Below are 218,701 nucleotides of genomic sequence, written 5' to 3'. Positions count from 1 at the left end.
AAGATTACCGGCTAGGGATGGGACTCGCAGGTGACATTTGATATGATACAATACGTGATGAATTTCCCACAATGACGATAATTTCTCAAAAAAGCAATACTACATCACAATATCTGATAAACTAAAGAATACAATGTTTCCTTAAAAATTGAATAAGCAGGATGAATATATGTATTCACTGCACTTTGGTTTGATTTAACTGAATAAAACAATGCTCTTGGTCTGTAAATACAAATTTTAGAGAACTATTGAACAACCGTAAAATTAGCGTGAATAGTACACATACCCTTTAAAAGAAAGGCATATTTGTAGATAAAAACTAATTTAAGTGCTTGGTAAGAAATACCAGCTTGCTGCTCACATTTCATACTTACGCTTTGAAACCTATAACACATTTGTGTAACAGCTACAGTTGTGTTTGACACAATGTGACTCTTTTTTAGTCAGCTTTCATTCCTCCTCAAACTAGGACCATATAAGCACCAGTGAGAATCTTGTGCATCACACCAGTTTGTAGCACTTGTCGTCATTAGTGCCACTAAGAGCAGTCATGAAGTAGTGACATGATAAGTTAAACTGTCAGGAAAATCTATTCAGAGCACAGTATTTATTATTCATAATACGTACAATTTAGCACCAGCATAACGATAATTGTATCACAAAAGATAGAACGATTTTGTCCCAGCCCTATTATTATCGCTGGATTACCAGTGCACTTCATGAGGCAATGTACTTTGTCCACAGGGGGCACCAAATCATCACAAACTAAATGATTCTGACAAATGCCTTTAACACAAAAGTTAATTCATTATTAGTATTCTGTGATATAATAGTTTTATCAGATAATAATTTCCATCATAGTTGTGAGCCAACAACAAAATTTAGTTTATGCAATATATTTGTTGTAATTAGTACAGCCCATCAGAAATTTTGTGTTTTAGTTCATTTACTTTGCAAACAAATACTTGTTTGCCAAATCAAGATCTTCACCATACAAGGTCTACCACTTTAGTCCAAAAATATTCAACTCAAAAGAGAGAACTTCATGTTGAAGCATTGTTATCAGGTGCCAGACTGGCCACAGCATGAGAGACAGTCACATTTGTTCCTCAGTCATTCTTTTTGGATCCAGGCAGGTAAGGGAATATATCTATTAATTAATATTATGGAAAAACACCTTCTTCTTTTTACCTGTATTTTGTAGAAAGGATGAAGCATCAATATTGTTCTCAATTCTTCGCTCTCACACTGGATTTTCTGGATTGGGGTATTCTGGAATGACTTTGTATGAATTAAACATGCTATTGATCTGTGTGCCTGAAAGGGCTTTTGAGCTGAATAATTTGTCCTTTTTCAGTCTTTTTGAAAATATTTGTGCCAATATAACAATACCCTTTAAAACTTAGTCCTGGTTTGGCAGAAAGATAAAAAAAAAAAACAACACCTCTAGCAGCCAGAGAGGAAAAGGATAGCTGTTGGCCAGGAGACAAGCATTAGCTTTATAGAGCAGCAGGGGGTATTTTCCACACTTCAGAATTTTCACACAGAAGGCAAAGCCTATTGTGTAGGAAGGCTACAGCATGTGGATATTGAGCACTTTTTGGACCAGAATAAAGAGCAAAGTGGGAAACTCTCCGTGTGACGACAACCCCTCAAGGTGCAGACAGAGTGGGCTCTTCTCTCCCTAAGCGTGTGCAGCTTTGAATTTCGAATGAAAAGAGAGTTTTCTTTTCATCTCCTCAAACAACCCAGGGGCACTAAACATCTACCCACATGTGCTCAAGTACAATCTTTCTTTGCCAGGAGAGATATTTAGGCATTAAGCCGCCAGTTACGGTGTGCCATATCAACTCTTGGCATATCTGGGTTGTAGACACAGCAGGTGTTTGGAAATAGAATCAATTTCTTTCTTTCTCCCAGCTCCTCAAATGCCCCTGCTTTTAAAGCCAGTGATGACTGCATAAAAATACTGAATGACACTGAAACCCACAACAACGTAAACCACATACAACAACGTAAACCATATTAAACTGGAGGTTAGGTTTTTCTTGTAGAAGTTGTTTGCTCAACTATCCTGAAATTTTATTAAAAAAAACAGGTGGTTCAAACCATCTTATTGGAAAAAATCAATACATGTGATTGATATTCTATGTCAGCCATGTATACAACATATTTAAATGCAAATTTACGATTTTCTTTATTGTTTAAGGACACTGACTGCATAATAGTGAAATGTGGAGATCATGTTCCAGAGTCAATTAAGTCAAACCTCCATGTATCTCAACAAAAAGCTGTTTCAACTTGTCAATGTCACCCAGTGATGGGTGGCCCCTCTGTGATCAATCACTGCAGACAGGAGTCCTCCCACAGGAACAAGCTTTAGAGCTACTGTTTCAGCTGCAAACTACATTAAGATGCTGAATACTTTTATACCACACATAAGATGCAGTGTATTGATTACAATGCCTTGGACCTTCTTAATCAATGCAGCTGAAACTCAATGGTTTGAGCCATTGTAGTTGATCTTGTGTCAGCAGAGAATAATTCTGTCATTGGTATGTCATCTGAATGACAGAGGACTCATTGGTAAACTCATCCACCTAACATGGATTGCATAGTTATAACTTAGCAACCATGACTAAGCACAGGTTAGCTTCCACTACTTAGCATGATCAGGAAAATGGCAGCCATGGAAATATGTAGAATTCTACATGTGAGGATCTCAAGTCCAACCAGTGATACCTAAAAGCTAATTTTTTCCACATCAGACAATCATACAGATGCAGGGAGAGCTTTCTACCCATTCTCTGCATTAATTTCTTCCATATTTCTGCACATTTTAGAAGTTTACAATGGACCAAACCTGTACCACCAGAAATTGTTTGAGCAATGTCCAGTAGTTTTGAAGACCAGTTCAAGCAAGACCAACAAAACACAATGTAAAGGAATACTTTGGAAAAGAAAGATTGTGTGGGTTGGTTGGATACTATAAACACATACTGTATATAATGTTACTTTGCCAAGGCAAAGACCTCTGCCATCTACAATGCTGCCTCCAATTTGACCTCTCTACCTTCTCGACTGTTGCCATTTTTGTTGTCCGAAATGATTGACTCTTTCTGGTATAACTTTTTTACTTTAAATGGCGCCCTCTAGTGGACAACAAGTATGTGTTGGAGTGTGTGAGTTGTGATGGTTATATCGTTTCAAACACAAGTTTCTGGCACACATCGACATCACCCCTGTGTGATAGATAGACTTTTTTGTGAAATAAGACAGTTAGTGACAAGTAATTTAAATTCATTGTTAAATGTCATTACTGAAAATTCATAAAAAGGTAAAAATGTTAATAACTTATGATGTGATATGTGTCCTAAAAGAAGTTAAATACTTTAAAAACGTGTTAAAAACATTTAAATGTTATCAGTAATGTTATCTGTGCTCTACTTGTTCGGTCTTTGATGAATAGTGCTCATGATTGGTTGATCATGCCTGTCATGACCGGAAGTGAGAGCTTTTGACGTCGATGCTTCATTCCCGGTGAAGCTGCCAGAGAGGAAGCATCGTGTCTGTGTTTATTTACTTATTTACCCCTTAACAGGTAAAAAAATAAGTATTTAATGTTCTTTTACCGTGAGTTATCATTGCTTACCTGTTTTCTTGTGTTTTATTAATCTTATAACCGTTTTGAGGAGCTGATTAAAGTTAAAACTACTGAAAGAGTTTGATGCTAGTTAAGTTTTGTCTAACATGCCGCTGCTATGGCGCCACAAGGTGGCAGTGTTGGCGCATGTAAATGTGAATGTGATGAAAATGTGATTTTGACTTATTTTTGTTAAGATATTAAATTCCCGGTGAAGCTGCCAGAGAGGAAGCATCGTGTCTGTGTTTATTTACTTATTTACCCCTTAACAGGGCACAACACCTGCACCTTCACACACATACAAACACACTGAGAAACCCTGTCCAAGGTGAATCCATCCACTACTCTGTTTTATGAAAGGGAAATGAGGGCTGTGAATCTGTCACTTCAAGGTTTGACGTACCAACTTTGGTTTCCTTCCATCCATCAATTCTTCTTTTTAATCTTACCTATGACTCCTCTTTAAAAGACTTCAGAAGCACAGCTGGCCCCATTGGGAGAGAAACCCTAACAATATATTTTATAGTATTCTAGTTTGCAATGGTATTCTAAGTGTGACGCTATACACAAGAAACCGACCAGTTGTCTCACTTTTTTTTTTCACAGCCCCTCGTGTTTTTGAAAGCTGCTTCATAGCCTTTGACTTTGAGCATCATAAATAGAAAGATGTTCTCTTAAAAAGAAGCTTTGGCTTCACTTCACAGCTTTCCTACTTTCTGTTCTCCCCTCTCTCTCTGGGCTCATAATCAGAAACAAATCCAAATCCTGCTGACTGATGCCCACAGCCCCTCAAAGACAGAACGTGAAATTATTCTGACTGCCATGTTTCATCACAATGGATGCTTTAAGGTAATGATTTCATCCATTTCCCGCTGAGTTTGTTAAAGGTCAGAATCACTGGGACACCCTAATAAAAGCTTCAATAATACCGTGTCTTGGCTTTGGTATGATATGAGTCTGCCTATAGTTACAGACGAACAAGATTCAGCTGTTGATTGAGTTTGTTTCTCAGCTCCCCTGCTGTTCACAGGCCTGTGATCAGAAGTCTTGCAGCCAATTGTAGAAGGCCATATCCACGACCGACCACTGTGCCAGCTTGGCAGGGGTTAAGACATTATCTGCAGGTGGCCAGGAACACAATTTTCTATTAATTTTCCTTCCCTTTGATTTTATAACATGTATATCTGTATCTTCCCCCCACTCAAGAATCTGCTGTAGCGCAATTAATTTACTCTAACAACGCTTCTCACCCACACTTTCTAATGATCTTGACTTTGGTTGAAATCAAACTTCTTTAGCTTCACAGGACAAAACACACTTTAAACCGGTATGCATATGGCAAAGTTTACTGAAATCCAGGCTGAGGTTAACCTAAAGTAACATAATGTCACACAGTCATAAGAAAAATGCCAATAAATCTTTGCTTTATTTGACCTTTTACTTAAGCCTTTTCTTCAATTTGGCATATACATTTTTACCCCCTAGGAGTGTAGGCCAAGGAAAAATTCAACTGCTTCAAAGGAAAGTGATACATTTCTCTCCAAGAATAATTCAACCAGACTTTATTCCTGACTTACACTGGATGCAGACATCATACACATACATAAGTGTAAAAGTACTTCGATAAAACTGACTAAGTAAACGTCTTTGGTATCTGCTACCGATAGTGTTTGTTTCATATTCTGATGTGTTAACAAGAGTGGTGACCCCTGCTGGACCCTCACTTAGCCTTTTAGTTTGCCCTCTGTCAGGACTGGAGCTGGAGTCTTTTTTCTGCTCTGTCAATTAAAGCCGACATTAAGTCTTCTGTTGTTGTGGAGAGGAGAGTCTCTGTGGCAGACAGTGGGTGTCACCATCAATCACAGTCTATACTGATAAATATTGGCATTGATGCAGAGCTTCAATAGGATAAATGATGTCAGCAGAGGCATGAAATGAACTACAAGCATCGATTTGCTCTGTCTCTGTCAGTGTGGCCAGTAGGGTCATAGCTAGTTGTGTTACCCAACTACTTCTTATAATTTGTTTATAATAAACATTTACCAGCTTCTTTCTGGCAATTTTTTGTATGGCTTTGGTCGTTATACTCTGTTCAATTTTAGCCATGGAAGTAGTGTGGCTATAGGGATTGCACAAACGATCAGCATATTAACACTGTAAGCATGTAGGCTGATGCAAGCATTGTGCCAAACTGCTCTGCCAATAATTCAGAGTGAACAAGCTACAAATACAAATTTTAATACCTTAATGGAAGTCCTGATGTATATACAGTATGTGTAAGAACAAACTCAAAAGCAGACTTATGATAAATGAATACATTCAAAAGAAAAGAAAAAAAGATAACAAGTCCAGGGAGAAAAGAGAAATGACAGGTTCCAGCAAAACAGCTGAACACAGGTGAAAAAACTTCTACTGAGCCAAGGAGAACAAATTCTTACAGGAGCAAGGTCTGAAGAAACACAACGGCACTGAGCGCTTCTTATTCCTTGCAATTTTTTACAGTAGACAGCATTGATGGAGTTGCATTACTGCAGTTTAGGTTTCAGTTTTCTTTTATTCTCAAATTACACTTAGTCTTGTGTCCAGTCCAGTTGGCTTTAAGAATGCAACTATCCACTGTCTGTTACCTATTTGAAAAATAATTCTGGTATTGCTCTGTGCTTGTTCTCTTTACAATAATCTAATAATTTCTTCTCTTTAGCACTGAATATGGGGAAAGACAAAGACATTTGCCAAATCCAAAACTCTACACTCTACAGGGGTGGTAGAGGTAAAGTACCATCTCTATCTTAATATTTCATCAATCAGAAAGTTGAAGTTTAATCCAAGGTTCCGCTGTTCTAGTCAAGATACTTAACCCCAAAACTGACCCTAGTGGCTGTGCCAGTGGTATGAAAATGGGATTGGTTAATACTGGGAATCTCTGTGTCTTTAAGGGTGGCAGCAATCACTACGGGTTGTCAAGTTAGGTGGCGCTTTACATAGCAGTCTCTGCCATTATTGTATAAATGTGAAGCAAATGTGACACATAATGTAAAAGCACTTTGAGTGGTCAGAAGACTAGAGAGAGTGCTATATAAGTACAGTAAGTGTAAGTAAGTGAATGTGCTTGCTGAGCTCTCTGATGTGCACACTGCAGAAATATGCACTTTGGATGTAATTTCTTCTGGAACCCAGAAATATTAAAGTTTGAGAATTTCCAGTAATTTCAAGATATCTCAAGTCTACGGGATGAAAAGAATATGTCAGTTTGTTTTAATAGATTTTCAGTTAAATATTCACAAAGGATTGACACAATTGGCTTAAATATGTATATGAACACTACTGTTAGACACATAGATTCATATAAGGGATCTGTCATTTTAGTCACTGTTTAATGGCCCACTTTGTTCCTAGGCAATGTGTGGTGTCATGACTCTGAGTCCCATTCCTAATTTTTATACCATCTCAAGCACAGACTCATGCACTCACACACATAATGATGCCATTAAAGGGGTTAGGGGTCAGTTCCGAGGCCATAGGCTGAACATTGGGGTTGGGCAGACCGTATGTACACCAAGGGTCATCAGGGACCGAGACAATCAAGATTGGTGAAGTCGATAAGGGGGAAGTGTCAATTCACAAAGAAACAAAGACAGAAAGTAAAGTTATTGATGATGAAAATAAAGTTTATTCAACATTGTTTGTGATGTATCACACTATGTTTTAGGAGCTTGGACATTGCAGGTACCAAAGAATGGCCTTATTGTGTGCAGTAAAGCTAAGTTAGTAAAATGCATTCTCCTCTCTCTGTATTGAAGCTCATTTCATTCAGACTTGTATTCAATTTGTGTTTTACATGCACACATTCATTTGTATTTATTCCAAGTCTTGTTTTATTACTGTTGTGGTCTACTCTAATTTTTTCACATACCTACTATAAATGTAGCATAATCAGATCTTGAGACATCTGCCTTGCATCTCTCTAGTCCACTAAACACCCGAAAGTAACACCTGAACTCATTTTCTCCCAGCATTACAAAGAGATTTCAGCTCTACGTACACATCCATCTAGATTTATGAGTCTTGTCTCTGCTGGCAAAGAGTGAAATTGGACACATTTATACAGTGTTGTATAAACAACAGAGTGAAAAACAACGCCTCTATATTGAAACATCTCTCTCTTTCTCTCTCTCACACACACACCACCACACACTTTGTTTTTCTTGTTTTAGTGAAGAATTGCTGTTGCCGCTTATGGGCGCCCTGAATGGCCAACTTGCGTGTGTGATGACGCCACAGCTGAGACCTCCCCACCAGTGATTCATTGCTTTAATCACTCCAGCTTTCTAACCTTACCAACCATGGCAGGGTTTGACACATCACTGCCTTCTCAGACCACTCGCACCATTTGTCCTACTTAGGACACTGTCTCAACCCTTGTTGACAATTAGATATTGGAGTACAGTGTTGTTTGGGGCTTTCATAAAGCATGGGGTGGGATGAGTTGCTTTGAAAATTAGTGTTTGGTCTTTCTTGTGCATCTTTTATGTGACTGACCCTACCTGACCCCTCCACTGGAATATCACAAAAGCTGTTTAAAAGGGACTCATCCAGCATATTAGTGTCTTTTTTCCCTTTTATCTAAAACAAAATTGCTCGCCTTCTCATCTGGCTTTCAATTCCTCCCCTCTTGCTCTTCCTCCTCCTCACTCTGTTTAATCCAGAGTGTTCACAACATCAAATCCACAGCGCAACAGCAACCTTTATAAACCTCTATTGATTTTTGCCCTGGTCTGTCTTTTTATTGCCTCATAAAGTGGAAAGTGGATCAATCACTCCTCTTTTCTCCATTTGCCACCTAAAGGCAGAGACCTCAGTGGCTCTTTAGACACACCAGTGGATAAAGAAGTACAATCATTCATCAAATATGTTGCAGCGAAGTAAGTTTCCAAGCATGTCCAGACTTGTTTGACTGGGGTCAACCAACTGCAGTAGTGACTATTAGCAGGGTGGCCTTAAGTATGTGTGCAATGTACATAAACACATCTTCAAATACCCCAAATTTACCATTTCTTCACTTATGTGATATAATTTAACTACTAAAGCCTGATTTGTACTTCTGCCATAGGTCTGCGTAGCTGCTGCGTATAGCGGTGATGCAGAAGTATAAACCAGCCTTAACACTAAGGCATCATACAGATGTAACATTTTTCTGTATATCCATTTTCCTCTGCTTATTTGGGGCCTAGTTGCAGTGGCAGTAAACTAAGGTCAAACATCTTTCTCCCTTTCCAACTTCTCAAGAAGGATTCCAAGGCATTCGCAGGCCTGATGGGATGTACAACTTTCCAGAGAGCTCTTGGTTTACCTCAGGGTCTCCTGCCAGTTGGATGTGCCTGGAAAAGAACCAAGGAAAGTTGCAGTACTGCTGACACAGCACCAACCCTGCTGTCAACCCCCTGATCCTTCTAACCCTGACTCCTGAAAAAGACTCTGCGGATTCTTATACTACTTCACTAGTGGCAAAGACTCACCACCCAACCAAGGGGTGCGATTCACCGTTTCACAGCAGAGAACCATGGCCTCGGACTTACAGGTTCTGGCTCTCATTCCAGCCTCTACACCTTAAGCTGCAAGCTGCTCCAAAGCCTGCTGGAGGTCTCAGCCAACAGAACCACATCATCCACAAAAAGCAAATTGGAAATTCTCAGGACTAAATCCCCCTGGCTGAGCCTTGAAATCTTTACATTAAATCATAAACAATACTATGTGACAATGGATAATCCCAGTGGAGTTGAACATGTACCAGGAAAGTATTCAACTTTGAGATGACAGTGTGACACAGAAAGCACATGTTCTGTAATGTTTAGGGCCCTGTCAGTTATGGACACTTGTCATAGAATTATCCAAACTCTGGCATGTGGTGTAACGCCTCTGCTGACATGACAGGAAAGGTCTTATATCTTTCCTACAAATTACTTGGTGTTCTAAGCAAAAGCTAAATGAATAAAGACTTATTCAAACATGAGGACCTCATAGATGATACAGCCTTACATACAACGCGCGTTCAGGTAGTAGCAGCAGTAACCCACAGATTACTAGGTTGGATTCCTTTACGTTTGCATCTTTCATTGCCATACAAAGTGGCCTCTGCATTCTATGTGTATGAGGTAGGCCAAAATCATTTGAATTTGAATTTTACTTGGATTTCGTTTGTCATCTCATCTAATATTTAACACTAATCTAAACTAGTTTGTTGTCTTGCGATAACATTGAAATGGTAACCATTTTTTGGTTGATTAAATGGTCACGGAAAGACAGATCAAGTTGTTTATTTTTTTGATCTTGGTAATTTAAAAGTCCTTATTGGACCAGACTGAAAATGTTGTTTAGTCTGAAGCTAAACAAAGCTTCTGAAAAGAACAATTTTGATTACAACACTGCCTTTGATTAAAGTCTTCCACTAGTCCTGTACACTGTGTATATAGTGTAAAACAATTTGTGTAGGAGTACCAGAGCTACCTTGTTTCAGGGTTTCCATACATCTTCCCCCTGACTAATGGAAAGTTGGAATTGTAATGGTCCACAGAGAGCAGAAAAGAGGAAAAAGGAGAGAGTCTCCTGCCATGTGTGTGACAAGCTCTAACTCTATATCTAATTTCATCTTTTCATGTACTGCCAAGGCAGTGTGTGTCTGCGTTTGTGTGGTTGTGTGTCTGCTGTGGCTGTTGTTGTTTGGCTTCCCTCTGTGTTTTGTGGGCAAAAGAGAGCCACAGAGAGAGTTTCTGTTTGGATCCCAATGTGAGGATCTGCTGTCTTCTTTCTCTTGGAGAGGAGTGCGGAGGTTGTTGACTCTGTGTAGTGGTTGCCCAGCTGTCACAGAACGGGACAGAGGTTTGTCAGTCACAATGTCAGCATGAGGCCCCCCAGTGGCCCCTCAGGCCTTTTCCCTTAAGCGCTGTTTAGTGATGCCACTCTCAGATGACTGCTCTTTTCAAACTGAGGTCTGCTGGCTGTCAAAAACAACTGCTGGACAAAAGTGTGTGTCTAAAGAAACAAGCGTGTGTGTTGAGAGGGAGGTGGCGGCTGTTTGTGTGCGGCTTCATCTTTGCTTTTGCCAATAACAGAAGTGACAGTAAACTATTAGCATTGCTTTCTCACATTTCCAGATATGTATGTACGCATACACAAAGGAAGAATCCAAAATAGTGTAACACCCTCCAGTAGTGGCTTGTCCATTCACATTGGGGCAGGGCTACTTGCAGAATACAGAGTTTATTTCAGCTGCTCTTAATTTATATGAAATTTCTGGTCATCAAAGGTACAGTGTGTCGAAATGGGAAAATGTAGCAATATCTAGTGGTCAGACTGAAATGCTCCCTTGCTCACACCTCACCCAAGAAGCAACAGTGGCCTTTTAGGACTAGAAGCTCCTGTGATGAAAAATAAGTATGAGCTAAAAGTGTTCACTTAAGCTTCTGCTCACTGCTTTCTTTTGTTTTTTATTTTTTTCCCCACTCTCTGTGTTTTACCCAGAGTTGTGTGTATGTTCTCCCCCTGCTCTTGCATAAATAGGTATGCATCAGATCTTGGAGGTGATTGGCGGATTAACTTTAGCTCTGCAGGTGATAGGATGTAATTCAAAGAGAATCCCATCTTCCTCCTCTCTAAACTGACCATGTTAGCTGTCTTTTTATAAGAATGTTTTAAGAATCTTTTGTTATTTTTATTTACAAGTATAACACAAACTCTCTGTCAGTCACTCACTGCAGAGATACCGAGGGTCAGAGTCTGCACAGAGGAAGTACAGAGGTGTTTCCATGTTTGTATTACTATGTGTGTAGAGGTTTGTGAGTGTGTGCAAGTGTCAAGCCACACAGGAGAAGGAAGTCAATCTTCGATGTAATGAAAATGCAAATCCTCCCTCTCGTGTCAACTTGTGCTGTCAATCAACATCACAACCCTCCATCGCCTTTCAACCTCTCACAAAACAGCCCGCAATCAACCCGGCTGTGCCTGGGACAAATCACTCCACCGAGCCATTTCCCTCATTCATTACAGATAAATCAATCTCCCTTATTGTTATGTTCTCCATCTCATGTCTCCTCTCTATTCCTCCATCGATTTCTGTCATCTGTCAATTTGTCCTTATCCCTCCGACCCATCCACAGGGAGCTTTTGTAATTGGTATAAGGAAAGTTTGAGGGTTAAGAAACACTAAAGAAAACAGGTAGCTGGAGGAGAATGAGATGATTAATGATTAGTAATTAACTCCAGGCTTTGTTTTCAATTACAGTTCAGAGGTAATAGATCGCTTTTTGTTTGGTTTTTGTGACGAACTCCAGACTCCCAATTAGGCTGTCTATCTTTGGGGGAGTAGGAAGGGTTGAACTGAGTTTTAGACAAAAACTGAATGGGTCCAAATGAACAATGGGAACTTACCTCAATGCCTCAGTCTATTAATCCCTCTCTTTTTTTTTTCTTGTTCTTTTTTTTAAGGTTTTAATTTCTCTGCAGCAGACTTTAAATAATCTGCTTCCTGAAGCAGAAAAGAAACCTGTGTTGGCAGGAGCACTGTAGTCTGTCCCAATTGTTCTTGTAAATTTGTGCTGTAACAGTACACTGTAGCTCTTCCTGCAATAAAAGACAGCGGTTTGCCCAATTACAATACAGTTCTGTGTCTGCTGTGTGTATTCCAGAAACAGTGAGAACCCCAAAAGGAAACACGTTGAAAAAAAATAAAAATGTAGGTTTAGGGTCTTAAGATCTTCTTTGGCTGATTTAATTGGTCGCCTAAGGAGAGCAAAAACAAGCTGCAGATACATCACCAACGCAAGACCATTTCAAGCCCATTAGAGCCATTCCTTTGCAAAAGTTTTTTTGTAGTCATCCTGTAAAATTTCTGGAAATCTAATGAATGTAAATGCAATATTAACTCTTCTCTGGAGTCTGTTGTACTGTGGCAGACATGGTTCTCATTAAGGAAAATATGCTGCATGTCGGAAATGATGCAAAATAATTAACACATGCAAAACTACAAAACAAACACAATTACAGAAACATTCTGCAAATTGAAAAAAAACAGGATACAAAAAGACAAAACTGCTGCATTAACAACAAATGCACTGCAAGCACATAAACAATGTAACTCCAAAGACGCTCAAACCAGTGTTAATGAATATGCATCCATTTTGCATTTGTAGCACATTCCTCCTGATGAAGTTCATACAGGCCGTTACTGATTCTTTAGCCTAAGTGGACACTGTAGTTTGGGTCTTCCATCCTCCAAGGAAGATATCTGCGGTTTTAGCTGCTAAATGCTCCACAACAACAACAAGATGCTAATGGGTGTGTGTGCTAATTGGGAGTAGCTAGTTCTGTACAGTGTGGGTTTTGAAGCCTTCTCATACAAGAAATAGTACCTGCTGTAGTGAAATTTGGCTTAACTTATGATGTTTCAACATTTTGTTGACTTAAAGCTGCTGTTTGTAGTCACGAAGTAAACATCTGTTCAGAGAGAGGGACTTCGAATGTCAACAGTACCCCTCCCAACCAGATTTCCTCTTAGCCCCCACCCCCTCCCATCTCTGTATGCGCTCATGATAGTGCCGGAATCATAACCAATTGGAGTAACTAGTAGGGGCTGCCCCTCAACTAATCAGCACGGAGGATTGGAGATTAGCTGTGATTGGTCTGTCATAATGGGAACAATGGGAATAATAACATTGCATTATACATAGCCATTGGAAAACACAGAGATTTCGCAATAGTCTCAAATTACTTCACTTACCGATGAGTACCGTTGGGTATTATGACCTTTTTTCCAAACCCAGCAGAAAAAAAGTAACGTATTTTACAACATTCCTACCAACAGCAGCTTTAAAGGAACATTTTGTGCCTTTCATAACTGAATAAAGTGTGTGTGTATTTGTACTGATAGCTAGGTTTTGGTCAGTGTCCATGCAGCATACCGGTTTGAACAGTACATGTGCTGCTGTCCAGATAAATAGCTTCTCCACCTACTCAAAAAATAAGTCCATTAACTTCAACCTGACAAATTATATCTGAGAATGGTAAGGTACATAGACCATCACTTGTATCATGTTGTCCTTTTATTTGACTGGAATTGAACACATTGTTTGTTTCAATGACATATTACACCTCAATGCCATGGACAATCCTTCAAATCTAATGCTCAGAGTTAGTAGTTAATTAAAGGTCAAATAAACACCTTCTTTAACAAAGCTCTCTTAAACAATGAGAACATGTTTATTTTCACAAAGGCGATTATTTATCCTATTTTTTTTTCTTTACAAGCTAAGAGAATGTATTTGCAAATGAGGATAGTAGGTTAACAGAGTTTAATTGAGGGCAGCTCCAGCATACATAAGACTGTGCTGGGTTTTGATTACTTCTATCATCATTCATCAAACCATGATAATTTCTCTGCACATTATGATCTGTCATCATCCAATTCTCAGATTTGTGTTGCTTCATCCATCCAGATTTGTTTAGATAATTTAACATGTGACAATCAAACATGATGGAGATAATCCTACTGGCTGTGCACTGACATTTCCAAGCAAAAGAGATTCCTCAACCCTGACACAAAACAAGATTATCTCAACAAATCATCCAGCGTCTGGTCTTAAAAGCAGTCGAGAAGAATTAGGGTGCCTGCTGTGCAGTCAGTATGCAGTGTTGAAATTGTATGTATGACTGTATGTAAACAAACAAAAAAAGAAAAATTGTAAAAGAGAGTGGCTTTGGAAAACATGCAACCCAATCAGCTAAAAACAATGTCATAATCTTAAGAATAAGAATTACAGTGATACACGTATAGTCCATGCAATATAAAAGTGGCATAACATGCTCTCTGTCAGCCATAATATATTGTGACATCATGGGCTGCTCTTGTTTTTAAATATTTCAACAATCATCCATTTATGAATAGACTAAAACAAAGTAGCAACCACTAGTGTTTTGAAAAAAGCCAATGTAGAAGTGCAAACACTGCAGTTCCCCTAATGTCCGCTCACGGCTGGCTTCAAAAGCATAGTCCAATCAACAACCACGATAAATGGCCCATTTTTACTGCCTTTGATATGTTTTTTGGGGTATCTAGCTCATTTGTTTATTCATACAAACTGCACAGGGGTGGTTGTTGCTATTTTCCAGGAGGCTTCAGACCAGTTCAAACTTGGTTGAGTTTGCATTGTCATCATGGCACCCCCCATTGTTGAGCTTCAAAATTTCTTGTTACACAAACCAATGGGTGACGTAACTGAGACTTCCGCCATGTTTTTAATGAAACACTTACAAGCAGCACAGAATTCACAAACAACAACACAAATCATATCCAGTGACAGGCTGCGTTTAATTAACTTTTGGCAATGCCTGTCTTACACCTCTCAAATAACCACTTACATGTATGTGTACAGAGCTCTGGAATCACAAGCTCATTTATTTCTGTTGAAATATCTGAGGTAGCTCATGTGCCTGTAAAACTTGCCTGAAGTTAGTTGGTAGTTTCTGTCAGGTTTCTATCAGCCGTAAAGACACTTATGGTATCATCATATTTACAGAGCTACAAACACCAGTCACAAACATAAGGCGTTAGTTTCAGCAAGCCTAACGTTTCCTGCACCCATAACCAGTGGATAACTCAACTACTTACCTGTATTGTGATTTCAAGATTATTTTTCACACTTATTAAAAGGGTCTGTTGCTACAGGAATCAGATAGAAATGTGTGGGACACATATGAGAGGTACTGGTGAAATATGCTCTCTCCCTTCTGCCCCATCTGTTGATAAATGGATTTCTCTCCCACACTGTCATTGATCCTACAAGAAAATATATGAGGCATACCATAGGACAAAAAAGGTGATCTTTGTTGCTGTCACTCTATGTCATGTTGCACTTAGACAAATTATGAACTGCTTTCTCTGAGTTCTTCAATGTTGTTATAATTGCATTGTTTGTATGATGTGTGTAGCAGTGTAGTGTTTGAAATGTGGACTTCTTTTATTTTATTTTGAAAATATTCCTACAATTTTATGTGATCAAATTTAAAATTTTCAACCTTTCTTTTGCTGTGATATACATTTTGTACTTCTATAGAAAAGTCTAGCAACAGAGTTACAGTAGAGACATGGCCACATGTCATCTTGTTCAGTCTTGGAGCATTTGTGTACAATTTGTCCTGCAGAAGCATGTTTGAGTCTGTGGCTGCTAAAATGTTGTAACAGTGCCAGATTATTTCCATTAGCTGTGGAAACTAATGAGCTTGATGGGAAAATCTTCAACTTCACTCATGAAGTTTTATCACAACAACAAATTTGCTGCACTAAACATATGCAAACCATCTCTCTGAACACTACTAGGACTGCATTTGTTTTTCTTATTGGTCACCTGCCTCAAATGTGCCTCTAATGGTGGCTTTACAGATTCTAGTTAGCTCAGCCTTGGGCAAGATGCTGTTTCAAGGTAGACAGCTCATTCACAACAGTGACAAGTGCTGCAGAGGGGGACTTAACCAACTGAGGGGAAGGGCTGGACTAACAGAAGCATCAGAATCAGAATCAGAATCAGAATCAGAATCAGAATCAGAATCAGAATCAGAATCAGCTTTATTCGCCAAGTATGCTTGAACACACAAGGAATTTGACTTTAGTAAACTGTGCTCTCTTTTATCAAGGCATAAGAATAGGAATAAGAATAAGAACTACAATAAAAAATAAAATGAAAATATAATAACAATAACCTTAGCTATAAATACAAAGAAACAACAAATAGCTTGACTAATATGTACAGGCTAAAATAATATGATAAAGTGCAGTGGTGAGTTGCAGAGGTAGTTTTACATTATAAAAATAGAAGTTAAATAATACAAAAAATAGAAATATGGAATTCTGCTTGAGAATTGTTGCATTGTGTATCTACATGTATATTTACAGAGAGTATTTATCTGACAGGTATGACACAGTTATGGTTTAGTGTTCATCAGAGTGACAGCCTGGGGGAAGAAACTGTTCTTATGGCGGGTTGTTTTGGCGCACAGTGATCTGTAGCGCCTGCCGGAGGGGAGGAGTTTAAAGAATTTGTGTCCAGGGTGTGAGGGGTCAGCGGTAATGCTCCCTGCCCGTTTCCTGGCCCGGGACCGGTACAAGTCCTGGATGGGGGGCAGGTCGACACCGATGATTTTTTCTGCAGTCCTTATAGTCCGTTGCAGTCTGTGTTTGTCTAGTTTGGTTGCAGAGCCAAACCAGACAGTGATGGAGGTACACAGAACAGACTGGATGATGGAGGTGTAGAACATGATCAGCAGCTCCTGGGGCAGGTTGAACTTCCTGAGCTGACGCAGGAAGTACATCCTCTGCTGGGCCTTTTTTCTGATTGTGTCTATGTGGGAGGTCCACCTCAGGTCCCGGGAAATAGTGGATCCCAGGAACCTGAAAGAGTCCACAGTAGACACAGTGCTGTTCAGGATGGTGAGGGGGGGGAGTGGGGGGGGGCTTCTCCTGAAGTCCACTGTCATCTCTACCGTCTTGAGCAGGTTCAGCTCCAGATGGTTCTGACTACACCAGAGAGCCAGCTGTTCCACCTCCTGTCTGTAAGCAGACTCGTCTCCGTCCTGGATGAGACCGATGACGGTGGTGTCGTCTGCGAACTTCAGGAGTTTCACCGAGGGGTCTCCTGAGGTGCAGTCATTGGTGTAGAGGGAGAAGAGCAGTGGGGAGAGAACACATCCCTGTGGGGCGCCAGTGCTGATGGTCCGGGTGCTGGATTTGATGCTCCCCAGCCTCACCTGCTGTCTCCTGTCCGTCAGGAAGTTGGTGATCCACTGACAGATGGAGGCCGGCACTGTGAGCATAGGGTGCATATTACAGCTGTGACATGCCCTGGGACACTCTCTGTGACTCAAAATTCGACTTCATACCAAAATAAAACCATTCACCGATGCAGCAGGCTGCTCTTTCTGTTTTTAGAATGCATCTTTTTTTTGTTCCTACAGATAATGCAGCATTTGCGGAAATGTCATTAAAAGTGGGCCAGAGATAACGTGTATATTTTTCAAAGTAGGAAGGAAAAGGATTGCTTGTGCCTTTGGGTACTCTGTCTGATGGAATTCTTTCTAAACTTCAGTGATTTCTACTAGAGTGTGAATATGTGCATGAGTGTGTCTGCGTGCTTCAAAATGCACGTACACACACATACAAACAAAAGGTGTAAAAATCCCATGTTTGCCCAGAGGATTCCCGCTGATAGAGCAGAACTATTCCCACAACCCACAGAGAGGGACAGCCTGAGCTGGGGCAGGCTGTCAGTCAAATCCACATGTTCCAAAGCAAGTGATGCATGAAGGGAGTTTGAGATTTCACTGTCATCTTCGGTCTGGTCCCCCTGCAGATCTTCCCCCCTTCTGCATTCATTTCTGCTCTGACGCTCCACTGGCCAGAAAGACTGTGTAGTGTTTGCACCGAGTAACACTGACTGCAGACCATTTAACAGAACAAATAAGATTTGAAGTTGTAGCCGAGGTCCATACATATGTGTTTAAGATATACCTATGTAAAAAGATTATTTTTTTTATGTGGGTCTTTGTCTTAACAGAATGGCCTCTAAAAAATATATGTTCTTATATCACTTGTTACACTGCAAAGGATAGTTCTGCATCATCTCTTTAAAACTGTTAGTTTTATCCAACAAACAGGAAACTATACTCTGAACAGTTTTATGCTGCTGTATTACTGTGTGCCGCTGGGTGCCGCTATTGCTTCCTACTCTTGGTCGCTGTCCGTGGTCCTGAAATGATCAACTGGCATGCACAGAAACAGGCTTCCTTTTTCCCGTGTCCCCTCAGCCCCCATTTGCCTGTTCACCACAAAATACACACACCAAGGTCCATATTAGCCAAATCAAGTGACTATAGAAAAATGAATCTAGAGGATCACTCATACCAGTCAGAGAAACCTTCAACCTTCCGGAGTGAATTCAAAGCCCCCCGGTCATAAAAGCACCCTATGATCTAATCCAATTTGGTTACGGTCCAGAGCCTCAGAAAGAAACGAATCTTTGACAGACTGTAGTATAAGAAGTAGGCTAGTTTTTTCTTAACTGGTAAATCCCGAGCTAAAGCTGAGGAGCACGGGAAGTTTGCGATTAGTTGAGTGCCTTGTTACACCTTGTTGTGACATGGATTATTGACGTAGATGGAGCCTGCAGGGAGAAATGCGGCTGCAGAGATTTTAGACCCTCTGGAGCTGTCCATCACTGTACCGCTGGACCAACATCGAGTCATCTAAAATAACCCACAGCGATACAGGAAAGATAGGGCATTCCCCTCCAAAATAAGATAACAAATTGTGTTTGAACAAAGATGCTTTGGTTGATTGTGCCATAGAAGTCGATTACACGACACATATATTAAATCTATAGGCCACTTCGGACTTTGGAGTGTAATGGATTAGGATAGGCACAATAAGATCAACATATAGAGAAATTAGACCTGGCAACACGATCCTTCCTATATACCCAGGCTGCACAGAAAGCAATTCATTTTATTTCAATTTGTAGCTGATTTACACTCACAGAATATGATTTCATATTTGTCTTTCTTTTATTAAAACACTGACTTTCAGGTTTGTTTGAGTCGATCATAATTTAAGAGTTCAGAGGGATTTAAGTGTATAATGTCACATCCATTTTCAAATCAAAGAGCTCAAAACAAAAATTAGAAGAACGGTAAGACTAAGGAATGTGTGTTTCTATTTTGTGCTTTTTCTTTCTATTCCTATTTTTGATATTCTTATTATTATGATAATCCTAGTCCACCTAAGATGAGTATTAAAGTGACTCAGATGCAAATGTTCCAACAAGGTTGTCCTCATAGTGATAATGAAGTGACGCTCATCAACATTGCTTTTATTTTTAAAATACCAAGCGGATCTGTCTTACGTAACTCACGCACACTTGGCCGCCGCTGAGAAGTAAGTGGGTCTGAGGCAATACGGCTGACTTGCCACAGTCGCACGGGCTCCGGTGTGAAGTTAAAGCGTCCATGAAGCTAATGGTCTCCTTCGTGATGTAAACCACAAACAAACTCGGACTTCTGCACTTTTACCCTCATGTTTGACGACAACGCCATTTTTTTTTTAAAGCACTGACTCGGATATGACTTCAGCGGTCGACACAGCCTGCAGCGACTTCAATCCAGATTCAGAGTACTCGCCTCACGACGGAATAACGCTTTAAAACACAGTTTCACACACTGGAAAAGGAGACTTGCTGAATGAAACTTTCGCCCATATCTTCTGGAAGGGGAAAAGAAGCAAATGTGGGTCTCGTGCTTCTTTGCATTTACTGAGTTTACCTCTGCTGATGTGGACCGCTGGATGGGACGCAGCTAAAATGTTAGGTCACCTCAAGTTCCTGGTCTGGAGGTTAGCCATGATGTCAGGGGTCGCTCGTTTTGGAAAATGATTACTGGAAGCACAGACGGAAAAATTATGGTCAGAAGATGTCTAGTGACGTTCAAACCGTTCAGGTAAGAAACAAAGAACGGGCGACGTTATCTGTGCTGAATTTCTCCATATAGCCTCGAGCACTGCCGACTGCAAGCATCAAGTAGACTGTTTCTTTTACTGGTTTCATATTACACTTAATCATACATATGCCTCAATCTGCACATGATCAATTGTCTCAAACTAGTTTAAAATGCACCACATTACTACAACAAATACTACTACATACACTATGTGGTGTGGAGGTATGTGTATGTGTGGCACCAGTCACCTAAACACACACACATGCTCTCATACACCAGATGTTCTCCCCCTAGATGAATGGGATTTAGATCCATATGGTTAAGGGACAACAGCAGAGTTAATCATGAGAGCCACATGAAATAAGCTTTACCACAAGTCAGCTGAGCTTTAACTTTATTTTTGTCACATGGCTAGCTTTAGAGGGTAATACAATAACAGCTTACTTAACAGTGGATTAAGTCATCTGCTGATAAATAATGTCTCTCCTATTTATTCCACAAGTTCTGTCGTACTTAATGGTGATGCAAGGTGGTCACCTTTAACACACTTTCCAACCGCTATCAGTAATAGTATTTTCGTTTTGCAGCAGCTGTGCAGCCAATGCCTTGATAAAAAAAAAAGTGGGTGATTCATGCTGCACTGAATTACCTCACCTGCCTTCTATACAACAGGAGTAGATCAAGCCTCTATTCAAACACACCCAATCAAGCAGCTGTTTGACAGATCTACAACAGCCTTCACCAGACGGGCCTGTTACAGGAGATGTGTAAACTCACTTGCCTGATCTCTGTTTTTGTTTCGCCATGGACAATTTTAAAAATGACAGATTCTTGAAAATTTTTTGAATTGATTTTTCTTTATCCTTATGGGAAAAAAAAGACCAAAACATTCGGATCAATAAAGTTGCCTTACCAGATAGAGGTGGGTATTACTGATAAATTCTTAATGATGTGTAATTAGATCATGATGAACCTGATAAACTAGAAGTGAAGTTAACATCCATCACATCAGGGAGTTGTCTTTACATCTCATCAGAACTAAGGCATGAGGAAAAGTTTCTTGGAAAACAGCGTGACTAACATGTATACCACAGTTCCTCCACACTTGGCAGAACTCCCCTGGCTTCAAAGTGATCTACCAAGGGGCAAAATCTGATAAGTCTATATGTGTGAGGAAGCCAATTAGCTGATAGCAGATCTTTCCTTCTGATCCAATTACAGGGTGCAGAGCATTTACTTTAAGTCTGTTAATTAAAGACTCGTCAGGCAGGACCGGGGACCTAATCCTCTCATATCACCCACCTATCGCCACTTTGGAAAAACGGCTAAATGATAGCAGAAATGATCGCCCAAGGACTGCGTCAGGCCAGATACTGTACGCCCACATGAGCTCAGTGGTTTCCTCTCTTTTTTCCTCTCCTTTTTCCTCTCTTTTTTCCTCTCTTTTCTTCCATCAATCTCTGTGTTTCCTTAAAGCGTTTCTACTGTTTCTGCTGTCCTGCACACACAAAGAAACACATGATAAATGATGCTTAAAAGGGACAAGGAAAACTGTGATCACCTATCTGCTTAAACTGCTTCATGTCCTTTGTGTAACACTTCTATCTTTCATCACATTTCAGTTAGGGTTATCAAAATACCAGAATATTAGACCTCAATAAGACACTGGTAAAAATCAAAGGACATCGAAACCTATCTTGATACCATTTCTTGTTTCACTGCTTTGTTTTCATTAGCGGTGCTCGCTGACAAGCAAACATCATCAACCTCACTAGTCAGTAGCAGAATTACTAGTCACTTACACAGTTATTCATATTTTTTATTATTGTGACCCAAGTAATGGTCATATGTTGTGCCCAAAGACTGTATAAAATAGGGATGTAGTATCCGTGACGTCATCCATCTGTTTCTGAAGCGCTGTTTTGAGGCTAATCGTCGGCGTGAGCCATTTTGCTGTTTTCGAGAGATTGTGACGTAAAGAGGCGGGCTTTGAGTCTCCTAGCCAACAGCTACAGTGTTCCAGTTTGTCAATCAAGTAAGCTGTGCCTCTCATCGGAAAACTCGTAATCTCAATATCTTTGAAATTGCTGCGTTAGAAAAAAATCCACCCCCCCTACAGTGTGTGCCGATCGAGAAATGAGCTATCCAGACTACACTTGTCTTTTGTACCAGGCTGCAAACATGTTTATTTCTGCTGTAAAGATTGGCTGTTTTGAATTGGTGTGTATGTGGTTTCCAGTACTTCCAGAGCCAGCCTCAAGCGGATCCTCGATGAACTGCAGTTTTTAGCACTTCCGCATTGGACTCATATTTTTAGACCGGAGGTTGCCGCTTGATTGGAACATCCTGTCTCCTTATTTTATCGTTGCTGTCTCTCTTTTGCTTGCAGCGGCTTTGGGTTGAAAATCTGACTGTAGATCTGTCCTTTTCAGAAAAAAACAACAACCATAGATTGTAAAGTTTTAAAGCAGATAATATTGAAAACTCCAAGAGTTGAAAATTAACTACCCAATTCCAATCTGTTTTTAGTTTTACTTACAACATGGGGTTAAAGATCACAATCAGGGCTCAAAATTACCATCTTGAGGCACTGGTGCTCCCAACTTCAAATAGATAGGAGCACCAGCAAAACTTTAGGAGTACAACAACTGCAATATTCTGCAAACACCATGCTAACTGCAACCTCCATCCCAAAGGCTTTAGAGTTAACACATTGTGCCGTTTTCATAGCATAGCCATTCAAAGGTAGGGCCTTATGAAACCGTTTTATTTTTTTCCAAATTCCGTTTTTTTCCATTTAAACTTTTTAGAATTCTGTTCTTTACCCTTTACACTTATTTTACAACCATATCGTGTGTGCTTTTTGTGTCAGTGAATGAAATGTCCTTTAATGAAATGCAAAAATCCTTAAATTCATTGATGCAACACATCATTGCACAATTTTGCCCATGTCAAAACATAATGTTGTATTATAAGGCACAGTGTTTTTCTCTGTTTTTCACATGGCTTTTGGACAACAAGTGGTCATCACGTGTATTTTTACGTTTCCCAGTCAACAGTATGTTGGCAGAATTTGCAAAAAAGCATGTCACCTGACACATAGAAGTCATTTTGGAACTGTTCAGCTCTGTATTTTGGAGTAAGAGATGAGTTTGGTAGTTTGTTTGCAGACTTAGCCGGTGTTTCTGGCGGCTGCTTTGACATGTTGTTTCTTTCTAAAAGGGGACGGGTGAGTGTTTGTGCTTTTGAAACCATCTACTATACTAGTAGTACGTACTTATTTGTTCAGTATGCAGTCTATGTGAACAAGAGCAATATCTGCAGTATGCCAAAACAATCCTGATGTCGTACTGATTCAGGAAAATTCCTCAGTAAGCAGTGGACCAGTCTCCCTCACATACCGTTTCTCACCATGCACAGCTCTCTTTCCGCTTTTTCATTTTTCTTCTTTTTTATCCGGGGAACTCAGTTTTTGGGTGCTGTGAAAATTATTAAATTCCATATAAACCACTTTTTTTATCTTTTTAAATCATAAGTGATGTTAAAGAAGCAATTTCGCTATCAGTTTGGCCGTTGTTTACTTCTGCTTTCTGAAATCGGAAATCCAGCCACACCTGGCTCAGCATACTGCATAACAGATCCAACACAACAGTCTCACTAGTATGCTGTGCATGCTGAATACTACATTTCTAGGTAGTATGTAGCAGGCGGTTTTGAAAACCGCCTATATCTTTCAGCTTCCATCCCTGAAAACTGTGATTCTTCCTTGGCACTGTTGCATCCACATTAACCACATTACCACCGTGCCACCTTTAGCTGTTATGATCCCATGCTAGTTAGGCTAATATTAAAAAATATGAAATCAGCATTGAAAGTTAAGAATGTCAAGCTGCTGTTTGATTGGTTATGTAAGCTTTGGAATAAAGAGAATGGTGGTTGATTAGTAATGCCTGCTAAGTGGCACGTCACTCAGAACACTGCTCTTCTTAGCAGGCATTATTACTCAGCCACCAGTCACTGTATTAATTCAAGTTTTTAAGAGAAGTGGGGAAAAAAGAAGTTACACCACAACAGTTATTTGGACATGCACAAATGCTCCCGAATATATTAAGAGGTCACACAGATTACATTCCAGGAGCATATGCAACCAAAATGGTCACATTTCGAACCCTGAAAATGAAATACAACGTGTTTAATTAGCAGAGGTGTCAATAGTATTCACATTCATTACTCAAGTAGAAGTAAAGATACCAGGGTTTAAAGATACTTTTGTAGAAGTTGAAGTATCAACTCAAGCTATGTGACTATGACTATAATGTTATATTAATATGTTAATGTTGAAATATTTGGGTTGCACCTGTGTCAGCCACATTTATACCCATTGAAAATGATCGCATTTTCATACAATGCAAATAAGTCAAAGAACCATATATGTGTACTACTGAGCATTAACGTGTTTCATGGAGCAGAAGATATGATGACTAGTTGTCTGTAATTATTGTAATGGTGTAAAAAGTCAAACTTCACAGGCATGTTATCACTAGCCTTAATTGGAATGTCAATATACATCCAAGCATCAAGCACCCACACACATTCAAGACCCTGAACTAGGGCTGTCGCGGTTAAGGAATTCCCCCCCGCGGTGAGTCAGGGGGGCTCAATAGCGCGGTATGCGGTATTATTGCACCACCCCTTTCATTTTTTTAAATCTATCTAGTTAGCTAATTTGTTCGTTAATTACTAAATTACTGCATTTATTGTAATGTTTCCTCTGAAACCTGGCGTCTACACATTAAAAGTTATAAAAAAGACAACAATTTTATAACACTTTTTAGTTTATTGAATGTCGTTCAAAGGGCGGTAATGGTGGTAGTACAGATGCATTAGGGACAGGCTACACGTTGTTTCTCCTTCAACTGACTGAACTTTAAATAACTTAAATAGTAGTTGTCAAACAAAAATTAATTCAGCAGACATTTAGGGCAAAATCTTAAAGTGCAAATAACATCTTACTGAATCGAACAAGTGTCCGGTTTTTTAAAAGACACTACAAAGATTAGATGTACGAGGCACTAGAGAATGTAAAGAAAAACTACGAATATTCTCCTTGAATCTATAAAGAAAATAGCCTATTATACCTGGGTCATGTCCTTGTTGCGTGCGAGGAAAACCAGCATATTCACCTTATGTGGTTTTAGAGAGGATCGGAGAGGGGTAACAATATTTCCAGCTGCACTGAAAACTCTCTCAGATGGTGCGCTCGTTGCGCAAATGCACATGTACTTGCGGGCGACTTTAAAGAGGAGAGGAAATCTACCCTGGTTGTCGCGCCACCATGCGAGTGGGTCTGCATTTGAGTCTATGGGGTCCTCCTGGAGGTACCGTGTGAGCTCGGTGTCGGCTCGAACTCTCTTGGGTATAGTTGCAGAGGTGGTTGTCCGTGGCTTCAGCAGGTCTCCAAGGGTTTTCTTTTTAGCCGCTGGTGGCACCGCTGTTTGCGCCTCCTGTTGTGCAGCAGCCGACGCACTGGCACCGCTCCCTCCGTCCTCCATGTCTAATATTTCCTCAATCAGCTCGCACTTTGTCTCCTCCGTGTCATCATCAAAACTGTTGCCACGATATCTTGGGTCCAGCAAGCAGGCCTTTGCCAAAGTTTTTTGTAGGGCAGCTGGTCTGTACTTCTCCTCGAGAACACTGCACATCTTCCGCTTGATGTCCGAGGTGAGAGTGGTGTCCTCATCCGATGGTTTTAAAACATCTTCAGTGAGGAGTTTTAGGACGGGTTTGATGGATGAGACCGTGACATACGTGTCGCCAGACAGCAGATCCGTAAATTCAGCCGCTGGCTTCAATGCTGCGTTCACCGATTCCAAAACTGCAATGTCCTGCCAGCTAGGAATGAGATGCTGATGCCGCCGATCATCCAGAACTCTTTTTATAGCTGGGGTTTGCGCCAAGACTCGGTCCACCATTTTTTGTTTGGAGCCCCATCTTGTAGGACAGTCCTGCATGGACAGAGTAATAGCCGTTTAATTATTGAACTGAAATTAGGCTAGCTACACCTGCTTGGTATTTTTTTTGAATGAATAGGCTACATTTTAAAAAAATTTCGTTTCAGTGTATTTTTTTCTTAACGAAAAATATTTTTTAACCATCTCAGAAAGTCAGCAACTGGTCCTCTGTGCTATGAGCTTGTGAGCTTTAGAAATCTGGAGGCTCAATGATAATTGTGTTATTAAGTGGGCCTATTAATATAACTTCTGAAGGCTAGTTTACCATGATCAGCCCGTGCTGCGGGATTTGAAGCTCCGCTTGCGCTCTTGCCAGATCTCTCCTCTTCAGCCAGCTTTGGGAGAACGCACCCACCAAGGTATGGCACAGACCCATTGCTCGGGCTGTGCGATCTTTAACGCTTGCCATTGCGTTTGTAACTGCCAGATGTAAATTATGTCCGAAGCAGTTCAGCCATGTCCAGCTCAATTTTCTCACTGCTGCGATGATGTTTGCCCCGTTGTCAGTCGTTATGCATGCCAGCTTCTTCTCATCCAGGGACCACTCGACAAATGCGCTGCGGAGAGCTTCTGCGATGTTGTCGGATGTGTGATTCTGGGGCATAAACACTGTTTCGAGGCAGCGTGATTTTAGAATCCAGTCTGTGGTCAGGTAGTGAACAGTTAGACTCATGTAAGGAGTCATATTTACGCTTGACCACATGTCAGTGGTGGCAGAGAAATAGTCCACATTTTGTAGCTCACTCTGAATCGAGGCTCTGACTGTATTGTACATTTTCGGGACAGCAGTTTCTGAGAAGTATGTTTTCCCTGGCAACTCGTATTGCTTGTCAAATTTCAGAAGCAGCGACTTGAATGCCGGTTTCTCCACCGTGGTAAACGGCACCATCTCCTCGACCAAATACCGTGTAACAGCGTCTGTTAGGCGTTTATGTCTGTCACTTTCAATGCTGTACTTGGCAACTCGAGCAAAGGCTGCGGCCACTCCAAGCTGTCGGCTGGCACCGACATGAGCTGCTGCGCTACTCGGTGTGGTAGGAGGGAGTCTCGCTTCTATAGCTGGATGGTTGCTTGCTAGATGAGACCTTAAATTCGAAGTGTTTCCTCGTTTTACTTGGATCTTTTTGCCGCACATTTTACACACTGCCTCATCTAAATGAGCTGGTTCCCCCTTTTCATTTGGCTGAAAGCCGAAATGCTCCCAAAGGGGCGAAGTAACATTTCGTTTCGGTACAAGCGCGACTGCCATTGCCTCCCGCTTAACGTGATTTGCAATGAGTTCAGGTCGCTTGCGGTGATGACGGTGGCCCACCATGCACCGCGGCGGGCTTCTTAGTATCGCGGTTTTTCATTTTGGCGGTTACCGCGACAGCCCTACCCTGAACAGCTGGTGTTGACCAAAGGGACTTACTCATCACGGAGGCTAGATCGCTTCAAACAAATTTAGGTTAGCCAAAATGTTTCTTTAATTTATTAAGACACTATCACAACATGCATACATATAACGAGTAAGAAACTTGGCGGACCGCGACGCACCATAACAAATCCATAACAAATCACCAGTGCCCAGCTGACGGTGCCAACTAAACTTTTGTTAGTGATTCAACTTTTCCTGAAAAAACACACACATACTCACAATCCACATCAGGATCTACATCAGTTAAGCACAGAACATGTAACAAAGATGTTACCAAAAGGCTTTGTTCAGCCTCAAAAGCAGCTAGTTCTCAGACAGACACTTGTGCGCATACAGGTAAGCACACTCTCACCAGTGGAGGCCTGTTTGTCCTGTTGTGTCTGATGGACTCACACACAATAATAAAAAGTCCCTAAGAACTATCAGAAAATACAGTAGTCCACTTAGTTTGCTTCAGACTTGTCTGGGCATATCTCTCTCCCAGCCGTAACTCAGGGGATGTGCTGTTAGCATGCTGCATTCAGGGCTGCTCAGAAACAGGAGATGCAGGAACAAAAACTAAGCTGGACAGACCGTTACAGGTTCAAATAATTGCTCAAGCAGGAATGATCAAGCCGAAAACAAAAAAGAGTAAAGAGGCTATTTTTAAAATGTAAGGAGTACAAAGTACAGATAATTTGTGAAAATATAAGGAGTAGAAGTAAAAGGTTGTCTGAAAAATAATTACTCCAGTAAGTATAGATACCCAAAATTTCTACTTAAGTAATGTAAGTATTTGTACTATTTTATTATTTGACACCTCTGTTAATTAGTATTTTCACCTTCCACCTGCTTGGCTTCCTGACCCCTGTGTAAGTGCAATAAATACACAATCTAGGCTAAGTATCTCTGCATCATGGCGTCACCTTCCTGACAAATAATCCCTTGATCTTATCTGTATGGTATGGGAATCACATCAGTTAAAGCATCGCTGCGGTCCTCTGACAATGATTGAGCTATTCTAATTAATTCGGCAATATGCCTGGAACAGATGGGACTAATATTTTATTATTTCATGATATCACAGTATCCTGGGAGAGACACAGAGGTAAATGGAAAACCATAGTGAATAAGTATGTGCCAGCTGCTTAGATGTTTGGATCTTGATGTAAATACAGTGTCATTATAATTTCCTTATGTTATAAATCAATAAAAAGTGCCACACACTGGTAGGTTGCTGACAGGCTGACACGTTGCTTTGATTGGTCTTGTTCTAATCCTGCCGATCGCAGTGATCATCACATTAAAGCATCATCTAAAACTCCTCCACCAGGAAATGAAGTCAATAATCAGAATGGGGGAGGTTTCATTTCAACGTGCATTCATACACAAATTAGGGTTTGTCTTGTTTCAAGTGTAATTAGGATGTCAATTCATGAGATCCTACTCCAATTGAAATTTTAATCTGATGAATTTGCTCAGAAAATGTATGGAAGAGGATGATAAAGGACCACTTGGGTTGAAATTACTTTCTTGACTGATCAAGTAGCTGTTATCGTGGTTGATGCTACCCATTAGACAAGAGTCTTGATAATGATTGTTCACAGTCCTTATGTTCTCGTGTCATACATCCTCCTGTCTGTCCTTGAATTCCGTGTATTACCACTCAGAACAAGATGCATTGGCTCTGTCTTGGAATATAGTCACCCTGGGAGCTTGCCAAACCACCATGCTCTATACTTAACAGATTATTCAGCATCATCTGGATCCCTTTGGGTCAATCGGATCACTCCAGCAAATGCTCTTTTAAGTGGCCATACTTCCTAGCTGTTGATAGGAACTCATTTCTCACGGCCTCATCAATATTAACAGGTTCGGTTCAGAACTGTGCGTGACTGTAGGTACTTAGTGTGCCATGCCAGAAAGTGTTGTCAAATTCCTCACTGTGCCGTGCTTTCAAGCACAAAAAGCTCCTGCCTGGCGTTGAACAGAAAGCAATATATGTGAATTATTCATATGATTGTTATGTTAAGTTTGTTCAGGTTTTCAACCTCTGGTGTGGATGTTAAATGTTTTAAGTAACCTCTGCAAAGGAGGCCACGAATGAAGAAGTGATAATGGATAATTATATCAAGAAATCCATCATGAGTTAATTTGCTTGCTGCAGTTTAATGGCATTGACATTGCTTTCGATGTATATACTGGATAGGATTTTTAGATATATCTAGAGCTGGGTGATATCATTACGATAAAATATTTCATATCAGTCAGTATCAATAATTATCACAATAAATATCAAATCATTATGTCATTTCACTTTAGAGGCAGATTTTTGGTCCTGAGTGAAAGTTGAAGAAACCAGACGGTTTGTTAGTTTGTATCTGGATTTAGTTTTCTGATGAGCTTCTTGAATCCATAATTTCTGACAGTGCTAACAGGATGCAGGTCTTCAGTGTAAGATGAGATTTTTGTGAAGTTTTAGTTCATAGTCTTATTTTTCTCAGGTTGAGGTTATTTGCTTGATTTGATTTAAATTTACAACAAATATATATCTAATTGTATTCCGTGTATCAGTTTACTAGAGTATTGTTTTGAGTTGTTCACTCCCCTTTAAGATTACTAAGGGTTACGGGCAGACTGATGTTTTTTCCCCACAGTGCAGTGAATGCATCACACTTGTTCGGTTGCTCCGTTGTGTTACGGTCACGGTAGACATTAAACGTGTTAGAAATGCACAGCAGAAGTTGTCTCTGTGCTCTTCCTTTACCCACATCCTGAAAGTATATTTAATGAAGTGTATTAAGTTAAAAGTTAACGCTGAGTCAGCACAGTGTTAGACTATAGACTCTGCTTTGAGCTGGTAGGTTTATTGTTGTCTTCAGTATCATTGTCACTCGCTTCAGCTGTTTACATTCTGCTCCAAACATCGTTGAGCTTGCCTACCTCACACCCTGGTACATGATTGGCTGTTCAATTCCGTAATCTTCTTCTGTTTAATGTTGGGCAGCAACTAGGGTTTAAGGCTCATAAGTGCCCCCTCCCTTTTGTCACGGGGCGGATCAGAGACTCAGATATGGAACAACAGAGAGACACAGCAGACCAGTAGATCACAATAAAGATTTTAATAAACAATAAAAGATCACAGTAAGCACTGGCAGATGAAAACGGTAACTGAAGGGGCAGGCCAAAATAACTATAAACTCTAGGGAGAAAACGACCTATGGTAAGGATGGAAATCTACAAAAGACTAAATAACCCAACACGATAACTATACAACACTATAGTGTTGTATAGTTCAGCTTATAGTTGTATAGTTATAGTTATAGTTATAGTTATATTATAATTATATATTAATATAATTATATATTATACTATATAATTATATAATATACTATATATATATTATACTATATAATTATATATTATAATTATATAGTTATATTATAATATTATAGTTATAGTTATAGTTATAGTTGTATAGTTCAGCTAAGTTCAGCTTAGTTGTAGTGAGTATAGGTCTTTGTATACAAAGACCTATACTCACTACAACTAAGCTGACCCAGAGAGAGAACAGGACACCTGGGCTGACAGTCCGAAAACAGGGGAGAGTTTGAGGGAAGGCAGGCTGAGGAGGTGTGCAGTGTGGCTGGAGTAATTTCCAAGTGTTGCAGGATCAGGCGAAGTTGCATGCAGAGCAGGCAGAGTTGGTCAGGGATCTGCAGCACAGGAAACAAGAGGTTAGTGTCTAGAGTTGTAAACAAAGAAGACAAGGTAGAGCACAAGCGTAGTTTGACTAACTGTGTTATACAACGGTCCGACTCCGAGTTGTGGCTGAAGTCAGGATTTTATGGCAAAGGTAGCTGCGTTGCTGGTGATTACTAATCGCCTGCACCTTCCTGCTTTCCACACCTCACTCATGCTCACATGGGGAAAAAGGAAAAAGGAGGGGGAAGGGGGAGGCTGCCACTAAGCAGAGCTGGAGGGCATGACACCTTTTCAGTGGTTGGAGGGTGTAATTACGGGTTTGTTTATATCAAACATTTGTTCTATTTATATTGAGAAAAAATTATATCACGATAATTATCGTTATCGCTTTATCGCCCAGCCCTAGTTCCTTAAAAAACTACTACACAGGGGTGCTGGTGGCCTAGCGGTCTACGCCCCCCATGTATGGAGGCTGTCCTCATCGCAGAGGTCGTAGGTTCGATACCAGCCTTGGCCATGTGCTGCATGTCCTCCCCCTCTCTGTACTTCCCGCATTTCCTGTCTCTCTTTAGCTGTCCTATCCATATAGGCAAAAATGCCCCAAAAATATAACTTAAAAAAAGAAAAAAAAACTACTACCGATATACACAAATGCAGAACATAACAACAAATGGGAACACTGCTTTAGCTGCTACAATATGTGGTAAAAATACTCAAATATAGCCATTCTTTGTTGCATAAATCTGCCTTTGTACTGTGCCACTACTGTTACAACAAAATCTTCCAAGAAATGTTCCTCTTTTGGGGTTAGCAGCACAGCAGCAAGCATATTTAAACATGGACTTGTTAGTCATGGTGGCTGACTGGTATTTTGTCCAGCGGAGGAGAATCACAGACAACTTCTCCTCCCTGCTTCCCTGAAGAGACTCGGCATCATAAGATAACTTTTGATCCATACACACTGAAGAGAGTAGTTTAACTAGGGCAGGATTTACACAGATATGAAAGACCTGATATTCAATTCTTTTTAAGTCAAACATCAGATTCTGTGTTAACAAAAGGGAACCCACACAAAGTCCCATTATGCATTCCCTTTAGAGATATATGGTTGTGTTCAAATATCGGATCTGTGCCGCATAGTGGGGGGAAGCAGGAGTTTATTCTTGAAGCTCAGTTTTGCTCCTCTCCTGGTGGATTTTAGCACATCAGAGAGAAAATGTGACAAAGCCAAAAGTAAATAAGTGGTACTAGAAATCTGACCTCTGACTGGCAAACTCAGCTTGTACACAGTATGCAGTGAAGACCGTATCGCAATGCCTGTTGTTTTGAACCAATTCAGTGTGGTTCAGACAGAGGTGTGGGGAGTGCCAGGTTGTTTTTGGCTGTCTCTGTCTTCTTCCTTTACCCTCTCCGTGCCTCTGGTATTACTTGAATAATCACCATTTTCTGGCCGCACTTGGGGACAAACTGCTCACCCTTATGTTGGCAGTGTGTCCTACATGTATGCCAACTGATGACATCAAAAAACCAAAATGTTTTAAGTGCCCTTTGGCCTCAAGTCTCCTCTTTTCCATGTGTGATCATTGCTCTATTTTATTCCCTGCCCTCTGGAAGTGCTGCCTGTTGTTTCTTGACTCTTCTTTTCGCTTCTCCTCTTCTGTTCTCCTCCGTATTTCGCTTCATCTCTTCATCCTTGCATGTCTGTTATTTTCCCTCCCACTTTTTTTCTTCCCTGGCTGCCGATCATTCTGTCTCAGAAAACCTGTCCTCCATAATTGTCAGCCTGTTCATCTGCCTACATACTTATTTTCTTTTCCAAGCCTCTCTCCTGTTATCCACTCCATTTTCTGCCTCCAAATACCTCACTATCAACTCCTCTCTCTCTCTCTGCATCTCCTTACTCTCCCAAAATTTCTATTTACCTGCCCTCCCCTGTAAATATATCTATCTATCTCAACTCACTTTTCATCTATTCCCTCTCTCCTCCCTTTGTGTTGCAGGATATTCGTGGTGGGAATTGGCTTCTTCAGCCTCTGCTTTCTAATGACCTCTCTGGGGGGGCAGTTCTCAGCCAAGAGACTGGGGGACTCCCCCTTCACCATCCGCACAGAAGGTACTGACATGTGCTGTGTGTGTGTGCGTGCATGTGTGTGTTTGTGTTTGTGTGTAAACAGTCCCTTTACTGGGTTGAAATGCTGTAATGTCACTGCATATTGCCATGCTATAACTCTCCATGGTCCCTGCTGGCGCATGTGCCACTTTGTCAAAACTGCACCACCTGTCACTGGAAACATAAAATGGCCTGGAGTGTTAGGATGAGGCTCAGAAATCGTAAAGTTAATGTAAATTCCAGCAGATCCAGTATGACAGGTGAAATTTATTTGTATAACCTTCAGGAGAAAAGCTGCCTTTTCTACAGCTGTGGTCAAGTAGTGTGAGATAAATCAGCGTGCTTGTGAATGAAGATTGATATAGTAGGTGGGACATAAAGTAAAGACAGCCAGTAGCTTAGAAGTTATTGGTCTGATCTCCTGTGACAGCAAGGTGGTTGGCTGATTTCACATCTGTGGGTTTCACCCTCACCATTTCCATTAGGGGTGTAACATTCATCCACTACATGGATGTATCGATTTACATTCCTACGATCTGACTACATTGATCTGTGCTCTGCAAGTTGGCCTTCTGGACGACATATATCGATCTAAGATCGTTTTTAAAAGTAATAAATTGATTGTATCGATACTATAAGAAATGATGCATTGGATTTTTTTGCACTTTTAATGATAAAGACGGTAAAAGTAAACTCAATTCAGGCTGCCCGTCTGTGACGTCATCGCCATGCGCCAGCAGACAACAAAACATAGCATGGCGGATGGCAGAGGAGAAGACGACAAGCGAGAAATTATCTAGCCACACACACTGGACACACACTGGACCATAATGATTGCGGTCCAGTGTGTGGAAACACTTTTTGCAAAGACAGAGATGTTCTAAATAAGTCGCTCATTGTTTGTAGGATATTTAAAGACCAAGTAAAGTACCACGGCACCACGACAAATCTATCCAACCACCTACTAAGGTGCCATGAGATTTCACACAACGCCGACCATCCAGGCACCTCTTACAATCATGAATCGAATCGTATCGTGGTTAAAAAGAGTCGTTACACCCCTAATCTCCATGGTGACTGCACTGACGGTTGCCGCGTTTTCTGTTTTACGCTAAAGATGTATATAAAATAACAGTGTCTTGGTTGAAATAATAAAGGAAGACAAAACCCTCCAAAACAAGATTAGGCTCCCAGGCAAAGATCTCCCCCTTTTCTTTTATGATCTTTGACGACTACAGAGGAACGATGCGTTAAGTTAAGTGCGATAAGTAATCTAGCCTTTAAATGTATTTTACAGCTCCCCAGATCCCTTCAAGGGTGCTTCTGTAAGACTCCCCATCATAAAGAAGTCCATCAAAGCAAGCCTGCACGACTTTTGCTGTGACCACAAGTGGAAATTACAGGAAGATGATGCATGGAGTTTTCTTTCCATTTCCTGAGATTGTCATGAGTCAGTGGATGATAGCAGACGACTTGCATAAGCTACTAGCATGCACTAGAAATGTGTCGATCGCGAACGATCCGGCTCTAAGAGCCGGCTCTTTGAAGTGAACGACGGGAGCCGGCTCCTGACTGGGAGCCGTTTTTGTTTTTTTTCCTCGTCTTTTTCTGTGAAAGCCTCACGTGATTGGTCAAGACATGGTGGCGTCTTGACCAATCACGTGTCTACATTGAGCAGAACGGGGAGGGGAGGGGTCAGAGACACAGACAGCACAGTGAGCACACCAACAGGAGGGAGACGAGAGGGAGAACAGGGTTGACAGAGAGAACGCACTGGAAAGGTGAGAAAACGAGTGACTGCAGAAAACACAGAAAACTTTAGACACATTTAAAAGGCATAGACTGTTCAACGGCAGAGGGAAGACTGCAAGGTGAAAGTGTCATCAATCAGGCTCCACAAAAAACTTGCAAAGGCACATTAGATCTGTCTGTGAAGGTTCTCAGTCATCCAGGTCATGGACATTAGCAGTGTTTATCCATCAGTGCAAGAAGTGAAGAATAAAGACAGTCAAGGTAACCTGCTGTCAATGAAGGTGTTTAAAAGTTTATAAATAATATACAGACAATCAGAGATTGGACCTTTTTGTCTAATTATGATGAGTCTTGTTTTTTGTACTTTATGATTTAATTTCTGTAGAACTCTGCTCCATGTTGAGAATATAAATAAAGCCTTTTAAATGATGCACATTTCATATAATGTATGTTTTTTACATTAGTAATTCATTTTACATATAATTTAACATTATTTTAGGTAATACAGTCATTCAAACAAGAAAAAATCTGAGGAGCCACTTGGGAGCCGAAAGAGCCGGCTCTTTGTAGTGAGCCGAGCCAAAAGAACCGGCTCTCTAAAAAGAGCCGGAATTCCCATCACTAGCATGCACAAAAACACTGTTCACTACAGCAGTTGTGGGAATAATTAAAAGTTTAGCAAATGGATGTATTTGAACTGGGTACAGAGGGATGAAGACAGGTTGGGGGTTTGGTTAAATAGGTTGAATGGGAAGAAACAGAGCCTTGTGGGATCAGTACTGGGTCTAGAAGTGTCAAGGAAAACCAATGAGTGAGGCATATGGGGGAGAAATGTCTTGATGAGCTTTGGCTCCCCTTGGTATCTTCCTTCATGACCAAAAACAAACATGTTTCATGCATTTTTTCAGCTGGAGGGTTGAGAGCAAGCGGCAACATCCGGCCGCAAGAATTGAAGCCAATGCGGAAGTGTGAAAAACTGCAGTTTCTCGAGTGTCCACTTGAGGCTGGCTCCGGGAGTGCCGGAAACCACATTCACACTAATTAAAAAAAGCTGATCTTTAGAGCAGAAATAAACATGTTTACAACCTGGTACAAAAAGTGTAGTCTAGATAGCTCATTTCTCAATCGGCACACACTGTACGGGAGGTGAATTTTTTGATAATGCAGCAATTTCGATCATATTGTGATTACAAGTTTTCCATTATGAGAGGCACAGCTGACTTGATTGACAGGTGGGAACACTGTAACTGTTTGCTAGGAGGCGTCCATGATAACTTCAACCTCTTTACCTAACAATAGCTCAACAGAAGTTGCCGGCAATTAGCTTCAAAACAGCGCTTCAGAAACAGATGGGTGACGTCACGGATCCTATATCCATTATTTATTCAGTCCATGGTTGAGAGAAAGAAATTAAACATGTTTATGGGTAGACGCACAGCGTTGAATTATGACACAGTATTATGCAGAACCAAATACTGGTTACTGAACTTGTGTTACATGGATACTAAAATATGAATCCAGCTAAGCCATAGATGCCTGGAAAATAGCGTTAACACACTGCTCTGCTAGTGATGTCACATGACCTGGAGTTAAGGCTGACTCCCAGAGGCAAGGCAGGAGGAAAAGGAGCACCGTGGTAATCTCCTGCTGTATAGGGCTCAAAGATTGAAAGTCAGAGGTCATTTTGTGGAGGCCAGCTACTGTTGGTTACTGCTAGAGCTAAAATATGAGTTCCTGCGCTCTGAGGGTGCTTACACGTGTGTAGCATGTGTGTGGGCTCAACAGTAGCTGAGGCAAGCCGTGTGTCAGTTAACGTGGGTGTGAGAGCAACTGAAAGATGGAGCGAGTGCAACTTTAAGTGTGAATCAGTCAGGTTTTGTGTGTGTGTGTGTGTGTGTGTGTGTGGGGGGGGGGGGGGGGGGGGGGCGCTTATGGTTTAATCTGTAAGGGAGAAAAATGAACCAGGGTACAGGGAAACTCAACTGTGTGCAAAGATGTAAGATGACCATATTAAATACTAGGTAGTGTGTTTTAGAGATAAAGGGGCAGAGGGAGGTGTGTGTGTGTGTGTGTGTGTGGGGGGGTTTGAGATAAATTGTGATTATTGCATTTGTGTGATAAATTAGGATTGGTGTGTATGTGTCTGTGTTTCGCGGTAACTTGATAAATCAGCCACGCGTGTGCTGCAGCCTGAGAAGACATCTGGAGCAAGCTCATTAAAAACTATGTTGTCCAAGCATGCTTCCCCCTAAGGAATCTGTGTGTGTGTGTGTGTGTGTGTGTGTGTGTGTGCATGTGTGTGCATGTGTCTCTTAAAGTAGCTGTGTGAACCTCTTTATACGCCTAAACACTGTTCTGCTTGTCTATGCACAAAACATGCCCGTATCTCCATTATCTCTATTGAGCCTGGGTACACTTGTTTGTCTGTATGCCCCACTGTTTCACCCTCTTTTCTCCCTTTATGCTCGTCTCTGCGGTCTACAATCGCACACAGTTTTTGCTGCTCTCTCCCTCTGAGTGTGTATGTGTGTGTGTTTTTGTGTGTTTGTGATGATCTGGCAGGAAATTGGCTGTTAAATGGGCCGACAGCGGCAATGTGGGACAAGATTGAGACCAGAGAGACTAAGAGACCAATCCATCTGCTCTCTGCAAATCAGCCCCGCAAAAACAACTGGCCCTTTCATTAGCCCTCGACTCGCCACCTGCAGAGTGTTGCACACTAACACACAACACACGCACACAGTCATGGACTCAGACACAGTGCCACTCCCATGTTTTATTAAACACATGAGAATTTCTGGCAGAATTCTCTGATAAAAATATGCAAAATTGCCTAATTAAAACACTTCTCCAGCCTTTGGGTGCTTGTGTTCTCACTCAGCGTAGTACAGCAGAGCTTTAAAAACACTTTCACTTTTAAGGATTTTTGACAGTGTTTTTTTTAATCACAAAACAAACAGTTTAAATATGAATTTAGATAATTAAAAGTGCCTTTAAGGTCCTGCAGGCAGAAGTATAAGCTTGTGATCAATGATTGTATAAGCTATAATGACAGCTGCTTTTTCGTAAATTAATTTAGCTTTAAGAAAATCATGTTTGTTCTGTGAGTTGGAGGAAAACAAATTCTTGGTTGGTTGTGCACTCTCTCTCTCTTCCTCTCTGCATTTCTGTCTCTACAATTAACACAAGCCAAATATGTTATTATGCAAGCACAAACACCACTCTGAATTCTTCTTGTATATTAAGTTGGCCAAAAATAAAAGCATGTAGTTAGATTTGTGGGAAAATCATTGCAATTTAATTCAATCCACCCATTGGTTTCTGGAGAGACATTTGAAGCCCAACTATAGCAAGTGCAAGATTGGACAACTCAGCTTTGCCCTTAATTATGCCAACCTATAGCTAACTCTTAGCCCTAAAATAAATCCAACCCCTCTACAGAATATACGAACAAATAAACAAGCTACACACCAAAAAGTGTTTATTAAAAAGTATACAAACATGTTGAATTTTGCTTTTAAAATGCGCATGTTAACACGGGACCAAATGTGGACTCCTTGGCCTTTGCAGCCAGCTTCAAGTGGACAATGAAGGAACTTCAATTTTTTGCCCTTCCGGCCTCATTTTTAAACACCTGCGGTTGCTGCTTGCCTAAAACGCAATACCAGTAATCCAGTCAATGCACCAAGCTAAAATCATAATAACCAATCAGCTAAAAAACAATTCACTCAAATGAGTTGTTGCTTAACAATAAAGAACAACAAAAATGTGATGCTAACGGAGTGTCCTGTTTGACAAAACTGGAAAAATACCAGCAATATAAACACACTATAAGTGTAGCAGGCATACCTGTTGTTGCTAGCTGCTGATCCGAATGGTGTCTTATTGTGTGCAGACATAAGTTTGACATTTTTTGCAGTATCTTAAACCTATACTCCCATGTCTATGCTTTCAGTTGTTTTTTGGCTGCGGTGTACTTATTAAATTTGATTTGATATGTGCACTGCATCATGTGATTTGCCACCAACTGCCTTTATTTTGCACCACAGCATAGGCAACGTGTCTGTCCAATATGCCATCATAGTATTTGTTACCATATCGATTCTGTAGCATGAGTATTGTTGCATGTATTGGCAAAGGGTTGTTCCAACAGCTACCTTCTGAAGCTAATCGTTACTCATGCTGTGTTGGCAACAATACTATCCTGAGCACAAGCAGACAATCTGCTTTTCTGTGCGTAATTCAAATTCTCAGAACCTCATCTTCTATTGTGCCCCAGTCATTTTTACACACATATTAGCTTACTGTTTGCACACAATGGCAGCCATATTTGTGTAGGGCCTTGTCATCTCAGTGGGAGTAGCACTGATAGCAATTGTTTGGGGTGTTAGCTGAATTCCGTCGCCACCTCTCGCTTCTACGGATTATCTGCTTCCACTGGAGGTTTGGAATGGTGGGTTTTCTCTGAAAACCCTGTCTCTCCTCGGTGACTCACAAACTCATCAGAAGCTGTGAGGCGGAGATTGAGAGGTAGGGGCTCAGTAGTGAAAATGAGAAAGCAGAGGAGGACAGATGTGGAAGTGGAGTAAAGACAGTATGTTTATTTTTCTGTGATCAAAAAGACAAAGAGATTTCTGGTGGTTTCACTTCTACAAAAAGGAGACACATTTCCTTCTCTGTATTAAAATATGTTAGACATAAGGGATACAGTACCTTGTTCAAAGGCTCCTCCTATGGGGCTTGTTCATACTCTTGACCTTATTATATTAACAAGGACCAAGAACAAGGTCTGCTCTGCTGAAAGTCTCAGAGCGTTCTTACTCTAGAGGTGGGTTCCTGCAGGAAAAGAGAATAGAATTTAATATTTTCCCCCTCAGCTATTACTTCTGCTCTTCTCTCTCTTCTCTGCAGGTTTAATGCGTAACTGCATGAGAAAACTGTCAATCAAAGACTGTTATTTATAAGATGGAAGAAGTCTTATAATCGCCACGAGGAGAATATTCTGTTCAGAAATGCTGCTGTGCTTGGATCCAAGCAGGGGCCGAGACTAATGTTTGTTTGACTCGCATTAATCTCAGTTCTGTGATGTTCGTCTGAAAGTTTCCACGCCATCCGTCATGAAAAGACTCATGCCAATGTGTCATATTCCCAAAAGCCACTTTAACTTGTCCTAAGAGAACCTCGGCTTAGAGATTTCACTCATCAGCTTACGTGCTTATACATTTCTTCGATTATTATTAAATGCATGATTCAGCACGTGTGTATTCCAGGACATCGTTTTGCAGTAGCTGGTACCGGTTGAGCACATCAGACCCCCCCCCCTCGCTCCGTGGTCCCTTTTCATGTTTTTTTAGCTCGCTGGATGTTCATCTCTATCTCACATTCCCTGCAGTTATGTTTCCTTGCCATTGCTTCATGTCAAACAAATCTGGCATGACAATCTTCTGCATGTCGCTGGCGCTAGGTGCAGCAGGGGAGTCACTCAGGAGTACACTTTATCAGCGCACTCATAGCCAGGGGAGTTTGAATGGACTGTGAGTGTGTGTGTATGTGTATGGGTTTTTAAGGTTCATGATTCTCTCTGGAAAACACCATCAAATAGTGCCAAAAATATAAAACTGATCTAGGAGTGAAAGAGCAGGTGTGCGTGTCTGTCTGAGGAATTTTATTTTTGTGTTTCTGGTCAAGTATTCTTACAAGTCCTTAACAGAAGATAATTTACATCTTAATTATTCTTCATTTGGAAAATTAACTATAATTTCTTAGTACTAGAAAACTTATTAACAAGTGTAGGGGTATAGGGATGTCCTGATCCCGATTTCAACTATTGGATTGGAGCTGAGGACGTTTTTTAATAGATCTGTGATTGGTATTTGAACCGATCATCTCATCCAATCATTTCCGTTCTCTGTAACTGAACACAATTTACAGCTTTTAGTTTTATTGAGCGTTCAGAGTTCCCTTTCACTGTGTAAACATAATTTGAAAATGATAAATGGGACATTAATGTAGAACTCAAGCCATGATTTAAATTCTATTGTAGAACTCACATGTGCACTGCAAGACACGTTACAGAAAAAACATGCTCTACGCACCCTACGGTAACTATCCAGGGACATATGGTTCAAAAAGACTACGTTTAGGATAGCAAAACAATGTGGAGAAAACAATAGGATTTGTAAAAACTACTTTTAGAAATGTATGTATGTGGGTAAAGGAAGCTGGTAATTATTGTAAGGCTGCATTAGGTTGTCATGAGAAAATTGTTGGAAGCACTCTCATGGAAATGTAGCCACTTTCAATTGCACCTTTTGAAGTAAGAGAAATGTTCTTTTTCTCTACCCTAACAATTTTTCCCTTTCAAACTGAAATTGTTTAAAGCCGGACCCACATAATGTTAAATCACATTATCATACTTTCTGCTGCTTTGTTATTTCCACTTCTGTCCCCTACAAAGAGCTATTGCATATCAACCAGCAGGAGATACTGTTGTTCTGACATAATGATCCTTCAACAGCTTCCCACCTGTGACTCTGCAAATTGTGTTTAAAGGCCAGATAGTCCTCCGGTGGTGATGTTATAATCTAAATCCTTCATTTAAAAATCCCCTGACTGGTAAACAAACATATACAGGATAGAACAGTGAGACACTAGACTTTCATATTCCTCACCCTGTTCTGTGTGGCCTCCAGAAAGGGATAACCACCAACCATTGCTGATAGAGCTGTGCGCTTGGGAGAAATTGAAGATTGTGTTTTGCACAAAATAGTTTTGAGGTTTGAATGTGACAAATTACTATACTCACTGAGATGGAGGCAAGGTTGCAAAGTCAGTACATAATGACTGTGATGGAAGAGAGCATTTATTGGACTTCATAGCTTCACTGCAGGCTAATACAGCAAGGCGACTAAATGGCTTTCATTCTGTTTGTAAGTTAAAGCTAGGGCTGGTAGTCACAGAAGACTAGCAGGAATTTTAATGTAGCATTTCCTCAGGACTCCGTCTACACCCCCTGCACTTAGGGAGAGATGTCAGAGTGAGGATACTGCCATCAACCAGCGCACCATGAGCAGTTGGGTGTTCGGTGCCTTGCTCAAGGGCACCTTGTCAGTGCCCAGGCAAGTGAACCAGCACCTCTCCAGCCACCAGTCCACTTGCCAAACTTCGTCCATGCTGGGATTCGAACCGGCGACCCTCCAGTCGCCAAGCCAAGCCCCTATGGACTGCCGCCCCCAGAAACCGGGAGTAGAACCAGACTCATGTTAGACAGCCATCTGCCTCGACCTAATGAGGCTCTGGTCCTGGATATACTTTCAATTTGTCTCTCCACCAACAAATTCTCCAGTCAATGTTTTGGAAGCAGCTGCTTCAGAACCACAGTAAGATTTTATCTCTAACTTTTTGCATTTTTAAGGAAGTCTTTTTGGGCTTGCCATCTTTCTGACATTACGCTCTGTGACAACATTTTTCTTGGCTACTTGACTGTTGTTTATTGAATCTTATACAGTGATCACCACTATCCAGCTTCGTAACCCTACCTCAGTTGTTGAATAATTTGCCCTTCTTTTGAGTCACTTGGTTTGAGACGATCATTGTGTCTCTTCATCTTTCATCCCTTAAGTGCTGTGGCTGTGAGTGACAGCCTGCGTCGGTCTTGAGAGGTACACTCACTTTACACATAAGTGGCGACATCCACTGTTGTGAACTAATAATGGCGTTTGATAGATTCAACCCTGAGTATAAGACAATCCCGTTTTTTCTGATGTTTTGTTTCTGTTAACTTAAAATGAGCCTTTTATATTGACATAAGAAGTCGGTCCCCTCGTTGCAGAGGTTGCCATCTTGCACCACTGTGTTTCTACAATAACATTGAACAGACAAACTTGTAACAGCCATTTTAGTGAGTGACTGCCTGAAATTCACCAGCTGAAAGATAAAGAAGTAAAAGTGAGTGGTTTTTGTGTGAAGAAAAATGTGACGTTTTTGTAGACACTTGACAAATGGTGGACCATACTCATGTTGCATCACAGCAGCTTCTTGCCTCCGAAGGCCACATTACCTTGTGGAGCTTAACCAATGGGAGGGGTGAGCAGGACAATATTTTAAACCAGAATCTAACCTCTATATATCGCTTAATATTCCCATTTCTGCATCCTGTTGAAAAAGTCACTGTTAGTAAGGCACGAATGAAACAGCCCATGGAAGTGCATGCACCCAAAGCGGCAACCTCTGGCCATGATCATTGAAGCCCAGGCGGAAGAGTTAAAGGTGACATGTCATGCAAAATCGACTTTTTAATGGTTCTCTACCTGAAATATGTTTCCCTGGCATGTCTACAAACCCCCCGAAAATGAAAAAAATCCATTCTGCCCCTGTTCTGATTTCTCCACCTTTCTGTAAATGCTTGCTGAAACGAGCCGTTTCAGACTTCCGTGTTTTTGTTACGTCACAACAATATTTGGTCTGTAACGGAATCAGGGCTCGGAGCTTGTTCAGCTCATAGACTGTATAAAATACAACTCAACCACTCCTCCGTTTTTCTTTCCCTGCACATGTGTGCTAACAAGGAGCTTAGGAGGGAGGCATGCTAGTTGTAGGCTGTCTTAATCAAGGGAGAGGTTCCGGTGGCTGGGGGTGAGGCTTTCAGCAGTGTGTCTGCCCCCTGGTGGCTGGCTGCAGTATAGGTAAAAAAATCCGTCTCCCCCATTCATTTGAATGGGGGAGCAGTTAAACTTTAAAAAATAAATACACGTCGTACGAATGTTTCTCCCATCCGTATGCTGTGGTGATATGTAGTTAGTATCTGAGTGTTTTGTGTTCAAGGCCTCTTTTTTCTGAAAAGTTAGTTTCAGAAGTTCGTTAGTTATTAGAGTTTAAAAAACTGGGTTTTACTTCCGGGTTTCCTTTGATTCACAGCCCCCGTGGAGTGAAACTTCATAGGACACACAGCGTCTTGTGACGTCACGCTGTAGGGTGGAGCTTATTACAGTGGCTTCACAGGCTCTGGCTGCACAATGGCGGCGCCCAGGAGAGGGTTTTTTTGGCTACAGAACTGTACAACGGGAAGAGGCGGAGCAACGCTGTCCATTTTTATTTACAGTCTATGGTCTTAATAAACACAAAGGTCGGTTTTACTCCCTATGTCTGCAGATTTGAAGATCTAGTGGATGATTTTTATTTTTCATGGAAAAGTGCTAGCGCTAGTTAGCATAGCCACATAGCTACATGTGTGTAGCTGTGTACCAAGACACACGTCGACATACTGACAAATAAAACAACGAGAAACACAAAATCTGTGACCAATCCTTCAGAAAGGTCCTGCTGCCTTTCTGGCAGAGGTCGGATTTACTCCCCACGTCTGCAGATTTGAAGATCTAGTGGCTGATTTTTATTTTTCATGGAAAAGTGCTAGCGCTAGTTAGCATAGCCACATAGCTACGTGTTCGTAGCTGTGTACCAAGACACACGTCTACATACTGATAAATAAAACAACAAGAAACACTAAATCTGTGACCAATCGTTCAGAAAGGTCCTGCTGCAGGCACCTCTCTGTCAGGATCAGATTCTGGATCAGATTCAGAGGGTTGAAGTAACGCGGGTCTGTGAGCAGCCGTGTATATTTAGCCAATATGTAAACATTAGATCAACATGCTGGACAGCTGAGGGCACACCCACTTCCTGAGGGGGCATGGTCAGAGAGAAAACAGACCTTTCTGAGCAGGGCGGAAGAAGAGGGTTTTTCAGGCATGCCAAAATCTGATTTCAAAGTGTTTTTTTGAGCATAAACTTTAAAGACATGTTTTTGGGACCTCTTAGACCAATATATTTTGATGAAGGGAGCATAATATGTCACCTTTAAAAAATTCAGTTTCTCGAGTGTCTGCTTGAGACCGGCTCTGGAAGTACCGGAAACCTCATACACACTAATTCAAAAAAGCCGATCTTTACGGCAGAAATACACATGTTTACAGCCTGGTAAAAACAAGTGTAGTCTGGATGGCTAATTTCTTGATCTGCACACACTGTACAGGGGTGAACTTTTTCATAACGCAGCAATTTCGAAGATATTAAGATTACAAGTTTTCCATTATGAGAGGTGTAGCTGACTTGATTGACAGGTTGGAAAACTGTATCTGTTGGCAAGGAGGCTAAAGGCCTTCCTCTTTGCCTCACACCCGCTCGACAGCAGTTAGGTTGAGTTCAGCATTTCCAATATGGCTCCCGCCGACGATCGGCTTCAAAACAGCGCTTCAGAAACAGATGGGTGACGTCACAGATACTCCGTCCATTTATCATACAGTCTATGCTGCATCCACACTGCTGTCAGTATTGTTGTATTAAAACCATAGACTGTATAAATAATGGGAGTAGTATGCGTGTTGTCAACCATCTGTTCCTGAGCGCTGTTTTGAAGCCAATTGACGGCGGCAGCCATATTGGAAATGAGCAACTCAACCAGGCATAGTGTGGCGTAAAGAGGCGGCGTTTGAGCCTCCTACCCAACAGCTATGTGTTCCCATCCGGGAGTCAAGTCAGTCATGTCCTATTTTGGGCCAAAGCTCGTAATCTTAATATCTTCTGAACTGTCGCGTTAGAAAAAAATTCACCGCCCGTACAGTGTGTGCCGATAGAGAAACTAGCTACATAGAGCTAAGACATTTTATGAACTAGGCTGTAAACATGTTTATTAATGCTGCAAAGATCGTCTTTTTTGAATTGGTGTCTATGTGGTTTCCGGTGTTTCTGCAGCCAGCCTCAAGCGGATTCTCGATGAATTGCAGATTATAACACTTCCGCATGGACTTCATAGTTTGAGACCGGAGGTTGCCGCTTGATTAAAAAACATTCTACCCTTTAAACTGGTACTAAATTAAGGGGAGTAATGTGACCTTTTGCAAGAGACCATACTGTATGCATTGCAACAATAGCGTGTCCTTAAGAAGTAGCATACATTTGTCCTACTCCTACTCTATATCTTTACAATTGCATTATATATTTGTACCTGGGCTGCATCTATTCTAAACAACTGTGCTTTCCTCATTTATTACTCCTCTCCCTGACTATGTTCCCATGTGTGCACACTTCAATGTGTCATTCCAGCCTCAGCCCATCCCTAACACCAATACATATTAATGAGAAAGCCTATCCAATTTCCAAGTAGAGAGGGCCATTGTTCTGGCCTAAGTGCCATTACTCGGCCGTAAATGAGAAATTTCTCCACAGCACATTATATGATGGTTATGTCTCTGGGAAGGTTACTCTGCAGCAATATGCTGTCTCAATTACCCAGCCTGCATCAAGCTTTGTCTACAGGTCGCTAGCTCAACGTTTTCTCTGCCATAAGCTGGTTATTTGCTCGGGTGCTGATAGTGTCGTACTCAAGCGTGCTCATGCTTCCTCTCTGCAGATATACTAATGGCTAATGGTGTTTACCAAGCCTTGGCCTCAGTCGCCTGACGGTTTGGGAAGACTCAGGTTGTATTCTGTGTGTTGACAAAATTGCTGCCTGTATTTGTCTGCTCTCTTCGCTGGTGTGGGCTGATAAGGTCGTAAAAGAACACCAAGCATGACTTAAGATTATTCCTTTCCTCAAGCCACCTCTTCTCTCACCTCTCTCCTTTTCTCCTCCTTCTCCTCACTCTCTCATTTCTGTCCCTCAGAGATGAATATATTAAATGCCTGGTGTTAGACTGAATAATTGCAGGGTAGCTGTAGCTTTTTCTTTGTTTCTCCAGCTCATTTCTGCCTATTCTTCTGCCCCCTTTCTTTTCCTGCTCTCACATACATGCCTGTGTTGAACACAGTTGGACTGCTCTTTCACTGCCGTTAAAACACATCTGCCTTTGTCTGAATAGTGACAGAAATGATTGCTGCAATGAAGGGGAATTCATACAGTTTGACGTACATTGTGCATAGTGGCAGGTTGATGAGAAGGCATAGAAATAAAGGTTACTTAACGATTTTACAATCATCAAAATGCCAGATTTGAGTCTAAATACTGCAGCTTAGCTTCAGACAGTTTGCAAACAACCATCAGCAATATTAGAAAGCTAGTTTGGCTTTCTTTTTTCCCATTGCACAAGCTCTAAAAAAAAAAAAACTTATTTTAATGCAAGTTTGAGATGCACAAAGAAGGAAATACTCTGCCTACATAGCATTTGTCTTGTGATATTTAAATATTGTATACGTAATTAATAAGTACAGCCATTACTATGATGAGTGAACATGCAGTATCACTCTGAAAATGAGCAACAGAAAACATCCGTGTTTCAGAACGTGAGAATCAACAGCTGAAAAATACAAAAAGTGTTCAAATGCCACATTGTGTAATAAAAGAGGCAGTGGTGTACAATCCCCACAATTAGATAAAACATTACAAATTGACTTCTCTGCTGCCCTTTCATTGGAAAATGCATGAAAAAGTGCCTTCTGGATGCCCCTCAAATGTACTGTATAAGACATCTAAAATATCCCTCTGAATGCACTTCCAATTCTCCTGGATTCACACAGTCAATTCATTGTTGCAAAGAAGTGCACTTTGGATGCCCCTCCAGGGAATTCAATGTAAAAAAAAAAAAAAACTCTTGTTGCCCTTGTAGTTTAGTGTATGTTATGTTGATTATGTAATGTAATCAATAATATAAAAATATATCAATAGTTTTCCTTTTTCATAATTAACTTGCTAAATACTGTGAGGTGCAATGCTCATGGTGGATTAAGTTGGGGTAATACGGAGTTTTCCCCTTCGTTGGTGTTGTGTCTCAGTTCATAATTTGACATAGAGTGGTCTAGACCTCCTATTGCTTTCACCCCTGCCCTTCAAACAGCCTGAGTACGCCACTGAAAAGAGCAGTGCAAATCACCACATTCAGAGCACTTCTTTGAATAGAAATAGACAATATTATGGATAATATTCAACTAATTACAGACAGCAATGGGTTCATTGGGAATTTAAAATTTAATTTCACTTCAGCAGTACACACTGTTAATTTAAGTCTCTGTGGTTTACGTGTTTTTTAGCACGTTGTTTGAATAATTCAGGAATATCTGAATTCATACATGAAAACAGCAAAATGAAGCAAATACAATCTGTGACAGGAAAACTGAGATGACTCTTTATTAATGCAAACCATTGTCCTTGTCACAAAAGACAAACATGAAAAAAAAAAAGCCTTACGGGGGGTTTGAGACAGCCTGCTAGAAATGTGCTAGATGACATGACACTGTAATCGCACACAAATGAAACTGCCCCTGGTAGAAACATGTAGAGAGCAGAACAAAGCAGAGCAATGCATGCATGAGCTGACATAAATAAATAATGCTACCAACACAGATTTTAAATGAGTTGCACCGTAAATCCCATACTGTTTGTACTGTATCCAAAGGGCTTTGTCGAAGACAGTGCTTATGAGGCAGCGCTACGCCTGTGAGGGCACTGCTGCTATTTCAGGAATTGCTGCAAGGAGGAAGTGACACGTCTCTTAGGGCAACAGAGATGCAGTGTAGATAGACAGATGAGGAGAAAACAAAGGATGAGAGGGGTTTCTCTAATAAGACTTAACTCTGCTCTGCTCCGCTTGTTTGTTTGCAGAGCATTTCGCTACTGTTTGATTTGCATTATTTGCTGCCTTGACACTGCAGCCTTCCCATTTTTTCCTCTGCCCTGAAGATAAAGGGGTAGAACACGTATTTTTTTTTGTCAGCTTGCAATAAGCATCTTTATTGCTTTGGCACAAAATGTAGCTTGTGTTAAAATACTTGAAAATGAGCAACTTCCATATTTTGATAACCGCATTGCATGTTCATACACAAACCAAATACATAATGATTTAATATATGATATGTTTTGTATTTAGAAAAGTAGTCAATACACATTTATGGGAAACATATCAGTGTTTGACATGATATCTCTCCTGCATCGTATGTAATGAAATGCATTCAAGTCTACCAAGCAGTCTTTCCTAGATGTCTATTTGCAGACTTGTAATTGATCATAATAAACCATTCATCAATTGAGTTTTTCCCATAGCAGCATTAGTATTTGACCCTGATAATACCTAAAATGCAGTATCTTGTGTCAACAAGTGTTCCAGTCAAATAACTAATTTAAAAACATAACCAATCAGCTCCAAGAATTCAACTCACGTAATTAATTGTGTGACTATAAAAGACAAAATATCGTGGTGCTAACAGAGAGTGACATGTTTGACAAAGCCAGCAAAAATACCAATACACACCTTTTTTCCAACAATACTATTCATGTAAGGGACATTGTGTAGTGAGCTGGTTGTTATAGCAGATTGGAACCACAACAAGGGAAGCAAGACCCTTCCAGCTCACCATGAAGGAGTTCTTCTGATACATGATACATTATTCCACTTATTCATAGTAGAGCTGGGTGATATTGGAAATTATGTTATCACGATAAAATATTTCATTTCAGTCGATATCGATAATTATGATGATAAATATCAAATCATTATTTCATTTAAATTTAAATACAGATTTTTGCTCCTGAGTGAAAGTTGAACACAGTTTGTTAGTTTGTATCTGGATTTAGTTTTCTGATGAACTTCTTGAATCCATCATTTCTGATGCTGCTAAAAGAAAGCAGGTCTTTTGTGTAAAATTAGATTTTTGTGAAGTTTTAGTTTGTACATTCTTATTTTTCTCAGATTGAGGTTATTTCCATAGTTTGATTTACATTTACAACAAATATATGTCAAATTGTGTACTGTGTATCAGTTGAGTGTTGTTTTGAGTGTTTCACTCCCCTTTTAGATTACTAAGGGTTACAGGTAGAGTGATATTGTTTCCCACAGTGCAGTGAATGCATCAGGAAAGTTCTATTGATTTCATCTGTTCGATATAGTTTGTAACACTCACAGTTTGGGCTGTGTCCACAGTAACAATTAACTCTGCAGCCTTTTTTAAAAATGAGCCAACTTTACATTACGACCACCAACTTAATTGATTTTCTTTACAAAACCAACACTTTACAGTGCTCATTGTCCCAAGCCCCCAAAAACGCCCTCTTTCGTATTAGTTTGCTCCCACAGTCTCAGTTGAAAATTGTTAAACCTTTGGAAAGCTTCCATGCTCATCAATCTCACATCTCTTCCACCGACCAATCAAAATCAAGAGGGGGCAGGACTTCCTATACCATCTTTGTAAACCACAGTGGCTGAGGGGAAACTAATCAAACTCTTTTGAGAGTACAGTTTTCCATTGTCATTGCAAAATTCCCCTAAATAAAGCAAATACTTAAGCAGGCTGAGCCATTAAAAAAAAGACATAACCCTCAGCACTGTAGTAGAAACGCCATGAGATGACTGTAGCCTAGCAGCAGTAAGCACCAATAAGAAGCACTGAAATTGAGGATGACGGAAACACTCCTTTTTTTGCATGGACACAGGCCCTTAACCTGAACATTTCCACAACAACTGAATTAAAACAAGGTGAACAGGACTGCATGAATCAGTGGAGCACCTGAGGTCTGTTGACATATTTCTCTGTTTTCTAGTGTTTAAACACAGCTGTTTTAACTGTGATCTGTTTGATGTTCACTCTATCTTCCATCTTTAGTATTTTGTTATTGCTCTTAGTTTCCAGTTTTTGTGTCTTCAACTTTTCCTGCCTTTTCTTTAATGCTCTTGTCTTTTTGATTTTTCCACAGTAAGCAAACCTATGTTAATCTCCCGGTGGATAGATATCATTAAATACAGTGTGCTGGAATCTGTGATCAGCTACAGTGTTCATAGAAACACTTGCTTGCTATAGATAAATGATTGACTTTGCTTCAGACTTTTGACAAAAGGTATCAAGTATAAATGAAAGCTGTGCATTAAGTTGGATTAATCACATATGTCATCTAAGTAGGAAATCAGTTATGGGAAGAAACATGTGCTTTAAGAACACATAAACACTTACTCCTAGCACGTTTTTAAATTAGTAAAGAAAAAACAAAATCCAAAGTTGCTGCTCTGCTTTGAGAAAACTAGATGCTGCCTCTTCTTTCGAAAAGCTGGCCTCACGAACTCAAGACGGGTTTAAATCTACAGATTTCTAGCCTGCAGTTCCTTACCCTAACATTCCTGCAAGATAAAACAGAGAACAGCTCCTCCTGACAGGTAATGGCAGAGAATGAGAGAAGCGCCTCAACCACAGAAAATAACCCTGAAAGAGATAAATGAACAGGAGCTCTAAGCACTCGACAGGTGGACTTAACCTCATCTAGGTGTGTGTTCGTTTGTTTGTGTGTGTGTCAGAGAGGACCCTGTTCGCAGCGTCTGGTGAGATGAACTGCTCTGGGCTGGGCTGTAAAGCTGAGCTGAATGGAGGGGAGAGTGATTGCTGAGAGTTAAGGAGAGGAGAAGAAGGCTCAGCTGAAAGCGGCTGCGGTGGTATCGTTTTAAATCAGGAGGATACACACAAAGCAAGGCTAAATTAGGATGCATGTGGGCTGAGAAGACAAATGCATACAACAACACTTTCTTTGGAGCATTTGTCACACAGTCAGGTGAAATTACGGTCAGCCTCCCTGCATCTATTTTTTCTCTCCTTCACTTCCCTCTCTCAATCTGCCACACGCCTCACACACACACACAAATCTCTCACACTTCCCAACATGCGACAAGCTTTCCCCGTGCTTCCAATAATCATGTGGCAGCACTAATCACACCAGCAGCGTTGATATTGGCCGTTATGTTGCACATCTGTCAGCGGTGCGTGATAATGTCATGAAGCTGTGGATGTTTGCTGCAGGGCTTATCGCACACTGACACTCACAAAAGCTCTCCCTAATGGCTGACTTATCGGAGTGACTGTCCAATAACCAATTTCTGTTTTTTTTCTGTTTTTTTTCCACTCCTACTGGGTGTTTATGTTTTTGTTAGGTTTTATTTGTTGTAGAAGGGTTAGAGGCTTTGACTTGGAGTTAATTTATTCTCGGATTTTGGCCTTAAATGGCCAATCTTACCACTCACAAACAGAAGGATGGATTTGAATAACTTCTTGTTCCTAAAGTTGTTAGTCAGCCTTAAAATAAAGCAGTTATAATACTGTGAAATAGTAGCATGGACTGCAATAAAAGTTAATGAAAATCTATAGATAATAAGTAGGGATGTCCCGATGAGCTTTTTTTGTCCCCACTCCAATTTTTTAATACTGAATATTTGCCTATACCCAGTCCCGATCCGATACTTTAGTTTGCCTAGATAATAGTTGCACAAGAGGTAAAAGAGTTGAGCTGCATACTGTTTTTTTTTATTAAAAAAAATAACTAAAATATGTCTTGTGTTTATTCCATTCAACTTAATCCAGCTAGCATTGTTGTTAAACTCATAATCTGTTTTACAAGCTCTGCTCTGAGACCATCGACTGTATAAAATATGGACGTGGTATCCCTGACGTAACCCATCTGTTCCTGAAGCGCTATTTTGAGGCAAATAATCAGCGGGTTAGGGTTGGGATGTTCCTGCCTGTCAATCAAGTCAACTATGCCTCTCATTGGAAGACTCGTAATCTCAATATCTTCGAAATAATCGGGTTAGAAAAAAAAAATTCAACCCTCCTACAGTGTGTGCCGATCGAGAACCGGCGAGGTTGCCGCTTGTATGAGAGCCACGAAACTGGTGTGCATGCATTTCAGCACGTTTAAAGGTGACATATCATGCAAAATTGACTTTTTAATGGTTCTCTACCTGAAATATGTGTCCCTGGCATGTCTACGAACCCCCCGAGAATTAAAAAAATCAATTCTGCCCCTGTTCTGATTTCTACACCTTTCTATAAATGTGTGTGAAACGAGCCGTTTCAGACTTCGTGTTTTTGTTACGTAACAACAATATCCGGTCTGTCACGGAGTCAGAGCTCGGAGCTTGTTCAGCCCATAGACTGTATAAAATAATACTGAATCCCCCCTCCGTTTTTCATTACCTGCACACATGTGTGCTAACAAGGAGCTTAGGAGGGAGGCATGCTAGTTGTAGGCTGTCTTAATAAACACGCTTGGTTGCATGCTACTAGCTACGGAGTGGCATGCCGGTATAGAGAACGGCAGCTAACAACGAGGCTGCTTATACCCATGTAACAGACTGTCCTGTGTTTGGTTTATGTTTTCGCCTTTTTGAACCATATGTCCCTGAAGAGTTACCGTAGGGTGCGGAGAGCATTTCTTCTGCAATGTGTCTGGCAGTGCACATGTGAGTTCTACAGTAGAATTTAAATCATGGCTTGGTTTCTATATCCCATATACTATTTTTTTCTCATTGTTTACACACAGTTAAGCAAACTCAGAACGGATCGGATCGGTGATCAAAACATCCAGATCGGCTCCGATCTGATAGTTGAGATCAGGATCGGGACATCCCTAATAATAAGCATAAAGTAAAACAGACTTTCAAGCCATGTACGTATATTTGCTAAATGATGACTTCATCCTTGACCTTTTTATACATGCTGCTTTTCACAGCTCTGTTCCTCTTAAGCATCTGTTTAGCAGCTCACAGTGTATGTATGTGTTGCAGTGTAAGTGCTATGCTGCCAAGCCTTTGGCTCTTTCTCTCGCTGGAAAAGTTTAAATGGCATTACCTGTCAGCTCGTATGATGGGGCCCATCCGTTGCACAGTAAATAAAAGATGTGCTGAACCACAACAGAAGAAGCTATTTCTTCTGTAAGGTTTTCCCAAATCTCTCATTCTTTGTTTCTGTCACGTAACATTCAGTAGATTTGTCTGCTGAGAAATCCATCGCGTTTGAATGGGATCGGCTTTAATGAGCGCAACCAATGTTTTCTTGTCAGAATCCCTCACCTTACAATCACTGCAGTGGGTTACAGTCTCTTTCCTGGGATTTACAAATGATGGAGATATTTTTATTCCTGTTCCTACACTACACTGGTTGAATTTTAGTGGCAGAGAAAGAGCCAGAAATAATTAATGGTTTGTACTCTACTTATAATAACAGTCTCATAATGATCTACTCTGTACAACACTGTGCAACACTGTGGATGAATATGTCTGTTTGTAGGAATGTCAACATAAGGATTCATGAACACCAACATGCTGTGTTTGTCCCTGCAAACATGTGGCTGTGTTGGTCCAGATTTTCTTTATTTCTCTGCCTTTGTGATTTCAAGCTGGATTAATCCATTTTGATTGATCGCTCTAATTTCCGTAATGGATCCGCTTAAGGCGGCGTCAGTCTCTGTGGCTCCCAGAGGGCCATCAGTCCAAGACGATTGAAATGTTTCCTACTCAGCATCCTGTGGTTGAAGAATCTGGGAATACTTATAAACATGTAGATAATAATGTAAACCACCTCTTTGCACAAACCAGTAGTTGATCTTACCAAAGCATAAATAGAACATCTACTGAGTGCAGTCACCAACACCCTGCTTTTTTCAATTACAGGCACACAAAAACACAGCTAACTTTGCCCACCAGCTTTCCGAGCAGCTGAGCTCAGATGGTTCAGCAAGTCAATGACAAAAACAAGCCTCAAGCTCTTCATCTCAGCTGTGTAGAAAAAAACATTAACAGCAATTTATCGTATTTAAATCCCAGCTATGAAGCATTGCATCATTGATACTGTAATTTGATTTGACTGAGTAAATAATGAATATAAACCATCCCCTTTCCTGGGTTTCTTATTACTGTAAATATGGTGTCAGTTACTGAAACTTGTCTTTCGTACATAGTAAGTTCTTCTTGGTGATCCCACCTTTACTGTCACTACCATGTGACTTCCTTGTATTTAACATTGTTCCGGTGGTATAGATAGTTTGTTGCCGCCATGTTTTTGCTTGCTCTCTGCTCTCTGCACACTGCTGCGTCCAGTTACCATGGATGTCCCTACACCTGTATCTTAAATTATTTTAGGGGGCCATGTGTTTGACTTACTTCATATTTCTGTTGTCCCCATGAGGGCCGAAGATTGCTGGTAGAAATGGGACCACAGTCCTTGCCTTTAAAGCTTTATGTCTGCTGTCTGCATCTGAGCAAATCAATACCATACCATCATTACCAGAGCAATCAGTGTCACTGCTGTCAATGACCAGACAACATTTGTCGAGGTTAGGCCGTGTTACGCGTGTCAAAGTGACCACTTATCATCATTTGTTGGCCAAAGGTGGATGTGCAAAGAAAAAGTGGCCAATTCCATGCCAATCGACTGTCTGTGACACAACAGCCATTTCTGCAGTGCAGTGTTTATGTTATATCCTGCATCACAACTTTAGAAGCTAAGTCACTTTAATAAAAGAGACTTTCACAGTGTATTAACAATGTGTGCTATTCTCAAGTACAATCCACTGATAAATGACTTTTTTTAGATTGCGTAAATGTTGATTTCACTTATCTGCCTTAGGCTTGATACTTAAAGCTGGGGTTGGTTGTGAGATTTAGATACACCTTTTGTTATACTGGTTAAAATGATCTTTATGTCCAGATGGCAATCAATACATAATGTGTTCTTAAAAAATGTGAAAAAAGCAGCTATCTACAGCCGAAGTAACCTGGGAAAACACCAACCAATCCCTGCCTTTGGGAGCCAAATTATGAAACCAATCAAATCCCGTCCTGCCATTCTGCCCGCCTCCTTCGCGTACATTTCCTGTTTGTTTGTGTTTTTAACTTTCACTATGATAATGTTTTGGTGTTTTCTTACCGCTGAGTGAGACATGAGTTGACGTAATGCAAAACACAGACGATGTGCTGAGGACCGGTTTTGAATCGGTTTGAATCAACACGATCATATGGTCGCGAATCAGCGGCGCTTGTGCATGTGAGCGGGGGCGTCGTTTTGGAGGAGCTCCGAGGGGAGGGGGGGAGGGGTTAGACGGAGTCCTAAGGAAATGCTACATTCAAATTCATGCTATTTTTCCTTGACTACCAACCCTAGCTTTAAAATTACAGGAATAGTTCAATTTTTTGAAGTGGGATGCTTCAGGTACCCCAACAATATAAGTGTATCACCCACAGAGGATGCTGGTCAGCTTGATTGATTGAGAAATTATTTGAGAAACCACCCAGAGAACAAGGGACTAAGCTCTACACCACTGCAAACTATTTTACCACCAAACGTTTGTATTTTTTAAGAATGCCCAACCCAAACTCTCATGTCATTGGGTGCGGCTGTGGCTCAGTGGGTAGAGTCAGTCGTCTATCAATCGGAAGGTTGGCGGTTCGTTCCTAGCCCCTGCAGTCACATGCCCAAGTGTCCTTGAGCAAGACACTGAACCCAAAATTAGTCTTGCAGTTGTTCAGTGGAGTGTGAATGTGTGCGAATGAGATTAGCTAATACTGATGGTTCCTTACTATACAGCAGCCTCTATCATCAGTGAGTGAATGTGGTGTGAATGAGTGAATGTGATGAGTAGTATAAAAAATGCTTTGAGTGGTCAGAAAGATTAGAAAAGAGCTATATAAGTACAAGTCCATTTACCATTTATAATGTCAGTGTAAATGTATGCCATATTTAGAAAATGGTAACTTTACTTTGTGTTCAGAAAGTTTTGTCTTAGCACTAATCTAATATTTTCATGTTTCACTTCCTGCAGTGCACCGGTCTGCCGTTTAGGTCTAACATGGTTTGATGTCAGTGCATCTCAGTTTGAGATAATCTAAGTAACAAATGATGTGCACTGTCCGGCTAACGCAGTAATGGGTAAATAGAGTTAGTATTCAGCTCAGTCTGCTTCTTCAACATCTAACACAGTGTATTTTGATACGGTAAACATATAATGCAGACCTAAGGTTGTGTAGTTGTGCAATAAAAGCACACTTTGAGGACAATTTTCCATTTAGCTCTTCTGGTTTTCTGATTAAGATTCTAAAAATTGAAGAAAGTGGGTCTCATGGCAGTGTGTGTCAGTGTGGCAGGGAATTCTGGAGGTGAGTGATGCAGACTTCAGCTGCATGTGAGTCGCTACTTCTCAGGAAGGTCCGGAAGTGCTGTTCTTATCCCACTCATGACAGCAATGGCCATCTAGACTAGAGATAGACTGATATGTTTTTTTCTGGACCGATATCAATTATTGGTAGTCAAGAAAGCCGATAACCGATATTTGGAGCCGATATCCATTTGCAGCAAAAGGGAAAATATTGTTGTCAAAATTTTGAATAATACAAACTCCAACACTTAACTTTGTTTAAATGCCTTTAAGCATGTGTTTATTAAACAGCTTTTCAGATTTGTAACGTGTTAACGTTTTTTTTTTTATCTTAGACAATAGACATCTTTGTTTTAGAATTCTAACAAAAAGTGCAGGGAGCGCCCAGGCTCAGCAGCATGTCTTATAAAGTTAAATGAAAACTTAAACAAATAAATAGCTCCCTAAAGTTTTCTACAGTAAATAAAGTTTTCCAAAATTTCAATATAACTGAAATGTTAATCTTTCCCTTATCTTTGTTTTGAAGGGAGTAAGCTGATATAAAGACGTCACTGTGTCCGCCAGGTGATCTTAGGCATTTCCTGCTTCACATGATGCAAAACTGAGATGCAAAAATGTCAAAAATTGACACTATATCAATGAGGTACATTATAGACTGGATTAGCTGATAAATACGCTGCAGGCGGGAGAGCACATCTGTGTTGTGGCCAGCCCAGCTGATAATTTGTCTATCGCTAATCTAGACTTGCGGGGAATTAAGGTACCCAATACAACCCCTCTTTAAAAAAAACTAAACTATCCCTTTAAGATTAAGAAAAAAATGTAAGCTAATGCACCATTTCAAAGAGTTACTTGATGACTGCTAGCCTGTTAGCTCAGGATGGAAGCTAAAAGCCTGGGTTATACTTCTGCGTCGAATTGGCGGCATAGCCTACGTGCGTAGGTCTACGTAGCCCCAATATCTACGCAAAGGCCTATGCATGTAGCCGAGGTGCACCTCCTCCAAAATCTAACTACACGTCGAATCAACGCAGGCTGCAAGCCCTGTGATTGGTCCGCTTGGCAGCATTGTATTGCCTACATTTACAACACTTCCAGGATCGCCGCATATCGGCCGTGTTTTTCTTCTCCTCCGACATCTCCTCTCTATTCTTCCATGTAATCATTGCTGTATGATAAACAGCAACATGTATCAGCTCTAAATTAACTTAATATGTTTGGAATCGCTGTGAAAAAGTAAATAGTTTAGACCAGGCTTTAGTTTGTTACACTTGTTAACATGCCCACATCACCAACAGATATGTGAGATAGTGTTAAATACATGCTCTGTTATTCCTGTGACAACACCCAACAGGTGCATGTGCTATTTTTAAAGCCATTTAAAGCTGTAGGCATGAATCTAAATACAGAATGCCAAAGAATCTGTTCATCAATTCATTGAAAACATTTGAGTTGCTACAGTTGCTTGTTCTCAAACTGTTTTCAGCATTCTAATATTGAAGACCCCCACATATTTTGCGATGTATGGGTATTATCACACCATTCATTTAGTGATTCTCTGTTCTTTTGTCTGTAGTATTATAACATAACAGATTGATCTTCAAACCACTTAAGCATGGTAATAAACAACAATATGTAACAGATTTCATCTTTAAATGAAAAGACCTTCTCTGAAAAGCTGAGTGTACACATGCTAATCAAATATGCTACACACAAAGAACTGCTGATACAATCACATATTTATTAGTCTTCACATTCATACACATAGCAACAAACCAAACATAAGGTCTAGTCACCATCATCAATATTTCAAAAGAACAGCATCCTCAGCACAGGGGGATGAATAAATAATTGAAAAGGCTTCCTTTGGGACTTAATAAGTGTGGCCTGTGAGTGTCTACTAGTGTTATTTGTATGTTGTGTGTGAATGTGTGTGTGGTGTGTGCACGTGTCTCTGGCCAACCGTAGTGTAAACACTCTAGCACATTTAAGTGGCCAACGATGTTGGCAACACAGCAGCCACTTTGTTCTCAGTCTTTACATCAGCTTACATCTCATGTATGCGTCAGTGTCATCAGACTAAAACACAGCAGTGTTTCAGGTACCTGAGAGATAATGCAATTAGGCAGAGAGCTGAGAGCCTGAGCTGCAAACAGAGGTTTATTGAAGCTGACATGACAGATGTCAGATTAAGCTGGAGGAAGACAGATCAGAGTCTGAGCTTCAGTATATGTACGTATGTGTTGATTTGTGTGTTTGTGAGTATGAGTGAGTGGAGTGTGTGAGACAGAGGCTGAGCAGGCAGAGAAGCAGTCGGCTACTGATTACAAACTAGGGTGTCAGTTGGGTACAGAGGTCACTTGTCTTAGTTCACTGGAACACAAACCTATCTTCTGTCTTTTGGCCTACTTCTGCCTCACTATTTCCTCTGTCCCCTTGTGTCTTTTTGTTTTTCATACTTTCTTTGTTTATCTTTTTCTGATCCTCATCTGCAGTTGTCAAATCTCATGAAATACTTATATTTGAGAATGCGATTTTATGATTTCATTTTGTTTTAATGAGTATTTCCAATTAACTTTGCTTGATTAAGTTTCACGTTTTGCTGGCTGGAGGTTGTAACAAAATTCCTCAATATTTGTTTTATTTCTTTGCTGCTTTTATGTCAAGGTTGGCTGATTAATCGCTCATGCTGTTTAATCGAGCAGATTAATGGCATTTTGAAATAATCTGCATGGGCCAATATCTGTGCTCACGAGGCTGATTAAAAGAAAAAACACATATAATGTCTGCAGACACTGCAGGCGGCCTTGTATGTGTGACTGCCGTCGAGCAATGTCATCATTCCTCTAAATGACAATATGTATTCTTATCCTAAATGACAGCATATCAAACCTAAAACAGTTATTGTCTGTTATCCAATATAAAATCTGTTATGATGTACAGAATAATGTAGTTTAGTTTTTCTCCTGACATAAATATAAGAGATAAGAGAAGAGATAAGAGACTCCTTTACTCGTCCCACAACGGGGAAATTCAAGTGTCACAGTAACAGAGTAGACAGTCCAAAAGAAATATATAAAGCAAACAAGAGCCTATAAAGTAGCAATTGTTAAAAAGTTCTTAGCAATTAAAATTAAAGAGGTAAAAAACAAGCATATCTTACACACACATAAACTATATATATATTATTGGTTATAGAGTCTGACCACCGCAGGAAGAAAAGACCTATAGTATCTCTCTGTGAGACACCGCGGGTGAAGAAGTCTGTCACCGAACGAGCTACTTAGTGTTGTTAGGGTCTCCATCATGTTCTGAAATCTATAGTGTAACCCAATGTAATTTTCAATTTCATGAATTAGAATCATTAGGGATGCACCGAAATAAAAATTCTGGGCCGAAACCGAAAACCGAAAATGAGGAAACCAACCCCAAACCCGAAACACCAAAATAAATTATTGTGCCATTTATTAGTAGGGAGACCAGGGATAGTTGTAACATTTCACTCCTTGGATATGAGATTAAGCCATGCATTTTCTGTTTGTGTTGCACAGGCATTTTCTAGGTCATTTATTAGCAGACACTTGAAGCTAGTTTGTATAGCAGTTTGAACACACTGGGTTAAAAGAGCTCAAAGTTATAGACAGAAATGTCAAAAATGTTACAACTGTCCCCAGTCTCCCCTACCATTACATCTATGGCTATGACTGTGTACTAACCTCACTAAAATCAAGGATCTCATTGAACAGATCAGACAACGAAGGTGCATGCCCCTCATCTGGTTCAGAGAGACGAGTCCTTTTTTCTGCACTCTGTTCTCCTTCTCCTGCGCTGTGCGCTTCTCCGTCTTCAAGCGGGTTCTCCGCATCCATCGCGGCCTGGATCATTTCTGGTGCGCGCTGATTTATTCACACATCCAAGTAATGATCTTTATACCGCGGATCAAGTACAGTTGCAATGAAGTGCAGAGGATTCGCAGTGAAACGTGTGCTGACAGAGTCTAAGAGTGTACTTTCATTGTTTTCTCTCCGTGGTCTGTCTCAACCTCTTTGCTTAGAAGACGCTTTAGTGCTGCAATTAAAGGAATAACGGATACAGAAATGTTGGCCCTTTCCAGACAAGCACATTCTGGCCGCGTTTTTTGCTTGTGTCATCACAACATTCTGTTTCGTCCGCGTTGTTTCGGTGATAAAAGTCTTTCGGCTGAAAACCAAAGTGCACTTTTGAGCCATTTTTGGTGGCCAAATTTTCGATGCATCCCTAAAATTCATCCCAGACATTAGAAGTTGTAGGGCGCAATGGTGTTGCATTGGTGTCGTCATGTTGCTATGCTTTGTATACCTATAACTTCTTGGTCAATGTTTTGCATACCATTGGCCTCATAGCATAACTGCCTAAGTCATATTTTGGCCAAATTGTGATACCTGACTCTACTCTCCTAACGCTGCTGATTCACTGTGCTTTAGTGATTATATCCTCAGCCAGCCGTGGCTTGTGCTAATAGAGTTAGCACGATCATCCTCTGGTCCTCAGTGCTGGTTACACATGTGGTTTTATGCTAGTTAAACAAGACACAGCCATCATATAACTTTCTTTAATTTTTTTTAGATCAAAATACTGTCAAACCACGCTGCGTTACGATATCTCCTCTGTCATTTGTGCTTGTTTTGTAACAAGGAGCTACAGCAGGTGGTTGCCCTAAAGCTTGGACACAACATATGATTAGTGTTATTAACCCAACAGGAAGAGCGCCACCTTCAGTTGAAAGTTAAATACAACTCACAAATCCTCTAAAAGCCATTAAATCCTTTTGGACTCATAAAGTAAGGTACTATATCCAACTGGTTTGGGTGTTCTCAATAGTGTTTTGCACATTTAAACAAAATAAATGACACTGTTTACAATATTAATAACCAGTAAAACTGAACTCAGTAGAAAACACAGACTTTATAACCTCTATTTGATATCTACAGTTGTCTGATAAGGTGGAAAGAGCACAGAGATGAGGGTTCTCTCACTTATACATAAAATCATCTTCAAAGTGTTATATTATTCAGTACTTGGAGATTAACTAGATGCTGCTCACTGTATTTCCTGAATAATCAAACAATGCACTCTGTTTCCCATCTCCAGGAACAAAAAATCTGCTGCTTTAAAATTCCATCAGCGACTTAAAGTTCAAGAGCGTGCACTTGCAAAAAGCATGATGGCTGTTCCAACAAAAGCTGTTGTTTATCTCATTTTAGGAGCTGCATAGAAGCTGCTCACACTCCGAAAAATGTGTATTCATGCCAGACAACTTTTCAAGGCATTCCATGAAATCTAATTCTTCCAATCTGGATAATTTGTGGTCGTTTTGAACAATCAGAGAAAGGAAAAGAAAAAAGGTAAGTTGTTTTCCAAATGAACAGCAGCATCTGTGTTGTCTGTCTGAATCATGCTATTTATTTTTTTTTACTATTTTGGCTTAGTAAGACATATGGCCCTGTTATGCCACTGGCTACCAGCCGTCAGATAAGCACCTTTAGCACTGTACACCTAAACTGCCTGCAGCCCAGCTGTTCATTTCTGCTGTAAACATTTGTATATCCCTAGTTTGCGATTCATCCCCGCAGCATCACGAGGCCAGATGTCCACCCTGGCTCCAAAAGTGGTATGTCATTCCTCTCTCACACACGGTTTCACCAGTCCTCTGCTCCATTACCTGTGAGTCAGAGTAAATAACGGGATGAGTGAAGGTGCCAGGGTGCTAAAGTGTTCTACTGAGCAAAAAAAGCGTAGAGCGTAGATCCTGCCAAAGCTCTGCACAGAGCTGACAGATGCTAATTTATGTGCCAGGGGCTGAATTACAGAGACAAACCGTTAAAGGTCCAGTGAGAGGAAGATGGAGAGACTAATTGATAAGATTTAAAGGGGAAGAGTGGGGATGAAGAATCTCAGGACAAAAAAAAAGGAGACAAATGAGAGGAAGATTATTGAGAGGTCACAGAATGGATTGATAGCGGGACAGGGCATGTCCTCACTGTCCAATCGCTGTTAAAGTAGCTGTACTCTAACAGGATGAATGTGCAGTGAAGGAGTTGAAGGGGAGGAAAAAACTGATGAGGGATTCTTTTTTGTTTTTTATGTCACCAAAAAACCACCCTCCCAGCGTATTATGACTTTCATATAACTGCTACCAAAACATGCAGTCTGAAAGGTTTGCACACACGGTAGGTGGTCGGTTAAAGTTTAGGGTAAAGTTGAGATTGAATCGCTGTTAGTCATCACAAAGCCTGGAAACAGATATTAGTTTCCATCAAGTGTTTTGTATCAAATTAAATATATATGAAGTGCAATGGAGGACAAGAAGAAGAAGCATAGCGTAAGCTTCGCATTTTCTCTGTCTCTTTCACTTTTTTCCCAGGGTGATGGAAAATATGACAGCGGCCCCCGGCATTATCTTGTTATTCCTCAAAACCCGATGGATGACCACTGCAATCCACTTGTCTTAAACATGTTTTACAGCCGTCCTTCTCTTGCTCTCCCGTCCTCCCCTTATCCTTCCCTCAGGGCTGCAATGCAACCATGTTTCATTGTCATGTTGATTGATAGGAGGCCTTCAGGAGGTGCAGTGAAAGATAATGCAGTGGCAAAGAATATACAACCCATGCAATTGCTGCCCAAGGCTTGGCTATGCATGTCCAAAACATGAGCATCTTTCATTCTCTGAACCATTTGTTAAACTCGCTGAAGCATATGGTGCAACCAAGCGGCAACCTCCGGCAGCAAGAGTTGAAGCCAATGCGGAAGTGTTAAAAACTGCAGTTTCTCGAGTGTCCACTTGAGGCTGGCTCCGGAAGTACCGGTAACTACATACACACAAATTAAAAAAAAGACGGTTTTCACAGCAGAAATAAACACGTTTACAGCCTGGTACCAAAAAAGCGAGTGTAGTCTCGATAGCTCATTACTCGATGGGCACACACTGTACGGGGGGGGGGGGGGGGGGGGGGATTTTTTTCACAACGCAGCAATTTCGAAGATATAAAGATTATGAGTTTTCCATTATGAGAGGCACAGCTGACTTGTACACTGTAGCTGTTGGGGAGGAGGCTCAAAGTCCGCCTCTCTACCTCACACTAGCTCGACAGCAGTTAGGTTGACTTCAGCATTTCCAATATGGCTTCCGCCAACAATTGGCTTCAAAAGAGCCCTTCAGAAACAGATGGGTGACGTATACCGTCTATGGGTGCAACATGTTGTCCTTTTTAAAGATTTCACAGAGCATAGAACTGAACAGATGAAAAATATGTTAGTCCTGATATTAAACCCTCATTGACTTGAATGGAAGCAAAAACACAACAATCTAATCCGCCTAATGGAATTTTCATCTTGAAGTGGCATATATTACTTTTCTTGTGCACACTGAACAGTCTGATGTATAGCTTGAATTTTTTTAAATGCACTTATAAATCATCTGCAGAAAAAAAAATGGAATGACATAGTTTGGCCATGAAGATTATTTTAATTCATGTCATGATTTAAACTTTTGGTAAGGAAGAACTTGTTTCAAAAACTTGAGGTGGCTGTCCCTTTTCTAAAAAAAAGAGTCCAAGGATGAAATGGGATGTGGAAAGCCTCCCAAAAGACTTCTGATGTCACAAACATTAACTCAAATAACGGATCAGTTGTGTCTGCTGAGCTAATCTGACCCACACTGCTCTTCATAGTGGTAGTATTACACCTAGAAAAGGGTAAGTCTTTATCACTAATTAGCATTATCCACAGTCAATCGTAGCTGATATGGAGGAACTGCCAAAGCTTATCTAAAAGAATGAAAATACCAAAGATCACCCAGTTTACCCCAGTAGATGACATACTTTTGTTTCAAGCTTAGCCCTTACCCCCAACTGTTGACATGGCTATGTATGCAATAAGTCTTGTTTATTTGCGTCTAACCTATTGATTAAACCGCCACTAGTTTATCTCAAAGGTTGCTAAATTTGCTAGACAAGTAATACTAGTAGAAACAGGGATTTTATTATGAATGAGAACTGGTTAGCTAGTTATCTCTGCCTTGTTGTTAACACACTTGATCACACAGGTTAAAGCATACCGTTTTGGAAGCTAAGATTAGAGGTAGTGTTGAATTACAGACCACCTAAACAAGACAAAGCCATGACCAAGATTGAGTGGATACTGAAATGAAGAGAAGACAAAAAAGTTGAAGATATTTGGACCTTGTGCAGACCAAGACTGAGGCAGGGTGAGATTTGCAGCATCCCCTGCTGACTAGCTGCAGGTTAGGTCATAACCCCGCCTCCAAACATTGGTCAGTCTATAGAATTTAAATACACAACAAATAATTTTTCTCAAACATGGTAATGGTCATGATAGTTAGTTCTTATCATGTTGATTTATGTCCATATGCTCATTTTTCTTAGAAAGTTAGTTTTGAATAGGTTATTTAATATTAAAAAGAGCAGATATGATATCATGATTGGCAGCTCTGTTGACAAAGACAGACTCCTGCATTGTTCAGAACTGTATAAGCAGAGTAGAGGAGGAACAGAGAGAGAATATGCTGCAAACTGTACCACACGAGTTATTGAACTTTCCAAAGCCATGTGTCTGCTTCAAATCAACACATGAATCTGTTCTGCTGTGGACAGTACCCACCTGAGGGATCTTTGATGTTTATCGGTAAGTTTAATGTGTGTTTTGGTTGGCATTGTGGGCTTGACGTCCAGCCAGGTCGCTTGTGGGTATGCCTTGGCTCCAACAGTGCAAATGTCGATTTCCATGGAGGGAATGGGCAGAAATAAAGTGACACTGTCCACTCTATACAGAGTCAATGATGTTAACACAGTAAGCTGACCACACCCAGTTATTCATTTCTTTCCCCTAATATTTTCAAATCTCTGTAAAGAGAAAATACCATCAAAACTGAGCCTGCTTTTACTCTCTTTCTCGCACAGTACATTTGTTTACACACTGTACCCAAATATGCACATTCAGCAGCAGCAGCAAAAAACAGTGTAAAGGTCATGCCACACACATTTCCCATCTAAATCCAGTCCACCCCCATCTAACAAGCGCACATACACACTCACACACTCTTAACTCAACCTATCTATCTCTGCCAGTCTCAGGGCGGAAGCACATCGCTCTGTCAAGCTAACACACATTGACGTGGTCATGGCAAAAGCATCCCCTGCAGCTTTGTGTCTGTCTGCTGTGAACAGCAGAGCGGAGCTGAAGTAGTGAAAGTCATCAGAAAAATGCTTCCTGGTAGACAGAGACTTCAGTAGGTGGTGGAAATGCAAATGAGGGCCAAGGCCTGTCGCTGTCAAACTTGTCAGGATGGTGCGTTAGGATGGTGTGTGCATTAGACATCAAATGTGAGGTCACCGCTCGTAAATGTCACCATACAATTCAGCAGAAAAACACTGCTCTGTTGATGCGTAATGCCCAGAAGAATAATTCTATCTGATGAAGAAATCCATTGTTTTGTATTCTGTTTGAAACAGCCGTCGCTATCACCCCATTTCATCACAGTTTCATCAAGAACCAAACACACCCACACGCACAGACACAGACACACTGCACTTGTCAAAAGATTAGCCTTTCAAGCTGTATGTGTGGATGTACAATTTAGTCTCTACTCAAATATTGTTTTTTATTTGTCTGTCTCATGTGCTTTGTGTGGGTGTTTGTCTGCGAGCTCAGCAATGGCAGCTTTTCAACCTCTGTCATCATCGTGTGAAGAATCAAGGCGACATGGAGGGAAACGGAGAAAATTAGAGAGTGGTAGAGAATGGAAGATTAGAGGGACTGAAAGTGAGATAATGAAGATGGACAAAGGGTAGAGCATTTGTAAAAAGCGGGATATTGTGTCAACTTCGAGGCTGACATCTCTAAACAAAAAAGAAACACAGAACTAATGAAACAGCTGCTCACAAAGACTGTGGGCTGTATGCAAAATAGCAGAAAATTTGGAAATGAAGCTGAACTGAGAGGCCCAAAGAGTGACAGCCATTCTCCGACTTTTGTCCTTATCCCCCTCCTCGAAAGAGACGAGACAGAAAGTGTCAGCATTAATAGGCATTGTAGTCGTCTGTCTTTCTTTGTGTCTTTGAATATCCTCTCATCTGTCCCATCTGCTGTCTTGAAATCCAATTTGCCTTGACATTGTTGAATGAATGGCAGAGCAATGTCAGAACCAGATGAGCAATAAATATTTCAAAAGCTGAATCAAGAGCGGGGATTAAGATCAAGATTGAGCAATGTGCTTTATTTCCCAACATCCCCAACTGGTTAGATTCCCCTCTGCTCTCTCTTTATTGTATTCTTTAGGGTACAAAATAGTGTATTGATCATCCCACATCTTATTAAATTGTCTTTTAGTCTTCATTGGTATTCATTGTGTTTACTTTATTGCCAACATGATATTTCACTTCCTTCATGCTTAATTTGCTGCGTTTCTGTATTCCAAAGCTCTGCTCCCACTGAGTTCTTCCAGTCTCATTGTGCAGCTTTAGAAAAGAAAACCATCCCACTCTTTTCTGTCTGCGCTCAGTCCTGTTGTTTTTTAGCTAATGAAGAGTAGATTCCCTGCGCCATAATTATTAAACCGCATGTAATTTGTAGTAATTGAATGTGGGTGTGGAAACACAGAGAGTTCTGGAGATTTAAAGCGGTATGGCGCGCCAGCCAGTCTGACTGTCTGTGGGATTTGAGTTTTACTGAAGGGGTTGTTTCCTTTACTGCGAATAGGAATAAGGTTGAAAAAAGGAGGGTGATGAAGAATAAAATGAGGGAGTTAGAGTAGGCAAAAGGAGGATAGCAAAAACACAACATTTGAGAGAGAAGAAAGAAAGAAAGAGAGGTTTAAGAACAAGAAAATGATGAAAACAACATGTAAGCATCATGTGTGAATTAACATGTGTTGTTTTTTGAGGTTGTGATCTTGAACAAGTCTCTCCATAGCTATCCTGAGGTACCCACACAGACTGCAGTGATGATGTCATCTGGAGCTGACAGCAAATAATGGAAAATAACAGGCAGGACACCATGACAGCACCCATGGTGATTTCACGAGGATATGTCTGCTTATTCTTAGTCACAGCTGGAAGCCCTGCAGTCTTATTACTCCCTCAGATAGAATATCTCAAACCAAACATTTATGAGCTCCACATTATGAGTTATTAATCACTGAGGAAACATTTGCATAATGTGTCATGTGACATTATTGTAATTCTCTTGTTTGAAGAGACTTTCTTTTTTTTTTTTTATGTTTTTAATTTAATTGTTATGCAAAATGTGTGTGTGTTTTTGGGTGGATATCTGCTGCTTAAGTTACTTTCAGTCCTGTGTGTATGAGTGTGTCTGTGTGGTATGTGCCTCAAAATGACATTGGTCTCCAGTTAATTCAGCTGTGTCAACTCCTATCCAGCAGGCTCTTCTGTCAGCATTCATCAAACCACCAATGGTTTTCCTCTCATGAATATGTAACCCCCTCCCATCAGCCAATCAGAAACTCATCCTCTCCTGGCAAAATAAATACTTCATGCACCGATGCTGTATGTCTGTCAGTATGAGCATGTCTCTGTGCTCACTTGTTGTGTGTTGTGAACACTTCCAGGCATGCATACAGAAACAATCAGACGGACACACACGTAAGCCTTTTGCGTGCCACCAACACACACACATACGTGGGGGGATGATTGGCGGGCTCACCGTAGGAAGAATTGTAGTTCAGAGCTGTCTAACAAACCCGCTACAAATCAAATGATAGAGACTGCGCTTTGAGTCGTTTTCATTCTCAAAGACAGAGCTCGATAGTGCTTGATATGTGGAGACAGGCAAACGTTTTTAAAGTGCCATAACTCCGCAGAAGGTGAAAACCCGTTCCTACTTTCAGCTTGGTTTCTCCAGATATCATTTTGAAATCCTTTTTTCTACACGATCATGCTGTATATCATTTGTAGTTCTAGACCGTCATTATAAACCGGTCGGCATGCTTGGGCTTTGCTTGTCCAAATTTAAAGTAACACACTAAAATAGATCAACCTTAAGCAAAAATATCACAGTTTCATGGTATTGAGGTATTACAATTACAGCTCTAAAATGTGTTATTTTGAATTGTGATAATGACTATCAGCCATATTCCACCGAATCTGTGTCCAGTCCGTCTCCAATCCATCACGGCACCAGATCTGATAGGTTTCTATTCTAGTCAATGTGTTCACTTCCACTGGATCAGCTCCGTTGCGTTCATGCTGTGTCTCTGATCTGGCACGCTGGAGCCCTCCAGATCAGGTACGCAAGACTTGTATTTTTTTGCCGGATGCCGGAGCACGACGCATACATACTGGTTCTGTTCGCTTGAGTTGGTTCTGGTTCTGTTTGCCTGAGTTTGGTTCTGGTTTGGTTCTGGTTTGGTTCTGGTTTGGTTCTGGTTTGGTTCTGGTTCGGTTTAGTTCTGGTTTGGTTTAGTTCTGCTTCGGTTTGGTTCTGGTTTTGTTTGGTTCTGGTTCTGTTTGCTTGAGTTTGGTTCTGGTTCTGTTTGCTTGAGTTGGTTCTGGTTTTGTTTGCTTGAGTTTGGTTCTGGTTATGTTTGGTTCTGGTTCTGTTTACTTGAGTTGGTTCTGGTTCTGTTTGGTTCTGGTTCTGTTTACTTGAGTTGGTTCTGGTTCTGTTAGGTTCTGGTCCTGTTTGCTTGAGTTTGGTTCTGGTTCTGGTTTGGTTTAGTTCTGCTTCGGTTTGGTTCTGGTTTTGTTTGGTTCTGGTTCTGTTTGCTTGAGTTTGGTTCTGGTCCTGTTTGCTTGAGTTTGGTTCTGGTTCTGTTTGCTTGAGTTGGTTCTGGTTTTGTTTGCTTGAGTTTGGTTCTGGTTATGCTTGATTCTGGTTCTGTTTGCTTGAGTTTGGTTCTGGTTATGTTTGGTTCTGGTTCTGTTTACTTGAGTTGGTTCTGGTTCTGTTAGGTTCTGGTCCTGTTTGCTTGAGTTGGTTCTGGTTCTGTTTGCTTGAGTTTGGTTCTGGTTATGTTGGGTTCTGGTTCTGTTTGCTTGAGTTGGTTCTGGTTCTGTTAGGTTCTGGTACTGGTTGCTTGAGTTTGGTTCTGGTTCTGTTCTGGTTCTGTTCTGGTTCTGTTCTGGTTGGGTTCTGGTTGGGTTCTGGTTGGGTTCTGGTTGGGTTCTGGTTTGGATCTGGTTCGGTTTGGTTCTGGTTAGGTTCTATTTCTGTTTAGTTCTGGTTCGGTTTGGTTCTGGTTTTGTTTGGTTCTGGTTCTGTTTGCTTAAGTTTAGTTCTGGTTCTAACCCTAACCCTAATCCTAACCCTAAACCCTAACCCTAATCCTAACTCTAATCCTAACCCTATCCCTAAACCCTAATCCTAATCCTAACCCTTATCATATCCCTAATCATAACCCTAACCCAAACCCTAATCATAATCCTAACCCTACACTAATCATCACCCTAACGCTAACCCTAATCCTAACCCTAACCCTTATCATAACCCTAACCCAAACCCTAATTCTAACCCTAATCCTAAACCAAACCTTAACCCAACCTAATCATTACCCTAACCCTAATCCTAAACATAACCCTAATCATTACCCTAACCCCAATCCTAACCCTTACAAAGTCCTGACCCTAATCATAACCCAGTCCTAACCCAAACACTAATTCTAACCCTAATCCTAACCCAACCTAAACTCTAATCATTACCCCTACCCTAACCCTAACCCTAATCCTAAACCCTAAACCCTTATCCTAAACCCTAATCCTAACCCTAATCTTAACCCTAACTCTTAACATAACACTAATCATAACCCTAACCCTAACCCTAAACCTAATCCTAACCCTAAACCCTAACCCTAAACCTAATCCTAACCCTAAACCCTAACCCTAATGCTAATCCTAACCCTTATCATATCCCTTATCATAACCCTAACCCAAACCCTAATCATTACCCTAACCCAAACCCTTACCCTAAACCTCATCATTACCCTAACCCTAATCCTAACCCTAATCCTAAACCAAACCTTAACCCAACCCTAACCCTAATCATTATCCTAACCCTAACCCTAATCCTAATCATAACCCTAATCATTACCCTAATCCCAATCCTAACCCTAACCCAGTCCTAACCCAAACCCTAACCCTAACCCCAATCCTAACCCAAACCTAACTCTAATCATTACCCTAACCCCAATTCCAACCCTAACCCAGTCCTAACCCTAATCCTAACCCTAACCCTAACCCTAACCGTAATCATAAGTAAGAATGGTTTTGTAACAAAATAAATGCACAAAATTGGGCAATATAAGGCTTCTCATAAAAACACAGTACCTAAAATGGTTTCAACACAAATCATTATTTTTTGCAAAGTTAATGTAAAACATACGGCTACAAAAGATCCTAAATTAAAGCTGGGGTTGGTAATCAGATTTAGATACACTTTTTGTTATACTGGTTAAAATGATCTTTATGTCCAGATGGCAATCAATACATAATGTGTTCTTAAAAAAGAGCGAAGAAAAGCTGCTATCTACAGCCGGAGTAAACCTGGGAAAACACCAACCAATCACTGTTTTTTGGGTGCCAAAATTTTAAACCATTCAAATCCCGTTCTGCCGTTCTGCCCTTCTCCTGCGCGTACATTTCCCCGGCGTGTACTCCAAGTCTCCGTCCCCTGCCGCTGCTTCCCCTGACTCTACTGACTGCCCCTCTCGCTCGACCTCGGGCCTGTCCCCTCCGACCCGATGAGGTGCTTTGCTCAGGACTGTAGTCCGGATCAGAGTCTAAAAAGCTCTCACCACGGGGCTCTGACAAGCAGAAGAATAAATGCCATTTGCTAAATCCTACAGAAAATGTATATGTATTGTAGCGTCCGTCCGGACGCTGTAGGGATGACGAGCCGATTCATGAACACGTTGATCTTTACTAACCGGTCACTGTCGGCCGTGATCACGCCAACCAACAAAACAACAATCAAAGTTTGAATGAATGAAGAACTTCTCCTGCTTGTCTCTCCTCTCTCCCACTCACACACTCTACACCTCTCCTGATGCCTTCACTGACTGTCAACACTGTAGGAATTAAGAGCATCTACACTGAACACATTGAACAAACAGTAGATCTGTTACAGTATTATATGTGTTATAACTTTTCTCCTGCTCTCGTGTCACCAGTACAACTGGATAATGCTAGCATGACAGTTGTGAGTACTAACAGCAGCCTTGTTTGTTTGTGTTTTTAACTTTTACTATGATCATTTTTTGGTGAGGACCAGTTTTGAATCAGTCACCATCATATGGTCGCAAGTCAGCGGCGCTCGTGCATGTGAGCGGGGGGGCGTCGTTTTGGAGGAGCTCTGAGGGAGGAGGGGAGGGGTTAGACGGAGTCATGAGGACATGCTACATTCAAATTCATGCTAGTTTTCCGAGACTGCCAACCCCATCTTTAAGAGTTGTTCGGGAGTCGAAAGAGCTGACTCTTCTTTAGGAGCCAAGTAAAAAGAGCCGGCTCTCTGAAAAGAGCCGAACTTCCCATCACTACTAAACACACACGGGTGACAATGGATAACTAATATGGCTACAGAATGAACACGGGGAGGAATCAAGGCATGAAACACAAGGAAAAACAAAACTAAACATCAACTCATGACACGTATCACCTTATGGTTTCTCTAATACATGCAAATTCACTTACCTCATGTAAATTACTGATGGGGGCAGACATGGCATTTTAAGGTTGACCTGAAAGATGTAACTGTCATGTTAACTTGAGGTAGGTGGGGATCGTACCATAGGAACAATTTGAAGGAATTTACTAGTGGTTTTGAAACCGTCACTTTCAAATCCTGTCATACCTTGAAACCATAACTGGTCCATTCCAAGTGCTGATATGTTTGGCCTTAAATTTAGCTGTCATGATCGGATGGTTTAATTACATAAGACGTGAAAGAAAACAGAGTGAAAACATACCTTTTCACCATGCTGTAGAGTGCCCTCTCTGTGCCCTCTGTCCTTTTAACAAAGATAAACAAACACTCTCGCACAGGCTGCCAGAGCACCCGGGGGCACAATCATGCACTTTAGATGGAAGCAGGCCCTGCCGTTTTAACTCTGTTTCTGCTTAGCAGTCAACAACAGTGGAGGACCCCATTACATATATTCCAGATTTCACACAATACATGCCTCAGTCCTAGACATACTTAGACACACGCTGCCTGTGCTGTCTATTATACTGTGGTACCCTACTGTGCTGGAATAAGAAAGGTCTTATTTTGTGATACAGCTGACTCAGACAAATTCCTTTCTCCACTCAATGATATATGAATTTCTGAATTTAGTAACATAAAAAGGGTTTAATGCAAGAAGTCACAGCTGTTGTAGATTGTGTGATCCTTTGTGTCATGAACTCGACTAGAAAAGTCAAGCTGGCAGACATGCTGTGGCTATTTCATGGCCTGATTTTATACACAAAAACAGACAAAGCTGCTTTTCACGTAAGTTTCAGTATACTGTACGGGTTAAAAGTGAGGCAACACCATGCTAGAGATTCATTTTCTAGTCAGCAATGTTAATTCTTCCAAGTGTCAAAATTCCACAGCTCACATGCTGAAATTGGCTGAGGGAGAAGTGGCAACATTCTGGGGGCACAGCGCACACACCAACACACAGGCACACACTTCAGTCACACATAAAGCCTCCCTCTCAGCTTTCAGAAGTCCGTTTAGAGACACTAACAAGGATTCTGTTCACGCTTCACGCATTTCAGTCCTCAGGAGCAATATGATGTACCGTGACACTAAATATTCAGTCCAATATGGTGGCTAAAGCAGGGCGCTCTCTGTATGTGTGTGTTTGTGGGGGTGTGTTTTTTCGATTTATTCCACCCTATGCGAGAGGGGGAAGCCAAACACGGCATGAAATAGTACGCCAGGAGCTTGTGCCTGTTAGCTAACCTTTTTTACTCTCATTGAATCTTAAGTCTGCATTTATCCAAAGCTAACACAAACAGGTAGTTACTCAGACACTGCAGCAGCGTCTCTGTGCTGGATTCTTTTCTGAAGGCAAAAACACAACTTTTGTTTGATCTCTTGGGATAAGTTAGTCCTTTATGGGTCAATAACTTGCAGCATAAATCCTATTAAAGTAAACACTCTGAGCTGGTTTTGATGTCTCCACTTTTCTAACCATATTTTCATCTTTGGTTCTATAATTTTCCTGTGATAAAGGGTGCCGTAAACAGCATAATTGGCTGCCAGGGAGAGAAACATCAATCGACTTTTGCGTGCATTGATCACAATGAGCAATTTCAACATTACATGAAGCCTCTCATTGACTCACAAAAAGCGTTCTAGTGGAACAACTCACTTAAATGGTGACCACTACAGCACTTCAGTCACTCTGTTTTATTATGCCTTTGACTAAATGTTAAACTCAAAGTTGCCAAACTTTGCATGTTATAGTTCCTGAGGCAACACTTACTTTAATTCTAATCCAACTCAGCAAAAACCTTTAGCCTCAGCGTCAAACCGCAAGATCCACCTCACCCATGAGCAATGCCACACTTACTATCCATTTCCCAAATGTGCTTTAGGATATATATTCTCAGAGGCTGACTGTAATTTGAACAGAAGTTGAAAGCAGAGATAGCACCATCAGCTCATAATCAGTTAGGTTTCTCCATATGGGAAATGTATTGGTACCACGGTGTTAACAGTGACAAGAGGTGGGCTTTGAAGCTGGGTCCTCTTATCAATTTGGCTCTGACATCCCTCTAGAGTATAGTGGGTTTACTTCTTTTGTCTACTGCTGTGGTGTTGATTATTTTCTCTGCCTTTGTTGGATTTATGAATGTAAGACCTGCACTCCTGGACTTCCCTGCGTTGCAGCATTGGGTATCAATTACTGCTGGAGGTCAGAACCCTCTAAATGCACCTTGGCTCTTTTCATTTAAATCCTCTTTCATTCGTTTTTCATGTGTTCAGTTCATTGTGTTGCTCCAGGAACAATAAAAATCTCTTAAGCAGCTATTATCTTGAATGTATTATGATTAGAAATGAAATTACTTTTCCCTTCCCTTAAAGTCTGCTTTGTGATTCAAGGCTAGGGTGTAGCCATAGTTTTACCTTCCTTCTAAGGCAAGCATGGGGTGACAACTCTGGTTACTGAAAGAAGTCTGCTTCTCCAAGAGTCTCTTTGAAGACGATACAGCTACCTCTCACTGTAGAACCTTAGTCATTCTTTTTTAACAGTGGATTGTCATGATTTCCAGTTTAAATACTTCAGTAAAACAGCACCAAGTTCATTGTGTTAATGATAGTTCCATTCAGAGTAAAATAAACTTTAAATTAGCTATTAAGTTTTTGCTAGGAACACACTGAGAAAAGCCTTTCTTGGCCAGTCAAATGCACCTTTTAAATGGATGCACCCTCCCAACCTAGTCAGCGCTATCCTTAGCTAATGGCTTAGCTTTTGCGTGTACTTCATTTTCCTCTTTCCTCTCCAGCTCAACACTCTTTTATAAATGGTGGCAGCTAACTCCAAAAGGTGGTGATGGTCAAAATGTCAAACTCAAGCTTCAAAATGAAATTTAACAAACAAACTCAGAACCCATCAGCCACCATCTGACGAAGATTCATGCTTCTGGGAACTCTTCAGGCATTCCTATCTAGCCAGCACATAGCATTTAATTTTAGTCCAGCCAGCTAGCAACTACATGTTCAGATCAAAGGCTTAGTGAAATTGACCCCCTCCAGAGGTGTACACAAAATTAATGAACATAAAAAGCATGTTACACAAAGGCTTCATTCAGTCTTATTTCATTGGTAAGGACACAAAAAATGTTCTCTTTTGATTTAAAAAAAAAAAGGTCTTGAGCAGGTCTTGAGTTTGCCTCAATAACATCATGGTGCAGATTTGCAAAAAAAAAAATGCAAACTTTATTAGGTCTTTTCTCAAGAGGAGACAACAACATCAACATTAAAAAAAGGGCGTATGCAACATATCAGAGAGTCTCTGGCTGTTTTCGAAACCTACATACTACCGATGAATGTAGTATGCAGTATGTACTGCACACTGCGTTTGAAGGTAGTATATAGTACGACTGTTCTATTGGATCTGTTATGCAGTATGCTGGGCCAGGCTTTGCTGGATTTCCGGTTTCGGAAAGCGGAGGTAAACAACGGCCAAGCTGATAGCGAAACTGCTTCTACAGCATCCGCTTATAATTAAAAAAGTTAAGAAGTGCTTTATATGGATTTTAATAATTTTCACAGCGCCTAAAAACTGAATGCCCTGCGTCAAAAAACAAGAAAAAAGGAAATCGGACGGTTGCATTGTGGGAAACAGTAAGCAAGGGAGACAAGTCCGCTACTTAGAAATTTACCAGAATCAGTAAGAAATCCAGGGAGTTTTGGCATACTATAGATTTTGCTCTTGTTCACATACTGCATACTAAATAATGAATTTTGGCAAAATCTGTGCGCACTAGTAGTATAGTGAGCTGTTTCGCAAACAGCCCGTGATTTAACTTAGTATAGGAGCTGGGTTGCACCCTGCCTGCTTTTGCTCTCCATACAGACCACATTTTTCTGCAATTCCACTGATATTAGGTTGGTCAATGCTACTTGGATCAAAAACATTCCCAGAACATTTCCTTCACTATAATCCAGGTCCCACCTACACTTTTATGAAGAAGCTGTAAGATTATTGACCCACCAATGGGTGACATAACTGTGACAACCTACTGTTCTTACACACACTGAATGGCTTTATGTAAGGGCTATTATTGTACCAAGCAGTCAGAACTTGTCAGTATCACTGTTCATCAATCCATTGACTCTAATGCTAATTTCCATGTTAGCTGTAACAGCCCCAAAGGAGCTTGAAGACAATACTGAGAGGCTCAGTGATACTTAGAGAATGACACTGGCCACAATATGGAGTTTAATCTTGATACATTCTGTCCTTTTTCTTTGTTAATCCTTCCATTATTCTTTTCTTTCACATCATGTTTAACACTGCTGAGACCAGATTTCTAGGCCCCTGTTTTGTGAGAGTACCAGAGCCTCACACGCACATAAACTTACTGTTTTTGATTTTTTTGACTTGACTGTCCTTTGAGCTTGAGCGAGTCAAACCATTTCTGTCTCAGCTGTAATGTTGCTGCTGTTTATCTTCCATTTCTGTCCATTACAAACAGCATCTGTGATCACAGCGTCCTTCACTCCCCTCCCAGTTAGATCTGATGAGATTTCATCCAATGAGGGCAGACAAAGGCAGTCATTTCCTTCATGATGGCATCATTTAGGAACACTATTAGAAAATTGGCAATAACTCTTTTTTATTGGGTCATTTAAGTCAAATTCATTAAAAAAAAATCCACTATACGTTTTTTTTTATCAAAGTTCACTCTCAAATCACTGCTAGTAGCAGCTTTCAAAGGCAGATCTCATTTATCTCAGCTGGACGTATGCGATCCATGGGAGTGCAGCTTCTGTGACTAAATTCTGACACACCAATTTGTCAAGAAACAAAGACTCACAGAGAACAATTAGCCCCCTGACTGGAAATGACATTTGATGCATCAGACCAGTGGAACAAAAGAAAGATCTTCCCATGAACTTTTTGTATCACACCAACCTTCAGACTTCACATGAATAATTCCATTTTGTTTCTTTTGCTTCATTGCCAAACATTACAACTGTTTGTGTTCGTTATCTGTCAACAAGGCTATTTTAATAATACTTTTTTATGGTAATTTATAACTTTGAAGTAAATTAACCACACTGAAGAGTACTTCAAAGCACAAATTCATTTCCATTCTAGACAAAAATAAAGTCAAAATGTTTGATGACTGGCTCATCTAAATGCCTTTCATACTTTTTCTTAGCACTGAGCATTAAGAGTCCCCATATTTTTTCAATCATAACAATTCAAAATATTTCCTCTGCACCGATTTCTTCAATTTGTTTGACTATTAAAATGAATATTATCAATTGCCAGCCAATCACAAAGATGTCACCTGAGCACCTCTCATTTACTCTGACACAGCGATCTATCTCAAGCAGAGGACGTGACACTGTCAGTCTGAGATGAACACATCTCTGCCTGAGGAGATAACTCACTGAACGGAGGATTTCTCCAAATGTTGGCCGAGATCGAGGCAGACAATGACCTTGCACCGGAGCTGTTCGGCAGCAGAGCCCATTGGCTGTAATTGCCTGTCAGGCAGCAGACATGGGGTTTGACAGAGTGGTCGGACAGAGTAATCCAGGTGTTTGCAATGTCAATATGGGCCCTGCCAAGTCCTCTGATAGGAGGTGAGAAGAATACACTCTGACCTTTGGCTCCTTGTGTCCCCAAGCTGGATCCTGTTAGCCTGTTTACTGCATCATGTGTGGTTACTGCAGACTTAATTGTCAGACACAGGATAATTCCCTCCAGCCTGTTTTACTGCGTATTATACCGTGTAATCATATTTGGGTTCTGTCGTTTTATGTTGTACCTGATTTAGACTTTCAGCACACATTAAAATTCATCCATAATGTAAACGTTGAAAAAATAAATAAAAAAGGCCCAAAGAAATGTTTGAATTTAAAGTCTGTAACATTTTATAAGGTAGTGTGAATGACTTGACTATCTCAGCTGCCCATTAACTTGATGTACAACAAAACAGTTTACATCCATTGATGTGTAAGACAGACCTATCTGTGTTATTGGTCTTTCTGATCAGTTATTTTAATTGTTGTACTTGATCATCTAGTTCTTCTTCAATATTTATCTCTTAGAAAGTAAAAATCAAAGGTTAAATTGGAAGGCCAACCTTCCTTTGTCGCAGCCCATTCTCAATGCTCATGTGTACACAGGGAGTGCTGCGGCACGTATCAGCTTTGTCTCGGGAGATGTCGCCACTAAAGATATGCACTGAGTCTTTTTTCGACGGAGCCCGAACCCAGCATGCATCAAGCTGAACAGAGAAGATTGACCTGGACAGGAAGTCAAGCATGAGGATTGCATGCAACATCTTCTCAATTTCAAAATAAAACACCATCTACGCACTCCCGACCGTTTACAAGATTGAAAGATCGCGTAGATCAGAAATACTCATCAATCATGGATGCAATTTTTAACAGATACAAAAGAGCAACATATCCGTGATCCATGTCAACCACAGTAGGACTTTAAGATGATAACTGTGTCAGAAGGTAACAGGACAACAAAGTAGAGCAGAACTATTAATATTAAACTCATTTAAACCTTCAAAAACTAAACTTTATAGTTATGCTGCTTACTCAGTGTTGATAAAAGCACAAAAGTAATGGAATACTATCCAAATAAGTGGAAAATCAACCACTGAAAGACTGTAATCTGTTGTGTGTATATTGTTCTCTCTATATGGGACCCAGCTGATCCTGGCTGCTCTGAACTGGCGCTATGCTTCAAACATGCATCCTATGTAGCAAGGCACGCGCCGTCGGATGTAGCAAACCCATGGTGCTGACGGAGAGTGCCACACACGCTCCCTGTATAAATTGGTGGTTAGATTTTCTTTCAAATGTTCCAAACTAATATGGTAAACGTGCAAAACTGAGCACATCTCTTTTCAAAACAGAATGCATCCAGCACGCCCAAAGCAAAATTGAACATTGGAATATGGTTAAAAAAAGGGTGACATCAGGTGATCATCCAGGACCTCATTTTAACCATCTTTAAAATGTTTGGAAATGGTTAATGTGACAACACTCCTTCAAAGGAATTCTGTTGAAATTCCATCTGCACACAACATGAAAATTACGAATACGGCAATAAGGTCTATATGGGCCGTGTGATGTTGACAAGAAGACTCAGAGACATCATGAAGAAATCAGTTTCCCATTGAAGAAGAGAAAAAAGATTCAACTCTGACTATGACAGGTAGGATGACCCCTGGATGCCGATGTAGTTGATTGATGGCGGACGAATGGTCAATCATGCGAGGGGCTCAGAGTCCGACTGTGACCAGCGGTGGACTTGCAGTAATGAGATTATCGCTTATCTCCACTTTTTGACATCTTACTACTCTATTGATTTTTTTTTTGTGGTGACTGTGATGCACAGTAATCCAATGGAGCTGCAGTAAACAAGATGCGACTTGAAATTGCCGTCAACATATGAATTAATGTGTGAAGAATCTTGTGACAGACCAAATCTCCTGACAAAATCTGTTCCAAAGAAAGACATCTGAAAAACATCTTCATCAACTTTTACCTATCTTTTCAACGGGAGCCATAGTTGTAAACACACGTTTTTCCACCGAAAAACACACTGGATCTCTCTTTTTCCATATCATATCATTTAACATCTGCAGACGCACAACAATCTGTTTCCTTTCCACAGAGAGCTTGTCTGCTATGCAAGGTGAAATAATTAAATTGGCAGTCACAAAGACGCGGACAGAGAATACAGAGACCTGGTGTAATTAGTTTGTGGCCTTTTATAACTCACAGTCTTGGTGGATGTCTCATTCTCATATCAAAGGGTATCAAAGGATATAAAAGTAAGCCCGTAATCAGACATCAGACTCCAGAGTGTCTGGGTGTCTGGCCTGAACAAAAGCCAGTATATGACACCAGATCAGAAAACAGTGTTGGGTGGTGTGCACAGAGGAAATGAGAGATCAGGCTGTAGATATACAGGTTAAATACCGAGATGATCAAACTGTTGGCTTTGAGGCTTTAAGAAGAGAAATCCCACACAGGCTCAAGTGAAGGACAAGCTCTAATCAGGTTACAGTGGACTTGTAGTGGGTGTAATCTTACTCACAGAAAGGGGGATAAATGTCCGTCTGTGTGTGGCAGAGATTTCAAATAATTCACATAACAAGTAAAAAACTATGAAAACTAGAAATTCATTCATAATGCATATCAACCTGAAATGAAATGTCATGTTCCTATCTGCTTCAGCAAATGTTATTTTCTATAAAGCACTTGCTCTGTGTTCTCCTGTGAGAAGATATCATAAAAGAAAAGGGCACATTTATAATTAATACTTTTAGTTTCAAAGTGATACCCTCTAATTTTCATTCAATTGACAGTATTCTATATCTTATATCAGTCTTATTAGGTGTTATTCAATATGGTCAGTCGGATTTTTCATCAAGCAGCAATCTGACTGACCAGGTGTGAAGCCTGGTACATATCCAGAGCTAGTTCAACCTGGTAAACCTTGCAGTGTTATGGAAGGTATGTGCACAATTTTTCCATGCCATCTTTGATATAAATATAGATTTAAAATGTGAAAACAAATCTGTACATTTAGAATAAACTATAGTTGCCATCTAAAAAGTAATCATCCTTCAAAGCCAAGATCTATTTTGAATCAAATCAACTGTCTTTATCGTTCCATAAAAAAAAAGTAAGGTATAATGTATAGTTAGTTGGTGGTTATTTCGAATAGAATCCTGACAGGGTGAGTGCCCTGCATGCTAAGAACTGCTAATGAACGTTCCATTGCATTCCGGTTGTGTCTCTGATCCGACATGCCGAAGCCCTCCAGATCAGATATGCAAGACTTCTATTTTTAAACAGGGCAGATCAAGCAGGGCAGGAAGTCAGGCATCAAAACAAATAAAGACATCCAGTTAATTTTCAGAATAAAACCCTCTGTGTTATCACCAGATCGTATTTTACTTAACTACAACAACAAAGAGCCAGGCCTGGAGTCAAACAGGTCAGAGGCTTTCAGAGGCCGATAAAGACCGCATGGATGAGAAGAGGAGTCTGATATTTATTAATGCAGTAATTACCGCAGGAAACCTCAGTCACATGACTCCAGCTGTCCGGCGGTCCTGCTTCGTGCTCCGCTCTGAAAACGCACCAGGAGCACAGAGCTGGATTGGAGACAGACCAGACACGGATTTAGTGGAAGTCCATGTCTCTGTCTTTTCAGACTTATGAATATTCTTCTCTAACCAACAGAAAACAGATGGTGAGTTCAGATGCAGTACATTAAACCACCTATGAACGAAGCTGCAAGTGTGACCTTTGCTTGGTAAAACACCGCTGATGACCTCACTCTACAATTTCACTAACAACAGGCTATCTGCCTCGAACATTTAGCCCACATGGCAAGTTTCTTTTTCTCTATGGACTAACATCAAGAGAAGCATTTCTGATGATTTCCCAATACATTTTTCACTCCTTTTTTTAAATAATAATCCCCCCCAAAATATCTATGAATAAGCTTTACTTTTGACCACAAGAACAGATGCCAAACTGTGATATCAGTTGGACACTGAGAGCAAAGTTTTTTAAAATATTACATATTTGTCTGGCACACAGCAGAAGGGAATTAACTTTTTGTCTGCATGGCAGTGAAGTGCACAGAGACAGTTGTCCAAAACAGGAACTCAGCCAAAATCTGATACAGTGTGGTACGCCAGAAGAGCTGCAGGCTTTGTGATTAATATGGATGCTGTTGTACAAGTTCGTTATGTACTCCTCTATCCAGCTTTTCATTAATCTTTTTTCTCTCCTCTCCTCACAGTGCTGGGAGGCGTGGAGTCACGTGGCGTACTGAGGAAGATCAGTGACATGCTGGAGGTGATTCTGAAGAGGATGGACAGCCTGTCCAAACTGGACAACACGTCCGCCACCGACGCACGACGCCTGGACGAGCTCAGCTCTGCTATAAACAGGTTCACTGAGTTTTTCCTATTAGTCCTGACTTATCTATGTCAGTGCTAACTGGTGAATGTAATCACCACAAATTGTATTAAATTATCAATACTCATTAGATGTAAAACGTAACAGACAGATTTACAACAAAATTGAATAAGCATTTACATATTTTCAAAAAGGGATGTCAGTTTCTTTACCAAAACATTGCTTAATGGTAAGAAGCTGCTTTCACATCCCTACAATGTATTGATTTATGAGCTGAGGTCAGGTGGTATGACATTACTTGCAAGGCTTCAACTTCTTTTTGAAAGAATGTCATGAATGAAACTCTACAAGACAAAGCAAAAGTGTAAAAATGAACTCTTGCCAACTCTGCTATATTATCTGATGTTAGCTGGAATCACACACATGTAGCATGATGTATCCCTCCTCTTGGATGCTGTAATGGTGTAGCATTATTATTTACCTGAATTACTCGTACAATACAATACATATAACACATTTCTAACAGAGGTAATGCATGTTGCCTCTTTTCTCATAGAGTTTAAAGGGTTGGTCAGCTCTTGAGTGTATAAACAGACTGTCAGGGAGATCAATCTTTTATGTGAGAAATACATACAATACTATAATAACTCCATCATATTTAAGATTTATACCTCATTGTCATTCATACATTACATCTCCTCTCTATCTCGAGTGTAGTCATGAGTTCTCTCGTCTCTCCTTTTTACTCCATGCCTTATTGTATTTCCCTCTCATCTCTACTCTCATCTTTCTCCCTCGTACAGTCACTTGTGGAAATTGCTGCCTATTACCTCCGAACCGCCGCTGAAAACAGACAAGGCTGTATGACCTTGCTGCTACTGCTTTTATCAAACAGCTCCTCTCTCTTGCCCTGTTAGTACCAAAACATCCAATTTGTCTTTTCTATCTACCGTCCTCCTTATCCCAGCTTCTTTCATTTTCAAACAGGCTGACTAAACTCGGCGCTGCACGAGTGATGTGATACGCACTGACAGAAATCCCCTCACTTCCTCCAACCTTGTTAAATGATCCCGGATAAGCGCTCAGGTTTAGATCTGTGCAGAGGCACCAGAGCGGAAGGATGGAACGATTAATACGGTCTGGCGTTGGTGTTAACTGCAATCAATGTCTAGTAATGGGCTGTTTAATGTGGGGGAAGCTGTTTTACTCGTAGGCCATGACTGGGGAGAAGTGCCCTGCTGAAGGAGTGTTCAGAGGACAGTGCGTGCGTGTGTTACTGTAACAGAGATCAATTTCTGGTTATTGCTTTGAAGGGGGCAGTTTGGAGCGATGAAGGGTTATGGTCACGTTGTAATGAGAGTCAAACATAAGCTTGAATCGATACTGTGTAACTTTTGAATACAGACAATAAGTATTAATCAGTTTGCCTAAAGCCACAGGACTTGATGTGTCCTCAAGTGTGTATAAAAGTAAATAAACTGTCTGTGGTGTCTAATTAAATGTAAGTCAAGTATTCACACATTTAAAACAGTGACGATGCCAATCAACAGTGTTTGTATCAACATTAATTCCATCATTTTCACATTTACATGTTTAATGAAGAGCCCTGTTTGTTTCATTAGCAGAGTTGGTGTTTAGGGCTTAAAATAAATTGTGCATGATTAAAATAGTCTGGTACTTGGGTGTAGTCGTGGAGCCTGGCACACGGAGGAAAAGCACCCAACCAACATGAGATCTAGGCTTAATAATCCCCAGCAGCAGTGCTTTCAGCTTGGCTTTGTGCCCCATTACACACAACTGGCATTCAACCTCTTACCCACATTTGTAGCAGAGAATGCCATGCAGATTTGGTTACTGCAAAGTTAAAGCTTCTATAAGGGTTTTTTGACTGGTTATGAAAAAGACTGAAAATTGTACTGGTGCCTCTAAATGTAAACCGACTTAGACAGCATTAGGAAGTATGTAGTAGGTAAACAGTAGGGATGATTCGAAGATAAATAAAATGGCTCATTATTAAATTATTTATTACTTTAAGGGAAAATAGAAATCATGCAACTCTTTTCAAACCCCGTGCTCATTAATGATCAGCCTTAAATGAAACTGTGGAAGTGTGAAAAGTGTTTTTACTTTACAGACTTTAATTCTCTTCATAATGAAAACAAGAACAAATGGGAAAACTAACAGGAGAAACAACTGATAATGAATATATATTATATCCATGATATAAGACTCTATTACTCTATTTCATTAGACAGTGAATCTGACAAAAACAATCAGATATAACATAATCCACCCTCTGTTGTATTGAATTTATGATTTTGCGTTCAGTATTTTGTATAAAAATCTCACATCAAACACTTTTCAATCTCAGCTCATCACATACCGACTGTTTAGAAACCAACATATGTTTATGATCTGTTTCAGGGCACCCTTAGTGACTGTTTTAAGGTCCGTCTGTATTTCTATTATTAAACTGAGCTGATGTTAAGTTTCAGAGAAGTCCAAGCTGCTGCAGCATCCTATCAGTGAGTGGTATTCGATAAGGGGGCGTATCTGTCAGAGAAAAGACTTCCGCAAAGTCTGCTATCGTGTTTCCTCGATTATCCCTCCCCCGATCAATATTCTCTTTCCTCCAGCAGAGTTAAGAGCTTTGGGACACAACTTAAAATGGCGGGTCAGTAACTACTTCGGAGCCGAGGAGTGAGGAGAGAGGAGAGAGGAGAGAGAAGAGGGGAGACTGGAGTTAAGAGCTTGTGAGATCTACCCCATATATTTAACATGGCAAAATGAGGAACCTGTGGCTAACATTAGCAGAGCTTGCACCACCAAGTCAAAATTAAGCACCATACATTTAACATGGCTACATGCGGAACCTGTGGCTAACATTAGCAGAGCTAGCACCACCTGCCTTCAGTCCTCCTTACAGGTTGACATCAACATGCCTGTGATAGATACACGTTGCTCCAATTGGGTGGTTATATTCTAGTTCAACCACACAAAGCCTGCATACAATTTTCTCCATTTTCTAGATCAAAATCTGCCAAATTGTGCCACACTACAAGCTGCCATATTTGCTTGTTTACATCTGAGTAGTAGAGCATAAAAGCATTATGGCGGAAGCCAGTAACAAGAGCTACAGCTGCTAATTACAAGTAGCTGTGCTACACCTTACACTCAAAATATAACCTGCATTTCATTCAGATTTACTGGCCAATTTAAAAAAAATAAAAATAAAAAAATGTGCAGAGGAGAGCTGAGGAAAACATGTAGCAAACAAACACATGCTAATTTTTGACAATTATAAAAATAATCTTAATCTGATAAACAAACAAGAAAAACACTTTATTTTCTTATTACATTGTTATTCTGTTGGAAAATGATCCTTGCTGCAAACAGCTGTATTTATGAAAGTCAATGTGTCATTCAGAAATTCAGGTAACAGAATAGAAAAAAGAAATGAAGTAAGCAAACTGCAGGCATAATAACACACACATACACACACGCAAAACTTATCTTGATTATGTTAATTTGATGGCCCCCTGTTGAAGAGGGAAAATAATGTGTTTAATGAGTGCGTATGAGTATGAGTCTGTAATTACATTTGAGTGTGTCATGCATGTGTGTGTCTGTGTAATAGTTCACTTGAGGTTACACTTCCTAAAATCAGCCTGGGCGTGAGACCAGGGCTCAGACCCCTGGCTGAGGACATGGCCTGCAGGATTAATGGCCACATAAACACGCGCACATACACGCACATACACGCACATGCACGCACATGCACGCACATGCACGCACATGCACGCACATGCGTAAGCACATACCCCCTGACTGTCACAAAAGGCATGACCTTAGTTTTCAGTCCAATAATTTTGATTCCATCACTTGTTCCCATCACCCTGGCCCTGCCTCTATCACCATCTTACTCATCCAATTTTCTATCTCTACCTCCCTTTTCTTGGCCCCTTTTCACTATTTTCTTGCTTCTCTTTCCCATCCTCTTGCCCTCACATGTAAACAGAGACTGATAGACTATGTGAGAACAGTAGTTTGGTATGAGTGACATGGGGGAGTGTGATTTTTGCCAGTGGGGGAGAGAGAAAATGGGAAGAGAGAGCTTTATAAAAACATTCCCCAAATCCAGTCCAGTCAGGCACGCATTCAGAGAAAGACCTACAGACACACACAGACACACACAGACACACACGCAGGGCGGTAGTCCCATCTTTGTGTGAGCTTCATTGCTGCTGACACACTCCCGTGTTTCGGCGAATGGAACTTGATGTCTGAAGCCCCAGCTTGCGTTTCGCCCATGGGGCAGCCACTCGTTAGAGCAGAAAACGGAGGAAAAATAACAAGGGAGGGAGGGAAGGAAAGGGGGTTAGGGACGGGCTTAGAAAATGAGAGAGGGAGATGAAGGAAGTGGAAAAGGATGCAGAGTTGATTCACTCTACAGCGGATAAGAGGGGAGATTTGTAAATCTCCCCTTAGGCGTACGCTCTCTGAAGATCACTGCTCTGGCTTGGCTTTACCTTTTTCTCCTCTCTTAAGCACCCATCTTAGCTCTGTCAGATACAACCTCTATCCCAGGAGGCTATCTTTTCCTCTGCACTTAGTATATCAATGTGATACTGCAGTTTTTCTGCAAAAAAACCCTCCATTTTCCTTTTACTTCTTGTTCTCTGATTTTAGCCACTCTTTGTATTGGAAATAAACAATAACAATAAATAGATATTGTCTTATAAATTCCAATACCCAGATTGGTTATTGTCTGGTACCAACTACCTCTCTGATAGTAGTGTGATTAAAGGATATACATAATATTGGTTAATTCTAATCTGAGATTGCAGACATCTTGCTAGCTATTACTAACATTACATTTCTTGCTAGCACCACAGTGTTATTTATACTTCCTGGATGTGTTAAACACTTGGCTCTGATTGGTGAAAATCCCATAACAACTGTTATTAATTCCTAACAGCAAAGCAAGGCCAGGGACAACCTGATCACAGGTAACATTAAATCAATCCACTGAAAGGAATCCAGCACATTACACCTCTGCCTGTAGTCAGCGGGAGAGTGGAGTTGTGGTATTGCAATATCGGCACATTCTGGCATTACTCGTTGTAGTTGCATACACATTCATATGCTGACATTGTTTATAATGCACAGACCCAGCACTCTGGTGCAGGTTGGCTAATCAAACAGGGAGTTTGCAACAGCGGGTGAATTCGCTGCATTATCAAGCTGTACATAATGGCTATGAAAACACATGGCTTACCTGTGAGTTCTCATTGTTTTGTGATATCCGATCATCAGTTGAGCAGCAGACTCTGTCTCTTGATATAAGATTACTAACATCCAGTGAACTGCAAAGGTGGTAAATGCAAAGACAGTGAAATGCTAAATAACTCTTATTTGGTTTGTTTCCCAGTTTCCCAGAAGGTCATGTCAGAAATAGGTGATCAAACTAGCACAGCTGATTAAGCCTGATTATGTTGAAGTTTGAGCTCAGGTTTGATAACTAGATTGTTCTTCATCTCTTTTCCATTAGAGTTACAGTACTTTCTAACTTTTTTTATAACATTTCTTTAAATATTTCTAGAAATTTAAATTCATACAGGTAATTCCGGACATTCATTATTAAACTGAACAGATACATACTGAGTGTTGCGTCAGAAACAATGTGACGTAAATAGACTTAAATGTTTGCTTGTTAAGCTAACTGTTCTTTAGCTGGAGTGCACTTTACCTGAGTGTGGTTGTTGTTTGCCTTTTCAAACCAATGTCAATTTTTTTTTAATTAACCAAAAATGTCTTAGACCAAGTATACCTGAAATTTTAGCAATGTCAACCTTCTTGTTTAATGTCAGTTGCATTTGCCATGAGTTGGCCACATTGCTCACAGATTACGCCTATCCAAAATGGTACTTGCTTAAATTGTCTATTTTTCTTTTTTATTTGAGGACTTAATTTTTTATATTGGAAAATTAGTTTGGCTGTACCGGTCATTAACTTGCAAAATAGTCTTTAAGAAAATAAAATTGTAATTAAATATTTTGACCATATCTCCCACCCCTAATGTTAAACATTGTCTTAGACAGATACAGATACTGGTGTCATTTTTGACCAATACTGATACTGATAGTATTTCTGGCATATATCAATACTGACACTTGTATCAGTTTGCCAATATCAGTCCTGGTACCATTATAAGCTTATACCAATAGCGATCCTGGTATAAGTATTGTCTGATATCAATTACCATAGTGCTATTGGTAACAAATACAGACTGTATAAGACATGGATGTAGTTTATGTGACGTCACCCATTGGTTTGTGGAGAGATTTTCAAGCCCAAAGATGAAGGGCGCCAAGATGGAAATGCTGACCCCACCTAACTTCCCATCATCCAAAACCCAGACAAAGAGGTGAAGCTGTGGTTTGCATTTATCCTCCAAGAAAACAGCTACAACACACCCACCTGCATGTCAACTCAGAGTTAAACTGAATAAATTGTGCTTAGTTTTCACTATTTTCTGTTTGTTTCCTTACCCTTGGACTAGTCTGAAAGTCAGAAATAACATTTCCGTTTAAATGACTTGGAAATAATTTGGTTAGGAACATCCTCAGTTTAGGAATGAACGAATGAGATTTTTTTTTTTTTAACCAGGCTGTAAACATTCATTTTGCTGTAAAAGTTGGCATGGTTTTTGATGGGCTGGAACTGCATTATTATTATTATTGTTATTTTTTTTCCACATTGGCTTCAACTTTCAACAACAAAGGTTGCCGCTTGGTAGCTACACACAATAGTTTGAATGCTGCTAAACCCTTTTTTTCTTCTCTACATAATATAATGGAAACTGTGTGTGTCTGTGTTTGGCTTTGAGCATGTCTGTTAAATGTGTGACTGTTTATGTTTGTGTTGGAATAAGCTGATGAATATGCACTGTAAAGTGTGATGTAATAACACAGGAACATGGCTGGAATAACTCAGAACTCACCCAAACAAATGGAACTCAGCCAAACTCAAAATCCTATCCTGACATCTTGTCACATGCATCTCTTATCCCGGACAGCTCTGGCCCATGCCATGCTGCCAGATCTGTCCTCTTCCTTTAAGAGGATGAGCTCATTACATAGAGAGGGAAGGAAGTAGGGAGGGAGGGGAAGAGGGGGAGAGAAATAAGGCAAACGTGAGAACACACTGTATCCTCAGAAACTCTCATTGATTTTTTCTTACCACTTCTCAATTTCTTCTTTCAGAGCGTTCTACTTCTGCTCAGTAGATTTTCCTCTCATCGTTTCTTCTCCCCCTACAGTCTCCTCCCGTTTTGTCATCTCTTTGCTCTTCCTCATTACTGTTTTGTTTCACTCATTTGTAAAAGAGCCAACTGTCTACATTCATCAAACAGGCAAGAAGTTTCCCTGCAAGTAGAGCGTAACAGTGGGCCATCAAATATGCATATCCTTGTATTCTTTGATCATAATCATCGTTTAATGTTTCACTCAAGCTGCTTCTTTGGCTTCGACATGAAGACGCAGAGGTTCTCTTTTTTTATCTCAGTTTCTTTACTCAAAGGTCCCCCCTGGTACTCTGTTTGCTTTGGATGGTTGATATACTTCCCTTTATTTTCTGTCTGCTTTTATTCCAGTTTTTCCTCTACTCGCCCACTATGTGTTTTTTTTTCTTTTTCTTGCCCTTCTTCGATCTCATTATGAAATCCTCTCCTCTTCTTTTCTGCCTTTTATCCTTTTTTCACTACTCTTCATATGACGTTCTCCTATTCTCCATCTCTGTGGGCTCATCCCTAGGGACACATACCAGACATTGGAGGTGAGATTAGAAGGTCAAGTCTTGACGAAAGCCAACTTGCTCGGTTACAGTGAAGCCCCCACAGAGGGAGCTTTACAGTATCGAGGGTTACCCAGCTCACAAGGCCGTGGTTCTGTTCCTCACACTAAATGCATTGCAGCCTTAAAGTTTATGTACCCTGGCAACTATAATCCTCTACAGTTGGGAACTTTGCTGGAGTGCTACGTGCAAAAATGTTAATCTTCTCATATACTTTTATAGCTTTATGCAATGCAGGCTCTCATTATAAGACAATATAAGACAATCACTTTCTCTAATGCATACATTTTATGTGCCTCAACTGCACCTGATGGGGAATGTAAAATAATAATTAGTTCTGTCGATATGCTTTTATTGAAATAACAGTGTTGAGATTGTTTTCATGCTGAGTGTGTTTAGAAAGGTTGCTCTACCCTGTGGAGATTTAATTTTATAGGGGAAATAATTGTTGGCTATAGCTCTAAATAACCATAATGAAAACAAATTAAAGTCTTATTGTTTGAAATTATCTCATATGGAGCCAGTCTTAAACTTATTCTCAAGTATTCCCCCCTGGAAGTTGATCAGGGTCATGTTAGTGTGATCAGTCTCACCTGGGACTTCCACCAGATCCCTTTCTGGTCTGTCTCCGATCTGCTGCGGTCCTGCTCCGTGCTCTCTCATCTGTCAACGCCCACTGGTTGCATTTTCAGAACGCAGCACGGAGCAAGAACACCGGAAGGCTGGAGCCATGTGCCTGAGGTTTCCCTTCGGAAATTACAGCATTAATGCATATCTCCCCTCATCCTTGTTGTCTTTATCATCCTCTGAAAGCCTCTGACATGATGACTCCAAGCCTGGCTTCACTCATCATGACGGTTAGTTGTCGTAGTTCAGTGAAATACGACCTGGCAATGACACAGAGGGGCCTGATCTACTAAAGGTTTGCATGTCTAAAAACCTGTGCAAACATATCAGCGCGCAAAGCTAATGTACTAACCGGATGCACCAAGGACTGCTTCTGACAAATGTGTAAAATAGCACACGCAACACATTTAACGTGTTTGCTGTCATGAATATGCAGAAAACATGGAGATTATCAGAACATGCAAAATACTGGGAGGAGGAATTGCAAATGTAATCATTTAGCAAACGCAATGTGATTTATCAAACCTGAAACCCATTGCGGCCTGTGTTCTTGCCAAGGCCATTGTCAGCCCAGACCTAGCACTGACCAGGGGTCTCATTTATAAATGAGTGCATAGAATCCCTACTAAAAGAGTACGTACTCGAATGGCGTTCGGCAAAAATAATTCTGATTTATAAAACCGTTCGCACGCAAACTTTAGGCAATGTTCCATTTATAAATCACAAACCACCTGGAGATATGCGCATGTAGTTCAGCCTCGTATTCCGCCCTTTTCACGACCACATTCAACCATATACGGTCAATGCAAAGAGCTTTATGAATGAAAATGCATACAAATGAGCCGGAAGATCAAAGGTTCTCATTGTGAATCACGACAACAACAGAGAGGAGGATGGAAAAAATAAAGTTTATGACACAAACCATGGTCCTCGTGAATGAAGCGATGGTAAGAGAGCACTTATTGTTTGTTTCTTACAGCAGGAGTGCCACAAAAGAATTGCAAATAAAAATATAAATATCAGGTGACTGCACGTCGCTGCAGCATTCATGTATCCGTCACCAGTGCCAGAGCATCCATCATTCATCATTACACTGCAGTGTTACACTGCAGTGTTTCATGTTTACAGGACACACACTTTTATTTCACATTACAGAGAGCTCACGGCCTTCAGAGATTTCCTCTCTGATATTATCTGACAGAAGTTTGATCCGTGCATATAAGTTTTAATGTGCTGGTTTCATTACGGGCAGCTTGGCCTGCACTTTGACTGATTATGATGATATGTAAGATAATAACTGTGAGAACCGGGCATGGCTTTACTCACACTTTTCTCATTAACACAGTAAACACATGCAGGTGAGGAAGATGTGATCAGTGTGTGGGGCAGCTGGGGCCGTGTCTCTGCGCTCCCCGTGCGTTGTACAGCAGTCTTTATTAAAAGTATAACTACACTCAGTGACTCTGCACAGCGTTAGAAACATTGAAAACATGACTTGAAAACATGATCACTTTGCTCCAACGGTGCTGTGACGGTGAGACAAAGCTGATGAAATATTTGATGAACTTTAAGACAAGCTTTTATCTTGTAATGACAGCTTATTGGAAACAACTCACCACAGACACACATTCAAATAGAATATGTAGACTTTAGTGATGATGGTGCCGCGGGTCTGTTAATGTTGTTATTCAATGAATGAAATGTGTAAAAGGCATCAAATTTTAATCGGATTTCAGTTCTCCCTCTCACCAACTGCGTCGCCAGTTTTCCCCTGCCTCTAAAATGTGCGTACGCCTGGGTCAGAGTTTGCTTATCTGTAGTCACATTTTCACGTCAAGTTTGTTTTTATAAATCACAAACTTGGCGTGATATCTGGCGTACGCCAATTTCAGGCCCCGTTTTGCGTGTAAGCAACGTTTATAAATAAGACCCCAGCTGCCTTGTGTGCGCATCGATGGTCCGAGTGTTACGGTGGAGGGTGTGCGCCACATTGGACACAGCTCTCATCTCCTGTGAAATGGCCTGTAACACATCCGTTTGATTTCTTTGTTGCTGCAGCAACTCCCGATCAATGTCATCATAACAATCTGGATGCCTGCAGGGCTCTGCTGAGGTGTTTTCTGGTCTGAGCTGATTTGAGGAGTGCGGCGGGGATTGTCAGACATCTGATGAAGATTCTTCATTTAAGAAAAAAAATATTTATTTTTTTAAGGTCATGACAAACAACTTCCAAAAACACTTTTCAAATAATGAAATCACTTTTTTTCCATCCCCCAAATCCCGTTTCTTCTGGCAACGCTTTTCCAACTCCATGGCTTCAAACTTCATTTTTTGTTTACAGCCACTCTGCTCTCCCAAACACGCAAAATCCTCATTTCAGTGCGGTCCGCACCACTTTTGCACCTGTTATCAATTGTGCACAAAATCATAGTAGATCACCCGCAACACGCCCAGAAATAGCACGTGCAATTGTTTTGTTGCAATTTAGCACTCGTTATTTGGGATCTTAGTAGATCTGGTGTCAGAGTGTTTTATTCTGAAAATGAACAGGATGATTTCATTTGTTTTGGTGCCTGACTTCCTGTCCCACTCAATCTTCTCTGTTGAGATTCATGCCTCGTGCTCCAGCATCAGGCAAAAATAGAAGTCTTGCGTTTCTGAACTGGAGAGTTCTGGTGTGCCGGATCAGAGACGCAGCTGGAACACAATGGAGCGGATCCAGTGGGAGTTAACACATTTACTAGAATAGAAACATATCAACTCCTGTGCAGTGACGGATCGGAGATGGACTGGACACAGATCCAGTAGAATTTGGCCATCATGCTTTGTTCATAGGTTGTGCTTTTGGATAATTTCATTGCTATCTGATTTCACTAATGGAGATTTACTCTGGTTTAGACTGTTGTGGTGAAGTGGCAACTACTTAAGTCAAAACTCTGGATTCATTGCTATATCTACTTTCGAATCTTTATCCACTGTCACAGGCTTGCACTGATGAGCACAAGCCATCAAAATGAATATCCCTCACAGATCAGCTCCTCATTAGATACCCGATGGGAAGCTTACAAATCTAGAAGGTGTAACTGCTGGTCCATTTGAAATGGGTCAGTCGTAGAAATTTTGGCAGTTGTGCTTCGTGAACGATTCTCTGCAGAATTCTTCCAGGAAAGTCCATCATGGGAGCAGGCGGTAAAGCAAAACATGCTGGAGGGATTAAGAATCTCATTTGGTGAAAGGACCCCTTGGGATATCCCAAGACGAGCTAGGACATCTGGGCTACCCAGCTTAGCTTAATAGGCAGCCCAGACCTGAATAAGAAGTGATTGATGGAGATTAAGGATGTTCCTGGCAACCAATTTCTCTATACCCATAATTAGACTGTTTGACTAGTCTTAAAGTAAGAACACATTCCAAATCAATCACAGTTTGTGTAAGAATGCTGAACATTGTCCAAAACCCCATTGTGCATAGCCTACGTAATGGCTGTTTGAAACCATTATCTCATTATTTTCACTGAAATGGAAAGCACTTGGCTCCGCTGCTGTTGCTAACATTGCTGGACAGGATCCCATACGAAAATGTCCGCCTGCCGCTATAGCATGCAAACTGAAATTATTATTTAGCCACATTGTTTTGATGCAAACGGAAACTACTGGTTTTAACTCAACTTACAGTCCATTGTGTCAACTAGTAGAAACAAAATGTGTCTGAACTATTTTCTGCGGATTGATTTGACATGACGGGTGATCAGTTTGCTTCTGGCATTGCTCATGTTAGTGAAAGTTAACAACCATCATCAAAAGGATTTAGACCAATCAGAATCAAGCAGCTTACACAACTGGTAGATCATAGATAAAGCTGGGTAGTTATGGTGCCGACTTTGTGATGTTTACTTGCTCAGCCACATTGCACATATCCCCAGTAGAGTAATGACAACGGAACTGAGAGGTTTATCTTACTTAAGTTTTGTGAAGTTACTCATGATATACATATTTATATTCTTAAAAGACAAAGCTAGTTACACAATTGAAAATAAAGTAACATTTTACAACAAAAACACTAGAAAAAGCTTAGACCAATAGCATAGGATTACTACATTTTTATTATACATTATTCCATTGGCAGCCCTTAGATAACTGAGTCAAATCATGTGCACTTTCTAGAAAATGTAATAAAAAGGAAATATATTTACCTTAATGTAAGGTACAACAGCTAGGCACACATCACAATAAATGTGTGTCGATGTCAAATGTTTTATTTAATGTTTCTTTTTTATCTCGAGAAAGCTGTTTCCCTGATATACTGTATACCATATATACATACCAGAGAATAATGGCGTCTTGGTTGTAGTAACATATAAACCAAGATGCTGACACGTCTGCGATTCTTAGAGGGTGACACTTACAAAACTGTTAATGGTACATTGGGAATTCCTATGACTTTTATGGCTGCCGCCTTTTATTTTTAGTTCACGTTTATGCAGCTGTCAGCGTTTTGTTAGCTTGGCAGCCTTTATACCTAGACATGCATTCACACACACGCATTCACACACACACACACACACACACACACACACACACACACACACACACACACACACACACACACCACACACACACACACACACACTCAATAACTCTGATATCATCTCTCATGATGTGTTATTATGCTAAATTTAAGCCCCTGGTTTTAATGAGGGTTAATACCATCTGCTGATTAGACAATACAGGAAGACAGGAAGGTACAAACACACATACACACACACACACACACACACACACACACACACACACACACACACACACAAGGAAATTGAGTCATTTTAATGGACATAATGGGCACAGCAGTTTGAGCATGTGTGGTTATGCAGCCTTGGCTGTGCCTGATGTCAAATCATGCAGTCAGATGCTTTGAAAATATGCAAAAATACAATGGGCACATGGAAGCAAACTCAAAATCACACACATTTTTCCCCACACTTCTTATTATGAGAATGGGAAGTCTTCTCACCCTGTAGAGGAAGTAGTATTAACAGCACTGGTCTTTTTCTATTTCACGCTCCAACCAAGTGTCTAACAATTTGCATCTCCCAGCAACACTTCTACATCTGTTGAGATGTAAATAGGGAGGGAGAGGAAGCAGAGAACGACAGGCGAGGGAGAGGAGTTGGAGAAAATGTTGAGGCAGAAAAAAAAAAAAGAATAACAATGAGATACACCAAAAAGACAGAAATAACTGAGGAGGAGAAGGACTAGCCCATTGGGGGAGTGCAGTAGATAAGGACTGAGGAGTTGGTGATAAGATATTTGATAATCTTATCGTCAATCCTTTTGTTCTTTATTTCTTTATTTAATATGCAGAAGTTTCTTGTGCATTGTCTGGATTAGTGTGTGATAAAATGTTCTTTTAAAAAGAGTGGTTACCACTGTCTTTCTGAGTCCCTTTTATGTTTGCAACAAACATTGATTTATCTCATGCATTAACCTGCTAATAATGAGTCCAAAAGGAATCTTTTGAATAACCTCTTTTAACAAACCAGCTGTTCTTTTTTTTTTTTTATAGATATGTTTATTGATTTTTCTTTTCCTTTCAAAAACAAACAACAAACATCACAGGGACAACTCCCTTAAAACAAACAAACATGACAAACAAAATATAAAACAAAACAAAACAAAACACTTGGTCCACAAATCCAGCACACAATTGACATTTGAGAGGAGACCCGGGTAAGACATCATCCTACAAACATATACATATATAGTCCTACACAAACCTCCTTGCAAGAACAGAAGAAACGTTCACTCCGATATAAGACATAAAGGGCTCCCAAGTATTATGAAATACATCGTCTTTAGAATGCAACACACACACGTTAGGTAGTCAAGAGAGACATATTCAAGGATTAACATATGCCACTGTGTTTTATTAGGGACTTTGTCTGTTATCCAGTTCAAGAGTATGCACTTCCTTGCACAAAATGTTAAATATTATAAATGTTTTTTTAATATTTTTTAGTAATATTTCGATTTCGTGTTCCAAGGAGCATACATAATGGGTCATTTTCTAGATTGGGGCTAAGATATTATTAATTTCTTGACCTATGAGGTGCCAGAATCTTTGTATTTTCCAGCAAGACCACAGACAGCGAGTTAAAGTAGCTACTTCTGTTTTACACTTCAGGCAGAGCGGGGAACGAGCAGCATTAAATTTATGATGAAGTGAAGGGGACACATGAGCCCTGTGTAGTATCTTACTCTATTGCACACACTCAAAGTTCTCGCGCTTTGCCAGACATCATCCCATTGGTTGTCTGTAATATCCACACTAAGTTCTCTCTCCCACGTCCGTCTCAAGTGAGTTGTACCTCCAGCACCACACTCTCTCAGTACATTATAGAAAGACTTTATCGAGCTGCCGTGATAAGAAAAGCTGTTTCTCTGCACATGAAAAACTCTGATTAGAAAGAAGTGTAGTGTCCCTTTTAGTGAAGTCCCTAACCTGTAAATAACGGAAGAAATCCTTTTCTGTATTTTATATTTTTGAAACAATTGATTATAGGACATTAACGAGGGCCCGTCAAAAAAATCAACAAGACTAGAAAGCCCTCTAGACGCCCATCTTCGAAAACCATCATCATTTACTCCCGGCAGAAAGTCCAGGTTATCACATATTGGAGTGAAGATGGAAGTGATCTGTGATCTGTCCTCCAGCCTTCGTATAGAGTGCCATGCTTTAATTGTACAGATTGTAATTGGGTTGTTACAAGCCAGTTTCAAGGATTACATTTTTTTCAGAAACAGTAGGTTCAAAAAAAAAACAAAAAACAGCTGTTCAAAACCCAGGACCGATCATTTACTTACAAAGAAAAAGCAAAAAAAACCAAACAGATAATTTAGAAAATGTTAAATTATTAAATGTTCAATTATTTTTTCTTTAAATTTCGAAAAAAAAAATGTCTAAGTCATTTTCTTTTGATCATTTTATCAATAATCATTGAAGTTGTTAGACACTTTGTTTTCAGGTTATGTGAACATTGTGAATGCATCTCTTATTTCCTCTCGCTTTTATCTCCTACTCATTCTATACTTGTGTGTTTGTTGTCTGTCTGCAGGTTTCAACCAGCTGGCCTGGTGGAGAGGATCCAAGCTATAGCGCAGAATGTCTCCAACATGGCCATCAGGGTGGAGCAGATACTGCAGAGCAGTATGGTGCAAGGCAGGGGTAAGGCATCATGTGTAAAATTCCTTCAACCTCTTAATTTAATTTGAAGAATTAACCCAAGTGTATTAGCTTATCCTCCTGAAGTGCTTCTTGCACTTTGAGATACAGCTTTACGGTCCACAGCAGTAGGTCAACACAGTATTAAAACGTCCAGTAGAGTGATGATGAACCAAACCAAACATAATCAACCACTGTTTTTTTTGTTTTACAATTATGTGTCTTCTCTGTCTCTAAATAAGAGATATGACCAGTAACCAACTTAAGTCTCATAACTGCACTTCCTGTGGTCCTCAGCAGAACACCAGAGCATGAACTAACCCAGATGAAAGTTTGTCAGGGAAGCGAAACCATAGACAGACAGTTAAAGATCCCTTCCTCTGTTGCAAGCTTCTTTTGTATTATTCAACTGGAAGCACAGCTGGGATCATGCACAGCTGTCAGCTTGTGTTGGAGCAAAACCTCAGTTGCTTTTAAGAGAACAGAAGAGAACACAAAACAGATCTACAGACACACACATGCTGAGTAAGAACGAGAGGCACATACATTACCAGACTTTAGAAAAACACTTAAATATGATATCTAGCTTATTTCTACTGACATGATCACCTCTGACACCTCGCAGAATTTCAAAGGTGTTCGGTTCACATTTTTTTTACATAAGACTACCGGCAAAGCTGTACTGAAAATGTGTGTGACTGCAGCAGTAAGTTAAAAATAGGTTATCAAGGGGCACCGGCTGGCTTAGCAGTTTAAGCTGGTTCTCATGTACTGAGGCCATACTCCCCAGTGGTCGCTGGTTCGACTCCTGGCCACGACACCCTGCTTCATATCATTCCCCACTTTCTTTTCCACATATTTTTTGTCTCCCTATCCATGACAGCACCTCAATGAAGCTATGCCGTCAATTATAATCTGATATTGGTGTCCCAGAGTGCCTTGTCTCATTGCGGTATGCAATTGTGGATACATTGTGGCACCACATGTAACCATACAGCAGGATTTCATCTTACAGATACACTTACTTTCGCTCCGCCTGCTCTATCATTGTGCGGTGATCTCATCACCACTCACCACTGTTATCCTCTTCTATCCTTTTTTCCAAACCCACCTTGTCTAACATGAGTCTGGTTCTGCCTCTTAAAAGGAAGTTTTTCCTCGCCGCTGTATCTTGCTAAATACTGTGAAGTGCAATGCTCATGGTTGAATAAGGTGGGTCTTTGGTGTTGGGTTTTTGTTAAGAATTTAATATATGGTCACTCAGTATAGTATGGTCTAGACCTGCTATGTTTGCAAGCATTCTTAGGGTAACATTTGTTGTGATTTGGCGCAATAGAAATAAAGATTGATTGATTGCGATTGACTGTTAGGCCTCTTTTACTACCTTTGATCTGCAGGAAGATCTCATCCCACCATCATGCCTCTGTAACAGATGTTATCATATTGAATTTGTGGCATTATAGGGGTGTGAATTCCTGCCTTAAACTTGAAAACACCATCCCACACTGTCATTAATCTGAAGTTTAGGAATTTGTGGACTGAAGATTTTCAAGCTTTAAATCAAGTTAAACCAGGTGAGTTACAGTCAGACAGCAGATACATTTTAATATCGTTTAGTAAGAAATATAAACGTTATTAAGCCTCAGAAGTACTTCTGTAAATGTAGTACACTGGTTGTTTCTTTATGCTTTACTGCTTCTATCCAACCTTATATTTGCTGTTGTCTTTCTCATGCACATTTTTAATCAAAACCTAAACATTACTAAGCTTGAGACAAACACAAACACACACACACACACACACACACACACACACACTCAGTATGTATCTACCATTATGATAATTTTTTCCTCCTTATTCCCCTGTCTCACTTTTTCTCTTGAGGGTAATTGCCCAACTCTTTACAAGAGAATAAATGAGCGTTACATCTCCTTTTGTTTTCCCCCACTGCATCTGCAGGGGCGACAGCGCACGCCAAAATGAAAACACTGCTGCTTTCTCTAATCACAGATGAATTGAAACACTGCTGGCAGACTTTATTATCATACGGCTCAGTGGCAGTTTATTTATCTCGTGGTCAGGCATGTGCGAGAGGGAGCGACAGGAGAAAGAGAGAGACGTGATTAGAATTTCCACCCCTCCTCAAGCGTTGACAAGGCTTTTATGTTTTTTCTGGCAGGGACAGGAGTCAAGTTTTTATCTAGTTAGTTAACCACATTTACAATTGTTGCGTCTGTGGTTGCCATTGTAATCATATTTGTAGGCAGTGTGTGTCTTTGTGTGTGTGCATTTCCAGTCCACAGAGAGAAGCCCCAGGGAAGACTTATGTGGAGAAATGTCTCTTTTTCATTAGGCAAATGGAAACAGACGGAACCTAGAGAAACAATTTTGTAGGTCCAGAGAGAGAGAGAGACGGAGAGAATGCAAAGATGGAGTTTGAAAGGCAGAAAACAATGAGAAATTAATGCTACATTGGTCCTCTTCTGGGACAATACCATCCCAGTTTTCTCACTCTCTACTGTCACTCTGCACCCTTCTCCTTCTCCCTTGCATCAGCAGCAGAGACACAGTTAACTAAGTCAGTGGAGCAATTAATGCAGTGAGTGTAGCCTAAGTGAGCAGGCGTACTTGCTAGCATAACCCTGCGATGGTTGGCAGCAGTGGCCGACAGGCTGCACGGCTTTGTCAGGGCCTGCTGAATAGTGTTCGCTGCAATAGAGCATGAATGAAGTGATGTCGCAAAGAGGAAACCACTGGGATTTAGGGGCACAGACACGCATGGTAAACTACTGGAAATTATGACATGAACGATGATAGAGAAAGTGAATATTAACACAAAATGTCCACAAATCAGCAGAGAAGAGTTGTAAATGTGTTTAAAAATGCAACCTGACAACACTGAGGGGTTAACATGTGTGTATACCTGCTGTTATTTGTCAATATTATTTGATTTTGTGAATAAAAACCAAACTTTAATGTGATTGCTCCAACATATGTTGCTAAATGTTCTGATAGATCGTCTTTTATTGGTCGATTGATGTTATCTCCTCTGTATTTTTATTTAAAAGCCAACTGACACAAGTGAGTACAGCCAATGGTATTATAAACTAATGAGTTGGGGACTCTGGGCAAAGCGAATGCAGGCAGCTTGTATTTCACTCACATGAGGCCATGATTTGCCATTTAGCTAGTTTGTGTTAAATTTGGAGTGGGTCATGGTGTGCCACCAGCCCTCTCCAAGATTACAATAAATCTATTCATGCTTTATTGCTTTGTTTAAAATCGTATTCACTGTGTTTCTGCAGCAGTGAGAGATGGGACGTCAGGCCAATGTGAGGTGCCAAGAGACCCCCGCTTTCCAGAGTGTCCTGGGAAAGTAGACGTAAGTGTCAATCATTATGAACCATCATCATATTAACACCATTATTGCAGACCAGTCCACAGTTGTTGCGTGATTGGAGAATCATGACCAAAATAAAGATCATGTTTTCCTTTTTCCTTGCCTGTGAATTTTTTATAAACATTCATTATTCATGGTGGATTTCTGTATTATAAACATTTATTGAGGTGCAGTAGAAAATCATATCTGCATGTCCCTGAGATTTTGAAACACACTGATCCAAAATAATTTATACTTTCTTTTGACCTGAGAGCCGCACTATGAAGAAAGACTAATGAGTGACTGAGGTATGATGAGTCCGATACCTTAGTTTCAGTTTTAAAAAGGTGGTTCTTTTTAACCTGACTAAATTTCCATTGCATCTTATCTTAACGGATGCTGAAAATATGAGAGACCCCAAACATGATGTCAGATAATGACATATTAAACAGTTAAGTTCTTATAGTGTGTGGAGTTCAACAGATTCCATTCACGAACAACAACAGTCCTGACTCTCAAAACTGGTAATCTCACTAAATCTTTTGCTGTCAGTGTGACTTTGGAGTAAACAAACATGGCTGGGGATGTGATAGCTCAAGGTTGTGAGCAGATCTATCTGGCAGATCCATTGCAGTGGCATTTTTGTTTAACTACTCTCCTTGTCACTTTGATTTTGGTATTTTTTACAGGTTATGTTGTGTAAACACTCAAGTTGTTGCCACAATCACGGTGTTGACACGTTTATTGAGCCTCCTTCCCTTGTCAACTTTCTTCCTCATTCGCTATCATTTCTTTCCACATGGCAATACAAAGAGAGTCTGCTTGACTGTCCGCTATGATCCCCCAACACAACAGGATTTCTGATCGTAAATATCGAACATTAATATTTATGACTTCAAATCAGGGCAACCCCAATTGTCTTACAAACAGTTTTGGGGAGTAAGACAAAATGCTCCTACTAATCACTAACATACCTCACACCATAGGAAAACCTGACAAGATAACCTTAAGCGCCATCAAATGATTGGAGCTTTGCTAACTTTTATTGGAGGGGGAATCTGGTCAATTATCTTGTAGTGTGTACCCCGTTCAATAGAACAGAGTAAGGTCTAGTTAAGTATGAAGTAGAAAAATGTTTGCATTAGGTGTAAAGTTATAAAGCAACAACATCCAGTTGTCACAGTGGAATAAACTGAAGGCACTAAGAGAACGATAAAGGGTAAGATGAATGCTTTAAATTACATTTACATAATTTGCAATTTCTGGCAATATCACTGCCTATCTTATTACCAACAAGTGGTGATTTTTCTGATATATTTTTCTCCATTGTTTGAAGTTACCTCTCATAAACATCTGCTCCATTACATTAAGTATACAGTACTAGATTGCTATATTTTGAGTACAATTATGCTTGTAGACGTTTCTTTTTGGGGGGAAAACACACATGGCCTCATGAAGAAGACTTGGTGATAATCAAGATCATGCCATGTGTGATCTCTGACTGGAGTTTTAGGCAATTTTGAGGCCATCAAAAGGTCTCCTGATTATGTCAAACTTGATTCACAGTGCACCCTTCTGTTGTTGTCTTCCAACAGTTATCCATTGTTGCTTTCCATTGTTATGATGTGATTGGTCACTCAATGTAAACCATCCTTCATTAATATTCCCTCTTTATACCATCTAGTGGATGCGTGCCCGATGGACATCAGACCCCTGCTATGCCTTCTACGGTGTTGATGGTTCGGATTGTTCCTTCCTCATCTACCTGAGTGAGGTGGAATGGTTCTGCCCCCCGCTGACCTGGAGGAACCAAAGCAGCCCCCCCAACCAGCATACACAGCAGACAAAGGCCCCGAAGAGACAGGTGAGGGAAGAAGTAACAATACTGCACAGTGAAAAATTAATCCAGCATTTGTGCACATACGTGTATACATAAACATTATTTTCAGATGTAAAGTTTGAACATGTTTAATTTAGCATGTCAATTAATTTAATTTTTACATTCTAATAAATAAATATACATACTGTATATTCACTCCTGTTTGTGAGTACCATACAAACAGATCAGCCTGAGTCTTAGTCAAAGAATACAATAGAAAGTAGAAACAATAGAAACATACAAAGAAACTGAGATTGATTTGTTCATATCAACCTAGGCAGGTGCAAAAATAAACCTTTCAAATATGTGCTTCTGAAGTTTTCTTGGAATCTTAAGCAATTTTCATGAGCATCTGCCCCCAAAGTTTTAAAAGTTGCTTGTTCTCTCATGTACCCTCACAGCACGAGGTCTTCCCTTTTGAAAAACATGCTCACTGTACTCTTACAGTACACTTATCCCTGATTGTAATTACAAAAATAAACATACATTTCTTGTGAGAATAGATAGCTTTTTTATTGATTCACAGTAGCATTTTTGACAAATAAGCAAAACCTTGCAGAAGACTGGTTGTATTATATGAATGTCACCACCGCCCTGCCTGTTGGCTCACAGGGAATTTTCCTGAATGTTACCTGCTGCGTTCCCACATGAGCTCACCCAGACTTAACGTGGAAATTCTACTAAAGGGCTGGCAGGAAAAAGTCAGCTGTTTGTGTTCACACATCCAGCTCACCTGCAAAATTTCCTTTTTGAAGACTTCTTGTATGTGAAAGCACTTACCAGTGTTATATTTTGCTGAAATAGTATGGTGCATCTGCTGCCAGGGCGACCTTTACCTACGGCTCAGAATATTGTTCTCTTTCTTAACCCTAACATTTAAACTCAACTCTGTTCTCTACTCGTACATAAACAAACAACAGAGGTAGAACTGTGCTGCATCTGCTCTGTCTGCTAACAGAAGCCAAAAGCACAACCAGGCTTCTCCCTCGGACATTAGTTCATTGAGGTTATGTGGACACTACTCAGTGGTTTATACTATTGCAGAATCAGGCAGTGTTCAATTTTGAATTAATTCTGAATTTCTGTGAATATTGTTGGATCATTTTGTCATGTTGGGGGAAAGATTAAGGAGGACCTAAGTACAGATTTTAAAATAAAAGGTTTTAATTAACAAAAGAACAAAAGGTACAAACAAAACTTACTTAACTGTCTAAAAACTAAATTCTTTTTTTTTTCTTTTTTTTCTTTTTTTTCTTTTTTTTCTTTTTTTTCTTTTTTCTTCTTCCTCTTCTCTGCATATATATAATTCTGGGTTGTGTCATGTTTGTCACAAACTGTCAAGTATTAATGCAATTTATCTTGCAGCAAAAGAAAAGAAAGAGAACATTTTTCTTTTGTGCTTGTGACTGTGTGCATGCGACCATCACCATCCCTCTTAGAACTCTGGCCTATCTTTTATTGACAGCTAATATCATGTTCTGTAAAAGAGGGCGTGCACACCTAGGTGGACCAAGAAAATAAAATAAATAAATAAAAGAAAGTGAAAGAAAGATTACACAAAGATATACAAAGGGACAGGGAAAGAGAAGGAGAGAGAGACCTAAGACACTTAGATGGAGAGGGACCATCTCACCATGACGCCAAAAAAACCTGTGCAGTGATACTAATGATTAAGCAACCCTTTGTGGCTAAAAACTAAATTCAAAAGGAAACGCTGATAAAACACAGGGACACAGAAGCACACAGAACACATGAGAGACAAACAATGATCCAACATAGGAGGAACTAAATACACAGTATTTGACACAGGTGAGACTAAGTCTGTTTTCGAAATGGCCTGCTACATACTACCTACAAATGTAGTATGCAGTAGGTTCTGGATACTACATACTGCGTTTGAATTTAGTATGTAGTATGACTGTTCTGTTCTATCTGTTATGCCGTATGCTGGGCCAGACGTCACTGGATTTACGGTTTCAGAAAGCAGAGGTAATCAACGGCCAAGCTGATAGCGTAACTGCTTCTTTAGCATTCACTAATGATTTAAAAAAGTGAAGAAGTGGTTTATATGGAATTTTAGCATTTTCACAGCACCTTAAAACGGAGTTCCCCCCCTCAAAAAAGAAGAAAAAATAAAAGGGGAAAGTTAGCACTGTGCATTGTAGGAAACAGTACACAAGGGAGACTGGTCCGCTGCATACTGAGGACATTTTTCCTAATCAGTAAAACATCCAGGTAGTTTTGGCATACTGCAGATGTTGCTCTTGCTCACATACTGCATACTACATATTGAATTTTGGCCAAATCAGTACGTACTGAGTAGGTGGTTTCGAAAACAGACTAATGTTAGTGATCAAAAATAGAGGGAAACACACAAGGGCAGGAAGTAAAACTAAACTGGAAACAAGGATCAAGAGATACAAAATAAAAACAGGAAACACAGGACAAGACTAACAAACACGACAAGAGACATGGATCACTAAACCTGGGTGACAAAGGATAACTAATAGGCCTACAGAATAAGCACGGGGAGGATTCAAGGCATGAAATACGAGGAAAAAACTAAACATCAACTCATGACAGTACTGTGAGGGTAGAAACAAGAAGAAGAATCCAGCAGATTTTTGACACTATTTATCTCACCCCTTTCATATTGTTGTCTTTTTAACAGTCATATATGTAAATACTGTGCCCTCTTACCTCTGTTAGCTACTGTAGCGATAAGCATTCACCAGTTTTAAAGAGGAGAATCCTTTGCAAGGCCACTGATAAGTTTTTAATCATAGGCAAACCAAATGCAAAATGCTAAGTAAAGAAAATCATTTTTTCATGATATAAATAAAACATGTAACCAACATGTAGATCCTCTCCCAGCTTATTACACTAGTACGTTTTCTTTTTTTGTTCTTTGCATATAAAAAGGCATTGTTTAGTACACAGTGACCTTGATTGATTGAATCAGTATTCAGTTTTTCTGAAATAAAATGTAAAATGCACTCTCTTTGAATCGCATAATTTCATACTGGAGTGGAGAATATAGAAAATAGATCCTCTGAATCAAGCACAAGAAAAAAGACTAATACATGCCAGCTGATTTTAGTCCGCTGTTAAAATTCACAATTAAGATGTGATTTGTTAAAAAAATTGTTTTGCCAAATGAAGGTCTTGCCAAACATATTTAGACTTTCAATTTTAGGCAGTTTTTGAAAATAAAAGCAGCCCTGAAAATTATAAACGCAGACAGTGTTTAATGGAGCTTGTTTGGTTGTCAGCCGCAGGTCAACACTACCACTCCACCAAGTGAGGAGAAGAGTGCCAACAGTGCCTTTGCTCAGTAACAAGACTGTAAGCACTCTGCCCCCATTACTACTAAAGAGTTAACCTTTATCAGACCCTCTTCAGACTCTGCTCATTAAACAGGCCTGACCCCTCCTCATCATTATCCTCTCCTGTTTTCTTAATGTTGATCCTGAGGTCATGGAGCAGCAAAAGCACACTTAAATTTAGACAAGTAGTATACACTAACATAGGGAGAGCAGTTTGAGAACCATACCATGCTGTGAAATGACTCATTTGCTTTTGAGGTGCTCTCAGTAACAGTGCCTTTTCCAGCCTTTTATAGTGTTTGTTTTGGAACACAAAGCAATCATAAATGTTTAAAGTACTCATTAAAGTGATACGTACATTTTATTTATGTGTGTATACTTTCACCTTTCTTTTTACATCTTATTTATTCACCGAAGCAGTGATTTTTTTAGGACGCGTAGCAGAATGTCATTGTAAATGAAGACTGATATTTCCATCTTAGCCTGTGACCCAAATTACTGAACTGTGCATTACAGTCTTCCCATATCTTGCTCACAAACAGAGCTGGGCCAAGGTTGTTCTCAGAGGAGACAAGTTGTTTTTATAACAGCAGTAGCTGGAAAAAAACTAGCTGTTTTACCTTCTTACAATACATTTCTTTGACATTGAGAAACTAATAGCAGAAGGAAAGATTCTCCTGGGACACAAGTTTTCTTGAAATATTTCTCTTGCATATAAGCAAAGGCAAGGCAAATATTGCATCATGTTGCATTATGGTGTATTCTTAAAAACTCCAACAGAGAGTTTTTCTTCATTTGCAGAGAATACAAAAGTACCTTCAGCCTCAAAGAATAGATTTATAGCACAGGTTACATCAGCTGGAAAACATTTTTTTTTAAATTGTTACTAAGTTGCATTAAGCTGCTGTACAGTCCTGTGCTTTATGACAGTATACAAGCTAACACAAGAAACTCAGAGGGGCTGATACATGCAGCACAGCATTGGAGGAAAAAATGAAACTGATGATTGTGCAGCATGAAAAGTGAACATGAACAATGCTCAAAATATTTCTGAACCACAGCACAATATAATCTATCCTGCTGTTACTGAGACATTTCTCGTAACTTGCTATTTGGGGCTGGAGGGAAGGCCAGGTGATCCCCCAAATCTGTATTTTTTCCACCTGGCACCAATATAATTGTTTTGGATAATTCTGGACCTAAGTGGCCAACAAAAACATGAGGACGAAACACTTCTATTACTGATCAAATGCCCCCCCCCCCCCCCCCCCCCCCCCCACAAATGTCCACCTTCTTACACTTTCTCGTGCTTCTCATATGTCTCTCCCTCCACTTTCTATCCATGACCTTCCCAGGCTGCCTTCCGCACAGACCTTTCTGTACTGCTGGACCAGGTGGGAACTGGAAAGGAGTCCCTCAGCTTCATGAAGCGCAGAATCCGCCGCCTCGCCCAGCAGTGGGCAACAGCTGCCAACCGCCTCGATGTCAAGCTAGAGCAGCGATGGAGGGACCAGAAGAAGGTGAGAGCAGGAAGGGGGGAAGATTAGAAATGAAATGGTGATTGATTGATCAGGTTTGATTCAGGCTTAATGCGAAAGGAACAGAGAAAAACTTTTCATAACCAGGTGTAGGTGTGGAGGGTAACATGCACAACATTGGTCCTTAAATGAACTCAAGCACATGTGAAACATAAAATCCCATTTTGGGGGCGCTGGTGGCCTACCGGTCTAAGCGCCTCACATACAGAGGCTACAGTCCTCGTCGCAGGGGTCGCCGGTTCAATTCCTGGCCGGTCGACCATTTCCTGCATGTCTTCCCCCGCTCTTTACTCCCCACATTTCCTGTCTCTCTTCAGCTGTCCTCTCAAATAAAGACAAAAAGGCCAAAAATATAACTGTAAAAAAAAAAATCCCATTTTGCATCTGGCTTTAAAAGTCTGCTAGTACCATCTTGAGTGTGTAGCAACACTTAAAATGATAAACAAAAGCTCACACCTAAATTAAGGATTCAAGGTTAGCTAACTGCTTTTTTAAATCAGAGGATCAAGGCAAGGGAAACACAGTATTCCTCTCAAGCAGTCGGGCATAAAAAGCCTTTTTTTTCTTGAGGGTTCTCAGTTTGATTGAAGGTGGGCGACAAATGATAGAGGAGGTAATGATAGGTTGTCATTCATTGCTGCCTCCTGCATTCTTCCTCTGTAAATACCGTGTAACTGTCATTATGCATCTTTCTCTAAGCTGCAACATAAGAATTTACTGCCGGTTCACACTGCTCAATTGTTCAGTCTCATTTTGGTTGGCCCTGAAGCCATTTAGTATGGACCCGTCTTCTCCCTGCTTGTAGCCATGCATGCCAAGGGCCCAGTGTGAGAGAAAAAAACAAAGGGATACAAGGTGAGATGAGGGAGACGGAGTGAAAGAGTGACTAGAGGTAGGAAATGATGATGATGATGAATGGTTGGGATTATGATGAAATGCCAGGGATGTGCCACTGCCAGAGGGAGGAGAGGAAGATGAAAAAGGAAGGGCACGAATGAGGGGTGGGTAGAAGTGAGGATGGTTCTGTGGAATATGGATTAGGAGAGGATTGATGGAGGTGAAGAGAGGAGTCTGAGACGAGGGAGAAACAAAGACTAAAAAGCCAGGGTTGCTATTGGTGTTGGGTATTTCATTAAAAAATGGATTTGTTATAAAACTAGGATATAATATGAAGCCTCTCTTTTCCAAATGTCAATGAAAGCACGATGTAATTAAAACTTTTGGAATAACTTTTTCACTGTATGTAACCTTTCATTCAAGCTTCCTTACCTTCTTTACATTTCTTGGCCTGCTTTGAGTATGCTCATAATCTATCTGTTATGAAAATAGCGATGAATGAGCGGGTGGATGCGAGTAGGCAGATTGTTCTGCTTCCTCTCTCCGAAATGTTTCTCAGTGCCCCCATCTCTCTCTAAAATAAGTTAACAAGGGTGAAAATAGTTCTTTGTCATTGAGATGGATGTTCTCTTCTCATGTAGTGCGCAGAGGGGATTTGTTATCCTCTATCATGGCTCCGTGGCTGCTTGAGCAGCCTTTATGCCGTACAACGTGCTGCTGCTATCTCAACAGCAGATGTCCTGGCGTTTGCGAGAGTTAGCCTTGGCTGTCAAAAGCTGTTTATCACAATAATTAGAAGCTGAAGTGAAAATGTGTGTTTGCGTCTGTCTGTGTGGGTTTGTGTGTGTTTGAGCATGACTGCTAATTGGATCTCTTTGCAATAGAAGCCAAAGGCAGAATCTCATACATTTTATTGGAAATTAAATCTCAGTCCGTACCAATCAAATTTACCATTTTTGACTGCTGCCCTCACAGGGAGATTCATTTTCATTTATTTAAAAGCAGCACTTGCTTTACAACGGAGAGGGAGAACAATGTTGGATTTTAATTAACTCTGACCTCGGTAAAACATTGTCTGATGTGAATAGACTCTGGCCTTGCACTCACCTAACGTTTCTCTTTATGAAAATCCATTGCTTCCAATACAATTTTAAGCATTCTGCTTGAGTGTGCAATCTTTTTCAATTCCTAAGGGCCTCTGTTGATTCAGTTCTGTTTCCTTGTTTGGCTTTCTCTTTGAGTGTGAGAGAAGTGGATGTTTACCCAGAAAAATAATAAATTAGCAGAGCAGAGATGGCAAGTATGGCAGGAGTAAGGATCTGGAACGAGAGGAAAATAAGAGAAAAAGCAAGACGACTCTTTTTAACTGTCAAAGGCAGGAACTAATTCTAGTGGGTTCTTTTTCCACCTTCAAATCACAGCAGTAGAGATTTAAACACAGTCAAATATATTTGAGATGGATGCTTTTGTATGCAGAGTGCCACTGTGAGTGAAGCAGAAGCCTGCTTTAGATATTCTTGGAAATCTCTTTTATTTTGTGACTAATCTGTCTATTTCCAAAGAGCTTGTGGAGTTCAAAAAGAATACAGTCAACCTCAACATCAAATGAGACACATTCGGTTAAGCTGAATCATAATGGAGAGGTTTTCAAGAGTTGATTGTGCACATTCAAAGACACTGACCACATCCTGTTAACCTCCTACTGTGGACTCTCTGCATGTGCGGTGTTGCTTTAAGTGTCCCAGCAAGTGAATTTGTCTCAGCCAGTGTGTGTCGAGCATGCACATTCAGTGTGTTTGTCAGCATATGCCTAACTGCTCATTTCCCCTCTCCCCGTGTCTGCCCTCCTGAGAGTAAATTGACCCCTGACTGATGAAGTGCAGACAGTGTAGCGGACTAATGGGATATGGAAGGTGAAGTGAGTAGTGAAGAAGGCGAAGTAAGGGGGGATAAGAGAGGAAAAAATTAGGAGAAAAGAGGAGGGGTTGGTGGGGGTTAGGTCGAAGGAATGCGACAAGAAGGAGGAGACGTGAGGAGAAATTAAGAGGACAGAGCAGTCTGTGGAGGAGTAAGTGTAAGGATGATGGAGAAGGTGAAATTAAGGATAGAGTAGCAAGGTTGGCAGTGCCAGCTTGTGTTGCCACCCATCTGACAGCTGTGACCTTCTGAAGGGCCACAGAACATGAGTGAGCAGGGTCACACACACATATAAACACACACACCCTCGCAGTCAAACACACATGTATCCATGCAAAGATTTGTGCTAACAGATGCTGAAACAGGCATTAGCATTCTCCTGTCGTTAGCCTGTTAGTGACGAGTGGAGTAGAGTGGGGCAGTGTGGAGCGGTGGAGTGCTTCCACATACTTGAGAGCCACTTCTTCTCTCCTGCTCTCGTGTATGTGTGCACCAAGGACTTTCAAGGATTTTACACACATGCAGACACTCACTCGTATTACATGAAACATCCCTCACATCAAACACAAGTCCTTATGCTAACCCTGGTTATATATCCCCCCCCCCCCCCCCCTGAAAAAAATAACCGAAGGAACAGGACAGTGTTATAAAAAGCCCTTGATTTGTGCCGTAATATTTGTGTGTGAGAGCCAACAGATGCAGCATTATAGATGCGAGTGAGATTTGAGTGTGCGTTTGTTGTTGTCATGCTCCTCTGTCTGTCTCAGCGGGTTTGGCAGGTCTTTGTGTTCAATTCCCAAAAGATGCTAAAAGTAGTGAGTAGCTTCAGATCCTTTTGAGAATCCCCTCAAGCTGACGGCAAATGAGTGAGCATTCACGTCGAACACATACAAACATCCACGCGCACACAGAGCTCATTGATGTGTGTCAGTGTGAAACAAATGCACGCAAACAAATAAAAACAAACAAAATTCAAACTCCATCATCAGACGCATGCTATCAGACACACGCCATCTGGGAGTAACATAAGTCCACTGTATAAAGAGCTTCACTCTTGTGTGTGATCAGACTCCTGAGGGAGGCAGCTGGCCTTGATAGTAGGAGTTTATGAGGAAGTGTAGCTTTACTTTTGGAGGGTTGTTAGCTTCCAATGGCATGGCTTTTTTTTTTAATGTGAGGATACGTGCTGTTTAAACACACTGCCTTTGTTTGCACTTTGTTGTAGCTTGTCATTCCCTCTCTGTGATACAAAGGTTACTTCACCTGCGTTGTTCTGATATGTGTCATTAAACTCCACTCTAATTCTATTCTGGTACAGAGGACTAAACATTTGCAAATGAAGATAAATACTGCCTATTAAAGGGGAAGTGAAATCCCTCATCAGTACTCTGATCATGGGCTCAAGTCTGTAGTTATGTAAAGCAGTCTTACCCTTCTCTGTGTACACTTTGCATTTGTGTACAGATGCCAGTTTTATCCAATCCAATCCAGAGTTATTCAGCTCTCCTTCCACTGTGTGATATTTTTCATATTTATTTAGCGTTGCTTCTGCTGTTGCTGCTGCTGCTGCTGCCAGAGTGTGAAATTCGGCTCCTTCTGTCTCCTGAATTGCATGTTTGCCAGTGTTTGTGTGCTACACCCTCACCAGTACCACAACCACCACTGAGCCAAGAGAGTGAAAAGCACTGGCGCCACAAATTCTCACTCTTGCCATCTGCCACCCAAACTGTAATTAAATTTAACTTATCTTTTTTATGAAGCAGAAGTTAATAGAGCAGGCTTATTAAATCAGGGGATATTTCACGCCAGCTGGAGTGTCACTGGAGCTCGACTCTGTTGCACAAGCACCATTGTCTTATGTTTTACACGCATTTTGCACATGTTAACTCAATGACATCAGTGGACTGACTTCTGCAGATGTGCTGCATTTTGTTTTTCCCATAGCTATGTTAAGCTATATCAAATAATTACATATCAGATTTCTGAAGCACAGCTTTGTTATTCAGAAACAGTTAACCCCTGGCCCATAAATGCTTGTGGTCAAACATGCACTTGCCTATAAGCAGAGAGTGAGAAACACAGCCAGAGAGAGACATTGGAAACTTTCTGGCAAACTCTACACGGTTGGCTTAATGCTCATTTTGCATGTTGCATGGAGGTGTTCATGCTGCGTTAGTTAATCAGGATTACTCAGCAGAGCAACATTTGGACATGGTTGCGTTTAATCTGCTGTGAAAGGCAACGTGTTGCTCATTTCTCGGTATGAAGCACTAATTATGCAGCAGCTTGCTGGACATGCATGATAGGACTGTGTAGCCTGTGCGCAAAAAGTTGTATAACATTGCAAAATATAGCCTGTGACAATTCCTCCACATGCATTACATGATGTCTTAAAACAAAAGACAACTTTCCCACCGGGGGCCGAGGAATTAGTTACAGCAATTATCTACAGAGGCATACGGTGCATATGAAATGAGCTGTACAGTAAAGTCCAGAATGATGGATTTCTACATCCACATGCTGTTCCATTGAGGCATGAGGGGATAATTCGTTGGGGATTTCAAAAGAATTACTTTTCAGTTTCCATAATTTTCTTTTGGAGGAGTCTGAAATTCTAATGATTCTAATCCTCAAACTCATTAAAACAGTTTGCACTGCTGGAGCTTAACTTTCAAGGAGCTTAACTTTACACAGTCTGCACACATCTATAAATATTATAATGGCAATGAGATTAAATTTAATCTTCTTTGGAATGTACACATTTTATGTTTTGCATATAGAAATAGCTGAAAACCATCAGGGCTAATGTCTCTAAAGTGTGTTATTTTGATAAATGTACACTGATGTGCATGCAGAATAATTGCTGGATGCTTTCAGATTGGTTATCTAAAGGGGAGCATGTGCTATTAGGAAAACAGTGATTGAATATATCTAGCTCACACTTAACAATGAAATCAAAACCTGCCATAAATAGCAGAGGGACATCCTTAGTTGATAAATGATAAATGATATATGGCTTTATAGGGATTATATAAGCACGTTGCTTACAAGGAGGTTATTCTGAAAAGTAGGAGTGCATTAGTAACTGCTAAACCAAAGCTCTTCTTGAGCGTATACTTTTTTCTATCATTTTCTTATATATTTCACCTGTATCCATACTCACAAAGTTAATTAGTAAGATTTGTGAATACTGTGATGTGTTTGCAAGAGTCAACCAGGCTGTGCTTATTCTAAGCTTGATCCAAAAAGGCAAATGGACTTAGCACCAATAAAACGCTGTGTTGGGTCCAACGTGTAAAGGCTGATTGATACTTCTGCGTTGAATCAACGGCGTACCCTACGCCGGGGGTCCGGCAACATGTATCAGCTGTAGATTAACATAACACGCTCTGAATCTCTGTGGAAAAGTAAACAGAGATCGTAGCGGGGCCGGAAGCAGGCGACCGGCTATCAGAGAGACCGCACTGCCCTCTAGTGTTTCGGAGGAGAATTGCTGCGCGACACAGACACACCGACGCACAAGTATGTGGGGCTCATGTCCGCGTCAGCCCCTGCTGCGTAGGGGAGACGCAGAAGTATAAATCAGCCTTAAGACCTTTCAGTTAACAGCTCAAATGACTCAAGTGCAACAGAGGTCGTTAACGACTACCATTCTACGGACATTATCATTAGCATACTTTCGACCCACGGAGGCTTAAATTCCAGCTGTGTCCCTTGGTGAGTTTTGGGCTTCAGAAACTTTTCATGCAAGAGGTGGGACATCTTTAAGCGCTTCAACCAAGTTCAGTTGCCTTTTTGGATCAAGATTTAAATGAATACTGTGACCTTGTCCCAAAAACGTTGGACTAATCAAGTAACATGAACAGCAAGATGTAAAAATTATGTCTAGAGTGTTCAGAATTTTAAGCAAAGTGTTATGAAAGTGCTCTGGGGTGGGAAATGCAGGAATTCAAAAGGTGAAAAAACAAGCTTTTATACAATTTGCCATTTCATCATGACACAACAAGACATAAGGAGCAAAATTGTTGATGTATTGGCCATACAAGTCTCCTGGTACTGTCACATGTGCTTTCATCACCAAAGAAAGACCATCCCCAGATAATCTTGCTGATCATATATTCATCCAATTAGTTAATATTGAAGCAAAGTACTAGAAGTTGGTGAGTACAATGTTTCCCTAACAAACACATGTGATGGCCGGAACTGTTAAAAAAAATGCTGTAATGGGTTTCTTGATTCCTGCTGGTCAGATACTGCCATAGTTTTCTGACTTGACAGTCTTCAGAACTAGTTGAATGCTTATTTTACAATTGCAGGTCGTTTGATTGGTGGAATATTGGTGGATTTTTATTTTGCCACTTCTCTGCAGAATTCAACTTGACACTCTGCCATATTCTTCCCCTGTCTTCCTTCAGATCCTGGTCCACGTCGGCTTCCTAACAGAGGAGTCTGGAGATGTCTTCAGCCCCAAAGTGCTGAAGGGGGGTCCTCTGGGAGAGATGGTCCAGTGGGCTGACATCCTCACGGCCCTGCATGTTTTGGGACATAACCTCAAAATCTCTATGTCTGTCAAGGAGCTGCAGGGGTGAGTTCTACCGTTTGCTTAAGCCACTGAGTGCTCAAGTGCTGAGATTGTTAGCATTAGAAGATATTGAGCAGGTGATAAAGCGCAAGATCAAAGGGTCCCTGCCACAGTGGTAATCCAGAATCAACCTCTATCTGAACTAGTATTAAGAGGAGCTGGTAGTGACATTTTTCCAATTGACCACCAGCATAATGTCGATGAAGAAATCATTCAGACTAGGGCATGTTTACATAAAAAAAAAAGAGTGGTCATTCATCTGCAGAGTCAAGACTTTAGTAGTAGGTGGTCTGATTACTTGAATCAAGGTGTGGTACTTCTTACCATGTGTTATTTACTGTATAGATTACTGTCTCTAATGTCAGCCTGTCTTATTTAACACACTTATTAAATGGACATACGTAATGTCTGCAAGGAAATGACCTCTGATGAAAGGAGTGACAGAAAAAAAAAGATCTTTTACAACCTTTCCATTATTAATGTGCGTATGTACTCCCAAAGAGTGCATTAAAAATGTGTAGTAAAGCATTGTGCTCTAATTACACCTTGCTTCCACTTAAACCGAAGAGCTACGAGGGCCCTAAGGTGCTGTTGATTTATCTGTTGCTGTATTGATCCTGTATCGACACAGTCCTCTGCTTCCTGTCAGCGTGTCTGCACTGGTGTGTGTCTCTTTATTCCCTGCGTCAGCACGCTTGCATGCTTTTGCTGACTGTTACAGCAGTAGAGCCAACACACACACGCACACACACGCTAGAACCAAGGCACAGACGGATGGATGGATGTAAATCTACCCTGTTGGAAGAGATCCCTAAGGCTTGTTCTGTCCAGTCCCTGCAATATCTACCTGATGGCCGAGACTGAATAAATCATACAGGTTGTCAAGCTCCCATGAAGATGGATGACTAATACTGAGCACTAAAAATTATGCATTCTCGAGGTATTAACTTGGGCAAGATGTCTGAATCACACTATAGATGGGCTACGTCTTTGTTCAGTCTTGATTGGGGTGATAGTCTTTGTCTTCCTGCCATCGTTGATCACTGGGATGACACATGTATAGAGTATAGATCAATATAATGATGTCTACAAAGACCCTGCTGTACTCTTTTACACTGTGCACTGCCTGCTACAACTCCCAAAAATCATAGAAGAAGTATTGTATTGACCCCCAGCCTTTGGCAGTCATTCTGTAGACATATAACACCTCTGCAGGGAGCAGGAGAGAGAGGGGACAAATCTAGAGGAATTTTATATATAAAAAATGAGCTTCGAGATGGCAGGGACATCCACAAGGCTGGGTTCAGTTGTCAAACTTGAAATAGATGACAGGATCGTTTTTACTGTGTGCATGTCAGTGCTGTATCTGGGGACCTCCTTTTTCAAAATTGGCCTCTCTCACTATCTGACCTGTGATGTTTTGGGAAAGTGGCAGTCTAATCTAACATACCAGCAAGAGGAATTATTTTGTTCACCTTGCTCACATGGAATAGCTTTGAAAGAAAAAACAGCTTTAGCTTTGGATTACTTTGGGATGCAGTCTAAGCTTTCTGTAAACTGCTGTTGGATCCTGACTCAGTCTTTTATAAACAGCGGTGTGAAAAAAAGCACATTCACTTTGCCTCCTGATGTCAATCTTTCCACTTGGTTTGCTGCAGAAAAGTGGAAGCATGTACAAACACATTTTGTCGGTGTGTCACTTTTTTGCTCTATCGTTTGTTTCGGCAAGAAAAACATGTTTAAGTGGCTGAGGCTTTTTGGTTGGATAAAGATACTTTCTATGCCCCCTACATATCTATCAGTGCATTGATTGATTTTAAACAGCAGATGAAGTTTTAATGAAAGGGGAAGAAGATGTATTTTTGAACAGATGTAGAATTGTGAGTTTGAGTGTTCTCTTGACACAAAATAATGCGTTCCGATTTGGTGTTCTTTCCCACTTCAAGTATTTGTGTTTCTCAGACGGTATGAATAATGGTCATAGTATTCGTGACCTCACCCATCTGTTTCTGAAGCCCTGTTTTGAAGCCAATTGTCGGCAGATGCCATATTTTAAATGCTGAACTCAACCTAACTTCTGTGGAGCTAGTGTGAGGTCAAGAGGCTCTGAGCCTCCTAGCCAACAGTTAGTGTTCCCACCTGTCAGTCAAGTCACCTGTGCCTCTCATTATGGTAAACTCATAATCTTGATATCTTCGAAATTGCTGCATTATGAAAAAAATCACCCCAGCACAGTGGGTGCCGATCGAGAAATTAGCTATCCAGACTACACTCGTTTTTTGGTACCAGGCTGTAAACATGCTGTAAAGATCGGCTTTTTTGAGTTTGTGTGTGTGTGTGGTTTCCGTACTTCCGGAGCCAGCCTCAAGCGGACACTCGAGAAACTGCAGTTTTTAACATTTCCGCATTGGCTTAGATTCTTGCGGCCAAAGGTTGCCGCTTGGTGTTTATTGACATCATGGAATGCAAATGGAACTGTTGTTTTTGTCAAAAAAGGGACAGGAAAGAAAGATGCCATGGTTACAGTAAGCATCATTTGTGTCATTGAAATGTTATTCATTACACTTTTTAATACTATTTTTAGGCATTCATTGGTGAATACAATTCTGGCTATTAATACAGAGATACTGCAGCTCCTTATTTTGTGTTCCTAACCCCAAAAATATGAAGGACATCTACCAAACACAGGAGGCATGACACTTACTTGTTTTGTTTGTTTTTCCCTCAAGACAGACAGGTAAAAAGATAAACAAAGTCGACAGAGAGGCAGACACACACACACAGATGTACCCAGTTACAGTCCAATAGTCTGACAATCTGTACCCGCTGGCAGACTGATACAAAAGAATCCAAAAGAGGTTGCTTTGTGCAGTCCAAGCACAGGTTTGAAACTTTCTGAGCATTTTCTTTGAGAAACACTGACCAAAACAAAACTGAACAAAAAGCACCGCAGGTCCACCCACCTCCAGAATCCCAGGAAGGTTTGTTTGTCTGTGTGTGCATAGTCTGTGATAGACTGCTCTCATTGCCACAAAGGAGAGTCGTAATTGGCTGAGGAGGAAACACAGTGTGGCTGTAATTGGTCACAGAGGGAATGATTTGGGCTAAATGTTTACTGTATATAAAATATACCCTGGTTTATAGTCTCCAGTTGATACGCTCAGGCTGCTGCGTCATTTAGTGACGCACATTTAGAGCACAAAGGGACTCATGAACACACTGTGTCAGTGAGTGTAAATAAACAAACATGTCTTATATAGATTTAACTCTGGATTCAACCAACTTATATGTATAGGAGCTAAACATCTGAGGATGGTGATAAAAACCTATTTAGATTTCTGTTTTTGTTCTCTCTCTGCATTAATGTGATTGTCTTGTGGCCCACAGGGCATAATGACAAAAGGAATCATTCAATAATAATCTCCCTTTTCTGTGACAGAGTGGAGGCATATCGTAGGCTGTCACTGTGCGGGTGGATGGACTGGTGAGAAAGTGTGTGTGGACAAGCCTGCAGGGGAGGAGAGGGAATAAAGGGGAAAACAGCAAAGTGCTGAGTTGACATCTGTTGGGGCGGAGACTCTTTATTCAAATATGAAAATAATGGTTACTTACTTGGAGGTTTATGAATTCAAACCATTTGTTTTCATATTTTTGATGTCTTCCACTTCTGCACAAAGCAGAAATTAATTTGCCTCAGATCGGAGGTCATTTGCAGATTTTTCCATCTCCCCACATCTGCTGAGTGTGCACTCCTCACAATGGGGGCTTACCTAGTGTGATGATGTAAATGAGTTTTATTTTGGTGCCAATTTGATTGTCGAGGCACCTGAGATGTATTGGTGTATAAGAGGGAAAAGACAGTGCTCCAGTTGTACCTCACTGCAGACTCAAGGGTTCAGATTCCTGAGAGCTGCAGCAGTAGGTGTAAACATGGTCAGCATTTTTGCATTATTCTTTCTATACTTTAAATGGAAAAGTAGAAACTTCAACAATATGAAAAGATGAGGGATATTTGCACAGGAGGGAAACGAGATTTTCTTTGCAGTGGTCTGCAGCATACACTGGTCATGCTTGTGGATGAGAGAAGCTGCCAGTGGTTTGAACAGTAGCCTAGGTGTACAGAATGAGGGAGCATTATAGGGATGCAAACATTTATTGAGCTGAATATCAATCTGATAGGGAGAATATTTTATTGTTATTCCAGTAAAAGCAGAATAAGGAGAAGAGAAAATTGCTTCTATTTTCTTAATAACAAGCCCACATATTCCAACACAGTAGGTAGCAGAATGCGGACTGCCATTACATACAGAGAAGAACTAGCACTGACACAACAAGCTGAAGAGAGAGCAAACATGGCGTCACCCTTATAGATCTTTTTCACTCTTTCAGAGGATAACACAGTTGCATGTTGCAAAACTCGTGCCTCAAGTATTCAGAGAAAAGGCAAAATCTATAAGTTTTATCACAGCAAATCTTTTTTTTCACCTGAAAAGCCTTCATCGCAACAAAGATGTATTGAAGAAATACAAAGCAGCAGCTGCCGCACCAACAAAAACAGTGAGTGCCAGTTTGAGAACTGCAATAACCCACAGCTAAAGCAAACTAATGACAAAATCAGTTAATTTACAGTATTGGTACCCAGCTTTTACAAAGGTACAAGGCTTGATGCACTTGGCAAAGTTCACTTCAAAATTACAGTAATAATTGTCACTGCTTAGGTGCCACATGAAACCAGTCCATTCTTTTGTTAATTTTGTCTTAACCATCATGAGCTCATTTATACCTGAAATGATCATGCAGCTTTGGTGATTGGGGGGAATTAAGCTGCATAAAATTACATTTGAGGGTGTTAAGAGGGTGCTTAATTGTTCTTAAATGCAAGAAATATGGCCTTATTTGCCAATTTCAGGTTTCTTTTGATCATAATGCCATGGTCAAACGTAACCTAAGAGCCCAAGTGCTCATCAGTTGGTTCAAATGACCCCCAAAGTGCCCTTCAGTGGGCACTAGTAGCACCCAGGTGACCCTCTTATTGCCAGAGTTTCACCTTGGTCACCCTCCCTGGGGCACTAGTTCAAGAGTGTCTTAGATGTGGCATGCTGCCAAAGATTAGCCCCAACCCTTAATATGAACCCTGCGACTTATTCCAAACTTTGGCTTTACCCTTTGCTCAGTCTCAGTCAAATAGTCCCCTGCAACAGGAGTCCTAAAAACGTCTTTGGTTGCTTAGGTAATCCTTTGTTAATTAAGTTGTTTTGACTTACTCTGGTTTTATTGCTGCTTTCTAATCAGTTGTTTCATCAGAACAGTTAATGTGTCTGTGATTTACTAAGCGACAATATGATAGTTCGATTTTTAGTAGTGGTCAGACCATTTTTACCCCCAGCAGTTAACTGTTGCTGTAACAGCCATCTGGTCACTAATGCTTTGCACTTTTAGTTTCATCAGTACCATTAAACCTTTATGTGCCCCTGCACATTGTCAGCTATATTCCATGTGCATTGAAGTATTCAACAGCTCCGCCTGCACAGTGCTGCTTTACACCGTTACTGTTCAGACAACAAGAGAAATCTCAATCAGTGTCTGTCTGTCTGTTGTTCCCAGATTTCAATTCCCTGGTTGCTTTAAGCTTTCTCATACAAAGAGCAAACTAGTGACCAGCCTGTTTCTTTCTTTTATGAAATACCAAATATGTCACAATGATAGGTTCCCTCACAGTGACATATCACAGTGACATATTTGGTGTTTTCTTTTGTTTTACTTTTGTACATCTTCTTTTCTCTTAGCTCAGACATGCTTGAGCCATCATAAGGAGTCCCAAGAGAGAAACTTTTCATTTCATCTTCCTAACATGTACAATAAATCGTTTTATACAAGTTGCAGTGTTACTTTTCCTATCATGTGCCATTTTAACTTTCCATATTATGTGCATTTCTGATTTCTTCATCATGTGCAATATTACTTTTTATATCATGTGCAATACTACATTTCTAAATCATGTGCAGTATGACATCTCATACCTTGTGCAATGTTACTTCTTGTACCATGTGCAGTATCACCTTGGTGTCATGTGCTGTAAAACTTTTCATATCATGTGCAATACTTCTTTTCATGTCATGTGAAGAATTGGATTTTATATTATGTGCATTATTTCCTTTGATATCATGTGCACTTTCAAATTGAGTAATAGCTCTGTCTTTATCATGGGGCAATATTCAGTATCATATCATGTGCAATAATACTTTGCTATAAAGTACAATATTACATGCACAAAGCAGAAAACTAACTGTGCACTAACAATTTTCACATCATGTTTAGTATTGCTTTTCTATACCTTTGTTTTTTTCACATGTGCAATCTTCCCTTTTATTATAGCGACCATGTTAAGTAATCCTAATCCATCATGCCTCCTAACACTATCTGCAATAATCGCTTTCAATGCCATAACTTGTACTCAGCTTCCTTTTGTAACTTCACTAATTGTACATCTTTTGCTCTTCTATTAATATTTCATATATGTTTAATGCCCGACTGCTTTTACTCACATTTTTACAGCCGTTTTGGAGCCGTCTTGCCCTAGAACTTCCCTCAGGATTAATTAAGTGCTACCATGCCTTGCCTTATCTTATTTAAACGCTATAGGGCATCTGTTATCTTGTTGTAAAGCTGGGCAGTACTGAGCGTTACGTTTGGGCTTTGAGCCAGTTTAGTACAGCTGGTGTGTGTATTTGTGTGTGTTTAATCTACCTACTGGTCTGTGTGTAACTCTGACTGTCATGTGATAGGGTGCATTTTACTAGATAAGAAAGCCTCTGTATGTGCATGTGAATCCATGTGTGTGAACTAATGCTAGTTTGCATCATAAGCACCTTGCCGTAAGTCCAGTGCTTTGGCCCAGAAATGGCTTGCATAACCCAGGAGATTAATGCAAAAAGAGCTATCATCTGAGGTTACGTAAGGCCTTAAAAATGGATTGGTCCTCAAATTCTCTCAGTTACACACCTTTTTTTCCCTCTGTATTTTACTTTGACCTGTACATGCTCTAGTTTGACTCAGTTCAGCTCTCTTTGTAGACTCTTAAAATCCTATTAATGTGATGGGTCTTTTTCGTACACTGTATTCAGTTGCTTTCCATTACAGTTTAATTTCTGCATTCAGCAGATTCTGTGAAATAAATGTGCCCTGACCTTTCTTAATGGTTACAAAGCTTCATCCAAGTCCATCAGGTCAACTCAAGGCTCTCTGCACGCTTTAAAAAAATGTAACCTCTCCATATGCAAATTAAAAGAGTGGATGGAAATATTGGGTGTCTGAGGAGCTGCTGTTCTCTAACATGTTTACTACTTTCTTCCCATTTTTGACCCGAGGCATCACCATAAACCTCAAGTCTTGCCTCCTCTCCTGCTGTTTCTTCAGGTCTCTCCTCCCTCCATCATCTTGATGCCCCCACCGCTTGCTATCATTAGAGTGAAGCCTGTCGAGGAGAGTCAGTGACCTCAGTTCACCTCCTGTCCTCACCGCAGGTTGGCTCCAAGCTGCCTCAGCAGATGAGAGCAAACACAACACACATATCCTCTAAAAGGCCCTGATGTTGCTTTCTCTTTGTTTTCTCCAGCAATTTAGCTGTTCCTTCATTTCCTAAAATTAGCGCTTTGTCTTAATTCTTTCATTACTTTCATATTATTCTATTCCTGAATTTGTTTGCAGGTATAGAGGGAAACAACTTGTAAAGCAGCTGACTCTAACATAATTATACACTCAAGTGAGTGCAGGGGAGAAACATCTTCTTGGTCTTATTAAGGAAGTGTGCATCCAATCTCTTTATTTGGAAGAACCTGCTGAGGTGTGTGAAACTCCTAAAGGGACTTGTGAGGTGGTTCCTTTTTTTTAGAGAAAAAGGTAGCACATTAACATTAATCTGTGTGGGAGCTGTTTGTGGATGTGTGTATGCGTGTATGTTGGGAAGGGGAAATGGAGCGTCAGCTTGTCTCTTTGTTAAAAACTAGAGCGTGCAAATGAGTCGTGGGCACAGTCTACAACATTGCTTTAGCGAACGAACCACATCCAAACTCTCTTCATCCTGCGTTGCAGGATATATCTAATCTACTTGGGTAAATTTGAGGTACTTGTGCTATAATTTTAGGATTCATTCAAAGTCACTCTCTACTATATTCAACTTCTTTCCACTGTTGCACTGATACCAATCAACAGATTTTGTGACCAATTGTTTTTTAACGTTGAGTTTTGTTGCCAAGAAAACATATAGCTTTTAAAAATATGGTGTTTGTTGAATGAAGCCAATCAAGAGTCCATAAAGGTACATAGCTCCACCTCAAACAAACAGTTTAAGGGTGAAATCCTGTTCTCCAATTTTGAGATCATGATTATTAATCCAGGTTATTCATCAATGTTCTGGCTTTTGTTTTTATTGTGTATGGTTTATTTTAAAAAATCTATCCACATAGTATATGTCCAACTGCTCACCTAGTATTGCCAGGGGAAGAATTAGAAATGTGGCATTCAAGCTCCAAACATTTAACCAAACATGACAGCTGTAAGATTTAAAAGTAGCACAGCCTTGAACATCTACAGCAGTAAAATGCATCCAGCATGCAGTAATAACTATGTAATAATAATACACTGACAGGGACCATCAAACATCAAAACTTTCCTTTTACAAGAACTGACTTAAGTTTGGTGATACCAGAGTTGAACACAGAAATTAATTGGTAAGGGAGTATTTTCACAATGTTGGATTAATAAGTAAATCATCTGAACTCAGTTTGACCATCCTTTTTATAACAGAAGACTTAGGCCTTTTAAACTTGTGTTTGGATTTTATAATGATATGGACCTTAGTTTCTTACTGTTAAATTCTGCAGTTGTTTGCTCATAACGCTCCAGCTTCACCCTCAGTGCTCACTCTGTCCCTCTGCTACGCTAGCACACACCTGATCCCCTTCTCTCTGCCTGCCTTGCTGCAGATATTTTTCTGCACTCTCAGTTTTGGATTGTAAAAAACATAGAGATCACCTGTTGTCATGATGAAGACATGGTTGACACTTTTAAAACCTGTGATATGAGTATAAGTTTGAAAATACAGCCTGCATCAAGAGCATGATATTTAACCTATCCTAATTTAAATTGGGTTATGTATTCTTGAAATATTTCCCTTGGAAGACCCATAGAATTCTGTATTTTTCCATTTTTCATGGCAAAGATTCATGATGGGTTAATCACGTAACTTCAAACACAACTGGAAGGGATTTGTGGTAAAACAATATATCAAACAGATGAACAGGACAAAATCAGCTAAGATATGCAGGGTACCAATTTGTCCACAGCGGTGCCAAATCAACACAAACTGAAACTTCTTCAAAGGACCTTAATATATATTTCTTTACTAATCTTAGTATTGACCTGAACAGTAACACACATGCAGCCTGTATACTTGTTAAAAAGTATTTTTATAAGGTGCTAGCTATTTTACTTGTGTCAGAGATATGAAAACTCTGCTGTCTGCTCCTCTGATAAATCCTGGCTGTATCTCCGTCCCTTCTCTCTGGCCTTGGGCCTCCCAACCTTTCTTTTCCCTTGTCTCCGCAGCCAGGCTTCCTCTTGCTTTGTCTGTCGCTTCTTTTTCTTCTTACTACAGTTGTTCCCCTCTAAGCTTAAATCAATGTGCTTGTTAGCAACTTCCCAGATTTTTACAGCATTTCATCACCCTTGTCCTTACTCCTCACCCCTCACTGACACACACACACATCTGAAGCACACACTGGGTAATGACTTCTCTTATCCCTTGTCCTCAGATTTGAAGAACTGAGGGAAAAAACCAGCAGTGGCCCAGGGGTGACTTTCTCTTGTGTTACTGCCTGGTATAGCTTGGACTCACATCTCTGCATGACATTACCTCTAATTGGTGGTTCCTGACACAACTGGACTCTGAAACACAAATAGGACAGTTACTACTAAGGCTTCTTTAGCTGATGTAGCATAATCCTTGGAGCATGTGTGTTCTGGTTTATAGTCAAGTAATGTCGTGTTTTTAGACCTCCAACAATGGGGCAGTATTTGTATAAAACCTTTATCATAAGCAATAAGATAATGGAACATATGATATAAACTTGATACTGTGTGGAGTTTTGTGTTGATATATTTTGAACCTTTCATTTCTCTGTAATTGTGTGTGTCTTATGCCTGTTATAAGGTGTTAAATTGTCTATGAAATAGTCTTAAATTTAACAACAGGGATCAGCGCAGGTGTAACTACACTATTAACAATGCTCCATTCCACCTGTGGCAACCAGCCTCAGAAATGTCTGTCCTCTGCAACATGGCAGCTGAAGTTGCACTGAAATAGCTGTCATTCTTCCTTACATCCCACGCAGAGAGCAAGCGGGAACAACAATTGCAAGACATACAATTAAACAGGAGGCACACCATGCTATTGAAGCATTTATCTGATCGCTTCAGGCGTTGACAGAACAGTGTGGGTGAAACAGGCCGGAGTGGGAACCTGTAACAACAAGTATGATTTATCTTGTGCTAGAGTAAATGGATGGAAAGTCATTTGCCAGCTAGCTGTTATCATTAAATGTAAATTTTTTGTAAAGGTGTCAACCCTAAATTGCAATAAAGCCCAGGTGTCAAACAATGGATTAAACAATGCCAAAAATAATTGTTTTGATTTGGCTTACAATATCCGTAAATGTGTGGCTCTTGTGCACAAAGTCAAGTTGTTCTCTTTCTGATACCAACATTGGTATGTCATGATGGTCGACAGGAGCTAATCGCAACAGTTTACATTTGGATGAAACATGCCACAAGAAGCGGGAACACATTCACTTGAACATGATTTCTAAACACAAGTGATGTTGGTGTTTACTGCTTGACCTGGCACAGGTGCTTTGGATCGTTGGGGGTTGGGTTTAAAGCCCATAGGGAGCCATGACCGGTACCATATACCTAGACCAAAGGAATTAAGTTTGACTTCAGGGAGGACAGTATACAGACATTTTCTAGCCAAGTTTGGCTTCAGGCAAATCCAGCGACAGCCGGCTCCCACTAAACCCTCGCCCAGATCTCCTGAGATGGGCCCCAACAGATGCCAATATCCCTCTCACTTCTCCTCCATCCCCACAGCGCCTTCTGCATTCTTGTTGGAGCCCAGGTCGAAATTGCTGTAAATGTCTTGTCTACAGTGATTTCAGCGTAGCTCCCTGTCATCAAGCTATGTCACTTTTTCAACTGAGCCCCCCCCCCCCCCCCCCCCTCGCATCACACCTGGCAAGTTCAATCTCCAGGTGGTCTAAAGTTCCTGTGCTGGTTGGGGGAGTAAACACCAACCACACCCTGTACTCAGGGCCCGACGCCGGGGATTTTTAGCTACACTTTGTAGCCGAGAAATTGTTTCTTTCCATCAGAAGCTGTCTATTTTCAAAGGCCCTGGGAACCCAAATTAACAAAAACGTTCTACCTATGATATTTCAGACCATATGTAAATACTAAAAACTATGTAAAAATATTAGAACTCAACTTTGATCCACTCAAATATGTCCAATTACGTTTTTAACACATTTTCACACTTGGTTTTAAGGGGGGCTGGTTTAACCTGATTTTTATTACGTAATAAATATCCAAATAATCAGAAATGAAACACTGAGTCACGTGCACACATGTTCAACAAAACAACTCCACTCCTGCTCAGACCGTCTCCTGTAATCTGTCTGTATAGCTGTCTCCCTGCTCTTTGTGTCTCTGTCTGCACCTCCACAGGTGAAGATGACAGCTTGTAGTCATTTTTTTATTTCCCTAACTGTGGTGGATTTGGGGAAATTTTGGGACACGGTTGAGTTGAGCCACGGCCAAGTGGCTAAAGCAGTCCCGCATATGCTCATTTCCCTCTGCTCCGGGCGTCCCATGGTCCTAATGCCCCAGAGATTGCGCAGTGATAAAAATAAATGATATAAGTCCTGATTCTGAAGTATTTTGTTACTCAGCACTTAGAGACCATTTGAAATGAGTAATTTTCAGATTCTGGAGTTTTCGTGTCTTTAGATTTGGAGTCAGACGCTCAAACATGCAGGCTGTGAACTCTCTCTTGACCTGTCAATCAAAAAGTTAGCTGACACGCCCACACAGTCCTGAGAAATACTCTGGAAAATAAGCACTTTTTTCATAGTTGTGGAAGTTTATTTTCACTCAGATTTTTGTTGAAGCTTGATTACACATTTAGTTTTAATTTTCTCTGTGAATTTTAAATATTCCATTTACGTTTCCAGGGCCTTTAAGTTGTGTGGTGTCTTCGTACTTCAGTAAGTTGTTGTTGTTTTTATACAGTATGAAGTTGGGCATGATCATTAGACACATAGATTCCTGATTCTATACATAGTTAGGACAAGTATAAATGTGACCTAATCACCATAAACTAAGTGAAACCATTAAAAATGTCATCTACTACAACTGTGCCTTTCAAACTATTTCAGCTCAACAAGTGTGCCATGAGCAAGATCTCTTGTACTTGTAGAGAAACACCTTTCTCTGTGAGCTATTTTAACCAGTCATTTCGTGGGCAGTGCGGAGGAAAGCCACCAATACAGCGCTAGAGAGGAGAATAAAAGCAGTAAAGCAGCCTCAGTTGTGAAGAAGGGCTAAGAGAGGTCAGCTTTTATCAGCTGAGGGGCCAAAACAGTTGGCTCTGGCTAAATAAAGGAAGGAATAAAGGAAAGCCGGACAGGCAGGCATAGCAAGGGAATGGGGGAGACATGGTGTGTGTGCTTCATAGAAGTGTGTGTGTTTCATCAACCCAGACCCGGGCGCTGAGGGCCTTTCAATCTCCTCTTACCGGGGAATGGAAGTAGGGGAGGAGAGTTCTGCTGCTGAATAGACTTTGAGGCCTGGGGACACATTCAGCTGTGCTCCTGTAAAACCAATGCTATCAGCCATCTAGCTGCCTCCTTTCCCACTCCGAGTTTTATTCCACTCGAAGTGTTGCCCCTGGCAGACAGAAATGGAAATCAGGAAAGGGAGAAAAAGGAGAATTCAGAATAAGTGTAATTACATGTTGTAACCCATGTAGCTTTATTTGAAATGCTTCATATGTCAGAACCATTATGGTGTTGAACGAGGCTTTTGTTGATGTGTGGAAGCAGTTGAAAACTAGACTCATGTATTCAGCACTTAAGTAAATGTACTTCAACTCCTAGTGTTTGCAAAAAAATGTCTTTTGAGTTTCCTTAGGCATGGAGAAAAGCAAATAAAAAGTGTTTAAAAAAATTCAAAAGTTATGAGTCATAATGAGAATAATTTGCATTTCATTGACCTTGTAACACTTTTTTTGGTATCAGGGCTAGTGTTTTGATAACAGTTATGATGTGATTTTCTCAGACAGAATAATAGGTGTAGTCACTCATCATAAGACCTGGCATAACATCATCGATCCTGAAGGGTTGAGCTGAAAGAGCTAACATTCATTGTTTAGTCAAAAGAAATAATGAGCCCTGGCTGTAAAGATTATGAATTTCATAATGGTCCTTAATTGGTTTTCAGTGCAGTGCTGCATGACCACAGCTGATAAATCAGGGCGCAGCACCTGCCGAGCCAGCACAGTCATCAGTTTTGATGTTGAGAGAGTACGCAGTGATGCATTAGAGAAAGATCAATAGATGCGTCGTCAATTATGAGCATCGTAAAACTGAGCAGTGGTTCCAAGATTAAATACAGTTCTCCTTGTATGCCCTAAAATCCTTGTGTTTTGACTCATATTAGTGATGTTACAATCATAACAGCTTGAACTATGTAAACTCTATCCACTCATTTGAATAGTTAATCTCAGCTTGACAGCATAAGTAAGTTAGAAGTCACAACATAGACACAAAATTATCCCGTGTAGAGCACTGCCTAAAATGAGGTCAGACACCTCTTATTATACTCCTTTGCTTTTAGAAAACTTGACAGTGCTTTTTATTTCTATCACAGTCCTTGTTATCTCTACGTGCATTGAAAAGAGAGCACAGCTGATGTGAGCAAAGTCAAGTATAATTGGATTTGGTGCCTACATACTCTACCTCACCAGGCGTCCTTGGAGTAAAAAACGAAAACCCAAAATATTTTCTGGATGATGCTGTCAGTGTCTCCTCTTCCCTAATAGCTAAAAAATGACACGCTGTCATTACACCTGATATCCCTTGGCTCTCTCTGAGGAGAAAATGGACCATTTTAGGGCAGCCAACCTTGAAATTAAGCTGAGCAAGGCAAGGTGTTGATTTCACTAAATCTGAATAGATTGCTGTCTTTTCTCTCACCTTTACTTTTGTTTGATTTTCTACTTTGTCTCACTTTAAGCCTTTCCTCTCACTCTGTCTCTGATTTGTACAGAAAGTCCTGCTGATAACTGAACTCAAGCAGTGAAAAGGCAGTTATAAAACACACTGGCAGTTCTTTTGGGGATTTCTACTATATCAGTCTAGACAGATGCTGCTCTAACAGCTTCTTTACAGCTCCTTACTGACAACCTAACATGTGTTTCTGCTCCATTTCTCTGATGGAGAGAAGTGAGCAGTACGTTAGACGGTCCATAACATCTGTGTTCTACAGAAACCACTTTCCACACTTTTTATTTTTATTTCTTTATCTTTATATTTCCTGTCTGGTGGATTTCTGTTATGTTCTAAAGGTTAACAGAGTGAAGCTCTTTTCCCCCAGGTCTTTTTAAATAAAACCTCCTGTGTCACTTTATTTGAGCTTTAATTTCTCTGAAAATTTGTTTTTCATTAGTCCTTCCAATGAAATCAAATGTATTATTTCTGATTAGAGGCTCATATCAGTAGGACATCAGTAATCATCAGAGGCTTTGAAAGGTTTTAGAAATGTGGGAAATATTTAGGAATTTACATGGAGGGCTATACTTTTACAAAAAGTGACTGGAAGTGGATAGTCATGTGTCCTTGTCATATTAATAAGAGCCCATTCTCAATATATCCATGGCAACAGTTGCATTGAGTTTCAGACCATCCTCCTCTCAAATTAGTATATTAGATATTCGTCAGCCATGTCATGCGAGAATCTATTCTTAACTTCCCATGGCATTACAAGGTATGGAGACGATGGGGATCCCATCTCATCCCCTTCCCCCCCAACCCCCCATCACTTACTTTAACTCTGCCTGGCCCATTAAAGTTACTAACCATAGACCTATCTGGAGTCCCTGAGCTCCATTGTCTCGTAAGTCCCTCTGAGCTGCTGTAGGCATCCTCCTGCTGTGGACATTCCAGACTCCAGCTGATACGGACGTGCTGGACCTCCAGCTGCACAGCTTCTACTACTCGTCTCATCACTATCACCGCTCCCTCTCTCTCTTATTCTCCTCTATCCCCTTTCCAGACCCAACTAGCGGTCGAGGCATGATGGCTGTCTAACATGAGTCTGGTTCTGCTTGAGGTTTCCTGCCTGTTAAAAGGAATGTTTTTCCTCGCCACTGTAACTAGCTAAAATTTGCGAGGTGCAATGCGCATGAGGGATTAAGGCAGGGTACATTGAGTGTTACCCTGCCTTTAAGTTGGGTCTCTGTTCATAATTTGACATAGAGTGGTCTAGACCTCCTATGTTTGTAAAAGCGTCTTGAGATAACGTCTGTTGTGATTTGGCACTATGCAAATAAAGATTGATTGATTGATTGATTGATTGATTGATTGATTGATTGATTGATTGATTGATTGATTGATTGATTGATTGATTGATTGAGTATATGCATAAGAAAGCGATAGGCATGAAAATACAGTTATATTGTGACTGTTGTATTTAGTAAGAAGCCTGCTTTTGATTTGTTAATATGAACGAACCAAGAGTTTATCATAGTTAATGATAATGCACATGATTAGAGACAGATGATTCATATGTTTCATGGCGTTTCAGAGGGGGAAGAACTATATAGCATGAATCTGTCCCTCCACTCAAACAGATTTTTTGTTAGACTATCTACTGAAACAGAGACCTAATTCTGCAGTGTGGCTCTAATATTTCACTGATAATCCATAGCACTGTAGCGTAACATCAGGCATTAAAAAAAACATGTCTTCATCATGGCCAGTACATGATAGCCTGTTCCTTTGTTACAACCGCTCCGTGAGTGCAGCGTTCTCTTTCTGTGAGCTGCAAGTCTGCATCGCAATTTTTTATGGTCTAATGTATAAATGCTAATGAAGGTGAATGAAGCTCCCTGATTGTTTGCATACAGAGCAGGGAAGTAAGATCCAATCAGCAGTGATCACTGGAGACTCACTTGGAGACAAATGATGCAGTCAGTTGTGAACAGCTGTGCCAAGAGCTGTCCACTTATGTTCAGATCAGCCAAACTACAAAGATAATACCTAGGGTAAGATGCCTATGTGAGGCGGTATTTAAGACCATCACTGTGCTTTGAACATAATGTCAGTATTAACACAGTGACAATCTACACTTGTGATGCTACCATAGACCGCATAATAAATGGACGTAGTATCCGTGATGTCACCCATCTGTTCCTGAGCGCTGTTTTAAAGCCAGATGTCAGCGGTTGCCATATTGGAAATGCTGAACTCAACCAAACTTCGTCCGAGCTAGTGTGAGGTAAAGAAGAGGGTCTTTAGCCTTTTCACTAACGGCTATAGGGTGCCCGCCTGTCAATCAAGTCAGTCATGTCCTTATTTGGGCAAAACTTGTAAGTTTAATATCTTCGAAAATACCGACTTGTAAAAAAATTCACTCCACGCAGTGTGAGCTGATGGAGACTATTCAGACCTAAACCATTTTTTTGAACCAGGCTGTAAACATGTTTATTATTGCTGCAAATATCACCTTCTTTGAATAGGTGTGAATGTGGTTTCTTATGTTTGTTTAGCCAGCCCCAAGTTGACGCTCCATGAACTGCAGTTTTAAACACTTCCACATGGGCTTCATGTCTTAAGACCAGAGGTTGCCATTTGGACGCTACACAGCAAAGTTTCAGGAGCAGGACCACACCTAAACCGCACCTCTTTTGGCACTCTTAAAAACTCAAAACCTTACCCTCTCCTCCCCAACAACAGTTGTCCCAACAGCTCATTTGCATTTGACACAAAGTACGACTTTGGTCAAAGAGGGCTTTACAAATTAGAGAATTGATGTAAAAATTAAGCTGGATTAAAACCCAGGGGGATAGCCAAACACTTCTTGGAACTTTTGATATATTTTGGGGATTCTATAAAACAGTTTGACCAATCCAGAATATCTGCATTCTGTGGACCTTTTGGCTTTCTGACACCAGTGAACTATTTCCCCCCTTTCTTATTTTAAAACTTTGCAATGTTAGAAGTCAAACCTTATCAATTTAAAGACTTCTGATACTTTTCTCTTTTAGTTACTGTCCAAGTGTCACACTAGTTCTAAAGTCTGTGTAGTTATTTTTCTTCTCCTAACTCTCAACAGTTTCTGGATGTTGTTGAGGCATAGATGAGAGGTGGATTTATTCTCTGTCGTTTCACTGCCTTTGGAAAACTCTCTCCTCCAGTGCCAGTGTGAGTTTGAAAAGTCTAATTTCAGGTTGGAGCTGGAGCTCAATTCAAGCAGCTGAGTGCAGCCTCACAGGGTCAATGGTGTACTACACACATCGATAAAAATGAGTTCAGTTGGTGCTCTGTCCTGTCAGCTGGGTAATACTAATGAGATCACTTGAATACGCTGACAGTGTGTGTGTGTGTGTGTGTGTGTGTGTGTGTGTGTGTGTGTGTGTGTGTGTGTGTGTGTGTGTGTGCGTGTGCGTGTGTGGTGGGCTGTGGGTAGCACTTGCATCCACCACACGCCCACTTGACTTCAGATGATTTGTGTTTGTTCCTACACTTTCATCCACACGCGCGTGTTCGCTCCACACTTCAGTGAAAGGCATCTGCCTGCTGTAACACTCGACTGGCACTCTGCTTCTGTTTCATTCCTTCCTGAGTGCCGGTGGCAGGTTGCAAAGTGGATTTATCTGATCTGCACCATGTGTGAGAGCATAATGATATGTACATCTGCCAAAGTATCTATTTACACACCCATATCCCACCGTATGTATTTTCATTAATGTGTGTGTGTGGGTGTGCTGTGTGGTCTTACACTAGTATCCGCTGGCGTGTGTGTATTTTCTATCCCCTCGACTTCCTCCGTCACAACCAATGCCGCCTCTTATTCTTCTTGATTTAGTGGGATTAGATCAAAAGTTGCTGACGGAGGGAAAAGAGCAGACTGCCTGACGTCTTGGGAGACAAAGCAGCAGCTTGCTTTATTAGCAAAGGGTGCATATGGAGTGTGTGTATGTGTGTGTGTGTAGGAGTATGTTTGTCTGTAAATTCACACCCGAGAACGCTGACTTTCAGAGAAGTCAGACCTTGGAGGTTATATAGGTATATTTCTGTTCTTATTATCACTTCATTATACAGCTGACTCTATCACTCTCGCAGAACAACACATACAGACCACTCGCTCTGCGCTCAGACAATGAGACTTCCTATCCCTGAGTCAATTTTTTTAACTAGTTTTTGAGCCTCCTAATCTTTTTGTCTTACACTGATTTATTTTTTCTTCTCTTGTCCTCTCCCTTTTCCCTCTTTACCCATCTTCCTCTCCCCTCTAGCTGTGCCCCACTTGCTTCTTCTCTTTCTCTCCCTCTCTCTCTGTAACTACCTGCCCCTTGCAAGTAACTTGTCATGTCTCCTTTCACCTTGCTCCCCCCAAACTCTCTCTCCCTTATTCTGTCTTCCTCCCCCAGCGCTTCTAATTCTCCCTCTCTGCACCAGAGCTCTTCATCGTAGGATTTTATTATCTCTGACAGGAGTGTTGAGTTTTTTTCCTCTTCCTTCTTTCATCTCTGATTCATCCCTCCCTCCTCTCTCCTACTCTCTCTCTCTCTCTCTCTCTCTCTCTCTCTCTCTCTCTCTCTCTCTCTCTCTCTCTCTCTCTCTCTCTCTCTCTCTCTCTCTCTCTCTGTCTCTCCCTTCCTATTGGTGTTTATGATGCCTCGCGGCTCCCTTATCTAGTGCTCCCTGCCTTGGCTGATAACTGGGGCCTGTCAGCTGCTTCCAGCCTCGCAGTGTATGGAAATGTGTGAGCACTAGAGTGTACACGATTGTGTACATTTCTGCTTATGTGTTAGTTTGTGTGTGTGTGTGTGTGTGTGTGTGTGTGTGTGTGTGTGTGTGTGTGTGTGTGTGTGTGGTGTGTGTGTCTGTGTGTCTGTGTGCATGTTTGGGTGTTTCAAGTTCGAGAAACTTTGCCAGCACGCTTACAGATTATCATCTGCTGGTTGTAATCAGAGGCGGATGTGGAAACAGATGATTACATAGATGCCTTAGTGCTTGCTTATGCATGTGTGTGCGTGTGCGTGTGTGTGTGTGTGTGTGTGTGTGTGTGTAGAGGTATTTGTTCGTGCCCCACTATCATGTGATTGAGATTTAAAACATGTTGATTTACAGAAGTGTTTATCTTCTCAGAGGTATTTTTTGAATATTCCAGATATCTTTGCTTAAACACACACACTCACACACACACACACAAATACACACACACACACACACACACACACACACACACACACACACAGGAACACAGGAACACATCACTGAGATGACTTCTTGACATGTAAAGTCTTCCTAAAACGCGAGAATTACTCTGCCTACAGCTGCCTCAAGGGTCCACACATAAGAGGATCAAGTTGGTGTTGCACAATTTTGTCATCATGTCACGGTGATAAACTTTTTAACCAGATTCAACCCAGAGAGTTTAAAGGCACAAAACTTCTTCATGTCACCTTATGCAACACCAAAGCAACGCTTTCATGACATTAAAGACTGGTTGGTTCCACTTCTTGATATTTTTGAAGCCCTGTCAGAAATTGTTTAAAGTCAGTAAAACTTGTAAACACATCACATTTTTTCTTTCTATTTCTGCACTCTGAACATGAATCCTTGGCTTGAGCACTATTTCATATGAAAATAGAAGTAATGATGCTATTTTCTTTTAAATTTGCTTTCCCAAATGGAAGAGTGGGGACTTTTTTCTAGTGTCTTTTTCATGATGGGAAGATAACAAACAAAAGCTTCTGGCGGTTAAGTATTATTCCGTCGTTGTAAAGCTTCACCCCAATTGTGATTTTCAGCCATGCAAACGAGTGAATGCAATTTAAATGTGCTGTATATTTTCAGCAATTGATTGGTTTGACATGCTCCAACAAAAAAAAAAGTCAAACAACTAAATTTTGTATGGTATAAAGAGCTCACCCTTCAATGTCAAAATCATGTGAATTTGCAATGAGGAGGTTATACTGTCATTGCAAGTATAACCTCCTCCTTGGGTAAAATTATAAAGACACAGCAAAGTGCACACGAGGCAGCTGGCCAGTGCTGTGTCTGGGCTGACAATGGCCATCAATGCCCTGGCAACAGTTGGGAGTTCATACAGTGGCAGTGGTCCTTCAACTGAGCCGCCGGCAAATGAAGAGAGAGGGGAGAGCACAGGAGATCATTATGCACGGGTGGACACTGGGAGATGCCGGCACTAACTCTGATGGTGCGCTGGAATGATCTAGATGCAAGAAGATGCAGTGTTGCAAGGAGCTCAAAAATGGCATTGCTGGATAGACGAATATGTTGACATGCGTGTGTGACAGGAATGTTTCTCAAATAAAGAAAGGAGCTTCTAAATGAAGAGACAGCAGCAATAACAATGCCTATTAAATGTCTTGTGCAATACATGTTGTGTAGCATGAATCACAGAGAAATTATGAGAGGAGAGTCTTAAACAGTTTTCATATTAACAGTTTAACAACAGCATTGTCCAGAATGCAGTTTATTATTATTTCAAATTGTACAGTTGGCCTTGTTTTTCGTCTCTTGGAAAAATAATAAACACAAGGATATAATCTTGAAAGACAAATTTGTCTACGTTTTTCACTGATTAAATGTTTACTTAGGTTCAATTATCAATTTATATTACTGAACTGAACCAAACGAAATGAAATAGGATCGTCCGAGAATCCAATTGTAACCATCAAGGATTGGATTGAGTCGGATCGTCTTGTTTCGGAGAGAGAGTCACAACCTTACCTAAGACAAAAACTAATGTTTTTGCCACAGTGTCAACAGGCAGAGGTGAAATGTACCAGACTACTTCCTGCAGATTGATATCATTTGACGTGTTTCATCAGGTTGTCCGTCACGCCGTTTTTTCTATTCAAATTAATTACCACTGCTATCTGGTTTTGACCAATCATAATCAAGTATTTAACACAGCTGGTTAATGAGTAACAACACAGGGTAATGATCATTTTTACCATTCGGGAGAGCATTTTTTCTCACACACACGCACACACACACACACACACATACACACACACACACACACACACACACACACACACACACACACACACACACACACACACACACACACACACACACGGAGAGACATGTGCGAACAAACAATGACAGACACATTTTGTGCAACTCATGTCTCAGTCTTGGCTGCTCCCATCCCCTTCTCACTGCTGACCCCGTCTCGCCCTCTGTCAGCCAGGACAGTGGGCTTGACATTAGCTGACAAAGCTGATTGGAATGCCCTTCAACTTTTATGAGACACATGCACACATACACACATGCATACAGAGAATGCGTGTACACACATACACACATAACACTCACACATATGTACACGCAGCCAGTGTGGATCATCTGTCCTCTCTGAGTTGCCAGCAGAGAGGAATCCCTTCACCTCGCAGTGACACTTGGCCAGCTGTTCCTTGGTCACACACACATGCACATACACACACACTCACACAGACATGCATTCTCACACACACAGATGCAGAACTGGACAGAGAGGCATAACAGACCTCCACATCATCTCACTGTGCAGTGAGTACAGACTGAGGAGTTGGAGCTAGTAAGAATCACATATTCTTTTCTGCACCACCTTACAAAGACACACACACACTGTACACACACCTAGTGCGCACAGTATACAATAATAGACCTATGGGCAAAATGAGAGATATTAGCTCTCCACAGGCTCTGTGTGTTTTTGCTCATTTTGTGCTTTTGTGCGTCTAATAACACCCTGCTAGATTGCTCCTCAGGAGATCAATACAGTCATTTTGTATTGAACGGAATAGCTATATATCACCATGCACGAGGTAACAACCCCCCCCCCCCCCCCCCCACACACACACACACACACACACACACACACACACACACACACACACACACACAAGCACAATACACACCCAAATACCGTCACACATATAGAGTAAAATACAATTGCATGCATTTAGCATTTCAGATGTTATTGATTGCTCTTGTACTGAGTGAGCAAAGAGATCAAAGCTGTGAAAGCTGAGACAAAGTAGGAATATGTGAATGTCCAAAGGGAAGGCTTGAGCTTAACTTTCTTACTTGGTAGCACTAGTGCTTTCAACTTCAAAAAGTTAGGAGCATTACAACGACAATATGAATATAAATGTTTCTCTTATTGAAAAACCAACAACGTCAGTGAGGGCTTCACACAACCTGGGGCCAGGATCTAAAATTTGGTCTCTTGGCTCTCTGTGCCTCCTCCAGTCAGCTCTTCAGTGAGGCTGAGACATCAAACGACACCAAAGTAGGACCTTCAACAGTGCCCCTCCCTATAATGAAAAATGTAAATGTTATACAAACAACTGAACTTATGTTTATGTTAAATTTTATTAGTTTTTCCATAGTGTTGTTTCTCTCTCTCTCTCTCTCTCTCTCTCTCTCTCTCTCTCTCTCTCTCTCTCTCTCTCTCTCTCTCTCTTTCTTTGTCTGTCTGTCTGTCTTACTCTCCTGCACCGTTGGAGTCCCTTAAACTGCTTACCTGAAGTTGCGTTGAAGTAGTTGAAGTGTTTAAAACATCATAACCCAAACACAAAGACTAACATTTCAAAGGACTTCAAATTAAAGTAAGAAGCCTAACAAGACACACCTGTATCCTCTAAGTTTATACTGACTCTACTGACGCTAATGTCAACCACCGTTGAATACATTGCACTGGAAAAAATGCCCCTCCAAAATAAGAAAAAAAAAAGTATTTCAAGGTACTTTTACCTTGAATTACGCAAAAAAATCTGCCAATAGAACAAGTAAAAATTTGCTCGGTAAGATTTCTTAAAATAAGACGTATTATTTATAAAACTGTGATCTTAAAATTAGCAGGGAAAACTTATTTAAAGCAATATTTTACTAGTATTTTAAAGCTTAGTGTCTCAGAATAGGCCAGGAATGATAACAATTAGTATTTTTTCACTCAAAAAAAGATTTTTGCACTACTTCTTCATTTGAGTTGTATTATAGTGGCACTTCTCTAGGTTTAAGTCCATCTTGTACTTGAAGTAAGATTACAAAGTTTAATTTGAGCATTTTGAGATATGTCTTCTCATAGTGAGCTGCATATGCTAATATTCAGTCATGTTATTTTTTAGGATATGCTTTGCTCAAAAGTAGGTGTTTCATTGTGTGTATGTAGTTTTAGGATGTATATTTTTATCTGATTTAGAAGAAACAGTGCCTGAAAACTGTAACCCACCCTTAAAAAAACACCTTTTCTTTCGTTCTTTCTTTTTATCAATGGAGCTGTTTTCTGATAGATTCTCCAATAGAACGCATTTACTTAAATCAAGTAAAGTTTTGTCTTTAATCATCTTAAGTCTTCTAAAAATAAGATAAAAAATTGTATGAAATGTAAAATAAACCTTGTTTCTTCTAAATTACAACTCAGAACAAAATCATTTCAAGATTGTTTGACTTAACAAGATATTTAGGATGAATTGTCTTAAAACAAGTCCCTCTATCTTGCTCAAATGTTACTTGTTAAGTAAATTTTTCTTAAATCAAGTGGGATAAGACATTTTGACTAAAAATGAGGCAATTTCACTTGGTAAGATTTTGAGTTTTTGCCGTGTATAGGTTAGGGGAAGTGTTTTATTTATTAATTTTATTTTAATTTATTTTGTTGTTTGCACGCTATGCATTAGAAACACTATTTGTACGTACACCTGCCCGTTTAGAAAACAGAGAGTAATTATTTTTAACAGAAATGTACTTGACATCCCTATATCATGTTTCTAGAAAATAATACATTTTATGGAAACATTGATTATACACTGCTCTCCTACCTCTCTCATGTACTCTCATTCTCCATATCATTATATTGTGTTAGTGTGTGTGTGTGTGTGTGTGTGTGTGTGTGTGTGTGTGTGTGTGTGTGTGTGTGTGTGTGTGTGTGTGTGTGTGTGTGTGTGTGTGTGTGTGTGTGAGAGAGAGAAATTCTGAGGGCTCGTTGTCTACATGCCAGACAGGAGACAAGAGAACCTTGGGTAATTGGACTCCTGTGTGGCCTTGCATGGCAGTGGATTTGTGTCTGGGATGGTTGCCATCCTAAGTGAGTGTGTAGTCGTGTGTGTGTGTGTGTCATTATGTATCACTGATGTCTATTTTAAATGTCTGAATAGCATGTTTCCATATCAGCTTTTATGCATTTACTGTATTTATGTGTACGGTTCAATCTAATTTTGCTCTGCATGACTTTTCTAAAGTTTTCACCATTTCATTCATTGTTACGGTGTGACCCTTTTTTGGTATTTGTTTGTAAAAGGATGTTTTTTCCTCCGCAGTATTTAATCTTTATTTCAATTTGGAAATTTAAATGGGAACGCTTATTTTAGAACATTTCCTTAATTGAACACTATTGGCCTAATGATATACTTTTAAACCCCTACAATCACAATTTATTTATGTATTTATGTATGTATTATATTTATTTGTTTATTTGTTTACCTGTTTTCTTTTTCTTAATTTATTTATTTTCTATTTCTTTATCTATTTACAATTGAGACATACAGTACATCTGAATTTCACTGTACAAGGTCCAGGAAGGCTGTTTAGGTTGCTCTTACATCTGTCAGAGGGAGAATTGAGTTTGGCTGAGTTGAAATGTGTCATCCAAAGGTCAATTTTTCAAAGTTTCATCAGTCAAATGATCCTTGAGTGTTTAAACACAAAAGAACCATGAGACAGTTGAAAGGAAAACATGTTATTTTTCCATGCTTGGCCAATATGCTTTAGTCAACTTGCTGCCAAAAGAAAGGGATTACAGGAAAATGAGACCAAAAGAGCTGCAGGTGGAAGAAGAGAAACAAAAGAGATGCTTGTATTTTGCCATGCTGCTGTTTTTTCAGGTGTCGGCACATTTCACATTTCAGTTTATGTTCTTATTTTTTCTATTATCTTCTGTCTGTCATTTTTGTTTCCCATTCAAGCCAAAGTAGCATTACTGCAAGCCATTTCTCACTGGCCTGATTCTCTCTGTTATGACAGACAGACATATGGGGAGACTCTTTTAGACATCTGCAAACAAACAAAAGGAATGACTAAGTCTCTGAGCTTGGTAAAGAAAATAGATTATACATATTACATTACTGCTGGCTTCTTTATTGTATAACTAGAGACTGTACTGAGATCATAATGAATGACTACTTTGGGACACTGAGTGTGAATATATGTGCTGGACTGAATTAAGCAATTATGATGTTATATTTAAATTTGTTCCATATTTCCACTGACAAGGTGTAATTTAACAAAATACTGTCAACATGTTGTCCTAAGAGGGGTAATTTTCAGTCAGGAGGCACGAGTAAAGTAAAAAAGTATTGAATGAAGACAGGTCATAATATGCATGTTTATCACATATTATATTATTATGACATTCAGCATAAAGTTATTATTTAGTGAATTATTGCTTTTGAAAGCTACAGTGACTGAGGCTGAGGTGCTCATTTTTACACATCTTAACTTTCGAATGCAAAGTCATCAGCTTTTCACTGTAGGGTATAGTGACAATGTAAGAGAATATGTAGATGTGATTTAAGGTGAGGTTTTTATCATGAAAGGAAAAAAAGTCACACACCAGTCTAGAGGCACTGCTCAGTCCATTCCCTTTGTCTCTGTTCTGGACTGTCCCATGTTGAACTCAAGTTGGGCTAAATATGCTCCATGGCTGAGTTCTGTCAAATGCAGTTCAATCAGGAGAGACAAGATTTGAAGAATTAAATGTTATTTATTACAACTTAATGAATAATGTAACTTGACAGAAGATCTTTGGTGTAAGGACTCTATGGGGATATTTTTTGAGCGTAGGATGTCTGATCTTGGCAGCAGAAGAAATCCCCCATGGAGTCCAGACACTAGTATGGTGGAGATGAGAGATTTTGTGGAGAACTGCAGCCCTTTGCACTAGCTGTACGTAAGTTGTGTCCTAAGTTTGGATGTAAAGTCTTCACTAAAACATACATTAAAACCAGTTAGTTTGTAACTTAAGTTGTGTCACTGTTTGGTTTTACCACAGTAGACCTAGTAGAACTAGACCGTAATGTCCAAACTAACTAAAACATTGCCGCAGATATGACGTTTACACTTCCAGCAGCCAATCAGTGGAAAGCACCAATTTTGATCCCAGGGTTGTTACATTGTTATCTTTTGTGCCTAATCGTCTCGGAACTGACCAACAGCTGAAACAAACTTCCGCCAACTGCAGTTACTGTCACGGAACAACAGAAGGTATCTCGATAAAGTGTCATCGTAAGGTGATAACTATAGTCTAAATCCTTAATCGAGACATCAAGAGGGAAATTAGCAACTACAACATTATTACTCAGGAGTGCAAATCTTGGTCATCATATTTTTTCAAAAGGATGTAATCTCTTGCGGAAAACACGTTGCCGACATAATGTAGTTGGGAGAACCCTCTGTATCTGCTCATCCTCCAATTCATCCCACCTTTCCAAACGACACTCCGCTACGGAGGACTTTACACCTATTCGGAGCTAAGTGTAAGAATTACGCTGTAACTTAGGCTTACATTGAACTATCTCAGCTGGTGCAACGCCCAAAACGTTAGTAGAGTGTGAACTCCATCCTAAATGAGAAATTACGTTCAAACTAGGCCATGTTTGAACTCACGCACAGCTGGTGCAACAGGCTGCAGGTGGAGATGGGGAGGTGGAGGGGCGCGCACAAATCAACAGCAAGAAGGAACTAGCTGGAGAGAGAGAGAGTCATATTTAAAAAGGCAGCAGAAAAGTGATTGGCCGACAATAAGGGCTTGCCACTGCACTATTGGATGAGAGACAAAGAGTGCCACTGCTGATTAGCTAATGACAGCCCCGGAGCATGAAGCTGGAAGCTGAGCTAATGAGCAAGGGAGAGGAGAGCTAAACTACTGCTGTGAATGCAGGTATAGTCGTCCTGCCTGAACTGTCGCTAGAGCTACATTTAATCATCACTGGACAAATAACTTTGCCATTGCTCAACGCGTTTACACTCTTCTGAATGTAATTCTTAAACACTGTAGTGAAAACATAATCTATCAAATTTGCCTAAACCATGATAAACCCCTATACATGTTTGAAAGATGAAGATATTTTGTGAATAAAACACAGATAGTTTAACAGAGTTTTACAGGCTGCTTTAACACAATCATCACATGCCCATGTGAACGCTGAAACAGTTATTGTTGCCCCTCGAATGTGATTCAAATGTAAGAAATTGGGACAAGTTTCACAGTAGCTAATTTTATGCAAAAGTGTGCTCTGAAATCCAATTAGAGCTGACACAAAGCTTTAGTAGCAACACAAAGAAGGAGTTTAATCTAAAATGAGCCAATGACATTGGAAATTCTGGATTTGTTCGTCTAAGTTAGACTCAGATTGGGGGTCAAGAGTTCATCCCCCACCACTATATATTCAGATTAGGCATTTTAACATGGCAAGTGGGGTCAGAAGGAATGGTCATAAATACCCCAACATTATTTTACTGGGGATGTGTGAGTATTAGAGAGTTGTGTAGAAATTAGACTTGAAATCAGAAAATTAGTCAATCCATCCATCCAAATCATAACTTCGGGACACTCGGGACACTTCACAAAAAGAGCAGTCCTTGGCCATAATATGTATTATATATGTATTGACAAAGACCCAACATCTGTCTTCCTTGAGCAAGCCTAAGCCAGCATTTGACAATAGTGGTGTGGAAAAACTTCTTTGAACATTCATCTGACCTGGATAGGTCAAGAGAATGGTATAAGAGAAACGAGAGAGATGGACAAAGACTAACAAAAAAAGCCACGACAAATGCAACAAAATATGGTGAAGAATTATGGCTATAATGTCAATAACATGGTAATATTAGCAATAAAAGCATAGAAACCCTAACATTAACACACACATCTATTGGAAATGCTTACTGAACCTAACTTTCAATCAACTTGTAAACAGGCAAAGGGGTAAAGCTGAAGAAGGCTTTAAGCCTCCTGGCAAAGAGCTACAGTGTGCCTCCCTGTCAGTCATCTCAGCCACACCCCTGATTATGGATATTTATGTACAACTCTTAGCCTCAGTAAGATCAAGGCTGATGCACTCTCAGGTCTTCGTCTTCCATTCACCTCACTATCACCCTCACCTCACCCGCCCGCTTAGCAACCATGGGGTCCAGAGCCTTCAGCCAGTCTGCCCCCCGCCTTTGGAACTCCCTCCCACCAGACATCCGTAACATCGACTCTCTTTCCATTTTTAAATCACATCTCAAGACACATATTTTTAAACTGTCATATTCACTCTGATTACACCTCTTCAATTCACTGTATCTGATCATGTTCATTTTATTTGTTTTTATTAATTGCACTGTATCATTCCTTGTTGATTTTATCAGCTTAATTTTGATATTGTTTTTTAAACTCTGCCCTGTACGGTGACCTTGAGTGCTAAGAAAGGCGCCTTTTGAATAAAATGCATTATTATTATTATTATTATTATTATTATTATTATAATTATTATTATTATTATTATTAAAAGTTTGTACCATGGTGTAATCATGTTTCATTTTGCAATTAAAATGGGCTGTTAAACATGCTACTAAACACAGATTCCTTGGCTTTTGCAGTCAGCCTCCTGTTCAGTTTTCAATACCTTGGGTTTCTTCCTGAGTTGGTCTGCAGGTGGTCTGCAGCAACACCTTTGAGACATGAAAGCTGAAATACTAGAAAAATATAACTGATACAATCCAATCTTTAAAAAATGTTCAATAACTGATCAGAGTGTTCATTAGCCATCAAGCAATTATTTTATTTTAGTTTGATTTTTTGCCTTCACACACCATAACAAACATCCCTACCCACACTCATGTATAGATACCACATGCTACACTTGTCTGCAGTACTACATTTTTTAAATTTTTCACTTTGATCATTTCATCAAACCCTTTCATCCGTGTGTTTTTGTGGCTGTCTTATGATGGTAAGCTGCTGCCAGCAGAGCTCATGTCACTGCTGCCTCTTAACACTATCAAATAACCCTTTATATGAACAATGCAGCCAAAAAGACTCCAACGTGAAACTAGCATAGCAAGAGAGAATTCACTTGGGGTACGAAATGCATTACAACCTCCATTAGCCTTTGGCCTCATCTGTCATAGAAACGAGAGCTAAGTAAGAGCTAGCAGACCACTCACAGGTCAGATATCCAATAGCAGGTCTGTCAGCACGGTAAGAGAGAAGCCCTCACACAATCAATGAGTCAAAACGGAGCGATACTGACGCAGTTCTTGGCATGCTTAGAAATAAAATCTCCTCTTTCTTTTGTTTTTAATGGCGAGTGGGTGGTTGCAGAGAGTGTGTTTGTATGTGTATCTTCAAGGTCTTCATGTAATCAAATAGACTTTCAGGAATCAGTAGGAGTTAATGTACCAACAGACAGACAGGCAGACTTTTGGATCTCACAACACAGCAGGATCAGATCATCCCAAAAACAGTTTCATGAAGCCAAACACCTGACACACGCTCACACGCTCACACAAACAGACACCAACACACACACTGCCTCAATATGTGAGCTAATTCTTTTTTTTATTTTCTCTCTCTCCATGCTTTAACCATCTGCTGTTGTTGATGTTGCTGCTGTAAGGTACAACAGCCAGGTCATTACACATTCGGCTCTCTTCATCCTGTTTGTTTGAATCATGTTTTGCCAAAAAGCCTCCCGGCGCCTCCTGGCTTGACTTTGATTGAACTCGGCATCACCTATACGATAATATCTGATAAACAAACACACTTTTAATTCAACGCTCAGTCAAAACACAATTTTGACTTTAATAGCTTTTTTTTCTCTCTCTCTTTACTTCAGGGAATAAAGATTTCACTTTGATTTCGCTCTTTCCTAGAGCAAAGGCTGATGGAAACAGTGATGGGTATTTGATTAATTCATGTTAGCTTGATGTGTTACTTCATCACCCTGCACCTAACTCTTTTTGAAGGACATGCTAGTGGTCTTAAACATTTTGGAGCATAATGCAAGGAGGCCCCTCAACTGTGACTTCTGCAGTTCATTCATGCAGTTCCTCATGCTGAGCTCCAGTTCTAGCTTCCTTTTGCAATCTGCACAACCTACAGTATTTTCTCTCAATTGTGTTGCTGTGTGGCTCAGCAGGTTGAGTGTAACAGCTCCGGGGTTAAGGGCTTTGATTTCTTTAAGGTGCTCCGTTTTAAAAATGTATACTTCTATTTTGTAAAGTTGCACAGTTCTTCCAAATTAAAATCCATATTTTGTACGTGGACCTCAGGGCTGTGGTTTGCACCTCTGCACTTTTCAGAGTTGAGCTGTCAATCATACAGAATTTTCTGCTGATAAAGTTCAGTCTGTGTAACCGCAATCTTTGCTTATTCAGCTATCACTGCTCACATTAAACACTTTGTGTTTCTGCTGGGAGGAACGTGTTATTCAGCACGTCTTGTCTTCCAGATGATTCAAACTGACATTGTGTTACTGTTGTAGACATTTAAGCCCTGAAAGATCTAATGGGAATCCCTCACTTCTTGGAGGCAAAATGCCTTGTCCACTGGGAGACAGTTGTACAATGCTCCAAAAGCAATGTTGACAGTTCAGTGAGGCCATGGCACAAAATAATTATTGAAGATGTTGAAATAGCCTGTATTATTCTATTCATATTATGTTATTGCCATCTACTAAATATTTTAGTAACTCAGTATCATATTTACACTTTACCCCCCAACTTATTTGTGTTAGAAAACAACTTAAACTTGTTCACCATGCTTTCTTTTAGTTCAACCCTGACCCCATGCACCTGCAACTTTACTCTTTTGCACACAGCAACCAGCTGCTTGTATTTCGGCCCTAAGCATCTGATCTTTTTGCAGTATCCATCAGCAGTACTGTACATTTTATTATGACTCCCAACAACACAACTCACTTTTCAAAATGTTCCACTCCATACTCTGTTATCACATCAGATGACCCGCATGCGGATAATGACCTAGCATTTCACATCGATCCAAAGCTATTAGCTAAGGTAGTGCAGTAATACATCAGCAAAAAACAGCTTTAAATCACTTTTTGTAATGTTGGTTTTTAAAAGTTTACATGGGCTGGCATCATCATACCTGTGTGAGTGTTTGCACCTACATGCTCCAGCCAGAGCACTCAAGTTGACTTACCAGCTGCTTTTAGATGTGCAAAGATCCAGGCTTAAAACTAGAGGTGACAGAGACTTTGACGTGGCTGCGCCCACACTGTGGAACAGTCTGCCTGTAAATATTAGGACTGCACAGACCACTGAGAATTTAAAATCTTTGCTCAAAACACACATCTTTGCATTGGTTTTCAATACCTGTTGAGCAAGACATCCCAACATTTCATTTTGCTTTTATTTCATTTGGCTATTCTGTTGTGGTATCTATTGGGTGTTTGATATCTATTCTTTTTAACTAATATTTGGTTTTATTGATTTGTGTTTTAAGCTTGTACAGCACTTTGGTCAACAGCAGTTGTTTTAAAAGGGGCTATATAAATAAACTTGACTTGACTTGAATTGACATGACTTTTAAAACAGCAGTATTAGAAGATTCATACTTAGCATTGGATATTGCAACTCAATCATTAACAGAAGGGAGGAATTTTCTGACCTCTCTCTCTCTGAACACCTACAGAGCATGTGTCAGGTGCTGCAGACTATGACACTATGGGCCCGATCTACTAAAGGTTTGCGTGTATAAAAACAAGTGCAAACTTGATAGCACGCGCATAGCTGACGTACTAACCGGGAGCACCGAGGATTGCGTCTTTCAAATGAGCAAAATAGCACTCGCAAATCATTTAGCGTGTTTGCCTTCATGAATATGCAGAACACATGTAGATCATCAGAACACGCAAAATACTGGGAGGAGGAGATGCAAATGTAATCATTTAGCACACGCAATGTGATTTATCAAACCTGAAGCAGATAGCGCGCGCTGTATTTGCGTCTATATTTAGCACATTTGAAAGGCAGGTGCAAACTGGCACAGCGTTAAGGCTGATTTATACTTCTGCGTCGCAGCAGCAGGGGCTGACGCGGACATGAGCCCCACATACTTCTGCGTCGATGTGTCCGTGTCGCGCAGTAATTCTCCGCCGAAACGCCTGAGGGCAGTGTGCTCTCTCTGATAGCCGATCTCCTACTTCCGGCCCGCTACGATCTCTGTTTACTTTTCCACATCGATTCAGAGTGTGTTATGCTAATCTACAGCTGATACATGTTGCTGTTTATCGTACAGACATGATTACATGAAGAATAGAGAGGAGGACATGAAATACACGGCCGATGTGTGGCCGATGTGTGGCCGATGTCCGGGATCCCGGAAGTGCTGTGAATGCGGGAAAGACAAAGCCGCCGAGCGGACCAATCACAGGGCTTGCGGTCCGCGTCGGCTCTACGCGGAGTTACATTTTGGAGGAGGTGCACGTCAGCTACGTGCGTAGGCCTCTGCGTAGGTACGGGAGCTACGCAGACCTACGGCGTGAAAAACGGGGCTTACAAGCATTACGAAATGTTTTAGTCAATCAAACCAAGAGAACAAAATAATAATAATAAAACAACACAAATTCAAAGCAGTTCAGCACCACGGATAGCGACCGCATCATTCTGACACCCACTTTAACTTTTTCAACTAATGAGAGCACAGTAGGTCACTGTATCAACAGCTATAAAGTTTATTAAATTCGGCACAGCGGCTCACATGTTCACATACAAACAAAAAATCAATATGAAGTACTCGGCCTACTCACCACTGTTTGGACGAGCCTTAAGCTCCGCGGACTTGTCCACGATGCACTATATGTCCATTTTCTTTGATCTGTCATTCTCACTGAGCGCTCACTGAGCTGCGCCAGGCAGCTCTGCATAACTCCTCATCTCGTGCTTGCAGCAGTGTGTTGGGGTGAATTCCCTCAAACATGTTAACAGTTCCATCTAAGGTGGTGAATCTTTGGGACAGCTGCTGGATGATGATATCAGGCATTAAAAACGTTCACCCGAAAGTTGCTCCCTGGGACAGTGAGGCGACTGTCTTCATCCAAGTGACGCCTAACTTTTCTAGAGCAAGAGTGGCAGACTTAGCCTCATCAAATCGCTCTCTAAACTCCATCAAAACACTGATTGCGTTTTGGAGTAGAGTAGATGCATTTATTTCATCGGCAGATCTTCTGTTTTTTCTCACATCATTCACCTTTTCACAGATGGCCTTCCAAATCGCGTTTCTAACGCTGAGATGTCTCTGCTGGTTTATTTCCCTCCTCCACAAAGACCTCCAACTCCATGGCTTCAAACTTCATTTATACATTTTAATTCTCCATGGGTACAGCTGATAGCACACGCAAAATCCTCGTAAAGTAGGGCGGTCCACACCACTTTTGCACTCGTTATCATTTGCGCACGCAGTCTTAGTAGATCACCCGCAACACGCCCAGAAATAACACGTGCAAAATTATTATTTGCACACGCAAATTAGCACTCGTTATTTGTGATCTTAGTAGATCAGGCCCTATGTCCGTGTACATCATTTATGCATCAAACTTCAGCTGTGCCAATTACCATACTTAAAAGCCAGATGCTGTAGAGAGAAAAAACCTATAGTAAATAATAAAGCCAACCAAATGCTCTCCATTGTTAGTGGGTTATTTTGGGGCAATTTCAATGTGTGATACAACTACTGTTCAAAGAAACAAAGGGTGATCATTTGCAAGCGTGCCAGAAAGGTAGACAAGGCTTACTATTGGCAATGTTAACAATGTGCATGACATCAATCTTGTAGTATTACATGATATATATACTGTTCATAAGAGTAAATGATTGATTACTGCACAGCTGTATTAATAGCTATTAATTTGTTTCTGTGTAGCTGAACGTGCCTGAACTGAAATACAGGCTGATGTTGCTCATGGACACTAACTAGAGTACCCACTGTTTATTTTGATTCACAGTAACCATAAAGGGATAATACATTTTTTTTTATGTGGGTTGTGAATGAGGGACTTGTGAATAGTAAATGTGTCAGGAACAGAGTATGTCAATCAGCTCATCTCCTTTGTTAAGAAAGTAGCCAAAGAACTGAAGCAGAAGTGAGGCTGCAGACGGGGTCAGCTCTACTAAGTCGTTTAGCTAAATTGAAAAAACTCCAACCAAAATATTATTATCAGTGTAAGAGTATCTGTTAGGAAATCTTTCAGCCCTTTACTTTGTATTAAAGCCTATTCATTTTTGCACTATATTTGGGTAACAGGACATACTTGTTCTTACAGTGCAATCACAGCTTATTGGGTCTATAATGTACAAGTCACTGATATAGGCCTGTTGTGAATTTTGATATGTTTGCAGATGATTGTAAAGAACTGATATTCTATGATACATAGAAATTGATTCAAACCTTTATAATATCAAAAGTATTTCAAAACTTGGCACACCTTTTCATTCAAGTTCCCTTTTGTAACAAAGTGAAAATTTATTTTGTCCTAGTTAAATAAAATGATGCCTCTGAGGCTCTGTTGGCTCTCCAGTCTCGATCAGTATTTTTGAAATGATTTTCCCATCTTCGCCTTCTGTCCTTTGTGTGTACTTATCTAAACTGTGTTTCCTTTGTGTGGTTGCAGGTTTCTTGGTGTGCCCCCAGGCAGAGGCAGTTGCCCACTGACTGGCCCGCTTCCCTTTGACCTCATCTACACGGACTACCACGGCATGCAGCAGATGAAGCAACACATGGGGCTCTCGCTTAGGAAACACAAGTGAGTGGACTTTTCTGTAGCTCTTTTGTCACACTGAAGGTGTATGACGCTTCACCTTCATACATTTGTGTGTGTGTGTCTCAGTGTGTGTCAGCAATTTTCCAGGCAGGTTGGTGGGTTTATTGGCCATTTTTATGGATTAATTATTGCTGGTAATAAGGTGTACATGTCTCTGTATAGATGTCTGACTGTAACTCACTGAGCTTGTTAAATTTACACACTATTTCTGTCAGACAAACACGCACTAGCCTACCTATAACCATCAATCTGCATCCTGTTAAATACCTCAAAATGTGCAATATGTCTAATCCAGTCTTTTGCAGGGCAAGATGAAATAAAAAAAAACTGTCACAGCCAATAACCCTTCACAATAACTATAAAAGGAATGTGATACAAGATTGGAGTCAAAGGAGATTAAAGAATGTAATAAAAATCTTATGTACCCATCAGTGTCCACTCAAATGCACACACAAAAACATCATCTCATGAGTGCACTAATTTACCATCAAACAGGAGGATGAGGATTAAACATGTATCGCTTATAAGAAAGTAAAAAGATAAGTGAGATGTTAAAATGAAACAGGCTGAGATTGTGTGTGTGTGTGTGTGTGTGTGTGTGTGTGTGTGTGTGTGTGTGTGTGTGTGTGTGTGTGTGTGTGTGTGTGTGTATTTGTGGGCTGCTACTGAAGTGTGTGTAATGGCTTTTAGCATTGCTACAAAGATGGAACAACTGTAAAAGTAGGCCATGACAGCCATGGATCTGAGGCAACAAAACAGTGAAGTTATAGCAAAAACAAGGATTTAAAGTGCATCCAAAAAAAAAACACACAACCCTGCAGAGCACAGCGATACATGCCTATTTTGACTTCAGAGATCTGCCGTGTTGTTGCTTGCAAACACATAAAACTAGACTTCAGCCTTGTCTTCTCCAGCCCCTTAAAAACAGCATGCAGCCGGCCCCTTCTGTCCCACTCTCATCTTTCGTGGTCCTCTTAATTGGTATTTTTGTCTACCCCCTGTAGGTGATGGAAGCAATTGACATTTTGCTCTCCTTTTTTGTGTTCTGACATAAAGCATCTACAAAGAATGATAGAAGTAGTGAGGGCAAATGTAAATGGTAGGTCAAATAAAAGTTGAAACAGAGACAAGAAAAGGGAGGGGACAAAGAAGTGTGGAGGGATGACAATAAAGGAGAGCAGAAAAAGAGAAGCCACTAACATGCAGGAGTGGAAGGTGACTGTAGTCAGCCTGACACCACATATAAAGGGCTGCTCCATGTATTTTTAAAATCCAATTATGAGAGGGAGAGAAATGCATTAGGAGTGAGCTGGGAACATTTTTCCTCAACACACAACCTGTTTAGCTGTCTCTTTGTTTCTCACTATATCTCTCTCACACACAAAATCCCACATTTCAGCCAGACAGGATGCCAGTCAGCCTGCATCGGCACCTAATTGCTTGCTGAGGTCAGCGGTTCTCTGCGCCGACATTACCGTGTGGAGTCTTTGATTTCTGCTTTCCCTAACACAATGTGGCTCTTAGTGTTTGTAGGAGATGGGTCCTTTATTTTGCCAGATGGAATTATCTGAATGTTCAGCAATACAGAAAGATGGGTGAACACCTGTCTTCACTTTAATGCGTCAGGATGCTATATAGACATTTCAAACATGGAAAAAATACACTGGCACTACTTTTTCTCTTTGGGCGGGGGATAAGTCTGCTTTAACATACAGTCAGATGTAGAAGATACTTAACCTAGTGTTGTGAGTGCGTTCAAATACTACTGCAGTTTCTTTTAACATGCTAATCAGTTTTCAACTGTTAATTATTTATTCATTCATTTATTTATTCATTGTAATCTTTAAGGTTACATTTTGATTTATGTATAGGGTCTATTTTTAGCTTGTTATCTGTTTTTGTATGCCACTGGACCTGAGTTACATTTTTTGATCCTTCATGTTTTTAACAGTTTATATGGCATTTAACATTTTTATATGACTATTAAATGAACCTTTAACCTTAAACCTTGAAACTAAAATCTATCAATCTATTAAGTTGTATCGGAATGTATGACCAAGTGCGTTAACATTTAAACTAATTTTAGATATTCCAACATAATTTAAAATTATTTCCATTGAAACACATTCAGAACAGATACATTTTGTACTTTCTTGGCTTAGCGACTCGGTGAACCTTTGAAAAATATTGCCTCTTATCACTTGAAAAATAAAAGTCATTATTCTTTTACCAATTCAAAGCCCATCCAAACAACACAACGACTTATTGCAAATGAAAAGAAGTAACCATCAAAGCCACTTAAGACATTCATGTTGTTGTTGGAAGACTGACTCATCATTATTTAATTCTTGTACTGATATGTTCCTTCTTCATAAATTCTCCATTGGGCATTTCGATCTTCAACAATTTTTCTTAAACCCACAATTCTACAACACAAGAGGTCAATGACATTCCTAGTAGCCCCCCCCCCCCCCCCTCTCTCTCTCTCTCGCTCTCTCGCTCTCTCGCTCTCTCGCTCTCTCGCTCTCTCGCTCTCTCGCTCTCTCGCTCTCTCGCTCTCAGGTTAGAGCAGTCTAGTTGAGTCCTGTGTGCTGAAAGGCATCATTAATCAAGTGCTTGGAGCTTTGGGGCCCTTCAGCTCTCTTTAATTACTTGTGTTTTATGTTCCCACAGACATCCACATTCATTTATTATGCCAGGACAAGACTCTGCTTCCCTGTCCAGTGTGTTGTTGTGTTTGTGTGATTGCATATCTTTGTAAATGAATGTGTGTGTGTTTTATGCATGTGAGAGTTTATCTATGCATGTGTGCCTCTGTTAAAGATGCTGAAAATCGATAGGATACAGTCTTAAATCACACATCCCCCTTCATCTGACAATTCGACCAGCATATTGATTTCGCTTGCATGTTGAATATACTGCTCTGATAGAGGCTGGTTGGAGAAGTTATCCAGGGGAAGGCACGCAAAAAGAACAATAAACAGAAAAAAATTATCTCATAGATACAGGACAAACAAGAGCGCCTAGAGCTTTAGCTCTTTGGGGAGTCATCACATACTTGTTATTTATATATATATATATATATATATGTATGGCAAGCCGTTCAGGAAATAATATATTGAATGAAAGTCTGAATATATTGAATGAAACTCGATATATATGGAATGAAGTCTGAATATATGGAATGAAACTCGATATATATGGAATGAAGTCTGAATATATTGAATGAAACTCGATATATATGGAATGAAACTCGATATATATGGAATGAAAGTCTGAATATATGGAATGAAACTTGATATATATGGAATGAAAGTCTGAATATATCGAATGAAACTCGATATATATGGAATGAAGTCTGAATATATTGAATGAAACTTGATATATATGGAATGAAGTCTGAATATATTGAATGAAACTTGATATATATGGAATGAAGTCTGAATATATTGAATGAAAGCTTAAATAAGTACTCTGAACACCACTTATAATCGTATTGTTTTATTGTCATCAAAGAGACTCATCTTTTATTAATGTCTCTCTGAAAATAAACTTTTGCACTTCTTTTTAGTGTTTCTGAGGGGACACATTTTCCTCTACCTCTGTAACCTGTGGTAATTTGGTCGTACTTTTTCATTACACTCACTCACTGTCAGATGATGCACACAGGTATGAGCTCCACCTGTTAACATTGAACAGGATGCTACATTATCACAAGTCATAACAAAAGTTAGCTAGCGAACTAGAGGACTGAACCACCTGAATAAAGAAGGGGCAATATCTTTAGCCTTTGTAGAAGTGTGTATAACCTGTGATATTTAATATTTTCGTATTTTCACTTGTTTACTACCCTCCGAAATGCTTCTGCAGCCCACTGCTTCGTGTTCCTCTCGTCTCTCTGTGCAGACGGTCCGATCATCACTTTTGGATGAAACCAACTTAATAGAGAGGAGGGGTGGGTTCCTTTTTCCTATACGGATTGACTTAACAGCACATGCATTACCCAAGGGGTTGATAACCCCTTCATTAATTAAAATTGCAGTGAAAACATCTCGTGCCTCCCTCACGGTTGCATTACTAAAAGCTACGTCTAACCGGAAAACAAAATCACACCCCTATGATCACACCCCAGAAAGACAAGATGGCGCAGGCCATACATGACGTGATTTTTCATTCCATATATTCCGAGTTTCATTCCATATATATCGAGTTTCATTCCATATATCAAGTTTCATTCAATATATTCAGACTTCATTCAATATATTCAGACTTCATTCCATATATATCGAGTTTCATTCAATATATTCAGACTTCATTCCATATATCGAGTTTCATTCAATATATTCAGACTTCATTCCATATATATCAAGTTTCATTCCATATATTCAGACTTCATTCCATATATATCAAGTTTCATTCCATATATATCAAGTTTCATTCAATATATTCAGACTTCATTCCATATATATCAAGTTTCATTCCATATATATCAAGTTTCATTCAATATATTCAGACTTCATTCCATATATATCGAGTTTCATTCCATATATATCAAGTTTCATTCAATATATTCAGACTTCATTCCATATATATCGAGTTTCATTCAATATATTCAGACTTCATTCCATATATATCGAGTTTCATTCAATATATTCAGACTTCATTCCATATATATCAAGTTTCATTCCATATATATCAAGTTTCATTCCATATATATCAAGTTTCATTCAATATATTCAGACTTCATTCCATATATATCAAGTTTCATTCCATATATATCAAGTTTCATTCCATATATTCAGACTTCATTCCATATATATCGAGTTTCATTCCATATATATCAAGTTTCATTCAATATATTCAGACTTTCAATCCATATATTCAGACTTCATTCCATATATATTAATTTCCTGAACGGCTTGCCATATATATGTATATATATATATATATATATATATATATACAGTATATACACGCATACACATGGAGACGCAAATTCAAAATATTTTTTAATTGACCTTTGGAAAAGTTGAGGATCAAGGATCAGTTAGACATTAAAGACGTATTCAAATCGGATTTTTTCCTATGACAAAAGTTCTTAATTTACCTAAATCATATAGCTTTAACTTCATATATCTATATTTCTAATAGTAATGCAAAGCTACAGAGTAAATAGAGGCACAAAAATATGTTTAACACGCTGAATATCAACACATGGTCTTATAGAGTGAGGCTCAAACTAAATATGGAATTACTGCACAGAAATAAACAGAAAAATATTTCAGAATCACAGCGTCCACTTTTCTGCTACTTGTTCTCACTGAGAAAATTAAGCATGTTCATGCAGCCAAGTGTCAGACTGGAGTGCCACAAGGGTCAGAATCGCTCTGCCAGCAGAAAACACAAGCTCAGAAGACACTGATATTGCTGGTATGCAGAGATACTGGTTTATGCCAGTCTGTAAAATCTCTCTGTATTGACTTTCTTACAGTCTGTCGACGCACAGCTGCAGCCCCAGTTGAGTGTCTCCACCGATTGCAACACCTTCAGCAAGTTGGTTTGCGTTGACTTAAAGGCTAAATACTGTCAACATAGTGTTGGACTCTGCTTTGCCAGCCATCTTGGAAATGTAAACATAACACATTGGCTACCACAACAACAATACGCTTCATTAGCATCCTTTTTATGTTGTGTCTGCCTCTTGAGATCCTCTTCCCCCCCCTCCAGCTCAACAGGGGAAAGTTTATGCTTTCCTGAAATGTTCTTGAAATTTGTGGGAATATGTGAAAATGGCTTTAATTATAAAGAACCTAAGAGCACTGACTGTTCTTCAAGTGAATACTGTAAATATTTATAATTTATAATTAGAAAATTTAAGATAAAAAGTTAAGTATGAAATGTGGATATTTACATCAGAGTTGTTTTATTACTGAGCAGTCAAAGCCTTGAGTCTTTAGCTCAAAAGAATGATTAAGTTTGCAAAACCTCTTCCAAGTGTCAGGGCGGATGGTTATGGTTGGTTGAGGAAATCAGTTTGTGTAGTTTAGCACGTTAAATAAATTGAAAAAGATAATTAATCAAAGGTGATAAACTGTTACACAAGTACAAAGTCTAGTAAAATGGTAGTTGTCCATGGTCTGGATTTGGACCAAACTGAAAAAAAGGCAGTATTTGCTACAAAACTTTAGATCAAAAGAAATGGGAGCAATCATTTCACAAGAAATTCTTACAATAAGAAATGTTTCACTGGTTGAGAAATAGTCTTAGGTCAGCGGAGAGAGAAAAGACTGTCAAGGGAACAAAAAAAGCTAAAAGGCCAGTAAAAAGTCACCTTTGGTCAGACCTTAAACCGGTGGAGAGACTTACAGGATTTGAAAGAAATTCCTAACCAGTCCTGATTTAAAGCCTGCCCCTTGTAATCTAGTAATATGTCCTTGGTTAAGTACAGAATCAGCTCCCTTATCATGCATCAACAGCCCCTACTCATTCAGAGGCTGTTCGGCCACTAGCTGAATGATATACAAATATTTGAATATAGCTGTATGGTCAAACATTATGACCTGACACTCTTTATTATCATCCTAATGACGCATGACAGCTCTGTACTTTGTATTTTAACTTCCTTCTCACAGTTTGAGTTATTACCCTTCATTTATTGCACATCATTTCTCAACAATCATCCATAGACAAGTGAGCAGATTCTTTGGGAAGAATGTTCTTCTGAAGAAGTGTGATCAAACTTTTACTGCACGTATCTACACTCTACCACTGAAAGAATATTCTGGCTGAGTTCAGCTTGAAGCTAACGTATTCGAGAGGTAAAATTTGATAACAAAAACAGATTCAAATTCAAGTTTAAAGTCACTGTTGTGATCCTATAATATGCAGGTTCTCTTTATTCCCTATAGCTAAAGCTGAAACTGTGGGTGACAACACACCACCCTGCTATATTCCCCTCAGCCCGAAGGAGCTGTTGAGCCTTGCTGAGCAGCCGTTTAACCCAGATTAGCCCTATACTCTGATCCCCCGATAGATATTCAGCTCAGCTACTCCTTTGCTTATCCCCTCTTCTTCCACTCCTTCTTTTTCGCCTTCCTTCGGGACCTCTTATCTGCGGGCAGAAACATTTTCCTGGTTTCAGAGCTGGCGATATGTGATAGCGCAGGTTGGAAAGAGAGAGAGAGGAAGAGAGAAAGGGCAGAGACAAGTGAAACTATCATATGTTATTAATAATTCATTGTCAGCTTGCTGTGACCCTTACAAACAGACATACATTTTCCAGGGAATCTCATCCTTGCCGCTTCGTAACAAATCTCCATAGATAAGCATAGTTTTTCCTTTTTTTTTTCTTTGTCTCTTTCTTGCAGATAAGCTCATTTTTTCTAAGCTCCTTTTCAAAGCTGTATCACTGCAGATATTGACAGAAATATCTTAGATGTGTCAAACAAGATTGGGGTGTGACCTTGTCTCGAACAAGACTGGAATAACCTTAAGAGAAATCTGTTTGTTTTCAGCATTAAATCTCCTGAAAAATATATAAACTCTCACCCAAGCACCCTGTTTTCATGTGCAGCTCAATGCATTTATTGTGGGCGATGCATCAGTCTGACAATGCATTCATCGAGGAGTTCTTCAAAGAGAGAATAAATTGTGAAAAACTTTAGGTCAGCCAAGAGTAAAAGTGCATCAGATGTAGAAAAACATGACATTCAATGCTGGTATTTCCAGTGCAGCTACAATACAGGCATGTATAAATACATTTTTAAATCTGTCAGCTTGTCAGAATCAGAGTGCTGGAGCTTTTTTTTTGTCCTGAACTCAACATTTTTACCAGTGTTCAACAAGTGTATAGAAAGAAATCCATCATTGAACAGACAGGGAAACCAATTCCTCCACTCTGAGCAGCTGCAATAGACCATAAAACAGAATAACAGCCAGACATGTTGTATTTGAGAAAGGAGTTAACCTGTGTGGTTGGAAGAGTTGTGAGGGATGGCTATGGCTGTTTCTGTAGGAGTTTAAGGTATGTTACTTTTACTTTGAAGTTTAAAGTCTAAAAATGAAATCTGTAAAAAAAAATTAAAAAACTAGGTATCCTTAAAAGATTCCCCTGAAATAGACTACATGTTATCAACCAACAATTCTTCTGCTGGTTAATTTTCCCTGGTACTAAATGAGTCATAAAATGAGTATCTCAAAATGATGGCAAAACTCAAACACGGAGCTAAGTCAAGTCCAACATTAATATCTTCATAAAATAGATATACTTTCAATGAAAGTTCATATAATAAGTCTAATGTGTACAATCACTCTCAAAGCATATGCATATCAAGCGGACTACCAATCATGTTCAGATTATATCAAAATCTTACATCCTGTTGTTTTAGTTCCTGAATAATAATCATAAGAACTGTAAAAAAGCATAAACTTAAGGTCCCAAAAACACAGCCAAGGCAAAGAAAGAAAGAAAGAAAGAAAGACAGAAAGAAAGAAAGAAAGAAAGAAAGAAAGAAAGAAAGAAAGAAAGAAAGAAAGAAAGAAAGAAAGAAAGAAAGAAAGAAAGAAAGAAGCTCTAGTAATACGATCATTAATTTATTGTCAATTATTTAAGATATCTACATAAACATGTAAATATTAGCTGATGAAAATAGATCTCTGTGTACAGATAAGGCCAGTGGTGTATGAGAGGGACTTTTTTTTTTAACAAAGGATGACATCTGAACAGCCCGCTCTTTCTCGTTCACTCCATCACACAGAGATACTAACACACACACACTGAACCGTTATCTGCCAGGAAAGAGACTGAGAGCAGAGGAAGTTGACTGCCACCATTAGCTCTGGTTAATCCCCCTGAGCTTACAGACTGGGCAGATTGAACAAACTCACTGGTATAGACAAGGACATATTGAGCTGTATGTGAGTCAGGTGTGTGAAACTACAGCTGTGTGCTTTAAAGGGAACATTGATGTATATCTACAGGACTGTATTATTTGTGTTGATGCACAGCCTTAATGCTTCAGTGCAGTTTGACTTTTTTCATTCCTGTCATTTTCATGTCATGCCCACACTGAAGTTGGCAACTTAATAGCAGGTTGCTTTTTTCGTCTTCTGCTTCAGTGCTTTGTTTTTTCACTTCTGACAAACCTTCAGATATGTACTGTTATTTGTGGCACTGTGATAAGTATTGTAACAATCAATGCTGCTAGTAGTTTTCTGTCAGCAAGCCTCTGAGAGAAGCTTCTGACTAACTTTAAACTGAAGGCAAACTTTTGATGCGTCTTTCAACTAGTTTGTGCTTAGGAAATGACACCTCATGTATCCTGCAAGAAGATTAGATAAACAATGTTGATGTTCTGATGTTGGCACAAGAAAATCAATTTGTTTTTCTCAGTGATGAAATAAAAATAATGGTTTATAAGAAACTTACTCGTAAACAAGAGAGTAAATAGTGGTGTAATGCACATTTGAATAACTTATATATGAAATATAATTGGAAACTACAATTTAGATTTTGTGTGTTTAGTAGTTTGTTGATACAAATTACAGGCAGTGCTGAAATTTTGACATAACCATATATTTAATGATGATATCAACGTACTGTTTGGTACACTATTTTATAAGGGATTTCTATTTCAAATGGCTACCCACTCACCATATGTTACCGCTTATTACCTGACTGCCAACTATAGATACAAACAAGTTGTCACTAAGTATCTATTTAAAGATGATTTAATTGGTTTGAAATTATTTATTCATGAAGCTTGTAAAATATAGATGCCATGTTGGTAGTGTTTACCCAGCTTTAGGGTCAAATCAGCATTTAACTTAATATTTTGATTCAAGTAACAGTCTTCATATTATCCTGCTTTGTTTTAAGTTATGTCAATACATTAGAGTTTTTCTGTTGGCATTCATACCTGATGCAGAAAATAACAGCAGGTCCTCTTCCCTCATATCTTTTCTGTTGGAATTTCCTTTTCACTCAACCAGTCCTGATACACTGTCAAACCCCAACCATGTTTGTGGTTACTTCCTGTCTGTTTTTTTTTCTCTTGCCTCTGTCACTCAGCTCCTTGTGGGTTTTAACCAGAGACAGTATAAATAATGGACGTAGTATCTGTGATGTCACCAATTTGTTCCTGAGCGCTGTTTTGAAGCCAATCGTCGGCAGGAGCCATAATGGTAATGCTGAACACAACAAAACTAAGTGTGAGGTAAAGAGGAGGGCTTAGAGCCTCCTAGCCAACAGCTACAGTGTTCCCTCCTGTCAGTCAAGTCAGTCTTGTCCTTAAATGGGCAAAACTTCTAATCTTAATATCTTCTGAACCGTTGAGTTTGAAAGAAATTCCTCCCTAGTACAGTGTGTGCTGATAGAGAAAGTAGCTATGTAGACCCAAGCTGTTATTTGAACAAGGCTGTATACAAGTTTATTAATGCTGCAAAGATCATCTTTTTTTAATTGGGTTGTATGTGGTTTCCGGTGTTTCTGCAGCCAGCTTCAAGCGGATGCTCAATGAATTGCAGTTTAACACTTCCGCATGGGCTTCATATTTTGACACCAGAGGTTGCCGCTTGGTTTTAACATCCTTTGCTAGTTTATGTGTTGTTTTCCCAACTCTAGTTTTTTTTTTCTTTTGATTACTGATCTGCCATTAACAATGAACCTAAAGTTTTGTGCCCTCCAAAAGAATGTAACACAGTCAGGTGATTAGTAAGAAAGCTGGGTATCTAAAAATGATCACACTGTATATCATAGCGGTAAATATATGATTACAAATGTGTTGTGTAATGAAGTATATATCAAACCTTCATGTACTTATACAAGATTTTGAATGCATTCAAAAGTCAATACAACAAGTCATTGTATGTGACAGTAATTATATACAATGGGTATTGTTACTAAAGTAACATTGTCACAACAAATAAATCAATGAATGTATCTAATCCTGCTTTGAACTGCATTTAAGACGGATGTGTTTGGTCATTAAAAATGTATCATATCTGTGTAATTATCATATCTATGTTTACAGATTGTGCATAAAACACATGGACCATGGACACCTTTTTTTAAACTTGTTTGTTTTTTCTTTTGTAGATGTCATATTAGAGTGATTGACACTTTCGGGACGGAGCCAGCGTACAATCATGAGGAATATGCAACATTGCACGGATACCGGACCAACTGGGGCTACTGGAACCTCAATGCCAGGCAGTACATGACCATGTTCCGTAAGAATAACACAACTCCTCTGTCTTTTTTGTTGTTGTTCCCCTTTTTATTACACAGTACACATTTTCATAATATTAAAAGCTGTTTGAAAGGAATGAAAACATCAATTTATACTTCTTTTAAAAATAGGATGCTGAAATGTTTTTTTAAACTTCATATCCTCACATCCTGGCAAACATTTGAATTTTATCACTTCAAAAGATCAAAATCAAAACTCTTAACTGTCACACACACACATACACACACACACACACACACACACACACACACACACACATACACACATACACACACACACACACACACACACACACACACACACACACACACACACACACACACACACACACACACACACACAGATCCGTCATCAGTTCTGACAGCCGTTCTAAAAATGATAAAATGACTCCAAAACAATGTTTTCACTTTCTCTGACAGGTGTGGCTTCCTGTCCCCATTAATTTGGATTAATGTGTCTAATGCAGCTATTTTCAGCACCACCACAGCTTCTAACGTCCCTTCAAGCTGAATCTATTCTTCATTTCTGAGCTTTTCTTCCTCTGTTTCATGCTACACGTTATGATCTGCTCTTTTCAAAGCCCTCGTCATCTTCTTTCTCTTCCCTGCTCCTGACTGAAACATTGACTACTTATCTCTCGTCAGCTCTCATATTCACTTCTCAACAGTGTCATGCCCTTTTAGCTATAGTTGGCACTCAACAGCAGGATCATTATAACGTCAATATGTGCTGTTGTAGACGCCAACATTCCAAGCCATCCTGGGCTATTATGGCTGATTCAACCTTTACAAATTGCTTCATACTTGTCAGACAGCAGCCGGAGCCAGAATTTATTGCTTTCATTCATACACCAGAATGCTTACTGCAGAAAATGCAAACTGTCGTGACCTGTGAGGGTACACAAGTGGAATTAGCTGTAAAACAGTGAATATAGTTGGTTTTTATAATGTCAAATTTTCAGTATACCTCAGTAGAGCTGTCTCACAGCAGATGTCTTTATGATAATCACTTGTATGTAGTACTCAAGGAGCCATAATCACATTGACTTAGCCATTAAATGCCATTCTGTAAGGGTCTAGTGCTCCTCTCTGTCTTTCCTGTCTTGCTCGTACTCACAATGATACTCCCTTTCTCTCTTTGTGTTTTCTATTTTGTCCCTGCCTATGTTTTCTACTTACCTACTACTCACAAACACAAACATTCAGCTCACACACCAGACAACTCATTCATGGGCTTTGTTTCGGAGGAGCTAAACGAGACAGAGAAGAGGAGCATCCAGCAGAACAAAGTCAACAACATGGCCGTAGTGTACGGGAAAGAGGCCAGCATGTGGAAGGTATGGACAACAAATGTTTCTATTTACCTATTTATCCATTTGCTGGAGGGTAACAACACAAAAGCAAACACTCAAATGTAGACAAATGTAACCACGTGCACATACATTTTTTTTGTCATGCAAACATTACTGTATGTGTCCAGTACACGACCCTGTAAACATGCAATGCATCGGTGAACATGTTTCAGCTTTCACAAACATACATTGAATTTTTTTTTTTGAAGTATTGTTTGTACCTCAGGTTCAAATATGACTCATTCATACTTGCAGCCTTTTCCAGTGTTTACACATGCAAACTCACACACATACATACACCCCCCTACGACACTACACTTCCAACAAAAGAATGCAGAGTTAACAGAAAAATCCAATGACAGCATTTTGCACACCCTGCTGTTTGCACCATTACAGCTCAGCTTCATGTGGCTCTATATACACAATTTTTCAGCTTTAATTTACTGGCAATTTCCCCCTCCAAAGCTGTCTGCTTGTTCCTGTGCATACTGCAGAGGGGCACAGTTGCACTTCCATTGTTAAAATGATTATAAAGATACTGTTTGCTGCCATTACTTTTCACAGTTTGTCTGTACAATTCCCAGGGATTCTTTGTTGTTTTTGCTTGTAGAAGAGACACAGAGTTGAGATAGGGGATGTAAAAATACAATATGCTAATTTACAAAAGCTTGGGCAAAAGCAGAAAATCTACACTACTATGAGATGTTTTTTTCTGGTTCCTGTTGTTGTTTTCCCACATTTTTGTCTAACTTTCTCTTGTGGGTTTTTTTTCTATTTTTCTATTTTGCTGTGAATCCGGTTGGCTTCTCATTAGCTTCAGGTAAGAGAACTCTACTGTCACATACGCCTGTACTGTCCATCTCACAGTCTATGCAAATGCAAAAAGGCACAAGTTACTGTGAACAGTGTCTGGTAATGCACACAAGGATTTATGCAAACACAGCTACTGTCAGGGCTGGATCCAGGAAAGTGATTTATGAAGAGCTACTTGTCACAAATTCACGAGCACACTCAAATGCACCACAGCATCCACATAGACTGCCATCACTCCTGAAGAGTTTGATGTATAACAGTGATTATCTTTTTATCCTCCAACTTTTCTGAAAGCACAAGGACTAGGTACAGAGCCAGGAATTTGATGGATTGATTTTCTTTTTGCTTCATACCAAAATTATTTAGTTCTGTGCTGAAACAAAGAGAGCATTGCTTGGCTAATTTGGTGGATGCAGCAGTAAACTATGTCATCGTTTTCAAGTGGCACCCACCCAGCTTATGGTTATTTCATCATACATATTAGAAACATGCTGTTATCTTCCTCTGTCTGATATTTCATGTCCACAAAGTCATCAAGAATCTTGTGCAGACATCTATTTTAACAACAAATGTCCAATTTCTCAAACAAGCTTGAAAGCCACAGCAACAGGTCAGCAGATGTGTTTTCTTGCCAGCATGCTATGTACATTAAACTTAACATGTAAACATCGTCTTGCAAATTATTTCCTTGATCCTACAAGAGTGGAATAAAGATCAGCACAGCAGAACATACCTATTACCAGCCCTAATCCAAAGCATGTTGAGAAAGAGAGAGAGAGAGAGAGAGAGAGAGAGAGAGAGAGAGAGAGAGAGAGAGAGAAAGCAATTGCTACAAGTACAGGTTATAGGATCTGCACTCCTCCTCACCAGTGTTTCTCCTTCTGCTAATTCATGTTGTCTGTTGCACTTAGCGCTTGAGCTAATCTCCTAATTGGCTGGGAAAATCCTCACAGAGGAAGCTATCGATTACTACAGCCTTGAATTACGGCTGCGGGGGGGGGGGGGCACACCACAGTGCAGGGATACAGTAAGCTGCTTAACACCAGTCGGCCAGTCGATACTCTGGCCCAGAGTTACGCTCCATTCACATGATGCAGGTTTGGCTGTTAACTGATGCTGGTTAGATATTTGGTCCTCCCGGTCATTGGGCTCCATGTTGACTCTGACAGTGCGGCGCTCTGGCTCCCTCACAGCACAGATGCAATGTTAAAAGCAAGTGGAGATAAATGCAGAGCTGCAAATATGTGAAAGTGAAACATTTTCACACAAGCCAAAGCAAAATAGCATTTTTAAGTACACTGACATTTTATTTTTCTATTCTGTTGTCCTTTCAGTAAATAACCTGTTGATTCCTTGAATAAATCATACACCAGATTCTGCTTCAAAGGCTCATATTCAGTCCACAATCAATGAACCTCTTCTGTAGGTAATAGAATAAGCAGGGTGCAGTTAACTGATGTGTATCCAATATGAACTTACAAATCAAATAACAGTAGCTGCTGCAGAGAGCAGAGGGTGGTTCAGTTCAAACCTACAGCCTACTGTTGTTTCAGTTACTTTTCTATTTCTGTTTGCTCTTCTATGTATATTTTACAATTTATTTACTTGTGAGACTGTCATACTCACCAAAAGAACAATGCACTGTGTCAAAAAGACTGTTCACAAGCAACACATTTAAAGAAATAGATTTTGTTCACTGACTGCTGGACAAAAGTGTCTTTATTTATCTTGTTATAATGGGATTTTGCTGCAAAAAAAGGATTAAAGGATGAGGTCCATTTCAAAAAGCATGTTTACACTCAATACAATCGTACTGACACCAAACGCTGACAGCATCATACAGAGATTAGATACTGTACTTCAACACAAATCTTTTAGTCATGCTCTTCTCTGTTCTTTTCCGGAACAATTTCATCCCTGCACTCTCTTCTTTTCACCTTTTGCCCTCAATCTCACCAACCCCCGCCTTTACCCCACCTCTCCCAGCAGGGTAAGGAAGGTTTCCTGCAGATTCTTCACAGATACATGGAGGTCCACGGCACAGTCTACTATGAGACCCAAAGACCTCCGGAGGTCCCGGCCTTTGTGAAGAACCACGGCCTTCTGCCGCAGCATGAGCTGCAGCAACTACTGCGCAAGGCCAAGGCAAGACACTGAAGGAAACACCACACACAAACACTCACACATGCTCACAGCGCTTTATCAGCTGGATTCTCACTGCTGATGTCATTCTGAGAGCAAACAGGCCTAGCTGCAGCTTCACTTCTCTGTTTCTCATTTGGATTTCTCACCTTAAATACTTCTAAAATTTGTCAAGTAACAGTTCACAGTGACTGATGTAAAACATGTTGATACTCATCATTATGATTGTTTTCTTAGCTCTTCATCGGCTTTGGTTTCCCCTACGAAGGGCCCGCCCCTCTTGAAGCAATAGCCAATGGCTGCATCTTCCTGCAGCCCAAGTTCCACCCACCTCACAGCTCACTCAATCACGAGTTCTTCAGAGGCAAGCCCACTTCTAGAGAAGTAAGAAAAATATTTTTTATTTTTTGACTCCTATCACCAGTATTTTGGCGACTGAAACTTTCATTACCAGCCAAGTGGCTAAGTACCTTTATTCAACTGTAGATCCTCCAAAAGGAACTGGCACAAAGTGTGTCTGAAGACACATGTAGGTGTCTGATGAGAGGCTTGAACATGGTGTTCCTTGTTCACGGTCTTTGGCACTAACCATTATTTTGAACACTGTGTTCAAGTATTGAAATAGACTCATTGGGTCCAGTATGTTTTCCGAAGGCATGTCTAAAAAATGCAGCAAATAGCTGACCTGCTACATTAGAGAATATAATATATGATTATGGTTTAGGACAACTAAATATTACACATTAAAGGCTTCATGACTAAGGACAGCAACATCATTGTAAGAAAACTCCCCACAGTCACACTGTGATCAAAACATGTATTTTAAATATACAGAGCTCTAACTGGAAGCCTCACATTTGTCTCATAGGTGTCCTCACAGCACCCGTATGCAGAGCAGTACATTGGCAGACCTCACGTAATGACAGTGGACTACAACAACTCGCTGGAGTTTGACACTGCCATCAGGGAAATCATGAGGACAAAGGTACGCTTACCCCGCTGCACACCATGATTCACAGGAGTAGGCAGAGAGATCTGTGCATTGTAAAACCCCAGATGAAGGTAAGCTGTCAGACAATGAGATGGGAGAGCCTTTTCTTTACACTGAGAGCAGAGCAGTCTTCAGCGTCATGGATATGCTGAGAAATTTTTCACTAATACATCCTGAAATCATCCTTGATTATTTGAGGATGAATAGTGAGAGCTATCTGGACTATTTTAAGGAGCTTATGACCGTTTATCAATCTGCCCAGTGCTACAAAACTCTAAAATTTGAATTTTCATTACCCTGAAGTTCAACAAACTGTATCTGTTTGACATCAAAGTTTAAGAAAAGAAACAAAATGAAAACATCACATTTATGGGTGCTGGTGGCCTAGCAGTCTAAGTGCGCAACATATACAGAGGCTTTATTCCTTGTTGCAGCGGTCGCTAGTTCGACTCTCGGCCTCAACCATTTGCTGTCTCTGCTCCCTGGATTTCCTGTCTCTCTTCAGTTGTCCTCTCAAAAAACATCACATTTTGTATGCATAGCTGATGTAAGGGGCCATGATGAACCTCATGTCACTGTGAGTTTGATAAACTGTTTATTTCTCTACTTGGATATGACTGCAAACTAGCTTTTGCCACAGTGAAGCCTTCCAGGGCAACTTTGCCAGTACGTAGGAAGACTCCTGATATTGCAGAGTGCTGAACTTTTGCATGCATGAAATGTGGGCTGATCGAGAATCTTAACAACACGAGGAAGTGCCAAGAGTGGGAGAGAGGTTAATTAAGGAGTCAACCAGGGAGATGAAATCTTTCTGGAAAGTGAGACAAACAGGAAGAAAATGTGAAAAGAATGTAGAGAGGTAAGTGAGCTACCAGAGAGAGAGGAGCAGACTGAGTTACCACATCAACTGTTGATAGCATCCAAATGGGAGACTTGTGTGAACCAGGCTAACATTTCACAGAATTTCATATATCAGGAAGATGATCTTTAGCTAATTTAAGATGCCAGTGCATCTAATACATGAAATTGAGACATTCAGCAGTGGATGGCTATTCTGAAGGTGGCTCTCATGGTCAAGGGCATATAGTCAGCCCATGTTTTTTTAGTTAATAACAGTTAATAGGAGATGTGTTTGCAGAACCTTGGCTGCCCAGGAGATATTTTAAAAAGAGGTAGTAAAAGAAAAGATGCCCACTACATCATACTGTGCCTAATGTCACCACATTAGCCATGTTAGGGCTGCAGGCTTGCTCCTCTGCATGTCAGCCATCTATTTAATTCCTTTTGGTATTTTTGAATGTGCTCTGATTGCTCCGAAAAGTATCAGTCTCGACTGAAGGGCATAGAGGGATGATGTGCGACAGCTGTCTGCATGGTCCTTTAAACGCGCTGTAATAGTTTGTGCCTTCAGCAGATTAGAAATAGTGTGCATGGAGATTAGAGGAAAGTTGATATCTGCAGTGATAGCTGAGTATGTCTGTGTTTGTGTGTGTGTGTGTGTGTGTGTGTGTGTGTGTGTGTGTGTGTGTGTGTGTGTGTGTGTGTGTGCGTGTGTCTGTGTGTGTGTGTGTGTGTGTGTGTGTGTGTGTGTGTGTGTGTGTGTGTGTGTGTGTGTGTGTGTGTTTGTCTGTATTTGCTCTCATCTCTGCGTCTCGTCTGTGTTGTCAGACAGGCTACAGTTCAGCAGCACCGGCTGACTGCTCTGTCTCTGTCTGCACTGTCACCCCGTCACCCTTCACTGGAGGCACAATGCCCCAGAATACACACACACACACACACACACACACACACACACACCTTTCCTTGCTTTCATCTGAACACCAACAAATTAACTCAATTGTAGAGAAACTGAATTCACTCTCATCGACTAATCAACACTTAGAGCCTTACCTTCACATTACAGCCACTCACTTCAAGATACTCATTTAACACACTATACGTGTATGTGTGTGTACGTATATTTGTATGTGTGTGTTTGTGTGTGTGACAGAAGCTCAAGTTCAGTCATGTGGGACAAAGCAATCTCTGGCTGGCTGACAAGTCCTCATGTTCCAATAAATCCTTTCTTCATCTCTTTCTTTGTGGTTTTCTCTCTTTCTCTTTCACCCTTGTTGTTTTTTTTTCTTTCATTTCTTCTTTCCCTTCTTTCTGTCTCTTTTCATTTCATTTTCTGTACTTAAATCTTTCTCCCTCCATCCAAACAATCGTTGGCTAAATTATGATTCAATAATCCAAGCCGCCATTGATTTAAACTCTCCTTGTCTTAAAGTTGAGTGTATTTCGCATGGATGAAAAAGTTAGTCTGGTATGCATGTTCTTTGTCAGATGCCTCATTAAAACCAAAGGATGGTGAGATTGTTAGATACAGTTCATTGTTATGTCAGGGTGCCCTCCTGTCCACGTGTTTACTCTCTGCTTCAGCTTACAAAGTAGATTAACGTAAAGCTTTGATCAGATTTGCAGCGTGTGTAACTTTTTAAATTGCATCATCTCTGCATACTTGCTTCTCAGTGCTTTTCACTTGAAATGGGCCAAGTCTGATTTCACACATGGCTGAACCGTCGACTGCTTTGATTTCAGATTGGAAATGCAATTAAGTGAGTCGTGTATCATTTACAAAGGCAGGTCTTTTGCATTCGGGTATAGAGACGAGCCACTTCGAATGTCTGAAGTTGGTCGGCTGTTAGCCTCAGAGAAATGTGGAGAAAAGTCTTTCCATCTGTTACTCTTTTGTGACAACTTCTTTGAAGTCAAATAAGACGCCACATTTTTCATTTTCCATAGAGTGTGGCTGATTTCAAACCAGGATATGAACAACACAAAGTAGTTCATCAAATCAGCTAACTGAATTTGTATTAATGCTAGCATGGCAGTTGAATCCTTTTTTTGTCAGATATTTTGTTAGCGAGTATTGAACATGTTGGTAAAAGAGACACACAAAAGAGTAGATATGTACAATATTTCCAGCACCTCTTTAATTAGGCCAATTAAAAGTGTGCCTTAGTTTTAATACAGGCACATCACAGCAGGAGATGATCTATTGGTATGCAAATAAAGCCTAATTAGTTTCCAGGCAGTGGCACACAGTGATTAGGCTTCTCTGAAATCTCACAATAGAAACATTCATCAGCAGCAATTAACAGGGAGAAGAGACAATTTATTGCAATTAACGTGAACAATGAAGAAACAGCATATAAAGTAGACTACAGTAAGTGCAAAATAATGTGGAAACAATGATGGGTCAAAACTGTGTCTGTGTGTTTTTGTGTGTAATCATCAGGTTGAGCCATATCTGCCTTATGAGTACACCTGTGAGGGGATGCTGGAAAGAGTGCACGCCTACATACAGCATCAGGTGAGGATCATGTTCAACTGAAAGCTTTGGACAAAAAAATATGTGCTTTCAACACCTAGCACACTGTGTAACTCTGCTTGTGAGTTTGAATCAGTGTCCCTGCCCTCCATGTATGTAGACTGCTGGTTAAGCTACAATGCTAACTCTCATTACGATCCACCTCTCTGCCCTCTGGCTCTAAAGCCGAGGAATGAATGAGGAGAGAGAGCAGAAGTGTGGTGATGATGATGATGGAGGATGAGGATGAAAGACTGATATTTTTTTAATAATCCCACACTAGAAGATTGACAAACTGCAGAGGGTTTCTCAACAACCTCAGTCTGCCCCTGACTGGCAGCTAGTTTAGATACAAGAGCCAGCACTACAGTTTTTATGCCAGGAGACACTTAAACTAGATTCCTGTTTATCACAAGATTTAATACCATGCTTCGTCACTGTCTGTCTAAAAACATAATAAAAGACACACTCTTAGTTATTCTTCCATCAGTTGGTGATAACATCATGCTTGCACTTACTAGCTCTACATATCTGTCACCTCCAGGACTTCTGCTTCCCAGAGCCCCCCTACATTCCAGCAAACCTTTCAAGACCCGGGTCTGCTGGAGGCAGCAGGATCACAGGACCTCTGTTTGTACCCCTTCCCAACTCTACTGCCGCCGGCTGGGCATCTAATGTGACGGCTCCCGCTGCCTGGCCTCCTCTCAGCTCCCTCAGGCTGCTTGTATCTCAAGAGGGTCAGTCTTGTGTGGAGGCGTGCAACTCAGCTGGTTTCATCTGTGAACCTGCTCACTTCCGCTTCATCAACAACAAGGAGGCCCTCAGAGGGTGAGTCGGTTTTCAGTGTTTCCCACAGGATGACGATGTACCTGTGGCAAATAGTGACATACAATATATGATCATCACTCTATTTTTATTACAGCCTCTCCTGCCCCGCCTCATACCTTTTCTCTTTTCTGCATGACAATATTCATCAACTCCAAATAACACAGCTCATGTGATGAAATGTTCCACAACAGGTGATCCACGAGTGGATGAGGCTTGTTGACAACGTTGTTTTTTGTAACAATCCAAAAATAAGAGTGCAGAAGGAGATTGGCAGCAACTAACTGCACTTCAAAAGGAGGGAATCTTTCTCTTTTTTTTCTCTACAGACGCAAGGGTTGACAGAGACAGAGATTGTCTACTTCACTGATAGCATGAAGCGTTGTCACACCCTAAAGGAAAATGTAAAAATGGTCTGCAGACAGACTTGGGTTGCCCACCCATGTGTTGTCTATGTGTGGGAAACACTGGTTCAGACAACCATTGTTCACTTAAATACGTTGTAAGTTCCTCCTTTGACGTAACCTTAAGGGATGTCCCCGAGGAGAGAAGACAATTTTTGATACTTCTTGAAATGGAGACATATAAACCTTTGATAGCATTATTTGCACTTAAGTCATGTCTGCAACAATCATGATTATGACATGATAGTTCATATATAATGATATCATATATTATTATCAACATATATCATATATTATGCTTAATCAACTTCAGTCAAAATATAGTTGTCATAAAAGACAAGAATCAGAAAATAAGAAAACAATATTTTGGCCTACAGTCTAAATAAAATCAAGACCCTATGAGGAAAAAGAAGCTCTGCAACTGAAAGGCTCCTGACAGTTTGCTGCATCTAAGCAAAATTGCACCTAAACCTGTCGTGTACCTTTGCAGTGCCAGAAATAATATTTTCTGTGATATAAGTTGACACTAAGAGACTAAACTTAAACTCACCAGGTTTTTTGTTTTACTGTACCAACTCCACCCAGCTGAACTCAAAATGTTTGAGACGTCACCACTTCTGGAGCAGAGAGACTGAAAGCCTGCTGGTGTTTGAGCCTCTCCTCCTAAAATCCCCCTCCTGACTGCTTTCAGCTCTCATTCTTTCCTCTTGTTTCATCTGCCAAGTATCTTTTGAGTTAACTTTCCTTCCCTCTGTGTCGGCTTACAGTGCCGTTCCCCTTTGTTTCTGTTCTCTCACTCCTCCTCGTAGTTCAGCTTTGCTCTCTGACACAACTTATCTTCCTCACGCTGACATCGCATACCTGCCTCGCAGTTTTCCCAACTTCTTTGTCGCTTCTTTTCCAATTTTTTTTTTGCTCTCTTTTAAAATTGGCCTCTGAAGTGAGATGAAAGTGATAAAATTTCTCTATTTTCCTGTCGCTACATTCCTTTTATTTTTGAGGTTATGCCAATTCCACTTTCCTGTTACCTCTCTCAAATGAAAATAAGTTTTATTACTTGAATTTCAAAGTAAACCTTTGAAAAAAGCAGAGATATTTCCCCTGACTTTAACCCAGTGATGTGTTATTTTAGGGTGTATATAGAGACCTTTTCTCCTTTGTTTCACCCCTCAGGTTAGAGGTGCAGTGCGAGGTTGTAGACTCCGAAATTAACCACATCCTACCAGCCTTCTCAGTGGTACGGCGGGAGTGCGGCCTCCAGCGGGAACCCCTCCTCTTCAGCTGTGCAGGACACTCCCCCAAATACAGACGTCTTTGCCCCTGTAGAGACTTTCGCCATGGCCAGGTGGCGCTGTGCAGAGACTGCCTATAGTGACAGGACAGATGAGGGACAGACACGAAAGAGTAAGACACAGATTGACAACCCACAGGCCTGAACGGGTGTAGAGCTGTGAAAAATTGCCTGATGTTGCAGTGAGGCAGCTCCCTCCAATCATGGTAAATATAGAGAGATGAGAATCAGGCATGCATGGAGCTGAAGGTGAGCATGACTAGCTGCCAAGATTTCAGTGGACTGTAGTTGTTGTGACAGCTGTAATAGTCCAACATGCTGCAGATGAAAAGCAGTTAGACTTCCCAGAACAGGGCTGCAGGCATCATCAAGATCAAGGGAAAAGGGCATTTGTTGCCAACCACAGTACAAACAGACATTCACATTAACCCTAAAACTACAGGATAGTAGTACTTACTATACACTGACCGGTCAAATGATATTCAACATGTCATATTTAGAACTGCGTCACAGGAAAAGTAAGGGGCTTCAGTTGGAAAATAACCACATGAAGAAGCAGTGACTGTAAAGGAACGCAGCTTTGGGATTATTCCGTCATTCCATGACAGAGTCTTCAAATATCTTTGCTTGGAGAAGGCAACCTCGGGTCAATATCCAATCTCCTCTCTGCACTTGGACAAAGGATGATGGACAACCAGGTTATCTTCCTCGCTCTTTCTCCCCTCCTCCAATGATGGGCAGAGTCATTTATCAGACCGAACCCCAAGTCTGAGGCAACATCGCTCAATGCAATCATCTGTGGTCGCGAAAAAACGAAGGGAGGGGGAGGACAGAGGACAAAGACAAAGGATACAAGATTATTTTTCAATAAATAAGCTTTCAGAAATCTCAACTGGGTTTTTAAAGAGTCCTTCAGGGCTTTATGATGGAAAAAAACATTAATTAAAAAAAAATCTGAATGAATCAAAGTGTTGAAGTGTTTTTTCTTTGAAAGTTCATTCCTGTCTCTACAGGTTGACTGTCACTTCACTTCTATCTCCTACTTCAACCTGTTATAACCCTCTCACCATACTCATCCATCTGGACTCTGATCAACTAGCAGTAGGGGGAATAAAAGTTTATTTTGTTATGACTATTATCTTCTTTCTTTTTTCAGTTTGAGTTGACAGCCTGCGCCGCCTTAAGCTGTTGATAATAAAGGGAGAAGATATTAGATTTCTAAAGCTTGACATCTTGTTATTTGCTAATGGTAAACACGGTGCTTTTATTTTCTTAACGTCGTTGAGATAGAAAATGACAAGTGCAAAACGTCCAGGAGAAAGTTGCTTTGACATTTATGTCAACAGATTTATGTGCAATTGTGAAATAAGTCCATATCCTTTCCTCTGGATTCATTTCTGCTGCAATTGTGGAAAACCAGGAAAAGACTCATTCCAACACCCAAAACTTGAGACCTTAGACTGATTATTCTTAAAGCATATATGTGGAATGACCTATTTAGACAATACAATGACCTTCAGATAAGTTAATCTGTCAGTCCCTTCAACCTAGCATACTGTTTAGGTTCAAGATTAATGCTCTAACTATCCCATTTACAACCATATCACGTAACAGTTCTCATTGGAAGATACTTGATAAACTTCATATAAAACAGCCAATGTCTATATGTGGAGCATTTTGCAGCCAAGCAGAAATTAACAAGCTAACAAAGATAAGCTGACTGTATGCTAATGCATATTCATTAAGATTTGTTAGGGAAAAATAGCAAGAGTGAAATTGCCTAATTGACTCCCTTTTTCACTGTCTCAAAGTCTCCGAGGCAGAAGAGGAAGAAAAGGGAAGAGGCAGTCTGCATTGACAAAGGAGCAAAAGTATTTTAATGATGTTTGAATGGTAACATCTGAGTTTTTGACCCAAGAGTAAATGTAACCAGTTCAATTAGAACACTTGAGAGATTTTTTGATGTTGTTTATCAGTGGAAATTGAAATTGTTTAGCTTCAACTAATCAAAAAATATTCACAATTACTTAGCCACAGTCAATGAGGATATTAACCTTGTTCTGCAACTTTTGAAACAAATTAAAATAGTTGACTACTGCTAACCCATAGGAAAAGACATTTAAGGAGGAGATCTCAAAAGTGTTTCATTTATGTCTCCTAGACAACAATGCGATCTGTTTGAAAGTAAAATTAGACTATAGCTTATGTCTCCTGTTTCTCATTCTTGCCCTCAAAAAAAAGTTGCAAAAAGTCTCAGCTTAGTCTCCCTTTCAGTTCAAAAGGAGATCTCGTCAAAATCTGAAATGATCCTCAGGTATTTCTCAAGTGTTGTGACTCCTTTTGAGCTCAGGCGGAGAAATCAGGGAGCTCTCTCAATAGTCTCAATCTAACCTCATCTATTTGTTTTTGTCAGACTCAGTTTTTGTGTCTCAAGTTGAGCTCAGATGGAACAAAGAAAGAGCCTGAGCTCATCTTTTCATGAACATTTAAGTGCCCTGCAAAATTAAGATTTCAATGTAATTGTCCACAAACTTACAATTCTCATTAAAACATTTGAACCACTTGCAAGATCAGTTATTTAGATGTCAAATGATCTCTTCTTTGACTTCACAAAATGGTCATTCCTTTCCAAGTCTGTTTGGAAGAAAACATATTCACAAATATTTAGTGTATTTGAGAGAAATTGCAAAAGATAGCGATTTCATTCCAGGTATGACAGACGATATATTTAAAAATATGGGCCGCAAAAGGGCTGACAGGATTTAGCCAGATTATTACAATTAAAGGGGTGGATTCCTTTGGGTGCCGGTGGCCTAGCGGTCTAAGCGCCCCACATACAGAGGCTATAGTACTCATCGCAGGGGTCGCCGGTTCCATTCCCGGCAGGTCGACCATTTCCTGCATTTCTTCCCCCGCTCACTACTCCCCACATTTCCTGTCTCTCTTCAGCTGTCCTATCACATAAAGGCAAAAAGGCCAAAAATATATTTTTAAAAAAAGGAAAGAAAATTAGCCATTAATGAGATCTCTCATTTAGGTCTCAAATAAGACTCATGTCATGGTCTCAAATTTCTCCTGGTGAATTTTAAGAGAAACTAATGAGAAACGAATGGGAACAATTTGAAACTTGAATGAGGCTGAAGTGACAAAGCCTTGAGCAGTAAAATTTTCGTCTGGGAAGTCTGAAGCGTATGAGAGGGAACTGGAAGTCAGTGTTCGGCAATACTATCACTACAGCCTCAATTTGAAGTTAGAAATCAGTGGTTATCATTGAAAGAGGGAAAAACATGATAAATATAGAGTTAGCTGTGTAAATAATAGCTGTTAGTTGTGATGAACCCGAGACAATTTAGCAAATACCCTGCACCATTTCAATAAAAGAAGGAATACAACTGAGATTGAATAACTGTAAGAAAGAAAGAGCTGTAATGTTTTGTCCAGGAAAGTTAAGAAAACACATTTCTTAAATGATTGTGAATCTCTGTGTCATGTTATGGATCTAGAGTCTTAAATTAGATAAAAGAGGGGTTTTTTTGGAAGAAGAGATCCAAATCTGATCAACAGGTTGTGTCTGTAATCATTCGTTACTGTGAACACGTGTGATCTCCCTCAGCTGGTGTTAATCAGTAGAGCAAGGCTATATAAGGAGGCTAAGGTCTTCAATTCAGTTCAGTTGATTTTGCTCACAAGAGGGTCAACTCCTTCAGTTGGCTTTCTTTGGTACACCATGAATGAATTTACCCCTGATAAATCCCTCACATTTACTTTTTGTTTTCCCAATTCCTTTGTTAATGTATCCTATGATCGAATTAGTGGATGACTATAGGGAGTCATAATTCTGACAGCATCTTTCAGAAAACAGACGGGTTTTTTTCCTTTGTTTCTCTTATAAAGTGCAGTTTCTGTTATTTTCCTACACAGCAACCCAGTCACCCATCAAGTTTTGTTTTCGGGGAAAGGAAACAGTCATGTTAATGCTGTTTTCTGCAGCAGCAGCAGCCTGCTGTTTCCTGTTGTTGAATTAACAAAGAGTCATGTTCATGTATGTTTACTGGGAAGGACGACTCCCTCAGCAGAACCATGTTCTTCAAGAACTTCCACAGAGGAGCTATTCCCAACAACTGTAAGTGCAAATCATAAATGCTCTATTTATGACAGAAGTGTAGCAGACTGAAATACACTGATTCTCCATCCACTGCTTTCAATCCCTTTGTTGTATCCATAGCAAACCTAAGCTGCACTTAGGGGAAGCTTTCATTCTGCTGCAATTATTTCCATGTAGTTAGCTGTGAATGTGGTCAACAGACTTGAGTATGATCAAGAGATTACCTACTTTATGACAGTGGTGACAAACAACAGGCACCACCACTTCAGAGAAGTGTTCCTGACACATTCAGGGGGTCTGCTGCAGTGACCAGACATCCTGGTTTGTGCAGGTCAGTCTGGATTTATGGCTTCATGTTGAGGTGTCCCAGATCTTTGACATCTGTGTCCCCCTTTTCTCAACATGTTCAAAAAGCCTGCAGGTATGTTTTATTCCTCATTGCTCAAACAGAAGCCGCTTTGTTACCCTGAAAACAGGTAATTTACTGCTATATTTCTTGTTTACAAGCACTTTTCATTGTATTTCGGAAGAATACACCTGAGGGTAATTCATAATTCATGTAGATTTAGGATGTCATAAAAAGCCAGTTAAGTTTCAAAGTCTCAAACAAGTGAAATAAGTTAACAGTATGTGTGTGAGGTGTATGGGTTTTTTATTTTTTTATTTCATCTATAAAAACATACACAGCTCTTTGATACACCAATAAATTGACCTGCATGTTCAACAGATCAATTCTCTGTGTATTTAGAAAAAAAAAAGAGCAGCCGTGTCTAAATCTCAGTGACCACAGTCGAATTCAATGAATAATAAATCAGGAGTGTGAATGCCAAAGTAGATTCATCAAACCCTCATTGACCTGCACAGGCATGAGGGGAAAAAATGTCATCCCATTAACCAGCTCAGGGTGATTTCAATTTAACACCAGAGGCAACTCAAATGTCAATGAATACTTTACATTTCCCCAATTCATCCATCTTCTTGAGTTCAATATTTACAATGATCGTAAAAAAGCACTTAGGTCCTGTGCTGAAAATCTGTTCTTCTCTCCATGAGCCTCAGAGCGTACTGAAGCCAAACGAAAGAGTTTAAATATCAGATGTATGAGCAAAATGTTTCAAGATGGCACGTCTAATTGTGTTCATTCATATGAATTAAAAAGCTGGAGCACCAGAGCTGAGCAGATATTAATTTAACCTTTTTTATAAAAAAACAAACGAGTCAAGATATTCAAATTAAAACATTCAACAAAGATTTCGTTTGTACCTGTCAGTGCGATTTTATTTATTTATTAATAATTTAGTTATATTTTAAACATTTTTGTATTGTAGTACTATCTGATAGAAAAGTATGTGCGGTGAAATTTAAGTTACTACATCTTTCCTGATGGAGCATAGATCTTTTGACTTATATACTGTGAAGAACATAAGAAGATACTTTCCATTCTCACATCTCACATTTGTTATGACCATAGACTATATCAAAATGGATTATTTTCTTGGCTTAGATTTAATTATTTGTTTTTAAAAGGATGATTGATTGACAGCTCTGTTTACAAATGCAGACTCAGCGTTCTTTACTGGATAAGAAGAGTAGAGAAGAACAGCGAGAGAAAACGTAACAACCACCAACAAAAGAGTCAATAAACCAACTCAAGAATCTGCTCTGCTATGAGCTTTACCAAACTGAGGGAGGTTTGACGTTTTATCTGTAAGTTTAATGTGTGTTTTGGGTTGCAGAGGTCTGTCATATGTTAGCCAGATTGCTTCTGTACGTGCTTTGGCTTCACATCTCACATTGGGAAGAGAATAGAGGCACAGTGTCCATCATAATATGCAGTCAGTGGTTATGACAGGTATTAGGCGTTATATCTTTATTGTTTTATTTTCACAAAAACAAAAGTTATCAAACTACAAGGTGTGGTTTCACCATAGACTGTACAAATAATGGACGTACTATCCTTGATGTCACCCATCTGTTTTTGAAGCGCTGTTTTGAAGCCAATCATCAGCAGGAGCCATATTGGAAATACTGAACTCAACCTAACCGATGTCGAGCTAGTGTGAGGTGAAGAGGCGGCTTTGAGCCTCCTAGCCAACAGCTACAGTGTTCCCGCCTGTCAATCAAGTCAGCTGTGCCTCTCATAATGGAAAACTCGTAATCTTAATATCTTCAAAACTGCCCCGTTATGAAAAATTCATCCCCGTACAGTGTGTGCCGATCGAGAAATCAGATATTTAGACTAAACTCATTTTTGAACCAGGCTGTAAACATGTTTATTTCTGCTGTAAAGATTGCCTTTTTTGGATTGGTGTGTACGTGGTTTCCGGTACTTCTTAGCCTGCCTCAAGCGTACATTGCAGTTTTTAAGACTTCCGTATTGGCTTCAATTCTCGCAGCAGGAGGTTGCCGCTTGGATTTCACATGCACCAGAGTGTTTCCTAATTAGGTGCATTAGTCCTTTTGCCAGGTATTGAGCTTGAAGACTCAAGAAAGTCACGGGAGGAGTATCACTCAGCAATGTGTCAAATTTATCCCTTCAAGGTTAAGAAATGATCGTGGACCATACTTAAAAGAAAATGTCAACATCGACTCCCAGTGCAAAAGGATTTGATCAATGTCCTCAATTTAAGAAGTTAAATACTAATCACATCCATCCAACTCCCCAATCACACAGCATTTACTTTTTAACAACATTGTATGAACTTCACACCACTGCCTGCCTCACACTGGACGTGAATTACTGACACAAACTAGGTCAAAATGAATATAAGCATAGCTTTATGAGGTTTAAGGTTGCTGCAGGTACTGAAACTGAGCCACTGAAGGCAGAGTAGCCTATAGTTTTATTACCGCCGTCAGATATTAATTTGAACAATAAAGTCAGAGCTCTCTATCTTACTGTCAAAGTCTTCATCTGCTGCTCTCAGGGTGACTTTCAAACTTACACATGACTGCTTGTGAACCAGATGGGGAATTTTTCCAACAGCTGCATCTCCTGTTTGTGTAGAGCCCCATCAAAGAACCTCTTGACTTCAATCTGAAGGACAGTGTGTGTGTTTGTGTGTGTGTGTGTGTGTGTGTGTGTGTGTGTGTGTGTGTGTGTGTGTGTGTGTGTGTGCGCGTGTGTGTGTGTGTGTGTGCGCGCGTGTGTGTGTGTGTGCGCGTGTGTGTGTGTGTGTGTGCGCGTGTGCAGGAGAAGATATACCGCACAGCAGGTGCCTAAATAGTCTCAGAATGCCTTCAGGCTACTGTTCCAGCAGGAAGATTTTTAGCTGTGAGTTTCCAGGCTTTATTTTGATTGAGTGCTCAGACAGAAAAACATACACCAAACAGTTTAGCAAGTGAAATTAAGTATGGTTTTTGGACCACTTTATTGGATCACATTTGTTTATGCATTTTCATCGAGAATTGTTATCCCTCCATCAAGGCTTGAAAACCAGCAGAATATTCGTCAGCCAAAAGAAGTTATTATTGTAATCATAGTGATATTCCTCACATAGCGTTAAGATGTGGTTAAAATCTATTGAGCTTCAGATGCTAGTGTATTCACAGTGGGAAAGCATTTTAACAGAAAATGTCTGATCACCAAGGTCTCTGCCTAATCAAGCCTCCTTCACTGAAATCATCCGCCTGCCTTCTGTGTGAAGGAGCTTCTCTGTGACGAAGACACTCACTAAGCAATCATTGTGATTCAGCTTTTTGTTCCCCAGCAGAGAGGAGTGTGCATGCAAATCTTTAATTTCCACTGTTATTGTTTGGATCAGCTTCCACAGTGATGATTATGCTTCATGTGCACAGCAGCAAACAGTGATTTCTTTGTGTGGCTCATAATAAGGAGAGCTGCCGGTGATGATTCATCATGCATGCATCTGATGATACAAGACATTTACTTTGAATTTGGTGTTAGTTAGAAAGGTGTTGGCAGGCAACAGGAGTGTGAATTACTACTGAGAGACCTGACTCACCTGTGGATATTAGCATTCAGGATTCAAATGACACATTGTGACAATAGAGTTTGCACTGACGTCACTCTCCCAGCCCCCTCAGTCATACTGAGAGGCGAAATATCCAGGGACGTGGCAGTCTTTGATAGGGAAAATGACAAACATGTAGATATCTACGAACAACAGACAGATATCTGCTTTAATGAAGGGCAGTTAGACTCAACTGAGATACCTTCAATTTACCAGACACACACATTTCTTAACATATATACGTACCTGATTTCAAGGCTCGGGAAGTACACAAAGCAAAACCTGTAGGCAAACAAAAGCAAGAGGTGAAGATTAAACTGAATAAACTTGCCATCTATAGTAAGAGTGAGGGCAATCCATTTGCTCCTCTTTTCTATAGCTTTTAGTTGTCTATAGAATAACTTTGATTTCTTCTTGAATCACATAACGGCACTTCTGGGATCCCCGCTCATCGGCCGTGTATTTAATCTCCTCCTCTCTATTCTTCCCAGAAATCATGTCTGTATGATAAACAGCAATATGTAAGAGTTGTAAATTAACATAACACGCTCTAAATCGCTATGAAAAGTAAACAGAGATCGTAGGAGGCCCGGAAACAGGTGAACAGACTAACAGAGAGACCACACTGCCCTCAAGCATTTCAGCGGGCAGAAGTATGTAGTGCTCATGTCTGGATCAGGCCCTGCTGCGTAGGGGTGACACAAAAGTATAAACCAGCCTTAAGCTGGCTGGAGAAAGCCTGAGACTTCAGCTGGAGATAATAGCTTTTTTGAAGTTGGTCATGAACTTCCTCTGTTAACTCGGGCTTTCTGCTTCAGGGTATTCATCACATCATTTGATGCTTCTTCAGCGCAAAGAAGTAATTATTGATTTTTTCATACATGCAAAACATAAATACAGCATCAATGACGCAGACATATCGAATGGAGGAAACACTTAATAAAACTAAACGCAACAAGCAATCAACTTACAATGTTACAATGTCATTTAGCAGACGCTTTTATCCAAAGCGACAACAAAATATGACAGAAACACTTGATCACAGACCCCAAAAACACACACACACACACACACACACACACACACACACACACACACACACACACACACACCAGATCACAGAGTGATATGCTTACACAGAGCTGTACCACTTTCCCAGGATGGAGGTGCAGTGAGTAGTATTTAGTGGCATTTAGCACAACAGACTTGCTAGAAATGGAATATAATACAAGCATGTTTAAATTAGAGTATACCCACCTGCATATAAAAGTTCCTTTGTTTCTGGTCACTAAGATTGAGCCTTTGAGCCTTTTATATCTACATAGGAGCAGGTTCCTATTCAAAGAGGCCGCCATTTTGCACTTTCATTGATCAGTAACAAAAATGATATTTATCATTTTTAAAACACAGCTGAAGCAATGATAATTGACTGACACAAAATTAACAGGCAGCTATATCAATTATCAGTTAGCTTTCATCAACCAGTTTAAATTGCAATTTGAATGTCTTTGTGTTGAGTGATTATGGGTTGGAGGAAGAAGGAGCTTTGAAGTTTTCACTTTTTGTCAGACAACATGGATTGACATAGTCAACTATTTTTTGAAGTATTCAAACCCCTTATTTTATGAGAAAGAATCAACATTAGAAGTTGAAAGTGGCAAGAATTGTTCAGTATAAAATAATAACCTGTAAAGTAACAAGTAAATACAGGTTTGTATCACATCTAATGAAGTAAAACATTGAAGTTTACACCTGTTTTTAGTGGAACAGATGTTTTATGTGCCAAAGAAAAAAAAATGACAGACACAAGCTTATGTCTTAAATGTATGCTTTACCGAGAATTAGAGTGATTGTACTCGTGTGTCTACGCTGTCTTACTACATCCACTTGCCCATCTCCGTCATGTTTTCATTTGTTTTACTTCACTACTTCCAGGCTGTGTGGGCGACCGTATCTACAAAGCCGCATTAATGAGCTTATTATCAGTCCTATTTGCTCTGTCAGCTGTTAAGGAATTTGAATTAGAACCACATCCAAGCACATTATTTATGCTGTTTAAACAATAATTAATCAGTACAGGAACAGATTGATGTGTACACAGCTGAATAATAACTGAGCCGGTGATTATAAAAAAATATAAACCCCCACAGGAAAAGGGTTTGTCACAACCTGACAGTCCTCGGATTATGATTGAAAAATGCATTGACCTGTGGTCATGCACCCACACAAATGATGTATATGGAGAGCATTACATTTATCCATCAAATATTCAGCACACATATTCACACTCTCTGTAAACACATGAAGACATCGTCAGCTTTCATCCTGAAACCAAACTCTAATTTTCTACTCGTTTTCTTCTCCTCCCTCTCTTTCTTTGTGCTTTGTGTGATTTTTCAACGCTTCTCTGAGGTCCAATTTCCCAACAAACCTTTTGTGCATCAGTGTTGCTGACTCAAACTTTGTTCATTTTTTTGTTTGTTTGTTTGTTTGTTTGTTTGTTTGTTTGTTTGTTTGTTTGTTTGTTTGTTTGCCTGCCTGATTGTTTGTGTCTCTAATAAGGGTTTCCTCCAGTTTTCACACTAGCACACTGCACTTTCCCCGTGCAGCTTTATACAACAACATGTATGTATGTATGTATGAAAAAGTGTTGGTGTGTTCAGTTACATGAATATGCATATTTATGTCTACCCTGCTGTGTGTGTAAGTAAGTGGATGCTTTTATTTGAATTATTGTGCATGTGCGTGTGCGTGTGCATGTGCGTGTGCGTGTGTGTGCATGTGTGTGTGCGCGTGTGTGTGTGTGTGTTTGTGTGATTATGTGGGTTTTGAAGTAGAAGCACCTACAGCAGATGTGCAGATAAACACTCATCTCTCTGTAGCACTTTCTCATGTTTCCTGGCGCATCTCTTTAACGAGGCCGACATCCTCTTGAAGTGGAGGAGGAGGATGCATCCCGCTCCTTTTGTCATGTGGTCAGATCCCCGCTGGGCTTTTCACATCAAGGTGGAGCAGGCCTGTTTCCTGTTTGTCTCAGATCTGATGCACTTCAAATCTCTCTATCTCTCTGTCTCGAAGAAATTCTTCTTGAATGTGCAGATACTCAAGATCAGCAGAGCTCAAACTCAAGGGACTGAAATGATTTAATGCTAATGTGCACTCATATATATGTATATATATGTATACATGCATACTGTATATGAATACATATATGCATGCTGTTTTCATGTAGGCCCGGGGCTGACAGCAACAGTAGGATCAAATTGTATGTGTATGTGTGTGTGAATCACTGTTATTGTCAACACTTTTATATGGAGATGACAGTCCCCTTTGTTTTTAGTAAAATACTTACAGACCTGAAGAACAACAAGAGATAGAGGGAATAAAAAGAAAAAGAAGGGGAAGGTTGGTAGAGATGAAGGAGTCAGGGACATAAAGAGAGGGGCTGAGACAAGAAATTTGAAAGAGGAGAGAGTACTGAATATAAAAAAGGGAATAAGGAGAAGAGGAAGGAGAATTTTTAGTGGAAATAAAGGGAGGAGTAGGAAGGAAGGACAAAAAGAAGAAGAAGGGGAGGAGGAGAGATGGAGATGAGATCCATGAGGGGTCGACAACGTCCTCGTCAATAATGCATGGGTAATTGGCTGACTCCTCCTGAGTGTCGACGTGAGCCTGAATAAGCATGAATAAATAAAGTTGTGTGTAAATAAAAGAGTCATCCCAAAGAGAGCAGGGAATCAATGACAGGTGAGAGTGGGAGAGAGACACCCCCACTCTTTCCATGCAGTCCATGGCATTGAGTCCTGCAGAAACTCCCACAGTGAATGTGTTTGCTATTGCATAGAGTTTCCCATCTTCCCTTTATGCCCCGAGCACCACCTATAGCTCTCATTTCTACACTCCTCTTTCCTACTTTCCTTCCATATTCCTCCAATCTCTTTGTCCATCCTCCTTCCCTCTAACATCTGACAAAACCGGGCTAAGGTAAGGCAGTCACAAACTGATAAAGATGCCCTCAGGGAGCTGCAGTAATGAGGTGGAGAGTGAGTGAGAGAGAAAAAGAGAGACAGAGTGAGAAAGAGAGGAGCCTAATTTAAAATGAGGCATTTCATTGTATAAAAGGGTACAACAGGAATAAACTGTTGGATAAAATGCTGCCTGGAGTGGAAATTTCAGGCGTGGTCTCTGAAAGGAACACACACTGAAAACAACAAAATCTCATTTTGATTTACAAATCACCTTTTAAAAAAAAAAACATTTCACATTTTCACATATTTCTTCTTACAGTCACATTGAGCAGGAATTTGATATATTCAACTTTACTGCTGTCTACTTGGGTCATTTAAGACACTGTGACAAACACCAGTGCTCACCCATGCTCCCATCTCTGGTAAGGGACACATAGATAGACTTAAAGCAACCCAGGCCTCTTTCACCCAATAACTCTGAACTTCAGGACATTCAGCCCCGCCGACTGCCACACAACACCCCAACTGTGTACATGTTAAAGCAATATGTGTCTGCAGAGCTGGAGGATCCAGTTTCAGGACCACAATTCTGGGACTGCATCTCTAAGACCCTTGTGTTGTTACAACTTTAAGGTTTGGGATAGGAAAGTCAATTCCTTCCTTGACACTAAAATGTGGTCCTTGATGATTCAATGCACTAGGTGGTGATGTCACAAACAGCAAGGGTCTTTGCAGTCTCAGAACTACAGTACTGAATCTGTAGCCTCTGGGTTTGCAGACACATCCTACTCTGTTAAAGTCTGATGGAGCAGATTCAGTTCTTTGCGTTCACAAATGCACTTCTACTAGACATTGTCAGGAGTGATGCATGTGTGAAATAGGCTTTTAGCTGCACCACTTTCACTTTCTCACAGATCTCTCAGAAACAAGACTCTGGGCCATATGCAGGAAAAGACCAAGCACACTGAAATAAGCTCGGAATGTATGTATTGCTCAAAACTTGGAGGCTCTATTGATGAAGTCCATCTAAACCCCACTGCTTCTTTGGATGCACAGTTGTGCAGTGCACCTTCATACAAATACACATTTACTGCTGTCAAGGTGCCTCAGTGTGAAAGCAATGAACGCCATTGACACGTCCCTTGTCTCTCAAGCTAATGGTACAAATGCATCATTAAAACAACTTGTTTCAACACAGTCAGAGAAAAGAGATGTCTGACTGTTGTGAAACGTGCCCTCTGAACATCAAAACAAATACACTTCTTAATAAAGCACAGAGCCACAGCATTCACCAGTGAGGATTTCAGAGCCTCATTCATTGATTGTCTCTTACCTTTTATCCAGTTAATGGCAGAAGATGATTGCCTCGAAAAGAAAAACTGAGAATAAAGATAAAAGATGGTAGAGAGGCTGAGTGCTTATAGAGAGGTTGTCCGTGAATTTTCCTCTGCTCAGTGAGGCTGCTCGGCAGGTGGGATAAGGAGAGAACCAGGAGGGGAAGGAACATTTCAAAACATTCTTCAAACATATAGACTACGCTTCTAGAGTGATGTCTGAATTAATGTTCAACACCCATCACTTTCCATCACTGACCTGATCACTTACCCAGAAACAAAAAGACTGACAGAAAATCATTAAAAGAGTAGGACAGAAAACAGCAGTTAGTGAACTCAAGTACACCCATCAAATCAAGACCACATGTTGAGATGTTCTTATCAAACTCTAGCTTTCATGGATGGACGTGAACCTGTGATCAATATTAGCCAAGTTCATAGTCTGATTTTTTTCTCCAGGTTATCCTTCATCACATCTGCAGTATGTCCTATTGGACTGGTCTCATTGTAATCTAATACAATTTTCAAATATCAGGACAATTCTTTGACACAAAAACACTTATTTCCTCAACAACCCCTGTGATAAAGTACATTGTAAACAACTTTTCTTTCGCCTCTAAAGTTTGACCAGTGCAAATGCTGTCCTGACAAATATGATGGCATAGACCCAGAGCGAACAATGACCTGGAACATAATATAACAAAGATTAGGGGGATTGAGGATTATCAAACATAAATGTTGCTTCAAAGCTAACACATAACTTCCCAGAGCCAGCACAACAACTTCATTACACAGATTGTTCTGGCAACTCAATGTAAGCATATGTAAGTCTGCCTGTTTGGCATTTTGCCTGACACACCTCTAACAAAGCCACTGTTCCAGCTTTAGGGTCATCAGCCAGCAGCCATCCTTCACTGATGACTCATTCTTTAAATGGTGAAACATTTCGAGGTGGTGGGATGTCTCTGATGCTGGCTCTACAATCCCTGTTTTCCCACAACATGTCCTCCCTCTAGAGAAAAAAGCTCTTCTGTTCTGCCTCCTCCGTTAGGTCTGTGAGAGCCTTCTACAGCTCTGTGCCATTGATCCCAAAAGACTTAAGGAGATGTTGGGTGGATGTTTCCGTGTAGCCTCTGCACCTGACCTGCGCTGGAAAGGTGAACACCCTTCATCCATCCTCTCAATTAACTCTCCTTTCGATCATGGCCTCCCAGGCTGTCCATCTACCCTGTTAGTGTCTCTGTCTTCAAAGCACTTCTCTTCCATTTTCACCCTTTTAGAGAACACCAGGTCTTAACTATTACAAACACAGTCTTAACTCATGTCTTGTTGGCTTTGGACCACATCTTGGATGCAGGCCTCCGACCAAAACCACTTCTGCCAAGTTGCAGCAAGCCAACTATCTCCTCATGTTTCTGACAGTTAATGGTCTGGTCCACTGACTAAATTGCATTCAACTTACATCCTATTAAAACTAAGGCCTTGGTGTTGTGTACAGTCAGGTCCAATGAGTCTCCCAGTCAAGCTTACATCAAAAGCTAATACCAAAAACGAGCATGTCTTGGCATAGTAGAGAGCAATCTGAAGTTTCTATTGACTATTGTGTGGTTCACTTCATAACAGCACTGGGGCTTAGTGCAAATAATTGACTTTCTTTCCAGCATTTACACCAAACAGAGAGCGAGTGAGCGATAGTGAAGATGTTTTCTCTGAATATGACAGACAGTTTGCAAGAATAGAAATGCACTGCAGAAATTTTACTTGAAAAGTTTCTTGAAGTAAGTATTACATCTTCTTTTGAGAAACTTTGTGAGACATTTTCCCTGCCAGTTTTACTCATAACAATGTATTACTTCTGAGTTTTTGGCTTGTAATATCTGAAAAAAAGCTTTCTATCTTGTCAGGTCAATTAGGCTTCTATTGTGTGAAGTGAGATTCTTTGACTAAAAATCAGACGAATACACTTGATAGGCTTTGAGTTTTAGCAGTGTGCCACACCACACCTTAAATAAGTTGAACACAAATAGGAAGTGTATTTGCAAAGAGTGTCAATTAGAACCGGGATACACAAGTGAAACATTTTGCTGTGATGCAGATCTGCAATTTTGTCAGTTATCCTTCAGTTCGTCTTTTTGCAGTTTCACTGTTCTAACATGTTTTTGAACAGATGATCATACCTCTGTTATCTTCTATGTATATAGTATATATAGTTATGACCTCACCTCACATGGAGCGCCGCCTGCAAGCTAGTTCAGGCAGACAACTCGAGCTGCGCTGATTCATACCGACATTTCATCCTCTCTATCAACTGATCTCAACATCCTCTCATTTGGTGGTCTATTTAAGCTGCAAGTCTCCCTGTCTCTGCCAGTGCTCCTGCTGTCCTGCTCAGTGCTGTGCAAACTTCGTACCCACCTCCTCCCCGGCATCTACCTGCGGGCTCTGAGGGTTAGTCCTATCTTGTTACTCCTCAGTGTCTGCATTTAAATAACCTAAAAGGAGTAATGAGGTTCAGAGCCCTTACGACAAAAACAATACTGTATGCTGCAATAAACTTTATCTTAAGTAAACGTCATTTGTCTGACTGAACTGAACTTATAAGAAAGAAAATCTGAAAAACACCTGTGAGTGTGTGTAGTGCCTTTATAGCATGTTGCCAGGTAAGAGGCTGTGACACAAAAAATTCTTTTCATGTTTTGGGAGATGTTTAAAGCCTCTACAATCATCATTTTCACACGTGTTAATAGAGATTAAAATCAGAAATAGATAAAATCACACAAACATAGAGTAGGTTGTACCAACAGTTTTGTTTAAATTACATAGTCAACAACAACATGAAAACTGGAGTCACAGAAGTGTAAGCTGCTGTCACATGAATAAAATGTGCAATAATCTCATTTCATGCGCAATATTTAACAATATACCTCTCCTCCTTACCTGACTGTAAATATTGGACATTTGTTTTTATATTTTATGTTATATTGTCTTCCATGTATATTTTTCTACCTGTTTTTATTTTATTTATTACATGCTCCTTCAGGAGCAGCGCTTCTAATTTCATTGTACATCTTACAATGACAAATAAAGGCTATTCTATTCTAAATACATTGTGTTTCATGCTGGCATAGTGAAATAACTAAAATCACAATAGAAAGTCCCAATAGAAAGCCAGTACTTACAAAATATGCATACAAAGTCTGAAGGCCTTGAGATAAAAAGTTAAAAGAAGAAGTTATCTCAATAGAAATTCAACATTAACTGTATTGTAGTATTATATTATTGTATGTCACAGTCTGTGTTGCTTTGCAACAGACTGCAAGTAATGTGGCAAGCATAGACCAATGCCAAAGATTACAAATCTGCTCAGGGGCTTTAAAATCCTAGAAGTTCATTCTCTATTTTTAGAAAAGGAAGAAATCCATCAGGAAAACCTTTAACTTGGAACAAGGAACTATCTGAGGAAGAACATACATGCAATAAGTGATATTTATATGCATTAAAAATTGAACTGGTATGCTGTCGAGCCAACCAGAAAAAAGTTCAGACTGCTCTCCCTCACAACACTTTCAGGCAACCACGTTCACATGGAAATGAGAAAAGATGCAAACTCATACATTGTAGTTGAAAGGTAGAATCTCCTGTATGACAGAGACCCAGATCCAAACTTCTGAAATGAAGCACTGACAGACAGGAGGAGGAAGAGAGCTCCCATGATGGCCCACGGTCCAGCAATGTTAAGTCTGAGTAAAAAGAAACACAAGGATGAGAAACTAGTGAGAGGGAGAGCAGACAGAAGGAGAGAGAGAGGCAGACAGCTGACTTGTGGGACACAAACAAACAGAGGGTTAGAGAGATGCTCGATTTAGAACCACAGCATCTGCATTATTCATCAGCTCAATAGATTCATTGAGACTACTCCAGATGGATAATGTTAACCACAGAGCACTTGCTAGTCAAAAACGGGCACCTTACTGAAGAAGAGTAAAAGTAAAGGGTGACTGATGAGTTTTAAAAGTTTGAACTTGAAGCCCTCAGCTGGGACAGACTACCTGATGTCAGCGGGGAGACAATTCAAGGGAAAAGGTAAACGATTGGACCTGTATCCTGCTGACTTCTTTTTAACTCTGATGACAGACAGGAATCTGAGGAAACAGGACAGAATGTAAGATTTGAGGTGAACCGACAGGTATGAACCGTTTGCCCTTTCTCAATTTTAAAAAAGACAAGAGCACCACCGGATCAAAGTCTAATCTGTCATAGAAAGAGAGCTCACAAAGGGATGCTGAAATGATCTGTTTTCATTTTTGGCTGCAGCATCCTGAACCATTTGAAAGATTTAAGTTTTAACATTGTCAAGTATAGATGTAAAAAGGCTTGCATTAAAATCTTTGCCTTATCTGTTTAGACATTTTTCTGATCTAACATTATGCCACATTTCTGTGCAGTCAAACAGAGCCAACAGCTAGCATTTCAGTGGTATCAGATATTAGTTACAGAAAGTCATGTCCCGTTTCTCACTGTGGACAAACTGGCTGTTTACTTAATGATGTGGGAATGATCATCGGCCTTTTAAGGTGCACACAACTGAGTTACATCATCACAGCAGCAAACTTTAATTCTGTGATTGTGTGTCATTTAGCCAGGTGAAATAAAAAAGACCAAATAGTAGAGGGACAAGAGCAGGGCCCTGAGGTGCTCCATGTTGTACATCAGAAAACTGTGTTGCAGTATTATAGGAAATAAACTCAACTTGGTGGATCTTAGTCATGAAATACATTTTGTTGACGAAAGATGAAATATTAAATTACCACAATTGCACAAATTCACAAAGTTCACCATGTCCCCTTGTGTCATACAGGAAATGTTGTACGATTGTGTACTTAACAGACAGTCCAAAGAAGCTTCATCAGTGTGGGTCATTAGTGCTCCAATTAACTCTCTTCCTTCCTATCACATTTTCCTTCACACAAAGGCCTTGGTTAAGCCCCCCCAACTTTAACGCACAACCTGATTCTTTTCCACCAATGATCTTTGATTAATGTGAGATTTGTTCAGCAAAAACAACAGAAAGGCAACTAGTATAATAGAGTTTGTCCCCAGCATCAGGTGTTGACTATTAAAAAGAGTTTGAGAGAATACCATTTACTGTCTAAAACTTTTCACGTGCTAAAGCTAACATAATTTACTCATGAGGACATTTATGGTTCAAGCTAAAGCTAGCATGCTTGTGCCAACATAGTGAAGTGTATTAAGTATTTTGATTAGCATTTGTGAGATAATATGCTTGCAAGTGATAACGTATAAATTACAATCACTATAGCCTCACTGTTTCAAATGCTGTGGTTTTGTCTGGTGGTCATTTCTAACAAGGTGATCATATAAATCCTAACACTAACTGGGGCTGAACAACAGATGTGAATTTGTTGTCAAGCTGAGTGTTGGCCTTTTTTTTTTTTCAACCCAGAGCATTTTTGTTTTGAACACCACTTACGTGCATGCCTGTGCCACTATGGAATTGCATATACAGCGCACCACAAATAGATTTTTCTTGTCAGCTTTAGTAAGCTTAGATATTTCCATGACAGCTTAAAATAGATTTCAGCTCTCCAAAACAAAAACAGTGGTTTAGGCGTCCCTTGGAATCAGAGCACAGATGCTTCTTTCAAGAGTAGCTATTTTGAGCTAATGTGTAACAATCACTTTGGGAGATAGAAGAAAATCTCTAAATGCAGTAGACATGGCAGGAAAAGTGAGTTTACATAAATACAAAATATAGCCCTGAGTTAATCACAGTAATGTGGTGAACATCACAGATTGACAAAGTAAGAGGATTTACAAGACGATGTGGAATTTTGAGTGCTATGAAATGATAGTGCAGAGAAGAAGCTAACAGCTGAAGTGATTTTCCAGTTTGTTCCAACTCAGGAGTTTTTTTTCTTCATGGAATTTTATATCCAACCTCAGAGCATGTTCATGACCTATTTTGAGTGCTGACCTCCGGTTTATGAAACACTGCAGCATCTTTTTATGTGTGTATGCTAAAAAATAGACATGTTTTAATTAAAACCTGGATTATTATGAATCAGGGGTTTGTGTGTGTGTGTGTGTGTGTGTGTGTGTGTGTGTGTGTGTGTGTGTGTGTGTGTGTGTGTGTGTGTGTGTGTGTGTTAATATAATTCATGCCTGAACCTTGAGGACTCTTCTACAGCAGAAAGGAGCTTTCATCAGCCCAAGGCCATACGGAAAGAAAATTGTGGATTTCATAGCAGATGTTTTATACAACTAAACTCGAAAACAAACAGGAATATTAACACACCTACAAAAACTTATGGTAGCCTTGGTTTACTAAAGCCTGTTATCAGTAAAGAATCTTACTCACCCTTAGATTATTGCAATTCCCTCTTCACTTGTCTAAAACCTCTAAATCGATTACAATTAGTTAAAAATGCTGCTGCCAGATCATCTTACCAAATCATCAAAAGGTCCCATATAACACCAATTCTGTCGTCTACACTGGCTTCCCATCAACTTCTGGATTCATTTTGAGATTCTCATTTTCACCTTCAAAGCCCTGCATGGACAGGCACCAGTCTATAGAGTTTTTGCAGTCTGACACTCCAAGCAGGTCTCTGAGGTCAGCTAATCTGATTTTGTTGGTCATTCCGAACTCTAGGTTTAAGACCAGAGGAGACTGTGCCTTATACTGTTGAAGCTCAAACTCTTTGGAACTCTCTGCCACTGAGTTTAAGATCAGTGGACACTTTTAAGATACAAATTAAAACCCATTTCTTTAGACTTGCATATGCTTAACCTGTCGTACACTGTTGCTTGCCGTGCCCATGCTCGTGTTATTTTTATTTTTTGTCTTCATTTTGATTTGTTCAGGTTGTGAATTGTGATGGTTTGCTTGTGTATTGTAAAGCACTTTGTGACATCTGTCTTGAAAAGTGCTATATAAATAAACATATTACTATTATTATTATAATAATAACTATTAATATGACTGACCATCCCATCCTGTTTCAGAGACGAGAAAAAAATACTGGGCATTACAGGAACTATTCTAACTGGGTTTAAGTTTTATGTATCAGTTCGATCTCAGCTTGTACACATAAACGAAAAGGTTTCTGAGCACACCAAGTTCAGAAACAAGTCCCAGAAGGATCAGTGCTCACATTGATTATTTTCACAATATATTTGCATCTTCTATGTAATCATGAGGAAACACTCCATGCATTTCCATTGTTATGCTGAATAATTAAGTATTCAAAGTACTTTTTAAAATATCTCAAAATGTATTTTCACAAAGCATGAGTGCAGTCAAGAATGCATGGATATACATTCTGCTACATTTTATTTGTCTAGAAAACATTATTTCATATCTAAAAAATATACCATGAAATATAAACGGCAACTAAGTTGCTACAACCACAGACAAGTTTTAAATGTTCATCTGGAATACAACAAGTTCGTTAGTTACAGACCTCGACATGCTTTCTCATGTTAGATGGTGATTTTCTTGTAGGCTGTGATGCAAATTATTCTTTATTACAAAAACCTCAAATGTGTCCTTACAATATGGCCGTGGTGCTGAGGTAGAGAATCATTATCTTCCTCGGCCTTAGCAATCATAACCACAATTAAATGAACAGACTGATCTGAATAACGTTTGCTCTTCATTTGCTCTACGCTCAACCGAGGTACAGCTACACCATTTAGACAAACCTCATGCAAGTACCTCAACAGTTTATGTCTTTGGGATCTGATTTCAGAGAAGAGAATAAAATGTATCAACTGACTTCAAGGCAAAAGCAATGAGTAACTAGAGCATTGATAGAAATGCAGTGGAGTCAAAAGTATATTTGTCTTTCCAATGTAGTGGAGTAAAAGTAATAAATTCAGATGCTCAAAAAATGTACTTAAGTACAGTACTTAAGTAAATTGACTTTGTTACTGTCCACCATTGATTATTCTTATCAACCTCAGCTGCTTTTTTGGCTGCTTAACTCAGATAAGACTGAAAGTATTGGGGTTTTTTTTGTCCCAAACAACTCAGAAAGACATTTTTGAGGTGCCTTAGATGGTATCAGCCTGGCATCCAGCACCACTGTAGGTGTCTGGGAGTCCTTTTTTAGTTGGATATGTCTCTCAACTCCTAACATCTTTTTTCACCTATGCAATACCACAACCATAAGACACATCCCATCTCAGAATGATGCTGAAAACCTTGTTCATGCATTTGTTACCTTTCGGTTACTGTTATTCTCTTTTATCAGCCATTTTAAGGAGATCCACCAACTACTGATGTCACAATTTGAGAACATCACATGTTGATCTTGCAGAGTTCTCATGTGGCTTTTTGAACAAGCTGTTCAGATCAGCCTGCAGTTTCATCCGGTGATTGCTCCAAAATTATGACCTCATATCTTGAAACCAGCCGTACAAATTGAAATAATCATTCTTCCTCATGGACCTCATGGACCACTGACATATTTCTTAGCAAACAATAGCACCACAGAGAGCTAACCAACTAATTTAGTTACAAGTTAAAAAAAGTAACTCCAATTTCGCAACTGCTGCTAGTATTTGCTTTTCAAATAAAACCTTTGCTGCAATGTTGGTATCAAGATGGCACTTAAATTGGTTCAAGTTGTTTCTTTTTGAGGACCAGAATTAGGCCTGGGGCTGTTCACTAGGTTTAATTTTCCTTTCCTCCTAGCTGAAAGATGACATTCCTTTGAGGTGACCCTGTCTCATAAGTGCTTTAGGCAAAGAATCATAGTAATTGATACAAACATTAATGAAACTCATTTTAGGTGATATTAAGTCAAGTATTTAATTAGCTAGCTCATGTATTAAAGCCTCAAGCCATTTATTTGTACAGTATATTCCTGGTAGTCTCTGCTTCGACACAAAGCAGCTCGTTCTTTTGAATTAATATTTTCTTCATTAAAAATGCCTCAAACACATGTCAACAAAGAATCAAAACAGTAAAATTTGAGCACAAGAAAACAACATAGATGACAGAGAGCCTCAAATTAATTCAAATCGGGGTTTATTATCTTGATCTGGATCAGTTTCCCTTCTCATAGCTATGGTAGGCTGTAACTGCATTAGTAAAGAAACATGTTAATGTTTTAATGCTTCTTGGTACATTTTTTTTCCATAAATGCTTTAATGTGTTGGTGTTTTTTTTACAAGTTAGATCCCAACCAAAAAGGGAGCCAATTTTTTAAGTCTTGATACTACACCCAGGCCGAAACCTGTATTGGATATTGCCGATACTGGGTCGAATCCAACACAAGTAATAACGTGTATTTATCTCAGTAAGGAGGAGACTAGGAAACAGGGGCAACATGTAACATATCTTTTCTAACTTAGTTAAATGAGATGAAATGAATACATATAAATAAAGTGAATCTGCTCACAGTCTGTCTGCAGCATAATAAGCTATATTATGCACTTCCATGTTGTCCATGGCTTATTTCATGTTGCCAGAATTGTCTCTGACAAAAATGACACTACTCAACAGAATACCCCACTCTGAGGCTGTTCCTCAGAGTCACTGGTGAGTATGATCCGGAAGTCTGTCACTCATAGCACAGCACAATGTGACATGTAGCTCATGTCAAACTAGCTTACTATTAAACGTGACAATAGGCAAACGTCAGAGCTCTAGATTCCTGTGGTGGAGCTCATTACAGTTACACAATTTAACTCTGTTTGCACATGTTCTCAAAGAGTTCAGACAGAGCAGTCTCAAAAAAGTATTAACATGATGGCAAACTGCTCAGTGTTTCAAGGTGTTCAACCAGGCAGCAGAATCACTTGTTTCTAAGGACTTGCAGGGGTCGCTCATCCTAAACAATTAGTATGAGAACCCTTGTCTGACACTTTCAAACCGTCACTGATAAGTTTCTCGCATCTCTGCAGCTGACAGAGTTAACTGCTTCATTTTGCTGCCTATTGTTTGGTAGACCTTGTTGCTTTTTTGGGCGTGATGCTTGATTAAGTTGGTTGTATTGTCTTTTGTAATGGAACCACCCCTCGAAACATGAGCTTGCGGTTATTGCAAAAAGATGTAGAAGATGTGAGGGTAACAACCTCGCTGTGATATTTTTTAAAGTTATCTGCATGCTGTTACTGGCATTTTATCAAATGTTTTGAAAGATTAATGACCAGAACTTGTTTAAAGCCCTGTCCTCTGCACCTTATCACAGACTTTCAATGTATAGTGACTTTATCTATCCTCTAACAGGACACCAGTGCTGACAGCCTCTCCAGTTACTTGAATGAAAGTTTTAATAAGAAAGGCAAATGGAAAAATAACATTTCTTCCACCTGCAGCAACTGCCACTAACATTTCTTCCACCTGCAGCAACTGCCACCATCAGCAAGTGTGAGAAACAGCCAAAGAAGTATCCTCAGATCTATAATATTTTCCTCCAGGTGTTAAAAAGAATCTTGGACGCTATAGGGAAATCAAAGGGGAATATCCTTCTTGCAACCTGACCTGCAGGTTCAGATCTGCTACATCAAAATCATCCATTCTTTTGCTTCAACCTTTGTGCGCACACATTCCATTGTACAGTTTTTTTCCTGCATTTCAAAGGAGCCCCAAAGGAATTTGACAGTGTCAAAGCCTTTGCTTTAAGGTGACGGAGGCAGCATCTCTGAGGGCAGGAGAGCTCTTCTGAAGCTCTTTCTTTGTATCTTATAACTGTATCTCTGCGTCCATGCGCTTCTACAAGTAATCCTTTAGTCATTTAATCTCTCTTTTCAAGGTTTTCAGATGGTGACCTCCTCACTCTGTGTATTTTGGTCACTGAACAGTATGCTGTGGAGCCTCCATCTTAACATCTGGCTTTGACTTTGTCAGTGCAATATGTTTGTGAAAAGATTAAACCTACTATATGTTGTACGGCCTTGGATACCATGTTCATCCAGGAGGTTAAGAGTAGTGAAACATGTAAAAAAAATAATAATAAAACGACTCAAGGACACATACACATATACATTAACTCCAGCATATGGATATCCTGCAGGGTGTCCCCTCACTGGACTTTTTAAAAAGTGCTTAGAATTTGATAAATCATCTGTGCAGAATACCAGTGTAAGATAAGGAAACATGATGTGGAAATAATGAGACAATGAAAGTATAATCAAAAAACAAAATAGCACAAAGCTAGTTAAACAATGGTTTAAAAATCTAAAGGAAGACACTACTCGATACAAACTTTGCCTGAGGATGCAAATAGTCAATGAAGCAGATCCACTTGAGTACAAATGTTTAAACTCATTCCAAAAAGAGTAAGATAAAAGACAGAAACATGAGGGAAATAAAAGAAACGTTTAAGGCTAGTTTTTTATCTGACATTATCATGAGTTTATTTTTTAAACACACACAGAAAGACAATAGGGGGTTTAATGTATAGTGAGTGGGTTGTTGTAACAAAAGTCAGGGTCGTGCTCACCCTGTTGGAGTTCCATTGAGCTCTACCAACCCACTCAATATACATTAACCCTTAGACTCAGTATATACACTACAGAACCTTAACATTTTAAACACTATTTATAACTTATAACAATTATTTGTGTATCAGGTTTAAATGCCACAGAAAATGTGTGCAGCCTGTGTAGGAGGCTGCCTGACAGGCCATGTTCAGGGACAAGGGGCCCTGTTGTTCTGTCTTGCTCACTGTGCACTCTTACAAGTTATTTGCATAGAAAAGTATTTTTAAGACACTTGGTTCAAATTTGCCCTTAAGAAATTAGCTGTAAAGTAATTTCACTAACTATCTGGGTGAAATAGAGAATGATCACATTTACTGAACCTGGGATTTAGAGAAGTCTTCTATTTGCAGTATTTGGTTTTGGACTTGTCGTGAAAAAACAATATTGGAATGCCGTTCCTCCTTAAGAGACAAAGCCAACCACCCGAGACAATTCATTTTCTATCACATTATCCTCCACATTCACTACGCTTCGCTCCAGGCCCTTTGCTGTCCCTGGAGGTTTGTTACACAGAGACAGAAAATAATCAGAAGTCTGCAGAGCTGCTGCCACACAAGAAACAGAGCACAGATTCTCTTTCTATGCACCCAGCTGATCTTTTCAGAGCTGTGCCTGTAATCCCAAAGTGTACCTTCCCTCTGCGGAAGTTTTCTGACTGACTAGACAGTCTTTGACACGCTCAGCTGTCTGCTCGTGTTTCATTTGCCTGAGGACTTTCATTCCCCCTGGACATACTCACTGAAAAATCTCAAGCTTTTAGTTTTTTTGGTCTTTTGTTGCTGTACCGGGTATGAATTTTACCTTCTAACTTTACCTGCCAAAGAGGTATTTCGTTTTTTCTATTTTCATCCTGAGCAGAGTCACAAGCTCCTTTATTTATACAGGGCATGGATATTATTTTTTAACCTATCAGTAAAAAAAAAAAGGCCTGTCATTAGCTTATTAATTTCTCAACCTGGGGCAGATTTTGTTATTTAAATGTGTTTGATCTAGGAATTGAAATACACTTCACTTCTGCAGTAGTTTCTACCTTAATGGACAAAGTGCTGCACAATATGAATTTCATATATTGAAGGAAACTTCTCTTTCATTGTGACATCTATGGCCACTTTGACATGTGGAAAAAGGAATCAAACCATCAAACCTTGGATGAGTTACCTGAAGCCACAAAAGAAAAGCAAACATTCATCCATCGATCTGCTTTTTCTGTTCATCCAGGGTTGAGCTGAGATACAGCAGGCGAATAAAGTTACACCAGAGATCAATCTCGCCAGGACCATATTTCAGCTCCTTTGGGGGATTCTGAGGTGTTCCCAGGCCAGATGGGATACATAATCCCTGCAATGAGCTCTGGGTCTACCTGCGGTCTTCTCCCAGTTGGACATGCCATGAAAACTCTCAAAGGGAAGCACCCAGGAGGCATCCTTTTCAGATGTCTAAGCCATCTCAAATAGCCCCATGCTGAAGTCTGGGCTCCCACCCTATGTCTCAGGCTATGTCTCTTATATTTTTCTACTCAAAGCACATGACCATAGATGATGGTTGGAATTTAGATACACTCATAAATGTATAGCTTTGCCACCAGGTGCAGCTCCCTCTTCACCACAATAATCCATAACAACACAGGACTGCACACTATTCATTGGCATGTCTGGCACTTTGATACCCTCGAAAACAAGACCCAAGGATTCGTGAACTCCTTCACTTGAGGTAAATATTCATTCCCCACCTTAAGGGAGCTATCCACTGTTTTCCGGCAGAGAGCCATGGCCTTGTACTTACAGGTGCTAACCCTCTTCCTAATTGCTTGGCACTCGGCTGGAAAACACTCCAATACCTGCTGTGGATCCAAGCTTGAAGAAGCTTACAGAACCATATCAATTTCAAAAAGAAGAAATGATATTCTGGGGCCACCAATTTCTGAGATGTTACATTATGTGCCAATCTCCATCATGAAGGAAATTCTTCCTCAACAGTGCGACTTGGGTTGGTGCTCAGCTTTTGCTTGACCTGCTATGAAAGCTTAAAACCTGTTGCCCTCTCCACTCATGCAGGTTAATTCAAGATATTCCTGTATTATGTTAAAAAGGAAAACAAAGTTAGGTTGGGCAACCAAAATACACAGTATACTTTGAAAGAACACAGGCATGATGGTGTTCATAAATAACTTGGATATTGGTGGTAAAATTCACTACAAGCTTTGGAAATTTTCACTCATCAACATTCAGAGCGCCATCTATCACTTAGATTGGCCACAGAATACTCACCTCTTGTCTGTACTCTGCTGCTCCTGGGACAGTGATATTGTTGGCCAGCAGCTAAAGTGAAGCTTTTACTGTCTGTACCAGCTGTGAAAACACAACAGTCACAGAGATTCAGACAACCACCTGGCAATTCAGTGGAGCTCCCCGTGGCACAGAGGCAGAGTCAGGCTCATAGCTGCATTTCATGCCTCCAAGCATTAGTGAACTTTTTTTGCTGTCACGAAATGTCAAACATTTTTAATAGAGGTACTAAAAAATGTTGGCGTGTGCAATGTGATACTTAGAAAAGATGTCTTAATCCTTCAGGTTTTCAAGGTCATTGTCATATAAAGAGGTCTGTACAACCATAACATTACAGATGGGGTTCCAAAGCCAATTATTCTTTGTCAGGCAGCCAGTGTTGAAAATGTTTGGCACTTAGATAATCACTTCTTCATCACTGCCACTGTAAAAAGCTGTGGATGGGCTGTGGTCAACACAGAGCAGAGTTTTCATCTGTTTTGGACAATGCTCAAAGGAGTGATTCACTGTGATGGCACTACCCGATGCCCAGTAATTAAGTAGTGCTTATTGGCATGAGGTGTAGACAACAATGTGAATACTTTATACATTGGGTAATGTTTGTCACACAGCTAACTGTCTCTTACGAAGTATGTACGGCATTACAAGTATGAATAAATGTGTGCAAGTAGATCTTTTCAGAACACTCTGATCATGTCTGTGAAATTTGGGGCGGAAGTAGCATTGCATTTGAGAGTTACAACAACATCCTGCTTCAGGATGACACGTGCATGTAAAGCTTGGGTCAGATTGGGTTACGGCTTGTTGGGTTCAGATTATGTACGGTGGAGTTGAAGCCTACTTTGAAATTCTGCCCAGTCACAGTCAGCCTTTGATGAAAACTCAGGATCTGAGCAACTATTCAGCATCATGGTCTCCTCTGTATACTGACCAAATTTTGGATGGATCTCAAAAACACAATGAGGGGGTCCATCCAAAATGGAAAAAGAAATGCGCCTAAATTTCAACTTCAAAAGGAGTAAATAAAGTAGTGTTCTTGATGTTGGGTTTATAGTTTAGGGAACAAGACTTTTATGTTGCTCTGGACATGACATATGCTTATTTTATGCTAAAATATTGTCCTAGTAGAGCAGAAAAGCATGACCGGAAAACAAGAAAGTACTCTTGACAGGCCCGATAGCACAGGCTACATAGATATGCTTTTTTAAAAGCACTCACTCTGGAGCAATCAAAACCACCAAAAGTAAGGCTTTACTTTCTAGCTGTTCCATTACAGGCAGTTTTTTCTTCCTGAGAGCCATCAAGTGTTTGTAATGGTGCTCTTGTGTCTCCCTCAAGGCCTCCACCATGTCTCTGATTCCCCTCAACTCTCAGATTGCCCTTCATTCAGACAGAGGCTCTTCAGCAAAGCCCCTTTTATTTCTTTTTCATCCCCATCCTTTGTCTATGGATTTGTGACCATGGTGGCCAAGGCTAAAATGACATTATAACAGTGGGGGCACATATTGATGTTAGCTATCGCCCGGTAGCACTCACCCCCATCATCACAAAATGCTTAGAGCAGCTGGTCCTGGCACATCTCAAGTTCTGTCTCCCCCCAACCTTGGACCCCCACCAATTTTCTTACCGCAAGAACAGGAGTACAGAAGATGCAGTCTCCATTGCACTGCACTCTGTCCTCTCACACCTGGACAACAATACACATACACCAGAATGGTGTTCATAGACTTTAGTTCAGCATTTAACACTGTCATCCCTTCTAAATTAATCACCAAACTCACAGATCTGGGCATCAGTTCTTCCATCTGTAACTGTTTACTGGACTTTCTGACCAACAGGCCCCAACCTGTTCGGTTAGACAATCACTGCTCCTACACCCTCACACTAAACACTGGAGTACCACAAGGCTGTGTGATGAGTCCATTCCTGTACTCCCTATTCACCCATGACTTCAGACCAATACATGGTTCTAACACCATTGTTAAGTTTGCGGATGACACCACGGTGATTGGCCTCATCAAGAACAATGATGAGCTGGCCTACAGGGAGGAGGTGAATCGCCTGGCTGTGTGGTGCGGCAACAACAACCTGCTGCTCAACACTAAGAAGACTAAGGAACTCATCGTGGACTTCAGGGAGAATGCCGACACATACTCATCCATCCACATCAACGGTGCGGAGGTGGAGCGTGTGACCAGCTTCAAGTTTGTGGGGATCCATATCTCACAGGACCTCACCTGGACGACCAACTGCTCCAATCTGGTCAAGAAGGCTCACCAGAGTCTCTTTTTTCCTGAGGACTCTGAGGAAAAACAAGAACTTTTACAGCCGCACCATCGAGAGCATCCTAACCAACTGCATTACAGTTTAGTACAGGAACTGCTCTGTCTCGGACTGGAAGGCGTTGCAGAAGGTGGTGAAAACCACCCAACGTATCACCGGAGCCTCACTTTCTGCCATTGGGGACACCTACAGGAAGCGCTGTCTCAGGAAAGCTGGCAATATCACAATAGACTCCGGTCACCCAGCTCACGGTCTGTTTACCCTCCTGCCCTCTGGGAGGCGCTACAGGAGCCTAAGGACCAAAACCACCAGGTTCAGGAACAGCTTCTCCACCACGTCTGTCTCTTTGTTCAATTCTGTCCCCCGACGCCCCACCCCTCTTCACTCACTTATACACAAACACACTCACCAACCACCTCAGGACTGAACCGCCACTGCACCACTAACTGCACGTTCCATCCTGTACATTCATTCATTCATACAGCAAACACTGTGAAATGTATATACTGTAAAAATGTAAATCTCCTATAATCATTATTGTACTACTGTACAGACTGTATAGTCTAGTACGGTATACCACAACCATGGTCATAGCCTGTTCATAGTCTGTACATACCTATAGCAATAGTCAATAGTCACTTATGTAGATACATATTATATTATATTATATTATATTTCTTCTTCATTCATAACTCTGTATATTCTGTATTATTTATATTATTCAATTTACTGCTAAAGCACTTCTGGTTAGATGCTATCTATATTTCATTGCTTGTACCTGTGACATGCCCAATGACAATAAATTGAATCTAATCTAATCTAATGTGGCCAAGGCTGAATTTCCACTTGTAGCAAATCAAAAAGACTGCCAGCCTGATGGAGATGAAACCAATCACATACATGTCCCTGATTGATTGAGCAGGGGTAAGGAACGATTGGATACACACTCGTCTCTACAGCCAAGAGGTCTGAAAGAAGTTGCTTTTTTTTACTCTTACACACACACACACACGCACACACACGCACACACACACGCACACACACACACACACACAAACATACTGTATGTCACACTCATCTCAAGCTGTGAAAAAGCTTTTTAACTTCAGTGAAGCCCAATGAGGGGAAGGACAAAAGCCAGTGAAGTGTGAAGAATCACTTTGGCCCAGAATTGTCCTCCATCAGTCCTTGACGCCCTCTGCCTTTATCTGCTCCGTCTCGTCCATTTAAGGTCTGTTGGAGCTTGGAGGTTGAAGTATACCAAAGATGCTCCAACTAAATCTACAGTACTTTCTATTCCCTCTGGTGTATAAAACTACTGTAAACTAAGAGATCCACTCAAACTGGGTCACCGCTCTACCTTTCCTGCAGAATTATCTTTATCTCACAGCAATGAATCCAGAGGATGTGGTGTTTTTTTTAATCTTCCCCTTTAGCTTCTATCGGTTTGTCCTTTGAGCTTCTCTACTTCTAGGACTGTAAGTCCTCACAGCCTTTTTTTTTCAGAGAAAAGGAAAAAGCTATATGGAGTGCCTCATTCCTTTAACTATCATTGTATCATAATGAATTGTAACATTTTTTATTGTATAAGTAGGGTGTCATATTTCAATGGTTTTCACTTCACTTTTCATTGCTTTGATTAAACCTTGTCGCGCCCCCTATGGGGTCCTGCCCCCTAGTTTGTGAATTAGTGTTGTATGGTATAGTGTATTTTTGTTCAATTATACCTCCCACATCCCATTATGTTATATCCTATGCAATATATCAGTTTCTGTTGTATCTCAACGGAGTGTTTCCTGTTATATTGCAACTTTTGTATTATTTAGTACTGTTTTATATTACATGATATTGTACCGCACTCGTATCATTTCAAGTCATACCTCAAATAGCGAAGGAACTATATCATATCGCATTACATTATATTACATTGAATCGTACTATATTGTATTCAAACATACAGTAATGTAATGTATAGTTATGAATGAATGTATCAGCCACAGTTTCTCTGCTTTGTGTGAAAGTGCACATTTGTATGCTTGTCCATGTCCTTGTTGTACATGCACACATGTACTAGATGCAGGTTTTTCAGCATGCAGTAGGTGTTTGATCTATAAGATGAGTTCTTTTATAAGAAGTGCAAAACCTCTGCAGTCTACTTAAACATAGCTAACAAAACATATGCTGACTCTGTGCTTAAGGGGAGGGGGCTTTGCTGAGGATCTTAGAAGAATACTTTGATGTTGAATTGAGGTGGCTCTGTGTCAACACAAGGAAATTGTAAGAGGAAAAGCATTTTATTTCTCCTTTGCTCTGTAAACACTTATTTCTGGGCCGTACATTTGCACCACAGGCATCAAGGAGCGAACACACTGTAGAATCTCACACATGATGAGGGGCTTTATTTCACCTCTGAAATTGCTACTACTTTGAGAAAATATACAGCAGGAATAACAATTTGGAATACAAAAGGATGCATTACTTTATCTATGTAGGTAGTCATAGCTTCACTAGCTTCGTCAAGGGAAACAACAACTCAACCAGAATTGAAGGATTTTGGTACTTGTTATGTGCAGGCACTTTAATGATACCCAGTAGAATTTCACAGCATTTGTTGCTCTCGGAAGCAATGCTATTTTTTTTCGATTGAGTCCTAGTTTTTTATTATGCATTAGGGCATGTGAATGCATTCATTCATTGTTGGTCAAACCATCCGCAGTCTAGCCCATGGCTTCATGTTTTCTGGAAAGAGACTGAATAGACATTATTTCACCTTTGAAGCTTGGGAAAATTATGAGTGTCCCTTCAATATTTAGAAAATCCCTCTTCTACCCTGTTAAGAGCAGTTTAACTGGTAATATAACTGCCTGTTACAGAAAGAACTTAAAGACTTATTGCTACCACTATTTTATTTAAAAACGTCTTTCTTGCATGAACTAATGGAAATACTTCCACCTGATTGCATGCTTGTTTGCTGTTGCTCAGAAGTAGAGCGGGTTATCTTCGTCATGTCAAGGTGTCCTTCACTATGCTATTTTTATTAATTTATTTTTACATTTGTTACAAGAAGCAAGCACCACATTAAATAAAGGCAGGGAAGAAAAGGAAAGCAAGGATGTAAACAAGGCACGTTGAATTGGAAATATTTTAGAATCAATTTTGCAAAAGCTGCATGAGGCAATTTTATTTTAATGCCCTGGAATGTTTTCTTTCTTGTACCATTTCACCATACTTTCTGATAAAACCTAACATGGACATGTCATTTGTTTGTTCCAACAAAACTCAAGAGAGCACCTTCGTCTATCTAAGGTAAGCTAAGCTACAAAATTTAGTTCTTATCTCCACCTCTGTCTGATTTCTATTTAGTTTGCAGGTGTTTTTTCGCTGTTGCTACTACCTCTTTGTTGTCAGGGGGAACCACAGAGTCTTTTTGGCCTATTTTATAATTGTGTTATCATCTCATCGCACAATAAATCACTTCAGGCTGGCGACAGGTGCACAGCTGGGCTCCTTGGAGGGACACTTTGCTTCTCTCTTTCTCTTTTTAGCTATACTCTACCCTCTACTTCCTTTTTTCCCCCCAGATTAATCTCTCCATGCAGCTCTCCTGAAAAGCGTCCCAGGTTGGTTGACGCGCAGTCAGATGTTATAAATGACTATGATCCCACACCATAAACTGTGGAACATTTTACCACCAGCAATAAGAGCTGTGGAGTTGACGGAGTCAAACATGTTGGCTTAGTGAAAAGGAAAATTATGAGCTTTGAAGAAAAACTTTGTTGTGTAACAAGTAGTTCAACACGGTGTCCCCTTACAGTATCCTGTTTTTATAGAACAGACCGTGTATGTACTTGTGCACGTCATGACTGCTCTATTTTACACCAGTATAACCAGTATATGAAAAACCACCAGTAAGAAGATGTTATAAACTATGGGGGCTGGAACCTATCCAAGATGTAACTGGGCGAGAGGCAGGGTACAACCCACACAGGTCCCAGATCTATCACAGGGCTAACAACAAGACATATTTAAACTTGCACCTGAGGGCAATACTAACTGCAGTCCATTGACATTCTCATTGGGTTAATGGGTCACGTTAAACTAACAAGCATGCTTTGGTCTGTGAGAGGAAGCCAAAGCGCCCAAAGAGGCATATGCACCTGACCAGGGATTTGAACTAGGAACCCTTATGTTGCAGGGCAGCAGCACTAACCACTGCACCACTGTGCAGCTAGTCACAAAAGCCAATTATCATTAAAGAAAAAAGGAAAACTAAAGGCAAAATCTACTGAAACAAAGTAGTCATGCAAAATAAAAGATATTTTACAGTATTCAAAGGGAAAAAAAATTGGTTTTAATTTTTTTTATTGTTAAGCATGTTTGTAGTTTATGTACACTGTCCAAACTAAACAGGCTATATGTTGGCTGCTTTTACTGTCATCAATAGCTGTATGGCTACAGCTATTTGCTGTATGGAATATTTGCTACTTATTAAACAAACTTTATGTAAATGAAATGAATAAATGTTAACAAAATTCCAATGACCATGATCAGTGTTGTGCAAGTTCACAAATAAATGAACTAGTTCAGCTCATATAGTCTGAAATGAACTAGTTTAGGTTCATTTTTTGTAGCTGCATAACAAAATTACTGTATTCTACCATAGAATTAAAGACAAGTATTATGTGTAAAAGCCAAGAAAAAATGCAGCTTTGAAAACTTAGAAACACACATCTAACTCTACAATCTGTCAGCTGAATATTTGGCAAAATGATCCAACTTTAACGCCCCCCTAAAATAAAATGACAGGGTAAATAAACACTGAACTAAAACTAAAAGTAAACTATTCCTCATTCTCGAAAGCTACACCTCTTTAAAACCATACCAACCCGTTTGGATCTGTCCTGTTTATTCATAAAATTCATTCAATGTTCACAACAGCTGGCTTCACAGGTATTGCTAACTTCCTCTGGATTACTATATGCATAAGCCATGCCGAATGCCTGTCGGGTGCTGTAAACCTGACTTCGGCTATAATAAACCTAGCACTCGGTAGCTGTCGGTAACACTCAATGCCTCTCGGATCTTTCCAGAATGTGAGCGGTTGTCTCTGCCTCCAGAGTGAACGATGTTCCCATTCCTGTTCATGAAAACATCACTGACCAAAATAAAATGAGGAGTTCATGTTATAATATTGTTATATACAGCAGTCAGGGTTGATAATTCTAGTAGCAGTCCATCTTATTCTGACCATGGTGTATTGAATCATTTCTGGGATAGTAAAAGAAAAGTCTTAAATTGGCCCTGTTGCTTTACAAGCTGTAAATGACGATGTGTTGAAGTCACATACATCACTCCGATATCAAATGGAGAGATATCTAGCATCCTCATCTCTTTATTAGTTCATTCAAGGACATGTGTTTTCAGAGTTGTTAGAATTGATATCCTATTTGATCAAATCATTCACTTGTTTCTGTTTTCAGTTTTTCATCATCCATGTCTTTTCCTTATAGACTGATACTCCGTCTCTCTTAACTGTGATCAGCATGTGCATGTACGTGGCTGAACCATCACTTATGCTATGTTTTGCAATGTCAAAGCCACTGTAAAAAAAACAATAAACAATTGATCACAAAAAAAAAAAGTGATCAGCATGTGTTTATGTTTATGACGCAGCCGCTTGATTTTCCTCTGATTGTTTCCCATATCTTGAAATCCATTCTTGTCATTTCATGCTGCTCTAAACGATGCGTAACATCTTTCTGCTTTGAAAGAGAAAAGTGCTGAAGGGAGAGAGAAGACATGAACCAACACTTGACATATGCTCCTTTTCACACAAACACACAACTACTTACACTCTAACACAAACATTTTAATCAGCACCACATGCACACACATTAATTATGTGAACTCATAAACACCTTATTGAGAGACAAACAACACCCCCCTCTATCTGAGACTCAGGGATTGTATTAATAAGCCAAGGTGTTTGTGTTGCTGTGGGGGCCTGCAGAGCAATTTTGTGCAGCATACTGATGAAGCTACAACACTGTCTGAGCTATGTTGTCACTCAAACAGTGTTATGACCTCAGTCACTGTCCCTCGGTGGAAATTTGCCTTTAATTAGAACAGCAACACGTTGGCACAGCAGGCAGGGTCGGTGGGGAGAGAAAAGGTGTGTGTGTGAGTGTGGGGATAAATAAAGTTGCTCTAGCAGATGGAGACAAAAGAGGGAAAATGAGTTGGAAGACTGATGAGTTTTCTTCCAGTTTTAGTCTTTTGTTGAAACAATAGTCAAACCAGAATACAGACTGCAAAAAAACATGGACATGGTCTCCGTCACATCACCCATTTGTTTCTGAGGTGGCAGAAGCCCAAAGATCGTGATTGCCATATAAGAAATGCTGACACAAACCAACTTAAAATCAATCAAGAAACAAACAAAAAGGTGAAGCTGAGGTCAGCCCTAAATCTCCTGGCAAATAAGTGCAATGCTCCCATGCCACTAATTAGGCAAATGAATGCATAACTCTTAATCTTCAAAAAAATACCCTTCAGTCGTCATGGATAGAGAAGTGAGCGAGCAAGACGGAAAACAGTTTTTAACCAGGCTGTAAACACGATGACCTCTGCTGTCAAAACAGGGATTTTAACATGGGGCTTAAAGGGGATTAAGCCCCATATTGGTTTATGGAGCCAGCCTCAAGTGGACACTCAAGGTACTGCAGTTATTTTTACTTGCGCATTGGCTTCATAGGCAGCAGGAGAGGAGGGCTAGCAGGGATTTTCTTCAAGTCTTTACTCAGTTCAGTGAAAAACAGTAAGTTAAAGAGCTAATGAGCCTCTTGTTGTCTGCATTATCTTTTTTAATTACTAAGAAGCAAAGATAATTGGGTGGATAAATAGGCTTAAGAAAATAACAGTTTGAACAAGATTTATTCGCTGCTGTTACCTCAGTAATATTGGATGGCTTTGCTTTAACACCCTATATTCAACTTAACTCCTTGTAGCAAAAATCCAAGATGTTCTTTGTGGGGACTCCAAGCTGGATTTCATGGTTTTTGTTCATTTATTTTTCTGTTGTAATGTATCATATAAATTTGGCTTGTAGGGTACAATAATTTAATCAAAATTTTCTCTGGTTATATTATTTTATATTATTGCATCATATATGCCCCTCCTCTAAACTATCTCCCTACATTGTTCTCCTTATTTAAATTATCTGCCACTGCTGCTGTTTTCTGCAGTGGCCCACAAGATTGACCGATGCAAATATGCATTTAGAGCCCCGGGGTCACTTAAGCTCCTTACTCTTCTCTGTGGCTACTGCTGCGCCGCAAATCATGTCAGAGGAGATGACAGATAAAACAAGGTACTGTACCTGAACTAGGACTGTCGCAGTAACCAGTATTGATGATAACTGTCTTTAAAAAAACTAAATTATTATTATTTTGATGATGATATTGTGCTAAAAATGAGCTTACAGTAATACAGTGTAACAAATTAGTTCATATTAGTATGTTGGTTGCCGCCTGTTCTTAATCAGGACAAACAAATAAAAAGCAGCAGGAGCAAAAGTGGAAGAAGACTTGGTTGTTAGCATACAGTCTATGGTTTTCAGCTTTTCAGTTAGCCAGCAAGCCATTATTGTGGTGTGGCTTCTATTGCAGTGCAAATCATGTTGGAGTAGATGACGGATGAATTCTACCCAAACTCAAAAAAAGTTTCCTCCCCGGTTTGGAAGATTTTAGACTGCATAAAAAAGACTGGGTTTTCGGACACTCCAGGAAATGCAGAATAGTGACTTGTCGACCAAGACATGATTTGTGGACATTAAGCCAAAGATATCAGAGTGGTCAGTGGTCTCAAACAAAAAGTACCTGCACCAACTCTTGATTTTGATTTATTTGGCATGTTGTTGTCAGATGTTAGGCCTTGTGGATATTTGTAATTTGTTTGTACAATTATTGTAACAGACTCTCTTCGCCTCCCTTTGCTCGTATTCAGAGGATTTCGCCAAATAAGATATGAACTGTGATTCATTAGGTTGATAATGTTGTTTTTCTGTTAAGTTTTGAATAAATATTATAATGGTATCGATATTTGGAAGTTTTTTGGCCACAATAATCACAAAGTGAAATTCTGTTGTCATGACAGCCCTACTTCCAATACAGATAATTTGGGCTATTGCTGATTGGTTGGCACTGTCAGCCACCAAATGTCTTCACCTTCAGGAACAATCTTTTTTATGTCTAACTATTTTTCTTCTATTTTTGTCTAAAGTGGAGATACAGAGATTGTCTTCCGTAACAATCGACTCAGATCATCCTTGAGTAGACTTTCTTGTTTTTCTTCAGATGTCAGAGCTTTGACCCCCACGTCACTCTCTGTCAACAAGCTGTATTTTCCTTGTCCTCTATTTCAGACTTCCCTGAAACTTCATTTACTCTGGTAATCCTTTAAATCTTTTGTTTATCCACTGTTATCTTGATGCTCACTTCTGGATGCTGCAGTACTTGTGTTCTTCTTGGAGGTCACTTGTCAATCAAACAGGCACTGTTTTCCTTTTCTATTCAGTCCTGACGGCTGTTGATGCTCACAATAACTAACCTGTCTCTCGCATTTCTTCAATGCAATCCAAAATGAAACAAATTACAACCTTGATTGCATTCTACTTTTTTGAACTGCAAGGATTTAGCTTTCTGTGTGCTAACATAGTCATTCGTGGAGATAGAAATGGAATTTAATGTGAAGATAGATTTATGAAGCAATCTCAACCTTTAAAATCATAACATTGGCTTTAAGGACCTTGTTGTACCTTGTCAGAGACATTCATTTCATTTTAAGATCCCTACTATTCCTTGATTCATGATCTGGTGTCAACAAATACTCTAATATTATATATATATATATATATATATATATATATATATATATATATATATAGCCTGAATTCTGGATTACCTGTTGAGGGCTGGACAGCAGTCTTCCTGCCTGTACTGTTGTTGTTGCTATGCCAAAACAAACACCATGTAATGCAATGCTAGCAGAGGTTATGCTAAATGTCTCTCCCCCAGACTATCAGCATGCAGTCATTAATTTTTTTATTTAATCATCATTATCTGCTCCACTTACCACTTCTTTCAATTTTTTTTTACTCCCAGATGGATCATTTCTATTTGTTTTTTACTTTTTTCATTGCACAGGAATCATGCAACACTATGCAGTACAACAAAAATGAGTGCGATATGATGGGGCCCCCTTGCAAAGGTTTCCTGCTGTTGTTGCAAACTTTGCACATTTTGAACCCCTGCTGTGGTTTTTAAGTTTTTCAGCCACCAGGGGTTCCCGACTGTCACAGTTCAGATGAGACCCAAGTGCAGAATAATTTGGCCATTTCAATGAGTCAGAGTGGCAGAGCAGAGTACAGTCCGTTCCAAAGTTCCAAACCAAATAAGCAGTCCAACCAGGAAGAGGTACAGAGGCAACAGGCAAAAAATCCAAACAGAGAAACAGGCAGAGGTCAAAGCTCAAGAATGCAATACATACGGTACAACAAGCTGGATACGAACAAGGCAGAAGCACAAACAACAATCTGGCAAACAAAATCTGAACTGATTGGTAAAGGTGGAGCAGTGTCCACGACACCCTACTATCTTAACCCCCAGGCAGTTGCCTGCCTTGGGTTGACAAACAAAGCCTCTGCTAAAGCCATGCATAGTTGTATAACTGTTGTTGGTGAATGTCAACTCACAATGTTCAAGTGAATCATTACAGGAAGTTTAATCAAAGCTCATGAATTCAAGATGATTGACACGCACAACCTGAGCGCTCACACTGTACTCACTCTGTTGAATCAGGAAAGGTGGCTCATCTGTGTATATTTATGTGTATTTCCGTTGTACAAACCATGGCCTGTACTTCCAGACACTATTTACCATTTTCAATGAGAAAGCTCTGAAGTAGGGAATTGGCTCTTGGTTCTGCTTTACATGTGAGAGTGTACACCCCAACCAAAATTCTGACATGCTCATTCATCCAACTGATAGGAGAAGCTGATCAGCCCTTGTGCCACCCTATACAAACATTGTGTGCGATCATGCTGAAATTAGTCCCAGTTTCAAAATCAGCCATATGACTCAAAAATTGGGTCAGAATCGTCTTCAATTTGCCCGGCCTTAGTTAAGTCACAAGTAGCTTACAGTATATTAAGCACACTTAATTCCCCATCTCTATTTTCTGCCTCTTTGAGGGTTCATTCAGCATGAAAGAAGTGCTCCTTCAGTGAGATGAAAGCAGACAGAAATTCTTTGTAAATGATTCACCTTGACAGCCCTCACTTAAACCATTATTTGTGAGGCAGTGCAAGTGTGTGTAAGAATGGTAAAGCTGGTGCCAGAGTTTCTGAACAAAAGTTTGTTGTTGTAGAGTCAGGGGTGGTATAAAGGGACCAAGAAATAAAGAAGAGGTAAATGTTTATGTGACAAAGAATATTCTGTGTGTAGACACAAGGACTTATTTTCCCTCTGGGTGTGTTACACCTTACAGCCAGGTAATCGCACACCATCAGGCCTCCGCACAAAAACAAAAAGTACATAAAATAGTCCTCCTATGTCCAAATCAACTCTTAGCGATGTGACACAGCGTGTTTAGCGCATAATTAGCGTGCTGGATCATAAACCACAAGGAGAGAAAATGTTGATGAAATGTTTAAATAGATCTCTTTAAACTGAATGTTTCAATTCATAGGCAGGTCACGGTCAAACATTTACCTACTCATTTGTTATTATTCACATCAAATTGATCATTTCCATTGACGTTTATGTCAGACAAGGTACATAAGGGATGATGTATGGTTCATAGGTGGTTGTGGGAAATAGAATCCCGACAGGGTGAGACAAGACCCTGATGCAGGGGAGGGGTCTTGTCCATCCTGTAAATTATAACAACACTGAAAGGTGATAGAGATGGTTTGGATATTACTAGGCATGAATACCCACCCCCTTGTCAAATATGTTCATTTCTGGCTCTAAAAACAAGATAGCAACACCAAAAGAGCCAATTTCAGGGCTCCAAAATAATAGTTTACACTCTTTTGATATCACACAAGACTAAAAGTTGTGATTCTAAATAAAAGTACCCAGAAAGAATTTTCAATTTGTCTTCATCACAGTGTTTTTGGTCTCATGTCTCTGTGCATAAAGCATGTTGTGCAGTTTGGGTTTGGTTTTGCCATGCATGGATGCAGAGGGGGATGCTGAAATGATCCACTCTGTCTCAATGAGTCCAAACTGGCTCCATGGTGCCCAAGCCCGCCAACGGCCATCTGGAGCGGCTGGCAGTAGCAGACTAATGGAGCACAGGCTTGAGTTTTGGCTGGCAGGGTGGGTCTATAGTTTGGGTAATGACTAAAGTGATTAAACAGGGTGTGGATTTTGAACTTGGCTGTGAGAACATCATGTGGTAAGTAGTTTCCAGCACCGGCTGTGTCACATCTTGGACACTAGAGCATAAATAGCACTGTGGATGAATGTGAAGCTGAATGATAACGTTGATAGAGTTCATAATTAAAGCAAATCTGCTCCTCAAATCAAGTCCAGTTTGTCTGATGGATGGGCTTCCATGTAATAAGTATAAGAGCCCTGAAAGTAAGCTTTTAAATTTAGGTGACAATTTCTGTGTGGAAACTGACCAAAGATCAAATTACTGTGGTGGGATCTTTGCCAGCAGCATAATTAGCTGTATGGGAAGAAATCAGCCAACGCTAATCAGGGTCATCATAGCGATTATTGATCCAAATAACAGTCCTCTGATAGCTGATTATGACTGTTTGCTTATCTTTAACTCTGTTTCAATCAATTCAAAGCAGCTTTGAGGACTTTCAATGTTATTAAAAACAGTTTTTTGAATAAAATATTTGGAAACTTTTTAGTAGGGTTTTAATGTGAGGTATATTTTCCTCTTACTCAGGCCACTATGTGGTTTGTGATGTGAAGGAGTCAGCAAGTCTCATTTCACGTAGGTAAGAGAAAAGGCCAGCTCAACAAAAAAAGGGTCTTCATTCCCCTCCAGCAAGGCAGAGGTCTCTCTGGGAGACCTCTTTCAATCTTGTCTTCTATTTCTGTATTTTTCTCCCTTCTTGGTCCTTTGGTCCTTGATCCTTTGTGGCCTCCACGTTTCCTTTCCTGTTTGCTTTCAAAATAGTCACATTCATGAAGTACATGCACAAACATACACACATAGAAACATAATAAAGTTTGTTAGGTCTTTCAGACACTAAAACTGATGCCAACATTAGCCCACTCAAATACTTCAGATGCTTTTCTACAAATGCAATAAGTGGAGCCTGATATAACCTTATCCCAATAATTCTTTTCTGTCAGCCACTGAGAAAATCACATTTTTGAAGTCACAAAATGTCTAAGAGATGTTTGCAGTCTCTTACAAACTATGAACATATTTTGTCCTTCACAGGAACTGCAAGGTCTGGTGCAATTTTGTCAAATAACTTTAACTTAAACATGTGAGTGTTTCACAATACCATAAAAGGCTTTTCTCAAAATGAAGGATCAAAACTCCTTTCTTTGAGAGGGAGTCCCAAAGCAGTCCCTCTTGTGCAACATTCTAATCCCTTTTTTTGGACGCTCCAAGGAACCATAAAGGTGACATATTAACTCCAAAATCTTAGAATTGACTGCAAAAGGAGCCTCTCTCTACAGATCATAGGTGAATCCTGCAATAAAACTGTGGTAAAATTCTCACGGGAAGAGCTGTCTTTCCGACCATCTCCCTGTGTTCAACGTTATCCAGATGTGTGCGATTAAATGCTTTCTTCATCAAAAGGACTCTTGGACATCACCAGAAGAAAGGACGATGAAAATTAATTTGATACAATTAATGTTTAACAAAATTGTTGTTTTTTTGTGTTGTAGTATGGTGGCCCTGAAGTGCAAAACAAAATGGCAAATTAGAAAACACAACGGCAAATCAAAAAACACAACAGCATTAACCAAACTGTAAGAAGAAGGTACCCTCGGGGGACATGACTTGTCGCTGATTGGACTGAGTGTACCTACTTCTTCTGGTGCCGTTGTCTTTTCTGATTTGCTGTTATGTTTTCTGATTTGCCGTTGTGTTTTCTGATTTGCCGTTGTGTTTTCTGATTTGCCGTTGTGTTTTCTGATTTGCCGTTGTGTTTTCTGATTTGCCGTTGTGTTTTCTGATTTGCCATTGTGTTTTCTGAAATGCCGTTGTGTTTTCTGATTTGCTGTTATGTTTTCTGATTTGCTGTTACGTTTTCTGATTTGCCGTTGTGTTTTCTGATTTGCTCTAGTGTTTTCTGATTTGCCGTTGTGTTTTCTGATTTGCCGTTATGTTTTCTGATTTGCCGTTATGTTTATTTGCCGTTGTGTTTTCTGATTTGCTCTAGTGTTTTCTGATTTGCCATTGTGTTTTCTGAAATGCCGTAGTGTTTTCTGATTTGCCGTTGTGTTTTCTGATTTGCCGTTATGTTTATTTGCCGTTGTGTTTTCTGATTTGCACTAGTGTTTTCTGATTTGCTGTAGTGTTTTCTGATTTGCCGTTGTGTTTTCTGATTTGCCGTTGTGTTTTCTGAAATGCCGTAGTGTTTTCTGATTTGCTCTAGTGTTTTCTGATTTGCCGTTATGTTTTCTGATTTGCCGTTATGTTTTCTGATTTGCCGTAGTGTTTTCTGATTTACCGTAGTGTTTTCTGATTTGCCGTTGTGTTTTCTGATTTGCCGTTGTGTTTTCTGAAATGCCATAGTGTTTTCTGATTTGCTCTAGTGTTTTCTGATTTGCTCTAGTGTTTTCTGATTTACTCTAGTGTTTTCTGATTTGCCATTGTGTTTTCTGTTTTGCCGTTGTGTTTTCTGATTTGCCGTTGTGTTTTTTCATTTGCTGTTGTGTTTTCTGATTTGCCGTTGTGTTTTCTGATTTGCTGTTGTGTTTTCTGATTTGCTGTTATGTTTTCTGATTTTCCGTTGTGTTTTCTGATTTGCCGTTGTGTTTTCTGATTTGTCGTTGTGTTTTCTGAAATGGCGTAGTGTTTTCTGATTTGTCGTTGTGTTTTCTGATTTGCCGTTGTGTTTTCTGATTTGCCGTTGTGTTTTCTGATTTGTCGTTGTGTTTTCTGATTTGTCGTTGTGTTTTCTGAAATGGCGTAGTGTTTTCTGATTTGTCGTTGTGTTTTCTGATTCGCCGTTGTGTTTTCTGATTTGTCGTTGTGTTTTCTGAAATGGCGTAGTGTTTTCTGATTTGCTCTAGTATTTTTTGATTTGCTGTTGTGTTTTCTGATTTGTCGTTGTGTTTTCTGAAATGCCGTTGTGTTTTCTGATTTGCTCTTGTGTTTTCTGATTTGCTGTTGTGTTTTCTGATTTGCCGTTGTGTTTTTTGATTTGCTGTTGTGTTTTCTGATTTGCCGTTGTGAGTTGCACTTCAGGGCCACCGTACATATATGTGTTATTAAAGTTCTCACAATATAAAGATGCACCCAAGTTACAGACACACACACACACACACACACACACACACACACACACAGAGAGACTTCTTCTTGTCAAAACAAGTTGTAAAATCATAAATTCCTTCTCCTCTGCTCAAACACTTTAAGGGACCAAACTCTAGACTTCCAGAAGTATACGACTTTGTGATTTTATCATTCTGAAGCTAAGATAAAAACGTTCATTTTGAGACTTTGATAAGAATACTGAAAACCCTGAAGCTCTACGATTTACAATGGCAAAGTTATTAAAAACATGTTTTAATTGTGTTTTCTTCCATGTGGTCAGCACTGCCATCTAGTGGAAATATATTATGTGTTATATTGTGGAAACTACCTGTTCAAAGTTCTGCTAAAATTATTTTTAAACTTCTCAAAAGTTATGAAGTCTGCATTCTAAAATAACGCTAATCATTAATGAGAATTTATCTTTGACATTTAAGGTATGATATATTTCCCTATGTCATAGACTTTGATTTGTTTGCCATGAAGAATTGTGCCTACTTTACTTATATTTTAATCCATGACTTGCTTTAATCGAAAAATATGCATTGGTGATAGCGGTGGTGATATGTTTATATTAACGCAATATTTCGAGAAAACTCAGCACGGTAATTATATTAGAAATCCTTTATCAAGAGGCTGTGTTAAAGTTGGAGTCTAAGAGATGGGAAACGCCCACTATAGCCAATAAAACTCCAAGACGCAAGGCACTCAAGCTCTCTCTTTTTCCCGGTCTCTCAAAAATCTCTTTTTCGCTCTCTTTACCTGTCTCTCTCTTATTCCGACCGTCCTTACACTCCTGTAACTCGCCTTCTCTCTCTTACAAGGCTCCTATTTTGGCCTATTTTTTACCCTTTTCTTTTATTGCAGCTCGTGCACTTTTCCTACCTTGAGGTGCTCTTGTCTTTTGTGGTAAATTTCCATTTTGCTAGAACTTTTTCTCGCTGTGAAACTCTTTGTTAACGATTTTACCGCAACCCCAAAGTAATGTTCCAAGTTTATCTTTTGAAGAAAGTTCTACTTTTCGTTTTAAGAACGTTTTTCCTATTTTTAAATCCATTACACTAAAGTCACGTGCAGCAAAGCAAAGCTCACCTTTTTGTTAAAGAAATTATTCTTCTTGTCTGTGAGACTTCTTCCCTTTAATAATTTTTCACCACGTGTCATCACTCCTCATCTTCGGAGCAGCAATCAGTGGACACGAGACCATGTGACCATGCAGAACCAATACGTGTACTCCGGGCTAGCTGACTCAAACCTCCTCCACACGGCATAATC

General features: G+C 40.0%; 2 protein-coding genes across 3 annotated transcripts; one reads left to right on the top strand and one right to left on the bottom strand.

Moving 5' to 3' along the window:
* Positions 1-19,611: 19,611 nt before the first annotated feature.
* LOC117815275 (alpha-1,6-mannosylglycoprotein 6-beta-N-acetylglucosaminyltransferase B) lies at positions 19,612-174,403 on the top strand. Of its 2 annotated transcripts, none has more exons than XM_034686897.1 (18): positions 19,612-20,173; positions 33,286-33,398; positions 82,565-82,715; positions 98,276-98,385; positions 101,688-101,764; positions 103,446-103,625; positions 108,322-108,486; positions 115,674-115,843; positions 150,873-151,004; positions 162,118-162,251; positions 163,477-163,607; positions 164,437-164,442; positions 166,422-166,580; positions 166,815-166,961; positions 167,446-167,562; positions 170,849-170,923; positions 171,465-171,748; positions 173,323-174,403. In XM_034686897.1, the coding sequence occupies exons 1-18, from the start codon at positions 20,106-20,108 to the stop codon at positions 173,519-173,521; spliced, it is 2,418 nt and encodes an 805-aa protein (XP_034542788.1). In that variant the 5' UTR covers positions 19,612-20,105; the 3' UTR covers positions 173,522-174,403. The 2 variants fall into 2 exon arrangements, with proteins under 2 accessions (XP_034542788.1, XP_034542787.1); XM_034686896.1 differs by having other exon boundaries at positions 19,636-20,173; positions 166,425-166,580.
* Positions 21,590-26,182, bottom strand: LOC117815276 (zinc finger BED domain-containing protein 1-like). The gene is made up of 2 exons (XM_034686898.1): positions 25,312-26,182; positions 21,590-21,671 (listed from the first exon to the last, which is right to left on the bottom strand). Exons 1-2 carry the CDS (start codon positions 26,143-26,145, stop codon positions 21,627-21,629), a joined length of 879 nt encoding a protein of 292 aa, XP_034542789.1. The 5' UTR covers positions 26,146-26,182; the 3' UTR covers positions 21,590-21,626.
* Positions 174,404-218,701: the final 44,298 nt, after the last annotated feature.

This window comes from Notolabrus celidotus, chromosome 7, assembly GCF_009762535.1.
Source record: "Notolabrus celidotus isolate fNotCel1 chromosome 7, fNotCel1.pri, whole genome shotgun sequence".
Lineage (NCBI taxonomy): Eukaryota > Metazoa > Chordata > Actinopteri > Labriformes > Labridae > Notolabrus > Notolabrus celidotus.
Note: the sequence above shows the minus strand (reverse complement) of the source record. Positions and strands in the feature narration are given on the sequence as shown.

Bases quoted from the DNA above. Each gene is read 5' to 3' on its own strand.
- LOC117815275 (XM_034686897.1), top strand. From the start codon at position 20,106: ATGATTACTGGAAGCACAGACGGAAAAATTATGGTCAGAAGATGTCTA. The intron at 151,005-162,117 runs GTGAGTGGACTT...TTTCTTTTGTAG, and splicing joins CTCTCGCTTAGGAAACACAA to ATGTCATATTAGAGTGATTG. The intron at 166,581-166,814 runs GCAAGACACTGA...TTGTTTTCTTAG, and splicing joins AACTACTGCGCAAGGCCAAG to CTCTTCATCGGCTTTGGTTT.
- LOC117815276 (XM_034686898.1), bottom strand. From the start codon at position 26,145: ATGGTGGACCGAGTCTTGGCGCAAACCCCAGCTATAAAAAGAGTTCTG. The intron at 21,672-25,311 runs GTATAATAGGCT...TTGTGTGTGCAG, and splicing joins GCAACAAGGACATGACCCAG to GACAGCAGAAACAGTAGAAA.